Source organism: Emydura macquarii, unplaced genomic scaffold (assembly GCF_026122565.2).
Source record: "Emydura macquarii macquarii isolate MOO-44397 ecotype Brisbane River unplaced genomic scaffold, CSIRO-AGI_Emac_v2 contig_1348, whole genome shotgun sequence".
Taxonomy (NCBI): Eukaryota; Metazoa; Chordata; order Testudines; family Chelidae; genus Emydura; species Emydura macquarii.
Window position 1 is genome coordinate 5,906,541 of NW_027131485.1, and position 232,174 is coordinate 6,138,714.

At 40.9% G+C, this 232,174-nt stretch overlaps 8 protein-coding genes across 19 annotated transcripts; 4 read left to right on the forward strand and 4 right to left on the reverse strand.

Moving 5' to 3' along the window:
* Positions 1-3,402: 3,402 nt before the first annotated feature.
* On the reverse strand, positions 3,403-8,353 carry ANKS4B (ankyrin repeat and sterile alpha motif domain containing 4B). The gene is made up of 2 exons (XM_067551489.1): positions 8,162-8,353; positions 3,403-4,500 (listed from the first exon to the last, which is right to left on the reverse strand). The coding sequence occupies exons 1-2, from the start codon at positions 8,323-8,325 to the stop codon at positions 3,414-3,416; spliced, it is 1,251 nt and encodes a 416-aa protein (XP_067407590.1). The 5' UTR covers positions 8,326-8,353; the 3' UTR covers positions 3,403-3,413.
* An 8,262-nt stretch (positions 8,354-16,615) lies between these two features.
* On the forward strand, positions 16,616-25,938 carry ZP2 (zona pellucida glycoprotein 2). The gene is made up of 18 exons (XM_067550981.1): positions 16,616-16,686; positions 16,766-16,842; positions 17,058-17,141; positions 17,217-17,311; positions 17,852-18,013; positions 18,530-18,574; positions 19,039-19,203; positions 19,797-19,893; positions 19,998-20,179; positions 21,237-21,363; positions 22,993-23,174; positions 23,252-23,343; positions 23,426-23,550; positions 23,985-24,174; positions 24,711-24,846; positions 24,928-25,024; positions 25,561-25,647; positions 25,762-25,938. The coding sequence occupies exons 1-18, from the start codon at positions 16,640-16,642 to the stop codon at positions 25,893-25,895; spliced, it is 2,124 nt and encodes a 707-aa protein (XP_067407082.1). The 5' UTR covers positions 16,616-16,639; the 3' UTR covers positions 25,896-25,938.
* A 5,769-nt stretch (positions 25,939-31,707) lies between these two features.
* LOC137155053 (zona pellucida sperm-binding protein 2-like) lies at positions 31,708-40,247 on the forward strand. Its single transcript, XM_067550982.1, has 18 exons — positions 31,708-31,791; positions 31,871-31,947; positions 32,161-32,244; positions 32,320-32,414; positions 33,018-33,179; positions 33,745-33,789; positions 34,047-34,211; positions 34,699-34,795; positions 34,903-35,084; positions 36,174-36,303; positions 37,294-37,475; positions 37,553-37,644; positions 37,727-37,851; positions 38,286-38,475; positions 39,014-39,149; positions 39,230-39,326; positions 39,867-39,956; positions 40,065-40,247. Exons 1-18 carry the CDS (start codon positions 31,745-31,747, stop codon positions 40,205-40,207), a joined length of 2,139 nt encoding a protein of 712 aa, XP_067407083.1. The 5' UTR covers positions 31,708-31,744; the 3' UTR covers positions 40,208-40,247.
* A 6,799-nt stretch (positions 40,248-47,046) lies between these two features.
* LDAF1 (lipid droplet assembly factor 1) lies at positions 47,047-59,596 on the reverse strand. Of its 3 annotated transcripts, none has more exons than XM_067550985.1 (5): positions 59,433-59,596; positions 56,933-57,073; positions 51,761-51,929; positions 50,539-50,677; positions 47,047-48,016 (listed from the first exon to the last, which is right to left on the reverse strand). In XM_067550985.1, exons 2-5 carry the CDS (start codon positions 57,002-57,004, stop codon positions 47,920-47,922), a joined length of 477 nt encoding a protein of 158 aa, XP_067407086.1. In that variant the 5' UTR covers positions 57,005-57,073; positions 59,433-59,596; the 3' UTR covers positions 47,047-47,919. The 3 variants fall into 3 exon arrangements, with proteins under 3 accessions (XP_067407086.1, XP_067407085.1, XP_067407084.1); XM_067550984.1 differs by having other exon boundaries at positions 56,933-57,135; positions 59,433-59,595; XM_067550983.1 differs by lacking the exons at positions 56,933-57,073; positions 59,433-59,596 and adding an exon at positions 52,928-53,135.
* A 5,477-nt stretch (positions 59,597-65,073) lies between these two features.
* Positions 65,074-155,159, forward strand: DNAH3 (dynein axonemal heavy chain 3). The gene is made up of 61 exons (XM_067551460.1): positions 65,074-65,112; positions 66,594-66,695; positions 70,805-71,030; positions 72,746-72,815; positions 74,743-74,932; positions 75,513-75,702; positions 81,093-81,288; positions 82,420-82,545; positions 85,062-85,257; positions 86,284-86,463; positions 87,357-87,493; positions 87,656-87,761; positions 88,716-88,894; positions 90,070-90,254; positions 91,671-91,794; positions 92,472-92,625; positions 94,529-94,673; positions 95,181-95,392; positions 95,712-95,803; positions 98,369-98,483; positions 99,084-99,200; positions 101,077-101,256; positions 102,518-102,654; positions 103,440-103,641; positions 104,739-104,831; positions 104,942-105,052; positions 106,539-106,653; positions 109,179-109,377; positions 111,257-111,365; positions 112,324-112,437; positions 113,697-113,873; positions 116,337-116,428; positions 117,150-117,369; positions 118,585-118,719; positions 124,025-124,136; positions 124,819-125,060; positions 125,518-125,618; positions 125,714-125,819; positions 127,518-127,647; positions 128,170-128,406; positions 129,031-129,134; positions 129,689-129,983; positions 130,452-130,631; positions 133,623-133,746; positions 133,865-134,021; positions 135,218-135,361; positions 135,978-136,644; positions 136,733-136,898; positions 138,108-138,324; positions 139,345-139,527; positions 141,546-141,744; positions 142,542-144,683; positions 145,230-145,455; positions 145,758-146,002; positions 146,512-146,628; positions 147,787-147,941; positions 148,718-148,885; positions 150,103-150,245; positions 150,832-151,036; positions 151,450-151,587; positions 154,750-155,159. Exons 1-61 carry the CDS (start codon positions 65,074-65,076, stop codon positions 155,101-155,103), a joined length of 12,222 nt encoding a protein of 4,073 aa, XP_067407561.1. The 3' UTR covers positions 155,104-155,159.
* Positions 155,160-156,271: 1,112 nt separating this feature from the next.
* DCUN1D3 (defective in cullin neddylation 1 domain containing 3) lies at positions 156,272-200,748 on the forward strand. Of its 8 annotated transcripts, none has more exons than XM_067550991.1 (5): positions 156,272-156,372; positions 156,825-157,035; positions 190,790-190,867; positions 196,321-196,853; positions 198,963-200,748. In XM_067550991.1, exons 4-5 carry the CDS (start codon positions 196,423-196,425, stop codon positions 199,444-199,446), a joined length of 915 nt encoding a protein of 304 aa, XP_067407092.1. In that variant the 5' UTR covers positions 156,272-156,372; positions 156,825-157,035; positions 190,790-190,867; positions 196,321-196,422; the 3' UTR covers positions 199,447-200,748. The 8 variants fall into 8 exon arrangements, with proteins under 8 accessions (XP_067407092.1, XP_067407090.1, XP_067407091.1 ...); XM_067550989.1 differs by having other exon boundaries at positions 190,790-190,863; XM_067550990.1 differs by lacking the exon at positions 156,825-157,035 and having other exon boundaries at positions 156,354-156,372; positions 190,790-190,863.
* On the reverse strand, positions 164,156-177,451 carry LYRM1 (LYR motif containing 1). 3 transcript variants are annotated; one of them, XM_067550995.1, is made up of 4 exons: positions 177,351-177,451; positions 169,724-169,882; positions 167,093-167,185; positions 164,156-164,477 (listed from the first exon to the last, which is right to left on the reverse strand). In XM_067550995.1, the coding sequence occupies exons 2-4, from the start codon at positions 169,880-169,882 to the stop codon at positions 164,361-164,363; spliced, it is 369 nt and encodes a 122-aa protein (XP_067407096.1). In that variant the 5' UTR covers positions 177,351-177,451; the 3' UTR covers positions 164,156-164,360. The 3 variants fall into 3 exon arrangements, with proteins under 3 accessions (XP_067407096.1, XP_067407098.1, XP_067407097.1); XM_067550997.1 differs by having other exon boundaries at positions 169,724-169,880; positions 177,254-177,388; XM_067550996.1 differs by lacking the exon at positions 177,351-177,451 and adding an exon at positions 177,140-177,149.
* Positions 200,749-209,517: 8,769 nt separating the features above from the next.
* On the reverse strand, positions 209,518-231,534 carry REXO5 (RNA exonuclease 5). The gene is made up of 20 exons (XM_067551490.1): positions 231,436-231,534; positions 230,249-230,414; positions 226,963-227,084; positions 226,442-226,568; positions 224,653-224,740; positions 223,076-223,225; positions 222,775-222,863; positions 221,751-221,866; positions 220,934-221,072; positions 220,052-220,146; positions 218,655-218,757; positions 217,872-218,008; positions 217,373-217,481; positions 216,882-216,992; positions 216,635-216,772; positions 216,002-216,094; positions 214,465-214,684; positions 213,579-213,781; positions 213,107-213,216; positions 209,518-209,705 (listed from the first exon to the last, which is right to left on the reverse strand). The coding sequence occupies exons 2-20, from the start codon at positions 230,393-230,395 to the stop codon at positions 209,636-209,638; spliced, it is 2,367 nt and encodes a 788-aa protein (XP_067407591.1). The 5' UTR covers positions 230,396-230,414; positions 231,436-231,534; the 3' UTR covers positions 209,518-209,635.
* Positions 231,535-232,174: the final 640 nt, after the last annotated feature.

Consider the following 232,174-nt stretch of genomic DNA (forward strand, 5'->3'; position numbering starts at 1 on the left):
AAAAGTGTCAGATTAAAAACAGGTGCCAGTGTCCACAATGGCAATATAAAAGTATAAGGTTCAAAAAAGAATTAGAAAAGTTCATGGAGGATAGGTCCATCAATGATATTAGTCAAGATGATCAGGGATGCGACTCCATGCTCTGGATGTTCCTAATCCTCTGACTGCCAGAAGCTGAGACTGGATGACAGGGAATGGATCACCTGATCATTGCCTTGTTCTGTTCATTCCATTTGAAGCATCAAGCACCAGCCACTATCAAGACAGGATAATGGGCTGGAGGGACCACTGGTCCAGACCATTGCTGGATGGATGTGTTTATTAGGATCACTGCTGAGCAATAGCACACTTCTTTATGTACAGGCTGAGATTTTGAAAGCCACCTATGGGATTTAGAGTCAATGGTCCCATTAATGAGTAACTGAGCCTTTAAATACTCTGTGGCTTTGAAAAATCTGTCAGACTTTGGCAGCTCCCGAAAAGCCATTGGGTCCAGTTGACTTCAGGGCTCACAGAGTGAGGTCCAACAAGTGCAAAAGGGGTTAAAAGGAGGGATTAACTCTCATCACACAGCCCTGGCTCCCTAAGGGACCCTGCACCAACAGTCCTATTGAAGATCTAATCCTCTGAGCAATCGCATCTACCATTTGGGTTTTGGGAAGTGGGTGGGTGCAAGCCCACCAACAGCTAAAAGCCCCTCCCACAGCCTGATGGGAGGAGCTACTGATTACAGGGGACAACAAATGAAAAAACAGGAACAGGCGTGAAGGTCAAAGGGCTAAATAGAGGGAACCTGAGTGGGGACACCGAGCAGAGAACCTTGGACAGCACCTCAAAAGTAGCTAAGGAGTCAGCAGACACAGCCCAGAGGAACTCTGTCCGGATGCATGATCAGAAGGAGGAACGGAAATAGGTCCCACAGTTGCAGAGCACCTCTTCAGCCAATATCCTCTCCCTGGTGCTGTAGATAGCTACTTTGGTCAAGGTGAGGAGGAGGTTGACAAGGAGGTTCCGTGACTTTGTGGGGTCATGGGGATGAGGTGCGCATCGATCAGAAGGTGGGGGGAGAAGTGCAGACAGAACCTCAGGAGGAGGTTCTGGAGGAACCGGCATAGGGGCTGCAACCTGGCGCACTCCAGATAGACATGTGCCAGGGTCTCCCTCATGCCACAAAAGGGACAGGCTTCAGGACGAGGGTGAACCGTGCCAGGTAAACGCTGGTGCTCACAGCTGCATGAAGGAGCCGCCAGCCAATATCCCCGGTGGACCGTGCAACCAAGGTGGAATACAGATTAGCCACCGGGTTTCTTCACCCTCGACAGGTGGTAAAAGATCCCACCACTTGGTATCGGGGCGGACATGAGGGTGAGGAAATGGAGAGTGTGGAGCATGTGTGTGTATAGATGTAGCCAGGGTGCGATTTGGAAGTGCACCGGCTACAAATCCTGCAGCTGGCTTGGGGTGTGCGGAGAGGGTGGCTGTGGGGGCTCACAGGGCAGGAGCCCGATGATAAGATCTGGATGGCCTGTGGGGAGCACCCTCCCTCAGGACCTACTCGAGGTAGGCCTGAGCAGCAGGCAGTAAGACTGCCTTCACTTCCTGGAGTATGCGCCGTGCGCCAACCCAGCACTTGGGGCTCACCCAGTCCCCCCAGTCGTAGTCCAGGAGGTCTCTGATCTTGGTGATGCCTGCCAGGACCAGCCTCTGGTGCACTGGGAGGGACTCCACCACCTGCACACCGAGATGGGGATTATGTAGCAGGGGCTCTGCGAGGAGATCCGCCTCCTCGGCAGCCGCCATGGACCTGGTTGCTGAGACCAGTCTCCAGGTCTGGAGGAGGTCCTGATAGAAGACCGGCAGCTCAGAAAGGTCTAGCGGAAGACCTCTTGGGTGAAGATAAAATAGCTGCCGGTCATATCGGAGCCCTCGGAGGCGGTGGAGGAAGGTGTGCACCAGTTCGCTCCACACCAGACTATTTGCACTATAAAGGAGTCTCTGCAGAGACGTTTCTCTGGCAGCAGTTTCACTATTTAAAAAAAAACATCACTAGAACAGTAAGAAAACATAACTGACGAGAATATGAAACTTCTTGGCACAAAGAACCATGTTCATTCAGGACCTGTTATAGAGTCAATAGATACAGTCAAAATCAGAATCAAGCACCCAGTTCTCAAACAGTGTCAGTGAAGACACCTTGCATCTATCTATTTAGAGGCTGAACACTATCTTATTTTGTGATACAGAAAATCAAAGATCTCTGGCTGTTGGAAATGCCTTTTGGTGGATTGGTTATGGAATGCAGGGAAGACTATGTAACTGGCTGTCTGTGCAGGGGACACTCACCTCTCCTGAATGCCTCCTGTCGAATGGGTGCAAAGCTGCACACTCTCTGCTTGCGGTGCTCCCTGTCGGTTGTCACCCCCATCAGGTGAGTCTTCAGTGGCTCAGCCCTCCAGCCAAGTCTCACACAGTCTAAACACATGAAGGAACAAACAAACACCTTCTGGGGTAAAAGGCCCAACAGGACCTGTCCCTGTGCCCTTGTTAGTGTCTTTAGCCCTATCTCTGGGCTCTAACATCAGCCTCTTCTGAGCTAGCTTTAAGTCCGTGTCTGCCTTGGAATAGAGCAGTGCCCTAAGGGCTTTCTCTCTGGAGACTCTAAGTCCTGTCCTTTACTTGGGCCTCTAAACAAGTCTTATCCTCTTCTTGGGGCTTCAGCTACCCTGCCAGTGGCCCATGGGGGGACCTGGGCCCACCCACAACTGAGAGTCCCAAACTAGGAACCCTATAAATAGCAGCCATGTGCTGCTTGCTGTAATAGTTGCTGCTGCTATTCCTTGGAGCACATATTACCTTCCACTTCAGCCTTACCTCAGGGCTGAAGATCTCAACTCCTCTCCTTCCTCACCCTTCTGGCTCCAGACAGCAACTGATCTACTCTGGCCCTGAAGCTACTTTTAAGTGGACCTACTGCGGTCTGATTGGCTGCCTCCCTGCAGCCTCTCTAGGCAGGCCTGGAGGACCCAGCTCCTTTTCTAGGGCAGGGTGTGAAGACCCTGAGGCCTCCAGCAGGCCTATTTAGGCCCTCTGGTACACCTCATCACACTATCACTAATATTTTAAATCATTAAGACTATAAAAACAAGGTATACCTAGCATGAGCTTTAGGTGGGAAAGATTTAACCCTGGAACTATTTCTTTTTCTTGTTACCAATCTGCATACTCTCTTTTTGTCAGGCTCTAAAAGTCATCCATTCTACTGATGTTCTTTATTGGACCCATTGTGCATGCTTAATCAGCTGGTAACCTCTTTGCCTTTTCCCCTGGAAGATGCCAGAAAAGAACCGTATATGGCTTTAAAACAGAAAAAGGATAATGAATTAATGCACAGTTATTGCAGCAGGCACATTTATTTATAAGCGAGTATCTACAAGCTTTCCAGGTTTCTCCAGGGCCTGCTTTCTTCTATCTCCTGCACTGAGGACTTTCTTCCTTGGGCCCAGCTGCATTTGTATGCTCTGTAGGTCTTCATCAGAACATAGCATGAGGGCATCTAAGTCAATCTTCTCTCTCAAGAAGACAGGAACAAACTCATTCAGATTTTGTGATGCCAAAAATACCTCAAGAGGGGTGCTCTCTGCTTCATCATCATCCCATCCAATTTCATCCTCATTCCAAGGGACATCGAGATCATTTTCAGTGTCAAGCTCACTAGCGTTCTCAGCTCTTGTGTGTCCATAAAACTCATTTGGCATTTTAAAACTTAGTTCTTCTCTCTCAGAGAACATCTCTTCAGCATTTATTCCTGCAGCCAAATTCCTTCTAAACACAATATTGCCAAGACCTGGCCGTTTGAAAATTGACACCTGCTCCTGCTGGCTGTCATCTTCGGAAATATTTTTCCCTTTAGAGTCATTATGTAATTCATCTTCATCTTTTTCACTGAAAACATCCATTACAGTAGTTCGCCCAGCCCTGTCATTTTCTTTGCCATTGCTTTGCTCTTCCTGATCACCTGTGTATTCATCTTTCTTTTTTGTCTTCATCCTGAAGGTGTCTTTCAAATTTTTGGGGAAAGAGCCCAATGTATTTGGAATAAAGAAATTGGACAGTTTTGTCCTGGAGGCTGTCCCACTGGCAGAACTCATTGATCCATACTTCTCTTTGTTATAATTCTTGGTCATTTCATGTTGGTGTTTCTCTTGGCGCTTTTCACATTCTTTGATTTGTTTCTCTGCATTCCTTGGGGCCTGTGCCTTGAGTCTGGCGACTCTTTTGGGATTCATTACAGTCTGTTCGGTAGCGGCTTTGTCTAGGAGTCTGACACATTCATGCTGGTCCCTGCTGGCAGCTGCATCCAGGGGAGTGCGCAGATCATTATCCAGAGCAAATATATTCGCACCAAAGTTAATCAAGAATGAGACGCAGTGGATGTGACCGTTAGAAGCAGCATGATGGAGAGGAGTGTTCCCCCAGATGTCGCACTTGTTAGGGTCACCACTGAAAAGCAAAATAGGAGTAAGGTGGGCATGTCAAAACGCAATTCAAACATAGCACTCAATGCAATGGGAATGAACCATGATCCAGGGCCAAATTCAGGGCCCTGCTGTAAGTGGGGATGCAGCTCCATTGAAGACAAGCGGGTGCATCTCCGTTGTCTTTAATGGCATTGCACCAGCTTACACCAGGGCTGAACGTGCCTGTACGTGTGGCCTGAGCTCTAATCCCAGCCTTAACACCAACTCTCTCAGTTGTGCTGGGCAAACTCTTAGGGCTAAAATGTGGCTTGAACTACAGGCCCATACATTGGCATAAGTCCCCTCCTTTGCTCTCTGGTGTGGGCTTTCCAGATCTTGGCTCCAGGACTGCATGTTTGTTTACTAATCCCCGTGAACAGAGGTGTGGGGAGTGGTTGACGGCAGTTGTACCTGCCAACAAGCCAGCCAGTATGACTGAGCCAACACATGAGTGTAATGCCTGGTACAGGCCAGCAATAAATTACCATTCTCCTCCCCAAGCAAGGGGAAGCTGGTCAGGAATGGTATCTCAGATGGACACTTCAGAGAGTGTTACCATTTACTTCAGTGGACATAGGATCAGACCCTAAATTAGATTCAGTGAAATCCTAGCCCCATTGAAGTCAATGGCAAAATTCCCATTGAATTGAATGGGACCAAGATTTCATGCAAAATGTTTTTAAGAACTATTGATGAGCCTTTCCTTTTGAATGTAAAATGCAGGCACAATGGACTAAGACTACTGTGTTTGACTGCCTCAATACATATTTACAGTGTCCATGGCAGCAACTTTTATGATAGTTAATAGGTAAATTATTAGAAACAAAGCCCTGACTTTACACATTTGTCTTCACCGCAATTAAACATAGTTCAGACAGAAGCTATAATTTTTCTTCAGCTCCTTTGTTGTTCTTAAGCTGTTTTTGCCCCTGGGTTTTTAAAAGCAGAAACTCATTTGAAAATAAAATTGTCACATCCATTCATTTGACTTTAAAGCCGGTGAAAAACTATAGTTTCTCTCTCCCTCTTGCATTAATTTCACACAAACCTGATGTCTATATATTAGAAAAAACTGAATTTTTTCCTCATATTTGGCAGACTTAAATTATATTATCAGTGGCTCAGAAGATAAAAAGACTCACAAAAATCGAGTTATCAGTGTGGTCACACTTTGCCCCAACTTTTGTAGTTCAGTGCATGGTTCATCTAATATGAATAAAAGAGCTCGTATCATCGCAAAATCTCCAGCAGGCATCGTTCTCTGGCATTTTACAGCTAGGGAATGAAGCACAGAGACTAAATGACTTGCCCATGGTCCCAAGGGAAGCCTGTGGTGAAGTAGAGAATTAAACCCAGTAAGACTAGCATGCATCTGAGGCCATCCTTTCTCTTATTGTGATGTTATTAAAAAGGTGGTCGCCTACGTCCATAATTTTAGCCATCGGTCATTTGTAATTTCTTTTCCATCTGATGTCTTCCATCCTAGCATCTCAAAGCACTTTGCAAGCTGGGCCCTGATTCTTACTCAGCTCAATAGGACTATGGATAAAATTAGGCACGTGCTTATGGGTTTGTCCTCTTTGGGCTCTCTTGCACTCCTGGACATTAGGAAGCAGTGGGCCTGATAACTCAAAGGAAGCTGATTCTCCCAGCAACTGGGGTTGCAAATAGTGGGAAAGCTTTCTTGCTTTCTCCTCCACTTGTGCAGTGCACAGGAGCCAGACACAATCATCCCCTTAGTGACTGTGAGGGCAAAGTGCAATGAAGATGACAATGGCTCATTATTACTGTTGTTTTGTTTTACTTTAGTATGAATACGTTCCAAGCATCAGAACCAGAAAGTTTGCAGCTATTCTGAGGAAAAACTTCCAGCATATGTGAGTGTCTTTGTCAGGAAACTGTAGAAAACTGCTCTGCTTCAAGAATAAGAGGATTATTAGAAATTATAAAAAAAAAATTGCAGTCAAGAAAATGCCATCCGACTGGAGCCTTGTTTTAAAATCTTCCAAAATTCAGCATCTTCTGAACAGATATTTTTCAGACTAGTACAGTTCTCTGTGAGTCACTGTGGAGTATCTATAAACTCAGGGAATCTCAGGTTAAACTGGATGATGGTTTCCTGAAAGCTAGAACAACTGTTTGAGGCTTTCGGTGACAACAGCATCCCAAAGTTGTCCTGTCTCAAGCTGATTTAAATTAAAAAGACATCAGATTAAAAATGAAAAGAAAAAACAGTTTTGTGGAAGTTTGGCATTGGAACCTAGGAAAAGATCATCTTATCTTCTTTTTCTCTGTGGGTTGCTCCTTTTCTTCCATCTTCTAAACATTATGGGCCAAAAATTCAGCTGCTATAAACTGATGTAGCTCTGCTGACTTCAGTAACTTCAGTGGAGCTACTTCAATTTACAGCAGCTCATGATCTGGCCCTCTATTTTTGCTTCTCCTAAGGTTATAGCAATAACCACGCAGTTTAAAGGTCTCATTTATGGGTAGTAAAGTGTTACTACTGCCACACCTAAGATCAATGAGCAAAATGGAATCTTCAGCTGTTACACTTTACCATGCACAGAACCCATTTGTATTCCGTAGTTGACATTCTGTCTTTAAGAAAAACAAGTCTAAATAACTATTAATTTTTCATTGGTTTTCTGATCTTTTCTCTGGTTTATTGTACCTCAAATGAAGATATAAACCCATTTAATTTCCCTCTCATACTAGAAAGAACATTTGTTTCACTGGGACCCAGCACTGGAAAAAAGATATCCTCTGCTGAATCAAATTGCAGGATCAGAGCCTAAAAGACAGACTCAGAGGAGACCGAATACCGTGGATAATCTAGAGGAGGGAGTGACTTTTTTGTAAGTTACTTTTAGTATTTGTACATGTAATAATTAGAATGAGAAATATTACTGCTACAAAGTAGAGAAAGTTCCTTGAGGTTTACTCAATATTTAATTCCTTTTCAGTCTGCAAGAATCCTAACTAAAAATCCAACAACAGCACTGAGTGCTATCCAAGCTGTTTCTAATACTATCAACAGCAGAGAAATCATAATTTTGTGTTCAATCATCTCTAACCCACAATTCTGGTTTCCTTCTGAAAATCACTATGAGGTTGTTAGGTATTTAAATTTACAATATATCTGCACTTTGGAAACAAGTGGCATTAAAGTTTTGATAAAATGTATTGTTTGCTGCTCCTGACTTATCAAGAGGCATTTCTCTATTGGGTCAGTTTCAAAGGAATATTAAAACAAAGAGTGTGATCCCCCACTCCCACTGAAGTCAATCTCCTGTTTTCTACAGCGCTAATTGTGGAAGCTGCTCCATAAAAGTAGGCCCTTGTAGCCCCATTAAAGTCAATGGGGCTCAACAAGAATACAGGAGCAGTTTACAGTATCAGGGCCTAAGTCAGCAAAACTGAAATGGAGAAGCTACTGATACAAGGTATAAAACAAACTACAAATATTTGTTTAAATGTTAAGTCTCATTCCCATCTCCACCATCGTAACCCCAGCACCACATCCAAGTCATTTAGACAACAAGGAATGATCTATTTGCTCCACAATTTGCATGAATGGAGGCCAATTACTAACTATAATTTTGTCCTACAGGCTTTGGGAGACCAAACACTGCTATACTTACCCTCTCCTACATATGACTTCCACTGCCTCCAGGTACCCATGGTAAGCTGCCAGAAGGGTAGGCGTCATCCCATCTTCATCTGCGGTATTGAGATCTTTTTTGGTGGCTTCTTTCAAAAGATCCAGGTTGCCATCTGTGGCTGCTTTGTGATACCTGGTCGACATTTCCAATAGCTCCCAGTTCCCCAAGGCAGTCTCTCTGACTCTGAATCATAGCTGAGATGAGCAGCCGCATTTCCACTGCCAGAATAGTTAGTTAATAATTACAAGCTGAGACGTCAGCCTCAGCAGGATAGAAATGAGAAGGCAAAGTTCATCCCAATAGACTACTTGTCCAGATCTCCACATAGTTAATGCAGCAGCTGTACACACATGCACCTTGGTTTTCCAGGAGGGTGACTGTGCCATTTGCCATTAACTCCAGTATTCTACATTTGAAAAGCATCTAGGTTTCTTTCATCTACCATATATCTCTAACTCCCTTTTGGGGCAAAATTCTGACTATACTGAAGTTAAAGGAAGCTTTGCCATTGATTTAAGTTGGGGCCAGGATTTCACCATTGGTGTTAAGAAGACAGATCTGGATTTTGACAGGTGAAATACTGTACAAGAAGCATACCTTAGACTGGGCAGCATTTATCTTTACCAGTGATGCTGTTTACACTGAAGTCCCATAATTGATTACATAAGATGGAAATAAACCCAAGATTATGACACTTTGCACCTATATGGTCCATTTTGTCCAAGGATCTTAAAAGTGGTTAACAAATATTGATTAATCTAAAAAGCATTGTTATCCCTATTTTACAGATGGGTAAATGGGGGTAGAGAGGCCCAGATGCTCAAAGGGCTTGAGGCACCTAACTCACATTGATTTCAAGGGAAGTTAGAGTCTAAATACTTTTGAGGACCTGGCCCAGAGAGTTTACATGACTTGCTCCTGTAGTGAGTTAATGCCGGAGCTGGAAATAGTGCCAAGTACTCCTGTATCCTAGGCCTCTTTTCTAATCACTACACAGCATTCCCTCCAATGTAACATATGGGCCTGACCCTGCAAACCCTTATGCATGTGAGTGGCCCCATTGATTTTAATGGGACTGCTTGTGTGAGTAAGGGCTACTTGAGTGAATAAAGGCTTTCAGGATTGCACCCTAATTCTAATTTGGGGGTTCAAAAGAATTCAAAATAGAAAAAGTAAACATCCATTTTGAAGCAGAAGCTGAGGAGAAATAATGGAAGACTGACTGTGTAATAAAATGCCCCCTTATCATCTATTCTGGTCATAATCAACACAGCTGCCATTTGACGTATTTTCTCCCCTTACTGTGTTCTACATTTAATTTGTATTCAACAGACGCCAACTGCAATAATTAGCAACAACAGTATTTGACACTGTTGAGCCTTTTACTATTTATTATGTTCCCAGGTGGAGTAGTGCTGGCAATTACAAACCTGTCATTTTACGTGAGTTAGGAGCGTAATTACTGACTGCAGTAAAACCTCATTCATCTCCCACAATTCATGCCACATAATCTGGTGAGGCCTCTACACAGGGTGTTTTTTTCAGATGCTGTTTAGGAGATCTTCAAGAGCTGAGCTTTTCAGGTGTTCTCCCACATGGCGAAAGGGAGTTGGACCAGACTGATCCCGTAAGGATGTGGTCCATTTCATCCTCTGATGCCTCAGAAATCTCTCAGACTCTTCAGTAAGTGGCAACTTTGTGTGACTTTATTTATATCACTATCACCAATACAGTCTCATGCAGCAAAGTATTTACAGTGCTTCTTGCCCTTTCCTAGAGGGCAAGAGAGGAACAAGGGTCTCCCTTCTTTGAGATCTCAGCACATACTAGATTAAGCTAGTTCAGGTCCTCACTTCCTTCCTGTATCTTCTTTTATACCTCTCAGCTGATGGTTAACTGGTTCATCAGCCCTCCCAGCCTTATCAGCTAGCTAGCTGTATATTCCTAATCAGCCTGCTCCAGAGGAATTCATTGGTGCCTAATGATCAGCATGCCGGCGTGCCTGTTAGCTCCCAGTACAGCCATACCAGACTGAAAGCATCTGATCTCGGAAGGTAAACCATCCTGGATCTAGGCAGGATGGGTGACTGCCTGGGAATCCCAGGTGCTGTAGGCAGCTTTATTAAGCCATGGGCAAGCTTGCACCTGCCCAACTTTCCCAGGTTCTCTGGCTTCCCTACTTCAAGCCTTTCTCAAAGTTCCCCGGCAGTTCACTTCCATTGTTTTGTGGGTCCTGGATGCCTACTTTCTTACTAAAGGGGCAGGGGCTCCAGTCCCTCCCTAACACCATCGAATGGGGCAACCTATCCACAACCCCAACTCCTTTTCCATCTGACCTTTCCCAAGATATCCAAGGCTATCTCAGCCACGGGCAGAGTTTTCTGTCACTGTGGATGCACTCCAGACTTAGCCTTTCCATTGGCAGGATCCAGTGTGGCTTCACCACATCTCACCTAGCCAGTGACCACCTTGGTACAGTGTCCACTAGGCTGCTTACCCATCTCCTTCCCTCCTTCACTGAGATGTTCTTTTAGAAATTGCTCCAAAATCATGGAGTGCAGAATTTCACTCATGCTCTGCGTATCTGGCTTTAACCAATGAGTAGCCCAATCCATGAATCTCTGGGCAAACACCATGTGCCATACATCTCTAGCCCCTCAGTGGTCCAAAACTTCTGCCAGTACATCTCCATAGACAGGCCCATTCAGTCTAATATGTCCACCTTAACATTATAGTCTCTGGCCTGTTCATCACTCCAGGCCATGTAAGTCTGTTGGGCTTCCCCCAACAAATAGGGTGTCCACATTCCTTGGTTCTAGCTGGCTCCTATCACTACCCTTTCAAAAATCACTAGAAATGGATCAGAGTCATCTGCAGGTCCCATTTTACAGTAGCCAACTCCCTGGGTCTGATTGATGTTCCCAGTATTGGGACTCACCAGTTTTTGAAGTAACTGCTGCTGCACTTGTGCTTGTTCCCTGATAAATTTCTGCAGGCTCTTCTGTTGCTCCATCTGCCATGTCAGCAAGGATTGTCTCTCCAGTTGGTGTGGTTGTTGGAAGGATTGCAGAGTCTGTTGTAGTTCTTCCTGCTGCTCCACTAACTACTGTAGGGTCTGCTCCATCATCCTGATGCTGAATCCTGGAAGCAGTTCCCCTGTCTGCTCTCAATCGCCACGACTGGGGGAGTCAAAAATCCTAGCCTAGCCAAGCCCCCAGTTATAATTAGCTCCCAGTATTCTGTCACAGTTCCCATCTCTCAGACAGAACAATTTCAGGTAGAACAGATTTAAGCCCTGACTTTGCACCATGTAGCACACAGACACAGTAGGCTCCCCCCCGCTACCCAATACATATTGCTGGATCTGGGCACTAAATGGGACCTAAGTTGGATCCAGCCTAGTTCAGGCCCACTGTCCCCTGCATTATAACAGAATGCAATTCCACTTGCATGGACAGCCCCTGTCTCAATCTCCATCGTCAAATAACATCATCAACAGCAATAGTTTTCTCACCAAATACTTTAAATAAATTTAGTTCACTTGCCAGTGGCTGTGTTCACTGTTTCACCTGCTACTGGGTTAAATGTGGAACCACTAGACAAACCACAGCTGTATGAAGGCACATGCCATGTATGCCACAGCGTGCACTTTTAATGTTTGGCATCAACATTTTTTGAGACAGGCAAATTTTTTCTTCCTTCACCGGATACTGCTGGCTCTTTTTATCTATGTTAATGATCCAGTAATGATATTATAGGTATGTAGTAAGTGCATGGTATGAGAGATGAGACACCGTCTAGTGTAGGCCTGAATTTTAAATTGTTAGCTATATCCCTTAGTTGCTTTAAAACTAGGGAGTTACAAAGGAATCTTTTCTGTGCTGCTCTCCAAAATTATTGGTTTCTATTATAAGGACGAATTTATTGGCTTTTGTAGCACAAAACACTGATCTCGGAGTAAAATCCTAATATTTCAAAATGAAAAGACCCACTTTCATTTAGAATGTTATTCCTTCTGATGAAACAGAGGTTTTTTGTTGCAAGTTTTAATTGGAGGCAAAGCAAAACTTACTTCAAGAAGAAAGAAACTACAGGACACCACAAGCCTTATTGTTATTTATGTTACAAAACCAGGCAGCACAAAAAAGATCAAACAAAAACTCCATCTAGTTCTAAAACCCCAGTGTTTGGTAGTCTTTATTTTTGTCCCCATCTAAAAACTTCTGCTTAAAATGTAATAAATGATTCAGTGTCCAATGAGATGAATTTTTCAGCCTGCATAGAGATTTTTCTTCTTAGAAGAGAGCTCAAAACTGTGAACTTTTTAAGCCTTCTGACAGTTAGAATGAAGCTTTTCTTTTTGTGCTGAAAGGAAGTTCCAAACCATTCCACTTCAAATTGAAATGTCTTACCAGGCTCGAGAGAAACTCTGCTGTTGTTGTACGTGTTGTTGTAAACTAATGAATTATTTAACTAGCAGTTTTCATTTGTGATTGGATTTCTCAACATCCATGATTATTGTTGTCCTATTTTCTTCCAAGGTCAGGGTTTAAATAAAATATACGCAGATAGACAAACTTTGAATTTTAATACCACAGAACCATTTGTTAGTAATTTTGTTCACAACAGTTCCAGGCAATTCAGAGCCCTGTTTTTCTTTGTGCCCAAGAGAAAGACAGAACTGTTGTGCCATCTGTTTTGCATGAGCTATTATCTAGCACAGGGCTTCTCAAACTGGGGGGTTGGGACCCCTCAAGGGGTGCGAGGTTATTATGGCGGGGGGGTCGGGAGCTCTCAGCACCCACACATGCTGTGCATGGCTGACAGCCAGAACCCTGCAGAGATGGGTGGCCAGAGAGCTGCGGCTGCTGACCGGGTGCTCTGAAGACAGCACCACCCACAGCAGCAGCACAGAAGTAAGGGTGTCATGGCATAGGGGAGTGGGTGGCATGGCATGTGGTAGGCTGTCACTTTTTTTGGGGGGGAGGGGGGATCATGACAGCCTGAAATATTTTCTGAGGAGGTCTCAAGAAAAAAGTTTGAGAACCCCTGATCTAACACACCATTTCCTGACTGCACCTTTTATAAACAGCAACTGCAGTATGGTAAAGCCATAGGACGGGAAGCAAGTAGGTCCCCTCTGCTTGTCTAATGAGATGTGCTGGTGCTAATAGGCTCCAGGATGAATGAATCCAGTCACACTGGGTAATTATGGCTACACGATTCAACGATGACGACGACAACTGCTAAGAACAGCGAGAGCTCAGTCTTCCAGTCTGTGCCCAGGCAAAACTCCCCCTGCAGTCCCTCAGGACCCATGTGCCAAATAAACTCTTAACGGTGCCTAGCTCAGCCCCTCCTGGGCTCTCAATGAGGGGTTTGAGAGCATGGAGCAGGAGAATGTGGACTAAGGTCCATTCCTGCAATGATCTCCACTCTGGCAGAGCCTCAGTGAAGTCAATGTGGCTCTGTACAGGCACAGGGGTCTGCTTGTGTACAGCTCATTGCAGGATTGAGGTCAAAATCAGTAAGAAAATCCTCAGAGGCTTGGAGAAGGCTGATGCCAGCTCTCACAAAGCCCCATCCATGCTCCTGATACTACAGCTTGTAATATTCACAAGAGCACACAGAGTGGCTTCATAGGGCCAGAGGGAATGGAGGAGTGTGATGTCACTTAGGCTTATCCTCCCTCCAACCAAAAATATTGGGGTTTTTTTGCAGATGTTCTTGCTGTCAGTGCCTAGGAGCAGAGGACACGATCTGGTCTTTTGCTTTTTGCACTCCTACAATTCAACCTCTCTCAGCAAATTCATTTTTTTTCCTGCTAACGTCAGTAGTGAATGGAAAGAGGACATGGACCTTATTGCCATCTGAAATGCTAGCTTCCTATTAAGGTCTGAAATAAATTGACATTCAAGGCCCATAGAAAACTGTGCACATGCGGAGAGGAGCGGCATTTCTCCAAATCACTAATTCACTCCTCAGTGAGTTTAGGTGTTCAGGGCTAGCCTTGGATAATGACATTTTTTCAAAAGTCAGAAAATCAAAGAGAAAAATGCAAAAGCTGAAGAGCGGGAGACATGCCAGTTTTCCACAATGGAAGTGATATTATTCATCAGTTAATAACAGTGTTTAGATCCTGCAATGATGAACACTATAGAAGACCCTAAAATAGATGGCAAATATTTCTATCATCATTTAATTCCTGAATTATTTTTCCTACCGAGCTCAGAATCTAATTATTCTTTCATGTTTCAACAATCCTACTGGGTGGAATTTAATTTCCTGAGAGGAGGAATGGTGGTGATTTTCTGTAGTTTAAGTAGCACATTTTGAATTCAGAAGTATAATAAAGCAACTATTTATTATCTTAGCATATTGTTGGTTAATCACCTTCCAAAAACTCAAACTAAAAGACTGAGATTATGAGCTTCTGATTCTGCTGGTTCCTCTAGATTATATTTATTTCCTTTTTATACATTGACTGCTCATATGCTGCCACAAGCTAACACAAGCTTTCTATTCAGTGTATAACCTGCTGCTAGACATCCAGAAGCCACTCAGATCCACTAAGATCCCTAGGGTGTGAAATGTAGCAGCAAAAGGAAGGCATATCCCTCAGTTAAAAGAACCACCACTTCCTCCTGATGTTTTCCCCAAACTACCAGCATCACTTTTGTCTTACCTAGATCGAGCTTTAACCAGCTAACTTTCCTTCTAGCCAGTCTTTCCATTGACTTCCAGGGACTTTGAGTCAGGCCCTGGGGAATCAAATGAGTGTAACTGGCTACAATTTGGCCCTAAACTGGAAATATCAGATCTGTTTCATTGTTTAAAGGATATGGACTTGAATCCGAAGGTTTCCTAGCGGTGAAGATTTCCCGCAGTACTGTTCGGTAGCCATATTTCTAGACCACAGTGATGACACCAAACCAAATTAAAGAGCAATAATATATTAAAATAGCTTCATGGGTCTAGGGTTTGTCCCACCTGTTCACTCTGTAATATGTTCTTTCTGAAAACAAATACATTGTGTAAAAATACTTCTATGGGTCTAAATTTGACAAAGATATATCATTCAGAGACAAGGTGGCAAATCTGCCCCACCTTTTGATTTACTGTTCCAGGGATCTCAAAAAAGTGTACTTCTTACCAAACATGGGCCAAAGGTTAGTCCCACTGATGTCAATAGCACATGTCCCATTTACTTTATTGCAACTAGGATTAACCTATATCTGATCTAATCTATTTAAAGGTTTTAGATAGTACTCATAGGTAGAGGGTAATTTAGGCACCATATGTTTTGCAACACCTTTGCACATCGCCTTGACATAGTGGTGCATGACAGTGTTGACTCTGAATTTCCCATTATTTCATATGACTACCTTCAAGGAACACTGCCAAATACATAGGTTCCCAAACTAGCTACAGTATCACCACATGCTGGTGCTATAGCAGCTCTGCTATGCAGAATACTGGTGACAAGCAAACACAACACCAGCTGCCTGCCACCATTTATTATCAGAGTCTCCAATACTTTGACCCCATCAACATCTGGGACTCCAGCTCTCTTCTTTTTCAAGCTGTTTTTCCTACCCATGATGCCATATCAGAGGGTGAGGAAGTGCCATACATGGCTGCCCAGGTTACAAGATCAACTCTGAGTATGATTATATAAACTGCAGGAAGAAAGATACTTAATGTCTAAAATACTTAGACCTTGAACAAAGCTACTACACAATCCCCCCATGCACTAATTTAACATCCCACTCACTAATTACCATCTCTAATCTCAACAACTTTCTACAGTTTCTACAAGCAATCTCTCAGAAGTCAATCACTTTTAAAAATAGGTTTCTCTGCATTTTTCTACAAGCCCTGGTGAATTCAAGAACATCAATAAAGCTGAAAGATAAAATAAATAACTAAGAGATGCTTATAGAAATAAGATTGCAACCAATATTTGGCTAGTAGTCAGTGCAGGCAACAAGATAGTAGGACTCCTGGATCCTCTTTGTAGCTCTGCCACTGACTTGGGACTCCATCCCTCCAGTAAAGATAATGGCAAAGAGCCCACTGAGTTCAATGGGAACAGGATTAGCCTCCAGCTAAACAGTTTGAGCTGAAGAATAGATGTGTGATTAAGGCCCTAACCCAAGAATTACAAAATCCATGTTCAATTATTAGGTCCACCTATGAGATCTTAGCATTAATCACTCTGTGACATAGATCCCCTATCTGTATAAATGGGGATAATAAATTCCCCTCCATTTATTGCAGCCCAGAGCTGGGACAGGTGCAAACCATCAGCCTCAAAGACAGCTGCTAGCAGGTGATGCGGAAAGAATCCCAGGTGTTTTCCAGGAGCTGCTCTGATGCTGGGGGCTGCAGTGCCTCCTATATAACCCCCTGCAGCCAATGGGGGTGTGAGTTGAGTTGGTCTGTTGTTTTTCAGCCATGGGGTTGCTTGAGATACAGCCAGGCTGGGCCTTTTACAGCATGTGGTAAATGGAGGCTAGGGTTGTTCATGGGGAGGGGTCTGTTTGCTGTGCTGGTGTCTGAGCATGTTTTTTTTATTTACAGGTTGTTTGTTTTGCTTGGTTGCCTTATGGCACCCTTGACAGCTGGTGTCACTAACTCCATGGCTCTAAGCTTCTCAGGTAACAGGGTGTTTTCCTCAGTAGGGTGGGGGTGGCTCTTGTCTCTAGGCTGGTCAGACAGCCTTAATGAGCCTGGGGTGTACTCAGAATTTGATTCTTCTCTCTGTCTGTTGGAGTCAGTGGAATCCATCATATGAACAGCCAGTCTGATACTCATCTGGTGCTCTGTGTTGTAAGGTGTCTGGATCAGACTGATTATGCATTTCCTCTTGTAGGGACAGTTTCTTGTCAGTCTGACAAAATGTTGATTGAGTTTCCTAGAGAGCTTGGAAGTAACTTCTGGCAAGCCTATGTAGTTGGTATGTATGGTGCATGTCTAGCTGACTTCTTAGGGTGACTTCTAGCTGCCCAGCTGACTAGCTTCTTCTCTCTAGATGCGAGTGGTGAAGAGATTGTAGACTGTGACTACATGGTGGATCATGAGAGGCTGACTCTAACTGTTCTCTACATGAACTGCACTAGACTAGAGGTAAAACAGTCCCTTTGCTTTGGGCATATGGGGATGTGATACAGGTTCTCAAGCAACCATGAGTTTGAGGCAGAGCAACTGCCAGGACACAGTACGCTCCTGGGAACTTGATCAAGTGGTGCAATACTTGAATTAGGTGTGGCATGTAACCATGCCACTTAAAGGTGAAGCCTTAAAATAGCCAGTATAACATTCCACAGGCCAACTTTTGTTGCATGTTACTGTTGAAGTATTTGTAATGACTGCTTATATTTTTGACTTGTTCATCAAGTACAGGTTGACAATATCATACTGATCCACCTAATCAAAGATGTCAAACAATACATACAAATGGCTTCTCTGATTAAGCATTCTACTTCTGTGCTTGTCTAGTTTATAACTAACCTACTTTCTATAGACTATATCTATTCAGTTGAGGCAAACTTTCAGCTTGGACATAAGCCATCTGTGAGGGAGGGCTCTAACTGCTGATATGAGGCAAATCTAGTAATGTAAAATTATGCCACTTCATCTTTGTGACCCATATATTGTTACCTGTAGCATGACAAACACCAGCTGAGAATAAAACTGCTGATGCTTAGCAAGACACTTACAGAGGACAAGAATGTAACCTACAGTGTTGGCTGTGAGGCTCTTCAAGCAGATGAAGTGGTCCCTACTATTTTTACAGGCGCTACAAACTGTACTAAAGACTTCATGGCAGTAAGTAATGCAGTTTGACAATCCCTAATAAACGATTTACTTCTGAGGTCAAGCTTTAAAGAGAGTCTATAGGCACATCCTTTGGGTAGTGGGTGTGAGGAAAGAAGAGTGGGGTGGATTTTTTTCCCTTCCTGGTCTCTATGGAGACTCAATACAACTCCAGTTCTAAGCTCTTGCTAGTTACCTTTGACTTATCTCATGTGCTCTGCCAAGCCTGTTCAGAGTCTGTGGACATCTCCACAGTCTAATGACCAGAAGTTAGCATACTTATGTTCCTAAACTACAAAGGAAAGTTGCATTAGTGTTGTCTTCCTCTGTTCTACCATAAATGTAGCTGGCCCTGAGCCACTACCGTACACTTGCTTTGAAGCTAATGCAACACAATGCTTGCATTGCTGTAACGAGTTGAAGAACTTTCATGGTAAGGGAGACCAGGAACCTCCATGGCTTGATACTATTTCTTTACCTATTTGAACTGTGTGCCTTGCACTCAGCTTCCTGTCCCTTCTCTTTCAGGTTGTATTTCCGAGACTCATTCCCAGCTTTGCTGATGAACATGTGGTATGAAAATTCTTTCCAAATGAGGGCTCGGGTTTCCAAAATAGCATGCCTCTAAACTAATGTCTTGCCTGCTGCAACTAAACTTGTTCAAGTAACACAAGTACCTTGATATTTCTAGGGTTGGATAGCAAAGCTGCAACTGCTACAGCCTTAACCAGTGTAGATAAAAGATTTTAACTTTAAAGAGTGATTTAACTATGTGACATAATTTGGTTTTAAGATCTGAATTTGCTTTAATGTAAAGGCTGCCATGTTGCAAATTGGTATCCCTTAATAGTTCTACTGCGTTTTAACTGTTTTCATAATTAACTTTAATCAAGGTCTCTAACTCTGTTTTTAAACTGAAGTGTTAAGTCCCTAATCTTGTCCTTACACATGCTCAGACCAGGCTGTATTGCTTTAGAACCGTGAACATATTGTTCTCTAATGTAAAGCCTTGTCTAACCAGAACTCTCAAATTACAGACTACAGAATCTCAGATGGCCTGGATTCTGTCCATAGATGATGGAACAAGAACACACCAGCTAAACCTTCAACAAGCCATGCAGCAAGGATATACATTCCTAGCTGACAGCAACAACCTAATCTTCCGGGTTTCTTTTGGTGCTACTGGAGTCACCTCTTACAAGGTGGGTGCTCTCTAGAGGAGAACTTGGTAGCAACAAAAAGCAAAATATGCTATATACAAACCCACTACTATTTGCATAACGTTTTATAAATGGTGCAGGACCATCCAAATGACCTAAGCATTTTAACCTTGACTTATGGGAATACTAAGTAGCTTGGCTTTTTTTTTTTTTTTTTTTCTTCAGCATTTATTTGGTCTTCTTCTAACTGCACTTTATCATGGCCTCTGAAAATGGAAATGCATGGCATGCCCCTATAATGTATTCCTCTTATATGGCTGAGATCAACTGCCTACTCACCAACAGCTGTAGCTTAACTTCTGGCTATGACACCAAGTGGTGCAAGAGACCCTAGAATGGAGCTTGTATGTCCTACTCAAGAACTCCTCTGCCTAGGAGTAATGTGACAGAGCTAGTATATTACTCCAGTGGCTATTTCTGCTCCAACAGCAAGTAAATAGCTGATTCGCCCTGCAAGACTTCTCATAACCTCTGAACTTCAAAACTAGCTTACTGAATCCTAATAGACTGACTTTTATACCTGGGAACCTCACTATAAATAACCTGCTGTTCTCAACCATATCTGTCCTCTGCAGCAAGACCACCAGAGGCTATATACTCTGGCACTCAAGCTTTCCTATGGGCCTCCTGACCAGAGGCTAACTGTAGAATCAAGAATGATCTGTGCGCCAGGTAAAGCTTGGTTTCATCAGAAGAAACTCCTTCCTCTGATGCTACAGGGACTTCCTGTGGCAACTCTAACCAAGGTAGAAGTTCTAACACAGTTATTCTTGCAGGCCCAGCAACCTGTAACTCAACACACATGACTATTGCCATCCCAGCTTTCCCAGGGATCCTCACAGCTGTGAGTTTAGAGAATAGAAATATTCCCATGAACCAGCTTCAAGCAAATGGAATTTCTCTAGACAGCAGGAGGGGAGTGAAGCTGCACATCAACAAAAGAACCCTGAAGTCCAGAGTAAGTACTAGGTTGTGCTGGGCTATCTGACTCCTTCTAGGAATGGTTCTGATTGTCATCTACTGTGTTGTGAAATGATGTGCAGACCATAGATGGAGTAGAAAAGGATTCGGTTACAAAATCTGACTGATATAGAAGGCATCTGACTAAATTGTCAGTCCTTCTCATGCCACTAGTTGGCAGGTGGCTGCGCCTCTTTACTCTTAAGATTGAGGTGGGTAGAGAACCTCTAATACAGCTAAATTCTCCGTCCCCATTATGGCAACCTTCTTCCTGACACATTTGGAGAGGGCTGGTAGAGATGGGGCCATGTGTGGGTATCTGCTAAAAATCTTCCTGCTTAGCATTTGGCAATGTCTCCTGTCAACTCTTTTTTGCTACTTCATCAAATTCAGGCTGCTTGTTCTAGCATCAGTAGTTATGACAGCGAGACAAGAGGAAGGATCATGTCCCTAACTCCACTCCCATGCCAACCTGGACAGACCACATGGGTGCTCCATGCTTAGGGTAGCAGAGTGGTGTGTTTTTTTTTGTTTTTTTTGTTTTTTTTTTTTTTAACTCAGTAAGGATACTAATCTCTAATGGATAGGATGAGATGAGGACAAGAGGAAGCTGGAGACATTGTCTGCTTTTGGCCAAGAATGGTTCTATGGACAACCATAATGTGGTGCAATCTCTCTTCAAGTAAGAGTTCAAGTCGAAAGAACATGGACCACGTGCTGACTTTGCACCAAATTACACTTGAATGGCTCACCTGAAACTTTAATCTAGGACTAACATGCATAGTCCCATAAATACACTTTAGATCTAGCCCATTACTGACTTAAAATGACTAAATTTCTCCTTCCTCTTGATCCAGGAGATGTACTAGGATGGCTGAGAAGTACTTTCTAAGACACTAGTTTCTGGCTAGATTAGTCTAGTCTAAATGACTCTGATTCCAAGGACAAGTGCTAAATTGTCCTTCTGGGGACTGAACTGGGAAACAACTACTCTGTACAGATTTTTTTTCCTCACTGACATAGATACAAAATGTCACTATCTTGGTCTCTTCCAGCTGTATGAAGAGTGCTTAGGACTCCAGTCATATGTGGCATCTCTAAGGCTAACTTTCCATTTTCTTGGAGAAATGGTATCCATGGTGACTTACCCAGAGTGTCCCTGTGACCAACAGGCACCAATAGGTAAGACACATTAATAGACAGTATAACTCTTCCTATTGCAGTGCCATTTCAGCTGTCCCTGTATGGCAGTGAGAATTCAGGCTACCAAGATTTGCAGCATTTCATCTCAAGGGGCCACTGACTTGCATTTCCTTAATGCAGGAGAAGGAGTAAACCTTCCAGCACATCACTTCATGAGTCTTGGGCTCCTATCTTTGTTGGGTGCATAATTGGCTAAAAGTGCAGCTCTGGCTGCTGCAGACTCCCAGTAGCTGGCAAGCAAATTCCTATGCTCTCAGCACCTTGTCATGGAGTCCACTAATTGCTCAGTCATGTCTCTTGGGTCTAATATGGATGCCCTTCCTTTGCCAGTAAAGACAGTTTCTCACTTCCTTGAGTTGACCAATAAGGTACTCTAGACATGACATGATCTACTGCTTGCTGGTGGGAGGCATCAGTCTCTGGTCACCTAGCTCACGTGACAGTCCACACAGTAAGGAATGCTCTCCTTTCATGGGAGAGTTGGAAGGGACAATGAATCGCAACTCGAGCAATGGAGAAAAATCTTGATAAACCTGGCAGCAGCTGCTGCAGGGATGATTGTCCCCCTTCCCTTATACTCTCCATAAGAACTGGCTGAGACTCACCCCTTGTTTACCTGCACTACAGGGGCTGCTAATAGACTAGAGTAGTGGTTCCCAACCTTTTTGAGTGAAAGCCCCACTGTTTAACATTAGGGAAAACACCCACTCTGACCCCTCACTGGTCAAAACAGCTGTAACCACAACTCCTTATTCAGGTAAAAGTAATTTAAGCCTTTCCTGGTACAGCTGCCATTGCATCTGGTCCTGCCTCTTCCTTTCCCTCATGGACTGAGGGACATGGAGGCCACAGGCACTAGTGGGCTGACTGGGGTTGATCCAGGCCCCCACCAGCACAGGGTTGCTTCTCCACTCCAGCTGGGCACTCAGCCAGCCAGGGGCACTACTCTGTTCCTGCAGCATGGGGTTGGGGGGAGTGGGCAGGCTGCTCCTCTGCTCTGGCTGGGCACCCAGCCATCTTGAGGCTGTCAAGGGCTGCTCTCCCACTCTGGCTGGGCCAGAGCTCAGGGATGCTACTTCATCAGGGAGATCCTTTTCCACCCCAGCCAGTGTGGGGCTTGAGGCTGCTGCACCCAGCTAGTGTGGGGCTGGGGGGACTAAACTACCTCAACATTAGTGAAACATCAGACTCCATAATGTTTTGGCATCCTCCCAAGGGGGTCCCACAACCAAGGTTGGGAACCATTGGATTAGTCATACACTAGGTACCCTGGTCTAGCTTGTCCTACCAAGTTAAAAATGTGCAGACTCCAGCCTAGTCTCAAACCTGACTGCTCACTGAACCATACAACACTGTTTGTGAGCAGCTCTGGGTCCTTGAGCTTCCTGGCTCGAGCAGTTTCTGGATACCTGCTCTCCAGTTCATGCCATACAAAAGGGAGGCAGGGAATAATCCAGCAGGCTCAGGACAATTCTCAAGGTGATCAGGGCCCTGGACACACAGCTCAACTAGAATACTCTAGTCACTGAACTGAGGCAGGGGTTGCTGCAGCCTCATGTCCTGGATTCACCCGACCACAACCTATACGAGACTCCTTGAATGTTTCAGCTGCTGTGTGCACTCAGGATGGCTACATGGACTTTGAAGTGCTTAGTGACAGGACCAGACCTGCACTAGACCTGGATACCATCAGGCTAAGAGATCCTACCTGCAAACCGATCTTCAAGTCTCCCTCAAATGACATGGTTCGGTTTCACATACCACTGAACGGGTGTGGGACAAGGCAGAGGGTAAGTGTCCAGCACAGCGACTGCTAAGGGAGCATCAGTGGCAGGGCAGTCACTAACCCTGCTGTATCCCTCTGCAGTTTGAAGGCGAGAGGACCATTTATGAGAACGAAGTGCGTGCCTTGTGGGCAGACCTACCGCCACGCAGGATTTCTAGAGACAGTGAATTCAGGTCAGTCAGCTGAGATCCAGTCCAAAACAAAAAAAATTGCTAGCTAACCTAGTGCTGAGCTGCAAACTGTTCTGTATTTCAGGCTAACTGTAGTGTGCACCTACAGAAGTGGTGATGCCTCTCTGAGCGTAAGGATAAGCAGTCTCCCTCCTCCGGTTTCTTCAATAAATCAGGGGCCTCTCTCCTTGATCCTACTGGTCTATCCAGGTAAAGCTTGCATTTGGGTGCTAATCATGGATGGGGCAGAAGCAAAGTGGCTCCCTCCATAGTCCAAGGACTTGGGACCAAAGAGCTCTTTGGTCCCTACTAGCCAAAGAAGTAGACCCAGATAACCACAAACCTCTCCTTGGGGTGGTGGGAATCCTGAACGGCTCATCTGTTGCATAGGCCTGGCATACTGGGGGTTTTTTGCACTGGATTCCTCTGTAGTAAGAGGATCTGTGTGGGGCTGTCCAGTCAAGCTTAGCAGGCTTCCCGGTCTCTCAAAGAATAAAGCTAAATCACTCACTTGCTGTCCTTCTAGGCATACATCTGACTTCCTCCTATAGCCAGACTATTCCTGTCTCTAGACTGATTCTCCTGTGAGAATTCCTACCTGCTGGGTACTAGGCTGTGTAACTCTACCTGTGCTTGGTTTTCAGATGCCTCCTACTTGCAGCCCTACAGTGATGACCAGTACCCTATTGTGAAATATCTGCGGCAACCCATCTTCTTGGAAGTGCAAGTTCTAAACCGCAACGACCCCAACATCAAACTGATGTTGGATGACTGCTGGGCAACGCTATCACAAGATCCGAGCTCTCTGCCCCGGTGGAACATTGTTGTGGACGGGTAGGTGTAACACAACGTGCTGTAGGAACATGGGCAGGCCAGCTGTACTGAGATGTTGAAGGAATGAGTTGCTCTGAAATGCTGTGCAAAGGCTTGTTGGAGGAGCTCTGAGAGCAACCTGACTTGTACAGTCAGGTGCCTCCCATGGGCCTAGGCACAAAAGGCTGCTGTCTGGCTATGATCTGATCAACAAGAGTGTAGGTCACTGTAGCATTAGGTCAAGCTAGTCCTCGAGCAAGCGCACTCCTTACTGCAGTCATTAAAACTCCAACTAACTCAAACAATACTTTAACCCTTTTAAATGTCTAGCCTAGAAATGTTTGGCTGCCCTAATGCAGACTTGTGAGGTCAGGCAGACTTCTCTGAAACAGTTCTGAAGGTCTCTCTTGGGCAACAGACTGACCATTAAACTTGAATGTTAATGAAGTAAACCTTATTCCAAGACACTGGTCTCTACCTGGCTTCAACTCTGGCCTCTCGAAGAAGCTGCCTTCCATCCTCCACCTCCTATGACTGTCTACATGTATCGCCTTCAGGTGTGACTATGAATTGGACAACTACAGGACTGTGTTTCATCCAGTGGGTCTTGCAGTCAGTTATCCCAACTACCGCCAGAGATTTGAAGTGAAGGCCTTTGCCTTTGTATCAGGTGACAAGGCTCTCACTAGTCTAGTAAGTGCAGTTCCTCTTGTACTAGCTAAATGCTAGGGGTTTCCTGTGTGCCACATGGTTTTTCCCTTCTCTTTGCTCTAGGTGTACTTCCACTGCAGTGCTCTGGTCTGTGATAGACTTCAGCCAGACTCCCCTCTGTGTTCAACAAGATGTCCTCTGTCTGCCAGAACCAAACGAGGTAGGATCTAATCACCCTTGGCAACCAGAATATCACACAGAACCTGGTGACTTACTGTAGCAGAATCATAAGTAGAACTGGAAGGGAACTGGATAGGTTCTGGTCCAGTCCCTTGCAGTGAGGCCAGATTATGTACTATCTAGCCATCCATCCCTGACTTTTTTCCTTAGTTCAATTGTCACTGGTGGTTTAACTGCCTAGGTAACTTGTTCCTGTGCTTAACTACCCTTACAGTTAGGGGGGAAAAAATCTTCCCAACATCTAACCTAAATATCCCTTACTGTAATTGAAGCCCGTAACTTATTCTCCTTATCCACAGACTTATAAAGGTGATCGTGTCCTGTCTTTCCCAAACTGAATCTGAGTTGTATATACTTGACAATGAGTGGAAAAATTTTTCTAAATGAGTAGAAGTCATGGCTTTTAAACCTCTAACTTCTGTTGGCCTTCTCCAGGACAGAACTTGAATATAGCCTGCTAGGTTAGTGTATTTCCATGGCCTCCAGTTAATCATTTTGGTTGCTGATACCTTACAGATGTTGTGATGCAAGCAGAGAACACTGGTGTAGCAAACTTGCCTGGTCCTGTTATCTTTGTATCAGATGAATGGTCTTCCACCCACGGTATGGAACAAGCACTTCTCTCTTTTATGTAGCTGATGCATGTTTGATGCTAATTCGACTGTATTGCAAAATATTCTGGTCACTAATTTGGGGTTCTACCTTGTCTCTCTACAGAAGAAACTCAATGGAGAGAAGGAGCATGGACCACTGTTACAACAGCATCTACAGTGAGCCTTGGCCTGATGGTTGCTGCACTTGTGCTGATGGCTCTCCTTAAATCACTGAAAAGGAAAAAAGTTGTAATGTAAACTGTCACTAAATGACTGACAAAATAAACTGGTGCATACAGCAGTTTGTGGGGACTCTCCTTACTTCAGAAGTGGCTAGTTTCAATATAAAGCTTCTAGTTTTTCAGCAGAAGCAACTCCCACTTGGCTCATCTCTAAGCCTAGACTAATCAGCTCATCCCATAGCACAAATCATTAACTAAATCATAACTGCCATTAAACAATGGCATTGTCCTAAATATGCATTTTCTACTCTAATCAGCAAGGAGCAGTTGTTGTAGTTAAACACCTTCACCTCACTTCTCCCCACACTAGTGCAATCTTCTAGGAAGGGTGCAGCTGTATCTACATCAATGTCAAGGCCCACCATTAACTTACAGGGCCTAAATTCTGTTCTGGTGTAGCTGGCACAGCTTGCAGGGCAGCTAAATGTAGTCCAGGGTGTCACCTACTCCCTTGAGTGTTAATGGACATCTTGTCTGCCTCAGGAGAGGAAGGAAAGTGAGTAATAAAGCCTGTCCTCTAGGGAAAGAGGAAGGCACATGAGCCATGATCCTGCTGCACAGGCAAGGGAGACCTCCTTTTTTTAAAGGACTAGTGAAGAGATCACTGAGTGGTCCATTCAGGATGTATGACAATACTGGCTTAGGCCTAGGAAATACAATCCTGTAAGCTCTCATCCATAGCTGTGGCCTTCTCCAAACTCCAGATTTGCAGAGATGCAGTAGTAGAGAACAAAGTGGCATTCTGATTCCAATACTGCATTAGTAAATAGGGTTATTTTACTGACAGCTAGTCTATCAAACACTAAAATAGGGAAGTGATACCTACAGTAAATGTGGAAAGGGAGCATGATGAGGAATGTGCAGTTTCCATCCAAAGCCTACGTCTAACTAAAAATTCCTACTTACTCTGACCATGGCCTACACTCCTAGTTTTATGCTTGGTGGGCACACCTCCATAAAGGCAGGCTAGTGGAAGAATAGAGGAGTGTTACCATAGCCTGATGAAGAGTTTCCTTTTAGGAAATCTAGATATATACCCCTTTCAAAGCTGAGTAATGTGTGGCTAATTTAAAAAAAAAAAAATTTTTTTAAACCAGCTGACAACCCACTCTTTTGACAATTTGCAATATTAACATATAGCTCCTCTTCTCTGAGGCAGGACACTAGCTTAAGCCTGCTCTTAGATAACTATAATCACATCTAAAGTGATTGTATATTCTTCCTAGCTGCTGCATTCCCATCTGGGGAAACACAGAACTGCTACACTATCTAGTTCCATGGAAGTAATGCATTTTTTTCAAAACGTGCTTGCTCTCCTAGTCATAAAATAGAATTTTAGTTTAAAGTGTCTGAATTGTGATTTCCTCCCCATGAATAATCATAAATATCTCACTGCCTGCTTTCCTCATCACACAATCCTATGGGATCACTATAGCTATCTTAGGTGGGCAAGAGCAGAGACCATTCTTGCTCTTTGAAAAGCCTGATTCTTTCCTGTTCTACAACACTACTTCATGACTCAATCCTGTTGTATATAAAGGGAAGCTCAAGTAATACCAGTGGGGCAGCACTGTTAGAATTCTGTGGGTAGTATCTGAGGGGGGCTTCCACTGAGATTTTTTTCCCTACATCTCCTCACTGGGCAAATCACCTTCCTTGCTCCAAGGGCTGCAGTAGGAGGTCTGGTCCCATATGTCATTACTCTGTATTGTCTACCATTGGAGTATAGCTGTTTGCATGGGGTGAAATGAGATAACTGAGCAAACAGCACTTTTCAGAGGTCCATTATCTCACTTAGGATATCTTCACTTGAAATATCATGGTGGAAAAATGACTAATGCTAGTCTCCTAGTCAAATTTCAATTGCAGTGTATGCATTTCTCTTGTAGAGTACTATTGGCCAGATAATGACTAGAAGTAGCCCTGCTATTGCTCTTAGTATATGAAAGCAACTGCCTCTGAAAGCAGTGCCTCTGCTATTCTACTGCTGTAGTGATAAACCCAGTGCCATCTGAGGATTCACCAGTCATTTCTTCCATCTAGGTAGTCTGTCCATGTAAACTACAGCTCAGTAGTAAACTACAGTTGCCCAGACAGTATGTAAACAAATACAGCCACCAGCTCTGTTGGCCAAAGCACTTGGCAGTAGGAGTTCTGATAATGATGTAAATGTACCTTTCTAATGCTATAACAGGTGGGGAGGGAGTGGCATGAGTAGGGGAATGAGGGCATATGGCAGCTGAAAAGGCTGGGCTGGCACCCTCTCTAAGTGATTCTCATAGTACCTGGTCAAAACTAATTTGCATTAGCTTCTGTCCAGGCTTACTATGTGTGTGAATGGATGAATGCATTGCTTAGGTCTGCCCTCTCAGGAGGGGTACTGTACAAAGAAAACCTAGCACTCTGTCTTGTAGAACATGATAGTTCCTAGAAGGGCCAGGTGTGGGTAAGGAAAGGAGTGGTGTGCACACTGGCACAAATTTTATTCAGGGTTATACAACTACAGTGTGGCTTACTCAGCTAGGTGTGTGAACACAGCTGCAGTCCTGCAGGGACTGTTGTAGTGAACAACTAAAGGAAGTATTTTTTTTTTTTTTGGAAGAAGCAGTTGGGCCCCTTCTGCCTGCATTGTGACTCTCGTGCCGCTGTGCTACAGGAACATAAATTGTAATAGGCTTTTCCACCAATGGGCAATAAACCAGCATACTTTAAGTGGCTGGGAGACTGCACCTTAGAAGGAAATGCATAGGGAGCAATGAAAGCTAACAATCTCCTTTTGTTTCCCTTTTGTCTCCTGCTACAGCATTAATCCAGCCCGATGTCTATCTCTAAAACTGCCAAAGCAGCTCTTGTAAACAGCTACACCAATAGTGGAGGAATTCTCCAATCCTTTTTGCTACTGCCCTTTCTAGCAAAGCTGCATTTCCTCTGGCTCAGTGGTTTTCAACCTTTTTACATTTGTGGACCCTTAAAAAATTTGAAATGGAGGTGTGGATCCCTTTGGAAATTCAACCTGTGGTCCACAGACCCCTAGCATAGAAGTCTTAGACTGAAAACTGAGTGAACAGAATACGGCTGTAAATGTTGCATGTGCTCAGCATGGCATTTGACGCAGAGTGAGAAAGTGCGCTAAACTTTGGGCTTCTATGGTAATGACGACACTTCTGGGTTTTGAATGTAGGTGAGGACTATTCACATACTTTTGGTTGATCAGAAAAACAGAATGTCTTTTCTGGAATCTGAAACTTTATTTTCATAGTCACCTTTCACAGATCCCTTAGATTCAGGCCTGATCTACACCTACCAGCAAATTCAGCAGCAGTCGACAGGAGTTACACTAGCTACTCTATGTAGCTTGTGAAATTTATGTCGACTTCCTAAATTCTGTTCTGTGCACCATCTCCGTTGCACCAATGGGAACTGTGTACCTGTCAATGCAGCACTACTCTTTTTCTGGAGGTGTTTTTTTTTAAATCGACTTCTGGATCAATATAGTGGGTCTTCACTGCTGCTCAGTTGAACCGGATCAATTGATCTGACAGTGGAAAATTTCAGTGTAGATATAGCCATAGTGTGTGTGGACACCCCTGCGTCCATGGACCAGAGATTGAAAACCACTGCTGTCTCTGATTCATAAGCAGACACTCTAAGGACCAGTTCTGCAAATAACCAAGTATCTTCAATGCCTGAGAAAGCCAATAACTGCTAAGAGGTAACAGCAAGTTGCAGGACCAGTCCATTGGTGGAGAACATCCTGGGAGCAGTTGGGCATGTGATTCATTTCTATAGGGAAGTGGCATGTACAATGAAGGCACTATTAGCAACAGAATTAAACAAAGCCTATATGGAATTATTGGTTTCCATATAAAAATGAGGCATGTAGAAATTGCGTGTTTTCAAAGCCCCTTTGTAGGAAGATGGATGTTTGAAGGATTTTTATAGCATCATTCTTACCACTATAGTTAAAGGTCTGTTGTTATTTCCATTCCTTTTTCTTTTTCTTTTTGAGGAACAAAGTCACAACATTCAAAGTTAAGCTAGAGCCATAAGCCCAGATCCTCAATGGTATTTAGGCACCTAAATATCTTTGAGGATTTGGGCCATACTGCCTTAAGAAAGAGATGCCAGCCTTAGCTTAGAATTTTCTACACACTTTGTGCTGGTTTTGGAGCAGAGATATACGTTGTCAAACTGTTGCTTTATGGAGTTCAGTATCAACATGGGCCTCCACTGCTTACCTGTTAAATTCTGAAAGAAGAACCTTTGTGATTTCTCCCTTGCTGCCCCTCATGCTTGGGAGGACCTCCCCATAAACATCCACAAAGTTACCTCATTATTCACCTGCATATCCCTCCTCAAAGTCTCCTTTGCTGGGATGCCTGTAGAAGACTTGACAACACTTAGGCTGCTGGAGTGTTGAGATCACTGCCTACCATGCTGACACTGTTTCATTGTATTCACCTATCTACTGTTGGTCTGTATTCTTCTGTTGTCTCCTGTCTTATAGGGTGTCAACTCTTTGGGGCAGGAGCTGTTTTCTTGTTCTATGTTTGTACTGTGCCTAGCACAAAGGGGTCCTGGTCTGTGATGATGGCTCCAAAGCACCACAGTCATACAAACAAATAAATCATAATTATAGAACTGGGACTGGTTTAGTGGTCACTGCAGGAAACTAGATAACAAAACTCCTGGATCCCTCTGTGGCTCTGCCACCGATTTTTGGCCCAATTCTTCCAGTCAAGTTAATGGCAAAACTCTCATTGACTTCAAAGGGATCAGGATGAGCCTTTTATTAGACAATCTGAGAGAAAGGGTGGGTGGATTGGTGGTTCAGGCCCTGGCCCAGAAGTCAAGAAATCTGGGTTCAGGTACTAGCTCTTCTCTAAGCTTCTTGTGTGACCTTAGCATTAATCACTGTCACATAGATCTGTCTGTATTAACACAGATAATAATCCTTTCTCCCACTCTTTTTCTGTGTTGTCTATTTATATCGTAAACTCTTTGGGCCAGGGACTGTCTGTCATTGCATTCATACAGCACCGAGCACTATGGAGCCCGATCACAGTGGGGGTGTGATGTGCTACCGTAAAGCAAACACTCATTAATCTCTTTGTGTCTCACTTTCCCCCATCTATAGAATAGTGTTTAACAATGTGTCTCTAGGCCCTTCCATCATTCAGATAAATATTGACTACAACCATTCCTCTATTTCCCAGGGGGATGGGAGGATTCATTCACATTGGTAACAGTTATGGCAAAGTAGATATTGAGAAACTGTCCCTCCTGAACAGAATTACCCTGGCAATGTAGCGTTCCCAAGGCGGAGATACTGAGGATAGCGCCCAAGAGTGGGACGCCATAGAAACCCCACGGCTGAGCACAAGGCTGTTTTAGTGTGCAGAGGAGAAAGGCAGTACCCAGTGCATTCCTGGTTAAGGGGCACAGGGCTAGAGCAGCCTAAGGCTGCAATACAAAGTGTTCATCTTTCTCTAGCTCATCAGTTATTTTGCCCCATCTTCCTGCAGTGGGAGGAAGATGCGGTGGGGAGGGGGAAAGGAAAAGTGCATACCAAACTAATCTTAAAGGTGGAGGGAAACAGCAAATTGTGCAGAAGAGAATAAAATCCCCTTGAAAGAGGAGCTTTGTCCCTAGCCCATCCCCTCCTCACTAATTGCAGCCCAGAGCTGGGACAGGTGCAAACCATCAGCCTCTGAGGCAACTGCTGGCAGGTGATGAGGAAAGCATCCCAGGTGTTTTTCAGGAGCTGTTCCAGTGCTGGGGCTGCAGCGCCTCCTATATAACCCCCTGCAGCTCAGCTCAGCTCAATGTGAGTTGGGTTGATCTGTGAGTGTTGTTTCTCTAGCCATGCGGCTGCTTGTAATACAGCCAGGCTGGGCCTTTTGCAGCATGTGGTAAGTGGGGGCTAGGGTTGTCTATGAGGAGGGCTCTGTTTGCTGTGCTGGTGTCTGAGCATTTTTCTCTTATTTACAGGCTGCTTGTTTTGCTTGGTTGCCTTATGGCCCCCTTGACAGCTGGTGTCAGTAACTCCATGGCTCTAGACTTCCCAGGTAACAGGGCATTCTCATCACTATGGGGTGGCTGACTTGCAGCTAGGCTGCTTAGATAGTCCTAATGAGCCTGGGGTGTGCTCAGAATTTGATTCCTCTTGACAGCCCCTGGAGTCAGTGGTGTTCATCATACGAACAGCCAGTCTGAGACTCATCTGGTGCTCTGTGTTGTAAAGTGTCTGGATCAGACTGATTGTGCATTTCCTCTCCTAGGGACAGTTTCTTGTCAGTCTGACAAAATGTTGATTGGGTTTCCCAGAGAGCTTGGAAGTAACTTCTGGCAAACCTATGTAGTTGGTATGTATGGTGCATGTCTAGCTGGCTTCTTAGGGTGACTTCTAGCTGCCCAGCTGACTAGCTTCTTCTCTCTAGATGCGAGTGGTGAAGAGATTGTAGACTGTGACTACATGGTGGATCAGAAGAGGCTGACTCTAACTGTTCTCTACATGAACTGCACTAGACTAGAGGTAAAACAGTCCCTTTGCTTTGGGCATATGTAGATGTGATACAGGTGCTAAACTGCTAGTACAGTATGGTCAATAAAACTAGACCTCTAGTGGTGCAACATTCTAATTGTGTGTAATATACCATTTATCTTGCCTTAAGATATATATATATATATATATATATATATACATATATACATTTTTTTTTTCCTGCCCACTGAATCTCTCAAGTGATAGAGAACTAAGTGAAAGCCAGGAAACCAGATCCAGAAGCCAGTTTCTTTGTGGTGTATGTAACAGCAAAGAGCTGATTGCATGACATAGCTTACTGTCAACTTGTACTTGATGCTACTCAGCAGCATAATATTGTAACTTAACCAGAATGGCTCCCAACAGATCAAATTCCTTCCTTGAGGAAGTAGGCAAGTTCCGCAGTCTTGTGTTTTGGTTTTAAACTAACACTGCAACTCTTATAAACCACTAGATTCAGCTGAAGCAAACTTTCAGCTTAGACATACGAAATCTGGTGAAGAGGGCCTCTAATTGCTGATCTGAGGCAACATCTAGTAATATAAAATTATATCACTGTATCTTACTCTGACTAATGTATTCTGCTGCCTATAGCATGATAAACACCAGCTGAGAATAAAACTGCTGCTGCTCAACCAGACACTCTTGCACCCTGCAAATGTAACCTACAGTATTGGCTGTGATGCTCTTCAAGCAGATGAAGTTGTCCCTACTATTTTTACAGGAGCTACAAACTGCACCAAAGACTTCATGGCAGTAAGTGGGGTAGCTTGACAATCCCTAGTAAACTTAACTGAGCTCAGCTGAGTCAGCCAATAACTCCATGGCCTCAGGTCAAGCCTTAAAGATGTGCCTATAGACCCTCTTCTGTAGGTGGTGGATATAAGGAAAGACTGACTAGTAGGAGGATGGTGGTGGACTTCCCCTTCCTGGTCTCTGGGGAGACTCGGTGCAGTTCCAGTTACTAATCTGTCTAAAACTTCCTGCTAATTACCTTTGACTCCTCATTTGTGTGTGCTTCTCATGGCTTGCTTGGCTATGCCAACTTACTGGAGTATACAGACCCCTCCATTGGCTAATGATCAGTATTCCTCAACCTGGGCACAGGGGCACTACAATTACAGGGGGGTTTTCTTGATCCTCTAAATCATGCCTGGCCTCCAGCCACTGCAATGCACTACCTCCATAGGCCTTTATCCCCAGAGCTTCTATTTCTCTAATGCATTAGAGGCCCCTTGTTACAGTCACTGTGGAAAGCTTGCTTGCTATCATACTGTCTAAACTGTCCCCTGCACTCAGCTTCCTGTCCCTTCTCTTTCAGGTTGTATTTCCAAGACTCGTTCCCAGTTTTGCTGATGAACATGTGGTATGAAACTTCTCTATCAAAATGGGGGTTGGTGTTCAGAGGAACATCCTTAAACTATAGCTGGTGCATGTAGAAACTAGCTTCTGTGTGGGATGCTTACGGACCGAAGGGTCCAGTTTGCTACTTTAGAATCTCTGGGTTGGTTAATAAGACTGCTGTGAGGGGCAGCTTTAACACTTCTTAAAGATAAGAACAATAAACCTCTTGCATTATAATGGAAAAACTCTGCCTGACTAACCAGAAGCCTCAAATTGTAGCCAACAGAATCTCAGATGGCCTGGATTCTGACCCTAGATGATGGAACAAGAACACACCGGCTAAGCCTCCAACAAGCAATGCAGCAAGGATATACGTTCCTAGCTGACAGCAACAACCTAATCTTTCAAGTTTCTTTTGGTGCTACTGGAGTCATCTCTTACAAGGTAGGTACCTGAGGAATTTTTCGAGAGGCTAAAAAAATCTTGCCATAGGCAAATAGTGATAAGTCTGGTACTACTGAGCCTCACTATCCTAGGCTACTTAGACAGCATGATTAGTTTGACTCTGCAGACAGTCCATTACAGCCTCTGAAAATGGAAATGTATGGTATGCCTACATATACATGTTAGTGGTTAATGAGATCAATAGTTCTAACTTGACTTCTGGCTATGACACCAAGTGGTGCAAGAGACCCTAGAATGGCGCTCATATGTCCTACTCAAGTACTCCTCTGCCTAGGAGTAATGTGACAGAGCTAGTGTATTACTCCAGTGGCTATTTCTGCTCCAACAGCAAGTAAATGGCTGACTTGCCCTGCAAGACTTCTCATAACTTCAAAACTAGCTTACTGAATCCTAATAGACTGACTTTTATACCTGGGAACCTCACTATAAATAACCTGCTGTTCTCAACCATATCTGTCCTCTGCAGCAAGACAACCAGAGGCTATATACTGTGGCACTCAAGCTTTCCTATGGGCCTCCTGACCAGCGGCTAACTGTAGAATCAAGAATGATCTGTGCGCCAGGTAAAGCTTGGTCTCTTCACAGAAGAAAATGGTGCTTCTGCGTCACAGGGACTTCTATAGAAACTAACTTTTTAAGATGGAAAGTACTAACAAAACTGTCCTTGCAGGCCCAGCAACCTGTAACTCAACACACATGACTATTGCCATCCCAGCCTTCCCAGGGGTCCTCACAGCTGTGAGTATAGAAAATAGAAATATTCCCATGAACCAGCTTCAAGCAAATGGAATTTCTCTAGACACCAGGAGAGGAGTGAAGCTGCACATCAACAGAAGAATCCTTAAGTCCAGAGTAAGCTCAGCACAACCTAGTAATATCTGACTCCTTCTAAGAATGGTTCTGATTGTAACTGAAAAGCCCCCTCTATTCCAGCTATGGCCTTCATAATTACAAAATCAGATTGGGTGTCCTATTGCCAGAGTCTTTACAAGCCATATGACTAGATTGTAGGTGTCCTGTCAGTGCTGCCATCATTTGATGGCCATCTAATTCTCTCACCCAGGCCATGCCCAAATCCTTACAAGACTACCCTTTCTAGAAGACCATTAAAACCCTCTTGTATTTAGAAAGGGTGTTAGAGCTGGGGCTTGTGTCGCTGTATCTGATTTTAAAAAAAAAAAAAAAAAAAAAAAATCTTCCTTGCTTATTTTAAGCAATGGCTTCCTAGCAAGGAACTAGCCCTTGCTACTGCATCAAACTTGGACTGCTTGTTTTGGCCCTTCTTATGTCACCATGACAAACACCAGCTCAGACATGCTAGTTTGGACAGGCCATTTGTCTGCTACTTCCATAACTGCAAGCATGGTGTGATCTCCCTGAAACAATCCATAAAGGTACTGCTAGTCCCTTTAGACCAAGCTCCCCTCATTCTATTCGGGTATGCTAGTTTCATGTATCTAGACCTAGCTAGTATTTGGTCTCCTTTATATGTAGCTACTTATGCTAGTCTTTGGGTCAGAGAGAGCTGTGTGGACAGAACTGAGCATGCTGTATTTATCTGTACAAATAAGAGTTAAAGTTCCAAGAAGGCTGCTAGACTACTTAGTCTGGCTCTACAGAGCCAAACTGACTTAAAGGATTCATGCTAAACTTCTGGCAAGGTCTAAATACCCATCATCTCCTAAAGGTGAAACACTCAATCAATTACTGACTTAAAATTCATACATTCCTGCTTCTTACTCCAGTAGAATGAGTAGGCGGATTTAGAAGTACTTTTTGCCTTGATTAAATATTTCTGGATAGATTAGTCCAGCCTAAATGTCAGAGGCAAAATACTATCTTTGCCTGCAGGTACAAAACTGTGAACATACATAACTACCTCTATAGACTTTCAACTGTCTTAACACATGTTGTGGCCTGCCTGCCTCCCCTCTCTTCCAGTTGTATGAAGAGAGCTGCTTAGGACTTCAATCATACATAGCATCTCTAAGGCTAACTTTCAATTTCCGTGGAGACATGGTGTCAATGGTGACTTATCCAGAGTGTCCCTGTGACCAACATGCACCAATAGGTAAGATAACTTACACTTCCTGTCAATTCATTCTGTGGTAGTTGCTGCTCTAGATGTATTTAGTCCCCAAATGGGACTGGATCTCCGGGATCCAATGCTGGAAGCTTGAAACACTGAAAGTGACTCACTTAGGGCAAGAGAATGAGTCTGACACACCAAAACATTACAGCACACCACCCAATGAATCTTGAGCTCCTCTTTGAGCTCAAGAATCCATGAGCTAACATGGCTAAAATGGTGATATTTGGTGCAAATGTCTTGTAGCTAGCAAGCCACCATTCCTGGGGGGGGGGGAAGGATCTCAGCAACTAATAGGTCTAGGCATCTTTGTACTAGAGCCCAGCTGAAAGGCCTGAGACCCTGCCTTCCCCCAATGTCTGATTCCATATTTGTGTACTCTAGACACCTACTGCTTGGGAGGGGTCTTCTAAGTGCATTTGTAGTGTAGATGAGAGTGAACACAACATACTGCTTTCTTTGCCTTTCCCTCCTAATGGAGGCAGGCAGCTCAACATACTATGCCTGATCACATCAGAAGCTTTTCCCATAGTAGCTGATGGAAAGCAAGAAATTTCAAGTCTTGAGACAGACTTGACCAATTGTCCCCCTGCACTACAGGGCCACTTACCTTGGCCTGAAGCCATACCAGCTTCTCTTACTTGGCCTGCTGTAGACAACTCCTAAATGGATGTCTCCACCTACCCTTGGTTTTGGTTACTAGTCAGGTGACAGTGCTGCTTGTGAGCAGCTCGGAGTTCTTGAGCTTCCTGGCTTGAGCTGTTGCCAGATCCCTGCTCTCTGGGTAATACCATACAAAAGGGAGGCAGGGAATAATCCAGCAGGCTCAGGACAACTCTCGGGGTGGTCAGGGCCCTGGACACACAGCTCAACTAGAATACTCTAGTCACTGAACTGAGGCAGGGGCTGCTGCAGCCTCATGTCCTGGATTCACCTGACTGCAACTCATACGAGACTCCTTGAATGTTTCAGCTGCTGTGTGCACTCAGGATGGCTACATGGACTTTGAAGTGCTTAGTGACAGGACCAGACCTGCACTAGACCTGGATACCATCAGGCTAAGAGATCCTACCTGCAAACCGATCTTCAAGTCTCCCTCGAATGACATGGTTCGGTTTCACATACCACTGAACGGGTGTGGGACAAGGCAGAGGGTAAGTGTCCAGCACAGCGACTGCTAAGGGAGCATCAGTGGCAGGGCAGTCACTAACCCTGCCGTATCCCCCTGCAGTTTGAAGGCGAGAGGACCATTTATGAGAACGAAGTGCGTGCCTTGTGGGCAGACCTACCGCCACGCAGAATTTCTAGAGACAGTGAATTCAGGTCAGTCCGCTGAGATCCAGTCCAAAACAAAAAAAATTGCTAGCTAACCTAGTGCTGAGCTGCAAACTGTTCTGTATTTCAGGCTAACTGTAGTGTGCACCTACAGAAGTGGTGATGCCTCTCTGAGCGTAAGGATAAGCAGTCTCCCTCCTCCGGTTTCTTCAATAAATCAGGGGCCTCTCTCCTTGATCCTACTGGTCTATCCAGGTAAAGCTTGCATTTGGGTGCTAATCCTGGATGGGACAGAAGCAAAGTGGCTCCCTCCATAGTCCAAGGACTGGGGACCGAAGAGCTCTTTGGTCCCTACTAGCCAAAGAAGTAGACCAGATAACCACAAACTGCTCCTTAGGGTGGTGGGAATCCTGAACGGCTCATCTGTTGCATAGGCCTGGCATACTGGGGGTTTTTTACACTGGATTCCTCTGTAGTAAGAGGATCTGTGTGGGGCTGTCCAGTCAAGCTTAGCAGGCTTCCTGGTCTCTCCGCAAAGGATAAAGCTAAATCACTCACTCGCTGTCCTTCTAGGCATACATCTGACTTCCTCCTATAGCCAGACTATTCCTGTCTCTAGACTGATTCTCCTGTGAGAATTCCTACCTGCTGGGTACTAGGCTGTAACTCTACCTGTACTTGGTTTTCAGATGCCTCCTACTTGCAGCCCTACAGTGATGACCAGTACCCTATTGTGAAATATCTGCGGCAACCCATCTTCTTGGAAGTGCAAGTTCTAAACCGCAACGACCCCAACATCAAACTGATGTTGGATGACTGCTGGGCAACGCTATCGCAAGATCCGAGCTCTCTGCCCCGGTGGAACATTGTTGTGGACGGGTAGGTGTAACACAACGTGGTGTCGGAACATGGGCAGGCCAGCTGTACTGAGATGTGTTGAAGGAATGTGTAGCTCTGAAATGCTATGCCAAGGCTTGTTGGAGGAGCTCTGAGAGCAACCTGACTTGTACAGTCAGGTGCCTCTCATGCACCTAGGCGCAAAGGGCTGCTGTCTGGCTATGATCTGATCAACAAGAGTGTAGGTCACTGTAGCATTAGGTCAAGCTAGTCCTCGAGCAAGCGCACTCCTTACTGCAGTCATTAAAACTCCAACTAACTCAAACAATACTTTAACCCTTTTAAATGTCTAGCCTAGAAATGTTTGGCTGCCCTAATGCAGACTTGTGAGGTCAGGCAGACTTCTCTGAAACAGTTCTGAAGGTCTCTCTTGGGCAACAGACTGACCATTAAACTTGAATGTTAATGAAGTAAACCTTATTCCAAGACACTGGTCTCTACCTGGCTTCAACTCTGGCCTCTCGAAGAAGCTGCCTTCCATCCTCCACCTCCTATGACTGTCTACATGTATCGCCTTCAGGTGTGACTATGAATTGGACAACTACAGGACTGTGTTTCATCCAGTGGGCCTTGCAGTCAGTTATCCCAACTACCGCCAGAGATTTGAAGTGAAGGCCTTTGCCTTTGTATCGGGTGACAAGGCTCTTACTAGTCTAGTAAGTGCGGTTCCTCTTGTACTAGCTAATGCTAGAGGTTTCCTGTGCTCCACATGGTTTTTCCCTTCTCTTTGCTCTAGGTGTACTTCCACTGCAGTGCTCTGGTCTGTGATAGACTTCAACCAGACTCCCCTCTGTGTTCAACAAGATGTCCTCTGTCTGCCAGAACCAAACGAGGTAGGATCTAATCACCCTTGGCAACCAGAATATCACACAACCTGGTGACATACTATAGCAGAATCACAATCTCAGAAATGTAGGAATGGAAAGGACTTCAGTAGGTAATGTAGTCCAGTCCTCTTGCACTGATGCAGGACTAAGCATTTTTAAAAACTAATCAGGGATAGTCCTAGATCAGTGACAGATTCAACCAACTCCTTAGGTCACTTGTTTTCTGTGCTTAATCTCCTTAAACATTAGGAAACTTTTCCTAACATTCATCCCTTCCTGTAGTTGAAGCCTATGACTCTGTCATCTCCTTATTCACTGGTAACAGGACAAGATCACTACAGCCTTTTACAGATTGCAGAGACTTTTCCAGACTAATCAAGGAGATCAAAAGAAATGGATCGGTTGTCTATCTTTGTCGGTCATGTGATTAGGAGGTCTAGAAAACCTCTATTGCTGTCCTCTGGATGGATTTTGAATATAGTCAGTTAGCTTGGCACATAGAAATCAATTACAAAAGACTCATTTGTGGCCACTGATATCTTGCAGATGTTTTTCTGATGCAAACGGAGAACTCTGGTGTGACAAGCTTGCCTGGTCCTGTTATCTTTGTATCAGATGAGTGGCCTTCAACCCAAGGTATGGAACAAACTCTCATTTGCCTAGCTGATGCATGTTGATGCTAATTCAAGTATATTGCAAAATATTCTGGTCACTAATTTGTGGTTCTACCTTCTCTCCCTACAGAAGATACTCTCATGGCAGAAGGAGCATGGACCACTGTTACAACAGCAGCTACAGTGATCCTTGGCCTGATGGGTGCTGCACTGCTGTTGGCGCTCTTTATAAATGTCAAGAGGACAAAAGCTGTAATGGTAAACAGACACTAAACTTATGACAAAATAAACTGTCAGATGCATTAGTTCATGATTGAATCTCTCTCCTGAATTTCATGTTTCCTTTGAAGGATCATAAGACACAAGGGTCTCTAAAGCCCAGCTGAAAAGCTCACACCCAGGCAGTAAAATCTCTGGATCATAGTTACCATGATCATGGTAACGATCACTTAACTGTAATAGGTACCCACTTGTCTACCCTATAGAAGCTCCCTCCTGTCTGGTGAGTGAAGTGGAGGCCCTTGTTGCCCACATTAGGTCATGCTGTAGCTAGTTGACCCAGATCTTGCTTTACCACACTTAAAAAGCCATATCCAATTCCCACACTGGATTGTGACTTAACTTAACATGATGCACATTTTTGACTCATGTCTCTCTAGAATTGCTAGGAGAGGATTTTGAAATTCTAAATTTCATGCCTCTGGACACCTTCAGTAATAGCCGGGCACATGGGTTGTCATCCCGTTCCTTCTCCCTTTCTTCCCCCACCTTCTAGAGCCACAGCACTCTGCCAATCTCTTATGCAAACAGTATCATCAGGGCCGTATTACCCATAAAATAAAACCATAAAATTTTTTGTAAGCTATTAATAGCTTAAAATTAGTTATTTTGGTCAAGGGGCCTATGAAGGTCTTAAAATGGCCCTGAGTATCATCACATAGCAGTAATGAAATATGCACTATGGCATGGTAATACAACAGCAATTGGACTCACTGTCTCAGCAAGAAGGCCTCAGAGGATCTAGCACTTGCTTCTAGCAAGTAAGTGTTGCTGCTCCTAACTAGAGTCAGATAGTTTAAATCACAAGAATAGCATGGAAATAGCTGAAGCCTTTTCCCTACAAGGCATAGCTCAGGGACAGTTGCTGATACTGGCCACTAAGCCTTAATTAAACATCTGTTGCTGGCATAAGGTGGCCCACATGTTGGTGTACTTTCAGAGGTTATAGCTCTTGCTTAAATTCAGGTCTGGAATAGCTAATGCAACTTCCAGGGACATAAAGGGGCTAGTTTAGGCCTTGATGTCTCCCTCTTCCTTCACTAGTTCAGCTATAATGAAATGTACATGAACATATACACCTGAACCTCTAAGAGCCAGTGAGAAGCTTAAATAAGAGGAGCTAGGATCCTAATGCAATTCAGCAAAGAGGTTAAGGGATTAATCACCTGGAGCTGCTCAGTGTAAACTATTGAGATGTATTGTAGACTTTTTTCTGTAGTTGGCACATACAATCCTCAAGCTCTAATTCTCAGCTCTAGAGATGAGGAAATAACAAACTTCCCAAATAGATTAGAATTATTTTAGACCTAATATCTCCTGATCTTGCATCAGTTTAAGGCAATTGCTCCAGATTTTTACTAAATGTAGCTCTAACCTGCAGTCGAACACTATCTGGCCCTGTGGAAAGACTGCTAAAGGAATTGTCAGTCAATATCCTAATGCTCTGGTAGGCTTGGACAACCTCTATTACTGGAGTCCACCTCCAGTGCATGTGCTACTTTTGCAAAGTGTACTATTGTGTATTTAATGACCAGAAGTGGCCCTGCCACATTGCTCTTGGCATATGGGAGAGGCTGCCTCTAGAAGACCAGAGTGGTCTAATGGTGTAGTGTTTGACTTAATACCCTCTAATGGCTTGCCCTAGTTACATCTTGCACATATGCCATGCCCAGCTACAGCTCCACCTACAAATGCAGAGGCAGCACATGCATCCAGTGAAGCAGATTAGGCCAGGCAGGGGTTACATACTTGCACTGGCCTGCTCTATTTAGGGTTATAGCATTATATAAGGTACAAAAGAGCAACTAGGCAATAAGCAGCAAGAAACATGAAGCCAGTCTCTAGTACGTTTAGGAATTGCCTTCTGTTGGAGTGCAGACTCAGAAGTTTTGAGCATCCTTCAATTCATTACTCACCAGGCTGTAACACCCATGGCTGGCTGTCAACAGGTGATATGTTGGCATACAAGCCAAATCTTATGAGACAGTGAGCATCTCCCACTGCAATCCATTGGACTGAACGCTCAGTAGCACCTTTATGGCAGTCTGTCCCTAAAGTGGGATCAGAGCTGGGCCTTCGTCACTGACCATATGCAATTATATTGATTTGGGAAAGACTGCTAGTGTTTGTCCATGAGAGAAACTTGTGTGTGTTGGTTTTTTTTTTTTTTTTTTTGTTTTTTCTTGGTGTAAAAAACCCCTCAATAGTAGCCTTAAAGAGAGGAGACCTCACCTTCAGTTCCATACTCTACTATATCCATTTTAAGAGTGATGTGCAAGTTTAAAAAGTCCAAGATGGCTGTAACTGGGAACACCCAGTAACCCCCATGTAACTTCAGTACTTTTCAAACTGGAACTAGTAAAAGGAGGCTGATTTAATTTGAGCTTCTTGGGATGCCATAGAAATTGAGTTCTTGCAGGGTTTTTTAATTTAATGTTCCACTTTGGAAGAACTCACAATGTCAGTTCAGAAAAATCAATTTTACTATGACCTTATTTGTTAAAGTTGAAACAGTTTTGACTTTGACTATCAACTGGACCTTTTTATATTCTATTGCTTTGGACTTATAGTGACATGTCGTCATAACATAATATAACAGGAAATAAAACTTGATAAAATTGAATATTTTTTGGCCTTTCCTTTGCAGAACATTAACACTGCTTGTTTAACTGTATAAAACTTGTAGGCTGTACTAGAATTGACATTCAGCGGTGTGAGCTAAAACTCCTTTTATCTGTTACTTTCCTACTACCCTAAGACAAAATTCATTATACTTACAAGAATCAGGGCAAGCACTTTAATTTGCATTGCCCTCTGTTCTATAAACATTCATAGCATTCTCTCTTATAGGCTATGCTAGAGTGCCCAGCTTTTGGGGCAAATTGGCAGAAGCCTCCAGCCCATTTCTAATTTGTCTACAAAGTTGCATGCATGCTTAAAACAAGAGTAACTGCACCCAGCTATGATGTTTGCTCCAATCTTTGTTTGACCGATAGGTGAACTGAGTTGTTTACCAGCAATAAACCCTGCAACTGGCCAACTTTGTCCAGCCTTATGATTACACAAGAATGTGGTTGTTACATATTGCAAGGGATCACATGACCATAATCATCCTAAGTTATTACAATAAATTACTGGATGTGGAAATAGTGAATCATGAGTGAAGTTTATGCATGTCAAAGAAATAAATCCCTCAAACCTCCCCCTCTCTTGTCATTTGGTCTTGTGTTCCTCATTTTGGGCCTTTAGTACATTCATCTTCACCAGGTAAAAAGCTTTTGATTGCAGTAGTACAATGTGAGATGGCCAAAGGGGTATTTCTTTAGCACATGAGCATTATCCAGCTAAAAGTCAAGAATGGTGATTAGAATAGGCATCTAAATCTTCCCTTTAACTTTTTATTTTTATGGTTTATATAAAATTTAAGTATATAACAAAAGATGTAAACACATACAGAAGGAGAAAATAGCATATAAATAATGGAAGTTCAATGTTCATTATTTGCAAAGTCTGAACTTCCCTTAAATGTGTAAAGGTCATGCAAGACATAAATTATTGAAGTGACTAAAGAGAAAGTGAGAACATAATCAGAGTACTGGGGACTAATATATACTAAACTGCACAGGTATACAATAGTTTCATAGGTGACCAGACTGCCTGGTATTTTTTTTCTAAGCATTTCTACTAGACTGAGTAACTTTCTATTAATGCAGTAGTAGAGCACTCACTCAGCCAGTCTTTTGTATGAGAGAGGAATTAGATTCCATTTTCTCAAAATAACTTTTGGCCACAAGAATAGCTACCAGTTAATGTTAAGAAATGGATTGTAGTAATTCCAACTCATCCAGTGTCCCTAAAACAGCCTTTAAGATTCAAGATTATTCTAAAAAGTGACTATGTAAAAACAGCCCCGTTTTAGTCTGTGGATCTGCTCCTTAGGTGTTGCCAGATATATATCTGCTCACTTCAGTGTGAATGTGTTTACCATTTTTAATTCCTGTTAGCTATGCAAGGCAGATAGCTATGGGAGAGTGAGTTGGGCTCTGTTCTTCCTTGGCCATGTAATTGGAACTGAATAATGAGAATCAGTTACATTGATTCCAACCCAGCAAGACACTGAGCATTGACGACAGAATCTGAAGTTGCTTGGATTACCCAGATGTTACTGAGGGCAGGATTTGACATGTGGAATCTTTAGTATGGGTGGTGATGCATGGAACAGAGACCCCAGGGTAACTTTCATTTACAGGTTGAGTTTACAGGCCTGGAACTTAGGGGGAAAAAAAACTTTATACTTGTAAACCGAGCACATTTACTGTAGGGATTGTTTGAGTTAAACAAAACTGCAGTAAGCTATTTTACAGAGTCACTTTTCCAAGAAGAGCCATACTTAATATTCCAATCAGCAGAAAGATCTCAGGACTGCATGGTAACAACAAAAACATATTTTTTAAAAAGACATGTTTTAGCAGCTTTTATTTTATTCTCCATTATTTCTAAATTACTCTAAGAAAACACAAAATTGCCTTCTGTAATGATACCCTTTTCCATTTGGCATACATGTAATCCTCCCTTCCTCCAGCTTCCCAGTGTTTTTAGTGGATCTTAAAATGAATTAGACTTTTGTGGACTTTCCTGTTGGCACACACTCTCCATTGTGGAAGTTGTTTGGTAGGAAATTTGCACTCCCTCTGCTGGCTGTATAAGAGCAGAGAGCATGAAATATTGGGCTATATATCATGCCACTGATTTTCAAGCAGTGTTCCTTTGTGGAATTGATGTGGTGTCATGCTGCAATATCTGTGGCAGGATAGGTCCTGTTTTATTTATGTCCTGCATGAACAGAAGTGGTTCTTGAAAACGTTTGCACTCAATGATAGAAGAGCACCCTTAAAAAAAAAAGAAAGTTCTTTATCCTACCTATAATGCTGTTGGTCACCTTGACTGAGCTATTAATGCACCCAATTCACCATTTAAACCACACAGTAATCTTTTCCTGCCATTATTAAGGGTGGTGGAACTCTTATTCTCAGTCCCTATTCCTAATCTGGAATTGCAACTTGCTTTGCTAGCTGGAGACTACTCATATTATTGGTATGTACCCACATGACTCCATTGGGACTGTTGGCAGCTGTGTATGCAATCAGGCTAGAACTGTTCCAGGCTTTGCAAACTCATCCTGGGTGGCCAGTGTCCCAGGGTCTGTGCAGGGCCACCTCCCACCGCTGCAGAGATGTGCACAACAGGGAGTGGGCCACCCTGGCCTCCGTTGCACACTCTGGCCTGCTGGTGGGATGGGTGTCCCAAGATACTCCCCCACACAAGATGGTGCTAGTCAGCCTGGGAACAGGACGAAAGAGGCAGCCCCGCTCTTAGTGCTGCAAGGGCAGTTCCTCTTTCTCTGGGGAAGTTGGAGGGTGCTTGTCATGTGCAGGAAAAGGAGTGGAGTTAGTCTGCCTGGCCTGATCTTTGATGGAGGATTTGATTGAAAATCAGGAGGAGAGCAAATGCACGGTGGGGAGGGGAACTGATGGAGCTGGGGGATGCACAGTAGTGACCTAAAGGAATGGACAACAGCTTAAACCTCCCCTAGCTTTCAGGAGAGGGACAACTGGGAGAGAAAACTAGAAGCCCCTTGCTGGAAAGAGAGGGGGAGATCCCCCATGCTGGCCTATCTTAATGGACAAAGAGTGGGAGAATCCCCCTGAAGCCAAAGAGAGGAACAGGCCTACTGCTAGATGCTGCGGTGGGGACTACAGGCTAGTGTGTCTCCCCTGCCTAAGATGGCAGCCATTACTTGTAACAAGTGACAGTAGGTGACTATATGGGGGAAGAGGCACATTCCTGCAAGTAGACATCAGTAACTTTTTTAACAGCTTTTTAGCTCAAATGATGGGCTAAAAAGTTGTACGAGTTTTGATTTGAGCGTGTTATGAAGCATTGGGGAGGAAGCACTCTTTGCAGGACTGGGGTCCATACTGAGGAAATTCTCTTTATAATGTACTAGCCAGATGCAAACACTTAACTCTAGTTAAGAGACATGTAAAGTGTGAAAGTGCTTTATTGAAAGGTTCAGATCACTCTGCACACTGCAGCATGGAGCCCTAATGTATGTAATATAGTGCACAGCCAAGGATGGGTCTCACTACACACACACACACATATATATATATATATATATACAAACTTACCAGCACAGTGAAAAATTAAAGTGAACCTTGTGTCTTGGACTGCAGTTTCATTAAGCAGAATAGATTCATCTGAAAAAGTGTGGGCATCAAATAGTAAAGATTGCAGCCACCACACTGAACTTGTCAAGGCTCAAATAAAATTTGAAATGTGAAAGATTTAGAAAGGAGGGACCCCAAGAGCAGAAGAGATATATTACCTGAAGTCTATGAGTCTATGGTGGTGGTTAAAAGCCAAACCTTTTAGGTTCAGGTTAGAGCATTTCTGATTTAAGTTAGTCACACAGCAGGTTTGTACAGGATAGAGGTAAATTTGGGTCTTCACTAAATGGCATATTCCTCATGAGGGACAAGTTAAGATTGCAGGGATGCAACATTATACTAGTTGAGGACCAAGAATGCTGCTTCCCATTTAAAGACAAAGAGGGCTGAACCTCACCCAGTAAATGCCAAACTGGCCACAGCTTGTGGCTGTGAAATTTATTTAACAATAACTCACAAGGTGACATGTTTGGATTAATACAAAATGAAAAGAGAGCTTGTAAAAACTGAAATCTAGTTCTAAGTAATCTTCACATGGTTAAGTCTTGAAAACTTGTTTTTGTTAGTTTAGCAAGGATAAACAGAACAACACCAAAAAGACAATCCAGATAAACAAAAAGCACTTTATTAAACGAAATATTTTTGAGATACACAAGCTTATCATGTAAGCAAAAAAGTTTCGTATCTGCCAAAAAAAATTCACTGAAGTTGTATATTCAAAGAGTGAAAATTTGTAAACAAAATAGACTTTTTAAAACACACAAACACATAAGGCAAAACACCACTAAGCCCCTAACCTGCATCTCTTGTGGAACAGAAGTTATTTAGAAGGGATACCTTCCTCATTCTCCTTATCAGAACATGCAAGAGTTTAGATTATTAAATATTATACACAGAAAAACTTCCTTTACTTTGCTTTTCGAACAACGTATATATTTAACATGATGCAGACTTAGAATTTTGCCACAGATATTTTGATAACCACTGTTAAGGCTTAAAAATGTTTTTCCAACATTTAAAAAAATGCTGCTTTGTGTTGACGTGCTTTGCCATTTCCCAGGTGTAAAAACATCCATTTGCTGCAGTCATGTTAAAGATTGTTCCACTCTAATTCCCCTTCTAAGATTAGAATTCTAACACTAAAAGTTATAATCTCAAACATACAGTTCCTCCTTGCACAAAACTGCCCCAATTTTATTGGGAATTATCACTTTTATAGCAAAAGAATTGGACCCTGTAGTGTATTTGCAAGATTTCTCACCATGCCATGTACACTTAGTATGACAGTGCATTGCCTACAGGTTAAGATATTGTTACTATGCATTTTACAGTAATAACCAGAAGAGGCATATTGATTCTCAATTTCCATAAACAGTGCACAAAGTTTGAGTATTTGACAGGTAAACACAAAGTTACAATTTAGAACAGTACAAGTAAGTGCGTATCAGGGAAGACAGGAAGTTGGGAAAGTCCTGTTCATTCACCCTTCATGTTCTTGTTAGAAGGGTCCGAGACAGGAGGACTACTCGGTAGCAAACTGCTTCCATTAGCTGCTTGCTTCTTTACCAGGCTGCTGTATAATGGGAGAGAAGAATGGTCAGATTTACTAGCTTTTACTTTCATGGGAGATTCTTTGTGTTGGACAAGACCTCAACGAAGTTGAGCAGCATGCTTGTTGAAATGCTAGATAATAGGTTTGTCTAGAGCAACTATTATTGAATTATCTGGGTGCTGTGCTCCCAGCAATCATCTCAAAGGATCCAGAGATCCATGTATGGGGATGGGCTTGATGTACATTGCCCATTTACCCTCAAAGCTCTGCAGTGAATATGATGATTTTTTAACTTGGACTGTATAATGTGGAACATCCCTCGTATAGAGGAAGGAGGGGAAATTTTTGGGATCATCAGGTAATAAATATAAAAGATATGGCAGAATGATTCCACTGAAGCCAGGCTGTCTGAGAACTGGAGGAGTGGCAGGGAACTTTGGAGCCAGTGCAGAGACAGGGCTTCTGCCTGATGATCTGATGTTTTGGCAAATACCCTAAAATCCACAGGTGATTCTGTTTGTCCTTATGGAAGGGACACTGTTACTTTTGCATGGCAATCTGAGGAAAATCCTCTGAGGGAATCCTCAGTTTTCCCCCCTACAGGTCTGCCTTCTGTTGGATAGGTGATTTGGACCCTAGAAAGTAGTACTACATGGATAGAGCTAGTCCTTAGTAGTAACAGAAGCAGGCTATAGGTGGCAGTCCACGGTAATCCTCTTTAGTTCCTCTTACACTCTCTCAATCTATATGCCTGCAGAAATTAAATTTGTTAGTCTTTAAAGTGCTACAGGACTCTCGTTGTTTTTATGTCTACACTGGTACTTCTGTCAGTTAGGGATGTGGAAAAAAACCACACCCCTGACTGACATAAGTTTTTTATTGACCGAAATTTTAATTACAGAAGCGGTAGTATGGAAAATGCTATGTTGGTGGGAGACTTTTTCCCACTGACATAGCTACTACCGCTCATTGGGGATGGTTTATGCCAGTGGGAAAGAGCTGTCTCCCCTCGGGAGTGCAGCTACAGCTGTGCCATTGTAAGGTCTCTAGTATAGACATAGCCTTAGACAAAATGCACATATAACAATGTGACTTAGGCCCCCTTTTACAATACAAAGATTACAATACATTCAAATCTGTTGGCCCATTTATAATACAATTGTCCCTGATCCAAATAAAATATGCTTCCAATCTGTAATATAGACAGGATCTTAACTGTGTTCCACAGAGTGGCCGAGGCTTTAGTTTAGTTATGGAACACAGTCAAGATTCCATCTACACTACAAAACAGAACAGTGTTGTAACCAGGTGTCCTGACTTAGTTGCATTTGTAGAGTAGAGGATCTCCAAGACTTCTTGCATCTTAACCCTGGTCTACATTGCAGAATTACTTTGATATAACTACATCGCTCAGGGGTGTGAATAATTCACACCTGAGCAATGTAGTTTATATTGATCTAAGCACTGGTGTAGACAGTGCTATGTTGGCAGGGAAGCTTCTCCCGTCAATATAGCTCCCGCCTCTCATGGAGATGGATTAACTAAGACAACAGGAGAAGCTCTCTCCCATTGGCTTAGCACATCTTCATTAAAGTGCTGCAGTTGCACCGATGCAGCGTTTTAAGTGTAGACCTGCCCTTAGCAAAAGATTGTAGTATAGTTAAAAAGAACACTGTCAGGTCAAATCTGCCCAAAGTATAAGTTACAGGTTTTATAAAACAAGACTATACAAAACATAACAGTAACAGAAGTATTTCCACAATTATTAAAAGGTTTTCTTGTTTTTAAAATAGATATTTCTTTGCAGTGGGTGTACAAAAGCATTGCATAATTGTGGTAACGGAGGAGAACCAGAAAGCAAAGTTAACTAGAAACTGGCTATAAAAGTAAAATTTTCTTCTTCCAAGTCAAGAAGTGTGAGAAGTAAACACACATCGTGCACAGGTAAAAGGAAATTCAATTGTTAAAATTCTTTCAATTTAGTAAACTAAAGAATTACTCAGTTACATAATGATCAAGAATACCACAGGAATCAAATGACTGAAACCCCAACCATGACTCAAGTTCTACAAGAACCTCATTTAATAAAGGGGAAGGAAAAGATGAAAAGCATGAACCGTCAGTATTCTTAAAGACATTCCCAGACCGTGTTTCTTTACAGTGCTTTAATCCTTTCTATTTGACCCTTTCAACACCTTAATATTTAAAGAAGCCACATAAACCTATTAGTTTATTTGTGTTTTGAAAACGAATAATTTTATCTGTTTGACATGAGGCTACATCAATATATGCAATAATACAAAGAACTTCTGATAATTTCTTTCTCCTCTTCCGTAAATAATTCCTACTAAAATATACATTTACATTAGTGGTTGGATAGTTATCTACTACATATTAATGGTCAGAGTAACATGCCACACTAAATACGAAGGATGAGTATGTTATTACCTTAAACAAGTTAACCACTATTTTAATACAAGGTAACCAGTGAAGAGCCACAGCTAGTTTGACATTACAGAACAGATCAATATGTTAATACTTACTTTGGAGTATGCCAGTAGTTGACCAGAGCTGAAAGGGCTATGTAGCAAATACTCAGTACTCCAGACACTGCCAATGAAAGGATGCCCAGGCCGCAGAGCACACAAAGAAGGGCTATGCCACCTACTGATATTACAACACCTAATAAGAGAGAATTAGTTTATTATTTGCATAAATACTTATACAAGTACACACACTAGTCCAGGAGATCTACTGCCATCCCAAATTCAAACTATCAATGAATACGGTGTAGCACAAACAACTAGCTGATCTGTTCACAGTGTAGTAGTTGGGGGCCTGATAGTTCCCATCCACAGGAAATTCCATGGGGTGGGCTAAAGGGGAGAAAATTTCTGAGGGTCTCCTTGCAGAGTTTTCCCCTGATGATTCTCATGGGGTTCTGACCTCCCTGTGGAACAGGCTGTGGGGCTAGCCTCCAAATCTCACTTATCTCCTTTGCTCTGTGCAGATCTCAAAGGATTGCAGGAGGCTAGGATCTTCTGCATAGCTTTGTGGCACCCGAGTAACTCTGGCTATGCAGAATAACTCCATTGGAGCTGCACTACCATGGCCTCCCCTAACTGCTTTCCTTAAAGGGGGTTCCCCCACCATGGAAAGATAATACATCATCATTCTGCTCTGTGCTCCACAGGGTTTCTGAAGCAAACAATGTGCATCCCACCCCAAGTCAGACTCTGGTCTGTCCCTACTCCTGTCCCAAGTGGATCCCCTGGCTCACAGGGAGCTTTGGAGAGGAATTATTAGGTCCCAAGTTTATTTGGTAGTGGACAGGATATCTGGAGGCATCCTTCCTTGAGAAAAGAAGTTGTAATACATAACATTTGTTACAGTCCAGAAGAAAAAACAAAACAATTAGCTCTGCTAAATTTGCTCTTGCTAAATCCCTTTGAAGGCCAGAGATGAAAGTTATCCATGGCAATGGTAAATGGATTAACAATGTCCAGAGCTGGGATTATCTGCACTCAAGACAGGGAAATCCTTTCTCTCTTTTTAATTAGAATACTATTCTGGAATTAAAAGACTGTTGCTGGTAGTGAAAGCAGAGAAATGCACAAAAAAGTCATTACAATTTATGTGCACCAAGAACTCCTTCTGCAGATGAGAGATAAAGGATTTTCCTCTCTCTTAAGTAAAAAACTTTGTCATAAAAGTTACTGATCTTTGTAATAAGGAAAAAAAGAAATAAATAGATAAATAAAATACCTTCCATGACTATAACCCCCATACAGGCCACTACGGCTGTTGCAACCACAAATATCAGAAAGAATGCAACAGGAATAGCAGATACTGCAATAAACACCAACAGGGACAGGGCGACAAAAGGATGATCATCTAAGTATTGGCCAACTCGAGAGTTCATAAAAGCAACAACCTGTAAATGAGTGAAAGAAGAAAAGTAGAATTAGATCAGATTTTAATTTTAATTTTTTTTTAAAGTTTGTATTACCTCAGAAAGAGGTCAAAATCATTTTAATGACATTTTGGATACAAATATTTAATAATTCATCAGTTTATATACTTAATGTCAGAGGCAATAGTCATTCTGTTTCACAAGCATGAGCATCCGTCTGTCTAGGTATTTCTAGTCTCTGAATGCTTCAAAAATTTTTTAGTGAACAATAGATCAAAGTCTCAACACATGTGAAAGCAAAGGTGATCACAATGGATTTAGCAAGGCAGATTATGTATTTTAGTATCTTTAAATACAGGAGCTGAAACTTGACTGAAGCGAAAACAAGGAAGAAAGATCAGTAGAAAGTGAAGATTCCTCAGCAATATCTTAAAATTTACAAGGGGAATCTGTTAATTGTGATACTGATAAACTTCAACGCTTGCAAAATAAAACAAAGTATCAAAAGCCAAAATGGTAAATAAAACATGCAGGTCCGTAGTAGAACTCAACTGATTTCAGTGGCATTATACCAGCAACAATTTTTGTCCAATGAGCTATATTTGTTTAAAAATCTGAAAATCCTGTAAGCAGGACAAGTATCTAGATGACGTTTTTTCAAAGCTTCTAAATTAAGGGGCCTAAACGTTCTGTTCAAGGACCCTGCCTCACCTATAAACTTGCAAGGTATGACTGCAAGGTCATCTACACTAGAAAGCTGTACTACTTTAATTATACTAGTACAATTAAAAAGGTATAACCCTCTTAATGTGGACTCTGTTATATCAGAATAAAGGTACTTTATACTAGTATGGGTTTTCTCATATGGGAGAGGGAATAACTATACCAGATAAGTCACTTTTATATCGGTATAACTGTGTCCACACTAGGTGTTTATTAATGATATGATATCGGTTTAAAAAAACCAAACACGTCCTTATGAAAATAGTTATACCAGTAAAACTTTAAAGTGGCTCTACCTCTTTCCTCATGGCTGAAGATGTGGGAGGAGAGAACTCCCTGTAGCCAGATGGCATGAAAGGGAGATGGCAGCCCTGTTTCATCTGGAAAAGAGAGTGCATGGATATGCACTAATAAGTGTTTTTATAGCCCTGCCTGTGCCCATAAAGGTTACTGACATTTGAACCTTGCACAATTGCCCCCTACAAATAATTAAGCCTTATAAAGATGTATTGATTTTTAGCATGTTTTACTCCTCCAACATAGTAAAAATCAATGGAAAAAATACTGCTGGTGAATCATATCAAAATATATCAGCTGCCCAAAATTGACCAGGGCCCAATCCTGCTCTCCTGGAAACCAATAAAAATTTTGCACTGAATTCCAGGAGCCCAAAATTAGTCCCTCTCCGTTAAGTCATGGGGCAATGCATACGCAATACCTGTGAGAGGTCTATGCAGAAGTTAAATATAAAATAAAGGTGGTATCTAAAATTATTGTTTACACAAATATGAATCATGTATTTCCTACTATGATACAACTTTTATCTACCAGCAGCTGGGAGAAGATCATAAGAACAGCCATACTGGGTCAGGCCAATGATCCATCTAGCCCAGTATCCTGTTGTCCAGCAGTGGCCAGGTGCTTCAGAAGGAATGAATAAAACAGGTAATAATCAAGTGATCCATTCTGTAGGCAATTCCCAGCCTCTGGCAAACAGCAATCCCTGCCTGTCCTGGCTAATAGCCATTGATTGACCTATCCTCCATGAATTTATCTAGTTCTTTTTTTAACCCCACTATAATTTGGGCTTCACAACATCCTCTGGCAAGGAGTTCCACAGGCTGACTGAGTAGTGTGTGAAGAAATACTTTCTTTTGTTTGTTTTTAAACCTACTGTCTATTAATTTCATTTGGTGACCCCTAGTTTTTGTGTTATGAGGAGTAAATAACATTTCCTTATTTACTTTCTCCACACCAGTCATGATTTTATAGACCTCTATCATATCCCCCATTCCCCTTAGTTGTCTCTTATCCAAGCTGAAAGGTCTGTTTTATTAATCTCTCATTATGGAAGCTTTTCCATACCTCTAAATCATTTTAGTTGCCCTTTTCTGTACCTTTTCCAATTCCAATATCTTTTTTGAGATGGGGTGAATAGATCTGCACGCAATATTCAAGATGTGGGTGTACCATGGATTTATAAAGAGGCAATACGATATTTTCTGTCTTATTAACTATCCCTTTCCTAATAAATCCCAACACTATTAACTTTTTTGACTGCCACTGCATATTGAGTGGAAATTTTCAGAGAACTATCCACAATGACTCCAAGATCTCTTTCTTGAGTGGTAACAGCTAATATAGACCCCATCATTTTGTATGTATAGTTGGGATTATGTTTTTCAATGCGTATTACTTTGCATTTATCAACACTGAATTTCATCTGCCATTTTGTTGCCCTCACACAATTTTCTGAGATCCCTTTGTAACTCTTTGCAGTCTGCTCTGAACTTAACTATCTTGAGTAATTTTGTATCATCTGCAAATTTTGCCACCTCATTGTTTACTCCTTTTTCCAGATAATTTATGAATATATTGAACAGCACTGGTTCCAATACAGACCCCTGGGGAACACCACTATTTACCTCTCTCCATTCTGAAAACTGACCATTTATTTCTACCCTTTGTTTCCTATCTTTTAACCAGTTACTGATCCAAGAGAGGCTCTTCCCTCTTATCCCATGACCTCTTACTTTGCTTAAGAGCCTTTGGTGAGGGACCTGTCAAAGGCTTTCTGGAAATCTCAGTACATTATATCCTCTGGATCACCCTTGTCCACATGCTTGTTGACCCCCTCAGAGAATTGGTAAGGCATTATTTCCCTTCACAAAAACCATGTTGATTCTTCCCCAACAAATCATATTCAGCTATAGGTGTGATAATTATATTTTTTACTATAGTTTCAACCAATCTGCCTGGTACTGAGGTTAGGCTTACCGGCCTGTAATTGCCAGGATTGCCTCTAGAGCCCTTTTTTAAAAACTGGCATCACATTAGCTATCCTCCAGTCATCATCTGGTTCAGAAGCTGATTTAAATGATAGGTTATATACCACAGTTAGTAGTTCTGCAATTTCACATTTGAGTTCCTTTAGAACTCTTCGGTGGATACCATCTGGTCTTCGTGACTTATTACTATTTAATTTATCAATTTGTTCCAAAACCTTCTCTAATGTGACCTCAATCTGGGACAGTTACTCAGATTTGTCACGTAAAACGAAAGGCTCAAGTTTGGGAATCTCCCTCACATCCTCAGACAGGAAGACCAATGCAAAGAATTCATTTAGTTTCTCCGCAATAGCTTTATCTTTCTTTAACATCTTGATCATCCAGTGGCCCCACTGGTTGTTTAGCAGGCTTCCTGATGTACTTAAAAATTTTTTTGCTGTTACTTTTTGAGTCTTTGTTGTTTAGCCATGGTGGTACTCTTTTGGTCCCCTTACGGTTTTTTAATTTGGGGTATACATTTAAAATAAGCCTCTATTATGGTGTCTTTTAAAATTTCTATGCAGCTTGCAGGGATTTCACTTTTGGCACTGTACCTTTTTAATTTCTGTTTAACTAACTTCCTCATTTTTGTAAAGTTCCCTTTTCTGAAATTAAATGCTACTGTGGTGGGATGCTTTGGTGTATCTCTTCCTCCACCATGATGTTAAATTTTTATTATGTTATGGTCACTATTACAAGCAGTTCAGTTATATTTAACTCTTGGACAGGAGATCCTGTGCTCCACTTAGGACTAAATCAAGAATTACCTCTTCTCTTGTAGGTTCCAGGACTAGCTGCTCCCAGAAGCAGATATTTAAGGTGTCAAGAAACTTTATCTCAGCATCCCATCCTGAGGTGACATGTACCCAGTCAATATAGAGATAGTTGAAATCCCGCATTATTATTTAGTTTTTTATTTTTATAGCCTCTCTAATCTCCCTGCGCATTTTCATAGTCACTATTACCCTCCTGGTCAGGTGGTCAGTAGTATGTCTCTACTGCTATATTCTTATTATTCAAGCATGGAATTACTATCCATAGAGATTCTATGGCACAGTTTATTTCATTTTAAGATTTTTATTTCATTTGACTCTGCCTTCTTTCACATATAGTGCCACTCCCACACCAGTACGACGTATTCTGTTCTTCCGATATATTTTGTACCCTGGTATTACTGTGTCCCATGGATTATCCTCATTCCACTAAGTTTCTGTGATGTCTATTATATCAATATCCTCATTTAATACCAGGCCCTCAAGTTCACCCATTTTAATATTTAGACATCTAGCATTTGTATATAAACACTTTTAAAAATTGACACTTTTTAGCTGTCTGCTATTATGTAATGTAATTGAATGGGAGTCTTTTTCATTTGACTGTTTCTCATCAAACCCTACCCATATTTTATCCTCTCCTCCTTACTAAGATATAGAGAATCTCCATTAATAGATCCTCCCCTAAGGAATCTCTCTGTCCAAACCATGCTCGTCCACATCTGTTGGCTTTCTACCTAAAGATCAATTTCTTTAAGTACAACATCAATTTTATATGCTGTGTTTTGTTGTGAACGCACCAAAGAGGTTAAAGCATAGGACTAAGAATAAGAAAATTTGGGTTCCAAATCACTTAATTTATGTTCCAGTTTCCTTGTCTGTAGAATGGGGATAATACTTGCCACCTACTTTACTTTACTGAGGTGTTGTGAGCCTTACTATTTGTGAGGCATTCAGGTGCTACAGTAGTGAGTACCACAGAAATGCCCTTAATTTTTTTTTTAAAGTGGCTTGTACCTTTTGAGCTCCTTTATTAAAAGAATGATTCATTTTCTCTATGGAAATACAATATTGATTTTATAATTCAATTTCATTATCATATGACCATAAAATACAATTGGGCATGATGTTCCAGCAATTGTGAAAGGAGAAACAGTGTATAAACATGCTCTGTAAAATTATAAAATAATCCGTAACTCACATTAGAATTGCTGTGGATGGTTTGCATCATGGAGTGCCATTGTTTCTGTAGTTCTTGCATTTCTTTTGACATATTGGAGCCTTTAGTGTTGATCTTGAATTCTCTTCTGGACAATGAATGCTTTTTTAGCTATCCAATCCACTTTAAAGTTAAGATAAAATTACTAACAGGATTGGGCATGATTACATGAAAATTTCTCTTGTCTGAAACAGGAGAGTGAGATTTTTAGTTAATTACAGATTTTAATGTTACATGTAAAACATATAACATTTAATGTAGCAGCCTCAATTCCTGACAGCTCTCCTAAGACAACCCCAAATCCAGAAAGATTAGTTCTCTTTGCTCATCTCACAAATATAAAATCTCTGACCTTCTTAATTCATTATAGCATTAATCCTGTACTTAACAGTAATAATGTACCCAAATATCCAATAGGAACTCAATTCTATCTGTTTAGATATTTATACCACATTCATTTCTGCCTGAACAGTCAATTGAAGGTTACATTAATGAGGATATATGCATCTGGATATCACCACATATCTACAGCTAAAACCAAACATAATTCAACCTTATAAATCAACGTATAGAGCAGAAGAAAGCTGCTTTCAAACAGTTTGAACATACATTATATGCTCCTGAAACTAAAAGGGGCAGCATCAACTTAAAATTACTTATCTGAAAGTTTAACCTACTATTGCTGCAAAGAACACTATAATTGAAAGATTAGAAAACATTTTGCCATTGGTTTTCTGAAAGTTTGCCTTGCAATTTTACATCACTTTGATTATAAACAATTTCACCATAGTCAGTTTCCTTTTGTTTGTATAGGCCTTTCACACAGCAACAAGGAAAAAAAATTTAATTGGAAGATGTAAAATTTGGCAGAGGGACTCAGGGTTAGGTGTAGTACATGAAACTACTTTTAACTGAGTAAATTTCAAGCTCACTGTATCTCCCTGCAGTTTCACTTTGTTTAAATTACACAACTAGCACTCCTCCAGGTGAGGTTTCAAATGGGTTTCCCAGTTGATTCAATTTAAAATAAAGACAATCTTCCAAAATCATGTTTCCTTTTTAATTTAAAATTGAAGTATAATATTATTTTTACTGACAAACCATGAGGTCAAAAATATTCCAATACAGAATCAGGGGAGATGCAGTTAAGTGGGAAGTTATTCAATACTCAGTAGAAGTGTGGATCTAAATTCTATTATCATGGTTGTTAATTGTAAGAGGGGAGATCTACCAGGTATTAGTACCACCTACAAACCCTGACAAATAATTCTTACTAAGTATTGTCTGAGAGTCTCAAGAGACTTGTTTTATCTAGAATGAAACTAATGAGCTGTACTTTAAACGAAGTATAGTAGTTGTGAGAGGCTCCAAGATGCTTGTATTGACATGGTCTGTAGGAGGTGATTAGTCTATTTCAGCATTTAAGTTAAATTATGTCTACATTACTGGGTTTATAGCAGCATAGCTATGGCTCCGTAACTAAAGCAGACTAACACCATAGTGAAGACAAGGGTTCTTCTGTCATTGTAGGACCACCACCTCCTTAAGGCCTAGTCTACACTTAAAATTTACTGTATCAGTACAGCTGTGCTGCTGTAAAACTGCTTGTGTAGCTGTGCTGTGTGGACAGGAGAGAGTTCTCCCACTGACATCATAAAACCACTTAAACCAGCAGTGGCAAAACTTTTTTCACAGCCCTAAGTGACAAACGTTTTGCTGGCATAAATGCTAGTGTAGACAAGGTAACAGCAGCTATGTCTAAGGAAGCATTCTTTGAGTGACCTAGTTTGGAGTGACCTAACAGTGGGGGTTAGGTCAGCACAGTCCATAGGAAGGGTTTGGATGGCATGGCTGCGGCATGCGGGGATGGATTTTTCACCCCCCTAAATGCCTTGGCTGTACTGCCCTAAAGTTTAAGTGTAGATTCATCTTAGTGGGCAATGGGGGGGCTGGGTCCTAGGGGATCACACAGATGGTGGGAGGGGGAGAAGAGACTGGCAGTCACCCCCTGCCCTAAACAGAAAGGAGGCCAAACTGGGGCCTGGGTACTCTGGCGCTGTGGTGGGCGGGTGCCTTGCCGGCCCATAGGGGGAGAAGGACTCTGGGCACAAAACCCAGACGCCCACCCCCCGCCTCCCTTTTAAGCCCGCCGAGGAGGGGCGCTGGGAGTGCAGGGGCGGGAGAGTTCCCCGGAGCTTGGCTCAGAGAAACGGGAGCTGGGCTGGGCTGGGCTGGGCCCGGAGATGGGCGGGGAGGGGGCTCCTCACCGTGGGACAAGCCTCTTCCTGGGGACCGGCGGAGCGGCCTCTGGCAGGCAGCCCGGGCACAAAAGCCGGCCCTGTACCGCAGCGGCTCTGCCCCCTCCGCCCCCCGCCACGGCCGCACCTCCCGCCTGATGTGAGGGGCCGGGCGGACTCCCGCCTCCGGGCGAGGAGACTCCACGCGAAGCCCCCAGCCGGAGGCGCTGATCCCCACCCCCTACCTCCGAGTCCGACTCCCCCATTGCAGCCATGGGCAGCCGCCTCCGCGCGGCTCGCGATCGGCCTGGCTGGCGGATGCGACGTCTGACTCCCGGACGGTCTCGCCCGGGCCTGCAGGCAGCTGTCGGCTGGGCTGGGCTGGCCGGGCTGCTGCTGTCACCGCCTCCCCCTGCTGGGCTGAGAGGGGGAGCTGCTCGCTGCTCTCATGTGCTACCACTACAAACCTCTCCCGGGACACATGGCTCCTGCCAACGCTGAAAGCTAAAAATAGGGACCGGGTTGGGGGGACGGGACGGGACGGGACAGGACAGGACCTGAGGAGATACTGTGGGTGCTGGTCTAGCAGGCCCGCCACATACGAGGCACTTACATGGGCTTGGCATGTTCACATACGTGGCACTGGTGTGTCTCCACTGTATGGGAAGGGGTCTGCACACGGCTGGGATCAGAGAGGGTGGAAGTGGGCGGGAAGCCAAATCGGATACGCCTACAACTCAAACGTCTTGCTAAACCCAAGCCAGTGCCATGTATGGAAACATCAAGCCCATGACAGTGTCCCAAGTGGAGCACACACGTGTCATGTATGACAACATATCAAGTCCTTTCCAGTGTTACCCATAGAGACACCCTGTTGCAGCATGTGTGGGCACATCAGTGTCACGCGTGTGAACATATCAGCCCCTGTAAATGTCTTGTATCAGTACAGTGTCTCCTGTTCTGTCCCCCCTAAATGTCCCTATTTTTAGCTTTCACGTTTTGGCAGGAGTCATATGCCTTTATGAAAGATTTTTTAGCTCATGACAGCAGCTCTGATCCCTCCAATCAACCAGAAGTGCTCCTTGTTATTTTATTTTGTGTAAACTACTGCATTTGTAAAGTGCCCTGCTCACCCTATCCAGCCACATTATGTTTTGACTGTTGGCATACTGCAAAATTGCTCCAGTCCATTATGCCCTCTGCACAGATTTCCAAATGAAACTTAAATTTTGCAGTGTGCCAACAGCCAAAGATAATGTGGCAGCAAGTGGGAAAGAGGGCAAGTTGATAGGAGATGAGACTTGGTTTGCAGAGAATTGAGGAAAGATCCCTATAATGTGGGTTACAGCTTCACTTCTGAAATAAAGGAAACTCTGGGTTGCAGGGTAGCAGCCTGCTACATGATGACAGAAAGCACATGCCTTAACAGAGGTGTATAATATTGCCAAAACATCCTGTCAGATCCTTTTTAAAAAAAAATCAAATGATTGTCTTAAAAAGCGTGAGGTTTTTGTTTTTTTTTAAAACTGGGATTTGTTTTATTTGCTTTTTGGTTTGTGAGCCTTTCAGGTACACTCTGGTTATATTTTCAAACTTTTTTCTGAAAAAATTAGGATGTAAAGTTACTGAAAAAAATAAATAAAAGTTGAACTTCTCATGTAATCTCTTTACTCCAGGAACTGGGGCTTTAAAAAGAACACCAAACATTGGGAGACTTCTGATGAAATTGTGCAAGTTGGCAAAACAAGATGTAGAGTCAGAAGAATTTTGGTTAGGGAGTTGGTGTAATATTGTAATGAATGGGCTAGCATAAAGATGGATCATTGCCTACTACTGGATGCTCTTTGAACTGCTGAGCTATGTATCCTAGTCCTGCAACTTCTAGAGCTACAAAAGGAACTGAAGGTTTTCCCAGTGCTGCTGTGAATGTCTGAGTGGTTTAGTATGAAGCATTACAGATTCATTACCCTAGTAATGCAGGATCTGAAATGCAGTGAACCCCAGATTTTGCTTTATTGGTTCCTTTTGCTGTATAGAAGTTTTAATGCTGATAAGTATGTTAAAAAACTTTCTGTGTAGTACTTTTTAGTCACTGTTTTTGATTGGCACCACCCATGAGTCTGTTACAAAACTGAATATAAATAGTTTCTTCTTTTTTTTAATTGTCAATGAAAATAGAATCTTTTTTTTCTTTGAATTTAAATAACCTTCCATAGTGTTTGTAACCAAAACATCTCAGAGCTGTGTTATGGCATGGGAACCTGACAGTAAGTGATTGGTCAGTTTCATTCTTGTGAGCAATCTAGTTTAATTGTCCCAGTTAAGTGAAATGCAAAAAGTAAATAACAGCCTAGCTTGTGAAAAGTAAATTAATTTTTTAAAATTCTTTCCATTTTGCACCCTGATCCTGCAAGGAGCTTCACAGAAAATTGGGGCTTTAGTAATCATAGGTGGTGTTAGTAACACAGGTTAAATTTTTTTAAAAAGATATATGCCTTTATTCTGTCCTTTTAACATGCACTCTATATTGGGGGAGGGGAAGAATCAAGTTCCCTTGCATACTCTGTGTAAATACTGCAACAGTCTTGTTAAAGTAAAATGAAGCTTTATCTATGAGCTTCTTTAACAGACTCAATGGGCCAAGAGGACCCTGTGTCCTTGAGGGAATCTATTGACTTCAGTGGGACTCTACAGGTGTAAGGATATGTCCATTTATGCAACTGTCCATTTATGCAACTGAAGGAAGGGGGACTAAATCAGCTCAAAATTAGTTCCACTGCTTATATTGGGCTCTGGACTGAAAGAAATACTCAAAAACAGGAGAGAGAAAGGTAAGAGTGTTTTGCTAAGACTACTAAAAATGTTCTTATCTGACATTATTAAAGGGTATGTAGTATAGTTGTAGCCATGTTGATCCCAGGATATTAGAGAGACAAGATGGGGAAAGTCGTATCTTTTATTGAACCAGATTCTGTTGGTGAGAGAGACAAGCTTTGGAGCTTACACAGAGCTCTTAAGGTCTGGGAAGTACTCAGTGTCACAGCTAAATACAAGGTGGAACAGATTGTTTAGCATAAGTAGTTAACACATATTTCAAAGGATCATTCAGGGTGAAGTGGCCCATTAACATCTTTCCAGTCATTGGGGGGGGGGGGGGGGGGCGGGTGAGGTGGAGGAGTTAGTGTGTTGTAGATAGTTGTAATTAGCCATAAATCCAGTGTCTCTATTTAATTCATGATATTTAGTGTCTAATGAATTCAATAGTTATGAATTTAAATTCCTGGACTCGTCTTTTGAAGGTGTTGTGCAGATTTCCTTTGAGGATGAAGACAGAGAGGTCAGATATAGAGGGGCTGCTTTGTGAAAAATGTTCACCCACAAGTGATGTTGTGTTTTTGTCTTTTATCATTTTCAGAAGACCTATTGGGAGGTCTGTGTCTGCTCCAGAGCCCTCTTGAGGGGGCTGGGAGAGGTAATAGGTAGTGGCCACCCTGGTGCCTCTGAATAACTTAGAGAGAAAGGAGAGTCAGGATACCAGGCTTCTGTCTCTGAAGATGATGAAAAGTAAGTGGATTGGGAAGGGAATCTGAAGAGAGCAGGATGAATGGACTGGGGCAGCATGGGAATTCAAGCACTCCCATCTGAATCCAAACTTCTGGGACCCCATGGGTTTTGGTTCAGAACCAGAATCAAAAATGCCTGGAGCAGTTTGGATTCAGGGCCTTGACCTTTTTCCCATTCAGATCTCATTTTGGATTTCTCTCTCCTCTGCTGGATGGGTGGCTCTCCCAGCCCTTCCCCAGGTAACCATAATCTGTCCCAAAATAACAGACTGATTCCCGAACCATTCCTCCTAGGCCACCGCAGCACATGAGATTACACTGGGAGAGAGGAGTTTTTCTCCAGCCACTATGGAGGCAGGGGAAAGCAGGGAGGGGGGAAAGGAGTCATTCTTATGTCTCCTAGCAACAAAAATGCTGTCACCTTGGCTACCAGGCTGAGAAATGAAAGGCAGAGTGTCAGAGAAGTTCACTTGTGCTTGGAGCAGCAGCCAGGCAGGGAGGTAGTTAAGAAGGGCAGCAGCAGGTAGCAAATCTTCCCCCCAATACACACACACAGGACACTAGGGAGAGGCTTCATGAACTTGTCTGTCTCCCTCACATTTTGATGTTTGTTCACTTCTCACTTCAAGAAATGTGTGTGAAATCATTTACTTAAAACCACAAATTGGGGACATTCGAAGAGGAGTGGGTGAGAGGCAGTGGGGAGGGGAAGAGAATATGAGGTGGGGGAGAAAGGAGCTTGGCATGGAAGGAAGCAGAGAAGAGAGTTGGGGGTAATAGCAGGGGAAGCTAGAGAGCTTGGGGAAGGAGATGGGTGGAAGAAAGCTTGGAAGGGGACAGCTGTTGGGGGATAGACGAGAGTTTGAGGTGAGGTGTAGGGGACTAGTGAGCTTGAAGTGGGGTATAGGAGGAAGAGAGCTTGGGTAGAGGGGAGAAGAGATCTTGGTATGGGCAGCATGGAAGAAGGAGAAGAGAGCTTGGGAAAGTGACAGCTGGAGGGAGTTTGAAGAGAACTATTTCCTTCTAGCTGCTGGAGTGTTTGGAAGGAAGGCATTTATTATAACACTTTCTCTAATATCCTGAATGAAAGTCTGTCCTGAAACTAATTCCCTGATTCTCTGTATGCAGGTAGCTAATGCAAACTCATTTATTTTATGAAAAATATTGACCTAATCTATACATTTTAAGAAGACAAGAAACAATTTGAGTAAAGATCAGTTTACAATGAAGCCAACCCTGAGTCCAGGGCTCCTGAGGGTAAGTGAGTGATTTATTTTTGGAGCTATGTGAAATATTTGCAATGACATTTGAAAACTTTAAACACAGTTGACCCTTTGTCTAAGGATTATTCATTCTTATTGCTGATTTACATTTCAGAGTGTTTGAAGAAGCTTCATGTGGTTAAATATTAATTAGAAGTTAGCTTCTGTAAAATATCCTCTCTGAAAAGGTAATATAGCTCAAACATGCTAAGTTAAAAGGTTATTAATTTTTAATGACTTTTATAGCATGTCAAGAGCTGTCTTAGCAGGAATATTGGCTTTCTGACCAGGTCCTAGAAGTTTAAGGAAGAACAAGCTCCTAATAAACTCTATGGTTTGTTCACTTTAAAAACGAGAAACCAAATTCTTCAGTCTTTATTCAAGTGAAATTTCCATTGACTTCAGTGGAGTTTTGCTTGATTAAGGACCCTGGAGTATGGCCCAAAACTGTGATTTATCTTGCATATTTATGTGCTGGAAAATAGTCTGTGGAGGTCAATCAGATTCCTTCTTTTACAAATCCCGTTTGTAAATGAGGGCTGATCACTGGGTATCAAAAAAGAAGGGATTTGATTAGCTGAAGACAGCTTGAACTGTCATTCTTTGCTGACGCATGGATCAAGAATCAATAGCCCCATGCTACAAAATGTATCAAAGAAACATCCTATAGAAATGATAATACATTCTGGAAGTGTGATTACAACAGATAATACGTGTCCTTTTGATGGTGATTTAATGCACTGGCCTTCAAATGCTAGTGCACTTGAACGTTACATGTTTCTGGTATAACTATCTGGTATAACTATCAACTGTAGTTGGGTTTTATGGCTCTTTTAAGGGATATAGACTTGAAAGAATCCAAACAATTGTTGCAGTATGGTACTATAGCTTTCTGTGATCGTTTAATGTGCTTCATATCTCCATATGGAATGTTACTTGTGTTTATATATATATATATATATATTTGTGGGTGAAATCTTGGCACTATTGAAGTCAATGGGAGTTTTTCTCTTGACTTTAGTAGAGCCAGGATTTCACCCTCTGTGTATGGGATGGGGAGCATGGAGGGGAACTGCACGTTATTACTTTTTGGAGCAACGGTAAGAAGCATTGTTGAGCATGTTTACAGGTTCCCTTTAGCCATCTTGCCCTGCTGGCTACATGGCTCCTGAATACTCTGCATGGCAATGGGAGCTCTGCTCTCCACTCATCCTGCTTCATCTTTGGTGAGTTAGGGTGGGATTTTTCCTTTACATTTGGAATTTGTTATTAACATAGTTTGGCTGGAAAGTGTCACATCTAGAATTTCCAAAGAATTTACAGTTCTTTTGAAATGCAAACAGCACAAATCATAGCATGCCAAACAACAATGCATCTTATTCTTCAATACACAAATTAGTCATGAGGTATTGCAATTTAAGGCATGCATATTTCTGCCGATGCCACTCTGCTGCCCTGTATACACACTCCACCATTCTTTGCTGCTAGTGTCATTTTATGTAATTGGGAGATTATTCCTTGGGCAACTCCTGGACCCTTACATGCAAAGAAGAAATTATAGGAGGGGAAAATGTACTAAGAAAACTTCACATGGAACCCCAGAAAGCTATCTCAGCATGTCAGCCCCTTGAGGGCATGGTTCTGAGACTTGGTAGATGTTCTGACACCTACATCAAAATCCTGTGGGTTTTAGTGCACATGAGAGGAGCCTACCCCTCTGCTCTGTTTCCTGTCCTCCATCCTGGCAGCACCGCTTCCTTTGGAGCTGTAACATTCTTGATTCCCTGTATTGACATTGAAATAATTTTTTAACTCTAATTTCCTTTACCCAATAAAAGTCCCATATTTACTTTTTCATTTCAGTCAGGTTGGACAATGATTAGTCAATTTCACTTTCTGGTATACATTCATTGTCACAATGCTGCAATATTTAGTTTGTTCCAACCTGCTAGAGCAAATATTTAAACCCAAACAGGTTTGGTGGCTGAATGGTTAAGCTGCTTTACCAGACTTCTGGAGGGTGTGGGTTTGAGTCTTGCTTGATCTTGCCGTGAAAAGCTGCTTGCAGTTCACCCAGTTGCAATATGGATAGCTAATGCATAAGGTTAGGGGAGTCAATGGAGGTTGAATATCATGCTGGCAACACCCCTCCCTATTGGCTACACCTAACTTTGTCAGCTTGATGAGTCATCTGTACCTTGAGGCAGACTCTGATAAATACTTTAATTTTTTTTTTCTAATATGAGCACTTGGATGGGGTTTTTTTATGAAACCTAAATTTTGAAACATCAGCTTTTGCTCCAGCATTCTTATCCAAGATTGAAAAATGCCTCAAAAATCAGAGTTTTCTTTGCGATAGACACATTTCTCCTAGGTCTCTGAAGAGGACTCAAAGATGTACAGTGCTGCCAGAAAACCAGTTTTGCTCTGATTACGAATATCAGTTTTCTTTAATGTTAGAACAGTTGCAACATACCATTCTTATAGGAAAATCAAATGGTCCTGTCCTTCATCAATAAAATCCTTTGTCAAGCAGTACAATTCAAAATCTTTTTGTAAAACACATTTTTATTCTCTCTAGTCCCAAAATGATTCTGTGTATAACATGAGTCATTCCAAAGGGATACCAGAGTTACCACCTCTGCCAGCTGCAACCACGACAGAACCCTCAGAACTGTATCAGGTATGTGTCCTCTTCCCCAATATAAAATTTTAAATATAGCTATTGGAATGCCTGCAGGCATTGGATATTTTCAGGTTTTAAGCAGATGATGAGGTAAAAGATTTTTAAATACGATAGTAGCACGATTCCTGTTTCAAAGGTGTTGCCATTGTTTCTGTTATGACGTGAACATTACATTTTGCATCCATCTGAAACCTGATTTGCAAGCTCATGGTCCAGCACTATTTCCCCTCAAATCCGGTCTTAAATATATCCATCTTTTTCAGCTCATGGCAAGGGAAACAAATGTAATAATTTCTTTTTCTTTTAAAACAGTTGACTTATTTTTGCAAACAGCCTGGCTGAGTGAATGTAAATTAAAATGGGGTTGGAGGGCTGCATCCTGCCCCAAACTAATATTTTAAGGTGTGGTGTGAGAGGGTTGGTGGTGGATGAGGCAATGCATGCTGGAAGGGAAGAAAGAGCTGACAGAGTGGATCGCCCAAAAATAGGAGTATGGCTACTCATTTGGCAAAGCTTTAAATGTTTGTGCATCAATTCACCAAGAATGCCTTGCATTGGGAAGATGGTACCTACAACTAAGTAGAATACAAAAGAGGATAATGTGACATTTTTGGACCCATTTCAAATGGAAGAATAATTGCAGAAACACCCTAAAAATAATAGAGAAATAGAGTGAAATCTGTAAGTACCTGGGTTCAGCAAAGGGCTCAGCAAAAGTCATTTGCTTAGTATATGTGAGTGCTCAGATCAGCAAAGAAAATTGTCTTTCAAACATCATGGGGATGTTTCAAATGATCTCGTAAGACACAGGGGTAGGCACAAGAACTGATCCTAAGATGAACTTTCAGTATCACGTAACTGTTGTGACATATATTTGATGGTCTAGTCTATTTAACTTATGGTTCTCAATGATCTTCCTCAGTAGTAGCAGTTCCCTCCTGTCCCACTTCCTGCCTCAACACATCCCTTATGTCATCATTAGCAAGGGATCTGTCCTGAGGCCAGGAAGATGCTCCATCGAGTGGAAAAAATAACAAATTTAAAAGAAAGGGCCTGATGCGAACAGATGCTGAGCATGTACAACTCTTATTGACTACAGCGAGTGTTGAGACTGCTTAGCACCTTTCCATATAAACCCAATATTTTAAATGATTTTTAATTTATCTAACTCGCCCCCACCTCAATTATTATATAATTATACAAGAGCCTAGTTACCCATACGAGTTATATTACTTAAAGCCCTTCTGGAAAGCTCTCAGATACCGTGGTGATGGGTGAAGTATGAGAAACTGAATAGAATAGAGCCTATGAATGTTCAAAAGTGACTGTAGGGAGTATGATTGCACTTTAACAGCAGTCTGAATGCCTGTATCTTTACTGATAAGATTAACCACATCGATCATAAGAAAAACCCACAGCAGGAATTGTAATCTGGTTTTATTACCAATATTTTAAATTGGCCAATAATATCATTATCATATAGGCTAAAGTTCATGATAGACTGGGGAACAAAAAAAAGCTGTATCAGTAATACAAATGGAAGGAAGTTACTTCATGTCTTAATACTCTGCCTTTCCGGAGGTTATATGGTGATGACCAGCTGAGCAGATCCATTTAATTGGAGATCCCGAGGGAATGGAAAGAGAAATGAGGGGATGGAAGGCAGGATGTCAAAAACCTATTAAAATCTATTTTAAATTATTAAAAACTTGATGCTAGTAATGTCATGCAAAGAGAGATGACAAATGCAGATAGCTATGTTTTCGTTGCATTATTGTATTAGGCAAGGAAAGGTTAAGCAGGATGAAATGTGAGAAGACAGTGGAATATGCATTTAAAATGGGATCTACAGAAATTATGAGCTGAAGAACATTCATGCTGTAGTGTATAGGCATGTGCATTTCCTCTCTCTGGGTATAAGAATATTTCTGTAAGGAATCTATTACCTGATCCCATGCCACTGCCTTTATTTACAGTGGTCCCATTAAAGTTGGGGGCTCCAGGACATAAGTTTAACAGAAGGAACAATCAATAGACATCAATTTGTCTGAGAGAACATGGAATGAACAGCAAGAGGAAATCTATTATGAATCTATTATTAATAAGGAAAGAGAAAGATGAGAAATGAATACATATCATTAACCAATGCAGGCATTTAGCCATTGCTGGGCATAAGTGCTACAAACATTTCTTCTTCTCTCAGCTGATTAGCAGAGCAGATATCTTTATATCACTGCTAGAAGAGGGCTTGATAGAACAGAGAAGTTGGGAGGTAGAGGAAAAATTCCAAGTTACAAAAATGTAGGGATGAAAAGAGAAGAAATGAAATGAAATGAAATGAAATGGAGATGGGGTATGATTAAAGAGAATTAAATAATTTGTTGATACATTTATAATAAGGGCCCATTGAAGATGTGTATAGTTATTCATATGTAAGTGTGCAGGATCAGGCTCCAAGAGTGACACAGGATCAAGAAGATGTGATGGTAGAAAAAGCAGCATCCCCCAACTGTCATTCACATGAGCCAGATTGACTTGTTTGCCATATATACTAGTCAGGCTGTGTGAATTGACAGATTCTGTTCCTCCGAAGGAGGCATCTAGATACAGCTCCACAATATCTAATGTCATGTGGCATTTTATGGCTGCCAACCAAGGGAATATTTCCTCCTCTAAGTAAAGCACAGCTTTTGTGTCTGATACAGTAGCTCAGAAGGCCAATAGTCAGTTCTTCTAGGGGGCACAAACTGTAGAGGCCTTTTTAAGCTGCAGACAGCCCTAAATTTTTTTTCCCACAACAATCTGCATTTTAGACACATTTTCAAATTATTCAGTGAGTGAAGTTCCAATTATGACTGAAATATGTTAAGAACACCATTCATTTTTGAAGAATATTACCACATACAGTCATATGACAAATGAGCTGTTCATTCTAAATTAGCATTGTTAGAATATATATATAACTTTTACCAGTTATATGATTCCAGAGGATAAATATCATAACTAGTGCTGGTCTGAAAATGTTTTTATTCTTTCATGGGAAATTGCTATAATTCAAAATTTGTTTTCATCCTGATTCAGGACATCAAGTCAAAATCTCAAAATATTTTGTAGAATGGAAATTCTGAAATATTTTTATTCAGACACCTCAAAAGAACCTTCTTGAAACATTTTTGTTAATGCCAAAATATTATTATATAATATTAAATATGATAGATAACATAAATACTACATTTTATTATAAATAAATATTATATACAAATATTACAATAAAATAGTTCAATTAAAAAAATTAAAAGTTGCAACAAAACAATAAAGTTGGAATGAAATAGAATGATGAAGTTGAAACAAAATTCTCCATTTTGAATAGTTTCAATATGTTTCCACCAAAATTTTCATTGAAATTTTGCATATTCCTGCAAAACATTTTGATTTTAACACATGCGTTTTCAAATGGAAAACTATTCCATCAAAAAAATTTGACTAGCTTTAATCATAACCCTTTTCTGATATAAATGTTGTCTTTAAAAATAAATATTTGTTTTTAGTTTATTGCTCATTTGTGTATTGCATATGATCTTTACCATGTTGTAAAAAATCAAAAGCAAAATAGTTTCACTAAGTCCACTGAAGTTGCATCAGGATACAATTGACTCAGACTGTTTTAAAGGAGGGGCCAAATGGTTCAGTGGGTTGTTCACCCACTTTCACCTTTAGGCTGATGGTACTAAAGCTCAGGACAGTAGTTACTAAAAGTTGATGGCTGTTCAGTGGCCTGCATGACATAAGTTTGGAGTTTTTCAGTGAAACTTTGAGGCTCACTAGCAGGGCAATGTGGGGAAGCTTGTCATGCTGCTGCCTGGGCTGCCACTCATCTCTCACTTCATTCTTCCGGCCTGTCAATCTGCAGTTTTCATGAGCCTTATATAAACATGCAGATTTTTTAAAATCAGTGCCAAATGTGAACTGGTGTTTGTGATGTGGTAGATCCAAGAGTTTAGGCTGACTTCAGGCGTAGAAATAGCACTTATTGTTTCCTGTGCTAGCTACAGAAAGACACTTCTTAGATAGCCCAATGACTTAATATTACTGTGTTTTTATTTCAGCTTGTCCTTAAGAACAGCTATTATCCTCCTTTGATGCAAAGAATGTCATGGACTTTGGCGGTTCCATTTAAAGAACAGCGTTATTACCGAAGCCCGAGTGATTCCATAGCTAATAACTACACGCTTACTGCAAGTGATCTAAAACTGAAAGATCTGCATAAAATGGTTTCCCCTGCAATGGCGAGAGCAACACTGGGTTCAGCAAAGCAGAGGGCAGTTTCACCACGTATCCATACTTGTATATATTAGCACGTTATCTAATGGTTCTGTTTATCTCTGCACATTTAATTAGCAGTATAAATCTGCATTTGCTGTAATCCCTGACCATTCTCTCCTATTAACCTTTCTTGGGTGAAGTTTGGATATAAAATGGCTAGAGATTTAGCTCACACAGCTAGCTGATACTTTTATGGGGCAGATGGTTAATTTCTGAACTTTATAAGTGAGCAGTCCTGACTGTTTTTGGGATATCATTCCTAATTACTTACCTGTAAAGAGCATCATCCCATGCACTTCACCCTGTCATAGGCTCAATAAGCATTATCACCTTGGGGGTCAGTATTAAAGCTGGTCAGGAAATTTTTGATGAAGTTGTTTCTGTCAGGAAATGCTGTTTTGTCAAAACTGAAACTTTTTGTGGAAAAGTTTCAATTAAATTTTCACTGCCAAGCTTTCTTAGATTTAGGAAGGAATTCCAGAGTGGGAGTGGGAGAAAAGAGCGAGAGACCCATCCCAGGTTAGCCAATAGCCCAGTGGTTAGGACACTCATCTGGGATATGAGAGACCTAGGTTGAGCCTGGGACTTGAACCTCTATATTCCAAGTGAGTGCCCTAATCACCAGACTGTTGGTTATTTGGGGAGGAGAGGGTCTCATGTTTTATCACAAACAAATTCTGAATGTCTTGTTTTCATTTCAGTGTGGATCAAAACCAAATTTCAAAACCTCAATTTTTCACAGACCAGAATTCTTATTTTCTGGACAGTCATAGTCAGTATAAAGCAGTAGAATGATTCTTTCCCAGTGTACAGGATCAGCAGAATCCTTCCATTCACCTAGGCTCTGCTTCCTAGTGAAGAGCCTTCTATGGTATGTAAATAGAAGGTCATACCAATTTAAAATCTACTTTTTCATTTGTGAACTTCCAAGGATTCTAGCATCTCATCATAAACCACTACTATCGGTCAGAGATTGCTATAATGTAGTATGCTAACTTCTAGTGATTATATACTCCCGTCACTTACTGTATTTGTCTAAAGGTGTTTTCTGCTCATCCAGGCCTTTGCTTCCTTTCTTTTCATCTTGATAGATGATTGGGAATTTGAGAAAAAAACTTTCAATGTCCACTTTGTTCTATGCACACTACTTAAGTAGGCTTTGTTTTGGTTCACTAAGCCTCTTACCATTGTTTCTTCACCTGTTCCCTTGGACTCATGTGCATCTCAAATGAATAAAGGTATGTGAAATGAGATGCAGTCACAGTCAGGGTCTGTTTCCTTGGAGAAAAGGCGTTATATGGCGATTGATTATTTGTATGTCTGAAAAACCTATCGTAACAGCTTCTTGTTCACAGGCTAGTCAGATATAGTGAAATTGGTAGAACTCCGTATTTTATCACACTACCTTTAGGTATTTTATTGCACAATCTGTATGTAAAAGTTAGAAATATATGTCCTATTTCAGGAAAGCGTTGCTACTAAGGAAAACACTTGAACATTAACATTAATGGAATTTAGCACATGCTTAAGGTTAAGAACCTCAGTTCAGCAAGGTACTTCAGCATGTGTTTAAGTACCTTGCTGAATCAGGACCATAGCCCTCTTATTTGCAGATTGTATTTTTCTGTTATTTCACTGCCTGTTGTAGTTCATTCATGTATCTTTGCTTTGCAATAATTTGAAATAACCTTCTTATAAATGGTTTTCTTGACTGATACTTATAGCTTCAAAAGAATTTGCACCTTCTGAGAAGAGGCTCAAACTTAGACAAAGAAGTAAATGTGATTCTGATAGGTAATGTACCATAGTTGATCATAAAGACATGGAGTGTTGAAATCAGTCTCAGAGTTAGAGGTCTGCAGTTTGAAATACTTTTGGTATCCTGGTGTTTTAATTTTTCTCTTGGTTTGGATGTAGTTCCAATACAATTTTATGTCCTTTATAAAATCTGTTTGTAACAAGCATGAAATTCCTGCCTGAGCAGAGAAGGCCAGCAGAAAGCTCATGCAGCACTTTTTGCTGGTCCTCTGCAGGGGGTGAATTTCACCCCTCTAGTGTATAAAACGGCACATTTAATGAATTGTAGTAATGAATCACTTCCCTGGGGTGTTCACAGATAGATATATTCCCAGGGAGTAGTCACAAGACAACTAGAAATATGCTGTAACTACACTATCAGTTTTTCAGACGTACAGTACTTTTATATAGTGAGGAAAGTACTAAAAATGTTTTTTCCTCCCAATTCATTTCCTTGCCCAGACATTACCTGTTCTCACCTTCCCCTGACTCCTCCTCTGATCTCTCTGTTTCCCACACCTGGCTTCCAGTAGGCTTCCCTTTCCTCATGTTCTCTGTCCTCTTTGGCTCCCAATCACAATCTGCTTCCCTGGGCTGGACTCCTCATCCAGTCTCAGTATCCACCCCCCTGGCTCCTTGTCCCAGTCTCCTTGCCCATCCAGTTCCAATTTTCCTCTCCACTCCCCCGCTGCCAGTCTCCAATCCCAGTTTCAGTCTTCCTCACCCAGAATCCTTGTCCCCAGTCTACTCCCTCCACCTTCTGTCTCCCCCTCCCTCCCACAGGTCTTCCCTCTGCATTCAGTAAAGGCAGCTTCCTTTCTCATGCTGCCTATGTGCCAGCAAGTGTGTGGGAGGAGGGAGGAGTCGAGGGGTCATTGAGAGAACAAGAGAGGTAGGCTTCCTGTTCTCAGTTCAGGTGCCCGGACCCATCATGGCTGTCAGGAGCCCGGAGCTGCAATTGCAGGGAAAGTTCTACTACTCAGCCTCAGACTGTGGAGCATGCCAAGGGTGGATGGAATCTTCAGGGAATTTATCTTCTAAAGTCTAAGAAATCTACTGACAATATGCAAACTGTGATTTTTCCAAAGGCCACCCTGTACCACATTTCAAGTCCCTGCTCCAACGCATGGGAGCACTAGAGCTGTTCAAAGAAAAGGTTGCCAGATTGTAACATGGGTAAAACACATATTTTTCTCTAGCCTCATTCTTTGAAATGGCTGAACTGTTTTGACTATAATTTTCCATAGATATTCAACCTGAGGTAGAGACCTGGTTTGGAAAATTTCAACTGAAACGGCTAAAGTTTGGCAAAATTAAGCAACTGAAAATAGATCTTATGGTGTAAAATGTCAGTCAACCTCAGTAATAGATGGTGCTACCAGTTTGCCTATAAAAACAGTGCTCCCTTTTGTTGCTATAATTACCTGTACATATTTTTATATTTTGTTTATTTTGATTTAAAAATAACTAAAAAGATGCCAATCAAAACTCTAACCTAGCACACACTAACAATGCAATTTAAAATGATCAGTTCAGCAGAAGATCAGGCAGCCCTTTCCAAAAGCCCTGATAACGGATATCTTTTGCAATATGCAGAGAAGGTTACTGAATTTGGACTATTTCAAACTTGGGGATTGTGTATATACGTATTGTAAAATACATTGTCCATATCTATAATATTCTGGCCACTCTTCATATTAAAATGATATAGAATAAGGCAGCATTGTATATTATTGCCAATGTAGCAGTTTGGTGTACGTTGTATGGCTTTATTGCATCTTCATGAATAGTTGAAGTACTGTAGAATAGGCAATGTTCATCATCAGCAGAGTGCCACTGAAAAACAGGGCATGAATGTGGCCAGAATGTTACGAGAATGCATCTCTGGCTGTAAGCTTACTAAACTGGTGCCCTTTTGTTTCAGGACCACACCAACCCAGCTGTGCAGTGTAGATTCAGATTCATTATATTCAGATAGGCAGAGCCCGGAATTAGGCATCACATATTATTCAGACACCCAACCATTGACTCCAGAAGAACAGTTTGTTGTCATGCTCCATCACGAGGAGGAGATACATAAACAAGAAGAGTCGCCTTCGGAAAATGACATAGAGGTATTGACTTCACTTTTTTAAATTAAGAAAAGTGATGATAATCCTAATCAGGAGTATCAATATGTACTATTATGCCCACTTAAATTTGGCATAAACTGGAAAAAGAAGAACATTTCCATGTGCCAGAGAAAGCATGAATAAAAACTAAATACAATAAACCACATTTAAATCTTTCTTCATTCCTAATCTGCCTCCATTTCCTTTCCATCTGTTTCCTTTTTCTTTGAATACTTTCCCACTTCTCAGTCTGTGTTCTTCATGCCAATGGGTTGCATCTAAACACATCTAACCAAATTCTTAATCTCATGTTGTTGGCTTGTACTTCAGCATTTTACTAAATTTTAGTTGGTCCAGCCAAGGACAATGCATCTAAGAAGATGAAACTACTTTAAAAAATTACATCAGAAATTTGTACTCATTTAAAAGAAATTATAGTTTGAAATTGCCAAGGCACATGATATTCCAAGTGCTCTACACCTGTGAAAAGGGTTGAGGAGATTGAAAAACAAACAAACCTGAAAAGTATTGCACCATAGTTGTCGTAACAGTCAATACAATAAGGATATTTTTGTTTTTACAGAGATATTGTTATTACATACATAATGGAATACGGAAAGAAATGCTGGCACCCCAGGATAAAGAAGTGAGGAACATGATTTTAAAGCAAATTCCAAATCATTTTCTTACCAACTCAAATCTGGAGAAATTGCTTCATAGTTTAACAGAAGAGATTGAAGATGACTATCACATCAGCCTCATGAAAAATATTGGTAAGAGGGCAAACGTCTCTGTAGTTTTGGCAAATGCAGTGATTTTGCAGTCCAAAAAAAAAAAGAATCTCATTCTTCTCTCAGGTCCACATGGGTTACTCCTTTGAAGTCAGTGGAATCACTCTAGATTTTCATGAAGCTACAATCAGTGACCATGTAATTCCAGTTTCATCAAGTACTCTTATTTACTAAGCACTATAAGACTTCAGTTAGCATAGAGTCATCTCCAAATTTGGTAGCCAAGTAGTCTCTGGGCTCATCCTTCACATGTAGTTTCCCATTCCTAATGCAGGCTCAAATCAAATTAAGAAAGCATAGTTCTACATAACCTTACAATATAATTCAATGAGACAAATTCATCTCTTCCACAGCTTTACTGAACTCCATTGCTGTTACACCTGGATCGATATATGTCACGAGTTAAAAGTTTTCATTTAAATCATTACAGGATTAATGAGAATGGAACACATGGAACTGAAATAGGAAATAATTATGGGGTTAAGGTGCTTTTAGATTTGGGCACGTTCAACAAATAGAATAGGAAAATGAAAGAGTCAATACAGAAGATCAGAAGTATTGAAATTCACTAATGTCCAGTTCCAGGAGACTGAGTGTGAGGGAAATGATCCTAATAAAACAACAATGACTTCACAAAAGTAGCTTTCTCTTCCATTCTTTTTTTTCCCAGTAGACTCATTATAATTTTCCAGTTGGTCTTTTGTTGGTAGCCCCAGGAGCCAATAGACCTGTTGCTCTTTTCCAAAACATAGCTGCTGAGTGGGGATCAATTCAAAATAGTCAATTGGAATTTCCACCAGGGCTTTCCTTACTTTCTATGTTTTGCTCACGTTAATTGTTGTGTTGTTTGAATAAGTTCTCCAGGACAGAGATCTTCTCATCTTTCAGCTATATATGTCACTGAAGTACCATATTTACTTATGTTTCTTTTCTTATCTCTGTGATAGCCGGCATGTGCCAGTTTAAGGGCTTGTCACAGGAGAATATCATACCAATACAACTTTAAACCACTATAGTTATAGCAGTATAATTCCTGGAGTGAACAATTTTATTCAGGAATAAGAGTGCCTTTTTCTGGTTTAGCTTATGTGGCTTTGGTGTTGATTAAAGCTAAACCAAAAAAAGTCAGTCTTATTCTAGAATAAGAGAATCCGCTTATGGAGTTATACCGATATAATTAAACCAGTATAACTGGAAAAATCTCCCTTGTTAATAAGGCCTCACACTCTTTCAGTAATCCTAAAGGTACTGAACCAATTGCTTACTCCCTTCAAACAGTTCTGGGAAGGAAACTGTCAGTAAAGCATTTGCTTCACCATCACAGATGTAGTTCTGGCAAAGAAGTGCTAGTGGTGTGCCAGGGCTAACATATCTTCTATGAGGTATGCACACACACCTTCTTATGAGCTATTAGGGGCTTGCAGGGAAGAAGCTAGTATCTGTGTAGCAATCAGAATCAGATTGTTATGTGCAATTAGAACTTAGAGAAATCAAAATAAGTACTTATCCCCTTCTGTGCTCCCTCAAGGAAAAGCCTCTACAAACCAATCAATCAAGCAGCATGAGCAGCATCATAAGCGTGCGCAAGGGGTGGGCAGGAAAATTGTAAAGTGAAATTGACAAGCTGCTGCTTGCTGGTGGAAAATTGAAATGTGAAACTGACAAGCAGCCACAGAAATTGAAGGAGCTGCCAGATTTTGTGGCAGTGGCTGAAATTGACACCCCTGAAAATATCATGAAAATTCCCTGGGTGCACACCCTAATGAAATGTGCTGCGCATGCCTGTGAGCAGCATGACTGGTTTGCATAAAACGCAGCAGGAATGACTCAGCAGTTTGGGATATTGGCAAGATGGGTGTTCCCCAGTGTGGAGCACCTAGTAATTGCAAGATCCCTTTCAAGGGAGAAAATCCATTTAAAAAGGGGAAATGGGGCAACTTAATCACCTTAATTTACCAGAGCCTCAGACATGGATGTCAAGGGCTGCAGTATGGGAAGTTGAAAGAAAGTATTTGAATTATAGAATGCACAAAACTGCTCCCTGTTCAGGGGAACTGGGAGTATTAAGCTCTAGCCTGAAGGCTTTTGAACCTAGTTGTACATTTTCCAGGTTGTAAATCAGGCCAGGTCTAAACTAAAAAGTTAAGTTGACTCAGCTACGGTATTCAGAGTTGTGAAAAATCCACACCATTGAGCAACAGTAGTTCAGCAGACCTAACCCAGTTGTTCTGTCGATCTAGCTAGTACTGCCTCTTCAAGAGGTGGATTCACAGTGGCAGGAGAATCACTCCTGTGGCTGTAGTGAGAGTCTACACTGAAGTGTGACAGCAGCGCAGTTTCAGCACAGCAGCTGTGCCATTGTAACCATTTAACTGTAGACTTAACCTCAGAAGTAACTCCACTGAGGCCTAAAATTGATGTGAGAATCAGACTTTGACACTAGATTGGAGGAGGATTCAGTGATCTATAATGATTATTGTGTAGACTCCATCTCAACCAGCAGATGGTACTGTATCTCAGTGATGTTGTTGTGTATGTTATAATGTTGTTGATCTGATCCGGGCGGAAGGGGTGAGGTTAGCACAAAGTTCAGTCCTGTCTGTGTGACTGGAGTTGGTGCTTGCAGTGTCCCAGTACATCTCTGCGATTCCATAAGCGAGCATTACAGCTGGTGGCAGTGGCTTCAAAAGCACTTTTGCCTGAGAAGAAATTTACTGATCATGCAGAGGAGACTGGAATCTGTGAGCACTTGACGGACTTTGAGATGTTGCTGTCTGTGAATGAATGGACTGAGGAGAAAGCAGCATGGTGATTTTTGAATGGTGGTGATAGTACAACACTTTGGCGGCTACCCAGTGTGGATCGTGGATCTTGCAAACAATCACGCAATCCGTTATACAAGCACTGTAAAGGAAGATTGGCCCTTTTGAAATACAGAAAGGAATGGCAAGTCAGGACCAGGCTGGAAGGGGAACCCTGGCATAGTTACGTGTGCATTAAGGAGACTGTTCAATAGGACTTTCCCTGCATTTGGGAAATGGCTCAAGTGAAGCAGAACCTACTGCACCACATCTGGACTTGGCAATGCAGAGAGGGACAAGCCATGAGAGAATCCTATGTGAAAAATCAGTTTATAAATGGTTTAACAGGGAAATTTCATAACCTGCCTGTGAAAGAGGATAACATGCTGGATAAACCCATGGACCAGATTATATACAGCGTTTGAAATCTGGAAGAAGAAATTGGTGTTTCCTTAAAGGTATCAGCTGTTAATTCCCAGCCTCAGGGTGACACCTTTATACTAGATGCAGCATGTCAAGAAATGACTGCTAGCTAAATGGCTAAAAAATTGGAGGAGGCCAAAGTGCAAGCCATTCACACGTATCCTATGGGTCAGAAGAGACAGACTGTTTCCCATGTGGGTCTCAGGTCAGATGACATTTGCAGGCATTGTGAAAGCAAAGGCCACTGGAGATGGAATTGCCTACACAGAAGGAAACCACAAGAAGGGAAACAAGAAGTTGGTGATGCAGTAGTGCCAGCAACTATTAGAATGGCCCATCTGAAGAGCTGCCCAGATATCTGTTACTATGTGCCTGGAGTCATCACTGGCTGGAAAATCACAATGCTGTTGGACTCAGGATCTGAAATAAATCTGATCCATGGTGAACACCTGGTGCTGAAAGGAAAGAAAATTTGTATTTCAAGAGTTAAATTGGTGACTACTAATTATCAGCCACAGCAAACAGGAGAAACCCAGCTCCTGCTGAACTTGTGGTCTATGCATACTAGGTGGACTTTTGTTGTGGTGACCAGTATTTCTAGGGTTGCTGTATTGGGCGTTGATTTAATCTGAGGGCATCACAGGAACTCTTGAGATGTTAATAGAACATGTTTCTGGACAATATTCATCTATCCTTGCTGGATGTGGGTAGGAGGAAGTTTGGACCCTCTTGATGCCTTAGTGGTGCCTCTACCATGCCTATATTGGGACAGAGAGGAACTGCTCCCCTGTGGTAGCCCAGAACAAAGTTGTGGTGAATTTAGGTCATCATGCATACCCACCACTTCAGTGAACCTGCAGGAGTGTTTGAAGCGACCAGTGTCCAGTCAGGATTGTTGTTTAGCAGAATTCTGTTTCAGGCTGGACCAAAAGGGAAGTTCTGGCCAAGAACAATTAATCTGACTGCTAGTGAAAAATAAGTTGATGAGGACGTAGCTAGTGTCTGTTGTAGCTAGTGTCTCAAAGCCTCTCACAGGGGCAGAGATCAAGAGCTGTGAAGTAGCCCAATCAGGAAAAGAGCTAGAGGTTGACTTGATGGAAGCAGCTGTGGAAGGGAATGGAAGAAAGTGATTAGAACAGCTGCTCTTATGATATGCTAGTGCAGTGGTCCCCAAACCTTTGGGGTCATGCCTCCCCCCTTTACCTGGTCCACAGGAGCCGCAATCAGGAGATGGGGCTGGGAGAGGGGCCAAAGACAACCATGAGCAGGGTGGTGAGCCAGGGGCTGAGCTGCAGCTGGAGCCGGAGTGGGGGCTGGAGCTGCAGCTGTGGGCCTGGGGCTGCAAATGGAGCCAGGAGCCAGGACCCTGGGCTGGGGCCAGGAGCAGGTCCCAGGCACGGGACATGGTGAGGAGTGAGACCCAAGCAGGGGACTTGGCTAGGAGCGGGGCCCGGGGCCATAACCAGGGGGCAGGGCTGGAGCAGAGATGGGGGCAGAGCGGGACTGGGTGGCACTTCCTCTCCAACCCCATGGAGACTGGTGAGTGCTGCACTTAAGAAGTGCTGAAATGCAAGTACCAGAAGTTCCATAAGACGTTGTTCTGGCTGTCCCCAAAAGTGCCAGAACAGCCTCTTGGCAGAACTCAAGCACTGCTTTTAAGTCCCACTGACATCACAGATATTCAGCAACTCACAGTCAGCCCCTTAGATTAACCTTTTCTATCTAGTTATCTTATATGGTCGCCCTTGCAGTAATATCACAAACATTAATGAAAGTAGCCTCACAACCTCCCTGTAAGGAGGGAAGTATTACTATCCCCATTTTATAGATCAGGAACCGAGGCACAGAGTGATTAAGTCACTTGGACGTACATGTAGCCTGTGGAAGAGCTAAGATCAGAACCCAGACCATCTGAGTTCCAGATATAATGCTTTAGCCACAGAGCCACCCCTCTTGTCTTAGTCTGCTGACATAGTTAGTAATGGCCTCAGATAAAATTTTATTACTGTGTCATGTTAATTTAAATTTAAAGATATGTAAGAGTTATATTGTGTAATGGCAAGTTTTGTCTGGCAGTGTGCAGTAATGAATATGTGTGGTTTTCAGCAATGCATTCAGTCTTACAATGATTTTTATGATTTGCTATAGTTGATTACATCTTGATGGATCCAGCTGAGAGAGAGAGACTCTTTATTGGAAATATCCCATGCTCTTTTCCTCAGAGAGTGATTCGTGCACCAGTCCCGTGGCATAGTGTTTACCAAGAAATGAAAAGCTGGAATGAAAGCCATCTGTTCACAGTGAATCCCATGATGGTTATGTTGCAACATCTCTGGTTTACTGAGTAAGATGTCTTGTTTACTGTATATTGGTTAGATTAATTCTTCGTACCATGATTTATTTGAATGATTTTTTTAGTTCTTGCACTGCTGTCTTATCTGGATACAAGATATTACATTAAAAGAAAGAAACTTATTGAATCAGGGCTTTGCTTTTTCTCATAATAAGATGCCATTTGAGACCCTAGGTACATGGTTGGGTGGTCACTCCTTACTGCTGCTGGGGTTGCTGCAGCTACACTCCTCTTTTTAGTGTGTTAGCTTGATCAGAGACATGGGTATGTCTGCTTGAGCTGGAAATTATGCCTTCCAGCTCCAGTGCAGACATACTCGTAAGTGACAGGGAAAGATCAGCCGCTGTGGTAGAACACTCCATCCTTAATTTAGAACTCCCAGTCGGGATTTTAAAAAATGACTAGTAATATTGGGTGCTTCAATTTTTGGGTTCCCAATTTGACACTTGAAAGGGACCTTATTTGCAAAGAGTGGGCAAAGTGTAAGGTGTCTCAGGTTGGAGATGCAAAATCACTTGCCACTTTTGAAAATCATAGACCCCCTTGTGGGGTTTAATCAGATTCTTATGCTATTGCAACTTTGTTATTTGTACTGAAGTAACATTTGCAGTTTGTGGTCAGGAATCTAACCTGTTGAGTTGTGACTTACTTACAGAATGTTGCAAACTGGGATGTGTCTTATGTTGGGCACTAAACCTTAGTGTGCAAAAGCTGACCAGATTTTGACTTTTTCTTCCCACTGTGTAGCCAAAACAGACACTTATATCTATTTTTGTTAGCGTGCAGGAAGAGAAGAAACTCTGTCACTCTGTGTGTTCATCTTTGACTGAGTGGGATAATGAATTTGACCAATGGGCAGAAATGAACCAAATCATTTTAGGAAAAAGTTATTGTGATATGAAAAAGGCAAATACAAAATTAAATTCACACTGCCCGGAAAGTTTGTTGATAGCAAAAGTGCATCAGAAACTTGTAGGGGAACTTAGGAAAGAAAGAAGTTGCATCAGTGAAAAAGAGTATTCATATTTTTAACTTCTTACAAGAGCCTCCTGATTGTATCCCAGTAATTTTACTTTAAATTAAATTCATCACAGCCATCTATGTTATGTTTACTTTCCATAGGTTTAGTGACCTAAGGTTTGTTCGTACAAAAGAAATGCTGTCAGGTGACCTGCCATTGCTGCCCAGTGAATTTGAAGATTTAGTTCGAAGACATTGTATGGAAGCGCATGACATTCTTCAGAACAAGTCAGTACTGTATATAAGAATATTAGATGAATAGAATATTCTTGGAGTAGATTTGTACAGGTAACTGCAAATTACACACAAAAGGGAACCCACAAAAATGTGCATCCCCATTTGTGCCTATAAAACTCAGTGTTTGCATGTGCAATTATATAAGTGCTAATATTATCACTAGTCCATATCCTTCTGTCTTCATGCAAGCAAATTTGTGATTTAAAAAAAAAATGAAACACCCAAGGAAAGCTATGGTAATTTTGCTAGAGTAAGGACTGCATTATGTGGCCCATTATATTATTATTATTATTTTACTACTAATAATAAATAATATATTATTATCACTAGCTGAATGCACAGAAACATAGTTTGGTGCACAATTTATTAGGTTTTTACCTATGCAAAAGGTGTGCGCACACACTTGCAACTGGGCCAAATTTTAAAAATTGACCTCAAAATCCTAAATAAATCCTTGTACATTATCATATTGATATCAGTTTTGATATTAGCAGTATTTACAAACTGTTGCTGTTTTAGTTGATCATTCTAAGCTAAACTTGATAGACTAAATTGTGTAGTCAATATTATTTACTACTCATGCTGTTATTAGAGCATAATTTACAAAATATTTAATTTTTAAAAGACAGTTGAAATCCAAGCCCCATTAGCTTCAGAGGGCTAGATTTCATACATAATATCAGTGATACAGAATTTAGTTGCAGGATAATGATCCCCAGTTGCTACCTAAGGGCCCAGTGTTGGTCTTACTGAAATGAATCAGTGAATGTCTTATTTCCCATTGACTTCAATGCACAGTCGGTCCCTAAAGGCCTGATCCAAAGCCCATGTCATCAGTGGAATACCTCCCGTGGGCTTCAGTGCATTTTGGATTAGGCCCTAAGTCCTGTGGCATCTGGCTGAGGCAGAGCCAAGGTATTTTATCTTTCAGGCAGGTTGCATTGATAGTGAGGCAAGGTTCTCTTACCATGCCTGCTATGTTTTAAACCTGTAGTACTATAAGCTTTCACAAACTGACCAAGAGAAAGGAAGCTATCTAACTGATAAAGGTTTCCAAACTTTAGGAACATGGAGCATCTTCACAGGATTTCTTGGCTGCGTCAATCTCTCCTAGAGCTTTGCAGCCAGGAATGTGTGTGTATGTGTTTTTTTTAAGCAGGCTGATAATCTTATTTGCTTCAATTCATTCAGAATGAATTGAAGCAAATAAATCTTGGAGGCCCTGGGATCCTCAGGGGTCCCCTCTGAGCTCCAGAGCTTTTTTTCTGAAACTGGTAGCATTAGTGTGAGCTATTTGGCCTCCCCTATGTGAAGCCTTTGATACCAGGAGGGCTTGGACTGAAGGTAAGAAAGGCTGTTTGATTTTATTCTGCTCACAGAGGCGTATGAATGGAGAGCTGGCTTGGAATAGAATAGAAATATCTTTCTTTGAAAACTGCTTATATCTGTTTTCAGTTCTCTGCAAATCCTGCTTGAGCCCTGTCCATTTCATAAGTTTTACAGAAAAATATTGGGCAGCTCAGGCTCAAGGACTTGTGGAGTATCAAGTCCTAGAGCCTCCAGTGTTTGAGGTTTTAAAATTCATGTAAAATTATTAAAAATGTATAGAGGGTCTGGGCAGCTTTTTAAAAACAGCTGTTAAACTTGGATGACCCTGACCCACCCACAGAACCACCAAGTTCAGCATTGGTATAGCTCCAAATTCAGCACAGTGTTTGAGCGGGTGCTTAACTTTAATTACATGTGCAGCCCCCTTGAATCTGAATTGGGACCCAAGGGGAGGAAATAGAGGGACCTGAGACTTCATATTTGTTGTCAAACACAGGTGCAAATTCAGCTGCAGAGCCTTATCCTGTCTTCTCTTTCCCACATCTCTTCCCATTCTATCTGTCTTCCTTCCCCTTTTTTCCATCTCTTTCATTCTTTACCTCCCTGTTCATTTCTCTTTCAGACTGCCTCCTCTATTCCTATTCTACTGCAACCACGCAAAAAAGCATATCTTCCCACATCCTATGGGGTATGTCATAGACACCAATATCAGCTCCCACACCTCCTCTGAGGCTCCATGCATAGGCCAGTGGAATTGGTGTCAGGAGCCATTTCACACTTGAATGCCATGAGTTTGTCATCATGGTTTTATGAGTTTAAATTAAGTTTAGTTTTGGATACTCTAAAAGTAATATAATATTTATAAAAATCTAGCTGAGTGTGTTGAAAACTGTATCACACTGAAAATTGTCCTGCTAGACCAAACTTTAATTATTTGGTTTTGTGTTGATAGACTAAACGCTATCCTTATACATGGAAGCCAGCGCTATAAACTATAGGCATCCCCCAACTCAAACAATCAATATCTTCAAGGTTTTTGGTCCAACTTTGTTTGACCTTTAGTTAAAGACCACAGCTGAGTCTGGTCCCTTGGGTGACTGCTTAGTACAGGTTTCATTACATACAGTGGGTTAAGTCTATAGGGTTTTAAATGTTCTGTGCTTTGTGTTTTATTGTAGGTGGATCCCAACTTGTGCATCCCTCTTTATTGATCAGAAGGAGATGTGGCTTCATTTGGCACCCCAAAGTGACTATGACTCCCCTAAGCAAATTGAAGAGTATTTTGCTTCAGTTGCAAATCTCATGTCATTACAGCTACGCAAGATGGTTATTAACTCTTTGGAAGACCTCTTGGCATTTTTTATGATACACAAGGTATATGGAATGAAGTAGGACATTGCTGTTGCTTTTCATTGTGCTGTAGAAATAGAAATCCTTCAAATCAAATACTTTTTTCCAAAGGTAAATGCCCAGGATTCTTCCTGCCTTCCAAACTTATGGTTTGATTCTGTAAACCCTTGCCTGTATTCATTAGGACTTCTTGTGTGATCAAGAACTGTTCACTTGAGTTAGCGATTGCAAGAGCAGGACCATAATTAACAAGTTCTAAAAGATTTCAGGTGTTAATGGCATTGCTGTAGTTTTGCTATTCAGATAGGCCCTGATTTAGCAAAGGACTTTAGAACATGTTTAACTTTAAGCATGTGAGTAGTCTCATTGAAGTCAAAAGTGCTTTGCTAATTCTGTCCCATGAAATCATATGTGTATACAGGCAATAACTATTTATTAATATATGTGGTGCCATCACTCCAGCATATGATTGCCTGTCATTTCTTCCCTTCAATAACCTGGCTGCCAGTCAGTAGTTAAGTATCACCCAGGATCTGCTATGATCTTCTACAAAAACATTTGTTAATAGCACAGATTTGGGATCTGAATTGTGGGAAACCGCACCAGAATCACATTGAGAAAGTATGGAGCTGCATCCTTGTGCTAGGTACTGTATCTGGATGATGATTACGATTTATGATTTGTACTGCGGTAGCACCTAGATGAGGCCCCCAGATATTGTGCTATGTGCTGTGCAAACAATTGGGATGCAAACAAAGTCATTAAAATCTAAATCATTAAAAAATTGCCAATGAGAATCACTCATTAGGGATTTGATTCTGTGAGGTAATCAGGGCTCTACTTCCATTGAATCAATGAAGACTGAGGGCACTCAGTACCTTGAAAGATCAGGCTCCAGATTAGGATGAAGACACTGGGGGTACAGTGTAATAAAAAGAGATCTCAGTTTATGTGTGTGGTTTTAAATCATTTTTAAAATGACTTTTGAGTTGTGCATGTTACACTCAATTCCTTCAGCATTTATCGTTTTTGTTCTTTTTATTCCTTGAGGATGGGAATGACTTCGGAGAACCATATCAAGAAATGCAGTTCTTTGTTCCTCAAATACTAGTAATCAAACTCAGTGTGGAGGAACCCAAAATTGTGTTTCAGCCACTTTGGAAAGATTGTTGGAATTTAATCTACCACTGCTTCATGGAAATCCTACGGAGTTCGGAGGGACTTCCAAAGGTACGGGGTAAAAGAAGGGAGATGGGCTTTATTGTACAGAGAATGCTGCACAAAGAATGAAACCTATAAGTCAGGCTTCAGATAATATAGTGATGAGTGTGGCATAAAACTCCGATAAAGAAGACAAACAGAGTTTTAGGTATCAGTAGCTGGATAAACCTTAATGATTATAGTAGAGAACATAGAAAGGATTTCTGCTCACATTGAAGCTGCTTTATTGCTTTGGTTGGATCTCCTGTACTGTTCACCAATAAGGAATACGTGTTGTCAAGTGAAAGCTATTCCAACAGTACAAATAATCATTACCTCTACTCTCTGCTAATTTTCTTACAACAGATTTTTCTACAACTGTTTTAAGTGGGAGCACTTTATTTTTCATGAAGATTGGAAAAGTGTAAATGATCTGATTTATGTTTTTCCATTTATTTCATTCTGTTGTATAAAGCATCCTCTGGGATTACTTAATGTTCCGAAGTAAAATGTCCATATAATGTGTCCAGTTTTTAAACATAGGCTTCAACAGAGCATCCGAATCCTGCATTGAAGTGTTCAAATCAGTATTTAGGAATGTAAACGCCAATGACTAAAAGCAATTTTATGCCTCTGAATGCCAGCTTGTGTGTCTAAATATGTGATTTTTGAACTCCAGTGGCCCAGGGTTAGTATTCTGAGCTTACTTCTGACTATGGCCCTGATTCAGCAAAGCACCAAAGCATATTCCTAAAGTGCGTGTTTAAGTGCTTTGCTGAATCAGGGCCCATGTGTGCACTGCAGGACACTGTTTCTGCCAAATCACTAGGTAGGTAAAACTTGACACTTCTAACCATGTTGTATAGGTAGTGAAATGCCCTTGTTTTTAGTATATTGTATTTGTGTCATGGGGTTCTTTTTAGGTAGAAATTCAACTCTTTCCAGAATTAAAAAAAGATGACCCCACTCTCCGCACAGTAAAACCGGATGAATCTTTGGTTTCAGAATATGTGAACAAAACTGCCAGGATATTTGACAGCAACGTGGTTGGTCCACAGAAGTAAGTTTTTGCTTTTAACTTAGGTGTTGATCTAGCTCCACCAGCGTGTGAAGCAGTGTGTGAACAGTTTGTGCCAGGATCATTTTTGCATGTTTACTTCCCATTGCCATGAAGCCTAGTTTTGGGATCTTATGTTTGTTTTTACATTCTTCTGTGTTTAAGGTACTTAAATGTGTACAGGAAATACAGTGATCTTTTGAACAACAATGCAGAACAAGATATTACTGATTTTTTGAAGGAAAGCCATTCTTTAGATGCTTTCACTAAGGTAACATACAGTATTATTATTACTAATCATGCATACAATAGCCCACATTTACATGGCAGTTTTCAGACACCAATTACAATAAGTTTCCTACCCCCTGCCTTTTAGTCTAAGGCAGTGTTTCCCAACCCAGGTGTGCCATCAGGCCCAAACAGGTGTGCCCTGGAATTTTTTTAAAAAGTACATGTGAGAACAAAGGGCGGGGGGGAGCTGCCTTCTGATTGGCAGTCTGCCTCACTGATCCACCTCCTCCTGGGGTGGAGCAACCAATCAGAGTTCAATCTCCCTCTCTTCCCTCTTGTGTGAACAATGGGTTGGCTCCTCTGCCCCTCCACTTCCCTCCTGCAACCACTGGCTGGGGGTGGGGAAAGTGCACCTGGAAATTGAGGTGTGCTGCAGCAGAGAAAAGGTTGGGAACCACTGGTCTAAGGGCTTGATTCACCCTTGTAGATACAGGGAAGTGGGGACAATTTATAGCCCACCTTACCTGTAGGGCAGCTGTGTCAGCAGAGAGGATGGTATTGCTGCTGCCTCCCTGTTTGGGTTATGCTGGGGAAGGCACTGCTATGTTCTGCATAGAGCCCTACTGAAAGAGGCTGCCCAGAATGTGTGCTGAATCAGCACATCCTCCCTTTATCCCTTGGCTCCCCTCTCCGTAGCCAATCCCACCCACTTTCTGTGCTGTCCCTGCTGGACTGGGGCCCTAACTGAGTGCAGTTTTTGCAGGCAGCTTGTGCCCTGGTATCCATATGGACCTTTCATTGTTGGGGACTTTCCCCTGGGTTCTGGGGGTGGGAGTGATTTGGGCCCTAAGTGGGTAAACATGCATTGGGGTTTTTTTCTGTTTAAAATATATTACCCACCTGGTGACTGACAGATAATTCTTTGCCCTCGTGTAGCATTTCCCTTCTGTAGAGTCTAAGGAAACTAATAAGATTATTCTTTCCCCTTTTATAGAAGATTGACAGTTTAACAAAATTGAAAAAAGAAATCGCCTCCATGCATGTCACTGTTCCTCTTGCCATGTTCTGCCTGGATGCTTTAAAACTGAATGAGGAGCTTTGCAATCGGGCCCAAAAACTTAAAGATAGACTGATTGAGTTTGAAGTGGATGAAAACAGGGAATTAAATCAGAGGTACACATATGGGAGAATGCATGGCTATCACTAGATTTGTGGGTTGATGCTGTATATCTCTGCCTTTGTACATTCCTGAGAGGAAATTGTATTCACCTGCTGGATTTTTACAGTGCTAATCTGATTTATGCACAGGCTTCTGTAAATTAACACAGCATTGGACTGGTTTGCAAGGACTCCAGACTGTATATGTAAGGTTGACCAGAAATGTTCTTTAAATAAATATTATTTTTTAAAAGGTTCCTGAGTTAGGTTCTACCTGGATAGACCTAAAAATCACAATGAAAATATTTGACAATTATTTTCTTCTTCCTGACTTGAAAATTGTTAAATTGAGGGTTCTGTGTTTCCCCTGCAAGAACTAATGCCTGTCTAAAGCAGGGTTAAGGACCTCAGTTCCCTGTTCTGCACATTGAGATGTCCTTGACTTTTGCAAGAAAAACACTAGCCCTGAACTCCAGTCTTAGCCAGTAAAAGGTTTACTTTAGATTAAAGCTAAATTCATTGTACTGGTGTAATTGTGCTTCACTTGGAAGAAATCCCTTTTTTCATGAGTAAATATGGATGGTTACACTTGGAATAGGGTTGTACTTCAGGTGTCTGGAGTACTCTGCATGTATGGATAACTGTGCTCAGTACAAACCTGAAACAGGAGAACACAATGCTGGGGAAGGATATGTAATAGGTGTCTTTTTTGCTTCTTCTGTATTTTTCCCATTTTTGTCCGTGGTAATTTTGGTGATGGGGGGTGTAATTTGAGGATCTCTCTGTAAATGTTATTTTTTTGCCTAAATTTCATGCAGGATGCTTTGTTCTGTAGATGTCAGGAGAATAAATGAGCTGCTGGTTTCTGCATGTAAGGATGTCTGTGTGTAAGAGTTCAGCTCTTGAGACAGAACATTCTAAATCTGTGGGAGGGAGCAGTTAACTTAGTGTGTTGGCAGTGACAATTTAATGCCAGTTTAAGAAGCATTCTACTGTATGGATTTAAAGAGTGGTGGGATGTTGGAACTGAATGCCCTTAATTATTGCATGTCTGTTATGTGTATTCATCAGAATATCTTGTTTATAAAGATGCATTAATATCCTTTGACACACCATCTGTATTAATGAGATGCTGCACCACTCTTCATTAATAATACTCATAATTACAGGTTTCTTATTTTTTGTTGTAGCATTTGCAATCAATACAACATAATCGCAGACAAAGTCCGTGAGGTGCCTTTGAACACTGAAGAGCTGGTAGAACTTACGGCATACTTAAAAAAAGCCAGTGAAGTTACTGTTTTTAAACTGAGACGTGAGATCTCTGAAGCAGCCTACAGACTGGAATTCTTGATGGATTATGCTGATCTGCCTGGTATGTTTAAAAATACAGTATATAAATGTGTCCCTGGGAGAAATGTGTGTGTATGTGTGATATATATATATCACATTTATCACGTATACATTTATGTATGCATAAATAATATAAAAGTAGGACTTCTCTTTATTAAAGGAAACTAAATAAACTGTACAACTTCTACTATTCTAATTAAAGGTTCCAAAAAGAGGCAAATGGAAAAACAAAAGGATTCTCTAAAGGGAAAAGATGCATAAATGCAGGAAGATCCCCCCGCTTCCCCTGCCTCCACCCACACATTCTTCCTTCTCTATGGTCTCTCTATGAGAGAGTTGTGAACTGAGAACTCTTTCAGAGAATTTTTATAGTATGTGCAATGATTCAACTAACATTCTTCATCATCGTACTGGCAAAATCAAATAGTCTGGGATGTTATTTATTAAATATATTTCTGTCAGTCTAATAAATTGCTGCAAGGGTTTTGAGGCTAATCCAGAAATAGATTAGAAATGAAAATCAATGCACCTCTAAGTGCTTGTCTGTGCTTGGAAATTTACTGAAATAGTTATTCTGGAACAATTATTTCAGTATAAGCCTCCATGTGGACACTTTTTTATTCTGGGATAAGAACACTTTCGACTTAGTTTATTCCACTTAGCTAAATTATACCGACTAGCTATAGCAGAATTGTTATAGCCATGCTGGCCAGTTTTTCCCCTGTAGTCAGGGCCTCATGCAGATAAAGCAACATTCCTGAGTTGATGTCAGTATTTTGTCATCACCCTAAACTATTTAAGGAAACAGAGCTAAACAGTCAAATCTCCTTGTACTCAGAAAGCTGATAAAAAATTTCATATCTGAGATGGTCAAAGGTATCTATGAGAGTTAAATGTCCATGAATGTCCCAGGCCACATCTTTTAATGGGCAATATCTGAGGTCCTTACTCATCTTTTACATAATCCTTACTTGGGAAAAATTTCCAGTGGATGATTGAATAAAAACTGGGTAGCACTGCCTCAAATTTTTTATACTGACTTAGTTTTTGCTTTGCCTTATTTGAATTTCATCCTTTTCGAAATATCTGTCTCTTTTGGAACATAAAAGAGCAAATTGGGTTAGTGCTGGCATAAATGAAGGCAGAAAGAGACTCACAGTTTGTAAACCAACCATAATAATTTTACATGAGGATCACACTGGGCCTGATTTTTAAACAAACATCAACTTGGTCTGCAATTTTACTTGCAAAATGACACCCCAGATTACTTGTGCTTGCAACATTCCACTCACAAAAAAATGGATGCCACTTTTTAAAAAATATATCACTTTTTCCTAAATGTAGTGTAAACTGTTCTGCCATACTCTTTATAACGACTACTTCGCACATCACTGCTTGAAGGATAATTTCCTAAATGGCTTTTTTTTTTTAATTTTAGCTGATGACATAAAACTGAATAGTACTGTTTTCCATTGGCCGGAACAGATTGAGATAATATTTGAAAATAGCAGAGCCCAGTTGTTTAGCAGGAGGGATCATGCAGAGGTTTCTCTGATTAAAAGGTATGCTATTTAAAAAGGATGTTCCCTTGAACTAGGAGTTTAAAAAAAAATGAAAAGGCTTGGCACCAACGAAAAGGGAGGTCAAGTCAATGGTACTGCTAGAGGGAGAAAAATCTGACTTCTAGTACTGTGGGGTTTTAAACCATGTTTCAGAAAAATATCACACAGCAGGGTGGTCTGGATTTTTCCCTGTCCCTAAATAGGTCTGAAGGGTGGAAAGAAAGATGGTGCTAAGATTTTCATAATTTCATCCCATTATTCCTGATTACACCCCCATACACTATACTAAAATCTTATTTTCTTTCCTTGTTGTTTATACCTTTCATACATCCATACATGGTTCAGAAGAGGCAGCAAGGATTAGTCAACTGAGCATGGGACTAAGAGTTTTAAAATGAGTTCTGAGTTCTAATCATGGCTCTACCACTAATTTGTTGTATGGATGTGGGCAAATTAATTAACCTTTGTGTTTCAGTTTCCTCATCTGTGAAATGGGAACCACATAGGGCTTTTGTAAGGATTAATTAATTAATTAATGTATGTTTGCAGGGGCATCTTTGCTTACAAATCCTAAATTTTGAGGTTAGATTTCATTTGGGGATGCACTTTGTAATTTAAAAAATAACCAAAAGTCTGAAAAATGGTAATATTACTGAGCTATCTTTGACTCTAAAAAGGTGCTCCCAGTTTGAGGCATTGCTTGAAAGTTATTTCAAAGAAGTAGAAAGTTACAGAAAACGGGATGTCATGACCATGGAAGAAATGAAGAATAATGTTGAGAAATTTAATGAGTTGGATAAGAATCTGGATAATGCACTAATAGAATTTGAGGCAAGTACTTATCACCTGGCTTAAATTAAAAGTTTATTTGTAGTGTGTTCTAGGTAATATAAATGAGTAAGTTAATCTCCTGGTTTTTCAGGGTTATGGGCACATATCTCAGAGTTAGCTTTGAATAATTTCCCCAAGTTCTCACGCATCTATTGCCAGTATCCTGCCGTTTCCTTTACTATAGCTGTTTATTAGAGCTGGTTTGAAAAACTGGACACTCTTGACAAAAATTTTCATCAGAAATTCATTTCTTTTGGGGTTTTTTTGGTCAAATTTAAAATAGAATTTAAAAAATTTTCTATACCTACATCGTCCTCTCTGCTCACAAATCTGGGTCCTTGTGAAGACAGGGCTTCCTCAATGTCTAGGAATAGGGGGAGGAACATGTACGGAAATGGTTCTTATCTCTGATCATCGCTTCTATAGCCTGATCTGTGGTTGGAGGAGTGTGGATCCCTTAATTAAGAGCTAAATTTTCCAGATATTTGTATCTTTTCTGGAAGTTGGCTTCAGGTAGTATCAGGTGCTATGTTAGGGAGAGTAATTAGAAGAGATGACAGTATCAGGAGATCTGGATATTCTAGTCATTTTACTATGCATGGCTCTGCTTCTATTTTACTGTGTGAGTTGAGGTAAATTGTGCATCTTATCTGACTGTGCCTCCCATTGTGAATAATAGTCACTCATGATAGATCTCAAGAATGTTTTGACGCTTACTTAATTATTGTTTATGGAGCATTTTGAAATAAATGAGATTTCTGCACACAGAGTAGCTCCAGGATCAGGCGCTTAATTAAGCCTTGCATCCATGAAAAAATGGTGCTGTTTAAAACACTTTTGAAACTGATTTAAATTGGTGTAACACCATTGTGTAGATACTCTTATTTTAGTTTAAAAGCACCTTATATTCAGTCAGTCAATCAGTCAACTTAAGCTGCATTTATATAAGGTACTCTTAAATCAAACTAGGAGTGTCCATACAAGGGAGTTGTATCTATTTAATTAAATCCATTTCTAAACCGATTTAGTTAAATTGGCACTATTTCCTTTGTAGACAAGGCCTTAGTTATAATGAGGGGGATTATTCAAAAACTTTGATTGATACTGACTGTAAGTTCTATTCAGTAAGTATATGAAGTTAGAAATTACCTTGAAATCTGGGCAGGTATTTTGAATTCATCTTTCTACATCTTATATTGATTGACTGAAATTGTTATGAAGGAAGGATGGTTTTGTGGTTAAAGCATTGGACTGGGACTCAAAAGTTCTAGATTCAGTTTCTGGCTCTGCCATAGATGTCCTGTGTGACCTTGAATAAATCATTTAATCTGCTTGTGCCTCAGTTCCCTATCTGCAAAATGGGGTAACAATACTTATTTTCTCCCAGCCTTTTATCTGTCTTGTGTATGTTGATTGTAAGTTCTTTGGGGAAAGCTTATGGTCTCTTACTGTGTCCATGTACAGCACCTAGCACCTGAACTTGCTTGGAGCCTTTGAGTGCTATTGTAATAGAAATAATAATCATAATGGATTAAATTTGCCGAAATGCTTAAGTGACACTTAAGTACCTATGTTACTTTTGAAAATGGGACTTAGGCTCCTCTGTCTCATTGAAAGTCAATGATACTTAGGCTTCTAAATGTCTGTCATTTTTGAAAATGGGATTTAGACACATTAGGGTCTGATTTTTCAAAGGTATTTAGGCACCTAAAGATGCTGATAGGTGCCTAGTGGGATTATCAAAAGCCCCTTAGTGCCTAACTCCTTTTTGAAAATTTCACTAGACACTTATCTGCATCTTTAGATGTCTAAATACCTCTAAATATCTGTCTCGTAAGCCCTTTTGAAAGTGTTACCCAATGTTCCATCATAGAATATTTAGAAATATTTTTTTTTCTTAAAGGCTATTAATAAAGAAGAGGAGTTACTTGAGCGGGAGAAGAGTCAGTTTCCTCTACTGCAGACTGTAATTGTAAATAAACAACCCTTTGAGCAACTTTGGGTAACGGCTTATAATTTCCATACCAAGTCTGAGGAATGGATGAATGGTGAGGATGAGAGCTGGATGAAATATTTCTCACAAAAAGTTATATGATGAAATTTACCATTTTTGAGTTGGCTGAACTTCTGTAGAATTACAGCCAGTGAGGTCTTGAGAAGCAGCTGGGACCAAAGCCCTGAGTTTCTGAGATTAAATCTGTTTGTGATACTGATTTACTGTGTGGCCTAGGCCAAGTCATTTGATTGCTCTGTATCTCAGTGTCCTTAGCTATAAAATGAAAATGCTATTATTTACTTACTGAGTTCGTGAAGATGCTGCAAAGATTAATTAGTTGCTGTGTATAAATCATTTTGAAGAGGTAAAGCACTGTCTATAAGTGCTAATTATAATTGTTGGCCTGGACCTGCTGTTATGTTAAGGTAGTTTTTCGGAATTTAATTGGTTTGCACATTTTCCTTAAAGGAGAATGGTAACAAGTGCCTATAAATGAATCTTTTTGGTAATAACTTGGCACTGAAATCGTCTCACTGCTCTTTTCCAATTTTACATGCAGGATCTCTCCAGCACTTGAATTCTGAAGAAATTACTGAGGAAATTGGAAATATGTGGAGGACCATGTACAAACTAACTAAGACTTTTGCAGATCTGCCTGGACCTAGACGCTTAGCGGAAAATGTGAAATTTAAACTTGACAAATTTAAGCAGCATCTTCCCATCCTGTCTATTGCCTGCAATCGTGGAATGAAGGACAGGCATTGGGAGCAGGTACCATAGAAATACATTTTAAACAATGAAAACATTCTACCTCAAAATAGAGATTGTTATTACATTCCATTTTTTCTTTTACAAACTTCACAATAAGGAAATCCACTGAAAATTTACCACATGATGGCCCTATCTTGCAATCCTTAAGGGTGCAGGCAAAACTCCCTGTGACAAAATGGGAGTTTGGCCTGTGGTAAAACTGTAGGGCTGGGGAAATTTATGTTGGTATTTCTTTAATTTTTATTTCTTACCTGCTACTTGATAAATCCTGATACAAATGTATGTGATGACTGAGCCTATGTTTTTCACTTATTTTCAGATCAGTGAAATAGTAGGATATGAAATAAGACCTGATGAAAGTACTTCCCTTCTAAACATGTTGGAATATGGATTATCAAAATACATAGAAAAGTAAGAAATACAACCTAAACTTAATTTCTTAAAAACAATCAATATATTTTATATGCTTTCATAATCAGATACCAAATTTTAGTCTATTTAGGTTTATCAGAGTTTTTTTAAAGGGATTTTAAGACCTTTCAAATTTTCCACTGCTGAACTTTATCCACTAAGAATGGAATTTTCAAAAGTGCCTAACGAGCACAAGTCCTAACGAGCACAAGTCCCACTGAAAAACAATGGGAATTGTGTACCTAAATTACTTATGAACTTCTCAAAACCCCATCCTAAATCTCTAAGAAGATTTAATTTACAGTTAAGCAGCAGCATTATATAACACTGATTATTAGCAATAACTTGATTAGTTTGAAAATGTAAATAAAAAATCCTTCAAATAAATGCATATGCACTGTGAGGAAATAGGTGATGGAGCAGTGATTCTGGAATGGCCAGAAAACTTCCAAGCTATGAGTGAATTATACAGGTAATCCCTAAGAAGAAACAATAAAATGTTCACCACACCATCATGTACTTGGCTATGCCAGATAATTTATATTAAAACCATTTTAGATAGTTTTAAAACATATTTTTGGTACTATTTTTACTATAGTCTGTATTTCTGCTTCTGAAGTCAGGTACCTTGATACCAAGTGTTCAGCTTTCAGAAATTATGGGCCTGTTTTCTAAAAGGATAAACATGCAGTTATTGGGTATATGCTTAATTTAACTTAGATTGTAGGCCTTTTTGGCCAGGGACAGTCTTTTTGTTCTGGGTTTGTACAGCACCTAGCACAATGGGATCCTGCTTTTTAGGCAATACCATAATATATATGGTTGTTGTTGTTATGACTTAACAAATATTTATGAAACACACTTTTACTGTCCATATTTGTACACAAATACAAATTGGACTGGAATGCACAGACACTTCAACGGTACATGCAAGTCTGTGTAATTTCACTCACATATTTTCTCACCTAATTGCCTTTTTCCTTCCTGCATTACAAGATTACTCTTCATTCATTCATTCATTCATTCATTCATTCATTCATTCTCCTGCTCATGGAGCGTAGAGTACACACTTTGTAACACCTGCTTCCAGAGAGCCCAGTCTCTTGCCAAAGTTGCAGTCTGCTCTATGTTAAAACTGAGGCAGACGAAGTCAGAAGCCATGACATTTCTCTAATGTGTGAAAAGCTGTCCATGAGGTCTTCCCCATTCAGCTTGTGTTGGATCAAATACATATGGCATATAAAGCAGATAGCCAAGCCACCTGAGCCAATGTTGAGTTACTTAGGACAGTGTTTCTCAATGCTTTAAGTAGCAAGTACCCCCTAACTTCTGAAAATTTTAATAAGTACCCCAACACTCAATTTTTCATGGGATTTTATATTTACAGACTAATGTGAGCCATATGTTGAAAGAAGGGTTGAGTATATAAGGCTGTGATATGACACGTGTCAGATCTAGTGTTGGTAGGGTTACTACTTTTACCCCAGGGGTGTGTAATTCAAGTATGTACCTGGGCTAGAGGTGATGTTGGCCAAAGCTAGGAGGCTTTGAGCAGCGTGCCAATGTTGGGGAATATAAAGAGCTGTGCCAAATTTTTGGCCATAGATTTGAGAGGAGGAAGGGGTGAGAGAGAGACAGGGAAGGAGGGAGAGAGAGAGAGAGAGACAGGAAAAGAGGGTAACTGGTGAAATCTGGGGCTGTCACAGTTGTCAATTTCATCACTCAGCTAGAGCCATGCAATTGACAAGTTTTCTGGGCACTGGACTTTGAGCCAGGGAGGGGGCTGCCACCTGGGCAAGTTGTAGGCAGTTGCCGCCTGGCTGTCAGCCTGGGAGGTGGGTAACCGCAACCCAATCTGAGCTTGGGCAGAGGAGGCTTCCACACCACTGGGATCCAGGGATATGGGTAGGTGGTGCTGCCCATCTTCAAGCCAGGGTGCTAGAGGCTGTCCCTCGGCTCAGAGCCGGGGCATGGGTGGCTGCCAGCCAGCTGCAAGCCCAGCTCGCGAGACGCAGGAGGTTGCCACCGGGCTCCCACCTGGGAGATGTGACTGGGCGGGAAGCGGGGGGTTGCTGCCTGCCTCCCCCAGAAGCTGGGGGCTGCCGCTCGCTTCCCAGCTGGGAGCTGGGACTGGGTGGAAAGTGGGGTCTGCCACCCAGTTTCCACAGAAGTTGGCAGCTGCCGCCTGCCTCCCTTTCACTCTGTTTTTCACTGGGTACCCCCTACCTGTGTCTCACGTACCCCCAGGTTGAGAAACTATGACTTAGGAAGATGCTGGGGGCTGGTTGGTCCCATGCCTGACATCCTCATTGGTAATGTGATGAAACCACTATATAGCTTCAATACGTCATTGCTGTTTCATGTCGAAAGTGTCCAGCTAGTGCATTTGTGTCTCTGTGATGGCCCAGGTTTCAGAGCCATACAAAAGGACAGAAGCCACTGCTGCTTGATAGATATGCATCTTACTCTAAAAGATATTAATTTATTCACAACCTCTTCCTTTTTCTCTGTAGAGTGCTGAGGGTTTTCTGCAAGGTAGCTAAATCAAATTTCATTTTAATCTAGACTGGAACCTATAGGAGCAGCAGCCAGTAAAGAATATTCCCTAGAGAAATCCATGGACAAAATGAAAACAGAATGGGTCAATATACTCTTCAGTTTTGTGAAGTACAGGGACACTGTGAGTACACATCAAACTAACAAAGGTGTTGTTAAAGAGAATGGGTCTGAGTCTGACCTCACGCTAATTCAGTAAAATCAGGGTATTCCAACTGAGAGGAGAATGAAGCCCAACAACCCATGTGAAGTTATCGAACTATCTATCTGAGGTACTTATATGGCCTCCATTATCATATTATCAGAACTTCTCACAGTATTTAAATATTTATCCTCACAGCGTCCTTGGGAGGTAGGAAAGTGCTGTTATCCCTGTTATACAGATGGGGAACAGAGGCACACAGAGATTAAGTGACTTGCTCAAGGATGCACAGGAAGTCTGTTGTAGAGCAGGGAATTGAATCTGACTCTCCCAGAGTTCCAGGCTAGCACCCCAACCACTGCACCATCCTTCTTCCCTAATTAAGGAAGAGTCTCTGTGACATTTTGAAAGGGGGGCATACATCAGAGATACCATTCCATCTCTTCGGATATGTTACAGACCCTTATTTGCCCCCATCCACACCTTACAGAGATGGGTGTACATTTTTAGGAGTAAAATAGTTTAAGATCAATGAATCAGAACAACTGTCATTTGCCTTAACAAAGTGTGATATATTTACAGAATACCAGCATCCTGTCAGCAGTTGATGACATCCAGCTTTTGCTTGATGATCACATTGTTAAGACGCAGACAATGTGCGGCTCTCCGTTCATCAAACCAATAGAAGCTGAATGCCGGGTAAGGGGAAGCTGGTTTGATTTATGAGAGACATATGAACTGATACGCTTTTCTCAAGTGCTTTATGGTATTTTGGCATGAGAAGATGTTATGATATAATCTTGAGCTGTTTCTGAGGAACTCAAATATTCATATTGTATTTTCAGAGTGCTGAGTTACTAGTTTCCAAAGAAGCGTTTGCAAAGTTTGCCATTACGTTGAAGGAAACTGGAATTGCATAGCTATGCCAGTCATTGTATGCATGTTTTTTTGAGTTTTATATTTTGGGAATAGGTCAGTTGATTTAAACAAATCCTGCTGTGTTGTGTAATGAGATGGAGCTCTGTCATTTGTAATCCTTTGCCATTACCATAAGATTTTCAAAGTCATTCTAGCTGTTGGTCCACCTCTCCATACAGATATGATTTCATGGGATGCTGATGAGCTCTCCTACAAGTAATTCACTGATGAAAAGTGGGATTAAAGATAATGATTTCCCAAAAGGAGGCTTCCATAGAAAACAGACTTTTCCCCATCAATATTTGATGATAATTTAAAGGCTTTTCTAACCTAATTCTCATGACTTGTCAGCACTTCTAAACCCTGAATTCCATCCATTCCTTAGGGCATTGGCCATGATCCTAGCAAGAGCTAAGGGTAGTGGGAGCAAATACAACTCTAATTATAGCCACCTGTAATAGTCCCCAAGGGGTTGTAGTGGCAGCTGGAGATTGCTGAAATACAATACAGTCTGACTACACCCTCTTCTCATAATACATTCCTGGCATACCCCTTACACAGTGGTCTGTGAGAAGGTTTGGCAAAGAAAAAGGGCCCAGTCCTGCACTTCAGGCAACATGCCCATTGACTTCAGTGAACAATTTGGTTGTAAGGAGTGTAATACTGAGGTCAAAGTTAATGAATATTCAGATATTTATTATGGGTTTGGAACAAAATACAGAAGGTCTCTGTGATTCTCCATATTTTAAAAATAAGGTCATTGGTTTTGATAGACTAATTTTGAGGGTGTAAAATAATGTGTTACTCTGCATAGCTCATGTCATTTCATTGTCAAAATTGTTTCAGGGGTTTTTATCTGATACAAAAGAGTAATTATTTTTGCAACAATCAAAGGGATTTTAGTCTTTAAGTTACAATTTCATTGTAGTTTGTAGTGTTGTCATAGCCATGCTGGTCCCAGGATAGGAGAGAGACAAGGTGGGTGAAATAGTCTCTTTTCCTGGACAATCTTTTATTGGAAATACACTATTCTAAAGATTGTCGTGGAGAACTCATATGCCTCCTTTGATGTGGCTATTGAGTTATTTTTGTATATGTACGTAATTGCTACTTTAAAGGAGTTGACTAAACTTTAACTTGGCTGTCTATTAAGGTTAAAAATAGAAGTATGTTGTACGAACCAAAAAGAGTATAGAAAGTTATAGAAAGTACCTCTGAGCATGCCTATAGGCAGTCACTCATGACTCAGGACAATACTTTCCTCCAGAGCTTTGAAAGAGAGGTGTTTATCTCTTGAAATGAACTAATTTACGCCAAACAGACACAAAATCCAATCGTGTGACCTTACTTACGCGAGTAGTTCTTATTCACACAAGTAGTGCCAATGTGATTACTCATGTGGGTAAGGAATAAACACATAAGCGAAAGATGCATGACCAGCCTATGATTTTTTTTAAAGTAGTTATTTCATGAAAGAGTGTAATATTATAGGAAAAGTTCTTGGGGTGATGTGCTTTCAGTTTCATATATACTGATAACAACTGTAATAGAGAAAATGTTGCATTAAATTAATTATCTGATATTTTTTGCTCTTTTTTCCACTACTCAATATACCATTTAAAACAATTGTTCGCAGTGTTAAATGTTCTGTTTACAGGCATGGGAAGAGAAGCTTGTTTCAATGCAAGATATTTTAGATAGCTGGTTAAAATGTCAAGCAACATGGCTTTACCTGGAACCAATTTTTAGTTCAGAAGACATTATAGCTCAAATGCCAGAAGAGGGCAGAAAGTTTGGAATAGTAGATGCTTACTGGAAAGACATCATGACACAAGCGGTAAGTATTTGCATTTAATAAAGTACAAATTATGTTTATTATATTTCATCACATTATCTTTAAGTAAGGTAATTTGTCTGCTTATCCAGAGCCAAAGAGAGTCAGATTTAAGTCTTTCGAACATAGAACACAGAGTCCTAAACACTGGTAATGTCTAGTCTTTTAGCAAAAATGGTAGGTAAGATTACCTACCCTTTTGAGATTTCTGTAGCATCTAGACACCACAAAATGAATTACAGCGTAATTTAAGTTTTAAATTCTAAATTTTCTTGCTTTTATGCAGTTAACTCAGATTTTTCTGTTAAAGGAACAGAATACTGAAACAGGACAAATGAAGACCTGTGCTTTTGAAGCCAGAGTCAAAGCCTATTGAAGTCAACAGAAAGTCTCCTATTGACTTCATTGGGCTTTGGATTAGGCCTTTTATAGATTCACACAATATTAGAACAACACAAATGTTGTTTTCATGTGGCCATTTTTTATATTACTTGGTGAGAAGGCTGTTAGAAATATTTTTGAATATGTACAATGGTATCAGTATGCTGAAGGAAGTCCGTACTGATAGCAGGTGAAGCTGGATATCTTTCTCTGATAAATAGAACCAACAAGAAGTTGGGAGTCAGATATTTAGTAGGACTGAGATCTTTGTAAGATAAGATTGTCAGGCATGCACTACTGATGAAGTTGATAAATTAGCCAGTCAGAGTTGAGATCTGTATTACAACCGACTTTCTGTAAATCATGAAAGCGGTCCTGTGACATGCTGATCCTTTCACATTAAGAGGAGTGTAATCACAGAGGGCAAATGCAACCCTGAGAACAAGCACAGAAGAGAATAAATGTAGGGTACTATTGGTGCATTTCATAGCACTTGCACACCTGTTTGTGAATGGAAAGCTACTGCAAGGCCAAGGCACAACTGAATATCCATACAAATAGTGATTGGCTCTCCAAATCAGTATACCCTTTGAAAAGATACTAATACCTATGGATGTGATCCTGCAATTTTATTCACAGGTTACAATATAGTTGGTACAGTTTAACCTGGACAAAGCAATGGTCTTAAATTGCAATAACTATCAAATACTACATATATATATATTCCTCATCTGAAGATATTCAACAACCACAACAATTTCTAACTTTCCATGCTCTGTAAAATATTTTGTAGCCTTTGTTACCAAAACTAAAAATAAAATGAAATAAACTGACAAACCAAATATGAACTTTTTAGCATTTTTGACACTTTCTTTTTATAAAGGTGAAAGACACCAGGGTACTTGTAGCAACTGAGCAACCTAGGATGTTGGAGAGGCTTCAGGAAGCAAATGTTCTCTTAGAAGATATCCAGAAGGGGCTGAATACCTATTTGGAGAAGAAAAGATTATTTTTCTCACGGTAAATTAATTAACAGGCCCAATTTAGAGCAGCAAGGACTATAAAAGGATTCTAATGCTCTCTTTGCTTGAAGCTATTTTTACTCAGTTGCATGATTCGCAGTTGTCACAGAACACAGTTCTGTGCAACAAAAATTGACAACCTATTTCCTTTTCTAGACATGTAGCCCAGATTCCCTGGTCCAGCTGAGTTATGCTTGGCCCAAGATTTGAGGTGACAGAGAGGAAAAGGTGCTTTAATGCAACAGGAACTTAGTAGTGGAAAATACATTATCAATTACAATGCATTTTCAGGGGAACATGCCACCTTCATCAGTTGATTAATGCCCCCCACCCTCCCGCCATTCGCTCCTCCAGCCATGCTCTACTCAGCTGCACAGGGGTAAAGTCCCATATAATTGCCTCAGAGGATCTAGAGATGACTATGTGATGGTGAAGAAGAGGCTGCACACATCTTTAGAGTGTGCATGGCTCTCCCCCAAAGCTGATTAGGATTCTTTTGCCTCTCCGTTTTGCATAAGGGGATGAATGTTATAAATGGCCATGTAAAAAGAGGTGTTATAGTTTTATAACTTTTAAATTTGCTCCATAAGTCCAGAGATCAAGGACTCACTTGGGTCCAGAAGATATTGAAAATAGTACGTTCCCTGAATCAGAGCAGGTAACTTCCCTTTTGTGATCAGTCTTTTGTAACTTAATGAGTTAGAGCAAATCCACACTTCTTGCATAAAATAGCTTCTCGGATGATGAGTTTCATGTCTGAAAAGTACATTGTTTTTTCAATAGGTTCTTTTTCCTGTCTAACGATGAGCTTCTTGAGATTTTGTCAGAAACTAAAGATCCCCTTCGAGTACAGCCACATTTAAAGAAGTGTTTTGAGGGAATCTCCAAATTAGAGTTTACAGAAGACATGGAGATCACAGGCATGATCAGTTCCGAGAAAGAAACTGTTCCTTTCATACAGAAAATCTATCCAGTGAAAGCAAAAGTAATTCTTTTTCTATTATGACATTACATGAATGGTTGGCAATAATGGATGTGCTTGTGGGGGAAATGAGCTTTAAAACACTATGGGCAGGAAGCCACACATGGGGCCAGAGTACAGAGCACACGGCTCTGCTGCATTATCCTCTGGTGGTGAGAGGTGGCCAGGAGCTGTGTGAAACAGGAGGGAGGTGTGGCCAATGTGGAGAACAGTATGAAAACACAGGGAGGCCTTGTGGATCTCAGACTGTCCCCCATCATCACTGTGCCTCCCCCACAACGATAGCAACATGCCTCAAACAGGTGCCTTCTCATTAGCTGCCATATTCATCCCACTGTCTGCCCACAGCACATTTGGAGGGGGAGGTGATAGCTTGAGAGGAGTTACTGATGTTGCTCAGAACAACAGGAACTTGCACTATAAACTATGTAATAAGGTGTGCTGCTATAGTATGAATTCGATTGATGAAATTCCTTGACCTGTGTTATTCAGGAGGTCACACTAGATGACCTAATGCTCTCTTTTGGCCTTACAATCTATGAATCTGTAAGTTTTGTAGAAACTTGCCATAATGAATGGCTGATTTCCTGATTCCTCTGCCTCTCCTTGACCATGCTCCACTAGACTTTATGGAGCTGAATTCTCATGTGGCAGCCCTGGACAGGTGGAAGTGGAGGTAAACGATGGGGGACGTCCTAGTTAGCAACCTTTTTGCCTCATCTTTCAGGAACAATGTGCTTACTGTAGTTATGGGCATGTTGCATTGTCCACCCAGAGCTGCATTTACACTACCCGGATGTATGGATGCCATGCTGCTCCTTCAGATGCTCTGCTCATGGAATTAACATGGCTTATTTGCCAATATGCACTGTTGTACTGCAGTCGTGCCTTCACTGTGCACACCAGTGCTTATGCATCTATTTGGAGGATGTCCACCCATTTTCTTCCTTACCCACCAGAACAGAAAAAGGCATGATTCACCCTGTATATTTTAATATATTCAAAGGTTTACTCCACTGTGAAATTTGCTCTTTAAATGCCATTTAATCACACATTTTATTTGGTGTATTTTCACTATCATCTGTTTTTCTTGTTTTAAGGGCATGGTAGAGAAATGGCTTTTGCAAGTAGAGGAAATGATGTTGGCCAGCATAAGACAAGTCATTCAAGATGGTATTGGAGGATATGTTCAAGTAATTATTCATCTCTTGCTTCTGTATCAATAAATTACAGCATAAAGTAATTAAAGCGTCATGCATACACATCATTTTCTCTATCTCAGGTGTAATTATTTTTTTTAAAGGTTCCCCGAAACAAATGGGTACTTCAGTGGCCTGGCCAGGTGGTTATTTGTGTTTCATCCATCTACTGGACAAAGGAAGTGTCTGAAGCTATGCAAGCAGGAACTTTATTTGTAAGGTTTTCTTGTAAATTCTTTCAATGAACTAAAGACTAAATTATGTGTGATGTTAAAAAGAACTCTAACAAAGTGAAATGCATTTATAAAAGCATAAATTCTGACTTTTCTGCTTAAGTTAAATCATGGCAGAATATCCTTTAGCACAGAGTGCTTCGCAATTTCCACTTTCCTTGCTATTCATTTTTGTCATTTGTCTGCTTCATTTTCTCTCTTTAGTTTGCAGTCACTCATGCTGGATGTTTGTCTTATGTCTCAGCAGGAGCTATTTCTCCATCATTATGGACACTGATTCTGATTTCACTGACACTGGTGTAAATCAAGAATATCTCCATTGAAGCAAGTCTGCAGACTCTTATTCTTGAGTCATATAGCTTTGCAGGTGTTAAAAGAATCAAACAAAAGTTGCAGACTATGACCAGATCTTGTAAATAGTTACTCCTGTCTCTATGCTTAATCCCTAGTATGCTTACATGCCTAGTCTTATGGGAACTACACACAGGAGTAGCTGTTTGCAGGATCAGGTGATTACACAGTTCTGGTGGCTGCTAGCTTTTCTATGTGATAAAGATGCATCAGCTAGGTTTGGTAGTTGAATGTTATTCTTCCCATAAGTGTTTACAATTATCCATCATCACCATGATCTTAATCTTATTACCCCATTGGGGACTGATCCAAAGCACACTGAATAATGGAAAGACCTCCTGTTGACTGCAATGGACTTTTGATCTGACCCTAGTAGAGCTGGGTGAATACTGCAACATTTTTTTCTATGAATATATACATTAATTTTTAAAGGAATTTGCTTTGTCTTATGCCCCATCCTTGTTCACTTTCTGAAGCTGCTCTAGGAAATGAGACTACTGGCAGGGATTTTAATAAAAACAGAAACATTTTAAATAGTTATTGCAGCAAAGACTAGATTCTAATACTTGTACATTCATTCACGACACAGAAACTACCTTGGCTTCAGTGAAGCTCTGCTGGTTTATAGCAGCTGAGGATCTGAACCAATGTATCCAGTCAAAACAGGCTGAATTTAAAATCTCAAATGCTTACAAAAAATTATCATCAGTGATCCATGGACCAAAAATTATTATAAACTATTGGGCAAAATAATTTATAATAAAGAGTAAATTCAGGAAAATATTAAATTTGCTGAATAACTATTGCAAGAAATTTCATCCAGATTTAGATGATAGAGAGAGCATGCATATCGCCTAGTACAGAGACTTGGCCTTTGACTTAGGGAGAAATAAAGGGCTGACATTTCCATTACTTTCAGACTATAAAATCCTTCTAAGTGGTTATGGTGAAATAAACTGGCAGTATATGAAGGAGACTGAAATGTTTGCGTAATGCCAGGAAGACATTACGGAACTGCCTCATTTTGTTGGAAGGATTTGTTCTAATGACTGCTCTGGGAGTTTAAGAGCTATTTGCTACAGCTTGCCATTAATGCTCACATTTGTTTCTGTAACAGCAATTCTTGGAGAAGAGCAACCTACAAATTGGAGAAATTGTTCAGTTAGTGAGAGGAAAGCTGTCCAGCGGTGCCCGTCTGACTCTTGGGGCTCTCACTGTCATTGACGTGCATGGTAAATGCATGATTATTATCTCTCTCATTACATTCCAGGCAGAACTCGTACCATTAACCGAGGCAAATTATGTGAAACAGGCAGCTGGGATGTTTTCCCCCGCTAAAGTTATGTCCTGGAGAATTCGTTAAAGGATTATATTAATTATTTTCATTTACTAATTCACATGAGACAAAAGCTAGCTGTACAAGGCAAGCCATAGGCAAGATAACTAATGGTTTGAGCATATAGCCTGAGCAATTCGGAGCACTTTGTGGGCAGCCTAATCTCAGTACCTCTTAGATGCTCGTCTTTTTTTCCGTTTGACCCAGGATACATTTGAACTGGATTCCAAGAAAGAAATGCAGCACAGCTGTTGCAAAATACAGTGTTGCTAAATGTGATATTACAGATGTAATAGAAAAAGAGAGCAACCTAATTCTGTGCTGTGTCCTTCCATAAAATATTCTTTTAATCCCATGAAACTGCTGTTTATGTTGCTAGATCATCTCCTACACTAAAACAGCAATCACTTCACTTTTTAAATGACCAAACAATGTTAAAACTACATTGTGTTGGAAAAAATGAAGCACATTTATTCTTGGATGCTTGCAACCTCTGGTGAAATTCTCTTCAGTTACTCAGCTCAGTGTAACTTTGACCTGCTAAATTTGTTTATTGTGTTATTGCAACATACAAGAAAATGCAGAGCAACAAGAATCAGGTTCTTTAAATAACTATTTAAACACCGAAGTCAATGGAACTATACCAGTTTATAACAGCTGAGGATCTTTCCTATATGTTTAGGGCAAAATTATGCTCGGACTCACTACGTTCTTTGACTTTACTGGACTTTTCTGATTAAAGGTCACAGCAAGAATCAGCCTTTAGTCAGGATTTTGCACCCTACCATCTTGCATGTAACCTCAACCACTGTTTTTGGTTACAACACTCATGCCTACCTGGTTTCATCACAAGCATGTAGGGACAAAATCAGAAAGCCTGAGGCACCAAATGAGTTACATCAAGCAAGGGACATAAAAGAGAATAAGAAAAGATTCTATAAGTACATTAGGAGCAAGAGAAAGATGAAAGAAAGTTTAGGTCCTCTACTTAGCAGGGGAAGCAGAGCTGATAACAGACATCATCAGAAAAGGTGAGGTGTTTAATGTCTATTTTGCTTCAGTCTTCACTAAAGAGGTTAATTATGGCTAGATGCATAACACAATTAATATTAACAAACAAGGGAAAGGAACACAAGCCAAAACAGGAAAAGTCCAGGTTAAAGAGTATTTAGATAATTTAGATGTATTCAAGTCAGCAGGGCCTGATGAAATCACCCTAGAAACTAGCTGAGGAACTGTTAGCAATGATCTTTGAGAACTCATGGAGGATGGGTGAGATCCTAGGGGACTGGAGAAGGGCAAACATAACATCTATCTTTAAAAAGGGGAACAAAGAGGACCCAAGGAATTATAGATCAGTCAACCTAACTTTGATACCTGGAAAGATACTGGATCAAATTATGAAACAATCAATTTATAACCACCTAGAGGATAATAGGGCTATGAGGAATAGACAGCATGGATTTGTCAAGAACAATCATCCCAACCCAACCTAATTTCCATCTTTGACAGGGTTACTAGCCTACTGGATAGTGGGAAAAGCTGTAGACATAATATATCTTAATTTCAGTAAGGCTTTTGACACTGTTCCAGATGACATTTTCATAAGTAAACTAGGAAAATGTGGTCTAGATGAAATTACTATAAAGTGGGTATACAACTGGTTGAAGGAGTGTACTCAAAGAGTAGTTATCTATGGTTTGTTGTCAAGATGAGGGGGATTTATGGAGGAATGTTTATAATGGGGTTCCACAGAGGTCAGTCCTGGGACTGGTACTATTTAGTATTTTTATTAATGACTTGGATAATGGAGTGGAGAATAGGCTTATAAAATTTGTGGATGACACCAACCTGGGAGAGACTGCAAGCACTTTGGAGGACAGGATTAGATTTCAAAATTACCTTGACAAATTGGTCTGAAATTCACAAGTTGAAATTCAGTAAAAACATGTAGGAAGAAAAAATTAAATGCACAACTACAAAGTGGGGAATAACTGGGTAGGTAGTAGTATTGCAGAAAAGGATCTGAGAGTTAATCACAAATTAAATCTGAGTCAACAATGTGATGCAGTTGTAAAAAAGGTGAGTGTTTTTCTGGAGTGTATTAACAGGAGTGTCGTATGTAAGACACAGGAGGTAATTGTCCTGCTTTACTTGATATGGGTGAGGTTTCAGCTAGAGTATTGTCTCCAGTTTTGGACGCCACACTTTCAGGGCACCTCTACCCCTGCATCGCTCCCCAGCACCTGGCCTGGCTACTTACACTTGGCACTGGGGTCTAGAATTTTGCCCAATTGAATTAAGATGGTTCATTAAGCAAAATGGATGCAGTTTCCTTTCAAAAAATGAAAGCTGAGCTACAGCTGTAAATGTTAGCTTACTGTTTATTAGATATTTTATGAACTGTTTCTGTTTCTCAAGCTCGTGATGTGGTTGCAAAATTGGTTGAGGACAAAATCACAGATCAGAATGATTTCCAATGGATTTCTCAGCTGCGATATTACTGGGAAGAAAGAGACGTAATGGTGCGAATGATTACGACAGAAGCCAAATATGGCTATGAGTACCTTGGTAATTCTCTGCGTCTGGTTATAACTCCACTGACTGATCGATGCTATAGGTAAAATTCATATTCTCTATCACTGTAGCATTCACTTTCCAGCTGACTTGTATTTAAGACATAGTGTAACAGTTGCTAATGAAAAGAGCCTCAGTCATGAATTTTCTTTCCCTCTCCCCTCCTTGGTTTTTTATGTTCAGCTGTAGTGCCATAGTGTAGACATTTTCTACATTGTTGGCAGGGGTTTTAATGTAGTTAATCCACCTCTGAGGTGGGAGCTAGGTGGATGGAAGAATAGCCATGTCTACACCGGGGATTAGGTCGATCTAACTACAGAGCTCAGGGCATGTAATCTTTCACAGCACTGAGAGTGACATAGGTAGGTCCATCTAATTTTTAAGTGTAGATTAGGCCTTGGATGTATTTTTGCCCAAACGTGGTAAAATATTTACAATGTGCAGATTCCTAGGCCTCTAGTGTAATTTTTCTTCTGCATCCAATAAGGTGCTTCTAAAAAAAATTGGCAGCTCCACATAATGTAATTGTGGAGGACTGTGTGTAGTTGAACTAGTCAATTAATTTATTTGAAATCAAATATATATGCAGGGTGTGTCTGGCTTTTAAATAAATGAGGCAATTATAGAGCCATTCACGGATGTCTGACTGCAGTTAGCTTCTTATTCCTCTACTTGCTTGCAAGAGGCTGGAATGAAAATTCTCCAGGGGGATGTGGTATTTAACTTCTAGCATGCCCAGGAGCCAGAAGTCATCTCAGCAGTTAATTTTAGGTTTGTAGGTTAAAGAGCTTTCCCCGGAACTCATCCAGACAAATTTATAGTCCACAAGGCTCGACCAGTGAGGAGGTAAAAGAGAGAGGAGGTAAAAATTTGCTTCATGTGCTATGGAGTTATGAATTCAATCACCTTTGTGTTATAATCAAGTTCTTCCATTATTGATAGCTACAAATGCTTTCCCCTTCAGTTGTGAATTGGCTTTTGCAGAGGAGCAGATGTGGTAGCTATAAACATGGCTGGATGTGCAACTCATAGGCCATGTTGACACTAAGGAAATTACTCGCTGCTGACTGGGTATATCTGGACTGTGCCAAATACTATTTAACTGCAAGTATAATGCAGGACAAACCATGCTTAGCACCATTTTAAAAACACCGTTTGCAACACATTGTTTTCCTACTGTAGAGAAGATTTCAGGAGGCCTACATGGACTCAGAACTTCTAAGATAAGGTGCTTGATGGACCTAATCTTTAAGGAGAAGTAACACGTTAGTATGAAGCCTGCTGAGCTGTTCACCATAGAAGAAAGTTAGGTGATTCTCAGGTTTTTAGGAACAATCTCTATCCTCTTTAAGCCCTTCCAAGATTAATTTTCTTTATTAAGGTTTTCATGAAGCCAACTTCAATTTTCTAGCTGCTGTCGTTGACATTGTGGCTCTGAATGGATACGGTTCTAAACTAGCTATCAAAAAGGTTTCACATCTGCTAACTATCCTGCCTTTGGCTTATGCTATAACTGTCCTGCCTTCTTCATGACACTTGAGCCCCCACCTGAGGACACAGGTGCTGAATGCATGTGCTGAGGCACAAGCACACACAGTAGGCCAAGGTCAGACAATGAAGTAAATGATATTGCACCTACTTACACCATGTCTGGATTTGGGCCTTTATCTTGCATATGTTTCAAGTGGCTTCCAACTCCAGGAGTCCATGCTGAGGAGATGCCAGTTTGATAGGCTGAGATGGCAAACCAATTAAAAAATGAATTCCTGATAACAACGCACCAGATCCTTAGCAAATGTAAATCATTGCAGTGCCAGTGAACTCTATGGGGCTATGCTAACCTACAGCTGCTGAGGAGCTGACCCACAAATGTTAACTACTACCTATGATTCAGATGTTGTTATTTCTTTTTCATTATGTAGAACGTTAATGGGGGCTTTGAAACTAAATCTTGGTGGTGCTCCAGAAGGACCTGCAGGGACTGGGAAAACGGAAACAACAAAAGATCTAGCAAAAGCACTGGCTAAGCAGGTACCAAAATCAGTGATACGTTGCAGTGCATTATTGCATCACATTGTTTTGTGTTTGAAGATGTGAGTCTTTTCTGGCGTTTTTTCATGCAAGAGTTGGTGTCCGTCTCCTATTATCCATTCATAGAAATTGCTAATGGAAAGCTCACAATTAGGACAAAATCCTGGCAAGAAGCACACAGCCTGAGTGAGCAAGCTGTGCGCACTCCATCAAATGCTTCCAAAAGGCATGGGGATGAGTAATGGAATCTTCCACTCCAGTCTGCAGTAGCTAGTATGTACCCAAACTGCAGCTGCTACTTCAGGGTACTGGAGCAAGTAATAGGCATGGCCTACTGCTGACTTCCATGCTGCATTCTGGCCCACCTAAAATCTCCTTTCTATGCTCCTGTGTAGGAAGCTTTCACAGAGCTTGATCAATGACTCATTGTAGGGGCACATTCCCTTTGTATGGGTCTCAACTATGTAGTAGAAACATAATATTTCTGTTGTGTTTGAAGACTTATACATCCAGAAGAAGGGAACAGAATTTGCCCTGTAGGGAGTATTACTTTACCAGAGATTTTCTTTTTCGACAGGCATCTTAGAAAAATGCTGAATTGTGATATTTAATTTAAATTTAATATACATTTTCACCTAAGCCAAATGATACATGAGCATTGTTTTGAGTTTCTCAGGTTTGCAAAGTCTTTGCGATGTCTCCACACATCCAATGTGTGTTATGTCACCTAAAACTAATCTGAATCCTGGTAGTGAGTAAACACTTGACAGGTACTTTGCTACCAACATGCTAATACCATGGCTAGATCCATTAGCCAGATATTTAGGTGTATATAGTCTTCTAATTTATCGGTTACCATGGCAATAATAATCCCCTTCTGTTTACAGATGCCAATAATTTTTTAACAAATTTCAACACTAAATGCTGATACGGGTTGTTTTTTATTTTTTTAACATAGTGTGTTGTCTTTAATTGCTCCGATGGTCTTGATTACAAAGCCATGGGTAAATTCTTTAAGGGACTGGCACAATCTGGAGCTTGGGCCTGCTTTGATGAGTTCAACAGAATTGAGGTAATTTTTTAAGCAAAGTATTTCAAACAACAAAATTGTAGTTAAAAATGCAAAGAATAGCTTTAAAAGTAGATGTGAATGTATATTTCCATTCATTTCCTACTTTTAGCACAGCTTGTAACCTAGGCTCAGGTTTTCATAATTACATGCATACATAGCTGCCATAGTGCATGCACAAATTTTGACAGAGGCAGTGTGGTCTGGGTGGATAGAGCATTGGATGGCAGTTCTGGAGTGGGTTCAAATCCTGGCACTGCCAATAGCATGTTGGGTGACCTTAGGCAAGTAATTTCACTTCTCTGTGCCTCCAAATCTGTAAAATGGGGATAATGATACTCACTTCCTTGTAAAGCACTTTAGATCTACTGTTGTGTAAGACTAGATATTATTAGCTGTGAAAATCTGGGTCCTACATTTTTAATTTTAAGAGCTGTTCACATAGAGCAGTGTTTCTCAATTGGTGTTCCGCGGAACCCTGGGGTTCTGCGGGAACACTGTTAGGGTTCCGCGAGAAAGTGACAACGCGCCGCCGAGAGCAGCTGTTCTCCGCGCCGCAGAAAAAGGGAAGATGTCCTGGATTTTTCAGCGGAGGGTATCGAGTATGAGTGTAATTTCTCTGTGGGGAAATTTAATTGAGAAACGCTGACCTAGTTGTTTGTATATAATTTGGTTATTTTGACATTTTTTTTGGCCCCATTTGTAAAAATACTGTTAAGGGTTTGGGGGGTTCCGCAATTATTTATCGAGTTCAAAAGGGTTCCATGGCCAAATTTAATTGAGAAACACTGACATAGAGTCTCTCTTCTTCCAGTACATGGGATTTTTAAATGCACTAGCCTTTGGTTTAACTCTCCTCCTGTGAGTTTCACCAGTGACTTTACCAAAAGCAAAATTAGGTCAATGCTAAATACTTTTGAAAATCCCATCCATAATCAGTCTGTTCTGTATATTCTGAGTATTTTAATAAATGTCATAGAATAGACTTTTCAGAGTATTTTGTGTACTCTGAATAGTCTATTCTATGACATTTCATTGTTCCATTACATTAGGCTTTGTTAACCTGTATCTCAGTGAAGTTAAGAGCCAGCATTTTAATTTTCTAATGTTCTTTTATCCTGGTACTTCAAGGCAATTTCCATCTCTAGGTCTCCAACATAAAACCATTAAACTATATTTAAAAAGCCACTTTCAGCCAGAAATGCTGCTTTTATATTGACTCCATGTATGGGATGTTTTCTAATCTGTTTCTTTATTATTAGGTAGAAGTGTTGTCTGTAGTTGCACAGCAGATACTCAGTATTCAGCAGGCTGTTGTTCGAAAGCTGAAAACATTCATCTTTGAAGGCACAAAGATCTCTCTTAATCCAACCTGCGCTGTCTTCATCACTATGAATCCTGGGTATGCTGGACGGGCAGAACTTCCTGATAATCTAAAGGTAACTCTGGAGTTCTGATTTCCAGTAGGAAAGAAACAGAATTTACAGCTTTGATTCTAATGTAGTAGGGATAGTGCATGAGCAACCATATAATATAAGGCTATAATTCCATTAAGGTGTTCTCATTCTGGTTCATTAGTTTTTAAGCTTTAATAATGTGGTTAGTGTTTCACAAAATGGATAGAGAATAAGCCTGAAGCTGATCTCAGACCAGTTTTACACTGGCTAACTCTATTGACTTCCATTGAGTTACTCCTGAATTACACTGGTGTAAGTGAGCCTGGAATCAGGCCCTGTCCTCTGAATCCCTACTGTTGTGAGTAGACTTGTGGTAATCAATGGAAGTACTGATATGAGTAAGGAATACTCACATTAATCAGTGTTTTCAGGATCAGGCTTTTAAAGACTCACTAGTATAAACAGCTATTCGTGGGCAAACTAGAGGTGTTATTGCTGTTTTGACAGTTTCTGTCTGCTCCAGTGACAATCCCTCTCGTGTGTACAGAGACACTCTCTGAAACTGCTAAAATATATCAAAATGGAAAAAACATCTTAAATTCACCCACTGTATAGTTATGCCCACATAAAATCCCACTGACTTCAATAAATAACATTGTTTAAGATCCTTAATCATTATACTAATATGGGCCATATTCTATGCTGATTTACTCTCCCTGTAATCATGTTGAAGTCGATAGCATTGCACAGGTCAATTCAGAATTTGGCCCCACATCTGTAGACTTGCACATTACAAATCAATGCATTTGTGTCTAAACTGAAAGTAATTTCCTTTTGCTTTTATCAGCCAAGACCAGAGTTTAAGGATGTTTGTGCAACTTTGGTAATATGTGATGGCATTGTCAGTTTCAGGATAACTGTACCTTTAACCCCCATCCATGATCCACTTTGGGAATGCCTCTGAGGTTTCAGGTCTTTAGCTTTCACCTTTTAGGTTGTAGTTCCCTCGAGCTCACTGTGATATCCTCACCAAGATAGTCTGTCTGAAGGCCAGCACCTGTGCTTTGCTTTCTCTCCAAGGGCTATGAACAGTGTATGCCAAAGATTACAAGTCACCACATAACTCTTTCTCAGCAGAGTACCTTATTCAGGATAAAGAACATACAGAGAAAACATATAAAAAAACCTAATAAACGGGTCTGCATGCTTGCTAAACATACCAAAATCACCCATCAGTCCTATGGGCCCTGCTAGGCCAAAGCCCTACCAATCCTATGGCAAAGGTTGGGGGCCCCCTAGGAACAGTGGTCCTGTCTGTTTGCTGAATAAAAAGAAAGACCCTGAGTCTGTTTAAATTCAGCCTTCTAATATCCCAAGTTCTTTCTCTGTCCCTTGCCTCTCCTCTGGGACCACCCTAAACCAGTATGTGCAAACCATTGCAGGGAGTGGTACTTCTCTGGAGCTGTTTACAATCTCAGGAATTATAGTAATCACCTTCTACTGGTTTTATTTCTTGGAGGAGCTGTGGTAACTCTACCCCCTTGGAGTTGTGTGCAGTCCCTGGCCCACAATAATACATAAAACATTAATAAACTTAATACAATATAGTCCCCAAAGGTACTGTATATCTGTCACAGGCATCTCTAATACCATAAACAGCATAAGGAATGTAGCTTCTTGGTCTGTTTTTTATGCAAATAATGGCAGCTGTTATAGGAGAAATGCAGAGCCTTGAACTTGGGTCTTGGGAATAAAAAGGTTTTAAAGTTCATTTTACCTGTAGGTTATTTAATATTTGAAAAATCCATTGAGGGTCAGATTCCACCTGTCACAGATAGACTGCCTGCTTAAAGCCTTTTATTGTGGAGTATGTTGACAATTCAGATTGAGATCTTCAGACTGCCTGAGGGATTTGGATGTCCATTCCCCTTAAAATTAATTGTAATTAAAATCCCCTAAACAGCTTTGCAAATCTCACCCTTAAAGTATAATAATCTTTCCTGTATACGTAAGGAACATAGTTTTGGCATTGGACTAGGACCAAGGAGATTTGATTCAATTCCCAGCTTTGCCATAGATTCCCTGTGTGACCTTGGTCAAGTAACATAATCTCACAACAAAGCTACAACTGCACGGCATACGATCTCTCCGTATGTCAGTTTGCCCTTATGTAAAATGGGGTAATCATACTTCCTTTGTTTGTTTTATCAATTTAGATGGTGAGTTTTTCAGAGCAGTGATGTCTCTTGCTGTGTGTCTGTATGGTGCCTAGCAAAATGGAGACCCAGTCTTGGTTGATGTCTCTTGGCAATGCCATAATGCAAAGAATAACAATAATAATGGAGTCCCAGTTACCTCAAATTGATTCCCAAAGTCATGTACATGGAAGGCAAATGACAAAAATATGTAAATTTACAGAGGAATATTACACCTATAAAACTAACTCAAGTTATTGCTTTATTCTCTAGTCTGCATTTTTTTAGCAATTAATTCTTCCCCCCACAGGCATTATTCCGAACAGTTGCCATGATGGTTCCAGATTATGCTTTGATTGGTGAAATTTCACTTTATTCAATGGGATTTCTTGATTCTAGAAGGTAAGTCACATTCAGTTTTCCACTTACAGCTGGCTCTGAAATTCCTCAGGAGGTTAACCACTCTGTGTGTGTGGGCAGAGGGTGGGGAGTATGTGTGTGTGGTTTTGTTTCTACTAATCATTTGGACAAAATTTTCCAAGTGTTGTGTAAATATTTATCCAGGCAACTGTCCTGTTCAATGAAAATCCAGTGATTTAAATCCATATGCATTGCTTTGAAAATGAATACCTTAAAGTGTATTTCCCAAGAATCCATCTCAAAAGACCTGCAGGGCATTAGCCATACAACTTTGATTAAAGTTTGTAAAACAATAAAAGCACACAACAACTTAGTTATTACATGTTGCAAACCTTTGATATGTACCTTTACTACCCTAGGTAAAATGTTTCCCTGGGTGGAGGCACAGCAGAAGGCTACACTTTACTTAAAGCTTACTTAAGCCTGCATAAGTACGGGGTGAATTGTCACTCTGTGTGAATGAAGTTTTATGTATGTTTGATGCACATGAAAAGGGAAAGAGCAGTTCAGCTGTTACTGTTTTGCAAAACTTATAAACAATGGAGAAATCTGTCATTGAGATTTCTATACATTTGGGGGCATATCCTCAGCTGTAAACTGACATCACTCCATTTACTTCAAAGATCTGTGCTTTAAATATGCAAATATTTTATATATTTGGCATTATATTTGCATTTCACACACGGTATTTTAACATCTACAGTCTTGCCCAGAAAATTGTTGCCACCTACCGTCTTTGCTCTGAGCAATTATCATCTCAGCATCACTATGACTATGGAATGCGTGCTGTTAAATCTGTCCTGACAGCAGCAGGAAACTTAAAACTAAGATACCCAGAAGAAAATGAAAGTGTATTGTTACTTCGCGCTTTGCTGGATGTAAACTTAGCCAAATTCTTGGCACAAGATGTTCCTCTCTTTCAGGTAAGATAACAGGTCGATGCATTCAAATACTATATTATAAGAACCTAGATGGACAGGCAGACCGATAGATGAGACTGCCATCATGATAAACCAAGAAGACAGATTATTGCTTTAATTTAAAACAATTTTGCCCAAATTCTTTCATCATTAATAGTGAAGTCAGTGGGGTTTCACCGATCTAATTGTGGGCACAATTTGGCTCTTAATATTGTTTTGAAAAACAAACTTATAGCAATGATCAGAGTTACTTTTTGATATGTTACAAGAGATCATGTCAGTGGCATGTAACTCCATTAATTCATGCTAATGGAAACCATTATTTGCTAATTTTGTATCTAAGGATATGTCTACACTATGGAAACTATACTGGCATCATTAGGTTGCTGTAACGATGTCAGCATAACCCTGTAGTGTTGATGCAGTTTACACCAACAGAAGAGTTTTTTCCATCCCTGTAGAAACAACACCTCTTTAGGGCAGTAGCTATGACGACAGAAGCATTTGTCCGTCGATATGTTGAATCTACACTGGGGGCCAGATCAGCATAGCAGTAATACTCAGGGATTGTGGCTTTTTCATACCCCTGACCAATGTAGCTATGTCAACCTAACTTTTAAGTGTAGACCTGGCCTTAGCTTGTATTGTGAAGGAGATGGGGAAAGTTAAATTGCAAGCACTAGAAAATACTTTATTTGGAAGTCAGAGTGAAAACCATGATGTTACCACTAATGTGCTGCTTCCATAGAAAGAGGATAATCAATGTATCAGGCTTCCAAGCCATCCATATTAATTATAAATACCTAAGATCTGACTTTTGAAAAAAAGTCACTGTTGTGAAAACATATCTCCCCGTTGATCATTTAATTTCTCTCCTCCCCTCAATACATTTAGAAGCAGATTTTCAAAAGGTTGACCTTCCTTTTGTAAGAGCAATGCATGCCTGCTTCTATTGTGGCACTCTTCCGTTTCTGAATGCAAAACAGAGTGCTTTGACCTCTATCTGACTGCAGGTACAAGTGAGTCAATTAAAGGCACAACTACTGAGACTTGCACCTGCAATTAATTTTGCAGGTCCAAAAATGTGGGTGCAATTTGTGCCTGTAAATTAGGACTCATTCCAGCTGAAAACATTCCCCCTTAAAGTTTTGCCTTTGTTTTTGTTAATCTGCTTTTTAAATAGTGCTCAGGTTTTTGTTTTGTTTTTTTCATGAACAGGGTATCATATCTGACCTTTTTCCTGGAGTGGTTCTTCCTAAACCAGACTATGAGCTGTTTGTCCAGGCACTCATTGAAAATATAACAAAAATGAATCTTCAACCAGTTCCTTGGTTTATTGGAAAAATTATTCAGGTATTTAAAGAAAATATTAATCACATCTGAAAAAGAGATCATGTATGTATAAACCATTATAAGGTACCTGGCTGAATCAGGGCCTAAATTAGTAGCTATCCGAGCATTACAGAAAGCTTATCTATACAAAGTGAAAATCACAGAATGTACAGACACAGATATGCCAGAAAAAAACTCCACCCCAGCACAGTAAATATGAGTCAGTCGGTTGATGTTGCCCCCTTCCATGTGACAAGGGCGCTCATCTTTGCACTCATGTCTCAAGTCATAAGACTGCAGCCAGCAAATGAAATTGAGTCTTACTAAGGGAGGCAATGTGCCCCAGTAGTGAGAGCACTGGACTGGAACTCATAAGACCTATGTTCTATTCCAGGCTCTGCTACTGGCCTGCCAGGTGACCTTGAGCAAGTCAATTCATCTCTCTGTGTCTCAGTTTCCCCATTTGTAAAATGGTGGTAATGACACTGATTGCCTTTGTAAAGTGCTTTGAAATCTTGGTATTGTTATTACCAGCGCTCACAAGTGCTGTGCCTTTATTACTCCCACTGCTTTAACTTGCACCCTTTTATTAGTTGCTTTTCCTGATTTGAAACTGAGACGGTCTACACTGATAATGTAGGTCAATGGAATGTGGCTTCTGTCAGCCAAATAAAGTATGCATCTCCACTGGCATGTCAGTTCCGCCGACCTAAATCGCAGTAAAATTCGACATAATAAAACCACCTCTGCAAATGGCATAGCGCTGAAGTTGAATTGTATGGGTTGAATAAGTGTCAGTGTAGGCATAGCACAACGTAAATCGATGTCATTGGCCTCTGGGAGGTATCCCACAATGCTCTGCTGTGACTACTCTGGACATTCACACTCTGCTGCACTGTGGCCACGTAAACAGGAAACAACTCCTCCGCTCAAGCCCCAGGAAATTTTGAATTCCCATTTTCTGTTAGGTCAGTGTGGAGAGAGCTTGCCAGCAGAACTGATCATGGTGACTGCACGCCCCAAATGCCCTCCAGCCTGGGGTCGATCTAAGGTTTTGGATCACATCGGTCTGTGGGGCAAAGAGTCTGTTCTGGCTCAGCTCCAAGCCAGCAAAAGAAATTTGGATATCTACGAGAAGATATTATGCAGCATGTTGGAGAAGGGGTACAGCAGGGACATGCAGCAGTGCCACATTGAGATCAAAGAGCTGAGGCAGGCGTATCAGAAAACTAGGGAAGCTAACACTCATTCTGGTTCATCACCAAAGACATGCCACTTTTACGAGGAGCTGCATGCGATTCTCGGCGGAGACCCCACCACTATGCCACCACACAGAGTAGATACCTCAGGGGAATCTGAGGCTAGAATGAATGAGGATGAGTCTGTAGATGAAGAAGAGGATGATGAGGAGAACAGGGGGCAGGCAAGTGGGATATCCCTTCTCCCTGAAAGCCAGGACCTGTTTGCTACACAGGAGCAGCCCCGCTGGGTGGAGGAAACAGTGACTGACTGGGATGCCAGGAAAGGCACATCTGGTGAGTATGTACTGCAAATTTCATTTTTTTGGTTATATGCCCAGTCCAGATTCTTGTACCAGTGAAAAAATTGGTGTGTGTGATGGTGGGGCTGTGCTTCCTCATAGTTGGTGTGCTTATGCATAGGGTTCACCCCGGAAAAGATTATTTATGTGCACAGGGATGCTCTGAGAATCCTCCATGGATATCTCCAAGAAGCTTTCATGTAGGTACTCTAAATCTTTTGAAGAAGGTTTCTTGGGAGGGCAGCCTTATTTCTTCCACCGCGATAGGATACTTTCCGCCACCACTCTGTTATTAATTGTGCGGGCATCATCGCAGAACACAGCATAGCAGCATAAGGGCCAGGCCTGTAGCTGGATGCTTGCAGTAAATCCTCCCTTTCTGCCTGTGTGACCCTCAGCAGACTGATATCACTCATGGTCACCTAGGGAAGATGGCACACGTTTACAGTACCTGCCCAAGAAATTTTTTTTAAAGTATGTGTTATTCCACAGCCATGGATGGTTTCATGGGTCAGTACATCGCAAGTTCCTAAGCAGTACATTGTCGCTATGGGCCTCAAACATCCGCCAATGGGTGCCCATTTTTTTTTTGAGAGTCACTTAACCCCTACTCACCCCACACCCTTTCTACCACCTTAAAAAACTGTTTTTGGGAGGACAATGGAAGCCCCACAACCATGCTGCTCTGGGAAGCATGGACTTGTGCATCATGGGCACCGGGGATTTCCCTAAAATAGGTGCACCAGTCCCTTACTTACCATGGTTGGATTGGCACTCCAACCCCTACAATAGTTAGACCATGGTATGCAGGTCTAGCCTTGCCTTGGGAATTCAAAGGGGAGTTCTTTTTACATTGTAACATTGCTTTTTGTCCACGGGACGAGTTAACAATGGGCACCTTGTGCTTTGCTTCCCTTTCAGTGGACAGCATGGCCTTCAGCACACCATGTAATAGGCCTGCTGAGCGCCTGTCACAGACAAGAAGGCAGAAAAAAAAATTCGGGATGATATGTTCAATGAGATAATGAACACCTCCGTGGCTGCTGACACAGAGCTAAGAGCCTGGAGGATTTCATTATCAGAGAAACTGAACATGGACATGGACAACAGGAAGGCAGCCCAGGAGTATGAGTGTTCATCTCAGGATGAGATGCTGCGTATAATGTGAGATCAGTCAGACATGTTGAGGCGTCTGGTTGAGCTTCAGGAAGCTCAGCAGCAAGAGAGACTTCTTCTACAGTCCCTGAAAAACTCTGATCTAACGCACTCTTTCCTAGCTGCCACACCCAAGCGGTCTAGGAGGAAGTTGAGCAGGTTGCAGTACGTGCTGCACTCCTCGCCGGTTGAGGGGAGCAGAAAGAGGCGACAGCCTCTTTATGGATTGGGAATGTGCAGGGGGTTGGACTAGATGACCTCCTGAGGTCCCTCCCAACTCTAATCTTCTATGATTCTATGTGTGCTTCTTTTGTGTGTGCACAGCCAAACAGGGCTCTGTATCCCCTCTCAGCCCCCAGACAATGCATTCGGAGCATTAAATTATCTTCCTTTCCGCCCCTCAGTTAAGGATCATCAATAAAAATGTACTGCTTTATAGTTCATTACTCTTTATTTCTTGAGAGGAAGGATATTATCAGTGGGGGGAAGGTGGGGAGGAAAAGGCACTACATGGGTGGGGGATGTGTAGGGGATGTGAAGTGAAAGCACAGCACAGATAAGCAATGCACATTACTGTTGTGTCTTGTTGCAAAAGCAGTTTTTTAATGCTTTCCTGAGGCACAGCACTCCGTGATTGGCTTTCACCGTTGCAGTGGCATCTGGCTGGTCAGAATTTGCGGCCAGCCTATCTGCTTCCACAATCCAACCCAATGGAAACTTCTCCCCCTTTGTCTCACAGACATTATAGAGTACACAGCAGGCAGAGATAACTATTGGGATGTTTCTTTCACTGAAGTCTAACCTAGAGAGCAAACTGTGCCAGCGCGCCTTTAAATGTCCAAATGCACATTCCACCACCATTCTGCACTTGCTGAGCCTATTATTGAAATGCTCCTTCTTGCTGTCCACTTGCCCTGTGTATGGCTTCATTAGCTAGGGGAGCAAGAGGTAAGCAGGATCCCCCAGGATTACTATTGTCATTTCAACATGGCCAATACTTATTTTTTTGATCAGGAAAGAAAGTGCCCACTTGTATCTTTTTTAACAGACCTGAGTTCCTAAAGATGTATGCGTCTTGCACCTTTCCAAACCATCCCACATTGATGTCAGTGAAGCATCCACTGTGATCCACTAGGGCCTGCAAAACCATTGAGAAGTATCCCTTTCTATTTATGTGCTCTCTGGCAAGGTGGTCCAGTGCTAAGATAGGGATGTGTGTGTCATCTATTGCCCCCCGCCACACACACAGTTTGGGAACCCCATTGCAGAAAAGCCTTCCACTATGTCATGCATGTTTCCTAAAGTCACTACCCTTCTTGGCAGAAGTCTATTAGTGGCCCGGCACACTTGTATCACAGCTAATCCCATGGTGGATTTACCGACTCCAAATTGATTGCCAACTGACCGGTAGTAGTCATTGCTAGCTTCCACAGAGCAATGGCCACTCTCTTCTCCACTATCAGAGCAAGTCTCAAGTGAGTATTCATGCGCTTCAGGGCTGGGGAGAGCTCTCTGCAAAGTTCCAAGAAAGTGGCCTTTCGCATACGAAAGTTCTGCAGCCACTGCTCATCATCCCACACCTTCATAACGATGCAATCCCACCAGTCAGTGCTTGTTTCCCAGGACCAGAAGCAGCGCTCCACCAACCGCAGATGGTGTGTGACAGCCAGCAGCAAATGGGAATTGTTTTGTTCTATGGTTTGTAGCAACGCAGTTTCAGTAACATCGCAATTGTCAGCGCTATGGATCCTCTGTTGGCCCTGAAAATATTGCAGAATAAGTCATAAGGTGTTTGTGATGCTCACAATGATAGTGCAGAGCTGAGCAGGCTCCATTCCTCTCAGACAATGGCATACCCATGGCAGAGACTGAAGGGTTTGAAAAAATGGCGCGAAAAGATGATCGTCTGTTTGTTTGGATTGAGAGGGGAAGGAGGACGTTGCATCATGGGAGGACAATAACCCTCCCAAGTGCCCCTGTGGGTAGTTGCACTGTGGGATAGCTACCCATGATGCACTGCTTTGATTGTCGACGTAAGCACGGATGGTGGGGATGTAATCCCCCGACACAATGAGCATGGTGTGGTCATTCGCTCCTCTGAATTCTACAGCTCAGTGGGTGAAGGTCATTTTAAATTATATCGACTTCACTCTGCAGTGTAGACATATCCTGAGTTAGATAAACAGGTACAAAAGGTTGGATGGACACTCTTATTCTGGTTTAAACCAGGCTTATTTTGGTGCAGTTTGAGTTAGTTAGGAACTGGTTTAAGGTAAACTGAAAAAAACCACTCTTAAACTGAAATAAGAACGTCTACAAGGGGTTTGCACTAGTTACACTGAATCAGTTTAAAAACAAACTTAAGTTAAACCGTGCAAATTTCTAGTGAAGCCAAGGCTGGTACTGGTGTAATTTACATGCTGAGGAGGCAGAAAGTGTAAATTATGCTGTCTGGGACTCACCTCTGAATTTGGCCTTGGAATCCTTTAGGGCAGGAATGTCAATGTTTGTATCTAGATTGGCTGTTCTGCTCCTTCATACAGTGTAGGAGTGCAAGAGAGACATAGTTTCACACATGTTATGTTCAGTTCATTAATATATTTAAGTATAAAATTCATGTCACCAATACAGATTTATGAAATGATGATGGTGCGCCATGGATACATGATTGTTGGAGATGCTTTGGGTGGAAAGACCTGTGCTTACAAAGTGCTGGCTGCAGCCCTTGGTGATTTGTACACAGGTAAATATAAAAAGCCTGCCAAAGACTTATCATAAAAAAACTTAATTCTATGACCAACGAATTTTCTGTACAAAGGTAAATTCAGTTAGCTAATTCTGCTATTAATGGGTTGCAGAATAGAAGAGAATTTGAATATTCAGGAATAAAATTGGAAAACCTCTGTTGTCAGAAATATTTTCTTAAACTGATCACAGGAATATGCAATAAAGTCAGTTACACATTTTGTTAAGCAGTATATTTGTGTACAGTAACAATACAAAACTAGCATCAATAGCACATCAAACAAATCTCTTAATGTATGGTGCTTCACTGGAAAGTGTGGAAAAATGGCACCTCTTTGCTCAACAGATCTACTCCCTGGAAGAGATTCTTTGAAGCTCTCTCATGAATGCAGGATCAGATTCCTTTGTGTTTCTGTCCTGCTCATCATTTTTTACCTTATGATTTTGCACATAAGACTCTGGACCTGCCTTGTACAGCAATAATATCTATGTATAAGTAAAGAAGGTCATTACTTATTGCTAGTTAGCTTCCACATGTAAGGTCTATTTGTCTTGGATGGCTACATGGGGATTTTATCAGGAATGTTCCACTTCTACACTTCATTAGTTAAAAATATTTTTAAAGAACTTTTGTCTTCTATCTAGCTAATTCATCTAATCTATTTTTAATTCCTACCTAGCAAATTCCATGGATGAGTTTGCGGTTGAGTACAGAATTATTAATCCCAAAGCTATTACAATGGGTCAGCTGTATGGGTGTTTTGACCCGGTGAGCCATGAATGGACTGATGGAGTCCTTGCAAACACCTTCAGACAACAAGCATCTTTAACCACAGATGACAGAAAGTGGATTATATTTGATGGACCGGTGGATGCAGTTTGGATAGAGAACATGAACACTGTGCTAGATGATAATAAGAAGGTAGCCATCATTTTTGCCAGTTACTTTAGCATGTGAATACACATAATTGTAGTTGGTTGGTTATTGCAGTTAGTGATCTGACCCTTTTAAGTAAATTGAAATATTTGAATTCATCTTTCTAATTGGAAATTGAGATTAGTTTATTCACAAAATAATAATTATCTTCAACTGCTAAAAGAAAAGGATTGCTTTTTATTGTGGAAGAATATAAAGAGCTAGCTAATGCTTCATTTTTCTCTTTTTCTCCCAAGTCTGCAAGCCTTGGCAGTAACAAATGGAGAACTCTCTAAGACAGAATTTTATAAATATCACATGCTGAGAGAGCATGAATGAATTGAAAAATAAGAACTGACACTAAATGGGATGGCTGTTCAGTGATTTTATGGCAAACACTGCTATAAGTGAATGTTCAGCTATGATATAATGAAACCATGTTTACACTATGTTTCTCTTCTAGCTGTGTTTAATGAGTGGGGAAATAATTCAGATGAGTTCCAAAATGAGTTTAATCTTCGAGCCAGCTGACTTGGAGGAGGCATCTCCAGCAACTGTCAGCAGGTAAAAGTAACCCGCCCAAAGTCTGAACTACATCTTACAATGTACCTGGTGCATTTCAGATAACTTTCTGCACCATAACTACTTATCTTTTCCAGGTGTGGCATGATCTATATGGATCCTACCCAGTTAGGTTGGAAGCCTCTGAAGGATTCCTACATGGACACGCTGCCCTCAAACCTACAACAAGAGCACAGAGAACTGGTGCGAGCCTTTTTTTTTTTTTTAAGTGTCACCCTTAGAATTCTAAAGGTAATCTGCCCTTGTTAGTGTGTCCTGTTCACTTCCAGGTAGGCACTTTGGTTAATGTTTTCAGACGTGCCTCAGTGACTCAGGACACCAAGGGTATGTCTACACTGCAATCAGACTGCAGCACATGTAGACATAACCAGGCTAGCTTTGATTTAGCTATCCTGAATAGCTATCGCGGTGAAGCTGTGGTAGCATGGGAGGCATCACAGGCTAGCTGGCCAAGTACCTACCTGAGCTGCCACCTGCACTACTGGGGCTTCACTGCTATAGAACAAAGCTAGTTCGGGTATGTCTACATGTGCTCCAGTCGAACCTCTGATCGCAATGTAGACATACCCTGAATCTCAAGCGGCTTCTAAGTCTCTTGGGCACTTTTGAAAATTGTATCCACTGTTACCTGGGGTTTAGTGATATGTGAGACTTCACTAACAGAGTCATAGTGCATGATAGGTGGAGATGATGTGGGTCAAGTGGGGAGGATGTGCATTAAAAATGCACCGTCACCTGTTTGGGGCAATCAGAACTTGTTTGAGAAATGCATATAACAACAACATTCTTGTCATTCAGGGTCTGCTCTGGCAAGCACTTAGTCATTAGAATACTTCTTACTGAGTAGGAGAGCCCCCATGAATCAGTGCCACTCATATTCAGGTAATGCAGTTACAAATGAGAGGCAGAGTCTCCAGGAACAGGTTCTGAAGGTTATCTAAGCATTAAGTCAAAATTCCTACTGAGTTCAGTGGGAGGAGGATCAGGCATTAAAAGGCCAAACACACCCAATCAAGTTTTCTGTGTTAGGCATATAACTGGATGAAGCCATGGTTTTCTGGGATCTGCCAGCCCCCTTCTCCACTAAGAGCTAATAGGACTTGGGACCAAATTCAGAGAAGTGCTTAGGGACCGGAGGCATAGAACCATTCTGCAGAATCTTGCCTGCTGTTGGTTAAGAAGCAACCTCCCTCCCTTGATAAACTGTCTGAAATACCCTGGGAAAAAGCTAAAATAGAGGCTGGGGAGAAGTTGGGACATGACTTCCTACACCTGGCATCAGACAGCAGAACTGGCTTGCTGTAGAGGGGAAGCGATGATGCTTCAATTGCGGCAGTGGTCACCCTCTCCCAGCATGCGGGGGAGCTCCAGGAGACATTGCACAATGGGGTGAGGTGACTTATGCACTATCCCCTGTGCCCTTACTGGTATGATGGAACCCTGGTCTTTGTTCCATCTGCTGCCTGATTGCTAGACCTTGGGTTTACTCTCTCAGACTATTCTGTAAACCCGTGAAATGCAGTCACCAGTCCCAGTGCCTGCATGGAGTAACAGCTCCCCAGCGTAGAAAGGTCCTTCTGCAGTCTGGATTAATAAAAGGAGAAGAAACTTCCTATTCCAAACCATTTTGCCTGTGAAAGAAGCGACTTCTTTCCACGGTCAGGCAGGTTTTGTGGCTCTGTGGCAACTCCCATAGTGTCTTATCAAGGCCACTCCCCAATCCCCCCTCCACCAACCCAGGCAGAATAACTGGTGTCTTCACCACAGGGTCCACTTTATTGAACAGCTAAATCAAATAAACCTTTGAAACAGGACCACATACGTAAGGGAAATAATGTAACTCCTACATTGTTTTAAAACAGTTTCCTGTTCTGCTTACAGATTGATGACATGTTTATGTGGCTAGTCCAGCCTTGCTTGGACTTTGTCCGCCTTCATTGCAAAGTCATAATACAGACATCAGCTATGCATCTAACCTATACCATGATGAAACTCTATACCTGTCTGCTCGGTCAGTATCTTTTAATGTTTCAGCCTCTTATTTTTTTTCCTGATATGTCATAATAATAGAAAATCCAGGCAACTAGACATAAGTAAATGCTAGAGGACTTCATTTAGAATGAAGCAAATGCTTTGGGGGTTGGATCGTATGCCACAGGTCTTTTTCACTGACCTAGTAATAACAGCAGTCCTTTGCATCTTGTATAACATCTCTCATATCAGGATCTCAAACTACTTTAGAGGCCTGAGTAAAGCCCTGTGGGCATGGCCCCAGATGTTTAGCATCCTGCTTGATAGCATCCTAATAAAATATTTAGAACCCCTTTAAATATTTCCCACTCATTCATTTTTAAATAAAAACAATATATTGCACCATCAAAACATTATCCCCTGGTGAAAACTGATGCAGCTCCATTGAAGCCAATGCTGAGGATCTGTCTCAGAATTATTATTTTTTTTTATGTAAGTAGGTTTTGAATTTCAATTTTTGATCATTGATGGCATTTAACTAAGATTTGAATGCATTTTTTAGATGAAATAACGAGATCGGGTGAAGAAGAGGGCGAAACCATGTCTAGTCAGCAGATCATCTTATGGCTACAAGGGCTTTTCCTTTTTGCATTGGTTTGGACAATTGGGGGGACCATCAATGCAGACAGCAGAAAGAAATTTGATCTCTTTTTCCGCAACTTGCTAATGGGAATGGATGATGAGAATCCGCGGCCCAAAAGCGTGAAGCTCACCAAAAACAATATTTTTCCAGAAAAAGGTGCTCCTACATAACTATATTTGTACTGCTTTTAGTCTTGAGTTGCTTTACAAACCCTGCCAAATCCTGTCTAGCACTGCAGAGCAGACAGGGCCCCCATGTGGGGGGGAAGGGTACACTGTACCGGGGCCTAGCTCAGGCTGCAACCACCATGGGTATGTGTGTGGAAAGGGGTCCGTGTTACAAGTTCGTACTGGGCCTGAAAAAATTATGCTTGGGCCCTGAGGGCAGACTAGGGTGACACTTGACTTGTGCTGTGGAGATCCTGGAGCCAGGCCTGAGGGATACACAGCGGGGAGCTCTTTTCTGTTGTTCTAAACAAGAGCGGCTTGTGCCCCAGATTGCACCTAAACAGTGAAATCTGTTAGGTTGCAGCTAATAACTTCCTGACAGTGAGGTTCAATGCGAGAAGAGGATATTCACTATTATTTAGGAGGCATACATCACCACATTGGATTTGATGCTGGGGAAGAACAGTCAAATCAGAAAAATTCTTTCATTTGATCATTTCTACCTTTGTGCTGGAAAGGACTAGGGGGAAATACTTCAGATGCTATAGTGATATGACATTATTTTGGCTGTTTATTCAGTCAGTTTTCCTATATTCTGTGTTTTGTTTAACAGGGAGTGTGTATGACTTTTATTTTCACAAGCAAGCTAGTGGGCAATGGAACATTTGGACTGATTACATCACTAGGGAGGAGCAAACTATCCCTGCTGGTGCAAAGGTTAACATTAATATTTTTCATTATAGAAAAGAACTCAGTGGTGAAAACAGTGTTGTGAAATGACACAGAGCTACAAGTCAGTTATATCTGGTAGCTCTGATTAATTTGACTATTTTTTATTATATTTTTTATTATATTTGACTTCTTTCTGCTTACTATGCAATGTCTTAAGTTGTATGGGCTCTCCCCCACTTAAACGTTGGTTCTGATGTCAGACCTGTATTTAAATCTCAGTACAAAAGAATAATATGGAACATAAGGATGATCTTGTGGGCTCAACTCTTGGCTTTGCTACAGAATCCCTGTGTGACCTTGGGCAAGTCACTAATCATGGTCCAGGACCCATGCTGTGCTGTACAAACACAGAACAAAAGCAGCTCCTTACTTACCATTTACAGTATCTACAATAAATAACCTTATTTACATATAGAAGTAATTTTTAAAAACTCATTTGTGTGATAAACTTGCTGCAATAACCTGATTTCAAACCCCAGTATTGATTGCTGTGGTAGATATTTGTTTTCCACATGGTATTTTCATTTTCCATATATCAGGTGTCCGAGCTTATAATTCCAACAATGGAAACAGCAAGGCAATGTTTTTTTCTAAAAACATATGTGGAACATAATATCCCCTTGCTCTTTGTGGGCCCCACTGGCACAGGAAAATCAGCTATTACCAACAGCTTTCTGCTACAACTTCCAAAGCTTAAATATGTCCCTAACTGCATCAACTTCTCTGCAAGAACTTCAGCTAACCAAACCCAGGATATTATTATGTCAAAGCTGGACAGGAGAAGAAAGGGGCTATTTGGACCTCCTGTGGGAAAAAAAGCTGTAATATTTGTAGGTAAGACAACTTATGCATTTTTATTTCTTCATGTAAATTCAGGCTTCAGGAAAGCTAAATGCTTTAATGGGTCTGGTAATTAAACACTGCTGCGCTACTTCTTCTTCTTCTTTTTTTTTTTTAAGGCATCTGAGAAAGGTTTAGTACTGTCCCCTGCTGGAAGGTGTATATACATTGAAGTGGTGCTTGTCTTTAATATGGTTCACTCACTTGCTTTACATTTGTGCAATTTGGTACCTTATGTTGCAATTTGTGATCTTAAATAAACACAAAACAAAGAAACGGCCCACCATCCAAGCAGTATCTTTAACTTAAAAAAAAATTAACCCTGCATGTTATCATTACATTAGATTCAGTTGTTGCATCAAAGAGAAATAATTATAATGAAAGGTAACCTTTTCCTAGATAAGAGAGACAATAGGTACCTGTGCTTTGATAGTTTTAATAAGACATGAATGTTCTGTCTAGATGACCTAAACATGCCTGCGAAGGAGGTCTATGGAGCCCAGCCACCTATTGAGCTACTTAGACAGTGGATTGATCATGGTCACTGGTATGACAAGAAGGATACATCTAGGCTTGACATCGTAGATGTCTTACTTGTTTCAGCAATGGGCCCTCCTGGTGGAGGAAGGAATGATATTACAGGTAGGAATTATAAAAAATATGGTATCTGCAAACACACACACGCATAGGAAATATATCACTACGACAACACATTGTCTAGTTGACTGAGGTTAGAGAGGTAAGCCTGGCTTTACTGTTATTCAAATAGAAGACTATGAGCTTCTCTAATGAATAATTAGTTGGTGGCAAGCTGAGGTGTGAATCTACCCTGTACTAGCATGCTGCAGGCTAACTGTCCAAGAGAACCCTGCTGATATGCATTAACAGTTCATTAATGTGCTTTGATCTAGTCCTCTTTGAAACAGAACTAGATCAAAGTGCATTAATAAACTGTCCACATGGACTGTCTGCGGCAGGCTACCTTGTGGTAGATACACACCACAGCTTTCCACAAACGAAAACTTTGTGTAGGCAAATGCTGTGTTCGTATACAGATTGTAAACCAGTGGGCAGATTCACCAGCTGGGCCATTCCAAATAAAGCCCACATGCTCAAATGTATTATTGCATCTGAATATAAAGGACCTGGAAAAACGAGCCCATGATAAGGATGATTGGCATTGTTTGACTTCTGTCTCACCTGATCATCTGGGAAGAATGATGGCAGCAGTGGTGGTGGAGGTGATTGATGATGGCTCAAGTTGAAGTCCCCATCCGTTTCCTCAGAGTGGGTTTAATAATCAACAGAAGACACAAAGGCTGAAAATAATACAGAACACTTAGGAACGGGCATGTTCTTATCATGCTAGCTAACACATGCTAGCTAACACAGTGAAATCCCAGTGTAGACAAGGCAGTTTGTAGCTTTTGCAGATACTAGCAGGTCAAGGTAAAAACTTGGGGGATTCTAAGCTTTATCTTAACCTGCTAACTTGTGTGAAAACTACAGATTGTCTTGCCTTCACCAGAATTTTACCAGTTCGAACTGGGGGTGTGATTCCCAGCTTGGGTAGACATACTCGTGCTATCCCTCATTGAACTAGTATGCTAGAAATAGATTGTAGCCATGCCTGTGCAAGCAGTGGGAGGGACTAACTGCCTTGAGTGTGTGCCCGTCAGAGATGTGGGTAAGTACTCAGGGGAGTTAGCCCCTCCTGCTGCTCCTGCTATATTTTTATTTTTAGCACGCTAACTAACTTGATGAAATCTAGCACGAGTAGGTCTACTCAAGCTGGGAATCATATCCCCAGATCAAAGTGCAGGTATGCCCTTAGTTACCTTACCTGAGATAAGAACATGCCTTTGAGATGTTTTGGGGTCCACCCAGACCAGCAAAGGGTTCTGTCACCATCTGCCCTGTAATCTCAGGGGGACCTTGTTTCTGTGCGGTGACGGTTCAGTTCCCACAAGCACAAGATGTCACCCCAGCTCTTACCGGCCCAGTTACTCTTTACAGAGTGACACGAACAGCCCTTCCAAGTCCTAAGTCTCCCAAGATATGTCCTCTCCAAGTTCTTAATTACCAGACACTCTGACTGTTCCCTGCTGGTTCCCCACCCTTGAAGGCATGAAATCACCCCACCCTCTTCTAGTTATCAGCTCACGTTGGCATACGCACTCCACACAGTTTGCACACCAGAGGCCTGTTTGAGATAAAAATATACAAAAAACTTATTTAATGGAAAAACCACAGATTCCAAAAAGAAATAGTAAGGGGAAAGCAAATGTATGAGTTACACAGAAAATAAACATAGAGACATAACCTCTGGCTTTACACTTTTGTATTAAATAAAATCCTAGCCATAGGAAGGATCCAACATTCACAGACAGCCTCCATCCTTGAGACTGTCTCCCAAGTTCTGGATGAAATACCTCAGTCCCAAGCCCTTAGCCCACTTTTAAAGGGAGTTTTTCCCCCCTCTCAGTCCATGGTGACTCATGGTTATTTAGAGTGGGGATACTCCCTCCTGACTTGATGTTCGGAGCCAGAATGTTCTTTTCAATATAGCATTGCCCTTCATGTCTTTCCATTAACTCTATCAGATCATCATTGTCCTTTCCTGGATGGGACAATGGATAATTACTTGACACCGGTTTTGCGTAAACAACTGGTTTGGGAGGTGTCTCTGCCTGTCTGACTGCTCACAGCCCGTCTGTGAAATGGAGCTGAAATTGCACCAGAGTTTAAGAGCACAGTTTTCTATAGACACAAATACATAAATTCATAACCACAGTCTGTATACATATCCCATTTTGGGGGTTTAAACTTTTGTTCTCCCCTTGGGATGTCTGGACCCTGATTGTCACAATCTTTTCTTAGCAAACACAAGGTCTTAGAGTTTCAGGCCTTGTCTGTACTTGAAAAGTTTTACTAGCAGAAGGAGTGTGTGTGTGTGTGTGTGTGTGTGGTGTGTGTGTGTGTGCGCTGACATTATTATGCTGCTAAAAGTCCTAGTGAAGACATAGTTACACTGGTGTAAGGTATTCTGTACTGGTGCAGCTTATTTCACTTTGCAGAACCAGAATAAGCTCTAGTTTTATATAAGCACTTTTCTACTAGGTATAACCACATCTACACTGGAGTGGGTGGGCCTGCATTAATTGTGCTGGCATACTTAAAAACAGCAAAACTTTTAAATGTAGACAAAGCATTACTTTTTGTTTTGTTTTTATGAAAGCTTTGATTCAGGAGATGAAGATTGCTGCCTGTGAGATACACCAATGTGTTGTGCCACTGTATACAGTCCAATCTGAGCCCTGATTTACAACAGTATAAAGAGCAGCCTTAGTGTAAATGAGAATCAGGCCCTTCTTATTAAACACTGACATTCTTCTAAGAGCTATGCACAGTACTGAAGTAAAATATAAACCAGTTTATAATTCCTTATATGTCTCACATAGTGATAGTGTCATTTTTATTAAGGTGTGGAAATGTGAAACAGAACCCTGGAACCAAATCCCGATCCAAATTTTGCAGCTTGATTCTCATCACTGCTAGTTAAATGATAGGTGTAAGGTGGAAAGAAAATTGTATAGTACTGGACCTGACTGTGTCTTTCACTATGTATTATAGGGCGTTTCACACGACACTTGAATATTATTTCCATCAATGCTTTTGATGATGACGTTTTAACCAAGATTTTCTCTTCAGTTGTTGACTGGCATTTCAGCAAAGGCTTTGAAGCTGTATTTACAAGGTAATGGTGATACATTTCCCAAAACTATTTTACAGAGAACATATTGTCTCAAATCTTTCATTTTCATGCCTCACAATTATATTCACCTTTCTCTTCTTCTTTTTTTTTTTTTTTTAAGGCTTGGCAAGATGATGATCCAAGCTACAATGGCTATTTATAAAATGGCTGTCGAGAATTTTCTTCCAACTCCTTCAAAATCTCATTATGTCTTTAATCTGCGTGATTTCTCCCGTGTTGTTAGAGGAGTGCTACTGTGTCCACACACCCATTTACAAGTAGGCTGCGGTTTAACTGTGTTCATGTAAATATGATAGATAAAAAAATAAAGTATTAGAGCTAAATTCTTTTCATTTCCATGCACTGTAATTTTAATATATTTGCACGCATATAACTGAGAGCAGGATTGGGCCTGGATATTTTGCTATGAACTTTCCTCCTCCCTCTTGATGAAGAAAAACATGTTCAGATGTTTGTTGTAGTTATTATTATTTATTTGCTTCTATTACAGTAACAGCTAGATCAGGGTCCTAATGTGTTAGCCCTGTAATATTCATAGTATGAAGCAGTCCCTACCCCTTAATTTACTACCTAAATAGACAAGACAAAGGAAGAAGGAAGAAAAGAAGGATTATTATCCCCATTTAACAGATAAAGGAACTGAGGCACAAAGAGGTTGAATTGCTTGGCCCCCCAAAATGTATCTTGCTATTAGCTGATGACTGAAGTTTCTATGTAATATAAAAAAGCCAAACAAAGCTATTAAACAAATTGAGGAACATTCTTATCCCTTTACACTGGGTAAAAGGTCTGGAGTGGCATAAAGTGCCCTAAAAACCCATGATCTAGCCAGGGAGAATTCTGGTGCAGAAACTGAAGAAGACTGCTGCAGGTTGTCCTCTGTGGATCTCCATACCAGCTTTGATATAGTGGCCATGCAGGGGTGGGCCAATTGGGACAAGAGGGGTGCGTTGGGATGGGGGCATTCATTAATGTTACTACAGGGGTGGGAGTTATGCATGTTAATCCTTATTTCTTGAGCTGAAAATATACTCAGGACGAAACTGCCTTCAGAGGGATCTGGATTTCACCCCCACTGTTTATCGCTCTGTTCCTAAGCACCCATGTCATGAGTCACACGTTCTCTGTTCAATGCCACTGGTATTGTTCTAAAATATGAAAAATCATTATAGAGCACCCCACAGATAAACACACTTGATGTAACAATAGATAAGTGCTTTGCCAGCAGAGACCAAGAGTGTATTGGCAGGAAAGATATGACACAATCATTATGTGGAGAAAACCAGTCTGGTTAAGAAATGCTGACCCATTTGCTTATATTCTCACATCTGAAAGACTCCCATTGACCTCAGTGAGAGGTGGATCAAGCTCAAAATGGAGATCTGACTACTTTGTTATGAAATAAGTCCAGCTCTTTAAATATTGATCTGTTCGTTTATATCTGGTTTTACAGGATGGGGACAAGCTGATCAGACTTTGGATCCATGAAGTTTATCGAGTTTTCTATGACCGCTTAATTGACAAGGATGACAGGGAGATGTTCTTTAAGATGGTAAAAGAAACAACATCAAATAACTTCAAGCAGAGCGTTGATAAGGTATGCTGCCTTATACACTCAGAACAATTTGAACACGTAAATGGGACTGACAAATTTACATAACTAATTGAACGTTTCAGATATAGCAGTATTAGAAAAAAATTTGAACAGCCTCCCTTGATGCACCCACAATATTTGGGAGTGCATCTATTTGTATATTGTGCATTTGCTCATGCAAGTTAGGGCTCTGATCCTTCTGACTTCAGTGGGGCTCTTTATAGGGGCAGGAGATAGCCTGAAATAAGTAACTGGCAGGATCGGGGTGGAGGTAGATAGCCATGCCGTTACTGATTGGTGCGTATTCGGAAGGGTCCATACGTGCTGTGAGTATTATTAGGCCTTTTGGAAACTTGGCCATATACTGGACAGTGAAATCAGAATGCCCACATTTTGAGGTATACTTATCTGAAAAACAGCATTTCAGCACACATTGTTTTACCTCCATTTGTTTTTTGTTTGGTCTGAAATAATGCATTGGAATAGCTAGAAGACCGCATTTCCCATGGCAGTAATACCTAATACTATGTGGATAAGGATGAGTATTTCTTTAGAGGAAAAAATCATGTTATAACACTTTAGAGTCTGAATTATCAGTCGAATCTTGTCTCTTCCAAAGGTACTGAGTCATCTGTCACCTACTGGCAAGATCACCGATAATAATATCCGCAGCCTCTTCTTTGGAGACTACTTTAAACCAGACAGTGATGTAAAAGCCTATGATGAAATCACAGACTTAAAGCAACTGACAGCTGTGATGGAATATTACCTTGATGAGTACAACAATATCAGCAAGGCACCAATGTCCTTGGTCATGTTTAAGTTTGCCATCGAGCATATCTCAAGAATATGCAGAGTACTGAAGCAGGACAATGGTCATTTGCTTTTGGTGGGAATTGGTGGGAGTGGGCGACAAAGTGCTACCAAGCTGGCCACCTTCATGAATGCTTTCGAGCTCTTTCAGATTGAAATCACGAAGTCCTATGGTAACAATGAATGGAAGGAGGATGTGAAACGAATCATGCTGCAGACTGGCGTCAGTAACAAAAATGTGTCTTTTTTGTTCTGTGACAATCAAATAAAGGACGAGTCATTTGTGGAGGATATTAACATGCTTTTAAATACCGGTGATGTGCCTAATATCTTCGCAGCAGATGAGAAGGCTGAAATAGTTGAGAAAATGCAGGCAGCAGCAAGGACGGAAGGCAAAAAAATTGAGGCTACTCCACTTGCTATGTACAACTTCTTTATTGAAAGAGTGAAGAAAAATTTACACATTGTCTTAGGTCTGTATCTAGCACACGCTGCCTTATTCAAAATCTTTTTGCCTCTGAACTGTTGGTGGACTTAATTAACAATATGCATTCTTTCCAGCAATGAGTCCAATTGGAGATGCATTCCGGAATCGACTACGAATGTTCCCTTCACTGATAAACTGCTGTACCATTGACTGGTTCCAGACCTGGCCCACTGATGCTTTGGAAATGGTTGCAAACAAGTTTTTGGAGGATGTTGAACTGGAAGATGAAATTCGAAAAGCGTATGTGTGTGTTTGTCAAAAGGTGTCTGAAGCTGATAACCACATCAAGCCTTATATAAGGATAACATCACAGCTATGTGATGCTTTAGCTGAAGATGTGATTATCAGCTTCAGCTCAAAGTGTAGACATATCTTTAGTTACAAAAATGCAACTCCATTGACGTTTTCACAGGGTGACACTGTCCCTTTAAGACTGGTCAGCTCACCCCAGGTGGGGCTTAAAAGAGGGCACTTGGGCTCTAGAGCCAAGGGAAGATAGATCTGGTGAGTCCGAACTGTCTTAGAATGCAGATGGAGTCTGTCAGGAAAAGGGCAGGGGAGCCCTACCTGAGAGTGAGAGTTCTGGCAGGTGAGAGCTGCTTGAGGGGTCTCTGAAGGAAGACAGGAAGGCACAGGTGAGAGTTTCCTGGGAACAGAGGAGAGAGAGAAGGAGCACCAGAGAGTTGCCTAGAGGAAATCTGCAGAGAGCAGAAAGCTCTGCAGAACCTGCCTGGAAAGAGGGAGGAATTGCCTGGAAGCCAGCAAAAAGCCTGTTGAGCTTCCTGGGCCAGAGAGAGCTGAAGGCTGGGGTGAGGCATGGTGAGAGGTGCCAGAGCACTACCTGAGAGGTAAGTGCGGTGAGAGACGCTGAGGTGAGGTGGGATACCGATAGACTGTTGGGAACTTAGTGTGTTATGGTTCATACACACAGGGCTTTCTTTTGTAACAGATTAACCCTGCAAGGACTATTTATATTCAGAAAGACTGTTTGGAGTATTTCTGGGAACTACTGAAGGAGAAATTGAGGCAGGCACACCGGTGGTGCCACTGCCTGATGCTGGAGGGTAGCCAGTTGAGAGCCATCCTAGGACAACAGTCAGTTTGGAGCTGTGTGGGTTTATGGCCCAATTTTCATTAACGCTCAATACCTGAAGCTCCTTTTGACTTTAACATGAACTATTCTTCAGTACCTCCGAAAATCCCCTCTGAGGGGAGAATTTAACCTTATATATTTTAAATAGTGGGCTAAATTCCGCTCTCAGTTGCACCAATATAATTTCATTGATTTCAGTGTAGTTATTTTGTATTTACACTGGAATAACCAAAAGCAGACTTTGACTCCATTGTTTTAGATGCCAATAGAAATAAACAGTTGGTAGGACACAAAATTGCCAGGATTAATATCAAGAGACATTTTCATTACATTTTAACACGCAAGGTTTTCCACAGGGTTGTGTCAATGTGCAAATATTTCCAAGAAAGTGTGAGAGAGCTCTCTGTCAGCTATTACAGCACACTGCGAAGACACAACTATGTAACGCCAACATCTTATCTAGAACTGATTCTCACCTTTAAGACTCTACTAAATAGCAAAAGGCAAGAAGTTGACATGATGAGAAATCGCTATCTTGTGGGCCTTCAAAAACTTGAATTTGCATCTTCTCAAGTAAGTTTAGACTGAAAATTTGAAGAATAATTTTTTTTAACATGGCATATGGGTAATTTAGCACTTAGCTTCTGTTAACTTTAATAAGGCTTGCAAGCTTAATTTGCTGTTCACTGTAGTATTCATAATTTTCTTCTTAAAGCCACCAGTAAGTGTGAGATTCCTGCTTAGCTATTTTAAGAAACTATTTTAAGTAACTTCAGAGTAGCTCTCTAAAGGTAAGATTGAATGGACTCAATGCTACTCAGCCAAACATGTTAGAAAAACTTTGCTAAATTCAAGTAACGGTATAGTTTTCTCAGAGCCCCAGTTGAAGAATCCCTGGCAGTATGGTTTCTTCGAGAGCTTTCGTGACAGTGGCTGTGCATGTCTGTGCCTATTCCCCCCTTCAAAATGGGAAGAAGATGCAGGAAGGGAGTTACTGTTGCATGAATGAGCGTTACCTTTTGAGCAGATTCACACACAGGCCCCCAAGTGAGCAAGCCACCAACTCTGTAGCTTCCCAGCTCTTCTCCCTTCTACTCCTGGAACAGACCCTGGCAAAGCAAAGGGGCTTCCCACTTCTGTGCACTTCCCCTGTGGGGGAAAGCACCCCCAGGAGCTGCTGCTATTCCCACTTCGGTATCCCTTGCCTGGTTAACACTGGATTTCACTCTCATTCACTCAAGTAAAGGGAAGGGAGCACTGGAGTCCACAAGCTGAAACTGACTATAAGGAAAGTGAAACTGATCAGATTGTTTTCAGTATGGAGGCTGAGTGAATTGCAAAAAGTAAAAAGACATCACAAATGTGAAAAACACATTCGATTTTAAAAATCCATTTCAGTTTTAACAACAGAAGGTGGAGATCTCAATCAAATAGGCAAAAAGGGTACTTTTTAAAATGTGAGTTGTATGCTGAGTGTCCTTTTTAAAACTGCACTCTCATAGCATCTTTGCCATTTTCTGCCTATCACACTGAGACAGGAAATTACACACACCAGTTACCAGGATTTCTCTCATTTCCCTGATATCTTCATAGGTTGAAGAAATGCAGAAGGAACTGACTGCCCTTCAGCCTGAACTAATTCAAACCTCTGCAGAAACAGAGAAAATGATGATCCAGATAGAAAAAGAAACGATCGAAGTAGACGCAAAGAAGGAGCTAGTATCTGCAGATGAAAAGGAGGCTAATGATGCTGCGGCTGTTTCCAAAGCTATTAAGGTAGTTTACAAGGGCCTGTCCCTGCGAGGTACTGAATCTGTCTCAACTCCCGCCAAAGTAAATGGGAGTTGAGGAGATAGATGCACAGCACCTTAGAGGTGAGGCCCTAGTTCCTAACAATGCAAATGAAAAAACAAAAGCATGAGAGATGATGATTGAGATGTTAAAAATGTTACTCTGGCTGTATTTAGTGATGGCCAGATAATAATTCTACAGAGCTCCCAGAATTCCTTTCTCCAGTGCAACAAATATGTCCTGACTTTAACATGTATCTTGCACATGTAATTCAAGGTGCATCTAAGATCTTTCTGAAAGAGAAAGCTAGTCCCCTTATGCAGCTGAGTAAAGAAAGAGATGGAACTAATTACTTGGACAGAGAGGTATTTTATTGGGATTGTTACTTATCTGGAGTAAGTCTCATCCTTTGCATAAAGCCCTAGTAAACAGATGTTATATAGAGGCCCTATAAAGAGTTTGGGGGGAGGGAGAAATCTTCTCCCCACACCTTACTTTGGGCATAGTGCAGTTCCTCTGTGGCTGCTATCTGCAGACAAGAGCTATAGCCTCTAAGCTGGAGCAGCAGCTAAACTATGCCAAACCCACTGCTTTAGGTGGGGTTTGTGGTCTTAGGGTGTTGTCAATTTGTGGACACATTACTATGCCTTTGTCAGCCAATCCATAGCCCTACTCCCCTATTCTGTGCTCTTGTGTGACGGAGCTCTACAGCATGTCGGAGTAGCTTCTCAGTCCTCCATTTCCCATGCACTGGGCCTGCAGTAGCTCCAAAGCATTGGGGCCTTCTGCAGGCCCTAGAATTTCACCCTTAGTCTCTTGACTATGTCTACACTGCAATTAGACACCCAGCTGACAAGCTCCCGGGGCTTGCAATAAGGGGCTGTCTAATGTTGGTGTCGATGTTCTGGCTTGGGCTGCAACCTGAGCTCTGAGACCTCCCATCTCACAGAGTCATAGAGCCCAGGCTCCAGCCCAAGTCTGAACAGCTACCCTGAAATTAAATAGCCTCACAGTCTGAGCACCATGAGCCTGAATCAGCCGGCTCGGGCCAGCTGCGGGTTGTTAATTGCAGTATAGACATACCCTTGGTGCTAACAGTCAGGTCCACAAAATGTGTGGTTTTGTTACAACGGTGCCCAACTATCCTAATGTTCCATGCATTTGAATGAATGTACAGAAAAGTGAGATGTACGCTTTACAAGAAGAGATTATCCCTTGGACACTAGGAGATGAGGTGTCCCAACATGGTATCCCATCATCCTGTTGGGAACTCTGTCTTGCAGTGCTTTGCGTGTGAGGTTTTTGTGTATAGGCCTGGAGTTGCAAGTCATTCATCAAAAATTCTGTATCTGTACTACTGAGGAATGAGATGGTCATGAAAAAATTACTATTTATATTGATAGTAACCCAGGAGCACTAGTCATGGGCCAGGACCCCATTGTTCTAGATGCTGTACAAACACAAAACATAAAACGTAGCAAAACCAAACATCCTCAGAAATATCACCATGACCAGATGTCATGCAAAGAAATGCAAAAACATACACGACTGCGGGATCCTGGGGTTACCTTAGAAATAATTACTGTTTGCTGCATTCTGCTGTAATAGTGACATGCGCATGGTAAAAGAAATGAGCTGCTCCTGATGTCCCAGGAATGTGTTATTCTCCCTCTCCACCTGTTTTTCAGCACCTGCAACAAGTCTGCAAAAGTATTTTTAAGATGTTTAAATGGAGCTATCCCTACAGCCTTCAACTGTAAAAAGAAACATGGTGGTGGGATGCAGTTAAGATGACTGTGCAAAGTAATACACTAAACTGATAGGATAGATTATTAAAATAGTTCTCTTTTCATGAAATATACTGCTTTGAAAACCTTTTTCTGAGTTAATTATAACTGCAAAAGGTTCACTAATGCCACATTAGCATTTTTCAGCACAGGGCAGTCAATTTATAGCAGACTGCTACTTGAAAGGTTAAAGCATTGTGTTCAATGGATTTGCAGGAAGAGTGTGAAGGGGACCTTGCAGAAGCCATGCCAGCTCTGGAGGCTGCACTCTCAGCTCTCGATACCCTGAACCCCTCAGACATCTCGCTTGTCAAGGCCATGCAGAATCCACCGGGCCCTGTCAAGCTCGTCATGGAGAGTATCTGTGTAATGAAAGGAATGAAACCAGAGAGAAAGCCTGATCCAAGTGGCAGTGGTAATAATACCGTTGTGAAAGCTTAGGGAATGTTTGTGTCATCTGTGTCCTAGCTGGCACAAAATCACCTATTCCGCTTTTCACTCACACTGAGCTAAGATTTGCAGATGCAAGAGGGATGCCTCAGAGAGCTCTAGTGGAGTGTGCTGCACTATTATACCTTACACCTGCATGCTCCCCTCCAGGACCATCCGTTAGACATTAGCAAGCATGTAGGGAGGCAGAATGTGGGCTATGCCGAAGTCCTAGATAACCACTCCCTTTGGACCTGTGGAGCATCACTAGTCATGTTAGCCAGCCTTTTGCACCTGGAGATTTTAGGTTAGTATTGGGTCACACATGAGTACACTGGATGGAAGAGGGGCAGGGACTCCTTTCATCAACTTCACTCCTACCTAGTGCACCCACAATTTATCCCTTAATAAGTAGACATAATAGTTATAATTATTGTTTTTATTATGTAAGTTAGGCAGGAAATCCTCAGCATAGGATTTACTTAATAAAAGTTAACCAAGAAAAGCTTTTATAACAATTTATTTCTCTCCCTTTGCTTTTGGCAGATTAAAATTATTGTATTGTTAATGAACATGCCTACTAAATTTCAGTTTGACACATATTAATAAGTGTCCTTGTTTAAATTTTCATATGTAAGCATTTTTCTAAAATTTGTTAACTGCATCTGTATGATACAAACCTACTGCAAGATGATTGGTATTAGCTTTTTCATATTGGTATTTAAAGTATTTTAAGTTTGAATACCTGTGATTTAAAACTGATTTGATTTCTGTGCAATACAGGTAAAATGATAGAAGACTACTGGGGAATTTCTAGAAAGCTTCTAGGAGATCTGAAATTCCTTGAAAGCTTAAAGACATATGACAAGGATAATATTCTTCCTGCTATAATGAAGAGGATCAGAGAGAGATTTATTGGTCATCCAGATTTTCAGCCAGCTGTCATAAAAAATGTGTCATCAGCCTGTGAAGGCTTATGCAAGTGGGTCAGAGCCATGGAGGTGTATGACCGTGTGGCTAAAGTGGTTGCTCCAAAACGTGAGCGTCTTAGGGAGGCAGAAGGTTTACTTGAAATTCAAATGAAGAAGTTAAATACAAAGCGTGCAGAACTCAAGGATGTAGTGGACCGTCTCCAAGCCTTGAACGATGAGTTTGAAAGCATGAATAACCGGAAGATAGAATTAGAAAACAACATTGAAATCTGTTCACAAAAGCTGGTAAGAGCTGAAAAGCTGATTAGTGGACTTGGAGGAGAGAAAGATAGGTGGACAGAAGCTGCACGATTGTTGGGAATCCGATACACAGACCTGACTGGTGATGTCTTGTTATCATCAGGAACAGTGGCTTATTTGGGAGCCTTTACTGTAGACTATCGCCTTGAATGCCAAAACCAATGGCAGGTCCTATGCAAGGAGATGAATGTACCATGCTCCAATGATTTTAGCCTAAGTAATACTTTAGGGGATCCTGTCAAAATCCGTGCCTGGCAGATTGCTGGATTGCCAGTTGATTCATTTTCGATCGATAATGGTATAATTGTTTCTAACTCAAGAAGATGGGCTTTAATGATTGATCCTCAAAGACAAGCTAACAAGTGGATAAAAAATATGGAGAAAGCTAACAAGCTTTCAGTTATCAAACTGTCTGATTCGAACTATGTTAGGACACTGGAAAATGCTCTCCAGTTTGGAACACCAGTCTTGCTTGAAAATATTGGTGAAGAGCTAGAGGCTTTCATAGAGCCTATATTGCTAAAGCTAACGTTCAAACAACAGGGTGTAGAATACATGAGATTAGGTGAAAATATAATTGAATACTCAAGAGATTTCAAGTTTTACATGACAACTCGTTTAAGGAATCCTCATTATCTTCCTGAAGTGGCTGTGAAAGTTTGTCTACTCAACTTCATGATTACACCACTAGGTCTTCAGGACCAACTTCTTGGAATTGTAGCTGCAAAGGAAAAACCTGAGCTCGAAGAAAAGAAAAATAAACTGATCATAGAAAGTGCGGCCAACAAGAAACAACTGAAAGAGATAGAAGATAAAATCCTTGAGGTTCTTTCCAAGTCAGAAGGAAACATCTTAGAAGATGAAACAGCAATTAAGGTTTTATCTTCATCCAAAGAGCTATCTGAAGAAATCTCTGAGAAGCAGGAAATTGCCTCTGTAACTGAAATGCAAATAGATGCTACTCGAATGGGTTACAAGCCAGTAGCTATTCATTCAGCAATTGTCTTCTTCTGCATTTCTGATCTGGCAAACATTGAACCTATGTACCAGTATTCATTAACTTGGTTCATTAATTTGTATATTCAATCCATTGCTAATAGCAAAAAGAGTGATGAACTGCAGGAGAGAATTGAGAATATAATTGAACATTTTACAGTAAGCATCTACAATAACATCTGCCGTTCGCTGTTCGAGAAGGATAAACTGCTGTTCTCCCTCCTTCTGACTATAGGAATAATGAAAGGAGAAGATAAAATAGATGATGAGACTTGGCGGTTCCTATTGACAGGAGGTGTTGCTCTTGATAACCCTTACCTCAACCCAGCCCCAGAGTGGTTGACTGATAAATCATGGGCTGAGATTGTACGTGCATCTAGTCTAAAAAACCTTCATGGACTGATGGACCATGTAAGGGAGAATGTTTCAAACTGGAAAATGATTTATGACTCTGCAAAGCCCCAGGAAGAGGCATTCCCAGATGTATGGAAGACACTAGTAGGGTTAGATCGTATGGTCATTCTAAGATGTTTAAGACCTGATAAAATCATTCCAGCAACACAGAATTTCATCACAGAAAATATGGGAAGAACGTATATAGAACCACCCACTTTTGACCTTGCTGGAAGCTACAGTGATTCCAATTGCTGTGCGCCTTTGATTTTTGTATTATCACCAGGTGCTGATCCTATGGCAGGTGAGGTTAAAAAAAATTTTTTTTTAATGGAAATGCTTTGCATGACTAAACTGATGATAAAATGTGAGCTCCTTCATTCAGTACCTTTATAGTACAATACATTAACTGTAGTAGTCGCTTCATATTTCAAACATTCTTATCCTTCCACATATCCTTTATCTTGTAAAAAACACATTTTAAAAATACACCAAAATAGGGGCAGAAACTAGGGGAAAAGAAATTATAATGGTGATGAAATGAATACATCTCCAATTGGATCTTCAAGGGTTTAACAAGATTTAGATTCCAAGCCAGAGTCTCATTTATATTAAGGCCCTTTTACACCACTCTTTAAATTGGGAGTAATTTACGTCTAAACCACAGCGACTGTCTGAGAGATTCAATCTCATACACCACCTGAAACTACTTTTTAACTTCAAAAAAAAAATTGACTAGAATACATGTTGTCATTTGTCCTTTTAACAGTGTTTGTGATTATATAAATGATGCATGCAACATGGATCTATTTGCTAAAAGATTTTGTGTGTGTTAAATTTGCTACAATAGGTTTGTTAAAGTTTGCTGATGACCTTGGCATAGGAGGTACAAGCATTCAGACGATTTCACTTGGCCAGGGCCAGGGTCCAATAGCAGCAAAAATGATATATCAGGCTATCATTGATGGAAGTTGGGTAGTGTTACAAAACTGCCATCTTGCAACCAGCTGGATGCCTGCTTTGGAAAAAATCTGTGAAGAAACGATAGTGCCTGAGAATACTCATGAAAAATTCAGGTAGGAGCTTTATTATTATTCCATTTTCTGTGGGAGTATTTCCAATATAAATTAGAATTGCTGTAAAAAGGAATAAAAAGATTATGTGAATAACTAATTGTCATATTAGACTTATTTAAAGACAATATGTAATAATCAAGACACCAACTTTTCTATGTAGATATTCAATTTATCTAGTCCACATCCTGTTTCTAAAACTATATTTAGACTGCAATTGTCTCCTATATTAATAAAGTTTAAAACTGATGCAGTTCAAGATTGAGGACATGTAATCAAATATGTTTCTGTCTTTACCTGTTCAGATTATGGCTAACTAGCTATCCATCAGAAAAGTTTCCTGTCAGTATTCTCCAGAATGGCATCAAAATGACCAATGAACCTCCTAAAGGGGTTAGAGCAAACCTCCTTCGATCGTACCTCAATGACCCAGTCTCTGATTATGCGTTCTTTAACAGTTGCCAAAAACAAGAAATGTGGCAAAAATTGCTCTTTGGCCTTTGCTTTTTCCATGCCCTCGTTCAAGAAAGGAAAAACTTTGGCCCATTGGGTAAGATTTGGATCATTTTGCAGATTTCCTAAAAAGGATTAACAGTTTTGCTATAGGTTACTTCAGCCCTGTCCCCAGAATGCCAGCCAGAAGTGTTACTTCCAGCACTGTGACAAGAGGGCGGTTACGTTATCTGATGATGGCTGGGAATGTTTATGTGTGTCAGCATTGCACAGAATAGAGTGAAGCAACATTGAAAAGCTACTTTGAGGTTTTGTACTGTATAAATATATATCGGTTCCATTCCTGAGGTTCTTATTCAGACAAAACTACTATAGAAGTCACTGAGAGCTTGCAAAAGTAAACATAGAGTACATTGGGATTGAATGTTGTTAAGGGTAGATATCTCCAATTTGGGCAGTAAACACCAAGGAAATGCCTAGGCTTCATTGGGTAGTTCTCTAGCAGCAGGAACTGTTTTTACAACTTCATACCGTTGTCATTATTTCCTAAGCACAGTTATCAGGACAACATACCACTGCATCACACATTTCTTTTGAATTGAACAGGTTGGAATATTCCTTATGAATTCAATGAATCTGATCTTAGAATCAGTATGCGACAGATCCAGATGTTTCTGAATGAGTATGAAGAAATTCCGTTTGATGCTCTGACCTATCTAACAGGTATAGAAGTTGCACTCTGTAATGTACATAGACTGGAGGGTATTTTATACAAATAACTTCAGATGCTGACCGATAACATCATAACTACAATGATGGTGCTTGATAAATGTGATAGATTCCCACAGTTATTCTTTCTTGCCTCCCAGAGCTGAGCAATTTATGACCAAAGGCATAAGATTTGAGTAACTAGATCATTGTTGTTTGCATAGCTAGAAAGGTTACTCATGGTCCAGAAAAACTCCTGAGCTTTGCTTACTATTTGTCAAACAAAAAGCATCAATGGCATCTCTAGGCTGACCAGTATGTCAAAGCTTGACATATTCGAGGCTGGAGATTTGCCAGGGAGTATAATAATCCCTCTCACTTGTAAGGCATTTGGGGATTGCGTGTGCCTTGTAAATAGTTGATATAATATTTCCTGGTAGTCACAGTCATTTAGACATTGCTTGTTCTTCAGCTAGTGACCTGCTCATGGATAATTCCCCTCCCAATCTCTGAAACATGATTTTATGCTTCCTTATAGTGAATATAGAACTTAGTTATATGATGATATTGGGACAGTATTAAGGAGACAAGATATGAAAATAAACAGGTGTGGCTACTTGGCAGTGTCTCCCCCACTTTGTGTCTAGGCTGTTATTTCCTCTCCCCGGCTATAAAAGTTTACATTCTCTTAGAACCAAATAAATCTCTCTTCATTGCCTGCAGCTCCCCCTGCTCTAATCTCGCCAGGTCCTTTTGCAGAGTGTTCTGTCCTCTTGCCTGTTTATGCCCCTGCAGTTTTGTCATCATGCACAAATATAGTCTGGGTTTAGGGCTTAAAGAAGTGCTTAGTTTGTGGAGTTTAGCTGGTCAGATAAAGCCTCTGGAAAGTGGAAATGCCAAGAGAGCTCCAAAGTTGGGTTTCAGTTAGCAGGATGTATTACTGCTAAAATCATGACGATTCATCTTTGTGAGGGACGGAGTTTCCCAGACCAGCTGGAAATGCCCCCACACACCATTTATGGCCAAAGGACCACAGCTTGAGCAACACTGGGTTAGTTAGTTCCTGTCACAGTTTTCAACTTACCAGAGGAATTCTTTAATGTAAGCCATTTTTATTACGTCTTTACAAATAATCATTCAATCTTTCAGCCTGTTTTCTGTTTAATTTCCCAGGGGAATGTAACTATGGTGGGAGAGTAACAGATGACAAAGACAGGCGTCTTCTCCTGTCACTTCTTTCCATAGTCTATAACAAGGATATAGAACAGGAGAAGTATAAACTTTCACCTGGGGATGACTACTATATACCACCACATGGGCCATACCAGGTAGGGAAACAAAGGACAGAAATTCCTTCTAATAAGCCACTGAGAATAAGCTAATATGTGAACTTTTAAGAATGATATTCTGAGTATACTGAGAGCATACTGCTGTGCATTATTGTGTACAGGAAACAAAACATTTAAGATCATAAATAATGCCAGAATGTATCTCTATGTGCACAGAATACAGACTCACCAGTCTTGAACTGGCACTTAGTGTTCTGATGCAACTTTATGAGAGACACTATGATCTTACAATGTTCTTCTGTTTCCTATGGGTGAAAATGATGCCACATCTGTGCAGGTTTTCTACTTCAGCACCATTGTGGTTCTGTATATCTGGGAAGGGACAAGCCACAGAGAAACTACACTCGGGGACCCTACACCCCCTGCAGGCCTTTTTTACCATGACAGCATGGTTTGCCCAGGGCTGGTCTTTTGATATTTGAAAATATTGTATCTGACTTCTGATTTCAACAGCATAATCTGAGTAAGGCTGGAGACTTTATTAGCTAGTATAGAAAATTAGATAAACTCAGCACTTACATGAGGACTGCAAGATCAGGTCCTAAATTAGTCTCTGAAATCTTCAAAGATTTTGTATTTATCTGCTTGGATTATGTAAGGCAATGATTTTTTTAGTTGGGAATTCATGTGTTTGAACATGACCAGCTGTGTATTACATTCTCATTATGTTCCATTAAAGCTGGGCTGTACTTACTGATTGATTAAAAATACGTTATGAAATACACATTTTTGGTAACTACATGTTTTCTTTGTAGTCTTACATTGACTACTTACGAAGCTTACCAATTACAACACATCCTGAAGTGTTTGGGCTTCATGAGAATGCAGACATCACTAAAGATAACCAGGAGACCAACGAGCTTTTCAGTGGAGTGTTATTGACTCTTCCCAGACAAGTGGGTGGAGGTGGCAAGTCCCCACAGGTAATGGGAAGTGGGGAACCAAATAATCCTTTATCAAAGAAGCATTTTATGAAGGCTTTCTTATGCATCATCCCTTATGGCTTAGGGGAGTTGGACATCTCCCACCTATGACTACTCGACAGGGAGTGAGTTTGAGAGACTCCTTGTGGATGCAATCAGCTTTATGGGTGAAGGGCCCACTAAGAACAGAGAGTGGTCTCCCCCTCAAAGAGATCAAATGGAAAGAATTTAATAATCAGGGTTGAGTGTGTGCACACAAAGCAATGCTGGAAATGTCCCAGTCTGATGGGTTAATTCCGTACAGCCCCATTTGACTGAGTAGAACAAAGGAACTTACTCAGATAAGTGGAGGCTTAGATAAAATGTTTTTTTTGTGTATTTCACATATTTAAATAATGATTAGGCCTTATATATCATCATTGCATTGCAGTTGTGACGATGATAATTGAAACACACAATTGATTAAGCTCCTGGACTCAGATTCCAAGGCAGTTTCAAAATACGGAATATAATTTCATTGAGCAAATCCTGATCCTGGAGGTTTGTGCCCTGACCTGGCTCGTAACCCACATAGCACTAGTTAAATCTCCTTTAGCATTGGCCATGGAGGATCCCTGCCCAGACTTACCCTGGGCACAGGGTCCAAGTTTCTGGGAAGTGACCTCAAGGATGGTCAGCCAGGCACTGTAGCAGGCCTTTCCCTCCTTACCTTCCCCCTCCACACACACATTACTGTCCTCAAGGTGGTCAACTGCTAGGACACAGATTGTCAGCTGTGCTTCCCTTTGGCTGCTCCATAGAAGTTGCTGCAGTCTTATGGTTGCAGTATCCTGTGTGATTCCTGTGGCCAGGGGCCAGAATCCACAGAAGGGCAGCTTGGGTTAGAGGAGTAATTTCATCCACTTCCCACCTCTTCTGCAGCTCCACAGGCCATGATCGTGGAGGAACTGGGGAGCCCCTTTCACACCCTCTTCTGCTCTGTGCCAATAGTCCCTCAGATCAGTCAGCCCAGCTCAGAGCTCCCCAATAATGTGGGGAACAGGGCTTTTGTATATTATCAATAAATAGCTATATAAATATCCAGTGAAGCAAAAGCTGTCCAGTAAATCAGCATATAAAACAGCAATATTTGAGGAAATCTGTTTTGCACAAAGTAACAACAACAAAAAAAGGCCATTTGAAAAAATTCCCCATTCTCTGCACATTCTTGATTTCAGGAAACTGTTGAAGATTTGGCACGGGACATCCTATCCAAATTACCAAATGACTTTAATCTGGAAGAGGTAATGAAGAAATACCCGGTGCTTTATGAGGAGTCCATGAATACAGTACTTAGGCAAGAACTTATCAGATTCAACAGGTGGGGCAGCTTGTTTTCTTTGACTTTACAAAAGCTCATGGTGCCAAGATGTTTGTGTTCATAATCAGCAGCAGGTCACAAGCTTTAGACAATTGCAACCATCTTATGATAAACTCTTTTTACAAAAGCTGTTTGAGAGCAGATTCTGCTGTGATGAGTGTGCATGAAAAATACTTGAAAGCTGCAGCAAATGACTTCCTGAACCATGATGGTCAGTTACAATTATCTGACAATAGCAACTTTCAGTCACTGCTAACCTGGACCAGATATGAACTAGTGATGATGAGGAGAAAGATTACTTATCCTGTTACGAATCCTTAGTCATCCAGTCCCCTATATTCTCGGCATATGACAATATTTCAACTCGTATCTAAAGTTAAAAGCTATAGTTAATTAATGTCCCTGGTCTATTGTAAATCTTTACTAGAAGTTACAAAATAGCCAAAGAATGGTTGTGGTATTGACAGATACAGTGAGAAATTTCCTCCCGGGTCTTCAGTCAGTGGTAGTCAGTCCATTGAATTCAATGGGCTTTGGACCAGAGGCTTAATGAGTAATGAAATGGCAATCTCTCCTTTATCTGCAGGCTTACAGAAATTGTTCGGAGCAGTCTTGTCAATCTAGGCAAAGCCATCAAAGGCCAAGTGTTGATGTCATCTGAACTTGAGGATGTTTTCAGCAGCATGCTCGGAGGCAAAGTACCACCAATGTGGGCAGCCAAATCCTATCCATCGCTGAAACCCCTAGGCAGCTATGTATCTGATCTTCTTACACGTTTGGCCATGTTCCAGGTACTATACTTAATCTTAGCCAACAAGTAATGTGGATCCATCACAGGGACCAATGTGTGAAAGCTGAATGAGAGGATTTACTTCAGTTAGGGTCACTTAATAATCCCCAGATAGATAGAGCCAATTTATTAACTCCTTACACACATTCACAAGCAATTACTCATGAGCAATTCTCTTTGAATTAGTCATGTGAGTAACTGCCCAAAAGTGTGAGTAAGGAGTTCACAATTTGGCCCTTACTGTGTAGTGACAATGTACAGTTTCCAGTTTTTTACTTCAAACTTTTCGGTAAGGAGAAATGTAAAAACATTGTGTTCAGCTGTATGATAGGGTTGAAAAGTTTACAGTCTAAAGAAATAAATGTTTTGGATTTTGTTAATAAATATATTGGGTTTCTTTTTTTTCATATTCAGGAATGGATCAACCAAGGGCCACCCAACGTATTTTGGATATCAGGATTCTACTTTACTCAGTCCTTCTTGACAGGCATTTCACAGAACTATGCGAGAAAATACACCATCCCAATTGATCATATTGGATTTGAATTTGAGGTAAAAATATGTGGAGGAATTTCATTTATACAAACTGTTTTAATGTATTATGTGACATGAACAGAAACGAAGTAGCACTTTAAGGATAAGACAATGGGGACATGTTGGGCTGTCAATGTGAACCTGGAGTCACTCTAGATTTACACCAGTGTAACAGAAATTGGAATCTCATAGACTTTAAGATCAGACAGGACCATCTAGTCTGACTGCCTGACATTGCAAGCCACAGAACCTCGCCTACCCCCTCCAGTAATAGACCCATAACCTTTGTCTGAGTTACTGAAGAGAATTCACCATTTACTCTAGTTTAAACCAGCAAGTGACCCATGCCTCATGCTGTAGAGGATGGTGAAAACCCCGTAGGGTTCTGCCAATCTGATCTGGGAGAAAATTCCTTCCCAAGACCAAGTATGGCAATCAGTTGATCCTTGAGCATGTCAGCAAGACCACCTGGGAAAGAATTATCTGTAGTAATTCAGAGCCCTCCCCATCTAGTGCACCATCTCCAGCCATTGGGGATTTTTGCAGTTGCAGATGGGCCACATGCCATTGTAGGTAATTTTATCATACCATCCTCTCCATAAATATATCAGGCTCAGTCTTGAAGCCAGTTAGGCTTTTTGTCCTCACTGATCCCCTTGGAAGGCTGTTCCAGAACATTACTCCTCTCATGGTTAAAAATCTTCATCTAATTTCAAACCTAAATTTGTTGATGGCCAGTTTATATCCATTTGTTCTTCAGTCAACATTGGCATTTAACTTAAATAATTCCTTCCTCTCCCACTGATGTATTCATAAAGAGCAATCATATTTTCCCTCAGCCTTCGTTTGTTTAGGTTAAACAAGCCAAGCTTCTTACATCTCCTCTCGTAAAGTAAGTTTTTCATTCCTCTGATCATCCTAGTAGCCCTTCTCTGCACCTGTTCCACTTTGAATTCAACTTTCTAACATGGGAGATCAGAAGTGCACACAGTATTAAAGATGAGGTCTCACCAGTGTCTTGTATAACGGCTATAACACCTCCCTGTCTCTACTGGAAATACCTTGCCACATTATCCTTTTTCACAGCTGCATCACATTGGTGGCTCATAATCATTCTGTGATCAGCCGATACATCCAGGTCTTTCTCCTCTGTCGCTTCCAACTGATACATTCCCATTTTATAGCAAAAATTCTTGTTGTTAGTCCCTAAGTGCATGATTTTGCATTATTAAATTTCATCCCATTTTTATTATCCCAGTTTTCAAGGTCCTTCACATCTTCTTGTATGATATTCCAGTTCTCCATATTGTCAATACATCCCAACTTTGTGTCATCCATAAATTTTATTAGCCCACTCCCAACATTTTGTGCCAATTTCATGAATGAAAATGTTAAATAAGGTTGGTCCCAAGACCAATCCTTGAGGAACTCCACTAGTAATCTCAATTTCATGTGCCAATTCCTTTAATATTCTTGGATGGAGATTATCTGGGGCCCCCGATTTGGTTCCATTAAACAGCTGAAATTTGACTTGGATGTGGTAAATTCTACTTTCATATCCTCATTTCCATTAGCCAACCTGCCACTGCCCCAAAGATTCTCATTACCCTTATTAAAAACCGAAGCACAGTATTTGTTTGGGTGATGAGCCAAGCCTAGATTATCTTTAATTTCCACCCCATCCTCAGTGCTTGGCGATCCCACTTCTTCTTTCCTTGTTTTCTTTTATTTATATGGCTATAGAACATGTTACTATTGGTTTTAATTTCCTTTGCAATGTCCAACTCTGCTTAACTTTTGGCAGTTCTCACTTTTCCCCTCCACTTTCTGACCACTAGGAGGTAGCTTTCCTTGCTGATCTTTCCCATTTTCCATTCCTTATGGGCTTTCTGTTTTCTCTTAATAACCTATTTGAGATGCTTGCTCATCCAGTTTGGTCTGCAACTTTTCTCTATGAATTTCTTCCCCTTGTTTGGAATGCAGGCTTCAGATAGCTTCTGCAACTTTGATTTGAATTAATTCCAAGCTTCCTCTACATTCAGATCCTTGTTCTTCAGTCCAGTCCACTTCCTTAACTAATTCCCTTAATTTTTTAAAATTTGCCCTTCAGAAATCAAGGATCCTAGTCGTAGACTTTTTTTATTTTTCCACTTTTTTTAAACTGAATTAGTTCATGATCACTTGAATTAAGGCTGCCATCTACAACCAGTTCTTCTATGAGGTTCTTGCTACTTACCAATACTAAAACTAAAGTGGCATTACCTCTTGTTGATTCAGTGACTATTTGATGAAGAAATCTGTCAGCTATCATATATCCAGGAATACCTGGGCCCTACCATTATTAATAGTACTTGTTCTCCAATCTATATCTGGGAAATTAAACTCCCCATAATCACACAATTCCCAGTCGTATTGATTTCATTAAAAACAGTAAAGAAGTCTCTGTCCATATCCAGATTGTATTCTGGCAGAAGACCTCAAGCACTGTCCCAGTGTAGCCTTTCTTATCTTTCTTCCCCAAAGTGATTTTGACGCAAACAGATTCCGTATTATCCATTCCATCACTTCTAATTTATTTACAGTCTACGTCATCCTTAATCTATACAATGCTTCTCCAGCACCTTTACCTTTATTTCTGCCTTTCCTGAACAACACATACCCTTCAATACTTGTGCTCCAGTCTTGTCTACTTTTCCACCACGTCGGTTAGCCTTTTAATATCTGGTTTCACTTCCTGCACCAGTAGTTCTAGTTCCTCCATTTTGTTACCACGTAAGTCCTATTTTGAGGGCTTAAGTGTCATTTAACTAATGCACAGGCCTCATGCTGGTCCTGTGTAGATAGGTAAATGTCACCCCTTATGCATGCAACCATACAAATGCTACTAAAATGATGGAAACCTCACTAATACATAAGTTCTTATTTAAACAAATTTTCCAGTAGCATGAACAAAATATAGATTGGGTCTTCTTAAGAACTGCAGGACAGGGACACCAAAGAAGCATGTAGGACTTGATCCTAAAAACATTGAAACCAAAGAAAAGCTCCCATTGACTTCACTGGGCTTTGGATCAGGCCCTTAATCAACTCTGAGCATTGCAGATATTATGATTCAATTGAGTAGAGCAAATAGATTCTAGATGTAAAAGGAGACCAAAGCCAGTTATTTAATCGTTCCAGGTGACAAGACAGGAACACAGCATGGAGGAAATGCCAGAGGATGGGGCATATGTGAAAGGACTTTTTTTAGAAGGTGCCCGCTGGAACAGAGAAACCATGCAGATTGGGGAATCACTTCCAAAAATCCTTTATGACTCTATGCCTGTAATTTGGCTGAAACCTGGAGAAAGCTCAACATTTCTGCATGAGAACATTTATTCATGCCCTGTTTACAAGACAAGTGCAAGAAGAGGAACCTTGTCCACTACAGGCCATTCAACTAACTATGTTCTCCCAATAGAGCTCCCTTCAGACCAGCCTCAGAAACACTGGATAAATCGGGGTGTGGCAGCACTATGCCAGTTAGATGATTAAATGTATGTAAGTCAAAATATCTGAATTTTATAATTAAAAGGCATCATGCTCCTGTAGCTGCACTTCTTTTTTACATCAGTCTTTATTGCTGATTTTTAAATTCTTCTGCTTCCTATTTCTTTTGCTTCTCAGCCTTTTTGCATTAGTAGGGGAGGAGTGATTCAAACAAAACCCCATTACAAACACTAGATCAAAGTGGGCAGAATTCCCAGAGAGAATACTTACTGTATAGTCCACGTCATTCAGACCTCGTAAAATCCTGATACACACAAACCTTCATGCAGTTTGCCCAGCTTTTTTTGCCCCACTTACGAACTAGGGACCCAGTCCTGCCAAATGGGGTTTTGCTGTTGATTTGAAACGAGAGCCAGATCAGGACCTAGGTGGCTGCTTAATCTGAAAGAGAGAAGATGCTCTCCTTCTGCAACCATTACTCATGAAAATAGGTTTCTGTCTTCCCTTTGCATGCATGGCCCTGTATGCCTCAAGAACGTGGAGGTTGGGGAAAGAAGAGACAGGGCTAGAATCTGCCCCCAAACAAACAGGGCAGGTCCTCCGCTGGTGTAAATCGTCATAGCTGCATTGTGGAACTATGATAATTTACACCAGATGATGATAAGCCCCAGAATTTAAGCACAAGCCTCTGTGTCTCCAAGGCAACATATGCCTGGTGTTCAGAGCCTACTTGAGGTATACACTTGCTTCAGCATGTTTAAGTTTTGTTTCAATATAATTTATAAGTATCATTCAGAGCGCTAGTCCCTTTCCTTTGTCTAACCCTATCATACACATTCTGTGTGCCTGAAAGAAAGGCCAGCTAAACCTCACCTCCTCATTCCACCCCCTCACATATTTAATTCATAACCTGATTATATATAGTGTTTGTTTAGAGCCTCTAATCAGAGCAACCCAAAGTGCTTTGCAAACTAATTAAAAATACAATAGTGCTGTACATCTTCATAGAGCTACAGTCATTAACTGATTACACCCAACAGCACCCTGCTGAGGTAGACCCGTAGCTGTGATGGATGTGTACCAACCATGCACTGCGCCAGAAGGTGTTAATGAGGGCTTGTGGGTGCAATCAGCCTTGCCCTGCTACACCTGCAGTAGGTTTTAAGCTTGGAGGAAGGAGTGAAAAGGCCTGAGCCTGGCTCAGTTACCCCCTGCCCAGGAAAGAGAGCAGATCTCTGGTTCTTACTGAGTGGGAGAAGCCTGGGGGAGTCAGCTGAGTGGGACTGCTGGTAGACAGAGCCTCTCTAAAGGAAGGTATGTTTGCAAGTAGGTGTCCAAGGTTGCTGGGAAGGAGCAGCAGAACAGGATTCTGCCCAATGATGAAGGGGCTTGGAGGGAGTAGGGCATCCCTGACTCAGCAGAAATATTTCTAATATAGGAGTGGGAAAAAACTCCTCTCCAGCAGAACTAGCTGTTCAGTGCTCAGAAGCTCTGTGGTGAGCTGGTAGAAGTGGTTAGAGAGCGGTGCTGACATGGTAGGAGCCCATGAAGAGGTTGAGGCAAAAGCCCAAGGTAGGGCAAGGTAGAAAGTGGTCTGGGGAGGCAACCATTGTGTAGTTGGGCCTTCTCTGCCTATTCAAGGGTCTGTGGACTGGAACCCAGCGGCAAGGGAGGGCCTGAGTTCCCGCATCAGACTGCTGAGGAAGAAGCAGAAACCCCTCCTGACATGCAGTAGGACGACTGTAACTGCTACCACCCTGATACAGGATTCAGACTTGGCCTGAAGGTTCCATGTGAATTTGACAGACTTATTTGTTGGGCTACTGGCATACCCCTGCATGTGTGAGACTCTGTGACCTGGCTGGAAGGCCGAGTCACAACAGCAACACCACTGGGCCGGAACAGCTTTTCAGCAGGGAGTGCCAAGGGAGGAGATCGTGATATGCCGCACGCAGCCACCAGAGGTTGTGCTGACTGGTGAGTTGTATGCTTACAGATCATTAGGCTTGTATTACACTTACGAGAAACAGAAGTCCGGGATCAGAGCCAATATTCTCAAAGGCATTCACTAATTTTTGGGCTCTTCATTTTTTGGCTGCTCAACTTGTGGCCCCTAAATGACTTACTTGAGGCCATGTAGTGAGTTAGTGCCAGAGCTGAAGCTAAACTCAGAGCTAAACTCCTAGCTCCTAGTTTCATGCCCTAATCATTAGATGATGCTGTCTCAGCCAATTGTCTCACTGTGTCTTATCATAAGAACTTACCCATTGTGCCTTGATAGTCTTGCAAACATAGCATAAAACATTGCCCACTATCATTTTATTAACTGTTCGCGATGTGTTATCGGAATAGTTAGCTGTAAAATGCACCTCTTTTAAGTGTGGTATGATATACAGGTAGGTAAAGTGTGTCACAGGTGCGTTGTATAATGTTGTTCTATATAAAAATAGCTATAGGTTCTTGATGCAGTATCATTATACCCAAGTATTGGATGCATTGTATACCGGATAGCATACAGGTGTTTGGTGCATATTATTACATGCTAATAGAGCCACAAGTAGGAACATGGGTATTTGATACAAGTGCTTTTTATTCTGTATTATGGAGGCACTGGTCATGACTCCATAGTTAAGACGAGAGTTCAATTTTGCACTTGAAGCAGGATGGGGAGGATGCACTACCATAAATCTTCAAATCATTACAGGTATTGCATGTAGCTTTCCTCTTTGAGGTTTCTTTAGTGTTTGTGTATCAAATTTTTTAATATACATCTCATTTAACCACACTTAATTATAGATTTCTCTCGTGAGTTATAACATTTCTTTGCTGCCATTCGTTGTGAACAACTTCCTTGCTACTATTAATATTCTAAATAGATAGCTGTCTTGGTTGATCCCTAGATCTGTGGGAGGAGGCATCTCCTAGACGAGAATAAACAGGAAGTATTTCAAAGTTTTCTGAAAGCTGTTATACGAGTGTGACCAAAATGTCTAGCTATGTGGTAATCCCCTAAAGGTGGGTATGTGACTTTGTCCCTTGCAACATTCCTTTCGCCAGAGATTGGGAATGGCTGAGTTAATTTTGCTGGTGATTACTAGGTTACTAAAGAAGCATGTGATGACTTCACCCTAGGCTTCTCTTCCTGTTGGGGAGGATGTGGTGAAATTCCTTTTTAGGGGATATTTGCCTAGGAGATGTTTTCTATGGTACTCTGAAATGCTACTTTGCATCCTTCTTTTGTGAGCTGTGACTTATCTGTGTCAGCACTGTCATTCTCCATGCAGCTCTAGATAATTTGGCATGTCATTGGGCCTAAAAATGCTTCTTGGCAAAGGTAAATAAAAAGGATAACAATACCACTGTTAGCTGGGCAGGATTTACTTCTGTGGTTAAGACAGGACAAGAAATATCTGCAGACATATGAAGTTCCTACTATTAAGGATTAAAGATTAAGTTCCTATTATTAATTATTAATACTAATGCATTTGGTGATGGGATTACTCATCATACCAAGTCCAGATCTTCCATTTCTCAGTCAGACTCACATTAAACAAACCACAAAGAGATGCCTATAATTACTGCAGAACACAGATGCCCAGCCCCTGTTTTTGTTCTTGGATGCATTTCAAAGCAGATGAAAATAAAATGAGATGCACGCTATCCAGAACTCAAGGAGTAGCTATGCCTTCACCAGAAATGGCGCAGATGATTTCCAAGCTAGTGCTCCTGAAAGACACAGGGCCAGTAGCTGTCAGCAGATGAAAACAAAACCTACCAGTTTTTAATCAGTACAAAAGGTCATTTCAGAAACGAAGTGCCATCATTGCTGCTCTGCAGACTGTTTGTCTGAGCTGCTGAAAGACAAAATTCCAATGCACAAAGGTGAAAATGTAATGGAGGATCTTTCTGAACTAAAGTGTCCAAATGTTAAATTGCATGGGGCTGGCTTTCCATGGGGCTCTTCTGTTTATTGATAATGATATGTTGGAGTCTTTGGCTAATGAATCCTGTCATTAACATTCTTGCAGGAGAAATCATAGATATAGTGAAATAAATTAAACTTTCAGTTTGTGTATAGTAGATTGACCCACTGGCATTTAGTTCAAGTATTCATTAGTTTTATGCATGTCACACAACTCAGGTGTGTAGTTTTGAAATGGCCTTCTCTCCTTATGCAGATCCAAGTTTTACAAAAATGTGTGCAAAATTGTGTGCCCAAAAATTTGGGAGTACAAATTTAGTTTAGGTTGAGGTCAATTTTAAAAACATGACCTTCAGAAGAGTGTTTAAAATCGTCTTTTATCGACCCTGATTCTACAAAGGTAGTGTGGGGTGCAATCTTGCATTAGCAGGAAGATAGTTTGGTGCCCTAATAAATCATTTCAATCTTTTATTTCTATGACTTTCCCTGGAACAGGTTAGGCTATTGCTGAAGCTTTATAGGAGTTCTTCATTGATAAAAATGTAAGGGGCCATATTCTGTAAGTGGGTGCAAGATCATCTGCTTATGTGGTGTTGCACCCACTTACACAAGGGTTGAATCTGGTTTGATATGTCCTACGTTATAGCTCTGAGTGATGGAGCTCAAGGAATCACCAGTGTAGAGGATGTCATTGGACATTCAAGGGCAAATATGCAAACAAATTACCACTGTAGTGCCCAAAAGTTAGCTCATGAGAGTCTTTAGGCAGCTGACTCGGGTCCTTATTTGAAAGAATGTCAAATTACTCTGGCAAGGGCTTTTCTATTCTAATTCATCTCCTGAAAGCTGTGATAAACTGAAAAGAGTCAGGGTTTACTTGAAGGGTAGTCACAGAAAGTTAAGGAGGCAATGTGTGCTGACTGGCTGCGTCAAGTGCAGTGCAAACTCTCTCTATTAAAAACTTAGGATGCTTTAATTAAACTTGTGAAGAAGCTGGCCCAGGGAGACTGTATAGCAGGGTTTTCAACCTTTTTTCATTTGTGGATCTCTCTTTTTTTTTTTTTTTTTAAAGTCAAATGGAAGGTGCAGACCTCTTTGGAAACATTAGACCTAGTTCATGGACTCCAGGTTTAAAACAACTGCTATATAGGAATGATACATTGTACCATCATTATGGTACAGGGGAAAACCACAAACTTGGAGTTGAGACAAATTTATCCCTGGGTAAATCTACTTCTGCTGCCTTTGAAGTAGTTGTGTCAGGGATAAATCTAGTTGTTGCTGTTTAAGAGTGTAATCCAGCTACTGTTGAAGTCAGTGGGACTCATTCCACTGACTTCAATGGGAATTGAACCAGACCTTATAACATAATCCTTGGTAGATGCTGTTGAGGCTAGAGTAAAGTGGGAAAAGCTAAAAGCCTGAACCTATAGGGAGCCTGCCTCTAGCCAAGGGAGAAAACTACAGTAAGGAAATTTTAGAATTTCCCAATTGGATTGAAGTTTGCTAGTTTCACCTCCCAACCTGAGTGATGCCATGTGGGTCAGGCTGACAGCAGCCAGAGTGCTGATGTGAATGGAGATTTAGCTCTCAAAACTTCTTGATGGAAGAGATTGCACCATCCAGAGGAGCTGAGCTGATCTGATCCTTATCTGAGCTGAATGGCCTGATGTCATAATATCCTGTTTCAGCACTGGAAGGCCAAGAAATACAAGAGGCTCTTGCACTATCTAAGCTGTTAATGCTTATTGTTAACAGGTGTAACCCCTCTGCCAGGTGAAGTCTGCAATGACAAGGGCTATGTTCAATATGTAGGGTTTCCTCTTAATACAACACAGAACCGGCTCAAGCCTCCACCCAGTAATCTGGGAAAATTACACATCACCCTTGGGCGCCTCTAAGAGGCAATACTTCCCCTCTGGCAAGCGCTGAGCCTGGGTCTAGAAAAGAAAACTTAATATAAAGGGGGAAAGGAACCCAGCATTAATTTGGGAAAACACCCCAAGTATGATTCAGAAGCACATGCTCATGAGCAAAACGCCCACCTCAGAGTACGTTGGGCAGTGTCCTTTGCCTCAGGTTCTCACCTTGTGGTGAGGAAGTCCAACAAACAAAAGTTTCTTTAATGTACCTCTCCCTCCACCGTACTCCACTCACCGTTGTTGCCCTTGGTCAGCAAAAACCCAGAGTTCCGAGGTGTGTTTGTGTGAGTTCACCTCCCACTCTGATGTGTGTGGAAGGCATCAAGCAACGCCCCAGCTGCTGCTTTGCCATCGCCCACTGGGTCATCGTCCACTCGCCGCTGCGTCGCTCTACTGCAACCTCTGCAATCTCTTGAGGTCCCACCACTTAACACAGCTGCGATTTCAGCAGTTAGTGGGGGAGCCTTGCTATTAGGGAAAGCTGCTCAGTCTCTTTCACTGGAGACACTGCCCCCAAGCAAGTCTAAGACTCAGCTCTCAGATCTGGTTATCAGTGACTTCAGCTCTGGTGATCCACAACAAAACAAGACACCCCCACCCGACTTGAGTCTAATCAAACAATGGGGGAAGGGTCAAATGGGGTCTAGGACTCTTTGGGCACAGCCTACACCAACAGGTGCAAATACCTGCCCTCTCTCCTCGCCACTGGATTTGGCACCCTTATCCCTGCTAAGTGAGTGCAATTCAACTGAGGGTGACCACCCTCAGTCAGTTCTGCTAGTCGTCCCTCTCTTCCCCCCCCCCCCCCCCCCCCACACACACACACACACACACAACAAGGACAACAGTCTTTCATCACCCTTGCACCCAACACCAAAAGTGATCATTTGGGCAAAACAGCCCCATCCTGCTGTGCACCTAGGCAGAGGAGACATGTCTATGCAAACAAGATTGGTTCCTAGAGTCTTTTCCCCCAGCTCATCATGTCAGGGAAGAGCTCATTTAGACCCTGCTTACATAGGTATTTTGAAAGGAAACTCCCAAATTCATAGCCATTTAACATCTGAAAACACCTCTGAATGACTTCATGATCATAGTCCAGTCTGCGTTCTAGGGCTTTCAGAGTTGGATTTTCATCAATATTACTTAGTTCCCCATAAGTACTGTTGTACATGTTTGATCATTTCCCCCCTTGTAACAGGGTGGTCTACCCCTTTACATGCATAAGGCCTTGGGCCAATTAATCTGCCCTCACTACACCTGTGCAAGATTGACCTAAGGGGAAGGAAGTCCAGCACTGGAGGGCTGGCTGGAGAGGACAACACAAGGCAGGCCAAGTCCCCTGGAATGGAGTCAGGTGCAAGCAGTGAGCAACCCAAGAGAGTCTGAGCGGAGAGATGAAAAGGAGCCTGGGAAGGGCAAAAGCTGAGCCCAGAGGGAGGGCAGAAGAGTCCTTGAATCAGGAGGGAAGACGAGTGATACCCTAGAAGGGATGGACTTAGGCAGAAAATGTCACTGCAGCAACCTGTTAGGCATTGGTGGCTAGGAGGAGTTGTGGAAGACCCAGGGGGAACTGAGGTAGACCTATTGCCCACCCCCCTACATCATGAAGGGGTACTTCAGGGTAGTGCATTCTGCTACACTCATCCATGTGACTGACTTTGTTGGATGAAATTCACAAAGACACCCATCCTCCAATGTTATTCCACAGTTGTGTGTATGCTGCATTTCTGTAATGTTCAGCCCCCTGCCCCTGTTTTCCATGTTCCCAGCAGCAGCAAGTTTGCAAAGCTCCCACTGTCATGCATGGAGACAGCTTTTTACACACTTGGCACCAGCTGTTCTTCCATGTGGGGCATTTCCAAGCTAATAATTACTGAGGAATAATTGTCCTTATGGATCAGAGCCAGAGAGAATAGGAAGGAATCAGGCTATCCAAGCCAGTTTCGTTATCCTGAGAAGTACCCAGTCTGTTGTTACTAAAGAAGCCCTCCAAGGTCAGAGGAGGTGGGTGTGGGGAGGGATAATGCGGGGGCCAGAAGGGGGAGAAGGCAGGATTGAAAAGAACTCGGAAGAGAATTGGGCATGGGGGGGGAAGATGTGAGGGTTTAAGGGATGAACCTTCTCGTGCTAATCCTGCCTTCCTCCTGTTCCCCGGTCTTTGATTCCACTAATCCGGGTCCACTCCTCTGACTCACCAGTCCCCTGAACAGTCTGGCAAGACAAGTCTGAAGAGCCCAGAAGGCTCACTTAGGGGGATGGGGGGAAGGAAGTGTCCCAGGGAATGAAGTAATCCTTCCCTCCTCTCCCTTGCATGGGGCATAAATAGTCTCAAGGGTTTAAAAAAAAAAAAGAAGCCAAAATTCAATTTCCAAACAAAGAGCTCTCAAGATATTGATCTGTACCCTCAGCTGTATGTTAAGAGTTAACTACACAGCAGACTGTAGTCATTAGTGGGAAATCCTGCATTAGCAACCCAGGAAATGTAGAATTAAAGTAAATGGAAGAGATTCAAATGTGGGAAAATGAGACTCAAATGTATGAAACTGCCCCATTAAAGCACCCAACAACCTTCACTCTGTGCCTGTAGTGAGGCTCTGGGGAAAAAAGAAGTGTGATTCCTCCCCTCCCCCCCCGACCCCCTCCCATAAGCAACAGTTTAATCTCAGCAGGGAGCAAGACATTAGAACGTTAAGAGTCATCTCTGGCCTTTGTACATCTCTGCACTCACTGCAGGAAAAATATAATGACACAGGTGATGGGCCACCTTGGACTCAGCTACTGTGCATTTTGCAAAGGGAAGCAGGGAGAAGGTAAAAGGTCCTTCTGTTTCTCTTCTCCTCACCTCCCCAGGTTATAGCAGCCCAGTGCAATTACAAGCCCTGGGCTACTTAAGCATAAGGATAGCATGAAGCTCGCACCTATTGTGCCACTAGTCTCTCCAGATGGGGTGGGGTGAGCAGGGCCCTGGCCCTGTCCTACCACCACACCGTCCACCAGTCCTAGCCAGGTCCTGGAAAGAGTGCATCCTGTCACAGGATGGTGTGGTGGCCAAGTTCCCCCGGGGTATTCAGGAGACATCGTGCCTGCCTGATTCTTCTGGGAGACCCCAGTGCAGGTAGTGCTTTAAAGGCAAAATCGAGCATTTCTAATCCTCCTGCCAACCTCCATTGTACGCTGTTACGAATCCACATACAATTTAAGAACCGCCATGCTTTGTCCTGATGTCACAAAGTAATCTTCATGTCGCATCTCACGCCTTAAAAGCTGAAACTTTTATTGATGAGAGTGGTTGAATCTTAAATACAAGACCATTTACATACATCCTTATGTGCTGAATCAGCGAGGCTTGTGGTGTCAGAGTGTAAAGACTATCACGCACACTTTCTTTCACAATTGCACACGAGACATATCTGCCTTGCAGTTCATGATAATATGCACCACGCCGTGACGGTGGATTATGAAACTTCATCATAGGATCTCAAGTAGGCTGGCTTGGAATGCTTCCTCAGCTTTTCTTGGTTTCGAAATGCACGACTACGTTGAGGGGCGAGACCCATAGGAGGCAGATGAATCTATTCACACAAAAATAAAGTTAACAGTTCTTGTGCAAGCTGATAAACTGAAAACCCACTCAGAGCTCAAGATACTCTGGAGAGAGTAGATGCCTACCCAGCAGGTTACTGACATATATTTCTATTAGAAGAGCCTATTTGCTAGTTGAAGTTACAATTACATTTAACATTCAAGCCCTAAGTATTTGTTGTATACAATAGATGGATATCCAGTCCTTTAAGTTATAGCCTTCTGTAGCATTGTGCTTTATAGTTTGATGCCAAACTATAACGATGCATCATTTGCTGAAATAGTATTGAATAGGATATTCCAGTAAAATGGCTTTATAGGATCCAGATTTGCAGTTTTATTAGAGAAGTTGGGACCAAAGTACAGGATCACAAACCAACAGAGAAGGCTGTACAACAGTATTACCATAAATTTCTGAGTAAAAATAATAAAGGTGGTTAAGTGGTTGTTCTGTTACTACCCATGTAGCAAGCAACAAACTAATCCCAAGCTGTACATATGCAAAATCTACTGCCTTATTGCTGATATGGTTTATGGGGATCATATACACCATATGAAATGCACCATTAGTCACTGAGTCTACAAACAGCAATGGGTGACAGGCTTTTAGTTTTGAAAGTCTTTGTACCGGTAAGTATAAAATTGTTAGTGGGAACTACCCAGCTAAACCCTTGCCCCCATGCTGATTGGAAGAGGTAGGTGTAAATAGCCAGACGTTGTCTCAAAGGATGACAGACTAAAAGATAGCTGTTTAGATGCAAATATTAGTAAAATCATTCAATGAAGCAGCAATATTCTTAAAATGTATACACTCTCTAAAGATCCTCCGAGCTTTTGGCCAGATGTTTGAGCCCTTAGTGAATATAAATTTTAAAGCCTTCCCTGTGTTCAGCTAAAAGAGGTAGATAAAAAGTGATACCATTTGTTACCCCTTTTTTGTAATTAGTGTATTGTGTACTGGACAAGCATAGTGCAAGTCAGTATCCAAAAACCTAGGGCAACATCTTTAAACAAAGATGAAAATAAATTGGATTATGATTTGCTTGACAGGAAAGAGATCTATGAAGGTGAAATGTAAAGTAATGAATAGGAATAGAGGGGAAGTCTTTATGGATGACCCAGGAAGGAAAGGAAGTCAGCGCACCTGAAATAAATTGGACAGTGAAACAAAACACAGGCCCTTGCTACAACTTCTGTGTTTAAATAAGTCACTTTCATTAAGGTCTGTTTTTTCAGAACCATGGGAGGAGAGTGGAAAAGGACACACGGATATCCCTCCTCCCCCACCAACCAGACCTGATCTAATATAACCAGGATTCATGGTGTAGGCTATATTTAAAAAAACAAAAAAACAAAACCTATGATATTTATGTATTTGCTCAAAAGCTGACAGGCCAATTATTTCTAATCTCTCATATGGAAAGATTTTTTTAACCACTAGATTTGTTAGCGAGGCAAGGTGGGTGAGATAATATCTTTTATTGGGCCAACTTCTATTGGTGAGAAAGACAAGCTTTCAAGCCACACACAGTTCTTCCACCGGTCTGGGAAAGGTACTCTGAGGGTCACAGCTAAATGCAACAAGGAAGAGATGGTTTAGCACATATTCTGGGACCATTCAAAATAGAGTGGCTCGTTAACATCTCTGCAGTCATAGGACAAAAAGAAGGGGCTAGTGGGTTACAGATTGTAATAAGCTATAAATCCAGTGTCTCTAGTCATCCATGGTTTTTAGTGTCTAGCAGAGTTATGAATTTAAGCTCTCAGGCTCGTCTTTTCCTTGTATTTAGCTGTGATACTCAGAGTACCTTACCCAGATGTGTAGAAGATCTCTGTGTGGTTAGATAGCTTGTCTGGTTTGCCAATAAAAGATATTACCTCACCCACCTTGCCTCTCTAATATCCTGGGACTGACATGGCTACGACTACGCCACATACAATAGATTTGTTGTCATTACCAGCTTTATGAACACTCAGCTGGAAGTCAAAATTTCCTCAATTAAATACCCACAGCTCTTTTAGCTTATGCTACTATGTTTTGCCTTTTTTCTACTTTTTCCCAGAAATAATTAACTTTTTTACAATGAAAGAAAGGACAGATGGAGAAAGCTTCAAATCACATTTGACTAATTTGGCCCTTATTCAGCTAAGCACATGCTTAACTAGTAACAGCATTGCCAACTCATGTGATATTTAGTGTTTTTCCTTAAAGCCCCAGCTCTTGGAGTCATGTGGTTATATAAAGCGCTCACCCACTATTTACAAAATAACTTTCTAGCTCTTGTGTTTGTGAAGAAGAGCTTGAAAACATGACCCAAGTGTACTCTAAAAGGCTCAAAAAACAGAAGAAAGATGCAAAATGTATTTTAAAAATCTCATTATTTTAAGCTCCTCAGGACTTCTTGGCTGATCAGAGCCATTTCCGGGGGAGGAGGGGGACGGCAGTGAGTGAGGGTTCATGATGGTTCAATGCTTGGGGCTGGCAATATCAGAATAGTCCCATTGAAATAAATGAGATTACTCATGAGTTTAAAGTTAAGCATGTGCTTAACTACCTTGCTGAATAAGGGACTAAATACACACTGTTGTAGACATTCACACTCACAGGTCTTGGGTAGGGGATGTGATAGTGAAGTCCAATTTCTACTCTTGCCTTGCATTCTTCTATACACTGTTTAATCAGCTCTGGATCTGTTAGCTAATCAAATAAATGTAAAAAAGGGAAAGTGTAGAAGTTAGCACTTGTGAATTCAAGCATAAATGATGCACATCTACATGATTTACTTTTTTTTTGTTTACTTTTATTTTTAAAAGTAGCACAGTGATTTCCCAGTTCATAGAAATATAGCTAGAATGATTCTCCAGTTCATTGCCATGTCTTAGCATTCCCAGAGATCATGGAAACGTGCGTTGACTTATCTTCATGTCCAGAGCAGTCATTAACGATAAAATTCCCCTCATATTCATTCATGAGTTCTGGACTCAGACTGTTGGGAGCTAGTCGTATACAGGAAGAGCAGGATATCAGATCTTAGATTTACTGAGAGGAGAATTTTACTGTAATATGGTAATTAAGTATCATTTGTAAAAAGAAGCAGCACATGTAAATTAATGCATTCATGGACAGAATACTAGTGGTCAAAAGTAAATTGAACCATTTACTTATATCCATATAGGAGCTGAAGAAAAATATAAAACATTTAGGGCCATGGCCTGCCATCACTCCATGCATAGAACTCCCTCTCAATAAAGGTGGTGGTGTGTAAAAAAATTCAATGGTAAAAAATAATCCTAAACAATAACTAGAAAGTGAATGCAAGCGAAATCAATTCCCATATAAAAATGGGATACTAGAATGGTGAACGCAAAAAAGGATCATTGCTAACCATTGAAGACAGCATGTTTGTGCTCTCTCTCTGCAAGAGAGAGGTTTTTAATTCCAAACATTGCCTAAAAACTTTGTGCACACTTTCTACCAAAAACATGCCCTATTCTAAAGAAAGTGCCAATAATTACTCTATTAAGGGCAAAATCAGCAGGTGAAGGAGGTACTGAATTTTACCTGCCATCACAGCAGTGCTGATGCTTTTGTCTAGCTTTCTGAAAAATCCAAAGCTGCTTCAGACAATAATTTCACAGGCAGTATACTTGCAGATGACTTTTTTCCTCCTTGGCAATTTCTTGTAAAGTCTCCAGTCCTTTCTAATTGCCTAACGCAACTATTGAAGAACTAGAAGGATTCAAGGTTTCTTCTTTGGGGAGGTTTACATTTGCTGTTCTGAGGAGCCAGATAAGGAGTTGAAAATCTTGTTGAATTTCATCATGCAAAGACAAGTGCAACATACTACATTTAGGAAGGGAAAATCAAAAGCACAGCTACAAAATGAAGACTACTGGCTATGCAGCAAAAGAGGATCTGGGGGTTCAAGTGGAACACATTGTATATAAGCCAACAGTGTGGTGCAGTTGCAAAGAAGGCTCATATCATTCTAGTTTGCATTAACTGGAGTGCCATATGTAAGATACAGAAGGCAACTGTTCCACTTGGCACAGGGATGGCCTCTGATGGAGTACTGTGAGTTTCGGTGCCACACTTTAAGAAAGATGTGGATAAACTGGAGAGTCCACAGGAGAGCTACAAAAAGGTTAAAATGTAGAAAACTTGACCTTCAAGGACAGGTTAAAAAAACCTGAGTGTGTTTAGTTTTGGTAGCAGATCGGGGAGGGAGGGACCTGATAACTATCTTCAAATATGTTAGGAGCTGTTATAAACAGGACAGTGAACTGTACTGCATGTCCACTGAAGGACAAAAAGTAATTGGCTTAATCTGCAGCGGAGGAGGGGGTGTGTGTGTGTTAGTTTAGAAACTTTAGAGATTAGGAAACACTTTCTGACTATATGAATAGTTAAGTATTGGAATAGATTATCCTGGGAGGTCATGGAATTGCCGTTAGTGGAGGCTTTTAAGAACAGGTTAGACAAACACCTGTTGGGGATGATCTAGGTGTACATCTAAACCTGCAGGGGGCTAGACTAAATGACCTCTCCAGGACCTTGTTACAGATATTGCAACTGGATGCAATATCTATGGGACCATATTGTATTAAGTTGGTGGTGGGGACAGGGGGGAGGGTTGCCACAGCTCTTCCACGAAATAAAAATGGAGGTGGAGGGGATTAAGGTGAATCACTCAGGCTCTAAACACCTCCAGGGAGGTACCACCCTTGGGGAGGTTGCAGATACTGGTTTGGAGACCAACAGACAAAGAGAGGCCTTCTGAAAAAAAAGGCTGAGTATAAACTGACATGGGACCTTCTTTTGATTCAGTACATGGACAGGACCCTCTATCCAACTGGGGTTCCCACCCTTACAGAAGGGATGGAAGGACTTTGACTTAGCAGGACCCCATAAGACTGATGGTGACTTTTGGTAAGCTTTTTAGCTTGTGTTTAGGATCTTGGTTTGTATATGTTCTCTCTACCTGAGAGAAGTGACTGCTAGGATCCTGAAACCTTAAGTTGGTGTCCTTGAGGAGGACCAGGGCAGAAGTCAAAGCTTCAGTTAACTCTGAAACTGTGACAGTCCTTCCAGCTCTGCATTTCTATAAATTTCCGAACTGGAGACAATTTTGAGAACTCAACTCTCTAGTTAACACTCTTCCAACGATTGAAACAAAACAAGGCGCAAAGAATGAATCACAGAATAACTCTGAAAGCCAGAAAGAGATGCACTTACATCTTTGTTTTTTTGGAATAACGTCTTAGCTTCATTTATAATGTACTGTTTCTCTTTAATAGTATCTTCCATCTGTCCTGATGCAGATTGCCACTTTATGGCTATTCTGAATATCTTGCGGTAAAGGCCAAGAACTTCTTGTCGTGTAACTGATGTCATCTTAAGAAAAAGAAAACGTATGCGTAAACATTTGGGTTTATAAAAGGCCACCAAACACATGTACATTTTTCACACAGTCTTTAATTAGTTTTACAAATATTTCCTCTCTCAGAGATCTTCTGAGTAATGTGAAAGGAAGTGGAATAGCTGTAAACAATGGTTACCTGCCAACCCTCAGGAACATTCACCCTTCATATAAGAAAGGAAAAAAGCCTACTCTATAAGGTCCCAATCCAGCAAAGCATTTAAACATGTGCTTAAGCTTATCCCTATTCAGCAAAGAGCTTAAGCACATGCCTAACTCCCATTGATATCAACAGGATTTATACATGTGCTTAAAGTTAAGCACTTGCTTAAGTGCTTTGCTAAATCAGAGTCTTGGATCCAGGACACCAGGGTTCTGTTCTTGGGTCTTACCTTGAACAAGTCACTTAAACTCTCAGCAAAGTTCCTCTCTGTAAAATGGGCATAATAATGCTTACCCACCTTTGCAAAGCATCTTGAGACTACAACTGAAAAAGTATTGAGATTGTGGAAGGCAATATATTTCTCTGATGTTCATAACACCATTTGTGATGTATTACAGTGTGTAGCAATATTAAATGAAAGATAAGAGGTAGCATGGTATAAACCCTGGACTAGAAGCTACAAATTTCTGAGTTCTAATCCTGGCTGTGCCACTGACTCCCTCTGTGGACTCAGACAAGTCAATTATGACCTTACTGACACAGGGCTAAGCAGCCATGCTGCCCACTGAAGAGAACAGGATGTGCAGCTGCTTAGGACTGTTAAAAATCAGCAAGACTAGGAATTCAGCCCTGAAGTCAATGGGAATTTTGCCATCGACTTGAACAGGGCCAACATTTCACCCAACCCATTAACTTCCCTGACCCAAATCCACTGCTGATCAGAAATATGACTTCAGCTTTAGGAATTCCAAAGCTCTGAGTTGCAAAACGGTCACACTTTTACTGTCCAGAAATGTAAAATGCTGCAACATGAGAAAATGAGTATGTGAGAGCAAAGGATTATTATGAATATATGGAAAAACCATTACCGGTGGGGAGACATTATCTGGGATACATTTGACGAGTTTCTGTGACTGACCTTATCCTTACTCACCAGCGTGTAGTTCTCTGGTGTAGTTCACCATGTGTGATAATGACTGGTATTTTGGAGAGCATGAGGATATTATGAATTACTTTCACTTGGCCCATGAAATCTGAAGTGGTTGAGCTCTCCAGATGAATATTAGACACACAGACAACTAGTCTTTATCAACTATTTTCTAGTACAGCCAAATTGTGCCCTCAAACACACTCATTGAGCTGTGTCTCACTGAAATCAGAGGGAGTTGCACACATTAATCTGAAGGTAGAATTTCACCCTCAGTTATTGTTGCCCAGTGCTTTGAGTCTTTATGCCTACAATTTCTGTGAACTAAAGACTAATTTTTTTGTTTCATGGCCTGTCAGGAGTCTCAGAAATACAGACATAATACTGTCTTTCTCAAGTTCTTGCTCTTACTAGAGACTACTGCTACTACTACTCTTATTTTTTGAAGGAACTAGTCATTCTCTCTTTAGCTAGTGAGAAAAATGATTCTTTGTGCACAACTAGAAGTTTTTAAAATAAAGTTTCACCATATGTGCTTATGCTGATTCTAGAAAACATCTGCAAGAACACAGACAATGTAAGCCCTGATTCTGCAAATACTTGCATACATGCTTAGCTGTATGTACATAAATAATTCCATTTAAGTCAATGGAATCACTGATGTGTCTGCAGAATTAAAGCCTTATACTGTGGTTTGTATTAGTTTACACAGAACATGAAAAGACCAGTGACCAGTAGTGCATTAAGACAATCCAGAGCCATAGGCTCATCCCACATGAGGCCCTGGGGCCACAGCACAGGGGCCCCCATCTTTGCTTGTGGTGTTAACAGCAGGGGCCACCCATGCAAAAGCTATTGACAGGCTGTGGTGGCCTATCACTGTATTGGATAACCTTTGACAATCTAATCTGAGTGTATATTTTAACCATGAGGGCTAGAAACATACTTTTTTTTTTTTTTTGGGGGGGGGGGGGGAGGAGGGGGAGGGAGGGAAGGAAATTCATCATGTGACTTCAGGAGCTGGGACCCTAGGCATGTGCCTTTAGTACATAAGCTATAATCTGGCCCTGCTATCTTTAATTTTTTTTTTTGGTGCACATTCTAGTTTTGGTTTTAGTATACTCCCAAGTTTGGGAAATCTCTTGGCTATTTGCAAACTAATTTCTCTTCCCACTGATTCTAACTTTTTCATGTAACAAACGCTGAACTTTTTCTCCTTTGTTTCCTGTGGCGCTGGAGTTAATACTGTTCTGCTTATTTCCTTGTTTATGCATTATCAGAGGAGAAGTAGGCTGTAGTGTTAACATATGCAATGAAGCAGGGAGAGGAAGGTAGTAATACGGGGGTTGTATAAAAGTCACTGGCCAGATTTCCAGAAATGGTCATCAGCCAGCAGCTCCCACTGTTGATCTTAAGGAACAGTTTCTAACAACAGTAATGGCCAGATTGTACCCAGCTCCTGCAGAGAGACACAAGAGGAAGATGATGCAAGGAAGCCCCTCCCACTTTCCTGAGCAGTGTTTTTTGACTATGGCTGGATTCCGAACTATGGCTGGTTTCTGATTTGGGTAACACCGATGTAAATCTGAAGTAACTCTGATGTCAATAGAGTTAATCTGAATTTACACCAGTGTAAATCAGATTAGAATCTGGCCTCACGTGTAAAAGGGTCCAATACCTATGGAAGTCTCTCAATGATGGGTGTAATTTGGTCAAAAACTAAAAACGAGTGGTCAACTAACGTAACTTGCACTCACCTAGGACTCAGTGGCTGTGCAAAGTGGACAGAGGGAATTACCAGGAAAACAACTAACAGGAGAGTGTAAGACAATTGTTTGCAGTGTTATAGCTGTATTGCTCCCCGGACATTAGAGAGACAAGGTGGGTCAGGTAATATCTTTTATTGGACCAAATTCTGTTGGTAAGAGAGAAGCTTTTCAGCTACACACAGTGGTCCAATAAAAGATAATGTAATATAGGGTGACCATATTTTCTCAGAGGGAAAAACGGATGCCACATGGGGCTGGCCCAAGCCCTCCCCCATGAGGCTCAAGCTGCTCGTCCCTGCCATGCAGGGTTGGCATCGCCATTCACCCCCCTGCACATTTCTCTGTGCCCTGCAAGTGGTCGCACCCCACTTTTTTTGCAAAACCGGACATGTGTCCTGTTTTTGCTTTTGCAAACTGATGGACAAATGCCAGGTTTTGCCAAAACAGTTGGGACAGGGCTTAAAAAAGGGACTATCCTGGCCAAAACAGGACATATATGGTCACCCTACTACCTTACACTGACAAGGTGGGTGAAGTAAGGGGACTCTAACATTTACTGTTAGTTGCTACCTAACAGCTAATTGTCTCTTTGGTGTGTAAGTCAGAAGTGTTTTGGACACCCACTGTACGCCATGTGGGAGAATGTTACACCACTGTACCACTAATACACCTTTTTCTAATGGTTATAATCACTGTTTAACTTACACAACCATTTATTTCTTTGCAGAATTTTACCCATAAAGGTTAACTACAGGTATGTGATTTCAAAGTTTATGGCCCCTTGTTTTGGCTGAACTCTATAATAGCAATACTAATCTCAGCTGGTGTGTTTTATATAATACATGTAAAAAACTCCATCCTTGTATTGCCCCTATTGAATAGAGCCTGAACCACACTAGGGATTGGCGAAGGGATGCAGTGATGAGTGAGGCCTTTCACATGCAAATAGCCAAATTACAGCTGCCTCCTGAGTAAACATGCTTGGAGGGAGATGTGCTCTGCATCTTCCTACTCTCCACAATGCACCCCTGTTAAGATAACCATAATTTAGCTGTAAAAGTGTTTACTTCTGTCCTTCCTTATCAAGTCAAAGGTCATCTACTGACCTTAAGCATCAAATATATTAGTATAGGCCTAGGATTTTAAGAAAGGAAGGATGTTTAGTATTTCAATAAAGGAAAATAGACACTTTAACAATGGATTTCTTCTTCTACATCCTCTTTAACCTGGATGCACACTTGATTTGTGCAGATACTATATGTGCTTGGGGGGGGGAGTATAACTCTATAGAAAACAGTTTAAAACAGCAGCTTTGATATAGTCAGATATAATGTTTATATTTAAGAGCACCATAACTTATCTTTCATGTTATCAGCTAGTTGACAATTTGCTACTGGCAAGGAATTCTGAATGATGATAAATTATTTGACAGTCTATTGGATCAAAACTGATCAGATGTCTATTATGGAAATACATAATTTATTTCAACAACCTATACAACATTATTTCTCTCCAGGGTGAATGTGATGTGTACCATTATATTTTTAATACAACTATTCATTTATAAAATGCAAGAACTGTGTACCAAGCTTTTTATTTTAGAGCTCAATGAGAATACTTAGCTAAGTGGTGTCCCACAATTTCTTTCCAGCTGATAGATGTGACATATAATCATGCACTCCATTTCACAGCTATCCATGGTAACTAAGTCACTAAGAAATTCACCCCTGGTGTAAGTATATTGAAGTAAAGCCACTGGATTTACACAAGGGGTGAATTGGGCTCATTATTTCCATAAGGGACAACAGCTGTAACAGTTATCTCCTGTGAGATGAGGAAAGATCAAGGATTCTTGGGGTGGCTGAGAAGACGACGTTCTGCAAAGATGTTCAAATCTCAGAATCCAGCATTCATTTCCTATCTTTCCTCTCTCAAAAATCAAACTGATTTAGGTTCTCCCATCCAAACACTGTAGAATAGCTACACTGTAAGTGGCTGCATCAGCTGGATAAAAAACACTGCATTCAGCTGGCAACTCAGAGGCTTTTCACTTTTGATTTGGCGAGGTCTCACTCCTTGAGTTGTGCATCAAGTTTTTTGCTTTCAACCAACTTATAGCAAAATTCAAAGCCACCACATTCGCCTATTGCTGGATGAAAACCAAACAAAAAGAGATCTAAATTCACCTCTAGGGTAACCCCATTGACTTTATCAATGGTATAACCCTGTTGACTTTAGTCAGTGGGATTACTGTAGAGATTAATTTGACCAAACATTGCTCATTGTTTCCATCTACAATCATAAATTTGTGCACTTTTTTGGTGAAAGTGGCCTAAGTAACTAGTTTGTAATGAAACCTGGAACAAGGGGAGTTTTGCCCAGTTTTGAATTCTGTTATAGAAGTTTCAGCTTCGAAACAGATGTGACCCCAAATGTTACTCAACATTTGACACACACAGACTCTCTGCACTTGGAACTCCCATTGACTTTAGTGGGAATTCTGAAGGGGGAAGTGAAGGGAGGGCCACATGCAGTATTGAGCCCTTTGAGATCAAACTCTGGTTGTTTTAAACTTTCACTTAAGTATTGAATGATCCCTTGACCAGAAAGCAAAAGGAAACTGAAAGCAAAAAGAATGCAACTCAAACAGTAAATCAATGGCCTAGACTTTATCACTGGATTTCCATATAAATTCACCCAAATGGAAAGAACCAAGAATTGATTCTTCACAACATGTATCAGTAGCCACACTATGATCTAGCACTCATACAGCACTGCATGTGAATAAATGGAAATGATCTAGTCCAGGACTAGTCCTATAGTCACAGTTTTGACTTTGCCAGTCCAGGATTGTTAATGCTTTGTCCTGTCTAAGTAGCACATGTAGTTTTGTGTCCTACCCTATATTTTCTAACTGAAACACTGAAGAGTAAAAATCATTATTCAGGTTATTGTAGGGAAAGGAATTTTATTGCTTCAAATATTTCTTAAACGTCGCCTGACCCTGAAAGCATACAGTGGTCATAAGCAGTCAAGGGTACTATGGCTTTAACTTTGTAACCAGTACAAAAATGGCATGGGCTTGTTTGCTTGGCTTTTGACTTTTTTCCACCTCCTACTTTTGTTCTTTATAGTCATTATAATCAGAAAAGGGAGTTTTAATGCTGTGTGGCAAATTTAGCCGAGGGAGTAAGATCCCAAGTAACGTTACATAGCCCTTCTTATATAATAGAAGCGTATAAAATATGAGACTATGAACATAAACTATAGAATTATGCACCTTATTCACTTCTTGGCTCTACCCTGCAGGCAACTGAATGCACGAAGAGAAATAAATATATTTCCCAACCCTGGGACCCTTTTCAAACACAAGAACATGTATAAATATCAATGTAGTAGAACACTGATTCTGACTTTTTCATTCTGTGGATCATTTTAGTGATCTTCTTTCATGTACTACCTCCTCTCCCACTGCATCCTCCTTGCTTGGTTCTCAAACTGGCCACAGTGAGAGAACCACAGCACTAGAGAATGTTTTAAAAGATTAAATGTGTGTGTTCAGTTGTTTCAGTTCAGTTTCAAGAAAAAAAATCGTCACTTCCATTTATACTGGACTGTCCAGAGCTGGCCTGGCCCAAGGACTAGTACTTGGGACCCTCAGTGGATGTAGGACTTCAAGCGGGTGCAGTTTATCCTCTGGTGGAGGTTGCAAGAGCCTGTTTGCAGGTGATCTGTTTTCTGCTCTCATGCCTCATGGGCCTCAGCCTGGAGAAAACAGGAATAGGAGGCCCTGGGCAGGGGCCCTCCATCGGCCCACAAGCAAGCGCCGTGGTCCCTGGGGCCAAACCACGAGCCTGTGGGCTGGGGACGAGATGACAAATCCCCATGTTGATGTCTGCAGGAAGGGAAGCATCATGAAGGTGTCCAGACCCTTATCCTGGCTGCACGGGGAGCGGTGGGCAGGCCCCACGGGTCCTCTCTGCAGTGGTCAGGAAGTAATGTGAGCTTTATCATTGAACTGCTGCACGGGGGGCACGGCGCCACTCGCAGCTGGCCCGGCCCCAGCTCTGCCAAGAGGACAGATTGGCAGCCAGGCCAAAGCCGCTGCCCAGCTTGCCTGGGAGAGGCTGCTAGGGGCGAGGGAGCGTGGGGCCTTCACAAGACCCTGCAGGACCCAAGTGGGTCCCACGGTGACACTAGCAACGGGGCAGCGCCCCCCAACCCCGTCCTCCTGTCCTGCGCCATCCCCTCCCCCAACGGCTGCAGGGAGGGAGTCGGGAGCCGTTAGAGGGAGGGACCCCTTAGCGCCCCCTGGCGGAGAGGGCAGCACCAGGACTGGGTACTCCCCGGGCACTTTCAGGTTAGACTGTACCAATATGAGAGGCTGGGGGGAACAGTTGGCACCATCAGTCCCCAAGATCTCAATGCAGGTTCTCGCTACATTCCAGCATCGACCTCTTTCCCTTCTATCTTCCCTTCATTCTTTATCTTCAGGACCAAGCGCGCAATAGCCCTCCTGCCAATTCCCCCCCCGTCCTTCCTCGCGCAGTAGTTCACTCCAGTTTAGTCCAGTCCCCACTCACCGCGGCATGGGAGGCGGCGGTGGGTTTCTTGCCTTTTCTTTCCCTCACTGTACGTGCAGCGTCGGGACGCTCTGCTGCGTGATGCCGCCACGCGCAGCCAGCTGACGCTTCAGCCCCGGAAGTGATGCAGGGGAGGGAGGGGGTTGAGGCGAGTCTGTCTGGGAGCTGTGGAGGGTGAGTGAATTGGACCCTGTCTCTTCCCGTCCGTTTCAGGGAGGCTTTGCCTGTGCTGTGGGGGGCCGGGAGGGCTAGGGGGGCTGTGTGGATCGGGGCAAGGGGGTAGTAGAGGCAGGGGCTGGGAAGAAGCATCATCCACCGGAATCATCCCTAAGTGCCCCCGCTCAGAAACCAGGCTCCTCAGCCCCCACCCCCCGCTTCGCCCCCCGCGTGGGGGAGGGTCTTTGCCCATTGCTCTGCCCCGAAGGCGGGGAGGCTGTGGGGTCTCTGCTCCCCGAGTGGGAGAGCGGGGGGAAGTTGTGGGGTCTGGTAGCCCCTCACAACCCTGTGAGAGGATCTGCATCTCTTAAGCGGTGGCCGGGGGGGCTGTGTCCATCCCTTTGCTCTCTGCGTGGGGGTGCTTTGTAGGGTCCTGTGCCTTGAAGCGCCTGCAACAATAACTAATGCTAGCGCTCTCGTAACAAATAGTTCCTCTGCCTGTCTCCTCATGCCTTCCTTCCCCTCCTCCCGCCCCGTACCCCTTTAGAGGTATAGGGTACAGCGGTTTCAGGATTAGACCTTAAACAGAAACAGACTGTTCCTTGGGAACTACTGGAGTTATCGGGGCCAGCAGAGAAAGAGGAGACCCCACGGTATTAATAATGAATGTTAAGTAAAGGATGGGAGAAGTTAGTTTTGTTGCATGCCTAGGAAATGTGGTGCTGTAATGTAACATTCCAGTCCAGTGTGCTTTTTCCACCTCTTATTTATATGATCTTCCTACTTGAAGACCATTTAAACAACTTAACAGAAGTGTAGTTCCTTGGCCCCAATGGGATTAGTGATTAACTCATAGTATCTGTTGAAGTAAGTGATGATCATATTTTGATTGCAGTGCTATGTACAAGGATGCTAAAATGACTTTCTATAAATTATCAACATCATTACTGAAATACAACCACCTTTAGGGTGAAGTGTGGCAGCTAGCTGGCTTATAAATACATTCCACAAAGGTATTCTTTTAAAAATATTTAGCAATAATCTAATGCTAAATGATGTGTATATATACATCTTCATGGTATGCTTCAGAAAGTATGTGTGGGTAAAGTTATTCTTGTTTCCAAAATTGTTTCCATTATTTGAAAACACTGCTCTCTCTCAGCCTGGTTTTTATCATTCTGTCTACATCATGTGTGTAGTTATACTGACCATGGACACTGCAATGTGCCCCAATCACTCCTATTGTTAGATTACTTAAACACTATTATAAGTAATATTAATAACAATTTGAGAGTAACTTGTGTAAACAGTGCTTAAGCAAACATTAATTGGAAAGACTTTCTTTCCTACTACTACTACTGAAAGGAATACTTGGATTTCTTTATGTAGAATAGCTAAAACAAGTGATGCTATCTTTTATAAAATGTTTGAATATCTTTGATTTCTGTAGCGAGATACATGTTTTTCAGAACATTCTTTTGAATTAATTATTCCACTTTTAGGCTGTGTTATGGGTTGTAACAAAATGTTTCTTACCTCACAATTGCCAGTGAGTACCATGTTCCAATACTTTATATTTGGCTCTTAAGGAAGAACTTCAGGTTAAGCCAGTACTATATTTTCTGAAGGTTCCTATTACTTTTGTGACCAACCTTTTAACTTTGAGAGTATTCCAGTGGAAACTAATTATTCTGCCTCTAAATGTGGGGAAGCAGTTGACCAGAATGGTCAGAAGATATTTTTCTAAATACAAATTTATAGTATCGCGCTTGGAATCACCATGTTAAACATTTAATACATGGCTAGTAGTTGTTAATAGTTGACTTAGGCTAACAGTGGAAAGAAATAATGTTGAACGTTTGTGCTTCCTGAGTGTGCCTGAACTCTAATAAAGGCTTTGCTGGCTGTCTGATTATTCATTTTCCAGGTACTTACCAGGAGTGGAAGGATAGTCTCTTGGCTAAAGCCTGAGACTGGGAGTATGATATCTGTTCTTGGCTCTGTTTTCTAATTTGGAGGGGGGGGGGAGGGGGAAGAAAAAGAAAAACTTACCTCACAAGTGTAGTGTAAGGCTTAATTAATGGTCTGTGAAGAGCTTTTTATAGCTCCTCAGATGAAAGGCAACATGCAGTATACAACTAAGTATCATTATTACCACAGGTGGACAGGAACTGCAGAGGTGCTACAGCTCTTGATTTGTGTTGACAAACTAGATCTAATTCCAGTGCAACTGGTGTTTAGAAACTTGTTGGAAAGTTCAGGTTGTACTGTAATTTTTTTTAATTCTAATTATTTCATAATAGCTAATGTTGATCTAGAGCTCACCATTCATAAATTTGTTTAAAGATTGCTGAGATACTATGGGTGTACTTATAGCAGTAATACTCTTTGACAGCTCAACTTGATGTGCATGTGAGTCCTTTAATATTGAGACTGAGAACCTACAATATGATCTCTAATTTGCCATTAGATCCAGAAATGGGGTTTGGTGGGCTTTAGAAAGCAGTTTTTTGTTTTAGCTCTCAGTTGAGTATTGTCTTGTTTCTGGTAAACTTGGCTGATGTGTTCAATCTATGAAGTAGCTGTAGTTTTTATAACTCATTGGGTTTTATAAATTATCATAGCACTTTGGTTATAATAGCCCTTAAGCATTTAATATAAAAGAGGGCAATCATATAAAAAATGGGATGACAGGGTTGATTTGGGCAACAAAATCTAGGGCAGATACTTCTGTAAGCGCTGGGGGGAAAAGATTACTTAGAGGAGGGGCATTGTCCAAAGGACTGAGGCTGCCAGACTGACACTCTTCAAAAACAAAGGGCCACATTCTGACCTCTTTTCTGAATATTTCAATGAAGGAGATGAAGAGAATTCTTTCTTCAGACCGATGTAAGGGATAGACAGAATCCTGTACCTTGTGCTCCATGAGTTTGTATGTTTACAGGGGAGTAGGGGGATAGATGGGAAAGTTCTAATATTCTAAGGGGGTACCAGGGAGGATGTAACTAGGTTGTTCTCAGGGGTAGTGGATGACAGAACTAGGAGCAATGATCTCAAGTTGCAGTGGGGGAGGTCTTGGTTGAATATTAGGAAAATCTTTTTCACTAGGAGGGTGGTGAAGCACTGGAATGGGTTACCTAGGGAGGTGGTAGAATCTCCGTTCTTAGAGGTTTTTAAGGTACAGCTTGACACAGCCCTGGCTGGGATGGTTTAGTTGGGGTTGGTCCTGCTTTGAGCAGGGGGTTGGACTAGATGACCTCCTGAGGTCCCTCCAGCCCTAATCTTCTATGATTCTACGTGCTATCATTTAAAAAAATATCTTAGCCTTTATAGCTTGAATAAAACATCCCAAAAGTGAATCCAGTGTAAACTGGTCCAGTGCTATCTTCTGAACTCTGCAAACAATGTCAGTGCCTCTGTTGCCTTACGTTCCAGCAGTCTTGGTGGTTTTTGCTGCTGTTGTTGGTGTAGGAGGTATTGGTTAGTGTCACTACTATTACTAAGAACCCTGTGGGTAGTAGTGAAACTGACACACTTTCATTCTGCTGTGTTTGTAAAGGTATGAACAGCAGCTGTTCCATTAGGCATTTAGGTACTGTAGAAATAAGTATTATAGAAATGTCTGAGTACATTTTTCTTGGCTGGGATGAAAGTGGAACTTCCAAAAGTGGAGGCTGGGAATTGTTACAGTAATTGAGATTCTCCCAACACTCAGGCTGAGGAAAGATCTTTCCTATCCTGGATCCCGAGGGCATGAGGGAATAGATTTTAGACAGATACAAAGAAGCCCTGTAGCAACCCTGTGGAATCACAAACCTGCCTTCTTCCATGCAGCTGGGTTTCTCATTAAGGGGTTGCCTCTTATCTTGCTGTCTCCTTCATCTTTATTTGCTCCTGGCTGGCAGGCTTTGTCATCTGGCTTTTGGGTGAAAAAATTACTATCTTAAATGGCTTTAATGTTTTGTGGATTATCTGCACTAGTGACATGGATTAATCGTATACTTGACTGTAGGTTATTCTGCAGTAATGACATAGTAACTCAACTTGAAACAATGGTAATTGCATAGTAACTTATGTTAGCATATGTTGTCTTCTGGTAAAGAGCCAAGTGCAATTTACCCTCTGTAAATAGACCCTAGTAAACTGAATATACTAGCTCTCTTGAAGAGTGTGTACAAATGTGAGGCAACCTTCTATACAAGTGAGTTATCTTGGCAGGCAACAGTCTTATCTTGTTTAACAGTCTCATAAGAATCAAATACTTATAGTGCTGGAATGTTAAGTAGTTACAAATTAAGGTCCGAAAACCCAAGAGTCCTAACTATAATCCTTTAGCGCACATCTACTGTAACTTCATTCTGTCATGAAATAGCTTCATGGGAACTGCTTAGCAATTGGCAACTGTCTATTACTTGGAGAGTCTGAGAGCCCTAGGGATGATAGTAGTTGGCAAACCAAATATGAACTTGCTGCATTGATGCCATGGCAAAAATAACCAGTATGTATATTTTGTTATGCCTACATAAAGGGGTCACCAGTGGAACAGATGATGTAGTTGTGTAGCCTTATATACATCTCACATGACATTCTGTAATGTGTGAAATTCTGAACTTCACAGTTCAAAAAGGTAGAAGAATTACAAAGCAGGGCAATAAAAGTGAATTGGAGGCTAAGACATGAAGCGAGTCTGAGGGAGCTAAGCTTCAGTAGAATAGAGAATCCAACATATTCATGTTAAATAATTTCCTTTCAGATATCTATCTTGAAGTCACTTATTTATTTAGAGAATTATTTAATAATTTGTGGGGGTGATGGGAGAAGGACTGATATCTTGAAGGAAAAATTTAGGCTAGATATTAGGAAAGTGTTCTTTAATGGGAGTGTTTGGGCTGTAGAAAGATGGTGTTTGAGGCACTATTGCTCAGATATAGTCAAGAACTGTTTGTTGGTCTTCTGTAGGAATACTGCAGAGAACTGAGCACTGTAGGAGGTCAGACTAGATTCAAGTAGAGCTGGGAAAGAGCATGAACTATGGTACTGTACCAACATTTTGCAGAATAGTTCTAAATATCATCACTTCTGTAAGATGTGCTTTAGAGTAGACAAACTTTTCAGCAACCAGTAGTGCCATTATTGTTGAACTTCTGATCAGGGTTTCCATTACAGCCAAAAAGTTAAGATGAAAAAGTGAGGAAATTGATAGCTAAGGCTGCCATGCTGTTGTTAATGTTATTGAGCATAAATATTACACAGCTCTCAACCGGAGTGTATGACATACAGATGTAAGTATACAGATTCAGCTGTATTATTTGAGCACAAAATAGAAAATGAACAGCAATTTTTAATCTGGATTTCCTAGCTTTTAAAATCTAATTTCTTGTTGCTTTCATGTATCTAATTCTGTCAGTCTGACCCTTTATTGGCCTCTTCCCCTCCTCACAAGGCTAATGTGTTCAGACAAACATTAGTGATTACTACAGTATAAGAAAATCAAGAATGCATGTGTGTCTTCTAGTGATGGGTTCAAGCAAACTAGTTTGAATCAAACCTCCTATAGTTTGTGGGGATTTGTATATAGGACAGTGGTACTACTCCCATGCTGAATATTAAATGTTTGCATTACAGAATTTGCAATATAGGAAGGCCTCCGAGTATGCTCGTTCAGTACTTAGACACTGTGAAAGATGCTTTAGAAATGCTGAAGATAAAGTGCATAAAGTATCCAAGCTTCATGCATAAGTACTTGTATCTGAAGTTGTATGTTATGTCTTCTTTGCGTTAACAAAGGGTGTATCTATTATGGTTGGTACATTTTAATTTTTAAAAAGTGAACAATCTTCTAATGAATTCAAATGTGAATTGAAAGCTGTCTTTTTTTTTCTTTTTTTTCTAAGTGCCAAGCTATAAACAGAATGCATGTGTTGGCTCAAGCTATCAACGTATTAAAAAAAACAAAAAAACCCAAAACCAACCTTCTAAAGGAGAACTAAAAGGCTTCTATGTTTCTGATGTAGCTATTGATGATGATATTGCTATCTAGAATAAGGGGGGTGTGTGATAGAGGTCTATAAAATCATGACTGGAGTGGAGAAAGTAAATAAAGTGTTATTTACTCCTTCTCATAACACACAAACTAGGGGACACCAATGAAATTAATAGGCAGCAGGTTTAAAATGAACAAAAGGAAGTATTTCTTTACACAATTCACAGTCAACCTGTGGAACTCCTTGCCAGAGGATGTTGTGAAGGTCAAGACTATAACGATGTTCAAAAAAGAACTTGATAAGTTCATGGAGGATAGGTCCATCAATGGCTATTAGCCAGATGGGCAGGGATTGCTGTTTGCTGGAGGCTGGGAATGGCCAACTTTCTGTTCATTCCTGAAGCACGTGGCATTGGCTGCTGTCAGAAGACAGGATCCTGGGCTAGATGGATCATTGGTCTAACCCAGTATGACCTTTCTTACGTTCTTACATGTAGCCTGTAAACAAAGTTGGAGGCTGCATTCCATATGCAGCTAACAGTAATACAGAAAGCAGAACTCTGAAATCAGGCCTTCGCAGGTAATTTAATATTAGTTTTTCCTTTACTTATCGTCTGCTTTAAAAATAAATATTTCTGTATAGAAATCCAAATATACTCTGTTAAATTTTTATTCTTAATCACCACAATTTACCTTAAGATTTTATTTAAAACAATTCTGTATAGATAACTTAAATGATGTCCCCATGCTGATGTAGACATTTCCTTGGGAGCTCAGAACAAATAATCCCTGTGTGGCTCTGGCATGTCAATTACAATATAATAATGCAAATATTAAGGTGGACAGCAAAGTTTTTGTAAATTTTCTATGAATATCTGAATTCTAAAATCTGACTTCATTAGGTATTTTGGCCTCTTCCTCTTTTTAGACTTTTATAACTTGTCCAACAGATTGACAAAGTTATTACCCTACAGTTTGGGGCTTTCCCACTCATGCTGAGATGTCCCATTATGGACTGAACCCATGTCATAACACCATTAATCAGAGATGAAGCAGGAAATCTACTTTTGGGGAGGAAAGTTCAATTTTATACATTACTGGGCAGTTTTGTGGTTTCCGGTACTCTTATTTCCTACATATAGGAATACATTAAATATATTTACATTGATGGAACTACTTGGCTTTGACCAAAACTAGATTTAACTTTCTTATAAAATGGATGCCATCTCACAACTTCTAAGGAAAGTAAGACAGGTTAAGTCCCATGAACATGTTTAATTTACACTGTAGCCTAAAAAATTAGTCTTACAACTAAATTTTCTTATTGCTAGGAGTGAGGGGGTTGTTGTCTTATACTCAAGCTGATTTGACTATAGTCTCGGCAGAGTTTTCTACAGATTCACTTACATTGTCCTGGGAAAACCCATAATATTAATGAGATATAAATGCTTATAGGCCAGCTACTTCCAAACCCATAGGCTGGAAGTTGAAGCTGGACAAATTCAGATTAGAAATTAGATGCAAGGTTTTTTTTTTTGTTTGTTTGTTTTTTTAAACTGTGAGGGTAATTAACCATTGGAACAATTTACCAACAGTTGTGGTGGATTTTCCATCATTGGCGACTTTTAAATTATGATTAATCTTTTTCTAAAAATCTGCTCTAGGAACTTTTGGGGGGAAGGTTCCTGGCCTTTGTTATATAGGAGGTCAGATAGACTATCACAGTGGTCCCTTCTGGCCTTGAAATCTATGAATCTAGGATTCTGCACATCAGTACAAAAACCTTAGTATCATACCTTACATTTGTCGTTTACCCTGCAGCCATATTGCCTTTAGCTTGTGCAATATGATAGCATCACAGCTCAGCATATTTAAACTACTTGCTAAATTTTGCTGGTGGCTGTGCTGGTGTGCTGCTTTGGTCATTCTATTTTGGAAACATCAAGTAACGGTGAAGTTATGCTAAAGCCTATAATGAACACTGGAAACAACATGCTTGGTTATTCATTATATTTTAGCTTTTAAAAAATCAGTAGGCTTATGGCTTGACTTGTCCGAGTTGCTAACCAGAGTTACCATTGAAGTTAATAGGGAACTATGAAAATTAGACCTTTTAATCTTTAAATAGCTGCAGATGACTCGTGCTATCAGTAAAAACATCTCTGCTTTTGAAGCAAAGAGCAACAAATTTGAGTATCATGCAGTGAAAGAAATATTAATTTCCTTGTAAAAATGTTGTCAATTTTAAAGTATCTAGAGGATAGGGAACTGGGCTGGGAGCCAGGAGACGTGGGTTATGATTCCAGCTTGGCCACTAACTGGCTCCATACCTTTAAGTAGTCACTTCATCTGGCTGTGGCTTGGTTCCCCTCCATCCATTGTCCATCTATTTTGGTTGTATAAACCCTTCAGAGTGAAGTCTGTTTCACGCTATGTCATTGTATTGAGCCTAACTCCATCTCAGCTGGAGCCTCTGGGTGCAACTATAATATAAATAATAAGAAAAACTAGTGTGCTAACCATGACTCTGGGTTTGTGTGTCAGGCTTCTTAGAATTAGAGCTTTCATGGAGAAGACCAAAGAAATCATTGGCTCACCTATAGCCCATGATACTGTACTTGTGTTTAAAGGACTTATAATTTTTTTTAAATGATGTTCAATAGAAATAAAAAATGAAAAGTAACAAACTCTGAGGTTACTTTTTGGTTCTGGCTATAAAAGATAGAGGTTTGAAAAAGGGGAAACATCCAAAAATGATGCAAGGGTAGTATGGAGGGCTGTCTTTGCTGAAAAAGCAAAGGGATCCAAAAGCTACTTCAAGCAATGGGTCTTCTAAAAAACAAAATTAGTTGTAAGTGTCTTTACTCCAACCTTTTAGATATGTCTTCCCCTATCATCTTTCACTTTGTTTTTTAGTCTGTTTTCTTTAGCTAACCTTGTTCTAAAATAAACACAGCATGATGGGCTGAAACACCTACTTGTATTTTTTTTTAGACTGTATTTATTGCACTTTGGAAACATATTTGATGTTTTATACTATTACTCTTTCCCTTTCATAGTATGCATTTGGATGAAGAACATAGCAGAACAGGTGTCTTCTGTGCGGAGTGCATGGAAGTTAAGAACTTTATTTAATGGTACATTCCTAGACTACTTCTTTTACTAACACAATGTCTAGACATGATCATTTAACACGAAATTCTTAACTACTTCCCAACTGTTATGGGACTTGCTGCAGGGTACCTTTGAATGTTGGAAGACAGTCTGCAGTTCATGCTACAATGAAATGTCTGCAGTTCTGATTCTTTGCACAGCTAATTGGCCCAGAAACATGGGCTGCTGTCGTAGTGAATTTCTGGACATGCTGTAAACTGGCTTCTAGAAATATAGGACCACATTTCAAAGGTGGGGGTTTTGTCCCGATTCCACACTTCCATTCCCTATCTAGCTCAACTTTAAACTGACTTTTTCTTACTTAAATTGAGGATTCCCTTGAGAGAGAGAGTTTCACCTCAATGGATTCTTAACAGTTCTTAGGCTTCAAACTTCCAACTCGCATGCCGATTGAGCGATGTGTTCATCAGCTCTTCCATCACTTGATCATACTGTAATTTTGCCCACAAGCAGCAGCAGCCAAAATTGTACTCACTCACTTCCGTGCGGAGCTGGCTGCAAAGACAAACTAGGGAGGTTTATGTGATCCTAATCACTTTTCTAGGCCACATGTGGAGAGAGAGTGTGTGAGTGAGTGAATCCTCCACCCCCAAAAAAAGTGTTTCTGTTTGCAGAAGTTTGTACAAACTTTTTCCAGTTTTGATTTATCTGGGTTCACATCCCCTGGGGTTGGACTCAAAGCATCTGACACTGGAACTTTGCTTTATTTTGTTTGGTTTGAATCTGTGCAAAACCAGAACTTCAGTGGTTTTCCCCATATTCATAACCTTGCTCAGGTTCACTGAAAGGTTCTTGAGCCTCAGTGTACCTGACTAGAGCTCCTCGTTTACAACAAAACCTGGAAAACCTTTCCTGTTTTCAGTATTCCTTGTGAAATATTTCACACAGATCTACTTCTGCAGTGGACGGGACTAAGGCTAATTCCACACAACAAACTTTTGCAGGCATAGCTATGTCAGGTAGGGATGTGAAGACGTGAGCCCTGACCAACATAGCTGAGCTGGCAAAAGTCACTATTGTAGATGCAGTTATACTGCCAGTTTAGTTTATTTCGCTTGGTGGGAGGGGAGAGGAGCACGGGGACTGCAATAAGCTATGCTGACAAAAGTGCGCTTTTGCAAGTGCAAGGTTTTTCCACAATGGGAGTGTTTTGCAGGTATAGCGATACTGGCAAAGCCTTCCAAGTGGAAACATGGGCCAAGTCCATTTCTGTCCATCTCTATCTGTTTGTATATAAAGCCTGCTGAAGAGGACAAAAGAGTATGATCATACTAATATTGTTTTCCTCTTTTTATAGCTCACCCTGTGTGCAAAGATAACTGTTTCCTTCTCAGTTGCAGAAGCTCTTGCATCTGGAGGGAAAGTGTCTAGAACACTTGTTCTGCCTCTGCAGCCTTTCCATATTAAAAACAATGCCTTTCTTGCAGAAATCAGAAGAGTGCCAAAGCACCGAAATGGGGAAATATAGAAAGGCAGAGGGAGATGCCAAAAAGCCATAAAACCAGCAGACGGAGAGAGAAACTAAGGGAAGATATGGTGCTGGTCTTGATGGCTGTCTGCATAATCTTTTTTCCACACAGTGCTAAACAACTACAAAGTTAAAGGCCATCTTCTGAATTGCCTTGGTGCAAAACTTTTGTTGACAGCAGTGAAGGTGATGCTATGGACTGACTGGCCATAACTTTGTAGCCTGGACCTAATTAAAGTGTACTTTGGCCCTCCCCCCAAAAACTTGATGTCTTTTATCTTGCAGAAGAAACTAATCAGTCATCCCTTCATGCAAGATTGAAATAGTGGGGTGGAGCAAAAGCATGTTACAATACATATTCCAAGTCTGATCTTCTGGAGGACCTTTAAATATATGCTTGAATAGCTAGGACTTCCCTAATTGCTAGGTCAAATTAATTCTTTATTCTGAATCCTACAAATTAGTCTTGCGAGTGTGGTAAGTCTAACCTTCCAAGTTTAGCAAACCACTGGTGAAAATTGCTGTTAAAAAATAACAGCTTTGAGAAATAGTTCAGAAATCAACTGAATTATCCCTTGCTGTTTGTAGTTATTTAGTGGTTGATACAGGCATTAAGGTACTTACTGCAGTCTGAACACAGCAATGAGCAACACAACTGAATCAAAAATAACTAGAGAAAGGTTGGAGCTGACTGTTTTAACAGATGTTAAAATTGCTGGCATCTGGCACTATGTATCCACAGGTCAGCCAAGGTGGAAACTACTTCACGCTATCCTGGAAAATGTTTGTTTGGCTTTCACTAGCTAGGCCTGAACTACATCAGTCTTTGGTCTTTCCAGAACTAAATTCAATGCTTGCATTTTGTACTGTAGTTAACTGGAGACACAGATTTGATGGCCCAAACTCAGAATACTTTCAGATAAGTATTGAACTGTGTAACTCTTCCCTGAAAAAGCAGTCTCTTTCTTCCATGAAATTCCTTTAAGCATAGTTTATCATAAATTTGGAATATATAAAAACTGTAATGGTTAAAATGTTGCCTATGTATCGTTTTTCCCCCCCAGAGGATGGATAAAAGCACTGCAGTAATGAAATGAATACTTTTCTATTTTAAAGGAGTAAAAAAACCATCTGAAAGCTTCAGAGATTTCTTTAGATGCTCCCCAATACCCAGTTCCTGTGTTGTTTGAAGCTGCTTTGCCCTGAACTGATTCTCTTTTTTGTGTACTTGGAGCAGCATGGATATGGGCACAAAAAGTAGTTCAAGGAAACATGGACTGTAAGACTTTCCTTGGCAGACTATTGATGTGGAGAGGAAAATGACCAGCAAAAATCCTTCATTTTTATGGTTATCATTTCCCATCCACTCCCGTCTTTCCATTGGAAAAGCCCTATGCATACGAGCAAGTCTCTCCAACTTACTTCTTAACAAGCAGTTATAGTCTAAACAGTGAACAAAAAAGTGGCACATCTCAATCAACTGATTTTGCTCCTAGAATGTACTGGGCCATGTGTTCTTCTTTACTACTCTTATTAGTACTGCAGAGCCAATGCAGCTCTGGAAGAGCAAGCTTAGATTCTTTTCTAGCTTGTGCATGAATACAGTTGTTGAGTAGGTTCTGCTATCAGAATTTCTGTTGCATAAGCCAGAGGGAACTGAGTCTGACTTTCAGATTTGGAGTTGAATTTGCAGGGCCAGGAGTTAAGAAAACGATCTCTCTTGGTAAACCAAAGGTATGTCTGCATGAGAGCTGAAACGTGTAAATTCCAGCTCAGGGAGACATACCTGCACAAGCTTGATCAGAACTACGCACTAAAAAAATCAAAGTGTAACCGTAGCAACGCAAATGGCGGGAAAGACTAACCACACTGAGTAAGTACCTGTGGTCTTGGATGGGATCTTACTTAGGGAATTTAGTGCCTCGTGCCATTTGCGCTGCTGCAGCTATACTTCTATTTTTGTATGTTAACTCTGTGCTAGCTCAGGTATGTCTCCTCCAGCAGGAATTCACACCTTCTAGTGTAGACATTACCTGCCTGTGTCTTATCTGAAAGTCCATGAGACACAATAAACATGGAATCATACAATACTCTTTTTGGGGGCAGTTCCTTTTCAGAGTAGAGCTATACTCAAGGTGGTATTTATTTGATTCTCCTGTGGTCTGTATGTCCCATTACTTGATACAAATTGCTGGTTGGTGCATATACTGGAGTATGCACACTAACTTGTCTTGAATGCAAGAAATGAAGCATCAACAGTCCCTTGCTAAAAGTCATAAAAGCGCAGTCTACTGTAATGATTGTAAGTTGAAACTTTCACTGAGCTAAAATAGTGTTGCTGTATCTGATAGTTTAATTATATTCTGTGTACAAATAACAATGTAGTTGTCTGATGTTAATTATCTCTGAGCTAATGCTGCCTTTATTAATATTAATATTGCTCAAATCACTTGCTAATTGAAAAGCTAAATACTTTGTAGAAATGTTACTATTACAACAGATAGTTTTCATTTGTGTAAAAAAAAAAAAAAAATTGCAAATTCATGAGGTGTTCTCATGTGTGGTAGTAGCTGGTTGTATTTTTAAAGGTGCATCTTGCAGTTATTGCAGTCTGTTTTTAAAGTGTAAAGCTTTCTGAGTGGTCCCCTTGTTTTACAGCATTCCTTGTGGAGACCTGGAAGTCTGAAGGAATCTTAAAAAAATGAAATGATCCCCTGTGGATTTGAGATGATGTAAGTAAGTATTAAACTTTTTGTGAAGTGTTTAATAGATATTTGAGAAGGTAAAACTGCTATTAGAGCAGTCCGAGCATTCCCGTTTCGGAGCAAGATAACTAGAGCTGACATCTATAAAGTTTCCAAGGTGGAAACCTTGGATGGGCAAGATGAAAAGTGAAAGAGCCTGAAGAGGTAGCAGGGGTATGGCCCTCTTTACATGTATCCTAAGAAATTCTACACATTCCAGAGCATCATAACAGGTCTGGGACATCTGTGTTACTCCCAACAGCCTCTGCTCCTCTGGAAACTAAGTTGTCGTACCATACATCCTAGATACCTGCGCACCGTGCGTCAGAGTAGGATTCTGTAGCAGTCTGGATTAATTTCCATTGGAAACTTTCTATGGATTTGGTGGGAGATGCTGAGATAGGGAGGATATCCTGCAACTAAGCCTGCAGAACTTCAGCCATGCTGTTGCCATGGAGAACGCTCCCTGGGTTAAGATGGAAGGGGATAAACCAATTGGCTCGGCTGAACTTCCATTTGAAGTGGGAATCCCTAAACTTTTAATCTCTATCATGCAATGGATGGAGATCTGTTTTGGGTTTTCCCCCTCCACACCACCTCCGATATCTTCTCTCCTGCCATTTTGTCGTATTGCTCTCCTCTGAATTTTGTATCTCCTAGTTTAAATGTAAGAAATTCTGGCCCAACTTTTCTTCTATAAGCCACATGATGTTTATTGCTCGTAACTTCATTATTCTGCAGGTGTTAACAGATTATTTTCTCACTCTTGATTCTATTATATTAGTGGTTGCAGTTAAATTTACTGAGCAATCAGGCATTGTCTACGTTAACCCTCCAGCCCACAACCAAACTCCCAAACCTGTTTGCTTTTTGCCATTCCTCTGGAATGTTCCTGTTTCTTTGATTTCAGAAATAATTGCGATGGTTGAATCTTCCTAACAGTCTCTACCTATTTAATTTTATTTCTTGTGTAATGTGGTAGTCTGCACATCTTATTCTTAGAAGCTGGCTTTCACTTACTGGTAGTGACTACTGGTTGCTGGGTTTCTTGTGTTCTAAGTTGCTTCTTTGCGGTTGGAAAAAGTAGATTCACAATGGTTCTCTGGATTCTCCACATTTTGGTTCATGAGCCAGTATCTTTCACATTATATAGAATCTCTAGATGATTCATGCTTAGCCGTAAATTATTGCTCAACAGCTGTATGAGTAATCGAAGTCCTTCAGGAGTACAGTATCCTGTGGCTTTGATTTCCTCAGATTTGGTCCCAGATTTTATTCTCTAGCACTAGTCTATAACTAGTGGTACTTGCAGCTTTTTCCTCTAGTTATCATTAACTTGTCTTGCTGTTTTTATCAAATTGCAACTCCTTCATTTTTAAATGTTTAATACTTTTTTTCTTTTACGCTGTTTTTATGGCTTCTGGTAATTACATTGCCTTCTGATACAAAGATCTTAATGTTTGGATACATGTGAACTTTACCCCTTCATATTAACATTTTAACTGAGAATCATCTCATCAAGTTTCAGTTGGGCTTGCTTGGTCATAGTAGATGATATAAATCACATCTAGATCATGCTGCTTATTTCCTATACTCCTTTTGCCCTTATGCAGATACAATCAGAAGCAATTTTCTTCCGATCCCCACTAAACTCTGAACTCTCAGCATGGCTCCTGATGCTGCAATTGGATCTCTTCTCCCTCATCTCTCCCTATAAGGAATATTATTCCCCATGTGCACAATTGTTTATCTTCTCCATCCTATTCTGTTGCATCTCCCACTTTGAAACACACGAGTGAAGCAAAAGAGACTAGCAAGCAAGTGGAGTGGATCCAACTGTGTGAGAACAGCATTCCCACACTGAAGCACATTGGAAAACAACCAAAAAGTTGTAAAACAAGATACTTGGAGACATTGACTGTGAAGCTGGATGCTTTTTTTTTATGCTGGTTTTGCTATTTTGGAGCAAGAGAACTTCAGAGTAATGGGAACATTGCCTAAAGTGTCCTATACTACAAGAGAAGTGAGGAATTACAAAAATGGTACTTTAAATCTCTTCTGATGTCTGCTTCTAGTAGGTAGGATTACATTTTGGAACAGCTACTTAGTAGAGGGAAGGGAGATGTTCCACTTCTGGACAATAGCTGATAATATCTAGGCTCTGTTGGTGTGCATATTGTGCTATTAGTAAAGCACTACTAACAGACAGCAAGTCTCATAATCAAAGACAGAGATTGGAATATAGGAAAATCCTTTCTGAAGGGGAGAGGTGCATGGGCAGATGTCTGTTTCAGATAACCTATATTGTGCAAATTAACCAAGCTTAACTTAAAACTAACTTGTGACAGCATTTTCGGAAACTACCATGAAGATAAGATCTTCTCACCTACAGCATCTGTTGATAACATTGACTGACTGAGATCTTCACGCTGTGTAATATAATCACTGTCATTAGAAAAAGTAGTACTGAGATCAAGGTTATCATATTATAAACAATGACATGACCAAACTAAAAATATCAGACATCTTTCTCTGGTGAAACCAATAGTTACTTAGGAAGCATGAGAATAAAAGTCTCATATGTAGAGAACCTGTACAGCTTGAGTATGTAAATCACAATCTTGCAATGTGAACTTTCTTCTCTTGTCTCTAGATATATTGGATCAGATCAGTAACCCATGTAGTGATCCTTCCAGTATCTTGCTTCTGGCTTGGGCTGGTACCAGGAGCTTAAAATCCTGTACTAATAGGCAGTTATGAGATATTCTTCCCACAGAGAGAGTTTTCCTAACCCGCAACAGCTAGAGGTTGTCTTAAAACCCTAGGCATGACCCTTTATAGCCTGCCAAAAGCCTACTTTTCAAAAAATGCTGTAACTCTGGATTTTCATTTTATTTAGTTTCTCTTGTATGCGTTACTTAAAAACAAAAACTTAATCTGTGGTAACTACATTATTCAGTTACCTAAGTGCTACGTACTACTTTTGGAATATGATGGAGCTATCAGCTATCGATGCACGTGTAAACTGGGATTCAGACTCAGATCAATTTAAGTAAATCCGGGAGAGTTGGTATCCTGGAATTACTATCTAATCAGCAGTTTGCATTCAATACAGTAGTGTTCTATTCAGAATTGATTGCTTCAGTAGAGTGAAATTACTGTGGTGCAAACTCTTGGGGGATGTGGCAAAATGGACCTGCAGGCGAATGGGAGCAATGGAATTGTATATTTAATTATCAAAGAGCTGTAAAGCAGTAATGTCAAGTAGCTTGTGGCTTTTTAAACAAGCAACCCTTTACAGTAATTGGGAAAATTAAAAACAATTAAGTGACCCTTAAAAATATGAACTAATATAGAAAGCTCTGTTAAATCAGAGCTGGTCTTGACAAATATTAGATGGACACTTGCATAGAAAATTGTATGTCAAACAATGCAAATTACCTAAAAGATGTAAATGGTTTGGAATGTTGGAAACCACAAGATGCCTGCTCCTTGTCATGTCCAGTATCTAATAAGTCTCTTCCATCTCTAGATTCTAGGAAACTGAATGGGACAATGAGGAAAAACAATTTTTTTTTTTGAAGCGGGAAAAACTGAGCTGTAACAGCTGAGTTGCAGTACCTTGTGTGACTTGTGAAACTAATGGCCTTACTTGCCCCCATCAAAACAAATGGTCAAAAGCAAGATAAATGTAAATGAATTTATTGCATGTGTGATGAGAGAAAATACATTGGTTAAATTGCTGTTGCTTATTGGAGGACTCAAAATGGCCTCCTCTGTTGAATTCGTTTTCTGGAGTTTTTTGTATTCATTCCCTATTAAAGACTCTTCTAGAGGAAGAGGGTCTAAGAGAATGTCTACACTGCATTTGAGCTGGCGGGGGTGGGTGTGATTGATTGCAGCACATATAGCCATACCCAAGCGAGCTTTGATCTAGTTAGTGCGGGTACCAATAACAGTGAAGCTTTGGCAGCACAGGCTTCAGCATAGGCTGTACAAACCTGCCTGATGTGCTGGGTACGTATTTGGGCAGCTAGCAATCGCTGAAGTCTGTGCGTCACTGCTATTGGTACCTGTGCTAGCTAGACTAAAGCTAGCTCAAGTATAACTAACCTGCTGCAGTCACACCTCTGATTGCAGTGTAAACATACCCTTAGTTTCTGAAGCACTCATTTGTCCTTGGTACCACTGCTGGTAGTGGTAACTGACAGCTGCCTTACAATTACAGATCTAAGTCCTGAAGCACTTGCAACCTGAACAGGTAAGGGGCAGAAAGGAATAACACATCCTTCGTAACTTGCCTTTTTTGTACTTTACTTTAGTTACTTACTCTTTCTTTTCTCATCTCTCACTGGTTCCAAGTTGTGGAAATAACAGAACAGAAGCTGTAATGAAAAAGCACTAAAAGTCCAGTTTTTCATTGGAGTCAGTTGCTTAATTGACAGAGGCAAGATACAAGCCAGTAATTCTAACTGGCGGACTGAAGAAGGAGAAATAAGATGCACAATTCTGTGCTTCTGCGTTACTCTGATTTTTCTTAAATACTTAAGTCCTAAAACTGCTGCACATTGGCATGATAGTTGTCAAGGGATTTCTTTCAGTTTTAATACAAATCTTTTTGCGTTGGTAAAATGTGCTCTTTAAAAAAGTTGTAATTTTAATAATTTGATTAGAATGAAATTACTACAAAGGAAACGGTGTTTAAATTTATAAACTGAAATTGGGAGTATTAACTCGTGTGTGTGTTTCTCTCTTTCATTGGAAAATTTCCCGCCCCTCCCCCCACTCCTTTCCTTTTAGGGGACTGTGATAGCTACTTGAAACCATGGATAGCCCCTCTATTAAATACCTATGATAATCTTCCATCAAAGATTAACCACCTTCCCCCTCTGTAAACATTCAGCATACATACCTGAAAACAAAAAATTAGATTTCAAATGTTGGTCAGAAACTGACCAAAGCCAACAAAAAGACAAAGTTAATACTAATGATTCAAGCAGAACATAGTGTCCTTGTCTTCTATTGCTTTGTTTCGGTCTTGTATTCTATATATTAAGTGTGTCATGGTTTTTAAAATTATTTCCTCTAAAATATTTTTGGGTTGGAGTAGTCTGTCTTGATGAATTCTTCACATGAATCAACCTCTTTGTAACCTATGTTACAGTAAGAATTTTAGGAATTTCCTTTATTAGGACCTGTTGGTATACTGCAGCCGCTGAGTGAGCTGCATTGATTTTTTAGGTAAAGCAACAGACCGTAGCTGAAATTGCCTGTATTTATGGCATACACTAGCTTTCTGTATGGACATTATTCCGCTTTAGTAAGCAAAGCTTAAACTCATGAAGTTAGTCTCTTGTTTATTCTTCTGTGAATGTTACCCCACTAAAACGACTTAATATGGTCTCTGTGGGAAAACAGCGATTTGATTTTAAACTTTATTTCCAGGTTAGTCACCTCCCACTGATGGCATGTTGAAGTTCATTGAACAGCAGCTGAGAGGGCGTCAGATTGGAAGGGGACTGCTCTAAAAGCTGGGCTTGCAACAACATGGGCCAGTGTGTCACTAAGTGCAAGAATCCTTCTTCCACCCTTGGCAGCAAAAATGGAGATAGAGAATCTAGCAGCAAGTCTCATGGCAAAAGAAGTGCAGTTCACAAAGAAGAACATACGTCAGTATGTGCAAAATCATCTGGGGACATACTTGTGAATGGGACAAAGAAAACAGATACTGCTGTAGACTCTAGTCAACCTCCAACTTTCTCGGGGGATACAAAGAAAGAGCCTGTTTCTGGCACAGAGGAATCTTCACTTCAGAGGATTGGGGAATTGTTTAGGCGATACAAGGATGAACGAGAAGATGCTATACTGGAAGAAGGCATGGAACGTTTTTGCAATGACCTCTGTGTTGACCCCACTGAATTTAAAGTGCTAGTCTTGGCTTGGAAATTCCAGGCAGCTACCATGTGCAAATTTACCAGGTTAGTTCCTACAGCACTTGTAAATATTTTATATGTTCAAATATATCCTATTTTCTGTACACTGAGGAGAAGCCCTGTTAATTTTTCATGCTTATTCCTTTTTCATATAATTTGACTGAATTTAAGCAAAAAAAAGTTATGAACGATAACTCCATTCATTTTCTGCAACACATCAGTCTGCTGTGCTTGAAAGCACACTGCCTATGTTGAAAAGTGCATTAGAAATCTCAAAACTTCAGTATAATGCTGACCTATAGCAATCAGTTTTATCCTCTCCAGTACCACCTAGATAGTAATGTTAGACACTGCTGAAATCAATTTCTAGTAGAATGCAAATAAGATAAATGTAATATAAAGTTAGTAGCTAACTTCAGTGAAACCAAGTACACTTACTTGCCATTACCTTTCTGATAAAACAGCATGCTAAGTAAATTGATCTCCTATCATGTGAGGTTCCCAGAGTGCCAGTGTTATACGTGGCATTTTTGCATTCTAGGAACTCCGATGCCAAAACATTTTTCCTTGTTTTTACGTTTTTGTATAGTCTTTCATGCTGGTCTGCAGCAATGCTCTTAAATATTTGTGTCTACAGCACCACTGAAATGTAGCTTGCTCTGAGTGTGAAATGTGGCAACCAGTTGTCTTTTAGCTTTGCACATTTCACAGTATCGATGAGAAGAGAAACTTCCCTGAAAGACACTGAGGATATCTCCTACTACTTAACAAAAACCAAACCAAACAAACAAAATGCTGAGATTCTCAGTGCCCAGACAGAGCAGACAGATCCTCTCTTTCTGGGAGTCTTGTCCCCACTTCATGAGGAGTGAATATTTAGATATGTAGTAGCTTTATTTAAATGGTTAGTGGTCATAATCTCAAAAGACTTTAAGTAAAACTGTTTGCATAGCACACTAATGGGTAGGCTCACATTAGATGCTGGAGGTTGGGCTTTCTGGTACTACACCATCAATAAGGTGAGAGTCTCCATGATTATTGCACTTTGTCCTAGGAAATTCCAACACCCAATAACTTCGCTGTTTCTGTGCTGTTTCCTCATGGCTACTAGCCTTGTCAGCCAGGAAGTAAAGTAGTTGATATATCAAGTTTTGTGCAAGACCATGCACAACTATAAGGCTGGTTCCATTCAGCACCAATGTAATTGCAATCGGTTTCAGGCAGCCTGGCTTGCATTGGGTGGATTGATTCTCAAAATACAACTTCTACTTTTTTCTCTAAACAGAGAAGTCCAAGATCTCTTTGCTGTTTCTCCCCCGTCCCCGAAGAAAAATCGATAGTCTCTGATGATAGTGGCTGCTCACTATCAGGTGAAATCTAATAATAGGAACTGGATGGGTTATTGAGCAGAGGTAGAGCCTTCTACCTGTAGATTGTCAGGTTAAAAATGGCCCTCGATTGTAGTAATTACTGGCTATTTATATATGATAACTGTTCAGTAGCCTATGTAAATTGAGTTGGTGATCTCTGTTCAGTGCCTGGAGAGCAGGTGCCCTGATCATTGACCATCACTAGCAGCACCCTCATTTTGCAGTCTTGCAGAGGGACCAAAGACTGAAGGAACACTGTATTTGAAGTTGCCCCTTGAGGGTGGTGTATCCAAAGCATTGTTTAGGCACCCAGGTTAGCTTGCATTGACGTTGCTTGTACTATGCTTTGGTGGGAAAAAAGATGAGCCTTTAGGCCTGTTTATCTGGCATCTCTGCGGTGCTAAATTCACTTAAAAGTAAAGATAAGAGGAATGTGAAGCATTGCCCATTAACGCAGAGTGAAGGCCACACAGAATAATCCCTTTTTCAAATGTTAATGACACCCCAGTGGTGTATTTTAACAATGCTGCAAACTTGGATTGAAAAGTAATTACAAACTTTTTAAATTCAAATTTCATCCTCAACAGGCAGCTTAGCAGCTCTCACTGCTGACAATGTAAAACTTCAGAAGAAAGGTGAGAGTATGTTGAATTTTGCACTACTTAGCTGTATTAGTCTTATCAAAGGAGGTACATCTGTGGATCTAAATAGCTATATTCAGATAGGATTTTATAGAGTTGGTGTGTGTGAAGATACTAATGGATGGTTTTTCTTTTGCTAATAGGAAGGAGTTCTTTGAGGGCTGCAAAGCAATAAATGCAGATGGTATTGATGGCATTTGTTCTAGGTTCCCCAGCCTCTTAAATGAAGCCAAACAAGAAGATAAATTCAAGGATCTCTATCGTTTCACCTTTCAGTTTGGCCTGGACTCTGAAGAAGGACAGAGGTCTTTACATCGGGAAATAGCCATTGCCCTTTGGAAGTTAGTCTTCACCCAAAATAAACCCCCTATATTGGACCAGTGGTTAAGCTTCCTAATTGAGAACCCCTCAGGAATCAAGGGAATCTCCCGGGACACATGGAACATGTTTCTAAATTTTACTCAGGTGATTGGACCAGACCTTAGCAACTACAGTGAAGATGAGGCCTGGCCTAGTCTCTTTGATACCTTTGTGGAATGGGAAATGGAACGAAGAAAAAAAGAGGAGGAAACCAAATGTATTACATGTTCAGACACAGAGGGCTTGTGTATAGAAGAACAGACTTAACAGCATTTAAGCAGCAATGACAGAAGTAACCTGTTGCCCTTCATTAAATGTAAACTCTGGACCTTTCTGGAAATTACTGAGGCTCCAGATTTTTCTACTTTACACCTTTCTCTGCCTTGTATTTGAAAGGGCTCTAAAATGCTGTATCATGGTTTAGGCACTTTTAAATTTTGGTTTATACCTTTAACTCTTGCCCTGAAATATTTGACCCTGGCTACAAGTAAAAAATGTTTTTTGTTTTTTTTTTAAAGATTTCAGATTAGTATAAGTCTGACATTTCTTGCACAATGTAGATCTTTTTGTTAGGTTTAAATGAACATTGCTAAATTATACAGTGCCAGATTCAAGTTTTGTATACTACATCTATCAGGGCAGGTCTGTACTGTGTAGTGCTGTTTACATTGTTGAAAGTTTAGGCTGTATTCATGTTAAGGTTTTATACCAAGATGAATAGCAGTGTTAACTGCTAACTACAAATGCATTAATTCCCAGGTAATAAGGCTCTAAAAACAATGTAAGCCACTGCTTTTTGTAATATGGCTAACTCCCATTTTAAGCTAACTCTCAGAAAACATGAGTTCAGGTCATTCCTTTTTTTGAAGTGTTAAACTAAATGTTGGGTTTTGTTCATGAAAACATTTTACCTGTCAGTCAACTGAATGGTGGTTAACACTTTTGTATCTAAATCACTTAAGCATCACATGCAAAAGAGCAGTGCTACCTCAGTTTTACTGGAAGTAGACTTCCTTGATGGATTTTCCTTTCTTCTGAAATAAGTCATTTTGTATTTTTATGGTTACGTAAAAATACTTCGGAGCCAAAGGTTCTGCTTCTTATGGCTGGTAAACATTAACAGAAGCAAAAAAATTGCCTTCAAGGAAAACTGTGGTATGTAAATCTGCTTTAATTTACACTTGATTTGTATCTAAAGTATTATCAATGCACTTGTCTGGCAAGTGCATTATACCTGTGTAGGGACAATCTCTTGCATTAATGTTGACAAACCAACTTTTTAACCTATACTTAATTGCTAAACCATAGTTAAACCCCTCCAAACTTTCTGGGGCAGCAACAACATTGGCAGCCAATGAAAAAGTGAGTTCTTTAATGTGTTCTTAAGACAACACTGTAGACCATTCATTTTTAGGCTGATTTAATCATGTTTAAATAGGACTCAACTTATTGTTTTAAATTACCTGTACTGGGGTTATTTGCCTGTTGTGACCTAAAAAGGGAGTTTTATTAACAATGGTTGAAATGTTTTGGTTATTGATGCTACCTTTTAAAATTTTAGTATATCAACTTTTTTATACTTCTTGGTAAAAGGGATAATTACTGCGGCTTTCTATTAAGCTAAGTGTTTGCTCCATATATTTGATACATTTCTATTATACCTTTATTTTCAGAGTTGCAATTCAGGATCATAAAATGGCTTAAATTAAAAAAACAAAAAAAGAGAAAAACTGGTGAGCAATTAGTCCATATTGTCCAATGGCTCTTGTGCTATAGGGCTCTTTAAAAGTAAAGCAAATTTTAAATTGGTAGCATGTATCCCAAAGCCCAGGCAAAGCCCCCATGGGCTCTTACAATGGGCCCTGCATGCTAGCAATTCCAGGGGCAAGATCTGAGTTTTGAGATCCTGCATCATTAGTTTAATTCTACGAGCACTGTTAAAGCACATATCTGTTTAAAAAAGATATACTCAAACTACATCTTTTCACCAGGATGAGAGATTAACATTTGATTTTTGTGGGTGGGTGGGTGGGTGGCGGTGTGCGCGCACGCAAATGCTAAGTGCATTAGGGATGTGTCAAAATTATGGAAAACTAATGCAGCTCCTGTTTCAAGTGTAACAGGTGGTGAACTTGCAGGAGAAGCACATAATTTAGAACTTGGTTCCTGGTAATTAAATATATCCTGAAGCTTAGTGTACATTTGTTTGTATACTGGCAAAACCCTCTTAGTGTAAACAGTTATACCAGTAAATAACTGCTTTTGCTTGTGTATTCATTCTGGTTTGGTAGGCAAACTAAGAAAGAACACTCTTCTGGCAGTATAGTTGTATCTACATTAGCCCCTTTGCTAGCACAGCTATGGTTGGAGGCGGTGATGGGAGAAATCGCACCCCAAACCAACATTTCTACGCCTGTAAAACCTTCAAGTGTAGACCTGGCCTGAGCATAAATGGAGATCTTTCTTTATAACTTTTAAGGCTACACATCCATTCTGTTAATGATCTAGTATCTTGTCTTTTTTTGTTAAATCACTTCTCTTCCTCCTAAAAAGAAATCAAGATGCCCAAAGTTTGAAAGTTGACTGCTTAGTGTATACTTATTGCATGCACTAAATTGTGACCGTTGTAACTTGTGGAGTTACTTAATAGACTGTAGAGGCGCCAAAGGATTATGGTCTAGAAACTGAAGGGTGGTTTTTAAGGTCTGATCCGTATGAGGTACAGAGGAAAATTCTACAGCACACCAAGGGCTAGCCATTCGGTGCCTTAGGTGTAATTCAGGGTTGTTTGCCAAGGCAGGATGCTGGTGGTAGTTCTGTGAGAGGGGGGACTTTTCATTTCCTGTTGTAAAAAGTGCAAACCTGGGTGGCTTGGCTGCCATGCTGTTGTAACAAAAGAAAAGCCCTGTTCTATAGCTGTTTACCAGGAATCATTCCAGCCCATTGGATACCGAGCACTTACAATACTAGCCAAATGTATCTATCTTGAAAAAAAGGCATTTATTTTTATTCTATACTAAACTTCGCTTTGGGATACAAAAGAGAAACAATACAAAAAGCCAAGGTTGTGATTTTAAAATTGATACAAGCCAGGGAGGACTACAAAGCCTAATAGTCTGTGCTTTGCTTGAGTGGCACAATTCTTCACAGCCATGTGAGTGAATGACAGTATCAGAACTTATTCCGGATTGCCTGATGATCCTAAACATCAAATATAGTTTGCATTTTAATGCTGTCAATATTGGTCATGGGATTGAGATTTTGTACACATTTCTGGGAAACCTTTATTAATATTAGAGCCTCTGAGAATGTCCTTGTTTAATGGGTGAACTGTGAACTTCTGCGGAATAGGCCAAATATATTCACATTTTTCATAAATGACATACATATAAAATCTTTTAAAGTGTAGACCAAGGGGATTATAAATGGGCATGATTCTGAGGAAATTCTTGAAACCATTTGAATTTTTTTGTGTTGCTGATTTTAAAAAGTATAGCTAAAACTTGATGTAGTGAAATTGCTACATCTTGGAGTAAGTAGCTGTAGATATGCATTTCATCAATTGTAGTCATCTACTGGGAAAATGATCTGATATCCAAGCTCCGTGTCATTTTTATTGCTTTCCTTTCTACACCTAAAGAATGTGACTCATGTATAAACACTTGAGTTTTAGATGGTAGCTTAGTATTGTGGCTCACATCACCTTTAAAATTTAGCATCCCAAATGAATTGAAGCTCCACCCTGTGAATTCCTTATTCATCTGAGTACTGCCATTGAGGTCAAATAGGACTAGTCTTGCAAGTAAGGGTTTTGCAGATCATGCACATATGGTGGTAGTTATGAACGTGACTGAGAATACATTAAAAGAGACTAGAAGTTGCATTTGTGAATCTATTTGCTGCAGGTGCTATTCTAAATGAAGAATTACAGCTTTAATATTGTGCAATTCTAATACAAAAACCACAGGAAAATAAACTGAGTTATTGTTTCTAGTTTTATCGCACATGTTCTGGGAAATGGCTATAACCCAAGAGATTAGTCCTTGGTATTGACATGAGACAGTCTCAATATGAATATCCCTTTTATTTTTATATAGAAAAATAATAAAAACTTCATTTATAAACAAATATGCAATAGTGTTGAACAAGAAAACTCTGTCTAGGCTCTGGTGATTAAAATCACCTCAGCTCTGATATCATGGTTGGCAGCTGAAATTATATCCTTCTCATTCAGGACATAGCCTTGTAAATTTCCAGGTTTTGCAGTCTTGTGTTCTACACTATGATGTAAGGTACAGCCTTAGTTAATTGGGTACTGGACTCTACTCTTGGGCTGAGTTTCATGGAAAGGTGTGCATGTCTGAGGGCAGAATTTAGCCTTTCATGTTTAAAAATTAATCTCAGACACTGTACTAAAGTGTCTTTTAAAAAATTCTTCAGTTTAGTATTTCATTAAAAGACCAAACACACAAATATACTGAAGAGTAAGTGCTGTAAATTGCTGGATATGTTTAAAGTTAGGTGTCTGCTTAATTTTGTTGTAGTGAGGTGCAGACACCTGTGTGTAAGTAATAATCTTTCTCTCGCTCTCCAGACTATTGACGATATGAATCCAAAGATTCAAACTTCACTCTACAACTGCAATAAAATACATCAGACTGTAAGACAGAAGGCTGTGATTCATTCACCATGTAATACGTGGTTGTTGATGTGTTGTTCTTAGATTTACTTCGCAGTTAAGTGTCACCATTCTTTCCTTCCAGGATTTTATGTCTGGATAACTAATCTACTTCATTATATTGACATATTAGGTATTATCTGCCTCCTTAAGTTCACTGCAGTCTTCAGAGCATGCAGCTTCATTGACTCTTACAATGAATCATACATAGCCATGTATCTAAAAAACCTGGAACCATGTCAAACTGCTGGACAAGTTTAGGTCATTCAGGATGTTAGCTATTCTACAGTGTAGGAGAAACAGTGTAGTGTAATGCAGTGGTTAAAGTCACTCTTGTGGTGCTTTTCTTCCCCCCACCCCCATTTGGGCTACAATATATCAGTAACAAACAGGCCTTCCCTTGGAGATTGAAAAGCCGTTCCTTACAGAGCGGCCTATTCCATTTGTTTATTAGAATGAATTAATAACCAACCCAAATGCAATGCCGTGAGAAATGTTTGTATGTTTTATTGCGTTTGTTCATGTTAGGCTGTAACTCTAGTGTTTTAATCAGTTTTGTAGCTTCATATGTTTGGACCAATTCAGTTTCAACAGCTACATCCATTCTCTCCTGCCTCTCAAAACAGTGTCTTGTTTAACGTGTAACTTTATATTCAGTGCAAAGCTGAGAAGTTCTTAAATTGTTAGAGAGGGTGGCATGCCACTTTAACTCTTGCTTTGTTTTAATTCGTTTGGGTGTTGTCTTCACGTGCCACAACTTCTTCCCTCCCATTCAAAATGTACAGCAGAATTACTGCCTGTAAGAACCTGATGTAAATGCTACATAGCAGCTAGTGCAGTTGTAAGACCATTCTTCCAAACTCAGAACTGTTGTGGTTTTTTTCCCCCTAGTGAGGCTGTAATTCATTTGACTTCTTGTGCTATTTTGTGCAGGAGCAAATTTAAAATAAAATAAAATAAAGGGGGAATTTGTGAGGCAACAGGGGCTTAACAGGCTAGTTCTGCAAACAACTTGCCTTAAATGATCTATGGAATTTATGGCAGTTCCTCACTAGGATAGTAATCCACCTTTCTGTCTTTAGTTTTATATAAGCATAACTGTTTTTTGGAGCTTGTACAATGTTTAAGCTCCTACCTTTGCATAGTTGCACTCTTCAAATAAGCACCCTCTGGATATTTGTAGATAGTTCTATACACAGGAAGAAAAGTATTTTGTCTTTGATGTTCATGCTATAATTTTATTTTTCCTTAAATTATATTTTATGAGCTGAAGGTTACCTGCTGTGGATACATGTTTACTTGAATATTGCCATTTATGCAGAACCAGCGGTGTAACTTGTTTTGCTGTCCTTGGTTTACTAAACGGGACAAATCATGCATGACAGAAATGACAGATCTGCATGCAATTCCAGCAGAGCTCAATGCTGGCTGCTGTTACACTTATGGGAATACAGTACTAGCATTAGAGGACCTTACAGTATAGTGCTTAATATTTTAAGGCTACAGTTTACAGGGTATCTATAAACATAGTGATCTTAGAAGTGTGTTTGCTCTTTAAAGGATATCTTAACTAGCAGATGATGAATGAAAGGGGAAGCAGGAGCAGATTAAGGACCTAATCCTGCTTGTTGCTGAGCATCTTCAGTTCCTGGAGAAGTTGCTGCAGCTTGCAGGATTGAGTAAGGCTGAATATTTAGAATCCATGTTGGCTGGTGTGAGGGGCTGTGTGTGTGAAGGGACTGTGAGGGCAAAATCCAGGAGGGACTCTTGTCTGGAAGTGGACTACTGAGAGTACAATAGTTTGAGGAGAGCAAGGTTTGTTCCTGGAACACTTAACATTTGGGTGAATCTGAGCCCAGCTTGGTCTTAATTCACCTGTGACAGGAGGAATCATTTTTATATAGCTTATATACCCCCAGAAAAATAACTAAAGCTACCCTATATCTGTAGAGCTTTGGACAACTTCATGTGGCTTTCACTCAATCATGTGTGAACACAATTGGCTTAATCAATATTTGTTCTCTAGTATCTATGTAACAAGTCAGTGCACTTGATTCCCTTAAGAAGCATTCCTGCTTAAAACCAGCTGGGGGTGGGGAGAGAATAAAAACTTTGTCAGAGCAAAACACTTCTCCATAGTTACACAGCTGGGGATAGTCATAGGATTCATGTTTTGCCTTTTGGATTTACCTAAAAGATGTCCTATGCCCCATCCAACAGTCTTCTCGCTCTTGGAAAGTACTAATGTGTTGTCTGCGTCCACAGAGCCATGCTTTCTCTTTCTTCAGTAACAATATCAGAAGTGTTCTGCAAATTCAGTGCTTGAAATTAGTTGGGATGCATCCTGTTTCGTGCGGTTCCTTCTTTTTCTTTTTTTTTTTTTTTTAAAGGGAAATAGCCAAGCTGAAATTTTTTAAAACATTAGTTCCAGGAACTACACCTGCTTCTGCTTTTGAGTCCCCATGCCAATATTTGTGGTTTTACGATAACACTTTTTCTCACCAGTTGTTAATGTGTGAAAGTCCCACAAAGTGGAAACAGTGAACGTGGTCTACAAAGTGCTGCCAAAGGCACAAAGCAAACAAATTAAGAGGTTATGTTTAGTTATAGTAGTCTTGGGTGTGGTGATTTTTTTAAAAAGATGACTGCATCCCTTTTTAAATAAGAGCATTAAATGCAGTCTGGTTTTTCCTTTCTCTTAAAAGCAAGGTATTGATTTGTCCATTACCGACTTGTAGATTTTGTGCCAGATGTATATTAAATATTTTGGTGCTTTTTTTTCTAAGCTGCCATTCATTTACCTGTGAGATTATTGTAAAAATATTTCTGTATATTTAAATTATCCCTTTAAAAAAAATCTTTTAGTCACAATGTATTTTGACTACTGTAGCTCTGTACATGTTTCAAAGCTTCTGGATTTCCTGTATTCCAGTAAGATTTTGGGGGTTGGGGGGAGAATAGCTACAGAAATTTAATCCACTGGAAAGGGTATTTACAGCATTGTTCTGTGCATTACTGAACAAATGATGAATAACATTTTGTTGTTTACATAATGCACATTTGGTTGGTGTTCACTGTTTTGTGTTAAAGCTTTGTACAAATGTCTTATTTAAAGCTGAAGTCCTTTTTACATAAATTTTCAATTAAAAGGGGAAACTAATTATTTTTTAAATGATTATAAATAGGATTGTTACCAGCATTATTTGTCATCTCCATAACTTCTCAAACAGGATCCTGGATGTTTACTAACTAAATACCGTCTTTACTACTTGAAATGAAGTGACTGCTCCTTTTAATTGCATGATGGGGAAACAAGCTTTTTACTTTGCAGTGCAGAAATTAAAAGGTATGTCCACGCTGCAGCTGGGAGGGCACTTTCTGCGCAAGTAGAAAAACATGCGTTAGCACCACTTGACTAGCATGCTAAAAAAAGCACTGTGGCTTCAACAGGTTGCGACTCAGCCTCGTTGCTGGAATACGTATCCAATGAATTGGGCCAATTTGTACTCTGGCAGCTAGTCCGAGCTGCTGCTCGTGTCCCTGTGGCCACCCTATTTTTAGTGTGTTAATTCAAGCAGAGCTAGTGCATATGTCTACCTGTGCTGGGAAGCACTATCCTAGCTGCAGTGTGGACATACACCAAAGCAAGACGTATTGGGTACACAGCAGCCATCAGTGGGGCCTCCTATTTGCAAAGAGCTCAGTTCAACTCCCCTTGAAATCAGTCTTGCTACTGAGCTCAGTGGGAGCTGGATCAGTTCTTTATAGGTTGGTCACCTAGCACCTTCTTCCCCTCCTGTATTTAAATATGCAGCAGAGAAGCTGGACCAAGGTCCACTTGGAGTGGGGGATGGGTTCCCAGGCAGAGAGCCAGTTCCAGCCACCTGATTCTCATGCTGCTGCAGCCCTTATGTAGCTCTGCATGTTCATCCTGATGTGAAGTTTTGAGAGCTCGGGGCTTCAACTCATTTGGAGGGGAGGGATGGAGGATTCCATGTTCAGTTAGGATCTTTGGTCTGGGGTATAATTTCAGGACTTCATAGTCCCTTCATAGTTTCCCGCTGATGTGAAAGGTTTGCATAGAGACAGGACTGTACAGTCTTTATGTAGTAATTAAACTTGCTGCTGTTTATTTGGTACCTTTGTCACATTCAGTATTGCTTCCCCTTTAGGCCACTGCTATTTCTGCCTTTTCTTTCTTCCTCATCTTGTTCTTCCCTTCAACAAATCCAATCTGTATGTATGTCTATGGCATTAACACTTTGAGCTGACCCACAGAAGGGAGTTCCACCAGCAAACCTGCTGCATGTTGAGAGGGTACAGAAGGGGACCGAGCTGCTTAATGGACAGTAGGAATCATGTTTTTTCTTTTCTTAGCCCAGACAACGGCTCCATTCATTTTGTTGGGAACTTCCTTGGATGGGTCAAAGTAGAGTGTAAATCAGCGGATGGGTAACTTGAATTCCTTAGTCCCTGTGTTAGAATGAGTGGGATGTGGAGGTGATAGTGGGGGTGTTCTAATATTGCCACTGATTATTTTGACTTGTTCTTAATCGGTGCTTTACCCATTTCATGTCAGAGCTGTTACATTAAATGACAACTGAATGCCTCTTCTCAGGACTGTGAGATAGTTCAGTCTGATTAATTCTCTTTCTTAAGCCACTTTCTTCAAACCACACACACACAAAATGCTTTCTTTTAGAGGAACATTTTTTCCAGTTTCTCATCTGGAACATTACTGTCTCACTATCAAATGAGATCTTGTTTAGCTTTTTGGGTGGTCCTGATTTACTAACAGCAGCAGCTAGCTAAACTGTGAGGACATAAGAAAGCATGCTCTATTGATGGGGGGAAGGGGTTGTGGGAAATTCTTTTTATCATGCTAAATATGGACCAACATCCTCTGCTGTCAGATGTGAAACCTACTCCCAGAGAGTTACAAAGCAGCTCCTGCCTTGCAGTGCCTCCTGTGCTGCTATCTACCACTTCATGTAGGTGTGGGGCTCTGGTTTCCTATCTCCTGCCCAATGCAACCTCATCATTGGGTCAAGAGAGCATTATGCCTGTGTGAATTTCACCTGTTAGATGCTTTTTCTTAGCTCCTGCTGCAGACTGAGTTGAAATGTTTCCTCTTTTGAGGAAAAAAGTGGGAAATGGGGCACGAATCACAAATTCCATCTTCCCAAGGGCAAAGTAAAGTGCTTTTCTATGAAGTGCACAGCTACTTCATTCACACTGAAAGGTATAACACACCATCTATAATAGACTTTACATGAAATGTAAATTAAGGGGCCTAATTTCCAGAAGGCTCCATAACACGAGTAGAGAGACCGTGCCAGCTCACAGAAGCTTTTTTTGGGGGAGGGTGGATGAAACAGAAGAATATGTAAAATTAATGTACATCTGTCTGTCAAGACTGAGTCAAGTTAAGTGAAAACAGCCCAACTGCCAAGTATCCTGGGAAGCCCTTTACAGAATTAAGTTCCCTCTAGATTGAGCCATTCAGCTTCTAGAAAAATTGATCACTCTAGCTTAGTGATTCCGTCTTGGCAGTATCTGCACATACACAACTCCCTAAGCACTGAGCTGGATACCAGCCAGACCCAAAGGAACTAAGGCTAGAAGTGTGATTAGAAGAAAGGTTTGCTGCACTAACAGTTTTGAATAGCTTTTATTTTTAGACATTCTAAAAAGTACACAGGCAGAGCCTATTGTTCTTGGGGTATAGAAATAATTAAAAAAAAATCTTAACAAAAGACTTTGCTAAAACCTGGCAGTCTAACAAGCATTACTCCTGTTTTCTTCCTTTATTCCCATCAGACCAAGGCCAGAGCATGATCCATAAACACTACAACATAAACAAGAGAAATCTGTTACTTCTGCTCTTCAGAGCAAATGGTCAGTTGCAGTAACCTAGAGGCTAATCAACATTCATCATGGTGATAGCCAGCCAGCTTCAAGAAACTGAAGAACTAGGCTATGGCAGTTGTAGGGAGCTAGGGGGATTTATCCAAGAAAGGTTATAGTGTATTCATTATAACAGTACAATGTATTTGCGGCTAGAGTCTCCCTTATGTGGAAAGCCACAACAGGGTCAAAGCTCCTTGCTTCTCGGTATGAGAGGAAACTTGCCTCAAGACTGGGCAGTGACTTCATTCTCTTGAGCTAGGGCGTAGGCTGATGGCTGTGTAAATCTTGAGCCACCATTGTTACCATTCCGTCCTCACGAATGGAGCAACCTTCCACAGAACGTTCTGCCAATGGGACTGATCCTGGCAGGGGGCAGCACCTGTGCCTCCCCCTTGACTGGGCATGAAACCCACCAGGAGTTAACTGTGTGGAACTGGTGAGACTACTGTTATGTGCAGGGTTGAGAGGGGAAACATGACTGGGCGAGTGAATCCAACCTCAACTCTTGACCATGCAGTGGGTTTTTTCAGGGGCGACATGCAAAAAGAGCCCTTTACTACACTCTTCCACTTGATTACTCCTATCAGTAATTAGGGAAAAAGGTTAAGGTCTTCTTCAACAAATCACATGTAGGGGAAAATACAATTGATTCACAGCTAGCAGCAACCCAAATGCTCTAACACCAGGCTTATTTGCAGCAAAATGACTACTTAAACCCTAAAACCCCCTTCAAACATTCTGAAGCAAGGGCTTATGGACAAAGGTCAGTGAAGAGAATTCAAACAAAGACGACACAAGTTTATCCCACAGTTCAGGCTTCCCCCATGGCTGATTAGGCTAATGCAGTATTCCATGTGGAATTTAGCAAAAACTACACTAGCAATAGACTGTATGCCAACAGTTGCACCAGGTTGAAAGAATATTGTCTACAACAAAGACCCTACTCCAAATCCCTCGCTGTAGCCATGAAGAGCCAAACCAGTCTAGTTAATACCTAAAGGGGCTGCTGATAAGCAATTGAAAAATAAAAGGAGCCTAACTGGATGTTCCAATAAGATGATGCAGGATAGCGGCATATAAATGAAGCTTCTAACCTAAAACAAGGTATCACTGGAGCTAGCCAGCACCACTTACGGTGTAGCTGAGTGACCAACCAATACATTATTAGTCCCTTTATGAGAAAGCTTAAGCTGCTTTGCTCAAGTGAGGGCTACAAGGGCCATACCAAATTTAGATGAAATGAAGTAAATTGCATCTGTGCTCCTGATTAAGAATTAGAGTCAACAGACTAACAGAGACAGAGCTGCAATGTCAATAAGGCCCATAGGATCCATCCTGACTCAAGTAACCAGCGAGTCAGTAGAGGCAAGAGTAACTATTTTCTTACTGTTGTGATATGTTCTATTTCACCCTGCATTAAGTGTCAATGGCACGAGCAAATATCAACAGGACTGTGACCTCTGAGTGCATAAGATGCTCAGGAGACTGAAGATATTCAGTGGTTAGAGCACTATCTTAGAATTTAGGAGACAAGGGATTCAATTGCTTGGTCCTCACAGAGTTCCTGTAGGATCTCAGGCAAGTCTCTTAGCCTCTGTACCTCCACGCTCTATCGGTAAAACAGACCTAATCCTCCCAGTGGTGATGTGAAGATAAAGACTGTCAGGCACTCAGATACTATGGTGATGGGGGCCATAGAAGTATCTTCGATAGGCTGCAACTATGAGCAGCCCTGATCCAAATTCATAAATCTGCAGCCCAAGTTAAACGCAGGTATGTATTTGTCCTGGTGTCACTCTGGCAGAGAATAATCTTCAGAGACGGCTCTGTTTAGTATGGACGATGGTGCAATCACCTCAGTGAAAGCACACTGATGGATTCCTTTACTTTCAAAGCCTCTTTCACAGATGGTAACGAGCATGCATGGTCAGACAGCCAAGAGCTCATTCAGATCAGCCTCTAACCCATTTAACTTCACCGTATGCCCTTTTTTCTTATACAAGAAAAAGCAAATACTAAATGTCAATTAGTTTTTCTCTACAGCTCCATGAAATCATGCCTTTTCTATTGAAGATGAATGAAAGCCAAGAACATAACTGAACAAAATAGTCCAATCTCTATCGGACTGGAATAGGGAATGCTGAATTAGCTCTGGAGTAGAGGGGAAATGTAACTGAAATAAGTACATAGCCATGGACAAGGTCTCTGGCTAACAAAAGAGAAGTTTGAATGCACCTGAATTTTTCTAATTCATAATACCAAGTTACCATTCTAAGTAGTTTGAAATGTATTCCATTGCCTCTTTGGAATGCTGAAAATCCGCTATCTAATAGCATCTTAAAACTGGCTTTGAAAACACATGGAACCTTTCGAGTCCAGGTATGGCCCATTACCACTAGACAGATATTCAATGGCTTAGGAAGAATACACTGGTTATAAAATCATAGAAATGTACTGGAAGGGGCCTTGCTATGTCATCCAGTCCAGTCCCCTGCTCTGAGGCAGGACTAAATATTATCTAAACCATCCCTGATAGGAGTTTGTCTAACCTGTTCTTAAACTCCAATGATGGAAATTCCACAACCGCCCTAGGTAACTTGTTCCAATGCTTAACTAGTAAGTTTTTCCTAATGTCTAACCTAAATCTCCCTTGCTGCAATTTAAGCCCATTACTTCTTGCCCTGTCCACAGTGCTTAAGGAGAACAATTTATCACAACAACCTTTTACCTTCTTCTCGGTAAATGTTGTCCCAAGTCAAAAATGAAGCATTATGTAAGGATAGCATAAGGCAGCATGCACACCTGCTGCCTGGGCTGTAGCTGTTATATGTATAAATGCAGGACTGCAGTTTCCAGAGCTGCCAATATGGCCATTTTAGTGAATGCATTAAACTCATTATTAGCAAGACTGAAGGGCATGAAACTACATTAATCTAAAATAGGAGAGAGAGGAAAAAAACCCACATATCAAAAGTAGGAAGGCAAATGAAGGGTGACAACTGAAATGAGAAGAATTGCCTTGCTGGTTTAGCAAATTGAAGTATGGAGGCCTATGCTGAGCCTCCATCAGATCACAATTGGTTTCTATGCTCTGGTTCAACCAGAAGTTATGGGCCTGATGCAGTATTTACTGGATAAAAATGTTATGGCCTGTGTTATGCAAAAAGTCAAACTAGATGATCATAATAGTCCCTTCTGGCCTTACAATCCATGATTCGAAGAAGAATTCCATCCTCCCTGCCCTGTCCAATGTTACATTTAATTGTAATGAAGGAGATATTAACGTGCCTGGCAATACATTGTTCTTTGGCCACTTTGCAAACTATTTGTAAATATTACCTGTTCACACCTGGTAACAGAATGACACAAAGTGTGTTATTCTCCAGATTTTTATAAAGCTTTTTGATACTGTGGTCTAGCTTCTTCAGCTTTTTCCTTAGGTCTTGCTCCTGGAATACGAACAAAATGGCACTAGTATTAAAACCTAGGATAACAGGATCTATCAGCAATCCAAGTATGACTGCTGCCTTAAAAGCAGTTGGATTTACTACACTTCCTACTGGGTGTGACTGTACAACACGCAAACCGGCAATCCTTTGTTGGCAGTCTCCAAGACCATGGTTTAAATGGCCATGGATAGATGGTTGGTTGCCTATCTTGTCATTCCTAGGTGGTCTCTCAGAGTTGGAGTTGAAGCATGGTGACTGGGGAACTGCTATGATTAGAAAATATGGCTTCCCAGCTCCCAGAACTGTATTCATTCCAATGTACCTTGCCTTATGATTTACTACAACAAAGGTATTTAACTCACAGAGATCGAGAGTTGTTCCTTTTTCACATGTAAGATGTTATGTGCCGGTTGAATAGGCTTCCCATCATTATGGTCCATATGAGAAATCCATCTGTGGAGGTGGCTAGGAGTGAGAGCTTTCCTGCTTTGCAGTCGGATGCCTTCAGCTCCTTGTCTGTTTATAGCTTTAACAGCATCCAGGGCACTTTCTGAGGTTTGAAACTCTTAAAAGGAAAAAAAAAAAAAAAATACCCTAGGTCAGTAGTCATAGTTCAGAAAACAACTGCTACTCTGCTTTCTCAGCACCCTGAGACTATGGAGCATATGGAGACTAGAGTCACTGTTGTAGCACACTCTCACAAAAGGATTATTGTCTTCTGCTTCAACCTAAACATCAGACTCTGGAGAACCACAGGTTCAGATTCCAGTGGAGTTTGTTCAGCATTTCATCCATCCCTAGGTAGGCAAGCTGAATGCTATGCAGCTTACTGGCTGGATGTCTTTTTAGAGGAGACCATAAATAGAATTCCTGACAAACAAGTTATGACACTTTGTCAGATTGCACCCTGCTTGGCAGCCATCTTCCACCCCAGAGGGATTTCAGCACTGGAGTGTGTATATCGTTTGTGAAGCACTTCGGGACTCTTCTAGATGAAGGAGCTATTAATATATAAAGTAGCATGAATTTTTTAAAAACTCCTATCTTTAGCTGTAAGTTTAAAGCAAAATGTAGCTACATGGGTAACAGGGTTTAGGCAGCTGTCTAGAAACAATGCAGTGGCAATGCATAGTGTCACCTTATTCTGAGCTACAGGGAGTATAGTCTCTGCTAACATCATTGGGAGGCCCAGGTGAGGCGTGTCTGCAAAATCAGGCCTATTGGGTGTTGTGTGCTATATTTACTTACTCAGAAAACAGTAATTTCTGTGCTTCCCGCTTTTGAGATCCCTAGGCAAGAAAAGAGCTTGCAGGTCTTTCAAATGACTGAATTTCTCTTGCAAGTCTGTCTCAGTTAGGGTTTTCTTCACTCCCGCCACATAAATCACACCTTCGTTTTCAATATCCATTTCTAGCTCTTTTATCAGCATGTCACAGTCTAGCATCATCACAGTGACGGGTCTCTGAACCTTGGAGAATCAAATGGAAATACATGTAATGTGCCATTCTGAGCAGTTTTAGGGACTATGGGTTTCAAATCCGCTCTCAGGAATTCTACCTTCTATTTACAAATTTTACAAATTTCTGGGGGGGAAAAAAAATCTAACAAACAAGTTTGTCTAAAGAAAATGGCTGGGTCTGCACCTCTCTAAACATTCCGTGGGTTATAGCACACCCACTCGACACAAGCTCTGGAGGGGTTAAAGTGGCTAGCTGGACCAATTAACTCCCAGGCTTCATCTGGAGGAGGAGGCAGGGATTAATTAGATGAGGCTCAGCTGGGTGGGAACAGGAAGGGCCTGTATAAAGGCCAGGAGCTGAGAGTGATTGGGGGCTGTAGGTAAGTGGTCTGCAGTCACCCTATGAAAGAAGGGAGGTGTGTTTAGAGGGTAATCTACAGTTACTCCCTGGGCAGAAGGGAGTTTGGGCTAGCAATCCCAGAGAAGGGAGGGAGAACCAGAAAGACAATAAGGTATGGGATAGGGCAGATGTTGGCTGCTGCTGAGGATCCCCCGAGCTGGAACCTGACATAGAGGCCATGCCCAGGTTCCTTTACCAGTCACTGGGGAAGTGGCACAGTCCACGCGGTAGAGAGCAGACTATGTGGGATGGTTTGTGCTGAAGACTTTGATGCCCCGGAAGGGGGAAACATGCATCGTGGCCTGGCTGGAGGGCCAAGTCATGAAAGAGGAGCACCAGGAGCTGCAGAGACCGGTTGAGAGAGTGCCAAGGGGCACGTAGCACTGGAAGAAGGAGCTAGTCACCAGAGCATCCAGGTGGCAGCACTCCAGTGGTGAGTGGACCCCATGACAGGCGGATAGCCTTAAATGCATCACTTTACAATTAGCTAGTAGGAATCTAGTACAAGGAATTACTGGCTATATACCATCTGGATAGATGACCAGGTCTAGACACAGCATGGTTGAGACTAGGTTGCCATGGCAACCTTAACTAATACAGTCATTGAAGACCTATAGCAACCTGAATCCTAAGAAGGTTTTACACATTCAAAACACAAGACTGGGAGCCAGGATCCCCAGTTCTTCCATTGATTTACTGTAAAAATCTAGGGGACATTACAACCTTTCTGTAACCAAACCTCTTCATCTATAAAATGGTTTTAATTACTTCTGTAAACTTTATAAATGTGTGAGGCCTAATTCATTAATGCTGGTAACATACTTTGAAATCCTCTGATGAAAGAGGCTACATAAGTACTTCATGTCCATATTTTAATGTAGTGCCATATTTCATATAATTCAGGCTTTTACCATAAGCATATATACCTTAATGCTCGACCCTGCAACTTCAGCTCCATTCAGACTCTCCATAGCAAGTTGAGCAGCTTCTAATACTTCATACTGGATACGGATGTGTGGCTTTTAAAAGAAAGAATATTACACTGACTCTTCTATTGCAATTACAGAAGCCATCTCCTTTCAGAAGTAAGTATTTAATAGGTTTTTGGAAACTATCCTAAGAAGCCTTTTATTTTCTATATGTCCTACTTTAAAGACACAGCATTACACAAGCTGTTTCATAACTTTAACTTAATGAACTCACAACATAATGGTTTGCATTTAAGGGCCTTAATGCTCTTCCCTTCACTAAGGAGAGAGAACCTCCATTGCCTCAGTATAAGGCTTCTTAGCCGGGACTCTCTTTTTATACTGCAGCTTCTTTGAAAGACTATCTTTGTTGTGCTACAAGCTCAAACAGTGGAGTTAAACCATACTGGCTGTTTACATGGCTTTTCTACAATCAATTCTTGATGGTGTTGACCACTCTGCCAAACAAGCAGACCAATCCATTTTTAAGTTGTCCCATCCCCACCATTCCTAGTTAAACAAAACAATTACTTGAGAATGCCCTTTGTATGTCAGCAAGTTATCATTAAGAAGATTCTCTCTGTTATTCACCTGGTGTGTTTCAGTGAGCACAGTAAGTGACCGGATAGGACCACACTTCTTAAATTCTCTCCTTAAAGACTCCAGGCAAAAGTCTTTACCAAATGGACCCACATAGACAGTGCACATGTCAGCCAGCTGGAGTCTCACCTGTAGGAATACAAGTTAGTGCAGGGATTTTACAGAACAAAGAATCCGAGAAATGCTGCGTCTCTCCAAGATCATCATTAGAGAATATTCTAAGGTAAAGCTTTGTTACCTTTTCACAAACTTCAGCAACAAGATCCGGTGCAACATACTCGGAATGCAAAGCAAACTGAATGACACTGAATGAGGACAGAGGAACTTCTTGTATAGCTCTTTCAAGTATCTGGGTGGGGGAGAAAAAATTCACACACAATAATGAGGGTCAAGGTGTGTTGTTAAGTGGTTAAAGCAGGAGACTGGAAATGAGAACTTTTGGCTTCTAATTCACAGCTTTGCCTCTGTCTGTGGGTAATCTTGGACAAGTCACTTCACCTATTTGTAATTCCCATTTATTTATCCATAAAATTGGCGCATTTCAGGACAATACAGGATCAAAATGTATTTCCAAAGATGACAAAACTGATTCCCCCAAGGAAGCTAAGATTGTTGCTGACATTTAGCATTTCAGGTTACTCAACTTTTTTAAATGTGAAAAACACTCAATGTGTAGAATTTCTATTTCTTAGATAGAGCAGTTTGTTCTAAATATGTAAGTTCACTCACCTGTTTATTCAAAGTGTTCAGACTATTCTGACACAGGCCAGAAGAAACCAGTTCCTGTCTGCCCAAAAGGAGAGTTTTTTGGCCAGTCGCGTCCAAATGGTCTAAAAAACTAACAGAGTCATGGTAAATACCAAATAATCTTCAAATCTAACTCTTAGTTTACACCGAATTAGAAACCTTCAGGAAAGTATCTGTTAAAGAAAAATGCTACAGTTCTCTTTGGAAGAGAATTTTAAAAACTACCTTTTCACTGCCTGAAAATAATCATCTCGTGTCCTGAATACACAAAAAGAAAATGAGAATAACAAATTCACTGTTGTGAAATAATCTAAGCTTCTTAATTTTTAAAAACTGTTAGCGTAAGTGTGACTCAATACCAGTAATATATTTTGAAAGGAAGAAAAATATCATTTTAATAGAAAAGTTCATGTATTGCTCTATAATTTCACAAAGAACTAACACTAACGAAGTGGATGTGTGCATTAGAAAGTCCTGCTACCATGGTTTGGGCATGCTTGGAGGTTCACTTGACTGCTTCCATACTCCATTCTGTTGCAGTTCTATTGTGGATTTCTGCTGTGATGACTCCGTCAGGTTTGGGGCTGTCAGTACTGTCTCCAAACTTAGTTCTGCTACCTAGGAAGACAACACACCAATTCCTTTTCAAGGTAGTTTTCAAGCACATGGGCATCAATCCAACAATGTGTCTCCATAACGTCATCTTGGATTGAGAATTTGAAGCCAAGGATTTGGGAAATAGAGTAGTGCATAAGAGCCAATCCTCTACAATTGTGAAAGTGCAAGTACCTTAAATTTAGCAAAAGGCACGGGGGAAAAAAAACTGGAATCAAGATGGGTAATATTGAAAACAGGGAAAGGAACAAAAACATGAGCATAATGGAGAGACTGGAGAGATAAAAAACAGGATATATTTGGTGCATGCCTGAAGATCAGCCAATTTCTATCAAGTCCGATAGTGTCCAAATCCCTGTACACTCCACAAGTGGGGAATGCCCCTCCCAGAGAAGTTAGCAGTCCTGATTCAGCAAAGCACTCTAACATGTTCCTGACTTTAAGCACATCAGCAGTCTCACTGAAGTCAATAGGATACTCACATACTTTAAAGCATAATTATCTTCCTGGATCAGGGCCCACGTGCACAATTATGCTAATGAAAAGAAACCTGAAAGCAACCAGGAACAGTCCACTTTAAAAAAACAAAAACAAAAAAACCCTTAAAAATAGCTCAAGAAAAACATGAATACCCTACAGAGTTACACACCTTTCTGGGTCCCTGGTCAATAAAGTATTTAAGTAATTCAAGTGCAGCTTCAGCATCTTCTGTTGGATCATGACCAACTTTATTTTCACATTGAATTTCCTTCCTAAAAATGTACAGGAAAGTTACCATTCTTCACATCCTAAATGATATCATCTTTCAGAAGCCCCATAGCTTGTTCTTTTCAGATGGTATATTTATCCCCATGCTCAAAGACTGATGGATTTCAATTCTCTCTCAATCTATGTTCTTCTGAAATGCTCCAAAAAACCATTGAACTATATAAAGTATTTCTGCAGTGTTCAACATTGCTTAGTTTTTAAAGATTTCATAGATGCCGTGGTCTATATTGTGCTTTGACACACCTTAGTTATCTTCATCTTCACCCAACTGCATGCTGCTCGTTTCCCTATCTCATAATTTGCAAGTAGCACAGCAGTCTCTACTTACATCTCACCAAACCATTATTACTAAAGAATACATTGTCTACAAAATATACTATAGGATGTTTGATGGCTTGCTATGGAATATCATCAAATAACTCAAACTACACTTGTCAAAGCACATTTTATGATGCACTACCTTTGCATTTTGTGTTTGCTTTGTTGCTAATTTGAAATGAATTTGTGTGAATTAGACACTCCACAGTGTTGAAAAAGAGTATCCTGGCCTCTTAGATATAAGAGTCAGCATCTCACAATTAACAGAATTAGAGGAAGCATGGTCTTGTAGTTAAGGTACTGGACAGGGAGTTAGGAGATCTGGGTTCAATCCTAGTGACTGATTTAGGTGAATCACTTAACCTTTCTGCCTCAATTTCCTATCTGTAACATGGAGATAGTAATCCTTTCTTTATGATGGCTACTTCAACTGTTTAATTTTCAGCACAGGACTCTTAAGGTATGTCTACACTGCACACTCACTGGCAGCAGCATATAGGGTAGGTGAAGTTTTTCCCCTCTGCCAGAGCCTTTCCCCTCTCCAGGGAAAGACTCCAGCAGAAGGGAGGCAGCAGGGCACTAAACTGCTAAAATAGCAGCATAGAAGTAAGAGGCACTGCTTGGGTTTGTACAGAGCCATGTAGGGTATGGTATAGTCGCCTAAGCAGTGCTTCACCATCTACAATGCTATTTATACCTGTGCTAGGGGGCCTTGCAGTGTCTGTACTCCACACACTGCTGTAAGAAGTATGCAATATAGACACACCTTTACTGTGAATACATACATCACCTACTACTGTTACTACTAATCCACATTATATAATGTACATGAAATATTACATTGTTTTAGATAAAAATAAAAACACTGATGCACCAGGTGTAATTATGATTGGTGAAATATTATATAGTGATACTTGCTATCTGTTGGCATAAACTATGACAACACAGTAAAATACTTACCCTAAAACAGCTTTTGCTAAGAATTTTAGCTTGAACCGTCGACCTTTGTGTCTGGCAAAAAGCAATGAGGTGTCAATAACACTGGGATGTATCATCTGGAGAAGAGAGAGCGTCACCAATAATATGATTAAAGAACATCAGTATTATGGATTGTGGTAGTAACTCCACAGTTAACACTGTGACTGGCTTTTCATTATAAGCCCGTTTTTAACCCTGTGACAGCCTCTTATGATCACCCCATGGGGGGTGAGGAAGAAGTGGCAGAATTCCACGTGTGGTGAAATAGACAGAGAAGGGGTTGCAAATGAGGAGATAAATCCTGTGGGCTGGGTTCCCCAGTATTCTCCCATGGAGTCTCTGACTATTGGCCTACATGTTCATCATGTACAGATAGGCCATAGGTGCCCAACAATATACCCTACACACTATCACAAGACAGGTCTGAAATCCCCCTCTACTTAATATAAACTGGCAAAGACGGGCACAGATTTTGCTCTTCAGTTGTAAGAGGATATATTATGATCACTTAAATTTACCATGGGAAAGATTTGTCTTTATCACAACACAATTAGGTGTACCCAGCCATGACTGAAGGGAAAGGAGGATATAGCGTTAAGGCTAGTGTTGAAGACTCTTTAGAGAGAGACTCTTACTTCCAAGCTTCTGAAATACAGCTTTCTAACTTCTTGACTTTTGGGTTTCTGAGAAGTCCTCATGTTTTAAATTAACATATTTTTACACCTTTACACCATCTTACAAAAGCCTGGCAAATAAGAAGTGATTTACAACTCTAAAACAGCATTATTTTGGTTTCAAGGATGAAAAGCACCAGACAAACAGCTGTGGCAGGGCAGGGGGAAATCCTTTTAAGGGCATACTCACTTGTAAAGCTTGGAGGTCAGCATTTAAAGAGTGACCCACTAACACCGCATCACGGGGAAGCAATTTCTTTAGCTTGTCCTGAATCTCTGGGAGTTTTGTTTTCACTGGAAGAAGAATCTTCCTTGTGATTCCTGAGTATCTTCAAAACAAAAATGGTAAATATAAACCAACATATTAGCAACTTCATTTACAAGAGAACATTTCAAGCAAGACATGTAAAATGTATATAAATTACAAATGTGACCATCAGAATTATAACTATGGCTTCCTGTATAAATTATTCTGATGTAAAAAAGACATAGTACAGGTGACTTATTAAACTGCTAGGGGAATGTTCTGGGGCCTGTTGGGAAAAAAAAGGCTGATGACATGAGCAGAAGGGATTTTCCAACTGTGCAAAAGCATGAAATTGGACCCAATCTGCAAATTTTTGGAAGGGAAAGTAGCTTGAATTTTGCCTGCTTTCATTATGAAAGTTCCACACAGCTCTGCTGTTGCTACCCCCGTGAGATGATGTGCTCTTTTACAGATGTAGAAACTGAGCCACAGAGTAGAGGCCTGGCTTGCTATCTCATGCTCTTACTACACCATGTCTTCTACAACTAGTAGTAAAAGAGTAACCTGCACTGTGTATCATTGCACTGGACAGTAAAAGAATAACCTAGGCTGGACCATTAATCTGTAATGTGGGCTTTTTTGGAACAGTGCAGAAAGCTGTGTGTGTCAGACACTCTTGAAAGGCTGCATAGCTCAGACTCAATCTGAATGGTTCACCGTTTTACATGAGTGGCGTGGAAGAAGTTTATATGCAGAATACCTGGTGAGGTAGTTCAGTATCGGGGTTTCAGGTTTTATAAGCTCATCCATGATGCACCGACTCTCTGCATCCACCAATGCGACTCTAGTTACTTCATTCCCCTTCTCAGTGAGGCACTGAGAGAAATCAAAAGAAAAGAGTCAAATCACAAATTGGTACTGGGTTTACTGCAAATCAGTTGTCTCAGGAACACCAATTAATTAAAATCTGCTTTGTTTGCAGTAATTGCTATCACCACTAAAAAAGTTACCAAACTAGAAGATTTACCATCTATTACTAGTCTTTAATAGGGCAGAAAGTTCTGATTAATCATTTGAAACCCATTACAAATGTATCTCGTGCACATGAAAGTGTAACACAGTTGATCTTTAGGAGGAGGAACTGATCACACAAAATAAACTTCATACTTTACACCCAGAATACCATGACTGATTTTATTTTGCAGCTGCTTTGCCAAAAAGTGCTAAAGCAAGAGATGGGCCCACCCATTTAAAAAAAGGCACAGGTGATGCCAAAACTAGGCTTTTCTTCAAGGACCAAAGTGCACAAAGGGGCAATCCTCAGCAGGAAGCCTGTACAGCTGTGTTGGCACTGGAGAGAAGGAATACTCCCTGTTCCCTACCTCTAGTTTGCACAGTCTGCAACAGCCCCCATGATTCTCATCACGTCCCTTCTGCAGGGAGAGGGATGATCTGCCTAATAGTGGATCTGCCTCCTGCATGGTGTGTAGGTAACCACTGCAGAGTTGAGCATTGTGCCGTGCTGGGGGAGTTAATGCATAAGTCTTTGCTATGCTGCCATTTTGAGAACTCCCTCACTGTTGCACTAGCACTGGGGAGACTCCCCTGGTGCTCCTGACAGAAGAATTGCTGGTGTAGATGGGCAGCTGGTGTTTTTACTACTGTCTTTATCGGTAGAAATGCTCTAGAACACGGAGAGGGTGGTTGGCTTAATTTTTGGAGCTAGAGAAAGTTGTACGATTCACTTCCTATCCCACTTTAAGACTACAACGTTTTTTTAATACCATTTCACAGTCCAGCCCAAAGAGGGGGCTGCTGTCTGTCCGCGGGCTCTCGCACTGTGTGTGGACATAATTCTCACACCCAGGGGATCCTAGAAAGAAAAATAAAGAGGTCTGAGAATGAGATGTAGAAATCTCTCTTGTAACTCATCAGGTATAGATGAGGAGAATAAAAGCCTGAGATGACTATGGTAAAGAGCCTGCACTCCTTGTGCAACCAAAACTCCCAGTGAAAAGCAATGGGATTTATTTATTTAAATTTACTAGATTGGAATTTTTACTACCAAAAGGTATCTGGACTGACCTTCTAAAGGATAATCATATTTTCTCATCTCTTCCAAGGTTAGAATATAGCTGGTCAAACCATGCTTTTCCTCTCCATATTTCTGAATGATGGGGTCTTTTTGCAGATCTGAGCAATTAGGAATACGTCCACTACAGACAGAAGCTGAACCTGTAGTAAGCAATTGCACATTTAAAAGCTGCCAACAAGTTCATACAATATTCCCTAATAGACAAACTACTGTAAGTAACATGCACACTATGACATTTCACTTTGCAGGGCAGCAGTGTTGCCTAGAGACACAGTACTGAACTGGGACTCAGAAGACCTGAGTTCTATTCATGGCTCTGCCAATGCTCCGCTAGGTGACCTTACGCAAGTCGCTTCATCTATCTCTGCCGCTGTTTCCCCAGCTGTAAAATAGGGATAATGATACTGCCCTACTTTTATACATGCTAAGTATTATAATTATTTAAAATTTTATCTTATTTGTGAGAGGAAACTATTGTTGCTATTAGACTCTTCTATTTGCTCGAAGAAGTTATCTTTCCGCTAGGTGATAGTAGGGACATGTGTTACACTGGGGAAATACAAGTTCTAACAAAGGTGTTTGTTACAGTGTTTATGGAGCTATCCAAGTTCTTATATACCCAACGTCATCGGTATAGTACCTGAGCTCACAAACAGCATGGATTTTATCCACACAATCCCCCCTGGGAAATAAGGACGTATTATCCCCACTTTTCCAGGGTATGGAGGCACAGGCCCAAGATCACAGAGGAAGCCTGTAAATTAGGAACTGAACATGGGTCTCCTGACACCCAGTCCAGTCAAGCCCTCAGTTTACCAGATTAAACCATCCTTTCTACATGTTCTGTTTGCAAGTCAAATTTTTCCTGAAGTTATGCTTTTTTATGTATCTGACACCCCAATCTGTGACTGTGGCTTACTGTCCACATATTAGAAAACTTTATCTATTAGTACATTACAAAGCAATGTTTGCTAATTCATCCATTTAAGAGCCCGATTCAGTATTCTTTGCACTGAGAATTTCCACTGATTTAGGTGGAGATTTGAGTGTGCAAAGAGTGCAAGACTGATCTCTACAATTACAATTAGGATCACGGGGAACATAAACAATGAGAAATCAGCTGTCAACAACCTATGGTTTACCTTAATTCACTGTTCAGCATAACAAAGAATTATTAGAGACTAATGTGGAAGACTAGAAATGAATACCTAATGAGTCTGAATCTATTTCAGAGATCTGCATCTCTTATTAAATATATTTTAGAATGATAGTGTAAATGCTTACAACAGCTTCAGAAGATGATCAAAAATTACAATACTTTGTATCTTTATCCTTTTACAGTTTTGTTATAAACTTCTTTCACATTTACTTTTGGTAATAAGGAAAACAGACTAATAGAAAGTAGCTAGACACATTTATTTCCGAATTAAACCAGTGATTAGTTATATTTTGTAATCCTGCATAAGCCCTATTTAACATGCATTGTATGTGATACAAACAGATTCAAAACATCCTCTAAAATGGGAAAACAATTGTTGAAACTGACTGACAGTGCAAAGCGGAGTACCTTGCTTACTGTTCTGATGTTTCATACTTATTCCTTGTCCACACACACTAGCTATAAAATTAGCTGAAGTCGGCGGTAAACTGAATCTCTATTAATGAACAGAAAAGAAAACATGTGAAAGGATTTTGACACACAAACAAAAGTAAATTTAATTTTGCAATATTTTACAAGTAAAGAACAGTACTATTACTACAGAAATTCTGGCACTTTATCCTTAAGTCTACCCCCAGGCCTAATTTGCCACTGGTATAATTCCACTTAAATCAAAGGAGGGTAAATATACAAGGCTAAGTTAAGTTAGAGACAAAGGTGTCCTCAATGTTTCAATGCAATTTTTGTGTTACAGTGCACATGATTTGCAACTTACTTGAGAAACTACTCATGACATGATGCTTCCTTCACAGGTGATTCACCAGCAACTACGGCTTGGCCTACACTTACCCAGGCGATTCTGCGGCAGTCGACGGGAGTTATGCAAACTACACAGAAAACTTGTGTAACTCCCATCGACTGCTGTGCTTCTCTTCTGCATGCTGTCTTCACAGCACTGCGCCGATAGGAACCGCCTTCCCGTCGACGCAGCACTACGCCACTTGCGGGGGTGGATTAACAGCATTGACTTCTGGATCGACTGAGTGGGTCTTCACTGACCGCTCAGTCGATCCAGATAAGTCGATCTGACGGCGGCGACTTTGCTGCCGTCAGTGTAGACATAGTCTATGCATAAATCCACAACATGCACACTCTGTTCTTAAGTAAAATGCTGTTAATCGTTACACCAGTAAGAGTTAAGGAACAAGCAGCAATGAAAACTGAAGTGACCTTTATTAAAAAAAATATTATCATAATTAGCTTTGCAGCTGCTTGATTGCACCCTATCTTCCTGTCACAAGCTTCCCCCCCTCCAACTGGACCTTCCCTTTTTCTCTACTGCTGTTTCTACATTCACTTACTTGTGGACTTCTCCCATTATTTAGAAAGAAAAATATATTTTAAAGGAAACATTACAATGATTTAGCTAAGTAATACAGGACTCTTTTGTAGCTACTCAATTATCATATTATAGGCTTGTTTTCCAGAGGCAGTCAGGAAGGCTCACTGCAGCATCTCACTGGCAGAAGCAGAACTGATAGTTCCTTGTTCCTGGAAAGTTAGGAAACTGCTCTAAATTAGAGACATATGTTTGCTGAAGCTAAGGGAGAATTTCCTAAGATTGAACTGATTCAAAGTACATTGTTAAAATAAATAAGACGTATATAAAGGGGAAAAAATGTAGCCGGGCAAATTAAAAGAACTCTACTACATCCTACCTTAGCAATAATCTCTTCAAGAAACAGGAGGAACTATTACCATAAAACACAGCATAGTCTGCAAACACTAAGGGCTAGATCCTCAGGTGGTGTAAATCAAGACAGCACCACAGAACTTCTGCCAATTTATACCCACTGAGAGTAAGTCCTAAGTCTACTGAGATATTTATAATATGGTCACCCTCTTGAAGAGGCAGAAAATATTATACACGTAGTGCTGAAATACTGATGCTTTATTTCACATTTTATGACCTCAAAAACTGCAAATCTTTAATCACTCTGATTTGAATATCAGAGCGTGGGCCTTTGCTCCTGGTCTGACAGCAGCTAGGAAGGGAGGGATTCTCTCATATTGCCCCTTGGAATTCAGAGGTGTCCACTTCCCACTGGGAGGAGAATAATTTTACTGTAGCAGTTGAACAGTGGGGCACTGTTGGCTGAAAAAGCTTAATGGGTAAAAATATGGTGTGGGGACTTACATGTCGAAATGCCTTTCTGAGATGTTTGAACTGCAAATAGAACCTGTAGAAATAGAGCTGACTCACTTCCTGCAGAACAATAATCACGACCCTAGCCAGATGTCTTTGGTGATAAATATGGCACCAGCTGCATTAGAAATCAAAAACAATATAGTTATCAATACTTTAAAATTAAGCAAACATAGGACCAGTTCTGCTCTCATGTAAGTCACTGGCAAAGCTCCCACTGACTTCAGTAGGAATCTTACATATTGGTCCATACAAGCACATAATCATATAAACAATGTACATGGGGAAGACAGAGCTGTGAGCTTTACTACAGCATTTATTTGCATAACCTGCCTCATTTACATGTCAAAATTTAGCTGACTCCTCTATATAATAGATGGCCAATACAGTGACAATATTGCAAAGTAATCAGAGGATATCAAAAACAGTACTTATGTGCCTTTAGGTAGGTTAACATATGTACAGTAACAGGTGATGTGATTTTTTTTCTAGAATACAAACCTATAGTATACCTGGGTTGAGTTGCATTGTGATGTTTTTCCAAAGCTGCATACTTTAGGAACTCATACACCTGGTCATGGCTGATTTCACAATTCTCACCAAACAACACAGCTGACAAGCGGGATTTCTTCTCCTACAAAAAGTGAGTAGAAGCAAAGAACCATTTATATGTCCTACTAAGTAAATAATGTAGGACAGTGGTTTTTAACTGGGAATCTGCAGACTATTCCAAAGGCATTTCCATTCAACATTTTTTAGGGGTCCCCAAATGAAAAAAAGGTTGAAATCCAACAATGTAGGGATTCAGTGGAAAAATGAAGGGGATTATATAGCAAAAGGGCATCTCAATACTATTTGTGTGATGGGAAATATTTAATGTTCTTGATCCTATCACTAGATCTCCCTAAATCATTAGGCAAAATTCTCCTTTTGGATCACATGGTATTATTAATTACTAGTTATTTTACAGTAGCTTAAATGCCCCAAACAGGGACTCAGCTGGGCTAGCTCTGGACAAATATACAATAAAGACACTTTCCCCGCTCAACAGAGCTCACAATCTAAGTTAACTCAGCCGTGGTATCCTGCCCTCCCTACGCACCTCCCATTGACATCAGTGCAGTTGTGCCCATTTAAACCAGGGATAAATCTAGTCCTTTCATGCAAGTTTAAACCTTTCTACTCAGTTTACACTATCCTCTGTTCTGGCCAGATAGCTTTTCTTTGTAGAAGCAAGAGCACAATTAAAGGAAAACTGCAGCAGGAAAAGACACAGCGATCACATATGGGAGTCAGAATGAAGAATTCAACACACAAAATTCAGTTTAGCAGTTTGTGGAGCCAGCATGTCTTATTTTGCTAGAGGAAAGGAAAAAAAAAAGTCTTTGGGACCATCATAGGTGATACTACCTGTTGCAATGGAGATTGCATGATCCATTGCAATTTTATACGGTATTCTACATTATACCCTAGTAGGGGAAAGGTGCCATGGCCACAGTTGCTAAAACAAAAGAGAAGTCAAGGAACTATACTACATAGAGGAAAAAAGTAGCTATAGAATAGAAAGTGAGGTGAGCAATAACCATGCCTTGGATGCCTACTGAAAGTATGGAGAACTCTACCACACACGCACACAGGACAAGGAAAACAGAAAGAGTGTATGGATCCCAATATAGGAGGTGTGGTGTGACTCCTGCATGGTGCTGAGCACCCTCAATTCCCACTCTCGTCAATGGTAGTTGAAGGAGAGATCAGCACCTTGCAGGATGGGACCTTGTTTCATTATATAAAGAGCTATCTACACACTAAAAATATTTTCCATAACATACATTGCTGATGCAATTCTGACACATTATGAGTGACAGTCATGACCTTATGAATCATATTACACAAAATATGATAAAACGTATGTAAAGTTAAGGCTTCCCTCATTACATTATCATACTCCTTGTCAAATTATATTTAATAATCTGCTAATATAGAATTGTGCTGGTGCACATATTAAAGCCTTTTAAAATCAGATAAGAAAAGTCTAAAACAAGGTCCCAATTTTTTTTAGGTTCAAGTATTTTTACTAAAATTATTCTTAAACACAGTAGATCATAATAATAGTTTCTCATCTGTCATGCTAGGTTGGACAAATATGTAATGACACTTTTTTAAAAAATGAATCCTAATTAAAGATCTACAAAATAGTCCAACAGCAGTTTCCAATAACAAAGATTACCTGGCAACTAGCAGGTATTTAGATACTTCAGTCTCTAATCAGGTGCAAATACGACTCAACTCACATGTTTTGATGTGCTTATAATTTCCCCAGAGTGGACATCACAGTAATTTTAACTCCAGTTTCCAATGCAGTGTGTCATTATAGCTTTGGGCTGACTTGTCTCATATGACCTTGAGTTATGTTCCACCAGATGTAAATTCACTGATGTAATCTAATGCAATGTTGCTCTAAGATCTACTTTTCTTCAGAAAGTGTGTAGTTGTTAGGTGTGGGTCATGTTTATTTCTATGAAATTTTCCTTTTTTTAAAAAAAAAAAAAAAAAAAGCATTTTCTAGCAGAAGATTTTAAAGTGGAGATTCAAGGTTTCAAGTTTTTGCAGTGGCAACAGAAATTATATCTACTATTAATAGACAACACATACTTTATTATAGTCAATTCTTAATCATAATAAAATGCTTTTACAAGGCCCTAGGTGCCCTAAGAAGTAATTAGTATTACAATAAAATTTCAGGACCATTAAAATAATCATATCAAACAGCCAGTCATATACAAAAAACTCCTTCCTACCCTTTCATCAGTCTAAGAAACAAACCTTCAACCCTCAAAAACCCTATTGAATGGCTGTATTTCACAGCTGGCAAAGTCCACAATGAGCAGCTCAACACTGAGGAACTGACAATAGCCAGGAAAACCCTGAAATGAAGAAAGGGAGCTGGACCCGACGGTCTAGCGAATGAACTATTACCAGTGGCGCCGACTCTTGGTTTGCTCCTGCGTGCCAGCGGGGAGGAGGTCGTAGGGGAAGAGGTGGAGCAGGGGCGGGGAGGGCTGAGGCCTTGGTTAGAGCCACTTGGCCTACGCCTGGGTTCTCTCAAACTGAGTCTGCAGATCAGACCACCTAAACAGCTAAGTGAGAAGGGAAAAGAAAATGCAACATCTTAGGAGAAAAGAGATGGGGCTCTTGAAAAGAAAACAGGATCTGTCTTTTTAAGGGGAGAGAAGAGCTGAGTACTTTTTCTCCTAAATTCTTAAATCTCCTTATCCCCTTTCCCCCTGCCGCTTTCAGGGGTCTCATCTGCAGGTTCATCCTGAGAGAAACCAGGAGCAGGAGAGTTGAGAGTAATTATACACATTGGACTGGTAATTGTAGAAAAGGTCTGTACACTCACATATAATATGGAATATATAACAGGGAGTAAAAACAACAGGAGTCCTGTAGCACCTTAAAGACTACCAAATTTCTGCGGGCATAAGCTTTTGTGGGCTGCAACCCACTTCGTCAGATGCATGAAGTGGGTTGCAGCCCACAAAAGCTTATGCCCACAGAAATTTGGTAGTCTTTAAGGTGCTACAGGACTCTCATTGTTTTTGCTATATATAGACTAACACGGCTACCCCTCTGGAATTTATAACAGGGAGTGTGACATTTTATCCCTCGAGTGCTGGGGCAAAGCAAAAATACCTCTTCAGAAGGAGGTGATCATTTGACCTGAAAATGATGAGCTAATAGATGGATCTTCACCTTCATAGATGTGTAATATAACAAACGATTGATTACACTGATTACCTTATGTTTGTGCTGGCTTTGGCAAGTGTCTTCATCTACCTTCCTTTTCTTTTTAGTTTTCTGGAGTTCTTCCACTTCTCCATTACATTCATTGGGCCTTTTATGTCTAATTATGCAGGTTGCCTCAGCCATTTCATTTGCAAACATTGCTTAGAACAGGCTGTACCTACATTTAAAAAAAATAGAAATTAGCCATATCCTTGGTAATTGGTTTTACATTACAAGAAGTCCAGTTATACTATCATTTTTTAATCACATTAGACCAAATGCTGATATTCAAAGAGCACATCAAGAAACTGAAACGAAAAAGTGAATTCCAGAAATTGTGCACTCCAGAAACTGGCCAACATTAAATGGGGAGCTGATCTCCAAATATTCCGAGAAACCGGTTTCGCCCGGTGTTACTCAACGGCAGAGTACTGTGCCCCAGTCTAGTTGCACTCAAACCATGCATACAAAATTGATACTGACCTCAATTAACTGCGCCACCTTCAGTAAAAGGAAGAGACAATCAGATGCATGATCCAAGATAACTACTGCATGGACACATTCCACCATGCAAGAGGCTGAAGTCCAGAAAGAGTTTTTCTCTGAAAATCCCTTACCCCAAAATACTACTGTGGAAGGCTACACGGTAAAGCCTTACAACAGGACTGGGAACCCACAGGACTCACCGAACCCGCTGCCATAACAGTGGGATAAAAATTCAACAAACAATGTGGGAGTGGGTATTGTGGGCCAGGCCCGGAGCAGGATTAAAAAAAATAGTCCTACGCAGGGCTCTACTACAGAGTAACATGATGGCAGGAAATGCAGATGATCTTGGAGAATCTGGTTTCTTCAGAACAACTCCCCCAGGCACTGACCTCAAATGACAATACTGGTGCGCTCTAACTCAAGCGAGAGCTACAGTGGCAAAGCTGGTGACAATGTGACCAAGTGGAAGCAGAAGAATGACTGCAGAGGTGATTGTTGAAAGCCTAGGCAAACACATCCTGTACTCCTGAGAACTATTCAAGGTCACAGTTAACAGCAGGTCTTGGCTGCTATTTTGGATAGACAAGCTATGACGAAGAAAAACAGAAATGGTTTCTCATTCCATCTGTTTCTAGAAAACCCTAACTTCTATTGTAAGCTCCTATATGGACCTCATACAGCATCTCCGGGTACAGGACCTTGTTCCTTACCTTTTAACCAGCTGGAGGTGATACTAAAATTTGCCTGTCAGGACTCTAGCTGCTCTTGTTTAGTGACTTTCCTCCAGTTACTGAATAGAAGAGGTGAACTGCAGAAATTAGAACAATACATAAAAAACCAACAACTTTGCTACTCTACCTAGTCCACCCTCTTCCTCCCAGAGCAGGATTATCTCCAGACTGGGAAACTTTACCAGACTCCCACTGCCCAGGGGTCAAAAGATGAGTGAGGTCAAAGGGCAAGTCTGGTAAAATGCCAGCCTGATTTAGTTTCTGGGATTTCTTCTAGGACTTTGTTCTTAGACTCCGCTCAGAGCCTCCATCTTTTATATCAGCCTGTGAGTCAGAGAAACATGATGAAGCTCTCTCTCTATCTGTATCTGGCCTCTCTCTTTGAAGCTTCCGCAGCAAAGCCTCCTGGCTTTTGTGGGAAGGGATGCTTCCATCCATGAAGGCTGCTGGAGGCCAAGGTGATGTTTCCATTACTCCAATCTCTTACTACATTGTTTTGTTAAATTCCCTTCTCCTGTAACAGTTTCCAAGCAGCAGCAGCAGAATGGAATTGGTATTATTCTTGTTAGGCTCACTGCTGCCCATAAGGTCCTGAATAGCAGCTGTGAAACTGATGGAGCTTGTGTTAATTTTACTCAGATATAGTGTGGCAAAGCCCTGAGCAGCAGTAGAGGCACTGGTGCTGTCTGTCTGAAGACTCAGGAAAAGAGAGCAGGTT

Coding starts and splice junctions, on each gene's coding strand:
- LOC137155053 (XM_067550982.1), top strand. CDS start 31,745: ATGCGGCTGCTTGTAATACAGCCAGGCTGGGCCTTTTGCAGCATGTG. Junction 31,948..32,160: donor CATGGCTCTAGACTTCCCAG/GTAACAGGGCAT, acceptor TTCCTCTCCTAG/GGACAGTTTCTTGTCAGTCT. Junction 36,304..37,293: donor TGACCAACATGCACCAATAG/GTAAGATAACTT, acceptor TGAATGTTTCAG/CTGCTGTGTGCACTCAGGAT.
- ZP2 (XM_067550981.1), top strand. CDS start 16,640: ATGGGGTTGCTTGAGATACAGCCAGGCTGGGCCTTTTACAGCATGTG. Junction 18,575..19,038: donor GCTTTGCTGATGAACATGTG/GTATGAAAATTC, acceptor CTCAAATTACAG/ACTACAGAATCTCAGATGGC. Junction 21,364..22,992: donor TGACCAACAGGCACCAATAG/GTAAGACACATT, acceptor TGAATGTTTCAG/CTGCTGTGTGCACTCAGGAT.
- LDAF1 (XM_067550983.1), bottom strand. CDS start 53,029: ATGCACTCTCTTTTCCAGATGAAACAGGGCTGCCATCTCCCTTTCATG. Junction 50,678..51,760: donor GGGGGTTATAGTCATGGAAG/GTATTTTATTTA, acceptor CTCTCTTATTAG/GTGTTGTAATATCAGTAGGT. Junction 48,017..50,538: donor AACTACTGGCATACTCCAAA/GTAAGTATTAAC, acceptor CCCATTATACAG/CAGCCTGGTAAAGAAGCAAG.
- REXO5 (XM_067551490.1), bottom strand. CDS start 230,395: ATGTTTGCAAATGAAATGGCTGAGGCAACCTGCATAATTAGACATAAA. Junction 222,864..223,075: donor ATATGATTATCCTTTAGAAG/GTCAGTCCAGAT, acceptor TTTTCTTTCTAG/GATCCCCTGGGTGTGAGAAT. Junction 213,782..214,464: donor CAGAAATTACTGTTTTCTGA/GTAAGTAAATAT, acceptor TTTCCTTTTAAG/AGTTTCAAACCTCAGAAAGT.
- DCUN1D3 (XM_067550991.1), top strand. CDS start 196,423: ATGGGCCAGTGTGTCACTAAGTGCAAGAATCCTTCTTCCACCCTTGGC. Junction 196,854..198,962: donor ACCATGTGCAAATTTACCAG/GTTAGTTCCTAC, acceptor TTTTGCTAATAG/GAAGGAGTTCTTTGAGGGCT.
- DNAH3 (XM_067551460.1), top strand. CDS start 65,074: ATGGAGGGGAACTGCACGTTATTACTTTTTGGAGCAACG. Junction 86,464..87,356: donor GTTCGGAGGGACTTCCAAAG/GTACGGGGTAAA, acceptor GGTTCTTTTTAG/GTAGAAATTCAACTCTTTCC. Junction 113,874..116,336: donor AACTTCCTGATAATCTAAAG/GTAACTCTGGAG, acceptor TTCCCCCCACAG/GCATTATTCCGAACAGTTGC.
- LYRM1 (XM_067550995.1), bottom strand. CDS start 169,882: ATGACATCAGTTACACGACAAGAAGTTCTTGGCCTTTACCGCAAGATA. Junction 167,186..169,723: donor TATTCCAAAAAAACAAAGAT/GTAAGTGCATCT, acceptor TTATTTGATTAG/CTAACAGATCCAGAGCTGAT. Junction 164,478..167,092: donor ACATCCCCTACCCAAGACCT/GTGAGTGTGAAT, acceptor TTGTGTGAATAG/ATTCATCTGCCTCCTATGGG.
- ANKS4B (XM_067551489.1), bottom strand. CDS start 8,325: ATGTCGACCAGGTATCACAAAGCAGCCACAGATGGCAACCTGGATCTT. Junction 4,501..8,161: donor GAAGTCATATGTAGGAGAGG/GTAAGTATAGCA, acceptor TTTGCTTTTCAG/TGGTGACCCTAACAAGTGCG.